General features: G+C 34.8%; 10 protein-coding genes across 19 annotated transcripts; 3 read left to right on the top strand and 7 right to left on the bottom strand.

Moving 5' to 3' along the window:
* Positions 1–6,601: 6,601 nt before the first annotated feature.
* On the bottom strand, positions 6,602–37,546 carry Orct_10 (organic cation transporter protein). 2 transcript variants are annotated; one of them, XM_029043158.2, is made up of 7 exons: positions 22,032–22,460; positions 12,778–13,159; positions 12,411–12,678; positions 9,801–10,191; positions 9,490–9,670; positions 9,257–9,402; positions 6,602–7,809 (listed from the first exon to the last, which is right to left on the bottom strand). In XM_029043158.2, exons 1-7 carry the CDS (start codon positions 22,353–22,355, stop codon positions 7,714–7,716), a joined length of 1,788 nt encoding a protein of 595 aa, XP_028898991.2. In that variant the 5' UTR covers positions 22,356–22,460; the 3' UTR covers positions 6,602–7,713. The 2 variants fall into 2 exon arrangements, with proteins under 2 accessions (XP_028898991.2, XP_011189596.2); XM_011191294.3 differs by lacking the exon at positions 22,032–22,460 and adding an exon at positions 36,879–37,546 and having other exon boundaries at positions 6,788–7,809.
* A 7,481-nt stretch (positions 37,547–45,027) lies between these two features.
* Positions 45,028–112,178, bottom strand: Slc22a21_2 (organic cation transporter protein). Of its 4 annotated transcripts, none has more exons than XM_011191293.3 (11): positions 111,323–112,178; positions 106,775–107,827; positions 55,395–55,873; positions 55,120–55,269; positions 54,450–54,798; positions 51,239–51,506; positions 50,312–50,609; positions 46,592–46,772; positions 46,190–46,335; positions 45,792–45,916; positions 45,028–45,448 (listed from the first exon to the last, which is right to left on the bottom strand). In XM_011191293.3, the coding sequence occupies exons 2-11, from the start codon at positions 106,992–106,994 to the stop codon at positions 45,442–45,444; spliced, it is 2,223 nt and encodes a 740-aa protein (XP_011189595.2). In that variant the 5' UTR covers positions 106,995–107,827; positions 111,323–112,178; the 3' UTR covers positions 45,028–45,441. The 4 variants fall into 4 exon arrangements, with proteins under 4 accessions (XP_011189595.2, XP_054085485.1, XP_054085487.1 ...); XM_054229510.1 differs by having other exon boundaries at positions 111,359–112,178; XM_054229512.1 differs by having other exon boundaries at positions 112,014–112,173.
* A 14,946-nt stretch (positions 112,179–127,124) lies between these two features.
* Positions 127,125–129,592, bottom strand: Orct_0 (organic cation transporter protein). Its single transcript, XM_011191291.3, has 5 exons — positions 129,118–129,592; positions 128,683–129,037; positions 128,475–128,618; positions 128,211–128,401; positions 127,125–128,121 (listed from the first exon to the last, which is right to left on the bottom strand). Exons 1-5 carry the CDS (start codon positions 129,131–129,133, stop codon positions 127,340–127,342), a joined length of 1,488 nt encoding a protein of 495 aa, XP_011189593.1. The 5' UTR covers positions 129,134–129,592; the 3' UTR covers positions 127,125–127,339.
* Positions 129,593–145,076: 15,484 nt separating this feature from the next.
* On the bottom strand, positions 145,077–147,051 carry LOC114803497 (organic cation transporter protein). The gene is made up of 5 exons (XM_011191290.3): positions 146,890–147,051; positions 146,468–146,825; positions 146,268–146,411; positions 146,006–146,196; positions 145,077–145,940 (listed from the first exon to the last, which is right to left on the bottom strand). Exons 1-5 carry the CDS (start codon positions 146,900–146,902, stop codon positions 145,156–145,158), a joined length of 1,491 nt encoding a protein of 496 aa, XP_011189592.2. The 5' UTR covers positions 146,903–147,051; the 3' UTR covers positions 145,077–145,155.
* A 3,206-nt stretch (positions 147,052–150,257) lies between these two features.
* Positions 150,258–157,976, bottom strand: LOC105216675 (lambda-crystallin homolog). The gene is made up of 3 exons (XM_054235978.1): positions 157,781–157,976; positions 157,328–157,706; positions 150,258–154,711 (listed from the first exon to the last, which is right to left on the bottom strand). Exons 1-3 carry the CDS (start codon positions 157,813–157,815, stop codon positions 154,175–154,177), a joined length of 951 nt encoding a protein of 316 aa, XP_054091953.1. The 5' UTR covers positions 157,816–157,976; the 3' UTR covers positions 150,258–154,174.
* A 10,839-nt stretch (positions 157,977–168,815) lies between these two features.
* Positions 168,816–173,693, top strand: LOC105216674 (protein dimmed). 3 transcript variants are annotated; one of them, XM_011191287.3, is made up of 5 exons: positions 168,816–169,044; positions 171,023–171,201; positions 171,264–171,519; positions 171,835–172,046; positions 173,089–173,693. In XM_011191287.3, the coding sequence occupies exons 1-5, from the start codon at positions 168,998–169,000 to the stop codon at positions 173,211–173,213; spliced, it is 819 nt and encodes a 272-aa protein (XP_011189589.2). In that variant the 5' UTR covers positions 168,816–168,997; the 3' UTR covers positions 173,214–173,693. The 3 variants fall into 3 exon arrangements, with proteins under 3 accessions (XP_011189589.2, XP_011189586.2, XP_011189588.2); XM_011191284.3 differs by having other exon boundaries at positions 171,264–171,546; XM_011191286.3 differs by having other exon boundaries at positions 171,264–171,534; positions 173,089–173,692.
* Positions 173,694–175,722: 2,029 nt separating this feature from the next.
* On the bottom strand, positions 175,723–181,853 carry LOC105216673 (growth hormone-regulated TBC protein 1-A). Of its 3 annotated transcripts, XR_003752684.2 has the most exons (8): positions 181,709–181,853; positions 180,482–180,831; positions 178,268–178,455; positions 177,948–178,205; positions 177,175–177,357; positions 176,948–177,060; positions 176,265–176,877; positions 175,723–176,216 (listed from the first exon to the last, which is right to left on the bottom strand). XR_003752684.2 is itself a non-coding variant. In XM_011191281.3 (7 exons), exons 2-7 carry the CDS (start codon positions 180,514–180,516, stop codon positions 176,656–176,658), a joined length of 999 nt encoding a protein of 332 aa, XP_011189583.1. In that variant the 5' UTR covers positions 180,517–180,831; positions 181,709–181,853; the 3' UTR covers positions 175,723–176,655. The 3 variants fall into 3 exon arrangements, 2 of the variants coding, with proteins under 2 accessions (XP_011189583.1, XP_011189585.1); XM_011191281.3 differs by having other exon boundaries at positions 175,723–176,877; XM_011191283.3 differs by having other exon boundaries at positions 175,723–176,877; positions 181,695–181,714.
* Positions 181,736–183,603, top strand: LOC105216672 (MICOS complex subunit MIC27). 2 transcript variants are annotated; one of them, XM_011191279.3, is made up of 4 exons: positions 181,736–181,754; positions 182,139–182,273; positions 182,340–182,623; positions 182,684–183,603. In XM_011191279.3, exons 3-4 carry the CDS (start codon positions 182,457–182,459, stop codon positions 183,219–183,221), a joined length of 705 nt encoding a protein of 234 aa, XP_011189581.2. In that variant the 5' UTR covers positions 181,736–181,754; positions 182,139–182,273; positions 182,340–182,456; the 3' UTR covers positions 183,222–183,603. The 2 variants fall into 2 exon arrangements, with proteins under 2 accessions (XP_011189581.2, XP_011189582.2); XM_011191280.3 differs by having other exon boundaries at positions 182,328–182,623.
* A 2,250-nt stretch (positions 183,604–185,853) lies between these two features.
* LOC105216671 (serine proteinase stubble) lies at positions 185,854–255,245 on the bottom strand. The gene is made up of 12 exons (XM_054228750.1): positions 254,890–255,245; positions 230,663–231,260; positions 228,108–228,946; positions 198,126–198,173; positions 191,298–192,342; positions 190,977–191,233; positions 190,099–190,553; positions 187,345–188,098; positions 186,831–187,020; positions 186,427–186,724; positions 186,206–186,355; positions 185,854–186,145 (listed from the first exon to the last, which is right to left on the bottom strand). Exons 5-12 carry the CDS (start codon positions 192,320–192,322, stop codon positions 186,011–186,013), a joined length of 3,264 nt encoding a protein of 1,087 aa, XP_054084725.1. The 5' UTR covers positions 192,323–192,342; positions 198,126–198,173; positions 228,108–228,946; positions 230,663–231,260; positions 254,890–255,245; the 3' UTR covers positions 185,854–186,010.
* Positions 255,246–262,171: 6,926 nt separating this feature from the next.
* On the top strand, positions 262,172–263,267 carry LOC128919838 (uncharacterized). The gene is made up of 2 exons (XM_054225303.1): positions 262,172–262,729; positions 262,887–263,267. Exons 1-2 carry the CDS (start codon positions 262,183–262,185, stop codon positions 263,150–263,152), a joined length of 813 nt encoding a protein of 270 aa, XP_054081278.1. The 5' UTR covers positions 262,172–262,182; the 3' UTR covers positions 263,153–263,267.
* Positions 263,268–279,081: the final 15,814 nt, after the last annotated feature.

The following is a 279,081-nucleotide window of genomic DNA, read 5'->3' as shown; positions in this document are numbered from 1 at the left end:
GCTGTGATAATGACGCTTAATAAAAACAGTTTATTGAACTGAGCAGCGCTTGCTCGCATTACAAATTCCGTTAAGCATTCGCACGTCTACCGAAAGTATCACAACGAAATTGTACAGTTAATTGCAGGGTGGCATTTGTTTTCGTCAATGAGCGTAATAAATTTCGTTTGTGCTTTGCATCGCAAATTTCGCCGCTAAGCTTTTTTGAATATGTGTATACAACTGTTTGTTTGTTTTTGTTGCATGCGAAAAAAACATTTTATTTGTCTTTACGAATTCGGTCAAATCTTTTATAACTTTTCGCCACTCACGAGCCTTTTTCTTCTGCACTTGCGTGACGCACATACAATATAGTCTTCAAACAACCGAAATCTTCCAATAAATAGTGATTTCCGCGCACTTCCAAAGGAAAGTATTTTGTTATGAAGGTGAAAAAAGTTTTTAAACAAATTGAAATAGTGACTTAAATAGAAATGATGTAGATATTTAAGGCGAACTATGCTGTCTATCTAGGAGATACACAAAACTTAAAAAACCACGCAGAAACTGTATTAAACGTGATATACATACATACTTACGTATACCTGTCAGCCTATTTCTTTTTGTTGCGCTAACTTCGAATATCAGTGATTTGGTTTTCAATGAGTTCAGTTCTCATCTACAAGCTATATGTCGTTTGCCTAAATTTATTTCATTCATTTTTTTCCTTTGAGGAGTGTTGCGTAAGCCAGTGACCACTTACATTTCGCACGTAGTGACTATAAATGCAACTCAGTTAATTTCGATAATCATCTGTCGACAGACAACTGTCAATCAAAACAATCTTTACATCTTTACCTTTACCCTAGCTGGGTTTCAGAGGCTAAAAACAAGGGTATTTTTGCACCTTTTTTTTAAATATATACAAACATATATTTCATTTAAACAATTCAGCGTATCAAAGATACATATTTAAACAGTATTTTAAAAATTTTTATTTAAAAATTCCTGAAAAATCAGCCGCTGGCACCTCATCTTCAATGACGAGTTCAAAAAAAAGTTCTTGCCTTGGACATCATAACACATGTTTGGTTCATCTAAAAACAGTAAACCAAAAATATTTCGATAGTTGTTGAATGAAGAAAAAGAGAAAATATTGAAATTTGAATTTTTGACAGAATTTAAACCAAAAAAAACTATCTTATTTCGTCAAATGTTTGCAATATATTGGCAAAATAGTTATAATAACAATATAATAATAACAAAATATTCGTTCATTGACTAAATAATGTTATTCCAAAAATGTGTGCAAGTTTTGAACAAAATCGCTTCATAATTTTTTTGAGAAATCCACCGACACGTTTTTTGATAAATTCGCTTAATGTTTTACATTCATACTGATTAGGGATGCAAACGATGTATCGATGTTTTTGAAACATCGATGTTTTCGTCAAAAAGCATCGATGTTAGCCATCGATGTCTTGAATATAAAAATATCGATGCATCGATGTCACTTTCAACGATGGCACTTTCAACGATGTTTTATGTCGATGTTTTATATAAAAATTTGACTTCACACTTTTTCGGGTATTAACTCGAAACCCTCTATTTGGATTCGCTTTATTACATTGGAATTCAATTTTTGCAAAATACGGAGAATTCGTTAAGGGAATGTGCGCTTGGACAATACTGCAGTTACTTTTATGATTTATTGATACACTTTAATTCTGGCGTAGGCTACTGCGTTAGATCAGAGATTCAAATTACTGCAGTTTAAAGATGCTATGGCTAAAAGAAATACTTTTTTTTGTTTCATAAAAAATTCAAAGAATCGCGCTGATACAACAGAATCTTCGGATGAGTGTGAAACAGAATACTCGTTTGATATTTGGAACCAGAATAAACATTTGGTCTACCAAAAGGTGAAATTTAAGCTGTCAAATTTATCTACAATTACAGGGACGGAAGGTTGAAGAGAAAGTGTATCTCGGCTGTTACCCCTACCAATCAGAAGCCAATAGAGTTTGGGTTGACATGAATACTGTGTTTCCGGAGTTGTATAAATAGGCTTATTAATATTTACACATTGTGACCACTTCAGTGCCGAGTAAACGACCGTTTTCTAAACCCAGGGCAACTATCACGCAGAAGTAAAATCGAAAAGAAATGACAGTGAAAAAACTTTCCATGTCGTTGTTTTGAAATTCTGTTATTTATTGAGAAAAAACTTTAACAGACATATAATGCTAAGTGAAATAAAATGTATCATCTTAAGACGTACTACATTTCATTTATTTATGCTTCTGCTTCTGTATCCCTTAGCTTTTCACACTAAATTTAAAAAAAGTTAAAAAACACATCGATGTTTCGATGTATCGATGTTTTAATGGCCGATGTTTCTGATTTCGATGGGTTTTGAAGAAACATCGATATATCGAACTATGTTTAGGTAAAAAGACAATGTTTCATTATTTTATTTACAAATTGAAGTCTAATCTTCTTTTATTTTGGGCCATAACATTTTAAATCTCTTCCTCCGTCTCTATGGATATTCAAGAGAGCCATTCCGTTCAGGCGTGTTTCTCCAGTTTTATTTCTGAAATATGTTTTAAGCCTGCGAAGTGAGGAAAACGAGCGTTCACTTGAAGCGACAGATATAGGGATTGTTGCTCCAATCTTTAAAAAACGATGCACTGTTTTGAAAATGTAAATTTGAAAAACAAATAATAAGTAAAGTTGTGTATCTAATTCAGACCAGTTTTTTCTGGTTGTTTTTATTAAAAATATGGACATTTTAGTTAAGGCACTCAAGTATTTTTTTTTTTTTGCAAATAGCATAATTTGTTTTTTATTTAAATTTATTTCACAACAGTTTGCTCATGGAACGAAAACTGAAAGTCATAATAAATGAGTTTTTAGTTTTCCTGTGTTATGATTAACAATAAACTCTAAAAAAAATAATAGAAACCTTATTGGTGACTTTTCAGTTCAGAACTAATTTTCAAAAGAAGTCCATTTTCGACTCACAATTCCCCTTAAATCTAAAAAAATCCAGTTCAGCAGCCACAGAGTTATAAGGCAAACTCATTACTTTGAAGCAAATTAAAAAAATGTCTCTGTCCAGTTTATATTTTTCTGGGTTTTTTAATTGGCCTACATTCCCACAACTTTTTAATACTATCTAGATACAATAGGTTTGTTTTTAGTTTAACATTTTCATAGTTTCAAAAAATTAAATTCTATCAGCAGAAAAGTATCAAAATAGGCCGTTTGTGAACAAAAAAATTATCAAATCACAAAATTTAGAAAAAAAAGTATCAAAAATACAAATATATCAAAACGGCAACGCTGTTAGTGACTAATGTATTCATTTATTTTACATATTCATACATCGTCGGCAGAAAGATTGCTTTGAAAACAACAAATTACAATTTTTCAAATGATTATGTAAAATTAAATTCTATGCTTTAAAAATTCAATTACTTTGGGGCGTTCGCCTCCTGTTCCAAAGAGTATTTCCCTTAGAATATTACTCGGATTGATTTGATATTTTTGGATAATATTTTAAACATATTGTACTATTTAATAAGACAATATTTTTTTTTTTTTTAATTTTGAAGTGTTCCTTAAACTTTATTTCTTCATTTCCAAATTTATTTAAATAATTTAAGTTCTTTGATGGCGATTGAAAGTATTGATAGAGCTAAACGAGGCCCTATGTTCCATCTGGGAATATGTACATATATAAACGAGATCTGGTACAACAATCTCAAGTTTGAAGATATGACTCACGCAACATCACTGAGGTCGAATGCGTATCCAACTACACATTAAGTTGCAGTAAACATGGAATCACAGTCATTTTGGCAGATCTGGCATTTTTTCAGCCTAAAGGTATGTATATCTAGTCGTCTAAAACCCTATCTGATTTCATACTGGTATGTCTCAGGTCTTTTATGTCATATGCAAATATTGAATACTCTTGTTATTTACTAACCGAAACGATTGGCGAATTCAAGCAAACATTCCCGGCGAACTTATAAATAAACTGTCGAAGAAGTTCGAAATAGAATAAATAGAGAGCATTGTGCTAGAATTATCTTCTCTAACATTAAATTAAAGAAACCGAGTTGGACAGAGTAAGAGTTACTATTAAACGATTCCTTTATTTTTATTCTGTCAGAACTTATAGTGTTTTGCACAATGTCTTTTGATAAATGCTTACAAATTATGCGAGGTTAGTCGACAAGAGGCAATTCTTTCTAAAATGTCTTTAAAATTGACTAGTAAATTGTTGTCCCCGATTTGCTCTTCTCGAGTTTGGACTCATCATATTATCCGTACGTTTCACTGCAGATTTGTGTTCCAGTTACTAGAACACTTGTTTAGACACTTGTCAAGGTCTTGAAAGCTCCTTTTAATTGTTGTTTTATTATACTCTCGCAACCTGTTGCACAGAGTATAATAGTTTTGTTCACATAACGGTTGTTTGTGTCACCAAGAAATATAAGAGTTAGATATGGGGTTATATATACATAAACGATCAGGATGACGAGTGGATTTGAAATCCGGATGTCTGTCCGTCCGTCTGTCCGTGCAAGCGATAACTTGAGTAAAAATTAAGATATCTTAATGAAACTTGGAATATATGTTCCTTGGCACCCTGAGGAGGTTGCTTTCGAAAATGAGCAAAATCGGTCCACTGCCACGCCCACAAAATGGCGGAAACCGAAAACCTATACAGTGTCATAACTAAGCCATAAATAAAGTTATGAAAATGAAACTTGGAACATAGGATCCCATTAGGGAGGGGCATATTTGGATGTAATTTTTTTTGAAAAGTGGGCGTGACCCCACCCCCAAATAGGTTTTTTGTATATAACTCGCAAACCAATAAAGCTATATAAACCAAACTTTCTGCAGTCGTTTATTTTAGCCATTTCCTTATACAGTCCAAAAATGAAAGAAATCGGATCATAACCACGCCCACCTCCCATACAAAAGTTAGGTTGAAAATTACTAAAAGTGGGTTAACTCACTAACCAAAAACGTCAGAAACACTAAATTTCACATAAGAAATGGCAGATGAAAGCTGCACTCAGATTTTTTTACAAAATGGAAAATGGGCGTGGCGTCGCCCACTTATGGGTGAAAAACCATACCTCAGGAACTACTCGACCAATTCGCTTCACAACCACGCCTACTTCCTATATACCAGAACTTTGAAGACGATCTGAATCGTTTACTTTACAATATATAAAGTAAGTACTAGTGAAGATATCGGTGCAGAACTTTGCACAAATACTATGTTAATAGTGTGGCAGCCCCAGTCTAAAAATAGCCGAAATCGGACCATAGGTTTTTAAGGCCCCATATATCGATCACGAGAACCTCGATGCTTCTAACCTAATATTATGGTTTCCAACTTTCAATGGACTTTATACAATATATATGACGAATATGTGGGTCAAATTGTGTATTATATAATATAAATAAAGTTAAATAAATAAATTGTGAGAGTATAAAATGTTCGGTTACACCCGAACTTAGCCCTTCCTTACTTGTTTTAATATACAGTAGTTTTCCGAAATAACGAATATTCGTTTTACTTATACCGAACAAGCAAATTTGTTACATTGAGTACCTTAAATAACGAACATTGGGGATTTATGAGTACTCTGTTTAACGAACAACATGAAGAAGACATTTTCTTATGTAAGAGTAAGAAAAAATCAAATAATATCGAACCAGAATTAAAATTATAACTTGAAAAAATTCAAAAGCAATGTGCAATTAGAAAATATGATGAATTTTATACAAAAGCTTAAAATTATTGATCAGCACCAAATAGTACTATAAGTGTCAGAATTGGTCCATTTTGGAAAAATTTAGCTGATTTGAATTGTTTTGTTATGGGTTTTAATTTTTTAACAAATAATTAATAAAACAATTTATTAAACTCCAATTACGGATATTTAACTAATTTTTATTGAAAAACATACCTCTAATTTTAATTACTCAAATTTACGAAAAATTCGATGTAACGAACAGGGCTGACAATTAATGTGTTCGTTATTTCGGAAAACGAATGTACTGTTTTTCGTACTCTTTCCGCGACCCCGTTTTAAGATGTCCAATTTCTTCTCTATTTTTTGTTCGACAAAGACGCCTGACTTCTTGTTGTTCCATTAATTCTTCTTCAATTTAGATATAATCAGTAAAAATGTACTGTATAATTGTTTGCAATTATATGATCTTTGCCAGGGAATATAAACCTTCCCTCAGAAACCGAATATTATTTTCCATTCCCCACCAGAAGCCAAAAACCAATCTTACAATTTTATGAATCTACAATACACAATTCGTAACAAACGAAAATGACGTAGGGTTATTATAACTAGTAAGCCTGCTTCGGACTCCACTTGTTAGTGTTATTTTCCAACTTCAAAACGATTTCAATAGACAACACCGCTTCTCAAGCGCTAGATATACTATATTTACTGGGATGTTTTAAAAATTTCATTTGATATAATTCCATGGTATAAATTTTATATACACATATAAAAGTGGTATATGTTCGACATATACAATACATGTATGGGTACTTAACTTCGCGGAACGTAACTAAGCTTATGTAAATGTGTATAACTGTTTCTCTTCAGTCTAAACTAAAAGTTTTCTTCAGCTTTTTTTAATTTTAAAAAGCAAGCTTGCCAGCAGAACTAGAGCTTTTTCTGTGCGATTCGGTGGTGTTTGTTACAGATAGAGCTTTGCATATTTAGACGGCTATGGAAAGCTTTAGCTTTTAAATAAAACTTTTATTTATTTATTTTTGACAGTTGAAATTGTATTTTAATTCTACAACTTAAATATTATTTAGCTTAAAATAAAATATTTAATATTTTGTTTATATTTTTGGAATTATAGTAAACATATGTATGTATATAGTATGCTTGCTTATACCATAGAGAAATATCTAATACTTTTGAGGGATTTTAATGATTAAAGTGTGAATAAATGCACGTATATAAATGGTTCTTTGTAAGCGAGTGGCCAAATAATAATTAATTAATGTGTTCAAAACAAACTCATCGAAATTATACTTAAAATAGCGGTATACATACTTTCCGCTAGTTCACAAAGTTACAAAGGTATTATAGTTAATATAAGGAAATACAGTTGAACCTCCCTAACTCAAATCACCATAATCCAAAAAAAAACTTCTAGTTAGAGATACTTTGAGTTAAGGAAGATAATTGTATGTAATTTGAAATTTGTATGAAATTTGAAATTTGTATGAAATAGAAAATGCCAATTCAAGAGTTCGAGTTGTGGAAGTTCAACTGTATATTTTAGTGCATAAACATATAAAATCGCTTTAAAATATGTTGTTTTCTAATGTAAGAGAGTAAAGATTATTTTTATCTGCGGCAATTAAAGTATTTAATTTTCTGGCCTATTATTTCTGCTCTTCACTTAATTTTACATTCGTATACATTTGATATACATTTAACTGTCATTATTTTTTCACTTAAACTATTTTAGTACTTAATTAAAAACGAAAATTCCATTTGTCAACTGCCAAATAGTTACGTTTATCACAGTTTAGACAGCTTCGAAATGTAGGCCAATTGGTATAGTTTTCTAATATAATATTTTCTCTTATTAGTTTTTCTTTCTTTTTTTATTGAAGAGAACTCTTCACATTTGCACCATTTTCTCTTTAGTATATCCTTACTGTTGTATGTCCTTCATAAGGAATAACGAAATAGCGCCAATTATTCCACTCACACCCATTATACTCATTGGCAGCAGCGGATCCACATGTTCCTGGAAGGGTACAAATAATAATAAAAATCAATAAAATTAATCTTAACAAGTAAGGAAGGGCTAAGTTCGGGTGTCACCGAACCTTTTATACTCTCGCAATTTATTTATTTAAATTTATTAATATAACTAACAATTTGATTCACATATTCGTCATATATGTATATGGTATAAAGTCCATTGAAAGTTTGAAAACCCTAATATTAAGTATATGGGAGATAGATGAAGTTATGACCCGATTTCACTCATTGTTGGCACGGAGACATATTATTAGAAGAAAAATATTCCCTCTGAATTCCTGCAAAATATCTGAGAGACTTAACTATAATTTCGGTAAAAAATTTCTTAGAAGTACTGAGATCCTCATATTCGATATATAGGATCTTGAAAACTTATGGACCAATTTCGACAATTTTTAGAAGGCGATGCCACTCTTTAAATACAGTATTTTTGCAAAGTTCTGTGCCGATATCTTCACTAGTACTTACTTTGTATATTGGAAAGTAAACTATTTAGACCGACTTCAGAGTTCTGGTATATGGGAAGTAGGCGTGGTTGTGAACCGATTTGGACTATTTTCACAACATATCATTGGAAAGCTAGGAAGATATTATGAACCGAATTTCATTGAAATTGGTCGAGTAGTTTCGGAGATATGGTTTTTGACCCATAAGTGGGCGTAACCACGCCCATTTAAAATTTATACCGTTTTGAGTGCAGAACTTCTGTGCGATCTTTATAATGCAATTTAAGGTTTCTGGTGTTTTTCCTTACTGAATTAAAGCATTTTTTAGTAGTTTTCAACATAACCTTTGTATGGGAGGTGGGCGTGGTTATAATGCGATTTCCTCAATTTTTAGACTGTATAAGGTAGTACCTTATAGAAACGACTCTAGAAAGTTTCCTTGAAATAGCTTTATTAGTTTGCGTGATACGCACATAAACCTTAGTAGGGGGCGGGGCCATGCCCACTTCCCCAAAAAAATTACATCCACATTTGCCCCTTCATAGTGCAATCCTTCATACCAAATTTTACTTCAATAGCTTAATTTATGACTTAGTTATAGCTCTTTATGTGTTTTCGGTTATCGCCATTTTGTGGGCGTGACAGTAGTCCGATTCCGTCCATCTTCGAACTTAACCTTCTTATTGTGCCAAGGAACACATGTTCCAAGTTTCATTAAGATATCTCAATTTTTACTCAAGTTACAGCTTGCACGGACGGACAGACGGACGGACGGACAGACAAACAGACAGACATCCGGATTTGAACTTTACTCGTCACACTGATCACTTTGGTATATATAACCTTATATCTAACTCGTTTAGTTTTGGGACTTATAAACAACCGTTTTGTGAACAAAACTATTAACTTTCTTTAGCAACTTTGTTGCGAGAGTATAAAATATGCAAATTTTTAATAAATATTTATAATTAAGTAATCACTCACCAGAAGCCACATGTAGGGCACTAAGATTAACGCAACACCCGCAGCCAGATTTCCCATGCCCACACCAAAGTTACGCACAACCGTTGGGTACTGCATGGCCGTATATGATGGAATAATGGCATTATTGGCACCAATAACGCATTTTGCTGCACGAAAAACAATCAAAATTATTTGAAGTCACGTTAAATGTATATTTGAAGTCTACGTCTTAATTAATAACAAATACAACTCACCAATTATGGCCAGCACTACAATGACGGTTTGGTTGTCATCTCCGGTTGGCACAAGGTTTGTAGCTAAGCAACTAATCCCGGGCACAAGCATATATGCTATTAGACTACGCCGCAAGCCCACTTTCAATACCACAAAAATGCTAACGCAAATAGCAACCGCTTCAATACCGCCGGCGACGCTCTGCGTAGAAAATATTATAATTTTACGTGAAATGTTAATGAATAAAATTTTATTCTAGACAAAATTCCCACTGATATACTACTCATTCGTATTATCGTTCACTATGTTTAATTGCCCACTTCCAACTTACCGTATTTAGGTAGATGTCACCACCCAAATTGCTCAAATGCAAGGTCAATCCATAGTAGATGATAATCAAAGTCAACCAAACAATCAAATTCATGGCTTCGGTGGTGCTTGCGGTTGTCGCTCCATTGCTGTCTGCGCCTCCTTCCGGCACCGACATAAATGCTGGCAGTGTGTGTTGTTGTTGTGTTTGTACGTTCGTCAGCTGACCTTTGACCGTAGCTGAACCATTGATGGGCTTCTGCATTGGTGGTGGCGCTGCAGCTTCTAATGTTTTCTTATAGTTCGGCGGCAGTGTGCGTTGGTTGAGCGCGGCAGCACGTTCTATGAGTGCATATAAATCGTTGAGACGTCCTTGCGCGAGTAGCCAACGTGGTGATTCTGGCATGCAGTACCTGGCATGTAGGAGTAATTGAGGAATGATTGAATAAGGAAGTGTATAATACCAAATTCAATTGATAGCTTTAGTGGCGGTGAGACGACAAAGAGGCTTAAATTATATTGGAAGCCAAATGGGATACTTAAAACCTCTTGTGGTAATAAATGGATAATACTGTGAACGATATTTAAATTTCTTTGTGCGTCTGGATGTATTGCATATGGAAGAGTCCAAATAATTACCTTCTTTACGTTTTTTGTTTTGGTTGACAAGTGATTGTATAAGAATCAGAAGTATGATTAAAAACTCTTATCAGCTTTTGTCAGTAGACGAGTTAGAGTGTCTTTGCTTCTCTCATGAGATCTCTCTCTCTCACTGTAAAAGCCTTTTAAAATCTTAAGGAAAGATTTTGAATTTTTCAGTCATAAAGACTGACTGGGATGAAAATTAGGAAATAGGGACTGACCATTTTAAGAATCTAGACCATAGTCTTTTGGAGATTCTATAAAAATTTAACGATTATTTATTTGTTTCGAAATATAAAAAATGCCTCTTCTCCTCTCTACACTTAAAAATATATTTAAAACATTCAAATAAATCAACCACAAAAATAGTACATACAAATAAAAATGTACCAGTTAAAATCCCATAAGCGAGCTCCAACATTAAAATAACGACAACAATAATAATATATTGAATTTGTTTATGATTTCAATTTGATTCCGTTTAAATGGGAATATTTAAAATATTTCAATATACTCATACATGATCCAAAAAAATATAATTTGGCATAAGTATTTAAGGGTATCTCGTTAGTCGATAGCACAAAAAAAGACGCAAAGAATGCACAAATTGATAAACCAAATAAGCAGATATACCGCAAACAAATTATGTAGACAATCTTATATACAAATGTGATCCCATAAGCAATCACATCTTGTGGGAATATCTAACATTCATGTGAAAGCGGTTGAATAAAACTTTGTTGTGACAATAGAGAAACGAAGGCGAAAGCAAAATATCACAGGAATGCTGAAATCACAAAGCATGAGCAAACGGTACATCAGTAGGGCGGCACAAGGCGCCATTGTGCGCTGACGACCCCGATTGAGGTAAAATGGAATTGATTTTAATTTCAATAAAAGTGATTTTCATTGCATAAACCAAAGGGTCGCTAGTAAAGAACTTGATCCATTGAAATGTCAACATGACTTCCATTTGTGTACATATGTATGTAATTTTACATATGTATAGATACCAAGTAAATGCATGAATACTTAATGGATACATTCCAAGTTAGTCAAGCGCATCAAAAAGGTTAAAATGGCTGACAAAAATGGGATAAGGTTAACTCGATAACAAATATGTAAGTGGCCTAGGTGTAGTTATGCAGAGAAATTCATTTTGCATTAACATGCTAACAATACCTAAACGGCAAATATGAATATATTTCGTAAACCATATAAATTGATATGATTCATTATAATCATTTTTATTTTGATTGCTGCGCATTTTTCAAAAGTCTATTGGCAACAGAAATATTAGAAAAAGGAAATCTCCTGGTTGCGTAATAAGCATTGATAATAATAAAGAATATTGTAATAATAAGTATATCAAACCAATTTGACGGAATTAACACCGTAAAACAGATGGTAATATTATTGATATATTTTCTGAATTCTAGTCTTAAGTTTGATGACTATTTTGTAGTGTTTAATATTTTGTGTCAGTTTGTTTCACAACAACAACAGTTTTTTTTAGACAATTTTTTGCCAACAAGGTGGCAACTCTTCTCTAAAATATATTTGATAAATCTCTCTCTTAAATCAGCTTAGTTTGGGGTCCATGTTGTAATATTTAAATTCGTTATAAACTTTTTTACTATCATTTTTTTAACAGGTGGCAACTCTAACTCTCCTTAAAAATAACTATACGTATTCTTAAACTTCGTCAGCTTGGCAAACATTTTTTTGTTTTATTTGCTTAATCAAAATGTTTAGTAACAATTTCTAAACAGGTGGCAATATTTTATTTTAAAACAATCTTTTTTGGAATTAACTATGCCATCCTTAAATGTAATGAAACATGTAAAGAGAGCAAAAGTGAAAATCTCCAAAAGTCATCGAAAGTTATAGAGCCCTTGTAGGATACTAAAGTTCCTCTCTAAATAAATAATAAATGTGTTTGAATATGGATCTAATTGTCTATAACCTCGAGTTCATGTATTTTACTTACCAAATCGATAATAAGCTCAACCACGGTAGAGTAATCACTAACTGCAGCTTCCGCCAATCGCGTATAAAATATGCGATACCAGCCATGAGAATATAAGAAATCGGCACTGGTAAAATATTTAAGATGCCCGTTATGGTGCGCCATCTGCCAGAAACCAACTCAACGACAAGAACGAAGCTAACCACAGTCACAGTCATTGAGGCAAAGCCGGCGATCACACGTAGCGTCATGAACATGGGCAAATTGACAGAGTAAGCCAGTAAGGTGCCTGGAAGAAAAAAGTACAGCACATTTGTTAGAACTTAAGATTTATTGAGAGAATTGGTCTTCTAGTAGGACGTTCCAAAATCTGAGAAATTTCACTCACCGGAAATAATTTGTACCAGCACGAAAGCCATCAGCGTATGCTTGCGACCGAAACGATCGGAGATCCAACCGCTCGAAACACTACCCACCGCTGCGCCAGCTAAGAAGCACATTTCAACCACACTAACCAACTTCTCATGACTGCAGATCAGGCCGAACTCCTCAATTAACGAGCGTGCACTGCCATCTTCCCGGGAGAACTCAAAATTGGTGCATGGTATGAGTTGTGCGGACTCAGCGGTGCCAGCGGATTCAGTTAGTTGCGTGTAATTCAAATTTAGTATCGTACAAGCGCCGGCGGGTTGGCTTAGATTTCTCCACAGCGACACATCCATATCGGGTGCGGTGTCAGGGCGTGCGCACCAGTAGTCCTTGGCGATGGTCTAAAGTGGTGATAAATAAAATAAATACATATTTATTATAATTAAAGACAAGAAGTTATCTTAGTTTATTATAAGTAAATAAATAATTGTTAAATGTCTTATAAATACTATTATTTGCCTATAGCATGGGTGTTGGCAAAACCGCAATTTAAATAAAATTAAATGCAGTTTCATAGCCGCTTAAGTTGATTTATTGCCTTTCGCAGTCTTCCAGTGCAGATTTATGTGAGAATTTATGGCACACAAACGATACGAAATTATACACACCTACGAGGGTGAGTTGATAAGTTGAGCAAGTCATAAGGAACGGTCACTGTACCGAATTTGTTTTTATTTTACTTGGTAAACAAGCTGTTCTAAAATAGATATTACAGACCGATCTTTCATAATCCTGGGAGAAAATATAGGAATCAACATTTTGAAGGTCTCGTTGATGTGACAGATTTTTGAACGTACGATGACAATACAATTCGGACGGTTACAATCAAGTCTTCTTAAAGACATCTCATATATCGATGCAACTTTCTGAGTCTATTACAAACGTTAATAGAATTCTCTGATTTAACAACTGGTGTTTTATATACTTCGCCTGCTCTGTGAAGACAGAGGAGATTATGCTCTTGAAACAAGTAACATTGCTCTAGAACAATTATAGTTTATTTGTCGAATCATTTCGAATTTTCAAGCCACCCATTTACTAAGCCATTGACTAAGCCACCCTCGTATAAAGAAATAATTATATCATAAACTATCATAAATTTTAACATTTTACGAGTATAAACACAAACCGACAAGCTTGATGAAAATTTCAGTAACTCAATGTTGGCATACACGAAAATTCACATCATGCACTGTCTTAGAAACACACTGAAGTGCCAACATCAGTCAAAGTCTGACGAAACGCTTCACGTGCACATAGACAACAAATTAAGTCCGTTGATAATTTTATGCAAGATATTTCTTACTAATATATATAATAATGAATATAATTAAAGCAATTTTAAGTGAAATAAAATCACATGTGTAGCCACAAATGGCAAGAACGTGACCTGTTGAGCACAATAAGTATTCGCAATTTGTTTAGCTTAATTAAATAAAACAAATAAATTCAGATAATTAACAAAAACCTGCGCTAATTTTCTCACCTGACATTGACATTTCGCACTGTAGTGTATGTTGTAGTAACTGTTAACTTGCTTACAGTTGATCTAACAGCGCTGTAGAAGTAGCTCACTTTTTTAGTAAACAGTTTTATCTGATTTCATGGTCAATTCCGAGAGTAAGGAGGTACTTTACTTTAATATTACAAATAATGTTTTGTTGGAAAAATTTGTTCACAAGGAAAACTGCTGATGGGAGTTCCTGATATTGGAGTATTGTAGTTTAACAAACTTAATGCGCAATAATCGTGCTATTAAGAGTAAGTGGTTCTCGCAGAATTATTATTATTATTTTGCGAAAAATATTTTCTTAAATAAACCAAACACTTCAAAAATCTCAATAACTATTTGTACTCAGAAAGAATAATCTCAGAAGTTGATGTTGAAATGAACTTATTTCATAGCAAAAATTAATTTATTAATTAGTTCATAGGAATTTGATATATTAATATTATACATTTTTGGGAATCCTATAGAAATAAGTTGATATCAATTACAATTTTACAAGATTTGGCAACCCTCTTCAAAAATATTAACATTTTAAACTCCGCGATTATTAAACTTATTTAGTTTCGTGATAATATTGTAATAATTCTCTGTAGTATTCTATCATATTAAAATTGCTTATCCCATGGCGACCCTTCTAAAAAATATAAAAAATGCTAAACGTTCTTAAAACCCTTCAGTTTGATGCGATTTGTACAAATTTATTTGTTTTAAAATAAATCAAAAAAGTAATAAATATTTTGAAATAAATTACAATTTATCTAATGATGACAACCCTACACAAGAATAAATTTAAAATCTTTATATTTTTAAATCTATGAAGTTTGATTAGCTATTTGAGTAATTCGTTTTTCTCAACAATTTAATTGAATTAAACAGGTGGAAATACTCCTCAGTAATTTTTTGAACACTAAATTTTTGTATTTTGAGGTCCATAATGTAATAATTTCTTATATTGTCAGTATTATTGAGTCAGTTGGTTTTTAATATTATACAAGGAACGGCTAATTTCGGGTGTAACCGAACGTTTTATACTCTCGCAATTTATTTATTTAATTTTATTAAAATAACAAACAATTTGACCCACATATTCGGCAAAGATACGGTATAAAGTCCATTGAGAGTTTGAAAATCCTAATATTACTTACATGGGAGCTAGGGGAAGTTATGAGTCGATTTCGCTCATTTTTGGCACGGAGACATATTATTAGAAGAAAAATATTCCCTCTGAATTCCTGCAAAATATTTGAGAGACTTAGCTATATTTTCAGTAAAAAATTTATTAGAAGCGCTGAGGTCCTCATGTTCGATAAATGGGGCCTGGAAACTTGGTAAGATTTCAACGACTTTTAGAAAGGAGATCCCACACTATAAATGCAGTATTTGTGCAAAGTTCTATTCCGATATCTTCACTAGTGCTTACTCTATATATTGTAAAGTAAACGATTCAGAGCGATTTCAAAGTTGTGGTATATGGGAAATAAGCGTGGTTGTGAACTGATTTGGCCTATTTTTATACAATAAAATGGAAAATGAACCGAATTTCATTGAAATTGGTCGAGTAGTTTCGGAGATATGGGGTTTTGGATCGTATGGTTTTTCGATGCCACATTACTTCAGTAGTATTTACATAACTTTTTAAACCATCTTTGTTCATAATCTCAATCTTGATCTGTTCCTCAGACGAAATTCGGTTCCAAGTCACATTTTTAACTAAAATGAAAGTTAGTTGTTGTTTTTATATACATGGAATTTTTTTTTTTTTCAATTATAGCTTTAGTTATTTTTATAATTCCAATAGTCGAGATTTTATCACCGCGACAGCTAAAAAACAAAAAAATCATTTTGCACATATATGTATGTATTATTTGCTATGAAGCAAGCCGATAGTGGACTAATACTAACTGTACTATGAGCAAGGTGAAATAAATCATTAATAAACATAACTGCATACTCAGAATTAAACTATTGTTCTTTTCTTTTGAGACTTACAAAAAAAAAATTAGAAATATCAATTGTGGACTATGTGGACTACTCAGTCTACATTAAATATTTTAGATCTTGGGTTCTTAAGTGAGTTCTGGGAATCTGGAAGGACTTTAATTTGTATCTAACCAAGGACTGTCCACGTGGAAGTAATACTTGGATAAGTTATTCTAATGCTACAACAACCACATAAACGGTCTCTAGATCTAAGTAGGGCTACCTTAAAATATTATTTAAGTTTGGGATTTTTAGTATCTCTTCTTTAATTTTCATCTTTAAAGATGGTGCCAAGTTCTTTTGGTCTTCAACTCGATTAGTTAGATTATAAGTCCGATAAATCAAAAACAAATTTTGCAAACAAAAATTAAATAAATCATTATTTTGAAAAGTAATTTAAATGATATATGAGTTCTTTAAACTCTCTTAAGACCTTCAGGATTCGGATTCGGATTCGCTTTTGCTATCAATGATCAAGTTGTTCAACGTTAAATTGTTCACTGAGTGAAAAACGCATTATTTATGCTAATATATCAGAATGGGTGCTATTGCCCTGCTTACTACAATTACACGCAACCACATTAAGGTGACTACAGCTAGTCCCACTCGAAGGCAAATGCTATTAAACTTCAACTGGAGTGTGCAAACGAACTAGAAATTCAAATTCATATTTCAGTACATATATAAATCAAGTAATGAAATCCACACACGCATGTGCCAATGTGGCGGGAAGTGGGGAAATACCAGTTCAAAGTCAAACATAAAAGCCATGCGCATTAACTAATATAACAAATGCAACAAAAACAAAGCAAGCGAAAAAACGAAAAAAATTAAAATGTAGTATAAAATAGCAATTAACCGCTTTGCAGCCATGACCATTACAAATAGGCGTACACGCTGTGCGCTTACAACGTCTAACTGTCGGACAAACAACTTTTACTCGCTTTGGCAAAAACAAAAACTACAAAAATTCACTTTCATTTCAGACACTGCCGCGATGAGTTTGTAATTAACACTAACTTGAACTTGAAAATGCTTCCGAAAAAACAACAACACATCAGCGTTTAGTGGACTAAAACAACAACACAAAATTTAATTACGGTATAATGTAATCACAATGATCGCCAGCCACTTGACACTAGCGCAGGTTACTCATACGCACCGCCCGACTTGCTTAACACATTCACAAATATATGTATATACATATATGCAGTTATAAAGTGCACATCTGTTTGTTTACAACAATATTATAGTATTTAAAATAAAATAGTTTAAGTGAAAAAAATCTGTAATCGCGGTTAATAACCTGCTGACAACTTAATTACAGCAACAAATCACAGTAACATCTCAACTAAATTAATTTACAACGTTTAACGCTCAACTATTTGTTGGCGGCGCCTCATTAGCTGGATGATAAGCATTTATATATGAAGCGAAATAAGTAACAACAACAAAAACAAAAGACGACAGCTGTCACGAAAATGTCAGCTGTAATATCATTGTAGTTGGTTTGGCTTTCAAAGAAGATCTGGATTTTGAATTCAGTGGTTTGCTTCAGAGGCTTCAGAGTTGAAGAAATCAGATATAAACTTCTCTGGATTATGGCAGCTTTCTTAAGATATTGTATATCTGATTCCTAAAGTCCCTCAATTCCATGAAAAATTTGTTTTGTAAAATGTAAAGGAGACGGAATATTGTATAACCCTGTAATAAAGTGTATTAATTTATAAAATAAATTAAACAGCTCTTGTTCACAATTAATAGAAACGTATTCAAGAAGCGTTTATTAATTGAAAATTACAAATCATCACAAATTTCAAAACATTCTTACCACTTTGTCTTCTCTGGCATGTTTCACTTTGCGTAGTAAAATTAGTTGTCAATCATCGTAGGTGATTAATATCACGGTTAGAGTCGAGTACGATTTAATTGATTATGGGAAATCATTTATTAGTTAATGTTACATTTATATTCGATGGGGGTTTACAAAGGTAATCAAATGTATTCATATAAATACCTCTCGCATATATGTATATATATGGTATACTATTTATATGGTTTTACCACTGCCTATGTGATGATCTAGACGGAAACTTGAAACAAATTTCAAAGCGCGCTGGAAGAATAACCGGGAAGCAAAACCACAAAAGTTAGTGTAAAGCGGTAGATCAGAAGTTTATTAAGTTTAGTGATTTCTACTGACACTCGATAGGAGGAAATGTAGGAACATGGTCGGCATACTCACTGGTCACAGTCTTGTGGCGGCGCACGCCAACAGCTCCATCTTGCTGATAGACCAGAGAAACAATGGAGCATCTCTTGTGTGCTTGTCTTGCATTATCAAGGCAACGGCTTCAGCATGTGGGGGCTTCACAGTACAATAATCTGGAAGGGATTTCTTTAGTGAAACCACATAACATTTTGAAGTTCCCGTCAAACGCAGGCATTCTAAAGGGTGACTACTCCTCATTAACTACCTGGCGGCACTCCATCTGGTATCACAAAGGATCAAAACTTGTCTATGTGTGGCTTTTCGGCCTACCAGATTAACCTAACTTAACCTTTTGTCCAATACCCAGTTATGTGTTGGATTTATTTTATAAGGACTATTCTAAGGAAATAGAAAGATCCGATTTGAGTCAGATATACATCGTTTTTTCTCGAAAGTTGTTGTCATTTTGAAGAAATCACCCGTCCTTTTCTTGAGACTAATTTTTTATTCGCTATAGACAAGAATATGAACCAAACTCACTATAAATCAAGTAACAACTATCAAAAGGACCAACTCCGAAAGAATTATCGCCTTATTGAAAACCACACGTCTAAAAAACACCCGTTACAACTCGCATTTTACTAATGCCATATATTAGAAATATAATGAATTTCTTTCTATATAGATACATATGTACATGTACTATGAACCCCCTGCAATGAACTATCAGTACAGTGGATGTGCCATTTTCTACATAATTTTTGAGTTATTTTTACTATTTTATTCTTACATTTAATAATTTCGATAAATAACATTATTTATTTGAATTTTTCTCTGTGGCTACCATGGCACGGTTTTTCACATATTTGCATAAGCTTTGTGGCTTTCATGTTTATAATTTATTATCAAAAACTCTAATGAGTATTGATAAACCTTCACAAAACTAATAATTGCGTACACATAACATTATTATTATGCGATTGATTATATACGTTTTCGTAATTTTTGAGTAGAAACAAGTAAGGAAGGGCTAAGTTCGAGTGTAACCGAACATTTTATACTCTCGCAATTTATTTATTTAACTTTATTATTATTATATAATACACAATTTCACCCACATATTCGTCATATATATTGTATAAAGTCCATTGAAAGTTGGAAACCCTAATATTAGGTTAGAAGCACCGAGGTCCTCATGTTCAATATATGGGGCCTTGAAAACCTATGGTCCGATTTCGGCGATTTTTAGAATGCTGCCACACTATAAACGTAGTATTTGTGCAAAGTTCTGCATCGATATCTTCACTAGTGCTTACTTTATATATTGTAAAGTAAACGATTCAGATCGTCTTCAAAGTTCTGGTATATAGGAAGTAGGCGTGGTTGTGAAGCGATTTGGCCTATTTTCACAACATATCATTGGGATGTAAGGAAACTATTACAAACCAAGTTTCATTGAAATTGGTCGAGTAGTTCCTGAGATATGGTTTTTGACCCATAAGTGGGCAATGCCACGCCCATTTTCAATTTTTTAAAAAAGCTGAGTGCTGCTTCCATCTGCCATTTCTTATGTGAAATTTAGTGTTTCTGGCGTGTTTCGTTAGTGAGTTAACCCACTTTTAGTAGTTTTCAACATAACCTTTGTATGGGAGGTAGGCGTGGTTATAATCCGATTTTCTCCTTTTTTGGACTGTATAAGGTAGTGCCTAAAAGAAACGACTCTAGAAAGTTTCCTTGCAATAGCTTTAGTAGTTTGTGAGATATGTACAAAAAACTTAGTAGGGGGCGGGACCACTCCCACTTCCCCAAAAAAATTACATCCACATATGCCCCTTCCTCGTGCGATCCTTTATACCAAATTTTACTTCCATAGCTTTATTTATAGCTTAGTTATGGCACTTTAAATGTTTTCGGTTTTCGCCATTTTGTGGGCGTGGCAGTGGTCCGATTACCCATTTTTGAACTTAACCTTCTTATGGTGCCAAGAAATACGTCTTCCAAGTTTCATCAAGATATCTAAATTTTTACTCAAGTTACAGCTTGCACGGACGGACGGACAGACGGACGGACAGACAGACATCCGGATTTGAACTTTTCTCGTCACCCTGATCATTTTGATATATATAACCCTATATCTAACTCGTTTAGTTTTAGGACTTACAACCAACCGTTATGTGGACAAAACTATAATACTCTCGTAGCAACTTTGTTGCGAGAGTATAAAAACTTGTTAGTTTCTAATACAAAGTCTGCATATTTTTTTGCAAGCACTGGATGGCCTTTACTGCTTTTTCTAAAAGTAAAGAAAGCACTGGCGGAGGTTGGACTAGTTTAGGAGGGTGTAGACTCTGCTTTTATTTCTTCTATTATATCATAGGTGATCAGTCGAGGTGAAAAATATTTTAGTATTTGCGATTCCGATACAACGACATACATATATGTCAATGTGTTGAAAACGCTTGTATCATTTATAAATTTTGTGATCTGTAAATGAAGTGATCTGTACTTTTACAACTGAGCGACCAACATTTTAATTTATATATGATTTCTTTGATAATGGTTCACTGATAAAATGAGAATTTTATTTTTGAGATCAACAAATATTAAAATTGTGTAATTTGTTTAATAAATTTGTCTTAAATGAGTTTCCATCTGATTATAAATACATGAATCATTTTATTATGTTGAAAAGTGAGGTTTAATATAAAAAAGTCAATTGGCAACACTTCTTAAAAAATATTTACAGATATACACTTTTTTGAGTCACTTTGATGTTTGGTGATTTTATTTTTTTGGTTAAATTTCTATTTTCCGTAATTTTTTCAACACGTGGCAACCTCTTTTTGCAGAAAATATTTGTTTATTACACCAAAAGCTGTGAAAAAATATTAGATATGCTGACGATCTGTATGTAGTATAGAGTTTGTATACTTTGTATAGAGCTAGTGTGACGGAAATAATTCGTTAGGTCACACAATCGATGGATTTCATTTAAAGAAATTAATTAATTTGGTAAATTACTTACTTAACAAATTAAATCAAATTTCATTTTTTTATTGCAACATCTACTGATTTGGCGCTCCCCTCATGCTGCGCCTGTGTGTATTCATATAACGAATGCAATAAATGCATAAAAAGTAAATTTATTCACCTCCCACCGTGAATTATTGCTTTGAAGTGTTAGAATTTCAATTTGCGCACATTAACAAAAAAATGCACTTTACAAATATTTATTTTAAATGCAAGCAAACATAAAAAAATCACAACATGCAATTTATGCAATTCAACCAAAGCCAGTATTTACACAACAACTAAAAAATATAAGTGTGTATTAAAACGCGATTTATTAAAATATATATTAACGACAAATAAAAGCGCTTTATGAAAAAAAATCAGCGAAAAACTAAAGTGGCTTTACTGGTGTTACGTCACTCACTTTTGCACAATTGAATACATACATATGTAGCTACTATATATGTACATATATGTATATGGTAAATTTTTCACTCACTTGAAAGACGTAGCAGAATATGTGTAGAGTGGAGGCACCTTGAAAGGCGGATAGCAAGCAACACCAAATCACCTGCCAGCGGCCGTTTTCACCGAACATGCGCGCCAACACTTCACTCTGCAGACGCTCGAGCGCGTCGTTGACGTCCACGCAACCGCTGTAATGGTCATCCTGTTGCTGTTGAGCCGTTAATATTTCAACTTTCGATTGCGTAAGTCGCTGTGGTGCCTGTGGTGTCTCAGTGAAGTCAATACCAAGGAAGGCAACATGCTCCTCGCTGTCGTCAGTCGTTGGCTTTTTTGGTGTTTTTTGTATTTTGTGCATTTCGGCTGGACTAAGTGAGTTTATAATTGCTGAAAATGTCGTCACAAATGCGCAGTTACAGTATTAGGAACCGTTACCAAACGCGTCTTAGAGATGAAAACAACTGTGCTCTGGGTGGCAATTTCAGAATGTTGCAACTCAATTTCAAAACAAATACTCGAAATGAATCTATGTATGTATGGGTTACAAAGTTGCATACATATACAGAAAGTATATATGTATATATACTCATTTATATACATATAAAAATCTGAATTTGAGCATGTGTGTTTGTTGTAATTTATTAGGCAGCAAATGTACAATCACTTTTTTTGTAATTAAACATAAAGCAATTGCAACAGCAGCAACAACAATAACAACAACAACAACCACAATGACATGCAACAATAATGAAAATAATAGAAAAGCAAACAATGGCAACAATTTAACAAGTACTATAAAATTGCCGCATTTAATATAAGTACTTCAACACCTGGTGCTGCAACAACAACACCAGCGAGTTACAACAAAAAAACCTCATAAAGAATAACAAAAAAAAAAAAAAAAATACAAAAACAACTCGCAGTACCGCACTGAACTACAGTTTTTATAAAAAAGGCAATCATGCTGCCACGAGTATCACTTACACCACATACACACATACATATACATCCATACGCCCGCCGCGCCGCAATGCCCCCGCCAACTCTGTGTGTATGTGTGCCGCTAGCATTTCATATTCTAGTTTCATTTACTTTTATCTTTAATTTATGCTATGATTTCAACGATGTTGTTGTTGTTGCATTTAATTTTTTTAATTGTTTTTTATAAATTTAATTTGTGTTGAAAAAACCCCGTACGTTATTCATTTTCATTAGCGCATATATACATACATAAATATTTGTTGTTTTTTGCCTTTCAACCTTTTTTTTCTGAGTGGTCTGTCAGTCTCAGACAATTCCTATGCGCCATAGTGCAGTAATCTTATGTCCAGCGGTTGCTGGAATTATGTGTAATATTTTGTACGCTCAGCGGCCGCATTAGTCACCGCGTGAATGCACTGGAAGAAATGCCTCCTTTTTTGAGAACAACGGATACATTAACATTATAAATTCAAATAAAAAATTTATTTTTCCAATTCTTTGTTAATTCCTAAACCATTTTTATGTATTATAAAAAAAATTATATTGTATTTTGTAGAATCTAATCTCACTATTTCAACGCTGTTTCCGTGAAAAATTCAAACTTTCTGCTTGATCGAGAAAGCAACTAATTTTCATGACAAATTCTTCAAATTCAAAATGTCCAAGAATTGGTTAGCGTACTCCTTGACTTAAATAGATCTACTTCAAAAGTGAAATCTCAATGGTAAGTTTACAAAGGACACTTTTAGACTTAAAATACCAGTATATTTTTTTAAGATCAAACAAGTATAGCGCAATTTTAATGTTTAGGTGAAAAATATCGCTAATTCCATGATCACTGAATATATTTTTTAAAGATTCCTACAATTCCTTTCATTTTCGATCATATAGAGTTAAAATCCCGATTAAAATCAATAATGTGGAGATTTTATCTATGGCCCCGATATGAAACATCGGTTCAATCAGTTGTATGGGAGAGGATGAAGTAGATCTCAACAGATGCAAGATCTTAATGCTTTAGCTTTTAGTCCTTCAGCTTTCTAGTTTAACTTCTTCTTCTTGACTGGAGTAGACACCGCTTACGCGGTTATAGCCGAGTCCACAACAGCGCGCCACGCATCTCTCCTTTTGGCAGTTTGATGCCTGATGACAGGTCCTTCTCCACCTGGTCCTTCCATCGGAGTGAAGGTCTCCCTCTTCCTCGGCTTCCACCAGCGGGTACTGCATCGAAAACTTTCAGAGCTGGGGCACTTTCGTCCATTCGAAAAACATGATCCAGCCAGCGTAACCGCTGTCTTTTTATTCGCTGGACTATGTCTATGTCGTCGAACAACACTTACAGCTCATCATTCCATCTTCTACGGTATTCGCCGTTGCCAATGTTTAAGGGACCATAAATCTTTCGTAAAATGTTTCTCTCGAAAACTCCTAGTGCCGTCTCATCGGATGTTGACACCGTCCACGCTTCTGCACCATAAAGTAGAACGGGAATGGTGAGGGGCTTGTAGAGTTGAGGTTTTTGTTCGTCGAGAGAGGACTTTACTTTTCAATTGCCTACTCAGTCCATAGTAGCACCTGTTGGCAAGAGTGAGAGTTGCATTTCAAGGCTGACATTATTATTAATGGTGTTGATGCAATTATTACAACTTTAAAGTTATGACTGTCAACAAGAACGTGGGAGCCAAGATGCGAATGCGCTGACTATTTGTTTGATGACAGGTGATATTTCGTCTTGTCCTCGTTTACCACCAGACCCAATCGCTTCGCTTCCTTATCCAGGCGGGAAAAAGCAGAACTAACGGCGCGGGTGTTGTTTCCAATGAGATTTAACTATCTGGTATTAAAGTATAAGTATATAAGTATGTTTACGATGTCGGAGAAGGATCCCTAGCTTAATGTTCAATTTTTTTATATTTACTGTCTGTTTGTCTTCCGCAGTCTAGCTTATCCACGGTGTCGTTTTCACCCGTTCTGAATCGTCGAAACCATTCCTCTGCAGTTCGAAGTGATAGAGTACCATCCCCAAAACAACTTTAATATCACAGAACGTTTCTCTAGCGGATTGGCCATTAACGAAAAGAAACTTTAAAATAGCGCGAATTTCGGCGTTAGTGAACTCCATGTTTACACGTCTATAACTGTTGAATGCAATATCCAAACTAATCATGCATAGCGTCGTTTTGTAGGTTTTGTGAAGACCTTTCAAAGATGTATAGTATTGCCAGATACGAGTATGTAGCGCTTTATACATAGCCGGGAAATTCAAAAGACCAAAAGGCGGAAGGGAGATATTTGCCAACCTGATATATAGTTATTTTGAACGCTTTAGTTTAAAAAGATCTGATTTACTTGGATACTGTTCTACCATATTTTATAAAATGAAATGAGTAGTTGTAGACAAGACATGTATGGTTAAAATTGACTGGATGTTTGGAATTTCGCCACTAAAATATTCATATTTAAACTTGTTTTAGTAGAAGGATGTGGCCTAACTTTTTAGTTGCAGTAAATATGCAAATCTTATACAAATCCGACATTTTAATATTAAACATAACATAAAGTTATTTCTAATATAATACTATAATTGCATTGTAATTTATTAGCACCAGTGAATTGCAAGTAACACCAACCAATTACAATTAGGGAATAAAGACTGTGCATTTACGATACTATATTTATACATATTTATTTATATATAAATCTCACGACATGTGTTTATTTAATAATTTTCTTTAGAAATTCACAGTTAAGCTTTTAATTTTTAATTTAATTTAATTTTAATTGAAAAGTTGACATTTCTTTCGAAATCCTTATTTGTGGTTATGAACAATAATGCAAAAAAATATTTATTTTCTCAAGTTATTAGAAATGGGTACGCATTCCTCTTTTGCAATGTTTTGTAGCTGAGATCATCGACATTTTATAAAACTGTTGAACGTGACATGGCAGTAAGGAACTGTACATATCAAACTGTGGAATGATACAATTTCATGTTTAGTGAAATTCTCTGCTCCTTCGCTTTTTCACAGATTTAAATGTTATATTATATATGACTGGTACTGAAAACTTAAAAGATATATTTAAAATTGAATAATTTTTTTACTTAAATCATTTAAATATAATATCACAATTATAGTGTTTCTTTATTTAATTATTATTTCACTTGAAAATTTCAAACAGGTGACAACTTTTTAAACTTTCTGGTTTAAAATAATGCAAAATGCTATGACAAACGAGTAGCAAAAAGATTTGTTACTGTTCAGCCTTTAAATGCTATCGCGTTTAATATTGCGAGCGTAACGGATTTTTGTCACGCTACACAAATTCGTTGCAGCCGGTAAATTTTCTTTTAGCTAATAAAGATTCAAAGATATAATGTAACCTTATATTACCTTTTAAGTTAATTTCCATAAGCATAGTTGATTGCGTATTGCAATCGTTAACTGCATGATTTAGGTTCTAAACCGCAATCATGTTACCTTGAAAGATATGTGCATGCTCAGTGAAGCGTTCTTCAAGTACTTACTACATAGAAATTATATTGAAATTATTAGGGTTTATAAGCAAAGAATTCTCTAAAACCAAATAAAATCGCATGCAATTCAATACATATGTATATACAACAACGCATGATTATTGCAATCAAGCACTGTGTGAGCTTACTTGTCATCACCGCGTAATTTTGTTACATCACTAATCGTTGTTGTTGTTGTGCGCATTTAATCTAATTACAAGCTGGCAATACATGCTTGCTATAACGGCACGCGACCGCAAACCACTTGCTGCAAACCGAAAAAGCAACAACAACGACAATAGAGAGAGACAGGTTATCTGCTAAGTTATTATTGTTGTTGTTTTATTGTACTGTTAGAAATGGAATAACTGCGCGTAAGCTCGAATTGTAGCGCTTGAAGTGTGCAAATAAATGCACTTAAGCGCTTCAACGCTTATTCTCCTATGCGTGGCTAACTTCTTAATTTGAACAAATTTCTCTAACTTTAATGCTTATTTATTTTGTTAAAATGCAATTCACACTTACGGAAACAAATTTTCAACAAATTTCGCTTAACTCCACTTAATTGCTTACTTAACAAACGGCACCGGAATTCTCATGCTGCTATTTTCGTAGACGTGTCTCTAAACTCGCCGATTTTCTGAAGTTTAATTATGTCATTAAGTTAAGTGTTAGAATTATGTTGAACACACTTGCTTGATAATCTGATGATCATGCTGATAAATATCGCAATTTATTGGCGCGACATTAGTACTAAGTTTGTTTCGAATGTTTTCTGATGATTATAGGCAGTGTGAAACGGCAACGTGAAAAGGTCAGAGGGGTTTTTAGATTTCACAACTTTTTTTTTTATTTCGATGAAATGCTTTTGGGGTAATGATTTTTTTTTCAAAAATTATACTCAGAGACTATCCGATTTATTTACATAAAATTGTAACTATAGCTTCAGAAAAGAAAAAAAGAGAAAGGGTCTCTTAAAAAGATTTCGAAGAATGGCTCAATAGTTTTTTATATACTCAAACACATACATACTTGATAAAATCTGAGGGAGCGATTCGATGTTTTTTCTTACTTCCCGAATAAATAATTATTAACTTCAATTCAATTCCTTAAACTATGTTTTATGTGATAACGACTTCCTCACGTTCAATACTAATCTTACAGAGTTCTAGTGGTTTTTTCCAAACTTCTCCTTACCACATTGATATTTAACTAATTTGATATTCATATTATACATATACCCCTCCATAGCGAGTGTCGACTGACAGTAGTATAGGCTTCAATCGATTGAATCGATTATATTTAATTTTGCTATTGTGTAACGTGATCGTCAAAATTCAAAAATTTCTAACGATTGAAAGTTTTCTGTCGACAAATCAGCGATTGAAATTCATTTACAGTCGTTGGTTGAGCGATTGATCGACACTTCCAATAGCACCGGTAGTCGACAATCTCTCAGTAGTTGTTTTTTTTAATACCAGTCGACACTCGTAATAGGGGTGATAGATTTTCCCCACAATTTTTTATTAGTACGAATAAATTAATCCAATTAGCTGAAAGTGTGATGACAATTTAAATAATTCTTGATGTGATAATCATACGTTATTCGCTTGGGAAGCTCGTTATACAAGAAACCAGTTTTCATAAGGCGCCTAACATTCATTCTCACATATGTAAGTACATATATTTTCGAATATTTATTAATATTATTTTCTTTTTGTAGAGAACAATGACCTTCCTCAACGTTTACCGGCAACAAATTCTAATGAATAAACAAAACTTTCGCTTTCCATTGAATAAATTCAAGAATAACTTTGCCGGTCTAGGTATTTTAACGATTGATATACATATGCGCAAAATATAGGTAACAACCGACTTTCTCGTACAAATCAATGAGCATTCAAGTTCAAGTTCAACGCACTACGTTTGAATTTGTTTATATTTTTATACTCTCGCAACCTGTTGCACAGAGTATAATAGTTTTGTTCACCTAACGGTTGTTTGTGTCACCAAGAAATATAAGAGTTAGATATGGGGTTATATATGTATACATAAATGATCAGGATGACAAGTGGATTTGAAATCCGGATGTATGTCCGTCCGTCTGTCCGTGCAAGCGATAACTTGAGTAAAATTTAAGATATCTTCATGAAACTTGGAACATATGTTCCTTGACACCCTGAGGAGGTTGCTTTTGAAAATGGGCAAAATCGGTCCACAGCCACGCCCACAAAATGGCGGAAACCGAAAACCTATAGAGTGTCATAATTAAGCCATAAAGTTATGAAAATGAAATTTTGAACATAGGATCCCATTAGAGAGGGGCACATTTGGATGTAATTTTTTTGGAAAAGTGGGCGTGACCCCGCCCCCAAATAAGTTTTTTGTATATATCTTGCAAACCAATAAAGCTATATAAACCAAACTTTCTACAGTCGTTTATTTTAGCCATTTTCTTATACAGTCCAAAAATGAAAGAAATCGGATAATAACCACGCCTACCTCCCATACAAAGGTTAGGTTGAAAATTACTAAAAGTCTCGAATTGTGTTATCTTTATAAAATTACATCAATAAATTGCGAGAGTATAAAATGCTCGGTTACACCCGAACTTAGCCCTTCCTTACTTGTTAAGTAAGGGTTTATATATAAATATAAACAAGGTTGTTAATCTGAAGATCATAATGAATACCATTTAACTGAATAGAAAAAAATATCAGTTATATGCTGACTAATTGAAAGAACCTGTATTTGTATTCAGAAATTTATTTGTTCACTTTTTCTTATCAAAATTCATTTATATTCGGTGCTTTTAAATAACTTTGATAAAATAATTTCAGTAAAAATGTTTATATTTTCGAGGGACGCTTCGAGTTCGGTATTGCAGGTGGTTTGATTAAGTTTGAGACTGTAATATACCTTGTGACAATGTTTTAGTAAAACACATTTTTGGAACACCAAAATTATTGAAAATTGCAGTTCGCCTGAAGTCTCATCCTTTTTTAGGGCTTTACTCAAGTTTCATTCATCATGAGATAAGTTTCATACAACGATTTTCTGAACAGCAATATTAAACACTTAGCTGGTCCAGAAGTGAACATTATTCGTGGTATTTAGGAAGATATCCGAACAGAAAAATTCTTTCAGAACATCAACTAATTATTCTTTCTACGACGTTTGAAAATCTTAGAGTCGTTCGCTTTTGCACTTAATCAAAAAGCTCCATTGGGTTTTAAAGATTCGAATAAGTGCTTGACCACTTTCTACTTTAATAGTTTTAACCCTTGATCTGGATTACTTTGGGTTGGAAATATCATTTAGTTGTCGTTGATTTCGAACTCTGATTATTACAAACCTCAAATAGCCCTCACAACTCGGCACACTATTACTTATGCTTATTTTTTTGTCAACGTTTCTCATAAATTATTCAGGAAAGGTATAATTAAAGAAACACCAAGTATCTAGTAAGCCCAAAAGTCCATTTAGCTACAATGAAGGTCTAGGTTCAGGAAGACTCCATATTGCTGTAATTTTTGATATAACGCTAGCTTTTATATCAAATATATTATAATATTTCAATGGCGATTTAATCAAAAATTGATCTCGAATTTTGTCAGCTGTTCTTTGTGATAGCTATCGACAGTTATGAGGTTATTTTTTTAACGGAAATAATGGATGTGTGTAAAAGTAACACAGGTGTTTATTATTTAAATACTAACTCAATGTATTTCAACAACTGTAAGTATCAGTCGGAAGCCTTTGTATATATTCACAAGTTGTTAACATGTCCCTGGGTAAACACACCCTAAATAAGTACAATCGAAAAGGAGTTGCTTACAACTGATCTTTTGTCATTGAATTACATGATTGATGACAATTAACAAGCTTAGGTGCATGAACTGGTTCGTCAGCTGTGCAAAAACAAACAAGTAAATTTCTTAATGTTTCCTCAAACATTCATGTCGATCATGATAAAGTGATATGCCATATACATATGTTTGAGAGTATGTATATAATGTAAATATGGTTTACTCCCCGAGAGCCTTGTTCAGCGACAAGCTTTTAAATGGTCCTTTTATGGCTTTTTACGCTGAACATGTTTATAAATCGATGTACATAGTTGTGGCAAGCACTTATTTACCTAGCAAATCGGTCTGAATGCAAATTATTAAAATATTTTAAATTTGCAGAAACGTATGCCATTTAAATATAATATCATAACTAAATGCATACCATATGCTATTATATGTTTGTAGGTACGTGCTCTTTAATAACTAATAATTTTAATTGAGGGAATTCAAATAATTCACTAGGTGTGTCCAAGTTGTGTGGTGGGAAACCTTATAGGCAAGCAAGTTATGGAAATATTTATATTGCACTAGTTGCTAACCCTGATGCATAGTGTATTTAGTTTAAATTCATATATATTTTGTTTCATTTCTATTTATTAGCATAAATTGCTTTTTTATCTTAATTTATGAATTTCAATTCATATAAAATATATTACCTTATTGTAAAAGTGCTAAACGTGGGCTAAAACGGCTTAAAACTAGTCTATACTATAGGAAATTTAGATGAATAAGGAAAGTTAGACGAATGTCTATGAGAACCTTGAGAAATGTCTGTCTTCGTCGGCTGAGTGTAAACGTAATACATGTCTGGAAGTTTGTGAGAACGTTGCTGGGTTGGGAAGGAAACACAATTACTTTGTTCAGTTATCATTTCCAAAATATCTACAAGCATTGAACTAAATGTGAATGCATAATATTTTAATGTTTTGTATACTATTACAACAGCTTCCGGACGCACGGACGGACATTCGGATTTTGACCCGTCTCGTCATCCTGATCGTTTTGATATATATAACCCTATATCTAACTCGTTTAGTTTTATGACTTACCAATAACCGTTATGTGAACAAAACTATAATACTCTCTTAGCAATTTTTGTTGCGAGAGTATAAAAATTCTAAGGAACTATTTTCCAAGGAGATAAATTAATGTTTGCATCTGAATAGATAAATTGATATTAGTATGAGTTTTTTCGTTATTAGGACTCAAGGAATCTGAGAGAAATCTGAGCGATGTCAGCGTCAGGAAATAAATCAAAATGTCAAAATGAAATTGACTTTATACTTAGTTTCGTAAATACCTCTACTTTGATTTTGAAATTTTTACCTCCCAAAACAATAGTAGTCTTTGATTTATTAACATGGTGGAAATTGTTCACATAGCCTCGACAAGGTTAAGTACGCAATTTTTTATTTAGTTTACAATCTAACACGACTTATTAGCATAGTTTTAACTTTTCCTTTTAGTAAAACTGCTATGTAAATATGTAGTTGCATTGAATGCAAGAGACTGACTCTTTTGCTTTAAGTCAGACTATTAAACATAGTATTGGTCATATAGTTTAAGAGTAAAAAAGTTTTATGTCCCCCGTAATTAGCGTTTTTTTACCTTTATTAGCTAGATAAATGCATGCAAATAACTCATCTTAAGTACCATACATGACTTTGCATCTGGTATTTTATTGTGGTCAAGGGTATTCGCCAATAAAAAATCTAAATTTTCTAAGTAAAATAAAAGTACGTCGGAAGAAGTGATTAGCGAGAGGTAACGGGAGAGATTCATACGAGTATGAAGCTTTTGGCATGCGTATTGGTGCTCTTGTTTATTCACTTAAAGACTCAAATGATGGATTAATTTTTTGAAGAATCAAAATTGTTGTCAGTGGATATTGTTGCAGTAAAGCTTAATATGCGTGGGGTCTTGCTAGATTGACAATATGCTATATATACTTTACTATTGGTATGTAGTCTTTACTACCAACTAACTTATTCGAAGAATTGTTGGCAAAGAAATTACATTGTACGTTTACTCTAGGGAGAAATTAAAAAAATGTTTCTTATAGAGTACAGTATACTCATAGCTTTCCATACCTAAGCTTTCAAACAAAAATCAACTGTAATTAAGATTTGTAATAGTGAACTCCAACCACATAATAATGGGTTACACAGTCAATATTTGCACATATGCTTAAAATATAATTACAATGTGTGTATTGTGGCGAAGGGCAACTAGAATGAAATATTTATAATGGTGAGGTCAGTTTATTACAAAGTATGTTAAATTAAAGTAAAAGAAGTAAAAAAATTTAAAGAAAATGGTAAGAAATATATTAACAAAATAATTAATTAAAAAAATAAATAGAAATAAAATAAAAACAAAATTAAACTAAAATTTATTTTCATTCCCACTCAATATTTGTCTAAATTTAAATATGAATTCAAGAAAAATTATTAAATGAAAAAAAAAATAAATTGGAGATATTTTGAGAGTAAACTAAAATAAAGTAAATTAAATTTAAAATATAAATTGCAAAAACAAATGAGATCTGAAAAATATGAAGAAATAAAATCAGCTAATACATGAAAATTAAATAAAAAGTTCAAATAAATCAATAAAATTTAAACAAATAACTGAAAAAACAAAATTATTTGTTTAAAATATCATGTTATGTATTCAATTTTATTATACTCTCGCGACAAAGTTGCTAAGAGAGTATTAAAGTTTTGTTCACATAACGGTTGTTTGTAAGCCATAAAACTAAACGAGTTAGATACAAGGTTATATAGTATTATATATCAAATTGATCAGGATGTCTGTCTGTCCGTGCAACGGATAACTTGAGTAAGATATCTTGACGAAACTTGGCACACATATTTCTTGGCACCATAAGAAGGTGGCTATTTGAAAATGGGCCAAATCGGACCATTGATTGAGCTGTTTTGGTGAAATGTTGCGCCGTTTGATCGCCGCAATGTATTAAAGCATTAGCCAATGGGTTTGGGTGATCACGCAGTTTAGATATACATACATTTCAATCTGCTGTCCCATACTTCTCTCTTTATCATAGGAATACCAAGATCTTTATGGATATTTTTATTACGAATGTAATATACCATGGCGAACACGTGATTATTCTAAGCATTTTCGATTGGAACCTTTGTGTTATATCAATATTTTGTTGCATAGGTCGTACCACACAGCTGAATGCCATACATCTAAATCGGCTTTATGACTGCATTGTATAAAAGCACGTTGTCGACTAGGCTTTTACTAGATATATGTTTTCTCCACGTGAGTCTAGGTGAATACCAAGATAGTAACTTCGTTCGCTTGAGGCACTAAAATATTTTTACTGCCGGGCACATTTTTGGTCTTAGCGAAAATGTAACATGCTTACATTTTTATACTCTCGCAACAAAGTTGCTAAGAGAGTGTAATAGTTTTGTTCACATAACGGTTAATAGCAGTTCATAACTTCTCCTAGCTCCCATATACCAATTATAGGTTTTCCATAAATACGATGGGCTTTATTCCGCATATATCGGTTAATATGTGAGATATCTTAGGAGAATTAAATGAGCGTATAGTCTTGGATAGAGTGTACCTAGGTGGTGGTGTGTGAAATCGGCCTCAGCTCTCATATACTATATGTATATGATGATTTTCGTTATTCTATCGGATTTAATGCCGAATATGTGGGTCAAATTGTGTTATCTTCATAAAATTACATCAAAAAATTGCGACAGTATATAATGTTCGGTTCCACCCGAGCTTAGCCCTTTCTTACTTGTTATATTTTACTAATAATTTTTATTAGACTCAATAAATTCTATTGTTTAAACTTCATTATTTACTGTATTACTAAAATTGGTCCAATAATAACATTTCAATAAGTATGTACCTGAAGAATTTGTCATTCGATTCGTCAATTTCATCGTCAAGGTGTGGCGAATTGTAGGCTGCATTAGCCATGTTATATTTTGCGTAAGTACTACATATATTTAAAGCAAATATACTTTCTTGTAGTATGCTGTCAATTCTGTTTTATCAACCTACTAATCTATTTAAAAATTGCAATTGTTTTATTGATAACTCAATTTATTATAAACGAGTTGTTAATTGTGTAAAGTCAACACAATTGAGACGCGCTTACGTCGTTTATCTTTGCTGATATTGTATTATAAAAATTGATGTCGGCACTTGAAAATTGTAATTAAATATTATACAATAATAAATACAGTAATAAATACATTGATTACAGAAAAAGAAAAGGAATGCCCAACCCATTTTAATATGATTTACTATTGATTATTTATAAACAAATAGTCTTTAAAAATGTTTATTATATTTACTGATAAGTAAAGCAGAACCGGAAGTATGCACGTAACTAAATACTTAGAAGAACGCAATTATGATGCTTGTCAATTCCTTTTCATGGGCCGAAGCTTTGGTCACGATTTTACAACTTCCACGACACTCAACACACTCATAAAAATTTTATAATATTTGTATTTTATTGCATAATATTATTTTTAGGAAATAACTAGCTTTCGAATCCGTAAAATGTATGTACATTTCGAAGAAGAGTCTTAAACTTAACTAAACAAAGACACGCATGGAAAACCCAGTTTCATGCGGGAAATGCCAAACCGTTAAATGATTCAAAAATAAGAATGATTATAATTCCTCATAACTCTGTGCTATTTTCTCAAGACATCTTTGCTTTGAAATGCTTCAATTCTATTGAACATTTCTTTAAAGGTTGGATCCGAAGCTGAAGTCCACATATTTGTTAAATTTTCATTGATTGGCGAATCTATGTGTCCTCTCGATTATGAGCTCACTTGGCACCCACTTTGAAAAGAGCTTTCACATACCCAATTATTTATGAACGATAAACCCCACATGTTTCTTTGATAACTCTAGCATGTCAGCTATCTCGATCAATTTCATTTTACGGTAATCAAAAATCGTCTATAACAGTTTATTTGGGCATTTAGTGGGTTCGGTGCACATATGGTTTGTATAAAGTATAATATTTTGTCTATCGCAATGGTAGGAAAACACTCATCATGCTAGTTGTTGTTATCAGTATCATAAATTGCTTTCGCACTACTGAAAATGCTAATGAAAATAGTTCTAAAGAAGGTTATATTAACACACGAATATAGTTATATGAGTTCAACTCTATTGTTGCTACAGTATAGAAATGATTCGCCTGCCGAGTATAGTAGATTTATACAGGGTTCCTAAGAACTTTGATTTTTGATTTTCTTCAGTACTTCCATCATATTTTAAATATAATAAAAATATCCTGTTGAAATAACAAAAGAAACCGCAGAATCTCAGATTTTCCCGGGAATGTACCTATTGTACGGTTTTGTTCTTTGTTTTCATCTCCGGCTGTGCAGATAAGTGCAATGTGGTTAAGTTACTAAAATCGAATATTGACCAAGTTGAAGAGTTCTATTGCAGCTGGCTACAAAACGTCTATCATTAACCATTATTTTAAAATTCCTTTCTGAGAATTATTTGCCACAAGTGAAGAGATTTTGAGGGAGAAGGTCTGAAGTACTTAGCTGTGAGGTGTTTACAAAATTGTTTTGAAAAATTACTATAGCATAAATCCTATATCCTAAGAGTTTCAGATCACTCCTTAATTTAGTCAATTATCTAATTGTCTATATTAGTAAATAATCTATATGAACGTCTAACTCTTAAAAGCTTACGACGATCCCATTTTTTTAAGTAAACATTAAATAATTTTCTTTAAAATATATCACCTATAAAATGTAAGGAAGGCATAAGTTCGGGTGTAACTGAACATCTTATACTCCCGAAATTTATTTTTGTAATCTAATTAAGATAACATACAATTCGACCCGTATATTCAGCATAAAGGCCACTAGAATATCGAAAATCTACATAAAATGATTGCATACGGAAACAGCAGTAATTCCTGGATAGATTTGAATTATTTTTCTAAGATTTTACGTTTACTTAATTTTGCTAAGTTTATCTCATATATTAACCGCTAAATACGGAAGTTTGAAAATTGGTATATGAGGACCACATATCGAATATTTGGTGCCTTCAAAAGCTTTAGTCCGATTTTCGATTTCTGCATTTTTCAATATAATACTTTAATTTTTAGATATTTTAACATTCGATGAAACGAAACATTATAAATTATTCCCTATATAAGTGCACTCAAATATTATTCTTTTTTTTTGGTTAAAAAGTCTTGATGTGCATTTATAAAGATCTGACAATTGAAAGATTTCGATACTAAGATTCTGAAATGCGCTTTACAAATATCGAAAAAAAAATGCCACATTGCACCACAAATTCCATTCTCTTGAAGCACCAAACACCTTTGTGGTAACAACACTAAACCATATGTGTATTAATTTCATGCGGATCGAGTCATTTTCAAAAAATTTCGCACATATTAAATAACGGTTAAACACTTGTAGCCCGTGCATTATTAAATTCCATATTTACTTATACATATATTTATCAGCACTTGACCTACCTGAAATGTGTAGACAAACAAATGAAATGTAGGCGGTATCTGAAACAGTGTTAGCAGAAATGTCCAAATCAATTGCCACCTCCCATGATGTCCTATAAAATTCGAGATCACATCCGCATCTGCATCTTGACTCAAATCGCCGACGGCGGCTGGTGGTAGGTCCTCATTCGACACTGGCTCCTTTTTTAAATCTTCCGAATAGCGACGTAGGTCTAAAGCGATCACACTGATTTCCGGTGTGCCCGGCTTTGGATCGCGATATCCGCCATATAAATTTGTATCGATGCTGCCACGCGAATTGCTGCCCTTTAAATTGCAATCGAAATTCAGGGAGCCACGTCGTAAAACACCACTCATTTTGTAGGCTTTTGTTTACTGAGCAAATATTGAAACTTTTTTACTACTCTCTAGCACTTCACTTTTACAGCACTTTTTATTTATATTTTAATTTTTTTATTCTACTTTAAAATCATAAAATTTTTTTTCACAGCAATAATTTTATAAACGTGCGCTTCTCACATACTCGAGATAAAAATGCTAATTACAAAGTAATTTCAAGCCTTTTGATTTGTTTGATGTGTATTTCTCACTACACCGTTGTTCTTTACCGTGTTTCGCGCCGTAGCGGTCTAATTATATTTTATCAACTGTCTTGTTATTATACTACAAGTTAATCAACAAAGGCGGCAAAGCTATTTAACATGCATATTTAAATTGACTTAACAGTGTGCTGTTATTAACAGCGCTACTAGGCGATAACAATTGCAGATAACAGCTGTTATTTTAAGACATTTGTTAACGGTAACGGAAATGTTAAGTAATTACGCTGTTCCTTTTGATTACAATTAACATTCTCTCTAGCATTTTAAAAGCGCTGTTAACAGACATTTTTTACTGGATTTTACATTTCATTAACTCACTACTCTGTTATTGCCCTATATTAACATTCTTCATTGTTATTGCCTCTATTTCTGTTAAGTTCAAACATATTGCTGTTGACTGTATTGATCGTTAGAGCTTTCTGTGCTTTGCTTGGCAACTGTTGCCAGTATTTATTAATAACATGTTCATGCTGAAAAGGTAACTTTAAGCTTTTTGAGATAATTTAGTGATTTGGTTTGTTGTTTTTCGACTCTAAAACTTCGATGTCAACACAAGGAGCGTAATTACTGCTGTATTTTGCAAGTAATTAGCAAATCAATGCAAAAAAAGTAAACAGACTTTTATTGAACCAGATTCGAAAAATATTAGATATTAGCTTAAAGAATTCAATTAAAAATGTTTGTTATAAGAATAAGTATTTGTTTATTATACTCTCGCAACAAAGTTGCTAAGATATTATTATAGTTTTATTCACATCACGGTTGTTTGTAAGTCATAAAACTAAATGCGTTAGAAATATCAAAATGATCAGGATGACGAGACGAGCTGAAATCCGGATGTCTGTCTGTCTGTCCGTCCGTCCGTGCAACGGATAACTTGAATAAAAATTAAGATTTCTTAACGATACTTGGTACGCATGTTCCTTGGGACCGTGTGAGGGTTGCTAAACTATGAGCTACATTACTAAGCCATAAATAAAGCAATGAAAGTAGTGTTTGCTACAGAGGATCATACTTGGGAGGGGCATATTTGATTTTTTTTTTTGTATTTTTTCAAGTGGTCGTGACCCCGCCCCCAAATAGGTTTTCTGAATATATCTTGCAAACCAATAAAAATAAACCAAACCTTCTGCAGTCGGATCCCTCGACCGATTATTCGGTACATAATATTTTCTTGACACCCTGATGACACAGAAGAAAATTGTACGAAATCGGTTTACAGCCACGTCTACTTCCCATATAACTCAATTTTGAATTTCATCTGATTCGTTCTCATTAGGAACCAATGAAGTTAGCGGAATAAGACTTTACACAAATACTGTATTTGAGGTGTGGCATCACCTGTATAAAAGTTGGGCTATAACTTTTCAAGACACTGGGTGTCGACCATGAAGAACTCAATGCTTAAGGGTAATTTCTCTTAATAGTGTGTCTCTGTTCCAAAAATGGTCAAAATCGTCATTACTTCCTATGGTTCCCATATATCTAATTATAGGTTTTTCAAAAAAATGGTGAGCTTTATTCCGCATATATCGGTTAGTATGTGAAATATCTTAGCCAAATAACTTAATAAAAGTGAGTGTATAGTCTTGGATATTGTGTACCTTGGTGAGTGAAATCGGTTCATGAATTATCCCTACCTCCATATACTATATATGATGATATTCATTTTTCTATTGGACTTTATACCGAATATATATAGGTCAATAAATGTGTTATCTTATAAAATATCTGGTTGCTCCCGAACTTATTCTCTCCTTACTTGCTTTTGTTTTTGTTTTTCATCCATGTTACACCGACACTCACCATTATTATATTTGGAATCATTGCGAGTCAAAAATGAGAAAACTTCTAGAGGTACATAAAAACCCATTGCGCTACAACTGGAGTTTTGCTCATTAAATATTATTTCGGGTTACGATAAACAGTTAGAAATGTCTTGAACCTAATGAAGTGGTGTGTACAACTAAGAAGCCGGGTTAAAATGGGTTGTCAAAAACGTTCTTATTATCTCAATTTTTTACGTGCATTCTTCGATTTTCGTAGTTAACCTAAAAAAGCGAAATATTTGGTTTCGAAGTACGAAAAAAACTTTTTTTTAAATAATAATTATTAATTACAGGATAATAGGTTAAATATAGGATAATTACAAAAAATTCATGATATGGATACAATCTAAATTTTATTTTTTATGCAATTTTTCGGTCTAGCTTATATGACGGATGTTATTAGGGGTTAAAGTTGCATAATCGAAAAAATAAAAGCTTTATAATTCGAAGAATACTTGTCCAATTTTTGATTTATATGGTTGTGAATGTGGTTAAGCGACCTTTCTCCTGTTATGCATATTTCTATACTTTCAGTTAAAATCTTTCATGGAAAAACACGGAAGAATTTCGCGGAAAAGACCCAGAAAAAAGTCGATTTTCCGTATAGTGTAATGAAAAGAGTTACCCCGGAACAACGTTTTAGGCTGACATACTACACCAATCGGCTGGAATTTATTCGAGACAAACCGAAATCATTTTTCAAAGATAATGGCAAACCCTTATTTTTATAATAAAGCTAAATTCTTGGACATGTCATTAAAAAATATGCGTTCTTTTATTTGTAAAAACCCACATACCTATTCAAAACACACTTTATAAGTGTTCGTTTCATTTAGTATTTGTACCTGTAAAGCACCTTTAGAAAAAAAACCTAGTCTGTGCGTAAAAAGACTCTTAACTCATATTGGGAGTTAACTTAATTTAAACTAAATATTCTTACTTAATTAATTTACTTACTTACTAATTACCAGAGATGATCTGAAAATATATTTTGAAAACGGAAAGTTAGTTTTAAAGTTTATTATTGCGATATAGCTTAAAGCTTGACTTACACAAAAGTTTAATGCTTGAGGTAGGTTAGGGTTTAAAGTCAAACTTAAGCTCATGTATGTATGTACTGAAACGCCCATAAATATATACTTATACGAAGTAAGTTAATAGATGTGTATATAACTACATATGTATATATTTGTAGCGTTGTGTATACTCGTTCAAACCCATATAATCTCATAAGTAAAAGCTTCACTCACCACTTCAATACTCATTCATTTATGAGCTCATTTGCAAAATCACTCAAATATTAACTCCAATAATTAAACAGATTTTTCAGTTTAAAAAGTCTGAGTTTAGTAGTGTTGGCTTCATTGTGAATAAATGATTTTGGATACCCAACAACTAATTTATTTGTGCAGTACATCAAAAGCGCCAACCATCAAAATTCTAAAGAAAACTATGTTTGCTATTAAAGTAGTATCAAATAAATATAATAATATATAAATAACGCATTTTTGAAAAAAAATGTGATTTTCAATTCGTCAAATTTAATGACCACGAAAAAAAATATTGTACTTGTCAACTATATTTGGTTAAATTGTAGTTCGATATGTACATATTTTTATTAATTCTGTAGATTACATATACTATACATGATACTTTTTATCCGATACAGTTTGCATATTTAGTAGTTTGATGTCCGTAATTTTCACCTAGTGAAGACCTTGTATAAGGAATGATAATCAATATTTTGTAATTTTAGAGTTAAGAAGTCTTTTTTTCTCAAAGTTGCAAAAGTTTATGATTATAACTTAAATCAAAGCCTGCCTATTCAGATCTTCATTAAAGGGGGTATATCAAATTCGGGAATTCCATTGTATGCCAAAGTATTTCTTAAAACTTAAATACACCTTTCCTGTTAAGAGTTTTGAATTATAGTTTCAAGCTGTATAGTACATTCCCTAGTATAGTCAATCTTCATACCAAAACTAAGCTCTGATTATTGGTTAATTTTTGTGACTATGCTTAAATTTTTTTTTTATTTTCTATTTTGCAAACAGCAGGTAACGTTGTACGAAAACATTCTTATTTGAGTGTAACCGATTGTATACTCTCGCAATTTATTTATTTAATTTTATATAATACTACACACAATTTGACTCACATATTCGGCATATATATATGATATAAAGTCAATTGAAAGTTTCAAAACCCTAATATTAGGAAAAAAAAGCTAGGGGAGTTCACTCATTTTTAGCATGGAGACATATTATTAGAAGAAAAATATTCCCTCAGAATTTCTTCAAAACATCTAAGAGACTTACCTATATTTTCTGTGAACAATTTATTCGAAGCTCTGAGGTCCTCATATTCGATATATGGGGACTTGAATACGTATGGTCCGATTTCGATGGTTTTTAGAAGAGCGATGCCACACTATAAATGCAGTATTTATGGAAAGTTCTGTTCTGTATACCAGTTTGAGTGCAGCTCTTTTGTACTATCTTTGTAATGAAATTTAAGATTTCTGGTTGTTTTCCTTACTCATTTTTATTAGTTTTTAACAAAACTTGTGTGGGCGTGGTTATAATCCGATTTCCTAAAAGTTGCGTTGACATAGCTTTAATAGTTTAGGAGATATGTACAAAGAACTTAGTAGGGGGCGGGACTACGCCCACTTCCCCAAAAAAATACATCAAAATATGCCCCTAAATAGTGCGATAATTTATACCATATTTTATTTATGGCTTAGGTATAGGTCTTTATAGTTTTTCGGTTATCGTCATTTTGTTGGCGTGGCAGTGGTCCGATTACGCCCATCTTCGAACTTAACCTTCTTATGGTGCCAAGAAACACTTGTACCAAGTTTCGTTAAGACATCTCAATTTTCACTCAAGTTAAAACTTGCACGGACGGACAGACGGACAGACATCCGGATTTGAACTGTACTCGTCACCATGACCACTTTGGTCTATATAAAATTAAATCTAACTCGTTCAGTTTTAGGACTTACAACCAACCGTTATGCGAACAAAACTATTATACTCTCTTTAGCAACTATATTGTGAGAGTATAATTGCTTATAGTGGCAGCCCTCTTCCAACTTATACAGAAGTACATTCAGTTCGTTGTGACAACTTACCTCAAATTACCCTTAGTTTTTATTAATAAAATAAAAATATATTCAATTTGTTTCAACATTTCACTTAATAATTTATTTCACTTTATTTGTTATTTCACATTAGTTTTGGTCTTATTAAGACAAATGTACAACAGAGAAATAAATAACTATTTGTTTTTTATTCTACTCACATAATTACTTTACTTATATTATGCACATACATATGTACTTGATCACTGCTATTTACTAATTTGACACAAGTTTTTACTTCTTCTTATGAATTTCACATTTAATTGATTCTGTGTATTTTTTCATAAGAAATATGTATAAAAAATATATGAAAATGTTATACAAACACAAACTTATCCGTTACTTTAATAAGTACATAAAAATAATAATTGTATGTATAATTTTATATATATATATATTTGTGGTCTCAAAATACAAATTTGTTTGCAATGATTATAAATTATAATAATTTCAAATAAGTTCCCAGATATTGTATTATTTTTGCGTTTTTTTCGATATACGGAACTTAATTGATTATAATTAATATAAATGGTAAGTACTTTGTCGTGGTAATTATTATATTGGCAATATGGAAAAATATATAATTTAAAAATAAAAATTCAATCCAAATAGTAAGAATTAAATAAACTAAAATAAAAGTAAATTAATCGAAAAAAATATGATATTAAAAAAAATTTATAAAATTAAAAAATTAAAAATAAATCAAAACTACAGTTATATATATAAATACCCAAATTTTTTTAAATATTTTAATTGATATTTTGTGATCAATTGACTGTGCGATATGAGTGCTCACTGAGCTATACATTTTTTAATTACTTCCATATAAAACATACGTACATATGTCAGATAATTATACATAAATACATTGCTTTTTATTAAAATATTTTTATTTTATACAAGTACACATATATTTGCGCTTTATGAAATTTGTAATTAGTTTGGAAGAAGCGTATAGAAATACATACAAACATTTAGGTACACATACATCTATATGCTATAGTAAGTGACTATATATAATAAGATAGCACACTTTTAAGAGGAAATGCAAGAGTGGATATTCACTTGATCGTTTCATTTATTTGTTTTATTTCTGAAATATTTTTGTATTATTTTATTTTATTAATTAATTTTGTTTTAAGTTGTTTCCTTTTGTTAATTTACGACACATAATATTAATTTAAAATAAATAATTTCTTTTGGGTATCATAAGGACTAATTTTTATTAAACTTGTACAAAACAATTTTAAACAGTGTGAATACCCTTTTTCGTAGAAATTTATTGCTAAATGCCATGCGTATGTATTATTAAAGGTTCAAGGACTACGAGTTAATTTTCATTTCTTTTAATTTTTAAACAATTACAATATTTTGTAACCAATTTTATGCGCTGTCATGCATGTATTTTAATACCATATCTTTTAATTCAAATCCGATGTTCTTATTTTTGCTTAAAACTTCATTAATTGACCACTTACTTTTTGCTTTTTGGCACCAAATTTCATTTAAAAATTAATTGCAAAACATTAATTGACAACTAACTTGTGATTTTTTAGCATTCCCAATTGCAGTAACTGTGATTTGTGTTGCAATATTTTAAATTTTTATGCTTTCAACGTGCAGAAAGTCAGAAAGGTTATCTCAAAGAAATTTGTGAATATAATACTTTTTATATTTGAATATAAAAAGTGAAATAAATAAGTTCGTAAAACAAATTAAAATTTAAATATATTTTCTTTAATTTAAAAAAAAATAAACTTAGGAAATAATAAACAAAAAAATGAATATAATTAAAATTTATATTTTTAACTAAAAAAATATGTTTTTATTTTTTGTTTTTATATTAAATCCTTAAGAATTATATAATATACAAAAAAAAAATATTTATGACATGCTATTTGTTTATCTTCAATGGATATTTATATAATCCTTTGTCTACAATTAAAACCAAACAAATTTCTTTGTGATAAACTACAATTCCTTCTGTAAACAATATTTTTATAAAATTGTATGCTCCCATACAAATATTACTTAGTCACAATATGCTTAAAATAATTTATTTATATATATAAATATTTAAGCACACATTTATATAGAAATACTTTAATATCATGTCACTTTTTTATTATTCATTTATAGTTTGTTTTACTAGTTTTTTTCTTCTTAATTATAAATATTTGCATTTAATTATTTTTTGTCATACTTTGCATTAAAAACATTATTCGTAAACTTTATGCAATTGCAACAAAAGGTCCTGCCTGTATTTAATAGTAGTTTTCTGGAACTTTACTGTATTATTTTTTATTTGATATTATTGTTTTTTTTACTTTAACATTGAATGTGTTTATTTGTTAACTCACATACATAACAGTAATTTTGGCGCATTTAACATTTGGAACTTTCACTTTAAGTTTGCTGAAGCTTTAGATAACAGTTGTAAGCTTTCATAGTGATTTTTGTGCTTTGAAAAACAATTTCATAAATTGCAATATTACACAGCAAAAACAACTTTTTTATAGTTAAATGACATGCATTGCACATAATTACCGTTATTATTTATGTTTGTATGTAAGTTTGCTTAAGTAAATACTTGCTGTATTGTGGTTTTGCTTTAAATGGAAAAGTCTTCTTAAAGACTTTTTGTTGCTATTTTAGTTAGTTAGTGTTTTTGTGTTTAATCATTTTGGTCCAGCCAAAATACAATTATTTATTTACCATTTACCTTACTCTTAAAATGAATTTCTTATGCGTTTTAATAGTTTTAAGCTTTCACATGAACTTTGGGTTATTTTGTTTTATGATTTCTTCGTGTTGTAGCGTCGTTTTGCATCGCATGGCATATGAAAGCCACTGACGCACTGTTTCCAAATTTCTTTTGCTTAGTAAATTCGTCGTATTTTGACAAGAATTGGTTCTTACTCCTTATGACTAATCATTCCTTTGTGGCATTGGTTGATTGAAGTTACCTCAGTTATATATCGAAAATTTTAACATCTGGAAAATAGATAGTCAACGAAAATGAGATTTGATAACGAAAAAGATTTTGTACTATATTATTTTTTATATGTAGATTTTCATATATTATATCTTATATAAGGGAGGATATGTTTATCGAGATTTGAGGCTAATTTTAATGAAGCAAAACTGTATAACTTCAACTTGCAGCACAGCACATACTACTGAGAGAATATGTCTAATTTCTTACCCCTTTAGGATCCTAATAAATATTTAAATTAAAAAAATGAATAAGAAAATGTTTTGGGTTTATTTTAGAATAAAAGCTGTGCATAAAAGTTGAAAAACAATTCCAACATAAATCAAAATTCAATTCACTCACTTCTCCTCTCGCGGTTCTGTTTTCGTTTGAGCAGCTATAGTTTCAGGTAGGAACAGCACCACAAATCCGCCAAAGAATGCAAAAGCTGTCAGTAGTGTCATCATGAAATGAATCTCAATTTTATTCTGAAAAACAAAAACAATAAAAAATCAAATTAAATTGAAAACCCGCAAAACAATATGGTCACAAGTGAAATATGTGTGTGAGTGAGTAAATGCCACAAATACTCAAGATTAATTGATGGTTTTTAAAAATATGCGCCAACATGTTTGTGCAACGAAGTGCGGCCAGCGATTTCTGACAGATATACTCACATTAATCACACAACATTTGCACAGAATTAAAATATATTTCAAATTGAGCGGCGCTAGTGATAGCCCCTCTCTCCCCCTACTTACCAACAACGACAAATATGGCGTGAGTATCAGCGCTGCACCGGCAGCGACATTACAAGCGCCCACGCCCACATTACGAATGGCGGTCGGATAGAGTTCGGCGGTGTAGACGGGCATGATGGTGTTGCCGGCGCTGATGGTGAACTTGCCTGCAAACATAAAGATAAGTCAGTCAGGAGCGTATGTGAATGCTTGTAACGCAATGGAGCATAAATTTGCGCTAAGGACTCAATATATATACATATGTAAGTATAGATGTGAGTGAGTGAGTGTGTGTGTTGAGGCTTGTAAATGGTATTTATGCAATTCAATTAAATTCCGATTGACTTATAACACATATTAGTGCGCATATATACCTACATACGACTACTAGTATAGGAATGCAAAATCACAGCGGAAACTCACCAATCATGAGGAATGTAATCTTCAGCCAGAGTTGGTCATCATTGCCCTCGGTAATGGCCGCACAACAGCAGGCGATGCTCGTGCAGAAAAATGTGGCACAGAAGAGCCACTTTTTGCCGACCTTTGTGATGATGTACATGGCGATGGCAATGGCGGGGATTTCGACTAGGCCAGCTAAAGCCTGATGTTTTTGTTGTTGAAAAGAAAAGAAGAGAAATGCTATGATTGAGGCCCACATCAAATTGATTTATTTTATTAATTTATTTTATCGATAATCTTCGCAAAAGCTTTTCATAATAACGTTAATACAAATAATTTTTAACACGCCTGAACTAAAGTAAATACGTTTTTATTTTTAATTTTTTTTTTTTTTAATTTTATGCTGTACGAATTAGCGCTTGTGAGCGTCTGCTGATCATATATTAGCCATTAATTAAAAAAAATAATATTATTATGTTGCGAGTCAATGACTCAGTTTTTTAGTTTTCAGTATTTTAGTTTTTTATATTTATTTATACATACATACTATGTATTTAGGCATTGTCAATATTATGACTTCGAAACGTATATGTTTTACTAAAAAAAATTGGCTCAGTGCCAAAAAGTAATATTTTCACAGACAACAAGTAAAGCACATGTTTAAATACTTAATGATCTGTTAATTTCGATCACTTCGAACTGTTGATATAATGTACAGTGAAACATGGCTAAGTGACTTCACATGAACTGTCAGGATTGGTATTAAGTTGCTACGTCGTAATTTTCTGTAATTTGATTTGCGAATAAAATGTAAATTTTGTGATATTTTGTTCTTTAATAAATAATTGAAATATTCGGCGCAAAACGTAGAAAATGAAGTTTCTGAAAACTTTATATCTCGAGACTGAAATCTATACATAAGAGAACCAATACAAAAATGACAAAGTGGTCAAAATAGTCATACGAATTCAAAACAAAATTAATTATTTTCTTTCACTATGATATTATAAATATTGGCTTATTCCTATTTTTTATGAATAAAACAGGGGCAGTGAAGAATTCATAAAACATCTTTTATGAACTACAGGTCAGATGTAATAATATATTAACCTTTTTGGAATGCCAAGCAGCATAAATTTTAGACCCCAAACCGTAATTTTGGTAACGCATGGAGCATGTGTGGATTGCAGCCTGCCAATTACGCATATTTTTCTTATTGACGAAGCCATTCAGCCAGAAATGGGCCTCATCCTAAATTGGACGTAACGCTCTTAAAGTTGAGGCCACTGACTCCGAATTTCGGTAGTAAATTTTAATAATTTCGACTCGTTGTTGGATCGTATATATTTCCATTATAAAATGGCAAACCTTACTGAAGAGAAATGTCAAAAAAGCGGGGGAAAATATGGCGTCGTTTTTTGTACCCATCGGTCTACTTTTGTAGTTACCATATTGAAAAACTATATATGGTTTGATGATTGAACGCAAACTGAAAAAAAACATATCATTCATTTTCGGGACCACAACAGTGTTTACATACGAGTACATTTCAAATGCAGGACTTGTTATAGCAGACATGGAAATACATATATTAAATTAAATGAAGGATATTTTCCAAAGACTTAGAACTTTGAGATTTTTTTTGGAAAAATTAGTTTACTTGCTCAAAGGCGAGGAGTGAAAGATCTCGGAAAATAGCTCTGTTTATTTTATCATACTCTCGCAACATATTGTACAGAGTATTATAGTTTTGTCCACATAACGGTTGCTTGTATCACCCAGAAATCAAAGATTTAGAAATGGGGTTATGTATATATAAATGATCAGGATGACGAGTGGATTCGAAATCCGGATGTCTTCCAATCGGTCTGTCTGTCTGGAGATCTGTCATAACTAAGTCATTAATAATGTTATGAAAGTAGATTTGGTACAAAGGATCACATTAGGGAGGGGCATATTTGAGTGTAATTTTCTTTGAAAAGTGGGTGTGGTCCTGCTCTCAAATAGGTTTTTTGTATATGTATATCTCGCAAATCAATAAAGCTATATAAACCAAACTTTCCTTCGTACCCCATTTATACACCATAAAAATAGTCGAAATCGGGTAATAACCACGCCCACCTCCCATACAAAGATTAGGTTGAAAACTACTAAAAGTGCGTTAACTCACTAACGGAAAACAACTCAAACACTAAATTTTAAATTAATGGAAAATGGGCGTGACGTCGCCCACTTATGGGTCAAAAACCATATCTCAGAAACTACTTCCCCGATTTCAATAAAATTCGGTACATAATATTTTATTGACATCCAAATGACACAGTTGAAATGGGCGAAATCGGAATCACAACCACGCCTACTTCCCACATAACTTAATTTTGAATTCCATCTGATTCGTTCACTTTACAACAAATACATTAGGAACCAATGAAGATAGCGGAATAAAACTGTACACAAATACTGTATAAGATCTGTGGCATCACTTGTAAAAAAGTTGTCGAAAACGGACTATAACTTTCCAATGATCCGGATATCGAATATGAGGAACTCAGTGAGTAATTTTTCCCCGGAAATAACGGTAAATTTCTCAGATATTTTATTTTAATTCAGAGGAAATATTTTTCTTCTAATAGTATAATTAGAGGTTTTTCAAAAATACAGTGTGCTTTATTTCGCATATGTTAATTTGTAAGATATCTTATCAAAATTAAGTAAGCGTATAGTTTTGGATATAGGGTATCTTGGTGGTGAATATGAGTGAGTCAGCCCTCATATACTGTATATGATGATTTTCGTTATTCTAGTGGACTTTATGTTGAGTGTTATCTAAATAAAAATATTTCAATAACTTATTACTTAGTGCTTTCCTTACTTGTTTGGATTATTCTTGTATAATATATAATAATATCTTTAACATATCTTTTAGCTGGAATCTAGAAAAGTAATAAAATTTGTTAATTCTTATTATCTCGTTTGTCGCTTTTAAAAGCCTTTTCGAGGCCGTTTCCACATTAGTTTATTGTTTATTTAATATTCGTTAAATTCAATTAAAAACCTGAAGAAATTTTAGCGCTGCTTGCGTGACAGTTAACACAAGAAAATGCTCTAAGCGCATTTCCGTAGAGATCAACATTTTCATATTCACTCGTTTAAACTCACACAAACTCAGATATGTTACACATGCAGGTGTATAGTATTTTTAATAGGGATATGTCTACGAATGCATCTTCACAAGAATTCAATTAGCCAAAGCATGTGCTCTCAGCCGGAGGAAATGAGCTTTTCACACTTCAACACATGCATATGTGTATTATGAGCGAATGAAATTAGTGAAATTAAATAGTTATATGTCACTTAAGTTATTAGCACTAGATATTTTATGAATTTATGTAGGTTCTGCTTAATATGATTTACTTTTCAATTGCGTCCACTAAAGTGGAGTTCCAGCAAATATAGTTTAGTTTTTTGAATTCATTTTATTTTTGTACGATTTTTTATTAATAGTAAACCAAATTAATTATTAATATTTCTTTGAAGGGGTAACAAGCCGTAAGAATGACTTGTGCAACATGTTACGTATACGTCGTGTTGGTCCTGACACACTGCTTTGATTATGCGCTCATTTTAAGAGTCTGTCGACTATATCTCAAGATTATAGAACATGTTTTCATACTAATTTTATTAAATGTAATACCTACTCTTGCCATCTCATTTTTATAGATATTATGATTATCAACTCACCGAATTCAAGTAAACATTTCCACCAAACGAACTCATATTCAGTATGAGTCCATAGTAAACCAAATTCATGGTAAACCAAATGCATAAAAAGCAAATTGTCACACAACGCAGATAACCGGAATTGAATAGACTAATGCAGTTTTGTGACGAATCTTCCTGTGGAGGCGGTTTCAACATGGACTCGTAGTCGCTTGGAAGTTGACGGCCATTGAATTTGGCGGCACGCTCTACTATGGTCTTCACATCGGCAATGCGACCTTTGACCAAAAGCCAGCGGGGTGATTCGGGCACGACGAACCTGCAAAGGTAAAATGATTTTGATTAGTACAAGATGTCTTATGGAAGAAAAAATATAAATTTTCTTTTTATTAAACATTTTAATGATATCACACATAAAAAGATAAAAATTTCAATAACAAATCAAAGTAAGAATAATCACTTAAATAAATCTTCCAACGAATTGGTGTAAACAATTTCACTCTCAATTTGCAAAATTAGAAGCCGAAAATTTCCCGACTATTTATTTTCTTTTGTTATAATATTATTCTTTTGTTTTTGTTTATTTTCATAATCTGCACATGTTCATGTTGTTTAACAATAAGACATTTAAAAAATTAGTTCAACCGACGCCCACACAGGGAGAAAAGCTAATAAAAATCTCACGTCTACGTGCAACATACATACATACAGATGCTTTAGCGCATATCTACGCGTTTTGAGATCATTAAATTCCATCTTCATAAACTCAAATATGTCATTCAAAGTCAAATTGTCAGTGCTCATTAAGTTTTTATTAAGTATATTACTTAATGAAACGCATTAATTTTAATTATGGAAATTATGTTTGTAGGTATTTTGTGAATTTCGATTGAAGTACTAAAAAAAACGTAAATATAAGTATTTAAATACAATTAACATCATACTCACCACAGAAAACAGAGAAATATCCCCGGTATGCCGATGCAGAGTTGCAATCGCTGATAGTCCTGCGTCAGATAGGCTATGCCGGCGATTAACATGTACGAAATTGGCAGTGGAAATAAATTGTACATGCCGGCTATGGTACGCCATTTACCATCCACATACTCAATGGCCAAAATGAGACCCGCATATGTGACGGACACGGAGACTAGGCCGAGTAAGGCGCGCAACAACAGGAACATTTCCAACGATTTTGGGAAGTAGAGCGCGATACCTGCGGGAAAACAGTGAGATTATTTTTAATTAATGAAGGAACTAAAACAGTTTCAAAAACAATATATTACATTTCCAAAATCTGAACCCGAGTCAACTGATCCACCATTAATTCCAGGGTGAAACATTTTATGCTAAGCCCTTCTTTGTCATTTGTTGACCTTAGAATACATATTCTATGATTTAATATATTGTACCAACTGGGGTTTCAACACAAAAATGTTTAGTTCGATATCTTTATTGCAATATTGTTTTTTTTTACAACTATATATGTTTATACTTTCGCAACAAAAGTTGTTAAGAGAGTATTATAGTTTTGTTCACATAACGGTTGTTGGTAAGTCTTAAAACTAAACGAGTTAGATATAATATATCAAAATGATCGGGATTACGAGACGAGTTGAAAGTTTTACAGAAGAAATGGAAGAGGAGAACTGCATTCAGATTTTTTTTTTACAAAATGGCCAATAGCCATACCTCAGAAACTACTCGACCGATTTCAATTAAGTTCGGTACACAATACTTTCTGGACACCCTGATGACACGGAGGAAAAATCAGTTTACAATCACGCTTACTTCCCATATAACTCAATTTTGAATTTCATCTGATTCGTTCACTTAATAAAGTATACATAAGAAACTGATGAAGATAGCAAATTGGACTATAACTTTTCAAGGCCCCGGCTATCGAACATGAAGAACTCAGTGCCAAAGGGTAAATTTTCACAGAAAATACCGTTAAATCACTCAGATATTTTAATCTAATTCAGAGGAAATATTTTTCTTCTAACAGTGTGTCTCTCTACCAACAATTTTTAAAATCGGGTAATAACTTTCGCTATGCCCATATACCTAATTACAGGTTTTCAAAAAAAAGGTGGGCTTTACTCCGCATATATCGGTTAATATGTGAGATATCTTAGCAAAATTAAGTGGGCGTATAGTTTTGGATATAGTGTACCCTGGTAGTGAAAATTAGTGAAATAGGTTCAGGAATTTCTCAGCCATCATGTACTGTATATGTAGATTTTCTTTATTCTTGTGGACCTTATACCGAATATATGGATTAAATTGTGTGTTATCTGAATAAAATTATATCAATAAATTGCGAGAGTATAAAATGTTGGATTCCACCTGAACTTAGCCTTTCCTTACTTGTTTTCAACACATGTTTTGTGAAAGGTGGCACCTCTTTATAAAAATAATAACAATTCTAAACATTCCTAATATCTACAATTTTTTTTTGAAATAATTAGTTTATCTCATCAATTAAAGCATTATATTAAAAAAATTTAACATGTGCCAACCCTGTTAAAAAAAATTACTTTCAATTATAAACTTCCATAATCCTCCTTAGTTTGATAACCATATTCTCATACCATTTTTATTTAAAAAGTTGAAAAAGGTGGCAACATTGAAGTGGATTCAAAAATTTCTCTCTCCTACATTTTAAGGTCGAAGGAATGCATCTCAAGTAATAAAGCTGAAAATACAACTACCTGAAGAGAGTCGTCAAAATATTTTGAATACGGTTTAAAATGAAATACCACTCTGAATATCCACAAAGATGAAATTGTGTTTATTATCCTGTGCTTGCAATTACATTTCAACATTGTCTACACGAAGTTGACTTTGGCATTTACTACTGACCAGTGTCAGTCGAGTTAAAAACAACAAATGTAATGCTCAAACAATGAACAAGTGTTTTTGTAAAAACAACAACTACAATGCTGAACACCTGAACAATGCTTATTGATTGCGGCGCAACTGGCAGGAATTGACTCTGAACTTGACAATCACAATGCGGCCACTCTAACAAGGCTGTCAATCATATAAGCCATTAACTGAAGCGTGTGTTTGTGTATGTACAAGTATGTGTGCATTACAAGCACATACAGACCGAATGCCACATTCACTTTTGATTGTGTTGATTGCATTGGCAACAGTTGCCGCCGGTACTTAGATACCACCAACAAAGGGCGTCAGCAATTATCGAACCAATGACTTCAAGTGCCTGCAGCATTTCATACGAGGGCAGATACATACATATGTGTGTATGGACATATTTATTGTTGTTCATTTGTATGCCTGAATAAAAGTGCACAAATTACGGTGGGTTGCAAGCGCAAATTTCTCTCATAAGTTTAGCCTAATAAATGGGATATTGTTACAAGAGTACGCTTTAGTCTCTTCAGCTCCTGTAACAATAACAAAGGAAACCGTTTTTGGCAGATTGAACTGACACTGATGAACTTCTGAGCTTCCCAAAACATTGTTACAATATTAATAGTAAGGCCAATGGAGAAACTGAAGGACATCATGGTTTTAACTACATTCAAGAATGATGGATGAGGTCCACCTCTAGAGTGAGAACTACCTAAAGATCATACATCGAACTAGGATCATCATCTTATCGTAACCTAGAGCAATATTGGTTAAAAAATACTTTATTAGTAGGTTAGTAAAGCCAAGAGCGGGTTAAGAGCGAGTAACAGTTTTTAAATAGATAAGGATCGGATGAAAATAGATCGGATTACTGCAATTTTATTTATTGCTAAAGATTCAAAATAAGTTCCCCTAATAATTTATTTAGGACAAAAAAGCTATCTGAAAGCTTTAAAATAAGCACAAAGTACTTTAAAGCTTTTACTCGTTTTTATATCTGTTTGCTTTAAAAATGTTGTAATCAGCTCCGAAACTTTTCTAAATGTCGAAATTCATTAAAAAATTTGCTTGTCCAAAAAGCACCAAAGGATTATGGGTTAATACAATTCTGTGGCAACGATACGGACTCCCGCTCTCTATAATTTCGACATATTACCAGTATATCAAACCATTTTATATGAATTCTACTCTTATCTCCTGTTTATTGAAATTTCTCCACAACTAATATTCTTACTAAGGCATTTTAATATAAGTGTCTTTTGTTGAGACATATACTTACCGAATATCGTCTGCAGCACAGCAGATATGAAAAGCATCTTCTTGCGGCCGAATTTATCCGACAAATAGCCCGACAGTATGCCACCTGTTGCCACACCCAACAGAAAGAACATCTCTGCCACATTCTTAAAGTATTCCTTGTCGCACACTAAATCCCACTGCGAAGTCCAAGTGTTGCCCAAATTGTCATTGCTGTCATACTCCCAAGCGGTGCAGGCGACGCGCGACTCATTCTGTGCAACTGCCAGCGGCGAGAGTAGATAGCTTTGAAATGCCGACACTGCCGAAACGTCGTGTGGAAAACTGCCTAGCGCCTGCTGTTGTTCACGTATCAGTTGTTGCAATGCTGGCTAGTGGATGTGTATGCGGATGTGTGTGATTGTTTGAGTTGAGTTAGGTACATGGCAGCGGAAAGGAGATGAAGAGAAGGGGAGAGAGTTGGGGAAAGTGTTGTCATTAAATTGCGAATTTGTGAGAATTTCACGCTCGGCAGCGCTGCACACCGAGAATGCAACGTTAGCAGAAACTATGGACATGCACAGGGCGCGCCGCAGAGAGGTCAGAGTCGTAAGACAATGAATGAAATTTTGGCAATTTGCAACGAACTCTCAGTGTCTCTTGTGCGTTGTGTCGTGTTTTTGCTGTTGTTGTTTAAGCTGTTAAATATTTACCTGCAGCTGCAAGCTGTCGTTACCCACTTGACTCCAGTCAATATTCGCCTGAAAGCAATTGTCTTGCGAATCGCTCAGATTGCGCCACACATCCACCGGCAAGTGTTGCAAATGTGGCGGTCGGCTGCACCAGAAATTTTTGTTGATCGCCTGCAGCGAAGCATGAGCCGGAAATTTGTTTAGTGAAAAGAACACAAACCAATTAGCATTCTGATGAAATTTGCACTCAAACCCTCACTCAAATAAGCAACTCATACAACTTAACGATGACTCACCTGATAAACCGGCGACGATATGTGAAATGTATTGGGCACCTGAAACAACGACAACAACATTGTCATCAGACATTGCCACTTGCCGAAGTGGCCGACGAGATCGCCAATTACATCGGTCTCATCCTCACCATTGCTGCTCGTGCTGATGTGTGGTTCCCGCCGTGACGGGCCATTATTGGCAGCGATCGTCGCTGACGTCACTGTTGCCGACGGCTCCGTCGTTGTATTGGCAGGTGGCGCTTCGCTCGTTGCGGTGTTGTTGATCTCATTTGAATTGGAATTTTTACGTTTCGCTGTCATTGGTTTGTGTGTTTTCTCTAGCAGTTGTTGTTGTTGTTGATATTGTTGCGGCTGCGTTGGCGTTCGCGCTTGTGACGTCACAGTAGTTGTGGGTGATGTTAATTTACAGTCATTAGCTGTTGTATGTGTATGCGTTGGGGACGGTTGTTTGCTGTATTGTTGATTACTAAATGGTGTTGCTGTAATTAACAAGATATGAAAATTAGACAGTTATAAAGTAATTCGTATTTTTAAATAGAGATGATGTTTGAACAGCTGACATAATGTGTTCAATTTGCTGCTCTCTAATGAGAGCTCCGAACTCAAAGTTCCCAAACTCGAACCCTTCGAATTGAAATCAATTAATATTGAAAAACGTCGAGGCTCGAATCGAGCCTTGAGTGATAATTCGAAGCTATAAGAAAGCTTTCTTTAAGCTGAAAACATCAAATATAGATGACTGGAGTGTTCTCCATTCAGAAGATTCGGCAATAATATGGCAAACTGTCAAATAAAGTATTATGTTGCTGGGCTATGTATATATGCTATTAGAGCCAGGTTTAATCTAGTAAGACACCTATTGCTTACAAATAAGTACTGAGACTCTCTGAAGTTATTGAATACATTCAAGAAACAACGAGGTTTTGGTATAAGTGCTTCTGAAAAAGACAGAATATAAAATATGTTTAAACCTTTAATCTAGAGACAGCACACCAAGTATATTGTAGGTTAACTAAAGGAGTAGAAGTAGGGTATGTTGACCTCTTAAGATGTTGACCTCACGAAGATGATTGTAAATTATACGGAAATATTATGTGAATGAGAGAAGCTAGATTAATGCAAAATCACTAACTAAAACTCCGTTAAGAAAGAATCTTTCGATATTTGGATATCTTTTCTAAAAGCACAGAAGATTGCCTTACGATACTGATTAATTAATAATGTTTCGGCATGTGGTTTGATTTAGTAGTTAATGTAAAATCCCGAACACTCATTTACTACAAGTTCACAGCGTTCAAGTCATTCAAGTTCAAACTAATCAAATGTTGAATCCATTCTTTAAAAGTTAAATCAAGAAAATTGACCGAATCATTCAAGATCTCACCTGAACTAACACCGCAAATGTGCCCTTTCTAATTAATTAAACAAACAAAGATTTCATTTATAATTTTTTCATGCAATTATATTATTTATCCTTTCTAATTTCATGCCTTTGGTGTTATTTTTATTTTTCTCTGGCTTAAATAATTCCGCTTCGCTTAAGAGTAAACTCAATCACATTAGTAAGGTGGCAGATTACATGCAGTCACTGAACTGAAATTAGCCTTTGACCTGACTACTATTCTGCTTTACCGCTATTTTACGAATTTTCGTACATGTGTTTAGTGTGTAGTGATTTTCAGCAGCAGTTAGTGTTGTTGCTTATTTATTGCTTTATTTATTTATTTGTTGTTTTCATTGTTCAATTGTTTGTTGCTTCAAGACATTCCCGAGCAGTAAAGACCTATGTATATGTGTAAGAATTCATTCTCTTGATTGTGTTTGTTGTACAAGTTGGCCATAGGTGATGTTTGTAGTTAAACTGGCCATTTTGTGAGCGTCTGTATGTTTGTATGTGTTGTCTGTGCTTATTGAAAGCTTTGCGTGCGTTCAATGCCTTCTTGACTTAAGTGAATTGGTTGAACTTTATCACGCTTAGATGAACTTTTCTTTGCCCTGGTGTACTTTTAGTTGCTTGCTAGTGACATTAAGTATATGTGGACAGATATAAGTTTAGACGCATACTAAGGTGGCTCTTAAACATGTTGAAAAATAATTACAATTGAATTCTTAAATCGCTCCACTGTCGAAGGTATTCAATACATTTTAGAAGAAGCTGGAGATATTTAATGCGTATCGTACTGAGTTCTGATACCTAAATAAAGGGTTTTTCAATAAGAGCGCTTTGGAATATCCATGAAATTATTTATTCCTCTGAAAGTATATTCGATGCCATTATGTATGGAATTCGATTTCTTTTGCATGGCCACCACCGTCACGTTTGCAGAAGTTCAGACGCTGAACTGTACTGCTTGACCCGTTCAATATTCGTACGACATTCATCAGTCGTCACTGGCTTGGCTGGCAAAGGCTTGATGTAGCCCCACGGGAAATGATCTAACGGCGTCAAATCGCACGACCGAGGCGGTCAATTGACTGGCCCATTTCGTGAGATAACACGTTCAGCAATTTTGGTTTTCAATAAATCAATTGTGACATTAGCTGCACGGCTTGTGGCGCCGTCCTGCGGACCACAGCTTGTCCAAGTGCATTTCGTCCAATTCGGGCCAAAAATATTCGGTTATCATTGAGCGATAGCGATTCCCTTTCACAGTAACGTGCTGGTTCTGTTCATCATGGACCGCACTAAACCGTTTTTCGGTTAACGCACATTTTGCTGCTTGATGAAGCCATTCAGCCATAAATGAGTAGGACGTAGCGTTCTTAAAGTTGAGGCCACTGGCTCCGAATTTCGGTAGTAAATTTTAATAATTTCGACTTGTTGTTGGATCGTATATCTTTCCATGGTTAAATGGCAAACCTTACTGAAGAGAAATGTCAAAAGAGAGGGAAAAACATGGTGTCGTTTGCTGTCCCTATCGGTCTACTTTTGTAGCGTTCCTATTGAAAAAACCCTTTATTTAAAAATAGTCTTTTTTTCTACACTATTAAAAATTAATGAATACTATGGTCGAAAATTATGCGATAAATGTTGGTTAGCAAAAATTGTTTATTTTAAGAACCTCCCTAATATATGGAGATGTGCATACATATAATAAATTTTATTGTCTATGAAACCATTTTCTAAACATAATTTTTTCGAGATTAACAGAAGTAATCATTCTACAGTAAATAATCAATGGCTAAATTCCACGTTTGGTTAATATTTTTGTAGCCAAGTGCCGTTTCGTTTCGTTTTGGTTCCGAAATTCGACCAGGTTCAAACAGGAACAACTCTTATAAATCGAAAATACAGGTTGGTATTAGGGAAATATGGATAATAGAGTTAGATAGGAAAATTAGTACTCGTAAAACCAAGGTATATACTTTCCGTTATTAATCCATATGCAGAAGCTTATTCCCGCCAAAATGGCATACAAGTGTACCACAGCGCCACCTGTAGACTACAAAAGCTTTTGATATTTTGTTCCGTTTTTTTCAACTCTCAGCAGTAAAATTATTTACTTTTAACTCAAGAACAATAGTGAAGGAAATTAAGGGTATACTTTAACATACGAAAGTATTCAATAAAAATTGTTTTACCATTTGATTGATTTAATGGTAAAAGTTTATAGGAAAAACTCTTAAAAAGCGCACTGTATAACTTGACACTGTATGTGAATGCACTTATGTACATACATATGTATGTATGTATTATTTATTTATGCTGACCGGCACTGACACAGCCAGTCAGCTCTGATTGGGTTTACTTTTTTATTTACTACTCCGTTTTTCTACTTTTATGCGCGTCGGCAAATGTGAAAAGTTTCGCTATACAAAAAAATAAAACAAGAAAAAAAAAACAATATGCTTGCAACTGTGTATGTGTGTGTATGTGCGTGAGCAGACTTTGTCCGTTTGGCGTTGGAAAGTTGCTTGTAATCCTTTTGTAAGTTCTCTAATCCTTTTAAGTAGACTTTAGTTGCTACAAAAACAACACAAAACAACGTGTCCCACTGCTGCTTTTGTGTTTTTTGCAATCCTTTTTTTCTTGTTTTACTTTTCGCATTCAGTTCTAGTCGGTAGTAGTGTTTATTTTGCTGATACTGCTCATAACAGTAAGTGTATAAAGAGCTTAGAGTAATTTAATTTCTACTAATCTAGCATTAGCAGTGATTCACTGACACATTGCCGTTAGTTCGAGTGGCTATATGGGTGGGTGTGTGCGTGTGTTGGTCTCATATGTGCCCAGTTCTCTGAATAAAAGAGTTTAATAAGTAATGAAATGAAAATACCGCTATCAAATCCACGAAGCGCAAATAAAAGAAACCGTTCGTAAGGCTACTTTACTAAGAGTTCACTAAATTAATTAAACTTTCGCTGAACTTTGTTATGCATACAAAGGAGATTTCTGTAATTGCAAGTGGAGGAAGACTACATCTATTATTTATATTATTTCTTTAATGGCCCACAATACTATTACTAATTGATATTACATTCGTTTAATGCACTTCTATTTAGTCTATTCAGCTTTTCGCAGTAAGTAAGCTTAAGTTAATAAGCGTAAGTGAGTTCTAAATCATTGTGACTCGTTCTTAGAGGGAAATGTTTCCTTTTCGTGTTAGGAGCTGCCAAGTTGTCGGCAATATCGTACAGTGGGCAGGCCGTCCAACTGTAGATGTCTGAACAATATACGGAGGAGAAGTAATGGAAGATGTTCGTTACATCTCTACTTGCAATATTTGAGCCCCGCTCTCTTGTTTGGAAATGTACATCCGAAATCGTCAATGCAATTGTCCAGTAAAATATAGCAAGTGGATATCTCATTATGGAAGAACGGGGTCATATGTAGAAACTCTCGTAAGTGAGGAAAGTTCCTGACTGTCATTCACTTGGGAGGGGCCAGGAACGATTCTTTTGTATGTGGCTCAAGCAGTTCACGACTTCCGGTCTTAGACCAAGTTTCCTCTGGGTAGCCAACGGACATCCGTTTGGAGACGAGCTAAAGTAAGGAGGCGAATACAGCTTATGCGGTTGTGCGTAGGGTTTGGGATCCACCACATAAAAAACCCTACCGAATGAAAAGGAAACAACGATTTAAGGGCATGCGCCTTGAATGTCCGGACCCTTAATTGGGAAGGTGCATCTGCCCAGCTGATTGATGTCCTTATACGACTAAAGGCTGACATCACCGCCATCCAAGAAAGGCGTTGGACGGGACAAGGACGGAAGAAGGTGGATCCTTGTGGCATCTACTACAGTGGCTATATAAAGGAGCGCAAATTCGATGTGGAATTCGTGGTGGGAGAGAGACTCCGTCGTCTAGTCCTAACATTCATTGGATCAACGTCTAGCCACAGTCCGCATCAAAACGAGGTTCTTCAACATATCGCTTATTTGCGCCCACGCACCGATGGAAGAGAAGGACGATGTGATCAAAGATACCTTCTATCATTGCCTAGAACGTAACTATGAGCGCTGCCCCCATCACGATGTCATCAGATCGATCATGTAGTGATAGATGGATATCTCCAGTGTTTTTCATGTGCGTACGCTCGGTGGTTCTAACATCGACCCGGACCACTATCTTGTAGTATCTAAGATACGCGCTTTGCTGCACAGAAGCTGCAATCACAACAGACACCTGAACGATTTTCTACTCGACTTGCACTCCTGCTGAAAAGTCAAAAAAACTGCTGGTATGATGAGGATTGTCGTTTCGCAGTGGAGAGAAAACAGACTGCCTACCTCGCAGTGTTGGGATCGACTGCAAAACGAGCGGGATGGGATAGATACCGGGAGCTGAAGAGGGAAGCGAGAGAAAAATGGCTCACTCTAAAAATATTTGAACCGAATAAGGCGATGAAAGTAGAGACAAATGTCTCTTTTGAAAGACTCTGTTGTTCGCTACTATTGAAATGATATTTTTGGAGGACCCTTACAGCAAATTCATTTCTCTGGATAAAGAATATGTCGAAAAATAATTCATAATTCTAACCACACAATGCAACATCGCAGCTTCGTTATCAGAGAGTGAAGAAGGTTCCTCGAGCTTTAAGCGCGTTTAGTTTGCTTGATTTCTAGGAATCATATCATAAAAACAAATTTCAATGCAAATACAACAACTACATATTGCACAAATAACATACTGAAAAATAACGAGTTACAAATAACTATCAACACAACTTTCCGCATCTTGCGCTTTAAACTCTGCTAATCGGTGCAAGTATAGCAGCTACCAGCTAGTTATTTGGTCGAACTAACCTTACGCATTAAATAAAAGCGATGTTGCATGCAACATATGTGCATCAGTTTGCGTGTGTGTATGCAAGGTACGTAAATTCGCTTGCATACACATTCAGTGACTAACAATACAGCCAAGAGCTGGGCAAAGCACAAATTAAGTCTCAGTGAACTTTATCATGAACGCTACCATAATTTCACACACGCACATATACATACATATCTCTAGTACACTCATACACGAAATATTTATGCGCATTCATGGAATCTATCAATTCATGCGCATGAATATTTACATCCTCGCACACTATCAGCACGCACACACATACACGAGCAGTTGCCGCCTTGAAACGCACTGAGCGCAAAATTTCATGCACTTGTGTCCAATGCAACAGCTGTTGCTACTGCTGCCACTGCCACCGACACTGCCACAAAGCTGCAACCAACTAAATCAGTCAGGCATGCATGCATTCATGCATGCAACAACAATTGCAGCCATATGACAATAGTGCCGAGCGTCGATTGCAACACAGCTAGTTGCACTAGTAGTGACAAAAACAACAACAACGATGGTAGTAAATAAATTTGTTTTTGCGCTTAGTTTGTGCTGCTTCCAATGGCATTCACTCGATAGACAGTGTGACGCTAGTTGGCAGTGACATAACCACAACGTGTTGGTTGGCTTGGTGAGTCTACGCCATGCTTTGAACGTTGCGTGTGGCATATACATATGTACATATGTGGCATGGGTATGTTTTATGATGACGATAATTAATTATTGCACTTTGGACGCATGCAGTTTATACAATGGTCAGCATATGAACTTGACTGAGAGAAATTTAAATTGAAGATAAGTTGTGGCAAACAAATTATTATTGTATGTATGTATGTTTGTATTTCTACAAATAAAATTTAATTTTATACAAGATTTGTCTTTACTTAAGCGGTTTCGATATATTTATCTTTAACTTTAACTTCATGTTCAACGGTATCCTTATCCTTATCTAGTGATGAGCGATATTTCACTACCGGTGATTTTTTCACTGTGATTTGAAAACCACATATAGCAACTGCGATCAATTTTTGTAAATATCTGTAAATTACAAACGCAATGGCAGTTCAGTAATTTGAGTTCGATCACAGTAGTTATAGAGAAGTTCACTGATCTTTATTTCTTTCTTTATCCTTATCCTTATCATTATCATTATCATCAACTTCATCATACTCATTTTGTTCTTCTTCTTCTTGACTGGCGTAGACACCAAGACGCGAATGCGCAGACTGTTTGTTTGATGAGAGGAGATATTTCGTCTTGTCCTCGTTCACCACCAGACCCATATGCGTCGCTTCCTTATACAGTCTGGAAAAAGCAGAACAAACGGCGCGGTTGTTGCTTCCGATGATATCAATATCATCGGCGTACGCCAGCAGCTGTACACTCTTATAGAAGATTGTACCTTCTCTATTTAGCTCTGCAGCTGGTATAATTTTTTCCAGCATCAAGTTAAAAAGTCACACGATAGTGAGTCACCTTGTCTGAAACCTGGTTTGGTATCGAACGACTCGGAGTGGTCCTTCCCAATCATGACGGAGCTTTTGGTGTTGCTCAACGTCAGCTTACACAGCCGTATTAGTTTTGCGGGAATACCAAATTCAGACATCGCGGCGTAAAGGCAGCTCCTTTTCGTGCTGTCGAAAGCAGCTTTAAGATCGACATATAGATGGTGTGTGTCGATCCTCTTTTCACGGGTCTTCTCTAAGATTTATCAGGTCAGATGTAGATTTGCCACACTGATAAGGTCCAATCAGTTTGTTAACGGTGGGCTTTAGTCTTTCACACAGTACGCTCGATGGAACCTTATAAGCGATGTTAAGAAGGCTTATCCCACGGTAATTAGTGCAGATTGTGGGTTCTCCCTTTGAGTGGATTCGATTTGCTCGCTTAACCCAATATTTGCCATTATTTTAAACTTTATATAAAATTATAAAATTATCTACCATATTCCATTTTAACTTAAGTTAAAACATCGCCAATTAAATTGTTTTTATTTTTTTCCGTCCACCATTTTATGCGGCAAACGATTTATGACCACTCGCAAAAAAAAAAATGGGTACGTCTGTAGTAAGAGCAACAGCTGTGGCAATTTGTTGCAACACTCCAATGCACACAATTGTGGCATTCAACACGAACCTGTGTCATTGTCTAGTGATGACACATATACGTAAAATGGCATTGTATCGTCATCACTAGCAACGGGACTCATGGTCATACGGTGATCTTGGTATTGGACTTTTTCAGAAAAATTGGTAACCATAGTGACGTTGGCCGCATTGGAGGCAAATGATGGCCATAGGTTGCAAGGTCACGCCACACACTCAATGCTACAAATTACGTTTAAGCGATACAAATGTACGAGAGCCGACGACGGCAGGAAGGTGACGATGTCATTGGTGTTGTTGATATCAAGGGCAGATATGGGATGCGGAAGTACGGTCACTTTATATCGTTCAGTGGGTGGGGTTGAGGAGGTCATCTGCATCATCTGACAGATCATCAGGTGGCGTGCACAAAATGTACTTATACATTTATATAGCATACATATACGAAAGTGTGTGCTTAACGTGACCACTTTACGTGCACGACTGTCTCTGCTTGTGCTCTTCATTTGCATGGCACTTAATTGCTGGTTTGCTTCATGGCATGCACAAGGCTTTCGATATGGACACATCTATTGACGAGTGTCGCTTGTGTAGCTATCATCACACATTTGCATGTTAACAATGCTATTCTAGCAATTTCTAACTGTTAAAGCGTTATAATTAAACAACAATAATCATACTTCCGGTTTTGATAAATCGATTTGCAATAATTGAAAGGTGTTGCACACACAGCAGGTGTTTGTATTGAATTTGTATGAATTTATGAAAAAATAACTTTTAATTATTGTTTAACATAGAATAAACATTAATTAAGGGTACCTTAGTAGTTTAATCTGAATTAATTAAAGAGATCGCTCTCTCTGTTCTCTCTGACATTCCTAGCTAGTAATGTATTGACATCCACTTTTGCGGATGATACAGCTCTAGTAAGCCGTAACAAATGCCACATCAAAAAATTAAGAGTATTAGAGGAGCATTTAACTTTTGTTGAAGAATGGCTAGCCAATTGGGGTATAAATATTAATGAGCAAAAAAACAAAAAGAAATATATTTCCAAACTTCGTGAATATCCGAATTCGAATTGGTTTTTTAACTTTCCCATTATATCCTTAGAGTACAAAACCACGAAGGGAATATAATAATCAATACACCTTGAGAGTTTTTAAAGATCATGTAATTGAAGTTTGAATAGACGAAGCATGACAAGGGCAGACTAGGGCTCTTAAAATTATTTGAAGAACCTGAAAACCTATTGTTCGAATATCCGGTTTGTAACAGTTCTTATGAATATTAACCGTTTAATACTATTCGAATGGTCGTAACATTGCGACTATTATAATAGACGTTCTACTGCGATTATTCGAATAGTTGCTCTGCAACGAGTATTTGAATAAATTAAAATTGTTTGAAATACAAGCAAGCTCTGTGAATCTAAGTGTTTAATTAGAAATTGATACGAATTCTATATTAAAATGTTATTATTTTCAACTAAAAGATTCTTTATAAAAATATTTCAATTCATTACATTGTGTAGCGAATCGAAGATTTATCTTTAAATAATGAGTTTTCCGTAATTATTCAGCGAATGCATTTGTTTGTTTGTTAACAGGGAATAATGTTTAATGTATGCGAATGCAAAAATTCTGAGATATTAGTTAAGAATTACTCACGTTCATCATTAACTTACAAACACATATGCTTACATAAGTAATACAAAGTGGTTAACTGCTTATAGTTTACTTTTATGCATATTTCGAGATAAATATTCAATAATTTTGCATAATGATCAATCAGAAGCAGCTGCAATAGTTTCAATAGATAATATAATAGTTGTTATAGAATCAGCGATGTCTGAAGCTAGAAAGTGCTTAATTCAGATATGTAGTATTTTTTTTTTAAAGAAAATATAAAAAATAGATTTGTTTCAAATGCACAATTCAATTAAATATTGAAATACAAACCTTCAAAATGTTTTAATTTTCCAAACTAAAATTATTAAATTTCAATATTAAGAATTGCCTTAAGTTCTGTCTTCGTCTCCCATGTAACTTTAAAAATATTTTTAAAAATTTTACTTATGCGTTTTTTTCACTAAACTGGCAATATGTTGATTAAAAATGCATGTTTGTTAAGTAACACCTATTGCAGCTGTTGCAGAAAACCCTATTGTTTTACTAATTTGAAAGCAATTAAGTTAAACCTAAGAATCTCACAGGCACTGTCTAGCAATTTCAATCACTCAATGATTTTTCCTTGGCGATTAATTATAATTGTATATTGTCTTATGATGAAAATACATGAATACAATTAATTATATGTATGTATTTTTAATTTATTTTTCATTTATTAAAATTATATCTTATAACAAGTAAGGAAGGGATAAGTTCGGGTGTGACCGAACATTTTATACTCTCGCAATTTATTTATTTAACTTTATTTATATTATATAATACACAATTTGACCCACATATTCGTCATATATATTGTATAAAGTCCATTGAAAGTTGGAAACCCTAATATTAGGTTAGAAGTACCGAGGTCCTCATGTTCGATATATGGGGCCTTAAAAACCTATGGTCCGATTTCGGCGATTTTTAGAATGGGGCTGCCAAACTATAAACATAGTATTAGTGCAAAGTTCTGCATCGATATCTTCACTAGTACTTACTATATATATTGTAAAGTAAACGATTCAGATTGTCTTCAAAGTTCTGGTATATAGGAAGTAGGCGTGGTTGTTAAGCGATTTGGCCTATTTTCACAACATTTCATTGGGATGTAAGGAAACTATTACAAACCAAGTTTCATTGAAATCGGTCGAGTAGTTCCTGAGATATGGTTTTTGACCCATAAGTGGGCGACGCCACACCCATTTTCCATTTTGTAAAAAAATCTGAGTGCAGCTTCCATCTGCCATTTCTTATGTGAAATTTAGTGTTACTGACGTTTTTTGTTAATGAGTTAACCCACTTTTAGTAATTTTCAACCTAACTTTTGTATGGGAGGTGGGCGTGGTTATTATCCGATTTCTTTCATTTTTGGACTGTATTAGGAAGTGGCTAAAAAAACGACTGCAGAAAGTTTGGTTTATATAGCTCTATTGGTTTGCGAGATATGTACAAAAAACTTAGTAGGCGGCGGGGCCACGCCCACTTCCCCAAAAAAATTACATCCAAATATGCCCCTTCATAGTACGATCCTTCATACCAAATTTTATTTCCATAGCTTTATTTATGGCTTAGTTATGGCGCTTTATGTGTTTTCGGTTTTCGCCATTTTGTGGGCGTGGCAGTGGTCCGATTTTGCTCATTTTCGAAAGCAACCTTCCTATGGTGCCAAGAAATAAGTGTGCCAAGTTTCATCAAGATATCTTAATTTTTACTCAAGTTACAGCTTGCACAGACGGACGGACGGACGGACGGACGGACAGACAGACATTCGGATTTGAACTCCACTCTACACCCTGATCACTTTGGTATATATAACCCTATATCTAACTCGTTTAGTTTTGGGTGTTACAAACAACCGTTATGTGAACAAAACTATAATACTCTCTTTAGCAACATTTGTTGCGAGAGTATAAAAACAATTCAAGTAATTATTCAATTTGTTGGGGATAATACACTAATTGTTTAAGTGTAAACTCAAATTCTGCTTTCTGTAGATTTTGAAACTATACCTTTCATTATACCAGTCTAATATATTTATACCAATTGTTTGTTTTATTTGACGGATTGAAGGAAAAGAGATTATTCAGTTTTAAAAGCAGTAAATTAATATTTTTTTTTGAAAAAAAATCAGCAGACAAATACTGGAAATTATCACAGCGCCATCTTTCGTAATTATTAGGTAGAAACATAGAACCGAAAATCAGTGTTACAGCAGAAACTTCCTGATAATTTCTTAAGTTGAATAAATTGGTTTGTTTTTAATTTCTTTCGGAAAATTCTTAATTGCGATGAATTTTATACGAACAATGGTTTACACTGGATGTATCAACACTTTTGTAAAATTTCCAATAATAATAATCACACAGTGAGTGTTTGATATTATGATTTCCGAATTTATTTATATTACATAAACAAGGTGTCAATGAAGTGATGTGTTTACAATAACAAATATAAATTATACACACAAAGCCAAGGCGCTTAAATAAACAATTCATTATAATTATAATTTTTAAAACGCGCCGACATTTGCGGTCAGTCGCTGTATTTCCAGCCCTTCATTAAACAAAAGCAACAACAGCAAAGAAGTGCAAACAATGTGTATGGAATTAGAAATTATACAATGTTGCCACCCCTCACATTTAAATATGTTAATTTATGTCATTTATTCGACACCCGCTCGCCAAAGCGTTGAGCCATTAAGCCGCCGCAAGTAATTGAAAACTGTCGAAATTCGCTAAGCACTTAATTAGGCGCATTTATACGCCTCTATTGTTTTCGATTTTATTTTCAAACTATTGCCAATTGCCAAAGCTGCTGAATTGTTCTAAATTTAAATGACCTTTTAATTATTTGGCTACTAGTGCCAATTTCCATCAATATTGCCTATTATTTTATAAATTTATAAGCGCTTTATTTTGTCTGTGAATTTTTCCTGAATTTCTTTTATATGCAATTTTCGTTCATAAATTTATTTCTTTATGGCTCGTAATGCCGCGTTAACTTACAAATTTACGGAACGTTTTGAATTTGATATTCGCCAAATTTTTAAAATTTCACATACATAATAAATTTTTAATTACTATTAATATTGGAATTGGTTGTGATTACCTGAAATTCTTCGGCATGCAGTGTAAGAGGTAGCAATAATAATTTTTCTTATTCTTCAAATACTGAATACTTGAAGCGCGTGGTTTCGCATATACTCATAGCAATTCTGAAAATTTTAAGAAATTTCAGAGATCTCTGGTAAAACGTGTATTACACATAAATCTCATCTAATTCTATCATACCCATTAGATGTCTCAATTTGCAAATAATTGGGTAGTGGCAAATCGAGTAAACAACTGGTGTAAATTATAATACACTGACAGATTTAAATGAAGATAGAAAAACCAAAATTTATTTCAACAATAAAACACAAGGATAATAACAGCATATATAACATAAAAAAATGGCATGTCACTACATTCGTAATTAGAAAGCATTAATTATGCAATAACCCGTACCCGGCAGCAGGTGGTGACACTTTATCCTTTGAGACAGATTCTTAATTTTGTCAATTAATAAATTCTCAGGTAGTGTGTTAGTGACATCCTGAACCTCAGGTAAAGCATCATTTTCTGTAGATATCTCCAATAAAAAGTCTTCGTCTGCAAAAATCTGTGTGTTGAGTGGATAGATACCAGTAGATTCAGAGCTCTTTGAAATATTGCGGGACGAAAATGCCATTTGCAAAAGTTGATTAGTTAATTTGGTCACACATATATTGTTTTTTTATTCCAGGATTTGTTCCAAGAAAATCAATCTGCCCCATTGTAAATTGTCAAATGCGTCCTACACTGACTTCAGAAAGTTTTGTTTGCATATTTAATTCACCACTTCAATAATAATAAATTCCCTTTTTCTTACTTGAGAATAGTGATAGTTAACACTTCTAAAACGCTTAGGTAAGTTTTGCTAAACATTACAGCTAAACTTGCAAAAATCACAAATTACGTCTTACTTTATAGCGCGTAATGATACAAATGTCAAACTACATGATGTAGCGAATATCTCATATGAGATTCTGTTCACTCTTAAAACTTTTTTTATTTAGGGCCGTTTTCATAGAAAAAAAGACAAAGTCAAATGAGCCCCAACGTCAAATGTACCCCACCTTACCCACTTAAAGTTTAACGCATTGTCACTTTTCTTGCTTACATTGTCATTGTTGTTGTCGTCTCATAGTTTCGCTTGCACATTTTTTACGCTTTACCGGCTTGTCACTATAATTTTGTTGCAGCTGTCATTTGTCACACAGGTGGTTTGTATGTTTCCATATGCATACATATGTATATGTACCTATTCTACCTTTAACTTCTCAACTACTTAATAGCCTTAATGTGACAGTGATGCAAGTCATCTTTCTCATATTTTGAAAAATTGTTGTACTTCCCTTAATTAGCAGTACGTGCCTATCATAGAGATTATTCTAATGCTAACATTATTTTATAGTTTACGAAACTCTCAATAATAGCTTCATTCACGTGTCGCAAGTTTCTTTCATATGGAGCTTTTGGAGAAGTCTAAAAGGTTACTGCGAGCCAAATAAGGTTACAAATAGGTTATAATAGCGAATAGAATAATTTATATATACGAGTATAGATTTCTTAAAATAAAACCGGCAAATAAGATAGTGCTGGTTATTATGGGACCCGGCAACAGACATCAAAATATTTTATTCAATATTCTAAAGACTAAAGACTTTGACATTCAGCGTTTTATTCAACAAAGGTAACTTTACTCAGCTATACATTTTTTAAGCTGAATAGGCGCAGAATAACAAAGCCTCTGAAAAGCCCTGCATTCGACTATTTGTTTACAAGCCTATCATGAAACTCGCGACAGTATTTTAAATTTCAAACATCTTTATATACAGTAATATAAATAATTGTTCACAGTTATTGGAAAACTTATTATTTGAGCTGTCTTTATCTCGTTTCGAATACTCAGAATAGTCTTTATTCAGACTTATCAGATAAACAATATTTTCTTCGGAAGGCACCACTCCACAGATTTTTTCTATGATTAATAATGAAAAACACTTTGCCAAATAAAATGGATAGCAATTTCGCTTTACAGTTACATAGAAAGCAGCGGCTTTTCACTATACCCTACCACAATAACCACATCCTAAGTAAATTTCGCCACCGCAAATGCATTTCTGACACTTTCGCTGACAGCTGACAGTTCACAGCAGCAACAACAGATCGCTTACGTATCTCTGTCTGTGTGTATTTTAACGGTAAAGTCAGCAATGAGGAGTGTGAGGTGGAAGCAGCGCTGCATTGTTTGGCGCAAAGCGAGCGATTGAGTGAATAAAAGTGACGGCTTGTGGCATTTTGTGGTCGGCTTAAATTACGGCATTGTTTTGGGGGAAAAAAAGCACAAAAGATAATAGATGAAAAGCGTTAAAGCGAAAATTTGCAAAAGATGTGTCACAACACCAACGACAAATTCCAAAAATAAAAAAGCGTTTTACTGGTGTGGAAATTAATACGCGCTCAGCGGCATTCATCTGACGATATAACAACACGAGTGAGTTAGCACGTGACTACTGTGCGCTTAGCCGTGGGTTCGAAGCCCACTTAACAGGTGTAAAAAGTGCATACACGGTTTTTTTTTTAAAGAGAGTGAGTTATCTAAAAATATCTGAAATTATTTCCTGTAAGAGAAAAGTCTCCTAAAATTCATTTAGAGTAATCTACACGCTCTTCCGCCTCGAATATAAGTAATTGCTTACCGCAAAGTCGGGCCCGGAACCCGGCACAGCACTTCATCTTACTCATATGAGTATTATTACTCTCCAGTGCATTGTTACAAGCGCGCGCTTTAGCACCAAATTCCACATTGTGTATCTTTTATGCATTTACATATATTATATATATGCATATATACACTTCTATACTTGTATATACATACATATATATAGTGTCATTAGCTGTCTTTCCAAGTTAATGTTATTCTGTAGTTTATTGCCACTGTAGCGCGCTGACAAGTTAATCTTCGTTTACACACATTCAAGTATCCATATGAGAAGGGTTCTATGAGTAAGTATGCGTGTTTAAAGTTTTTTTATGATGAAAAGCAATTTGTTTTAAAAATATTTCGGCAGATAATGACTAGTCAAAATATACTGTCAGTAGAAATATGAAATATTATTGAAAATTTATTCTAAATATATTAGTAAAATATAAACACAAGCCTTTTCAAAGTCAATTTATGATCCGTAACGTGAAAAATACCTAGATTTATTTTATATATTATACAGATTTTGTTGTCTGTAGCTAGTGGTTTCATACTAGAGTTAGTTATTATTTTCGAGAAAGTAAAATACTTGTCAGCACTTATTCCGCGTAAAGTAATGATAGCTGAATGCTTGAAACCCCTGACATTGAAGTTCAGCATTTTGCATACAGTAAGAACATTATTCATATAGAATTATGAATAAATTTAACACGTTTTCGTGAAAAACATATTTTTCGCCAATTTTTAAATTATCATAATTTTAACAAAAACAATTTTTCTACAAAGTCCCTTTTTCGATTTTACACATCATCATACATACATATGTGCAATCATTACAAATAATTCTCGAAATATGTAGTTCCATGTCCATAAACAATTAATTTAATGAAAGTGCTACAATTTAAATCTAGGTTTTCATATTTTGAAATCATGACAAACCGCCATTTATTTCGCTTCAATAAAATAATAAAAAATATACGCCCATATTACAATAAACAAAAGCGCAAGTTACAATAAAAAAAAAACAATTAAAACGCGTCATAACGCAAGAACATATATGGATATGAGGAAATAGATGCCAATTTATACTTACACACATATCAATACATAAATATGTATATACATATGTAAGTAATATTGTAAAACCGTGCTTTGAATGTTAAAATATTTTGAGGTTAAGTACAGTACACGAGTGAGAATTTTCGCCAATTTGATAGTTCTTCTTTATCAATTGAAACGAATTTGGCCGTGGTCGATTACAGTTTTTAATTATTCATAACTATAGGCTCGTGTAATTTCGCGGTTCGGTTTTAGAATACAGAATGAAATATTTTTGAACGAACGCGAAAATTTTCTTCAGAAATTTCATTTTTTGAAATGTTTAGTCGCACCAATAAATGCTAATTTTTATAAGGGTTGCCATATGTTCTCGAATGACTTAAAAGAATTAATAACTCTTTAATATTTCAATATTAAATCGAGGGTGCTTGTATAAGCTATATTGTAAAAAAGTTTTAAATATAATTTTGTATAATAGTATAATACTCTATTAAATATCACTCATCCGTTTGGAATTTTTTTAATAGACTAGGATGGTAACCCTATTTTAATATAAACAATTAAATATTTATGGTGAATATTTGATAGCAAAGGACGTTGTGTATTAATATTAATTATTTATTTCATTAGATATTTAAAAAAAAATATTGTCAGATGGCAACTCTATAAAGTATATTTTTTTAATATATACAATTTTTTTATAAAATTCGAATTAAAGACATTTTACTTTGATTTTCACATCAAAAAACTTTATTTATTAGCATAAGCATAAGAGAAATTTCATAATGCCAAATATGTGGCAACCTCGTTTTTAATGTGTAAACTCAAAAAATATAACAAATATAAATATGTGTACACTTATTACTATATATAAAAACAAGTATTAGCATTCCAATTAAAAAATCGTTCGCTTGGCGCACTATTTCTTTAAGCTCACTCGTGCACACATACATAAAAATTTATGTAAATATGTATGTATAGGGTATGTAAGTATGTCCGTTGTACGAATTTATTAATAAGTTATGCGTTTTTGAGGAAGCTTTAATAAATTGAAAGCTAATTGTTGCTGGTGGGTGTGAATTGTTTGCCACATCTCACTCACTCACTTAGCTCGTACCTCCTTCCACTCATTTGTTTGCGTACGTCTAATGCACGCCGTATTTGGGTGCTATAAAACTGTATCATCAATTGAAAAGAATCGTTTTTCATAATAACTTTTAATTGTGCGCTTCACATGACATTGGCTTTGGCAATTAACATTCAACAAATATAGATCTATCTATAATATACATGTATATATAGTTTATATAGAGAATTGTGAACAAAATAGAAATTTTGCACGCGTGTGTAGTTGAGTTAAGCCTCTGGCTGTGTGTCACATTTCGCGAATTCCCAAGTGTCAAAGGGTCGTCTGCGTTAAGCCGCGCTCTGGCGAGTGTGATTATATTTCATAATAGTTATTTGCTGTCAAATATAAATATATTTACACACATATGTGCGTGACTAACGATGAACATACTGTGTTTGAGTATTCACTCTCACTTTTCAATTATATTTCTATACGAACTGCCAATCAAACCTTAAATGTCTATATGTAGAGATGTATATGGTATGCCGGCTTGCGTATTTATATTATTTATTGTGGAAATCACGTGGTTTTCGTAATATTAAAAAAATAAATAAATTTTAGAGATATCAAATATCTCAAAATAAAAATATTTATGCTAATATTTACGAACACATAAATAAATAAATAAAATTTGTATCATAGCAATTTTTGTATTAAAATTCATAATTGTAGGCTTTCCGATTTAATTTCGTAGTTCCATACAGTATTTTATTGCTTTAATTAATATTAGTACTTTACTAACATCAACACAAAAAATTTCCAAATACCTGCCATATCGACAGATGCATGAATGTCGCATATTATACCATCTACTCGGCAAACAAAGCCACAAAGCCAACATAACACAACAGTTGGACAATGTAAATGATAGCATTTTGCAGAGATTGTATAACAGAAATAATAGAAAATAACACAGAAAATGCCAATTCACTTCGCTTATCAAGAAAAAAAAAGTAGAGAGAAGCTCCAAATCTGATTGAATTTCTCGCAACGACCAAGTGACCCACATTCTGCACCAAAGCAAACAGTATCAAACAGTATCAGTGACAATAGCAAAACAACAATTCAACGAAAGTAGATGCTGATGGACCAACAAGATGACATTTCATGATATTTTGCACATTTTTGGAAATTCATTTCGCAAATGTGACAAGGCAATTCAAAGAAATTCAAAATGAGCAAGCAATATTGTATTCTAAGTATTCGGAATTTAAGCAAATTTTTGATCGAAAAGTGAGCAAAATAAATGTATGTATATGGAGGAGATATATAGCTTTGCAAGGACACATGCCTTTTACTGCTGTGGCACCTTAACTGAAGTGAAGTGATCTCGCTGACTTTCATTATTATCATTTTTCTCTGATATTCACTATATAAATCACCTAATGAGTTTTTATATGGAAAAAAAGATTTCTGAGTGTAGTTTAAAAAGCTAAGTAAGATCATTTCTGGTATCTCTAACTCATTTTCTTTGCTTCAAACCAACGTATAATCAAGTTAAGTGCCTATTATTTGATAATGCGCATTGAACTCAATAAAAAACTAAAATTGATAAGACAAACGTATGTAGACAAGGGCAATCCTCGACATTTTATATGCAGATACTATATTTACTTTTCAAGTGTGTTTTAACAGCGTCATTACATTGTACTTAAATAATTATAATCTAATCTGATATATTTTTTATGGTATAATTGTATGACATAAGTGTCTTTGCACTCGGCATGATGCTCACATTTAATCTTATCACTTTTCAAGAAAGTGACTCAGTATTCACTATATATTTTATATCAAACATTGATTTAAATATCACGTGAAATTATATTTATTACAGATAATTTAAAGTTTATTTTTGGCAATGATACCAGTTATAGCAAGCACAAGAAATGCATGACATCAAACACAAATATGAAGTATAAGGGTTTTACCTGACAATTTTAAATTATAGCATATACATATATGTATATGATTATAATTCCACTCTATTTATAAAAAGTCGCATTATCTAGTACTTAGTAGATACTTCTCGATTAAAAATTCACAGATTTTCAACAAAACTTTCACACAAGCATTATTTTGATAAAATATATTTACTGAAAGCCATATCAACAGATATGTTTAGTTACTCATACGCCCTAACACCCCGCTGTGTCCCCAAAGCATAAAAAATGTTATATATGAGCACTTATAACATGCCGTATTTGTTGCTGTAATTAAAATAGCATATAATCTATATTTTTCTGCTTTACATTTATAAGTACACTACTTCAAATGATCTGTCAGTATCAGTTCTATGACAGCTGTTGGTCGGGGCGTATACGTAACTTTTTTAAATGTTTATTGGATTTGTTGATTTGAACAACATTTAAATAATTTAACCGAAAATGCTAGAAATATTCATAAAAATGTTTGTGGAGAATTAAAAAAAAATTAAAAATGTCTTTTTTGTAATTTTCATAAAAAAAGAAAAAATAAATTAAGGAAATACATATTCGTCATATATATTGTATAAAGTCCATTGAAAGTTGGAAACCTGTTCGATATATGGGGCCTTGAAAACCTATGGTCCGATTTCGGAGATTTTTAGAATGGGGCACTATATAATGTGGCACTATAAACGTAGTATTTGTGCAAAGTTCTGCACCGATATCTTCACTAGTATGTATGTATGTGATTGGCGTTGCAACCGTTTAGCCGGTTATAGCCGAATCGACGATAGTGCGCCACCTCTCTCTCTCCTTCGTAGTCCGGCGCCAATTGGAGATCCCAAGTGTAACCAGGTCGCTCTCCACCTGGTCCCTCCAACGGAGTGGAGGCCTTCCCCTTCCTCGGCTACCTCCGGCGGGTACTGCATCGAACACTTTCAGGGCTGGAGTGTTTTCGTCCATTCGGACAACATGACCTAGCCAGCGTAGCCGCTGTCTTTTTATTCGCTGAACTATGTCAATGTCGTCGTATAACTCGTACAGCTCATAGTTCCATCGTCTGCGGTATTCGCCGTTGCCAATGTTCTGAGGACCATAAATCTTGCGCAAAATTTTCCTCTCAAAAACTCCTAGTGTCGTCTCATCTGAAGTTGACATCGTCCAAGCTTATGCACCATAAAGAAGGACGGGAATGATAAGCGACTTGTAGAGTTTGATTTTGGTTCGTCGAGAGAGGACTTTACTGTTCAATTGCCTACTCAGTCCAAAGTAGCACCTGTTGGCAAGAGTTATTCTGCGCTGGATTTCGAGGCTGACATTGTTCGTGTTGTTGATGCTGGTTTTCAGGTAGTCACTAGTGCTTACTTTATATATTGTAAAGTAAACGATTCAGATCATCTTCTAAGTTCTGGTATATAGGAAGTAGGCGTGGTTGTGAAGCGATTTGGCCAATTTTCACAACATATTATTGGGAGGTAAGGAAACTATTACAAACCAAGTTTCATTGAAATCGGTCTAGTAGTTCCTGAGATATGGTTTTTGACTCATAAGTGGGCGACGCCACGCCCATTTTCCATTTTGTAAAAAAATCTGAGTGCAGCTTTCATCTGCCATTTCTTATGTGAAATTTAGTGTTTCTGGCGTTTTTCGTTACTGAGTTAACTCACTTTTAGTAAGTTTCAACCTAACCTTTGTATGGGAGGTGGGCGTGGTTATTATCCAATTTCAACTATTTTCATGGTATGTTGTGGGGTACGTAAGAGAACTGACTGCAGAAAGTTTGGTTTATATAGCTTATTGGTTTGCGAGTTATATACAAATAACCGATTTGGGGGCGGGACCACGCCCACTTCTTCAAAAAAATTACATCCAAATATGCCCCTTCCTAGTGCGATCCTTTATTCCAAATTTTATTGTTATAACTTTATTCATGGCTTAGTTATGACACTTTATGTGTTTTTGGTTTTCGCCATTTTGTGGGCGTGGCAGTGGAGCGATTTTTCCCATTTTCGAAAGCAACCCTCTCAACTCCACTCGTCATCCTGATCATTTATATATATATAACCCTATATCTAACTCTTTTGTTTCTTGGTGACACAAACAACCGTTAGGTGAACAAAACTATAATACTCTGTGCAACAGGTTGCGAGAGTATAAAAATTTGTACTATGTAATAATTAATTTAATTAAGTTTTATGCTCGTCTTTAAACACTTTGATATGCCAACAGGAAAGTTGCTTTTAAACCAATTTCTTAATATTCCTTAATCATTTCTATTCTTACAAGAAAGCCAAAAAAATGGAACGCAAAAATTCCTTATCAAAAATCTTTCGTTATTTATCAAGCCGATAAACACACTGCCGCAAAAACCGAATTTTAGCTAGAAATAATTGTAGTAAACACAAAATTACTTTCCTAGAAAAATCAGCCTAGCAGAAGTGAGCAATAAACCTCTACACAGCTGTGTGCCAGCAGCAACGGAAGAAGCGAAATGGCTTTGAAGGCGCAACATAACATCAGCAGCGGCTGTTCAGCTCCATTTGCGGGCAATATCAGGTAATTGAGCTTTGATTTCTACGCCGTTTTGTGCTCAATTGTAAATAAATAAAAATACTTAGAAGCCAATCGCAAAATCAGTACGAAATCAGCGCAAGGAAAGAAACAATTTTCTACAATTACTTGCTACATTAACTTCCGCTGCCACGACGCAGCACAACGGTATACATATGTATAAAAATGTATAAAAAGGAAAAAAAATAAAAAAAATATGTGGCAACATACTGTGGTTGATTGCTAATCGATTGAAACCGGCAAATCACTAGCTCCTACGAAAACAAACGACTTCCTCTATAGCTGCCTGCCTTTCAAATAGTCGATGAAAAGCAATTTGCCAAAGGAACAAGCAAACATATGCGCTTGAATGTATGCAAGTATGCATGTGTGTGTGTGTATGTGTGCTGTTTGAACTTTAAAAACTCTTAGATAGTTGAGCGCGCGTCTGATTTACTTGTGTACCCCACATGCAAATCAGCGCCGCAAATTGCCGCTTGAGCTGCTTTCAGTTGAGTTCAAGCTATAGTAACAAAATAACAAGAACAATAAAAAACACAAAACATTAGCTCATCCTGTATGCAATCACATGCAAAAGATGCCACTTATTTCCTCTTCTACACAACACTTCTGGCGCACTGCTTGTTACCTACCTTTAATGTTGCCTTTATTTTCATTTTTTTTCTCCGCTATATAAACCTCCCTTTTCGCATATTTCTTTGCAATCTTTCTTCAACCAAATGTTGTTGATTGTTTTTATTAGCGTGCGACATCAATAATATTGCGGGTTTGATTTGGGTTGCAAATTTCCGCAGTCTTTTACCAATCTGTGTCTATCGTACGCATGGCGGTGTACATGGCGTATGAGCAACGCGAAAACGGAAAATTGTAATGTAAATACAAACAAGAACACAGCTGTCACACACGCAAACGAGCGCGCATTAAAATATATACACACATGTTTGCATATATGTATGTAAACAAGCTGTAATCAAGTAATATATTCGCCGCGTTGCGCTTGTTCGCCAGTTTATGGCTTACTCAGTGCCGCTCTCCTTCGGCTGCTGTGGAGCTTGTTTATGATGCGGTTGTGTGATATGTCTATGTAACTGTTTGGCTAGCATTTTGGTTGAATGGGTTCAGCTGCTTAATATATTCGCAACTATTGGGATTCAATGAGTATTTATTATTCTTATGTTCTTATTTTATTTATATTTTAATTAATGATTAATGCTTGATGAATTAAATTTTGTGACATACGAAATAAAAATGTTTATCAAAAGCGGAATATAGAGGATTCTCAACCACAGACTATGATTAAATAAAAAATTTTCACATTTTAATAAACCCAATTACTATATAATTAGTCGGATTTTTTCTAAAAATCATTTAATTATAAAAAATTCGAATTTGGCTTCTAATAAAAAATATCTTAGTAAAATATGTCATTGAATTGGTTTTGAGTTAGACAGAAATTAACAAATAATAAGAAAAAGTCAGACAAACATTCTATTTAAAAATATCCAAATCTGTCACTCTAATGAAGACGATTTCTTTCATTTATTGGTTTATTTCATTTACTAAACGATTAGTGCCTAAAATTAGTATTTTTTTTTGGTTCCTACGCCATACTCCTTCAAGTTACCGCAGAGAAACGGAATGTTACATATACGCTCTGCTGCACCATATATTGATTGCAGTATTAGCTTGTCTCGAATAAGCACGTTTATGCTCTTCTATGGCCCGTACGTATTTACAATATTCATTCATGATTATGTTTGACTTTGCAGATTAACGAGAATTGGTATATACAGAATAAGTTGTTAGCAATCTTTGTCTGTTAGAGGTAGCTACCAATGTTAGTTGTGATAGTTATGAGGATAAAGATAGGAACAAGTAAATAATGAAAAGCCAATTTGTTTTCTGATTCGTATGCTTGTACTTGAAATCTTATTTTGTGCTTCGAAATCTTACAGAAGCTCATAGGTAGACAGTATCAAGTGTCTTCAATTAGAATCCGTTTTTTTTCAAACCGATTACTATTCTCAATTAGCATTATTCTTTTTGTGGGCGACTTTTGTATTATTAACAAATTATTTACAAAATTTATACATGCAATCATTAACAAAAAAACGCCACAAAATCAACAGAATTAAATAACAAATAAAAACAGCCAAATAATTTCAATGACACGCCACTTGATTTTGATATACCAAATTAAAAGTAAAAAATTTGCGAAATTACTATAATTTGTTGGAATAATATTCTATACAAAACGCTCGATGATATATATGAACAAGTGTTTGTTGTTGTAATTTTTGTGCAAACGCAAAATGTGCGTTGTCATAAATCAGCGCACGCTTTGAAGGGCAAATTTTCTACATACAAATAATTCTGCAAAAAAAAAATCGTTTAACAGACACGCACGCACACACATATATATATAAATTTGTTCAAATACCTATTAATTACGCGCATCGTGTAGAACTAAACGATTAGTAGTGGCATAAGCTTGTACAAGTATAGCAATTTATATAGTATTTATACCACACACACATTTTTGTTTGTTATTGTTGTGCGTTCTTGTTGAACAACTGGCAAAAAATTGTTTTTCGTATAAAAAACTGAAATGTGAAAAATTGTACGAAACAAAGGGAAATGGCAAGTGTGATATATGAGTGTGCTTATGCTGTTGTACATACATACAAGTATATTTGTATGAATAAAAACATAAAAAGTAAAGTGAAATATGGAAGATGCTGAGGCGAAATTGTGCGAGATGCCAATAAATATTCATGCGTGATATATAGATATGTAAATGCCATACATAACAGAATTTTTGATATAATTAAGAGGATTTAAGAGTTTTTACAAAAACATGTTGGTACTCTTTCAAACTGTTAAAACTTTTCTTTAAAATTTTTATATAGTATAGTTTAGTGTCCTTTGTAAGCCTATAATATCACCTGTTTGATAATTAGATAGAATTTAGAAATTAAATACAAATCTCCAAATATTTTCTCTAAGAAATGAGTGCAAAAAAAAAATAAAAGAAATTTGAACTTTTTACCGAAAGTGTGTCAATTTTGCAGACAGCACGCAGTTAAGTTCATTTACGGTGCGAACTAATGCCATATTTTAACTATTAGGTCTACAACTTTGCTTCCGACGTTTTTTTTTTTTTTTTAATTTAAGTTTTTTTTTTTGTATAAAAACGGTTACAAATGTCGATGAGCCTGAGCCGCACTTTTCTTGGAATTAAAAAAGAAAAGCAAAATTTCCCGGAAATGGCGAGAATTCAAAAAGTGGCACTTTCAGTTGTGAATAAGTTTGGGATGCAAACAGATCTCTACAAATATTTTGTTGGGTTAATGTTGACACAAATGTCCAAGATCGATATAAAACGATTTATTCGTTTAACCTTAGAGACTTCTATTGGAAAACGGCGGAAGCAAAATTGTTGACCTAATAAAAGGCGTAAAACTTTAAATACCTTAAACGGTCTTATTAAGTGCGGTGCCCATTATGTCAAATTTATTGACAATAAGTACAATTTTGGAAACTAATGATAAAAACAATTTTGCAAATGAATTTGATGTGAGTCATGATCATAATTGAAATGGAGTGAATAGTTTTTCGGGACGCAGTGAAAAATATATAGCACATTGAAATTATTATCAAATTAACGTCATTCAATTTGACGTAATGAAAACCGTGCGTACGTAGCTCCATCAACCCATTGGAGTAGACATAAGGTATATTGATATGGTATGGTATGTATAAAATGGGATGTGAAATATAATTCGAGATAAACATAAACAATTCGTCTACATCTCCATCTATCATAGACATTCTTTAACTGTATATTTATCATTCACTTTTGATTCATCCACCTGCCTATTGAAAACTACAAAGAATAATTAGTACAAGAACTACAGCAGAACAGTTTGATACCGTCGCTTTACAAGATTTATTTTTCTTCGGATATTAGTAGATCGGTTTACATCGCTAACATAATTGTAGATAATGTCAAAACCAAGGCCTGAGACTATAAATGGAACAAAATTCTGAAAAGGTTCTACAGATATTAAAGACAACGACGGTTTGGTAATTTCAATAAAAGCGAGACAGCTTTTATGAGTTCAAACAAAATCACACGAAAGTTCTTAATTGGATAATATTATTATATAAAAGGATTTTGGTTCGAAAAGTCAGGATCCAAGAAACAAATTAAAGATTATTGAAAACTTGGATAGAAGAAACGATAAATATAATTTTAAAGATAAACTGTGAAAGTGTTTTTATAACGAGAAAAAAATGAAAAAGCAGCTGTTGGCAATTGACAAGTCGTTTGCTAAAATAAATATAACAACAACAAAGAAATAAGAAAAAATCAGCGAACTTCTACAGTATAAATGTGACAAAACAAAACAAACAAGCAAAAGTAATCGCTGGACAAATATGAAGAAGAAATTGAAAAAATAGCGCGCAAAAGTTACCAAAGAGAAATGTGAAACACAAATTTACAATTTACCGCCAACGAACACAACGCGCTACAAACAGAAACACCTAAAGGAAAACAACAAAAATAATATTTGTAAAACATGAAAATTATATGTAACGACAAATATTATACGCACATTGCGAGTATAAGCACATATAAAAAACAGCAACAAAAGCAAGAAGAAAAATTTGAAAACAAAAAAATTAATAAGCAGCCACAACAGCAATCAGCGACATAAACAATGGTTGCAGCGTTGTAAACCAAAGCAAAATGCGAGTATAAATTGTGTGCTTTATGAGGGTGAGTATGTGTGTGGAAGCGTGCGAGCTGTGGGCATCTCTTGACTCTGCTTATTGACACAGGTCGGTGCCTGCGTTTGCTGCTTTGCTGGTGACTGTCATATGTAATAACGACGCTTAGTGTTGTGGTGTGGCTGTTATTGATGTTGTTGGCATTGTTGGTGGTGGTCAACAGCCGGCGGCAGCAGTTGGCGATAGCCACCCTCACAGCTGTTGACCGCGAAACGGCTTTACTGATAATGTCGACACGTTGTTGCTGTTATATGATTGTACACATGTGTCATATACCATAAATATGTACATACATATTTATATATAAATATTCCTAATATACATAATATATAAATGTTATTGTTGTATTAAGTTTTTTGTATATATTTTAATTTTTTTGTTTAGGTGACAGCTTGTTGCTGCTGTTGCGGTCTTTTTGCAAGCCTCGTTACATTTGTTTATGTACTCGTTTACTACTAAGTGTTGGTCAATGAGCATGCTTTTTTTTTTGCAAACAATTTTGTTGTTGCTGTTTTTCTTAATTTCAATATTGTTGCGGTTATTTTGATTAGAAAGACATATTTACATGTTTTTTAGTGTTGAGTTCATATTATATTTGAAATTGTGTCATTTTTATGCGTTATCGGGGTACTTTATAATATTCAAATATAGAGGATGCCGTAGTAATATATGTAAAATATACGTAAGCAATATATATATGAATAATATATGTTCACACTAATATATGTACATATAGTTGGGTTAATGCAAATTACGCCGATATCTTAAAAATAACCGAAATATAATGAAAAATTCGGCAAATCTGGGATAGTGGTGAAACAAATGCACAACTGGTATAAATAAAAAAACTGGCATAACCAAATAGAGAGGAATCCCACTTCAATTCCAACGACAGTCGTTCTGTATACTCATGCATATGTTATATACACTCGGATTTTATTCGAAAGGGCGACCATTTTGCATATTGTGGTGGTTGTGGTTCAATACCCAAATGCGGGGAGAGTGATCTTGGTTACACTCGGATTTTATTCGAAAGGACGACCATTTTGCATCAGTAATTAACAAGAAAGAACCGTTATATTTTTAATAAGGCACCACATTTCATCTTGTCTTGTATTTTACTAGATAGCTTAGTCATTGCTTTCACAAGTAAATTTTTCAGAGGCCTAAGTAGTAGATCGCAGTCATAGTGAGCAATGAGTTGGCGGATCAAAGACGCTTATAGCAATATATGTATGTCAACATTCGCATAGCTGTAAGTCTCTATACTCTGTATGAAATAGGGCTGCAAATGTAGGTTTTTTAAAGCTTCTGGAATCCAGAGAAGTCCTTGGAAATTTGGATTTTAAACTATTAGCTTAAAAAAAATTTAAAAAATTAAAATGTTGTAAAATGTAAAAATGTGTTTCAGGACTCTCGACCAAAATATTTTCAAAAAAATGTGTTATTAATTGAATGTAAAATTTTCTGACATTAATATACATATATGATGGAACACTTTTATGTTAAATATTGGCTTACAGAAAACTCTTTTTATATTATACTTTCGGCGGATAAAAAATAATAAACACAATTAGGTCTTAATTTAAACTAATTAATTTCCAATTTGCGTAGAAAAGAACATAAAAATACAAGAAAGTCTAAGCAAAAAGTTTCTAAGAGCAATTTTAGAAGGTGCGCTACAATTGAAACGAACCCAACTGTACTTTTTGATTATTTTATCTCTTTAAAGAGTTCACTTTCGTCAACTTTGTGTTATCATAATTGTTAAATAATCATACGTACAATATACATGCCAATTTGTGTTTATGACGTTCTCTAATATATGTATTTGTCTAACACATAAGAACTAGAATAAGAAGTAGATAACACCTTCTAGTTATAATTGATAACGTTAGCATATTTGAAATTGATTTATTTAACAGATTTATAATATTCTAAAAATATTTTATATCTTTGATTTTAGAAAACAGTAATTGCTACTAGGAAAGTCATGAGTGCTTTTTTTCTTCAATATTTCTTTATATTTTCGATCTGCATTGTTTAAAGTCTAACAATATTTTAAAGTCTGAAATCTATTTACACCTAAAGAAGCTTAAGATTGTGGTTTAGTTACTCTCTAATAGGCTGGTAGATCTCTTATTTTTAACGTGTTTGATTGCAGGAATGTACCGCATTAGCCAATGGGTTTGTATGTTCACGATGTTGAGAAATATATTTCTTTCTGCTGTGCTACACTTAAAATATCTTTTAAGCTTAGAAAAACTATTTTATATTTGTAATTTCATTTTGGTCTTGTAAAGTAAGTAATATACTTTTAAGCCATGGCTTAAGGTTTCTAACACAAACAATTTTAAAATGATATACAAATACTTTCTTATTGCGGCAGTTTGACTTCAGTAAGTGATCTCAATTCTCAAAGAGTGTTTTCAACTCTTTTCAGATAAAGTTTATCTTCAGCACTCATTTTCTTTTTCATGAAGTATGTTTAAATGAGATCATTTACTTTTTAAAGACTTTTTTTTTGTTTCTTTTTTTGGTGTTTCTTGTTAAGCATACCAATATACCAAAACAACGAATGGGATTTAAAACCGGTCACTTTATATTTTAAATTGATTTCATTATTATTTATTTTTTAAGCTATTTTGATTGATTTTGTATTTAATAATAACAAGACATTACCAAAATAATCAAAATATATATTAATTTTTTAAATATGTATTTAAAAAAACTTTATTACTAACCATTTATTAAACAGTTTCCATTCTTTTCAGCAATTACGCCGCTTGTTCCAGGGGTTTAATATGCACAATTTTTCAAAACAAGTTAATTTTTCACGTTGTTCGTGTTGCAAGACTAAATTCCGTTATTCATGAAACTTATCACTTATATTTTTAACTAATAAATATACAGTTAAAACGCACACTGAAGTATTTTTATGTGACTTATTTATGAGTCGAGCACAAAAAATTCGCTTTTCATTTAACTAATTCCAATTTTTGAATTTTCTTATAAATAAATAAATTTATTTTTTTACAAATTATTGCAAACACTCGGTTATATTATTTTGTTGAATTTTCATATATATACTTTATTTTATCTTCGCATGGGTAATGTTTACTTGTTCGTCGCATGCCGAAAATCCGTGAGTAACTGAGCATTTCCTCATAATGCCAAACATTTTTATATCGGCTGTGGGTCGTGCGTGTGTGTAGGTGTGTCAGTTGATTGAGCGCCAACGAGTGGCTGTTCGCCACAGCTCCAAATATAAGGCAAACGAAGGGACCAATTTAAACACTTATACCACAGCATACAACAGCCCGTTTAGTGGGGGTTTGGTACGAACAGAATTTCACTCGAATATAAACAACAATATACTCGTAATAGTGCTGGCGCTCAGTTCAACTCAACTCAGCGGTGGTGATGAGAAAACGCACAGTGCAAGTAACAGCAACAGCATCCAAAGTGGCTGTTAGCAACATAGGGGGACACTGTTAACTTTGTTCGTTTAACAATTTATTTTATAATAAAATTATTGAATAATAAACTTGTGATTTTATAGAATGTTCCCATAAGAAAAAAAAGTTAAGGAGTCCGGGAGCCGGGAGTCCGGGGGAGTATATTTCTGTTATTATAAAGATTATTCTTACTATTTTTTTCATTCAACAAATAAAATATTTAATAGTTTATTTATTATGGCAACAGAAAGTATTAAATAATTTTTTTGTTTGCGCAAATTTCAGTCTTCAAACCAGCCGCTTTTTCCCGCCTGTTGCTATTAACTTTAGTATACTCATATGTACCTTTATCTTGCCACTCTCTAATTATTAATGCTCTTTGAGCGTTTTGTTATCTCAAATATAATTTCTAAGTGCAAAGCACTCGTAGACAACAACAAATACATAGCCATGCTAAGTAATTGCTCTGACAGGTGTTCCTGTTGACAGGTGAAAGTAGCTAAGGCTTTGATTGTTGATTTCCTTTAAGATGAGTAATATTTAAATGTGGGTGCGATTAAGTTTATGATTAATTCTTTTAAATTTAGTTTTAAAAATATAACTTTGATAAAATTTATTTTTTTAAATCAAAGGAAGAAAGTTTAAAAATATATTTTTACAGCTTTGTATTTTTGAGAAATTTTAAATCATTAATTATGTTAGCCAAGCCCACAACTTTACTGATCTGTTAAAAATAGACAAATCGTTTGTAAATCGTTTGTAAAATTACAACATATTTAAAGTTTAAACTAAACAATCATCTAACAAAAGTATACTCTACCACACAGTCTGCATGAGAGAATAATGTATACTTTTATCTCGCATAATATATGAATGTAAATAATCTGCCTTTTAAAAGTCAAACTTGATGAATATTTATATACAAACACATAATTAAATTACAATAAAGATACAATAGTTGTAATTTTCACACGACCTCTTCAGCTTGCGCTCACCCAGCGCAATTGAATACCGCGTAATTTAATGCGAGTAATTCTTTTAAATAATTACAATTGCGCAAGTATTTAGTTAAGGAAACAATTACCAGTGGAAATGTAGAAAAAGCATAATTTTTGCTAAGAAGCTAGGTGATCGCACTGTCGGCGTACAATCAACTTTCCAATGTTAAAACACAATTTTATGCTACCTGCACAATCAGAAGGCTAATTGTATAATCGAATTGATTAATAAAAAGTGTTGTCTGTCACCATTGAAACTGTGCATAACTAACACCTTTTTTATTGAGTTAAACAAATATTTTAATTGATATAAAATTTGCGTCAAACTAACTGGTGTAACCTTGAGCGGTTACAAGTTACTTGTAAAGCTGCGCCTGCGCAAAGTGTTTGCCGCTGCACAGACTCACAGCGTTGCTTCGCATTCAACCTTCTACGTGTTATTTATTATAACACCAGCAGGTGGTTTTGTATAGATTTTCTTGCAATTAAGTTTCAGCTTTTTAATAGTTTGAATTTATTAAGTCGCTTTAAATATAAATACTATTAACTTACAAAATATATGCACAAACATTATTTACTGCACGCCATATGCAGTATAAAATTAAGGCAGGTCAGTATGATAGTAATAGGGGAGATTCAATTATGCAAAGAAATAATTCTTATGGCAATGTAAATAATTATTTTTGTTTAATTTAGAATACATAGAGGTTAAACTTTGTATTGAATTATAATAATAATATAATAATAATTATCTTGGTACATTAAGAGAATTTATTTACATAAGTATTAACTTCTTACAAAAAAATAAGAACTATAAACTTGACAAAATCTGATATCTCATCGACTTCAATGATTTATAAATCGATACAACTACTGAGAACACAATGTCGACATAAAGAAACCTTTTACTCTACTCACTTTAAACTCCAACAACGTATTCAGTTACTTCCTGAAAATTATATACTTATTATAAACTTTGTAAGAAAATGGATGTCAAAAGATGCCAAGGGCGTCTACAGAGTCCATAGTGCTCCAGAAATGTTAACTATTATATTACAGTAAGTCGAAATGCAAAAGAAATAATTGCAATTATCATGTTTAGTTAATTAGTTGACGCAAATAACATGTAAATCGACTCAATTTAGTTTGTAGTTTAACATTTTTTAAATAGTTAGGTGATCCTCTGTATAGAAACGGAACTGTTAATCCAATTTTAATTTCGTGAATAATTTCTAATTTGTTGATTGCTGAACTCTTAGCTAAATTGAGAACAATAGTTAAATTAATGAAACACGCTTAATTGCTCAATTAGGAGTGTTTTTGAACAGAAAAAAAGTATTTTCATTTATTGTCTGGGTAACAACAGGCGAGACTAAATATTATTTAGATTAGCAATTGAAAAGAACAGCTAATAAACATTGCTTAAAAATCAGTTGAATTTAAGAAAATAAAATAATATATTTTTTTTAATAATATAGTTAACGAGTTTATTCAGCAATCTGGTTATTGTTTGGGTTGTGCCAGGAAGATACCGTTAATGACCTTATAAAAACTGCTCACATTAGGGAGCATATTATATATTATTCAAGGTTCATTAAACGCTCGCAATATTTATATAAACTTTTTGATTTTTTTCTTTTCAACAGTGCAATTAAATATTTTTACATAAAATAAAAGAAAAATATATTTTTTATATATTAAATATATATTATAATTTTATTTGGAATTATGTACAGACATTTATAAATATTTCTAAAGTCATACATCCATCTCATGGATCCAATATTTAAATATTTTTTCAGGAAAAAATTTGAAATGTAGAAATCAAAAAGTAACTTTGTATGGACGATTTAATATAAAAAAATATTAGCAAAGAACCAACGGATCACCCTAAGGCATGTATAAACAAATATATATAAACGACATTAAAATATCAATAATTAATTATTTTTACAACCCGGTTACCGTTCACAAGTACAAAAACTTGTTCAATTTTATTTTATTAGTATTTTTTGTTGTTGTTGGCTTTACATGGATGTCGCTTGCTTTACATTTACATGCTTTTGAACTGTGTGAAATGCATTCGACTTACAACACAAACGGGTAAAACTTGAAGATTTCTTGAAAGAAACGACAATACAAAGTGTGCATGTAACAACATTTTTGTTTTGGCGCGACGAATATGAATTTTTATTTCCGTTGCACGTGCATGATGAAGTCTTGTTAAATAATAATTATTATATTATTAATGAATGTAAATAAAATACAAATCATCATATTGTATAAATAATGAATGTATTGTAAGAAGCATGAGCAGAATATAATTTTGTTTTTAGATGATAGTGTCTTGTCATTCATTTTTTATATTGAAAGGAATTTTTAAATTCTTGGTATTGAATTGTAGTAATTTAAATCTTCCGCTACCAAAAAAATTAGTCTCATTGTAAAAATTAATTTCGCTCATTGCAATAACAAAAACTCTTAATTTTAATTCCGCTCAAGAGAAACAAACACTCAAAGAGCATTAAGAGTAATTTTGTAAGAAATTCAGTACAATTATTACTTTATCTCGTTTATGCATGTAAAAAAAAAAAAAGCCAGTCTTCTTAAACCCAGTGATATTTCGCGTTGGTTTCTAATGTATTAAAAACCACCTGCTTTGGATATATAACTGTACTTCGATTATTGGATTTTTATATGTATATCATCAAATGGTGTCTATGATATTTAAGAAATGTTAAAGCACGCTTCAAATTGCCAGAAAATATGGAATCAAAAATGTTTAGCATTGGAACAATAAAACTGGTCAATTACCATTTAATTTTACAATAAATTAATGATTCGAATTGTGAAAAAATTGATCAATTGAATTGAATTTACTACTATTGCCATACAAATCTTACTTAATTCCTCAATTAGTATTTAGTTGGCATTAAATTAATTATGGATCTATCTGCCTTAAGCGAAAACGAAATGTAATCAAAAGAAACCACAAAAAGTCATTGTTTTAATGCTGTAAAAAGCAGTAGTACCTTATGATTAATTGAATGAGTTTCGACGCTAAACAAAGCTAATGGACCTCATCATTTAATATAGAATTATAGTGATTGCTTATTTTACTTATGTACGGATTAAATTTGAGAGGAAAATTATTGCGAATTTCGGAGTTCAAATCCAGGATTCTTATAAATGTAAACTCATGATAGAGTAGTAATTTTTTTGCTCTAAAGAAACAAATTTTTTAATCTACAATTCTCGAGAAATGATGCTAAAGGGCAATTCTCTGTTCTACACTTCTCGAAATATGATCAACAAGGGCTTCCAAGCCTCAGAAAGCTTACACTTTTCATTTAAAAAGTTAAGTTTAAGTAAGTAAATAGATTCTATTTCAGTGAGTTAAAACTGCTTCGCAATGTAAAACTCGTTCCATTGTTTACAAATTATAACTCTCCTTTTTACTTCAATATACATATTTATATGAGTATATCTACCTTACATAAAAAAAGTTGTCTCAAGTATTGCTATTGCCGCCATTTGATTCGCTTTGCTCTTTAAAGTCAAAACCAACATTGCTATATAATAAACATAGCAGATGAGATAAGAATTTATCAACAGAGATTGGAGAGACTAATGCATTCTCTTGAGTAAAAAACTACAAATAATCTAAATTACAAAAATAATTCATTATCAATAGTACGAATACATAAAGCATCACAATGTAGACTCAATTCGTGTTTCAACGGTGTTAAGAGAATAACAACTATTGTGGTAAGAGTAAGTAAGGTACACTCTTTCAGTTAGTTCAAGTAATATTGAGAATTACAGCTTATCTTACCTCTACCGATTTACTATATTATTCATATTACTTAATTACATTTAAGTCATTATTTAGTGAGCACACAATATTTACTCATTTTTCGGATGCTTTAGCAAATATTACTTGAATAAACTCTTACTAATGTACATACGTACATATCTATATGCGTGTAAGTGTAGCCATCAGCTCATTAAACAGAAGCAACTCATTGTCACGTCTCGCCTCATTGTGAGTTGTGCCAAAAAGCCGGCTGCCGCGTGCAAACAACATGATCGCGTGCGAAAATCTCAACTGCGCCAACATGACAAACCAATGCACGCTCACTCACACATTTATATGTAAGTGTATGCCTGTGTGCAAAGCGATAAAAAGCGTCATTGTCGCGGAAAATGTAAACATAAGTAATTTTGCATGAGCTCTGAGATTACTAAACATAATTGAAAGTGTACACGGTATTCCCAGAGGCGTTTCAATAGGTCATGTTAATTGCACGTGCTGCTGTCACGATTTGTGGTGTGTGCATGTGTAGTCGTACATAAATACGTAGAGCGCGTTGTGGTAAAAGGGAAGTGTTGGCATTTTGTTTAGCATACTTTTTGGGGTTGGTATAAAAAATAGTTATTTTTATACTCTCGCAACAAATGTTGCTAAAGAGAGTATTATAGTTTTGTTAACATAACGGTTGTTTGTAACACCCAAAACTAAACGAGTTAGATATAGGGTTATATACCAAAGTGATCAGGGTGAAGAGTGAAACTTGGCACACTTATTTCTTGGCACCATAGGAAAGTTGCTTTCGAAAATGAGCAAAATCGGAACACTGCCACGCCCACAAAATGGCGAAAACCGAAAACACATAAAGTGCCATATGGCATTATTTATGGCTTAAATAAAGCTATGGAAATAAAATTTGATATGAAGGATCGTACTATTAAGGGGCATATTTGGATGTAATTTTTTGGGGAAGTGGGCGTGGCCGCGCCCCCTACTAAGTTTTATGTATATATCTCACAAACCAATAGAGCTATATAAACCAAACTTTCTGCAGTCGTTTTTTTAGCCACTTTCTAATACAGTCCAAAAATGAAAGAAATCGGATCATAACCACGCCCACCTCCCATACAAAAGTTAGGTTGGAAATTACTAAAAGTGGGTTAATTCACTAACGAAAAACATCAGAAACACTAAATTTTACATAAGAAATGGCAGATGGAAGCTGCACTGAGATGTTTTTACAAAATGAAAATGGGCGTGGCGTCGCCCACTTATGGGTCAAAAACCATATCTCAGGAACTACTCGACCGATTTCAATGAAACTTGGTTTGTAATAGTTTTCTTACATCCCAATGATATGTTGTGAAAATTGGCCAAATCGCTTCACAACCACGCCTACTTCCTATATACCAGAATTCTGAAGGCAATCTGAATCGTTTACAATAAAGTAAGTAAAGTTTATATAAAGTAAGTACTTGTGAAGATATCGGTGCAGAACTTTGCACAAATACTATGTTAATAGTGTGGCAGCCCCATTCTAAAAATCGCCGAAATCGGAACATAGGCCCCATATATCGAACACGAGGACCTCGGTGCTTCTAACCTAATATTATGGTTTCCAACAGTCAATAAACTTTATACAATATATATGACGAATATGTGGGTCAAATTGTGTATTATATAATATAAATAAAGTTAAATAAATAAATTGCGAGAGTATAAAATGTTCGGTTACACCCGAACTTAGCCCTTCCTTACTTGTTATTTTTTAATTTAAGGTAATTAAAATTTTTTTTATTGTATTTTATGAATAATTGTCGATTTTATTTCCTAATCAGTATAAACTTAAAGTGTTTTTGTTTCCCTTAAACAATTAATTTTTCGTACTGTCCATAGTGAATCAAATTTAATATTATTTAATTGATAATTTAATTAATTGCTTGTTATTTCGAAATAATCAAAAGAGATTTGTAAATGCCTTTATAAATACATACACACATATATGTGTAGTTTAATATTTATAGCATTTTTGTGCGCAATGAAATATAAACATATTTTGGTTAAGTATACGCAGCGGTGTGCCAATGTTCGAATTGTCGGTTGATGTGTTTATTGTAAACATAATAAATTCACAGCTCGTTTTGGCAAGCGCCAAATGTTTATTTTGAGTACGCGCATATATTTGTTCAGCACAAATATTTGATAAGGTCGCGAATTTTATTAATATTTACTGATAAAATGCAATTTGCTATGTAGCAATTGATAATTATAACAATATTTGTTTTAAAACAAATATTTATACAAATAAAAATATGCAAATTATAAAATGAGTAGAAAATAATTAATCAGTCAAAATAATTCCGTTTTTTTTTTTTTAATAAAACAAGGTAAACAATTCTGTTTTCTATATTGTAAATTAACTTCTTTGTGCTTTCTTTATTTGTAATAATCAATAAATTTCTGAAGTTAAAAATTTCACGTAATCGTAATTTCGTCACGCTCGTAATTTTCATAGTGGAGTCTGCACGTATTTACATTGTTATACTCTCACAATATGTTATAGAGAGGGTATAATAATTTTGTTCACATATTTGGATGTCATTTTGTTTATTTAAGTGGGCGTGGCCCGGCCCCCGAATACAATTTTTATATATATATATCGCAAACTTCTTAATAAACCAAACTTATAAACCTATATAAACCAAACCTACTAGTCTCATTTCCTATACGTACACCATCACACACCATAAAAATACGTCAAATCGAACCCACTTATGGGTCAAAAACCATTTCTCAGGAATTACTCGACCGATTTCAATGAAATTCGGTATATCATATTTTCTTAACATCCTGATGACACGGATGAAATATGGGCGAAATCGGTTCACAACCATGCCTACTTCCCATATAACTCAATTTGGAATTCCATCTGATTCGTTAACTTTATACTATCAGATATTTTAATTTAATTCGGTGGAAATCTTTTTATTCTAATGTACCAAAATGGTCAAAATCGTATCTTCCATACACCTGTATCTTCCATACACCTAATAATATGTTTTTTTTTTAACGACGGGCTTAATACCTTAGCCAAATCAATTGAGCGTATAGTCTTGAATATAGTGTACCTTGATGGTGAAAATGAGTGAAATCGGTTCAGGGATTACCTCAGCCTTTATATACTATATATGATGATTTTCGTTATTCTACTGGACTGTATGCCGAATATATGGGTCAAATTGTGTGTTCTTTTAATAAAATTGCATCAATAAATTGCGAGAGTATAAAATGTTCAGCTACGCTCGAACTTACCCCTTCCTTTCTTGTCTATATTGAAGAGCTTCCTGTCTACTTTTTGTTTTCTTTGTTTTACATGATTAACCTTATGAAGTTAAAATTATTTTAGTATGTTACTGAATTCAGTGAACTAAAACAAAACAAGTAAGGAAAGTCTAAGTTCGGGTGCAACCGAACATTTTATACTCTCGCAATTTATTTAGAGATTTACCTATATTTTCGGTGAAAAATTACCCTTAGGCACTGAGTTCTTCATGTTTGATATCCGCGGCCTTGAAAAGTCATGGCTCGATTTTGACAATTTTTCCACAAGTGATGTCACAGCTCAAATACAGTATTTGTGTAAAGTTTTATTTCGCTATCTTTATCGGTTCCTTATGTATACATTATAAAGTGAAAGAATCAGAAGGATTCAAAATTGAGTTATATGGGAAGTAGACGTAGTTATGAACCGATTTCGCCCATATTCCACCAGTGTCATCAGGGTGTCAAGAAAATATTATATACAGAATTTCATTGAAATCTGTCGAGTAGTTCATGAGATATGGTTTTTGACCCATAAGTGGGCGACGCCACGCCCATTTTCCATTTTGTAAAAAAACTCAGTGCAGCTTCCTTCTGCCATTTCTTATGTAAAAATTAGTGTTTCTGATGTTTCTCGTTAGTGAGTTAACACACTTTTAGTCATTTTCAACCTAGCCTTTGTATGGGAGGTGGGCGTGGTTATTATCCGATTTCTTTCATTTTTGGACTGTACAAGGAAACGACTGCAGAAAGTTTGGTTTATATAGCTTTATTGGTTTGCAAGATATATACAAAAAACTTATTTGGGGGCGGGGTCACGCCCACTTTTCCAAAAAAATTACATTCAAATGTGCCCCTCCCTAATGCGATCCTATGTTTCAAATTTTATTTTCATAACTTTATTTATGGCTTAGTTATAGCTCTTTATATATTTTTGGTTATCGCCATTTTGTGGGCGTGGCAATGGTCCGATTCCGCCCATCTTCGAACTTAACCTTCTTATGGTGCCAAGGAACACGTGTTCGAAGTTTCATTAAGATATCTCAATTTTCACTCAAGTTACAGCTTGCACGGACGGACAGACGGACGGACGGTCAGACAGACATCCGGATTTGAACTTTACCCGTCACCCTGATCACTTTGGTATATATAACCCTATATCTAACTCGTTTAGTTTTAGGACTTACAAACAACCGTTATGTGGAGAAAACTATAATACTCTCTTAGCAACTTTTGTTGCGAGAGTATAATTATGTAACGCAACAAAATACTGTCACGATCGAAATACGTATATTCGTAATAAAGACAGAACGGATTTGTATTGTTTTCTTATCTTATGGATCATTATAACTACACTTATTTTTATTGCATAAATTGTTAAGATTGCCACCTGTTTAGAAATTTTAAGTTAAATACAATTATAAAACAAAGAAACGGTAAAGTAGCTGTTTAAGAAAGCTAACAGCTACAAAATTGCTTGATGATAGTTGCCACTTATTTGATTATGTTATGTAATAAATTTATAGAAAACTTTTTGTTAACAACAAATTTCATAGACTAGAATACAAATGGATTCAGTGCTTACAACATTTAATGCGAGCTCACATTTTAGTAGCCATTATATGTAAATATGTATATAGTTAAAGTGGCAACACTATATCGGCTTATACAAAGCTTTTAACCCATCTTTACCCATCGTTGTTCAAGCGCAACATTTCAAATTTGTTTTTTTTTTATTTCTAAAATAAGGAAATAAATCTATGAAATCTAAGCCAGTCTCAAAAAGAAGAACTAACAGATAGACAAAAACTTTTTTATGGTTTTTCAAATACAAATGCATTTTATTCTTATCTTGCAAAAACTGCTAATTGAGTCATCTCGGGATCGATAAATATTAAAATTATAAAAAAATATTAATTTAAATAAAGCTTTACTTTTGACACTGTACAAAGATTTAACAATATCTTATTTTTGATATAAACCCTTTTGGTTGACAAAACTACCTACACGTGTTGTTTATCTTACATTTCTAGGAAACATTGCGTATACGCAACGTTGGGAGTAACAATAGTCAGTTGTTATTGTTACTCAGCATGCCATTCGTGTTAGAAATGTATTGTGAATAATGGATTCTCGCTATTCAAGGAGTAGTTCTGTCTTGTTTTTATTATTCAGTTGGTTTTAGAACGCTGAGCTAATAGCATAGATAACTTGATACGAGACTATTTTGCCACAGGTACTATTCGAGAAAATAGAATAATGAATAAAACCATGACAAATACGAAAACTCTTCAGAAAAAAGATAGAGGGTCATTTGATTTCAGCTTTGACCAAAAACATGAAGTACTATTAGTTGGATGGAATGACAATTCTGTGGTGAATGTGGCTACTAACAACGCAAAAATCGAATCAGGTTAAAGGAGATTATAATAATAATATGAAAGGCGTCGATCTGCATAATAATGGAATTGCTAATTATAGGATTCGAGTAAGAGGAAAAAAGTGGTGGTGGCCACTGTTCATCAATTTGATAGATAGTATTGTAGTAAAATCTTGGAAGATTTACAATCTGGCAAATGAGCGATCTATGGCTTAATTAGAATTTAAATCTTACGTTGCTGTTAGTTTGATGAAAACCGAAGAAGCCCAACTTGCAGATAATTCTCACTTTTTGGGTAATTCAAATAGAAATTTAGGAAGACCATCCAAAAACGCATAACCTTCCAATATTCGCTTCGATAATATTGGTCATGTCACAGAGGAGCACGAAAATAAACGTCGAAGAAGATGTAGATAGTGTAGAAGTACAACAATTTGTATGTGTAAAAAATGTCAAATATATCTTCATGCTTAATGTTTTAAAATATTTCACCCACGCTAATCGCTATAATATTATCGTAAGTGAAATATTTTAAATGTATTTTTATGACTTGCTTGTATAATATAAGTTCAGTAATCCCAACGTTGGGGATGGGGTCATATGTAGAAGTTCACGCAAGTGAGGAAAGTTTCTGATTGCCATTCACTTGGGAGTGGCCAGGAACGATTCTTTTGCATATGACTCAAGCAGCTCACGACTTCCGGTTTTAGACCAAGTATCCCCTGGGTAGCTAACAGACATCCGTTTGCAGGCGAGCTAAAGTGAGAAGGCGAAGCCCGCTTCTGCGGTTGTGCGTAGGGCTTGGGACCCACCACATAAAAAAAATCTCCCCAATGAAAACAAACACCGAGCCTCGGATGAGAAGCCCCCCTTTTGATGACGACCCCTGCAAACGTACTAAGGATCATGATTTGAGGGCATGCACCTGGAATGTCCGGACTCTTAATTGGGAAGGTGCCTCTGCCCAGCTGGTTGATGTCCTCATACAACTAAAGGCTGACATCACCGCCGTCCAAGAAGTGCGATGGACGGGGCAAGGACGGAAGAAGGTGGGTCCTTGTGACATCTACTACAGCGGCCATATAAAGGAGCGCAAATTCGGTGTTGGATTTGTGGTGGGAGAGAGACTACGTCGCCGAGTCCTGGCATTCACCCCGGTGGATGAACGTCTTGCCACAATCCGCATCAAAGCGAGGTTCTTCAACATATCGCTGATTTGCGCCCACGCCCCAACGAAAGAGAAGGACGATGTGACCAAAGATGCTTTCTATGAGCGCCTAGAACGCACCTATGAGCGCTGCCCCCGCCACGATGTCAAAATCGTGCTTGGCGATTTTAACGCCAGGGTGGGTAAAGAAGGTGTCTTTGGCACAACAGTCGGAAAATTCAGCCTCCATGACGAAACATCGCCAAACGGCCTGAGGCTGATCGACTTCGCTGGGGCCCGAAATATGGTTGTCTGTAGTACCAGATTCCAGCATAAAAAAATTCATCAAGCAACGTGGCTGTCCCCTGATCGAAACACGCGCAATCAAATCGATCACGTTGTGATAGACGGAAGACATGTCTCCAGTGTTTTAGACGTGCGTACGCTCCGAGGACCAAACATTGACTCGGACCATTATCTAGTAGCAGCAAAGATACGCACTCGCCTCTGTGCAGCAAAGAACGCCCGTCAACAGACACAAGGAAGGTTCGACGTCGAAAAGCTGCAATCACAACCGACAGCCGAACGATTTTCTACTCGACTTGCACTCCTGCTCTCTGAAAGCACTCATCAGCATCTCGATATAAGGGAGCTGTGGAACGGCATCTCAAACTCATTGCATACCGCTGCAGCCGAAACAATTGGTCTCCGGCAACGCCAAAAAACCAGTTGGTACGATGAGAATTGTCGTTCCGCAGTGGAGAGAAAACAGACTGCCTACCTCGCAATGTTGCGATCGACCACAACACGTTCGGGGTGGGATAGATATCGAGAACGGAAGAGGGAAGTGAGACGCATTTGCAGACGTAAAAAGAAAGAGGCCGAAATGCGTGAGTATGAAAAGCTTGAAAAGCTGGCCGACATGGGTAATGCTCGAAAATTTTATGAAAAGATGAGGCGATTTACAGAAGGTTTCAAGACCGGAGCATTATCATGTAGGGACCGAGGAGGTAATCTGGTAACGGATGTCCAGAGCACACTGGGATTATGGAGGGAACACTTCTCCGACCTGCCCAATGGCAGTGAAAGTACAACACCAGGAGATGGCGAACCCGATTCCCCAATCGATGACGATGGAATAGATGTTCCATTACCCGACCATAAAGAAATTCGAATAGCAATTACCCGCTTGAAGAACAACAAAGCGGCGGGGCTGATGGATTACCGGCCGAGCTATTCAAATACGGCGGCGAAGAACTGATAAGGTGCATGCATCAGCTTCTTTGTAGAATATGGTCGGAAGAAAGCATGCCTGACGATTGGAATCTTAGTGTGCTCTGCCCAATCCATAAGAAGGGAGACCCCACAATCTGCGCCAACTACCGTGGTATAAGTCTCCTCAATATCGCATATAAGGTTTTGTCGAGCGTATTGTGTGAAAGACTAAAGCCCACCGTCAACGAACTGATTGGACCTTATCAGTGTGGCTTTAGACCTGGAAAATCTACAATGGACCCGAAAGAGAAGAATCGATACTCACCATCTTTTTATCGATTTTAAAGCTGCCTTCGATAGCACGAAAAGGAGCTGCCTTTATGCCGCGATGTCTGAATTTGGTATCCTTGCAAAACTAATACGGCTATGTAAGCTGACGTTGAGCAACACCAAAAGCTCCGTCAGGATCGGGAAGGACCTCTCCGAGCCGTTCGATACCAAACGAGGCTTCAGACAGGGTGACTCACTATCGTGCGACTTCTTCAATCTATTGCTGGAAAAAATAATACGAGCTGCAGAACTAAATAGAGAGGGTACAATCTTCTACAAGAGTGTACAGCTCCTGGCGTATGCCGATGATATTGATATTATCGGAAGCAACAACCGCGCCGTTTGTTCTGCGTTTTCCAGACTAGATAAAGAAGCGAAGCGTATGGGTCTGGTGGTGAATGAGGACAAGACGAAATATCTCCTGTCATCAAACTCTCCCTCATCATTCCCGTTCTACTTTATGGTGCAGAAGCGTGGACGGTGTCAACATCCGATGAGACGACTCTTGGGGTTTTCGAGAGAAAGGTTTTGCGCAAGATTTATGGTCCTCTAAACATTGGCAACGGCGAGTACCGCAGACGATGGAACGATGAGCTGTACGATTTATACGACGACATTGACATAGTTCAGCGAATAAAAAGACAGCGGCTACGCTGGCTAGGTCATGTTGTACGGATGGAAGAAAACACTCCAGCTCTGAAAGTATTCGATGCAGTACCCGCTGGAGGAAGCCGCGGAAGAGAACGACCTCCACTCCGGTGGAAAGACCAAGTGCAAAGTGACCTAGCTTCACTTGGTGTTTCCAGTTGGCGCCAAAAAGCAAAAAGGAGGAATGAGTGGCGCGCTCTGGTGGATTCGGCTATAATCGCTTAAAGCGGTTCCTACGCCAAATATATATATATATAATCCCAACGTTGCGTAGGCGCAACATTTCACGGAATGAAAAATAATTAATCAATATTTTTTTTAAATGATTTTCTCTTATTTTATGTATTTTTAAACGTAATAAACAATAAAACCGTAAAATATGCATTTATTTTTACCCTGGGGAGTTAATGGGTTAAAAGCTTTTTAAATGATTTAAGCTTTCTCTGCATTATAAATTCGCAACTCCTTACTTATTTAAACGGCTAAGTGGTGACACCATATTTTTATAAAAAAAAAAATAAATTTTCTAGATTTTCTAATTCATTAATTTTTTTCTAATTCATTACTTTGTTTTGTAATTTGCATTTAGTGGCCAATTTAAAGAATTATATATTTATGTAATATAAATTAAACCAGTGAATTATGATATTGTTAGAATGTTTATTTTCTTCAACTAAAAGTCTCTAAACATGAGTAAAGTATTGACAATGTAAGCGTTCGATTGACTGGGGGTGAATGGACTATATAGATTAGTACCTACAATCCTGACCCTGGTCATACCTCGAATTTTACAACTCTTAGTTGTTCTCCTCAATTGTGGAATTCTCCTCAATTAAAAAAAAATGAGATTCACTTGTAATAATTATTAATTAAAACAATATCTTCTTTATTTACTGATTAGTATGACTAACCCATCTATTAACTTTAATTGATTCGCGCTAATTGATTTCCCACAAACAAATTTATGTTCAACTCATACATATCACTGTTTTGTTTTTGTATTCAAACATTTTAAGCCAACCCACACGTCTAATCAACTGTTTATCGTTGCTGTGATGAGCACGTAATTTATATGCAAACAATTGCGGTCTCTTTGCGCTACCCCCCGCCACTTCGTAAATACCGTATGTAAACATTGTCGACATTGCGTTGGCGAGTCGAAGGTGTGCGCTGAGATTTGCAAAGTCCGAAAGAAAAAAGTAAATTTCTTTTCTAATTTAAGTCAGTGAGTAAGTGCAAATACTCGAAACCAAATGCTGTGTGTAGCATAATTATGGCCAAGGTAAACGAAAATAAAACAAGATGAAATGGGAATAGCGGCATCTGTTTGCAGTAGCTTTTTTATGTGCTATTCTTTGATTTTTTGCCACCTGTTGACCTGTTAGATATTTCTATTTATATTTGTGTATTTCAATTTTCAATTATTATTATTTCTTACGCAAATATTTAACTTTACAGATAGCTTTGCATACACATAATTTAGATATCTATTTTTAGATAGATCTAATATTTCTTTATATCTTCGTACTAGTTCTGATCTTGGCGTTACTGATCTTACTCAACTGTTGTTATGAAGACTCTACAACATTGAGTCAGTGTCATAGATCATATACATATAGTACATATGATACGTTCTATGAATTCAAAAATTTTCAATCTACTTTTTACGACTCTAGTTCAAGCTTGTATACTTATACATTGCTGAATTTTCGGCGACGTCTATATTACTGTCTTATTAATGACACAATCTCACTATAAAGTGATTGACTGTCTATAAAAAAAAATTAATTAAAAAATAGGGTTATTTTCTCGCACTTCCGCGTATTGAGGCGAACGAAAATTAATTTACTCGAATGCATCTCAAAGCAAAAGCGACTTCTAATAACTAACCTACATACATATATCGTACTAACAGCGGCATTTCAACAGTTAATATTTCTCATTTTTATTTTTTTTTTTTCAATTAAATGTCACGCTTGATGAATTTATAGAAAATCTTAGTCAAGCATAAAAACTGTCTCGAAATTAATCATTGCCATAACTCATAACTAAGTTGTCATAATTTATATCAGCGTATGCAAAAACAATGCTAAATCAAGGCCTCCACGAACAGCTTGCGTGCTGCTGCTCAGAGTGTTAATCAGTAAAAATGTAATCAAGCAGGCACAAGTAGTACTTGCTTGAGTAGTCATAAGTATTTGTGGTTAAAACGAGATATGGGTTCAGTAATTTTTTTTTCGAAAAATGTGCGAAATTTTCTAACCACTTGAGATAATAAGTGATTTCACTGCAGAAGTGGCGAAGCATTGTGATTAAGTGTTCTTGATGTTTTATCTCTGCGTATTTAAAACTGTGTGATATTTGGCTTCAAGATAGACCGAAGTAGATGTTTTTATATAACTGTGTATTATATATTTAGATCGACTTTCAACTACTGATACTACTGTTGATATATTTTTTGTATCAAGAAATCGGTATCTACTGTAACGCTTGTCATAGTCGAGAGATAGGTTTATGTTTTGATATTTTAAAATTCTGCAAATCTAAGTTTCTCGAAAATGTGAAGCTTTTTCTAACCATTATGCGTATTTTCATAAAAATAGCTCAATACTCGTCAATTCCTTTATAAAAATTGTTACCCAATTACCGTCGACTGCTCATTCAATGAGTCTCCCAGACTCATTTAATTATCATAATTAGTCCGATCTACATATACTCATGTAATTGTATATATTGTTTATATGTAATTAAAAAAATATGGAAAGTGTGTCATCAAACAATAATTCAACAAATTCTGCGAATCAAAGTACTTTCTGCTGTCCATCAAATTTTTTTCGTGTCAAATCTGAACAACTTCCCCATATTTATGTTTTCAATCGACGAAAACGTTTTATGCCGTACGCGTGAAAATGGGTCACTTACTTGGAATAGCACATCTGTCAGCAAAGTGACAGCACTGTCAGTTAGTTAAGTCATTCAGTGAGCAATAGAAATCAACAACACGTCGCGACATTTCACACTCTCTGAGCAATTTTCTTGGCGGCTGATTGCCAGCTGCTGAGTGTTGACTGTCAAATGTGATTAATTTTAACTAAATAAGTAAGCCACAATTTTTTCATAAAAAAGCAACAAAGCATTCAACAATATAGAAAGATAAGTGATGATGCATATGAACAGCTTATATTTCTTGGTCTTGGGATACCTAAAACAAATAAATGCATAAATGAATAAGTGGGTAAACCAATTGAGATAGTTAAATTTCTGCATTAAAATAGAAAATATAAAGTAAACAACTATGAAATGCATTTACAATTACAACGGTTTTTTTGCGTACTTTAGGTTGTTATTGTTGTGAGTATTACACATAAATATTTCTTAGAACTATAAGCCGCGTTATGGTTAAAATTAAAAACATCGTTATAAGAGGAAAGTTATGAAGCTTCTTCTTGTATTTATGGTATATACATACATATAAAGACTTTGGACCCATAAGTTTTTATTGAATGAGGGATTCGAAAATGATGTCAATAGGTTATATAAAACAAGTAAGGAAAGGCTAAGTTCGGGTGCAACAGAACATTTTACACTCTCGCAATTTATTGGTATACATATGTAGTTTTATTCAGATAACACACAATTTGACCAATATATTCGGTATAAAGTCCAATAGAATAACGAAAATAATCATATATAGTATATGAGGGCTGAGGTAATTCCAGAACTGATTTCACTCATTTTCACCACCAAGATACACCATATCCAAAACTAAATGCTCACTTAATTTTAATAATTTTTAAGATATCTCACATATTAACCGATATATGCGTTATAAAGCCCACCGTAAGTTTGATAATCCGAATATAAGGTATTTGGGGGATAGGGGAACTTATGACCCGATTTTTGGTACAGAGACACACTATTAAAAGAAAAAGAAGGAATTCAAAATTGAGTTATATGGGAAGTAGGCGTGGTTGAGAACTGATTTCGCCCATTTTTCATCCGTGTTATCTAGGTGTCAAGAAAATATACCGAATTTCATTGAAAACGGTCGAGTACTTCCTGAGATAAGGTTTTGGCTTCCTTCTGCCATTTCTTCTGTAAAATTTGCTGTTTCTGATGTTTTTCATTAGTGAGTTAACGCACTTTTAGTATAATAATATAACATTTTCTTGACACCTTGATGACATGATGAACAAGTAAGGAAGGGCTAAGTTCGGGTGTAACCGAACATTTTATACTCTCGCAATTTATTTATTTAACTTAATTAATATTATATAATACACAATTTGACCCACATAGTGGTCGCTACACATGAAAGTTCTTGATTATATTGGCTCAACATGTCCACTTTGTGGAAGCCACACTATTCTGCTGAGTCATGTATACGAGCATCGCATATTTTATGTAAATATGGCCGGACTATATTTACGCGAGAACTAAAATAGAAAATTTGCTGTAAAAGTAGGTGATTTTATATCTGATGAACGTCCAATAAGGGCTGGAGTACCACAGGGCAGTATTTTTGGCCCAACTCTATACATCATATATACAACTGAACTTCCAACTGCTAATAATGTTTTGACATCAACTTTTGCGGATGACACAGCTTTAGTGAGTCGTAACAAATGCCCCATTATAGCATCAAGAATATTAGCGAAGCACTTAAGTTCTGTCGAAGAATGGCTAGCAAACTGGCGTATAAATGTAAATGAACAAAAGTGCAAGAATGTCACATTTTCCCTAAGACCAAAAATGTGCCCGGCAGTAAAAATGAACAATATTCTAGTGCCTCAAGCGAATGAAGTTACCTATCTTGGTATTCACCTAGTGGAGAAAACATATACTTTACTATAACGTGCATGAGAGCATAAAAGCTGCAAATTTAAATTTGCTTTTAAATAAAAACTCTAAACTTAGCTTAGACAACAAAGTGCTTTTATACAATGCGGTCATAAAGCCGATTTGGATGTATGGCATTCAACTGTGGGGTACGACCTGTGCAACTAATATTGATATAATACAAAGGTTCCAATCGAGGATGCTTAGATCAATCACGTGCTCACCATGGTACATGCGCAATGAAAATATCCATAAAGATCTTGGAATCCCTATGGTAAAGAAAGAAGTACAGGACAGCAGATTGAAATATTTATCTAAACTACGTGATCACCCAAACCCATTGGCTAATGCTTTAGTACATTCCTGCGATCAAACACGCCTTAAAAAGGGATATCTAGTTCTTAAAAAGATTTAAGATTTTATAACTTGTTGTTAGGCTTAAAAACAAGCAGATTCAATAATTAAGGAAATATTGAAAAAAATATATATATTCGTCATATACATATATTGTATAAAGTCCATTGAAAGTTAGAAACCCTAATATTAGGTTAGAAGCACCGAAGTCCTCATATTCGATATATGGGGCCTTGAAAACCTATGGTCCGATTTTGGCGCTTTTTAGAATGGGGCTGCCACACTATAAACCTAGTATTTGTGCAAAGTTCTGCACCGATATCTTCACTAGAGCTTACTTTATATATTGTAAAGTATACGATTCAGATCGTCTTCAAAGTTCTGGTATATAGGAAGTAGGCGTGGTTGTGAAGCGATTTGGCCTATTTTCACAACATATCATTGGGATGTAAGGAAACTATTACAAACCAAGTTTCATTGAAATCTGTTGAGTGGTTCCTGAGATATGGTTTTTGACCCATAAGTGGGCGACGGCACGCCCATTTTCCATTTTGTAAAAAAATCTGAGTGCAGCTTCCATCTGCCATTTCTTATGTGAAATTTAGTGTTTCTGACGTTTCTCGTTAGTGAGTTAACGCACTTTTAGTCATTTTCAAACTAACCTTTGTATGAGAGGTGGGCGTGGTTATTAACTGATTTCAACTATTTTCATGATGTGTGGTGGGGTACGTAAGAGAATCGACTGCAGAAAGTTTGGTTTATATAGCTTCATTGGTTTGCGAATTTTTTTTTTAATTTTACTGTTATAACTTTATTTATGGCTTAGTTATGACTCTTTATGTGTTTTCGGTTTTCGCCATTTTGTGGGAGTGGCAGTGGACCGATTTTGCCCATTTTCGAAAGCAACCCTCTCACGGTCCCAACGAACATATGTTCCAAGTTTCATTAAGATGTTTCAATTTTTACTCAAGTTATCGCTTGCACGGACGGACGGATGGACAGACGGACGGACAGACATGCGGATTTCAACTCCACTCGTCATCCTGCTCATTTATATATATATAACCCCATATCTAACTCTTTTATTTCTGGGTGACACGAACAACCGTTATGTGAACAGAACTATAATACTCTGTGCAACATGTTGCGAGAGTATAAAAATAATCGGTTCACAACCACGCCTACTTCCCATATAACTCAATTTTGAATCGGGTAATAACTTCCACTAACTCCCATATACCTAATTATAGCTTTTTCGAAGAAACGATGGGCCTAATACTTTATAAATTAATATGTGAAATGTCTTGGCAAAATTAAGTGAGCATATATTCTTGGATATGATTTGCCTTGGTGGTGAAAATGAGTGAAATCGGTTCATGAATTACTTCAGCTCGTATACTATATAAAATGATTTTCATCGAATGTGTTATCTTTTAAAAATTACATCAATAATTTGCGAGAGTATAAAATGTTCGGTTGTACACGAACTTAGCCTTTTCATACTTGTTATTATTAAATATAAGGTGGGAAAATTTAACAGTTAATCTTTCTTTCATACTAACCTTGATCGTCTGCTAGCAACTCTTGCAACTCCGACGGTTCCTCCAAAAGCCACTGTGTTGTGGCCACATTTTTCTCAACGCCGCTTTCGGTAAGCGGCAGCGGCGCATACTGCTTGCCTTCGCTGGTTCTATGCTGCACTATTTGCGCTTTTTGCGTAAAATTTTGGAGTTCTTGCCGCTCACTGGCCTCGAAAGGCTTAAAGTTGCGTCTTTTCGGCATTTTTGTGCAATTTTACTATTGCTAAAACTCGAATTTATTTTTTAAATTTTTATTTTATAATATAAACACACACACAAAACAGTGCGAGCGTTACTTTCATATAAGTACATCTATATACATATGTGTATTTGTGTGTCAGTGCACGTTTCAATTACGTCGCTTTAAATGCGATTAAACGCTTAATACCGCTGAAAATAAACGCAAGTGCTGGCGCCTAAATTATTGCATTTAATTGTAATTCATTTCGTTATCTTTGTTGTTATTTTTGTTTTTGTTTACTTTGGATTTGAGTGATTTATGCTTTTCTGCACTCGCATAATCATTTGCCGTTCACTTGAGTTTTTAATTTAATTCAATTTCGTATGCAACACGTGTATTATTTCGCACATATTAGTTGTTGTTTTTGTTTTTTTTTATTTCATTTGCACTGATATCAAGGATTAGACACGTTGACAAGCTGACAGCGACAAGAATTTATAGAATAACATATGAAATTCGTTAATGAACTGCAATGTTGCTTGTGTTACATTGTTGTTGTTGCTATCGTTGTTCAGCACCTGATGCGTTGCATGCAAAGTGGCTGCCGACAAAGTTTTGCGCTTTTTCACTTTGTTGTTTGATTTTCTATTTGACATAACAAGCAAATCACAAAAACAAATAACAACTGCAATATTTAGATCGTGTTGCCGTCGATTGATTAATTCATTCATTCACAAAAGGTGCTGCTGACGGTGTTGTTTCATTTGCATATATTTTTATTTTCATGTATTTTTGTAGTTAGTTTATTGATTTTTAAATTATAAATTCATTTTAAATATGGCATTAGGGTGTTACTAATAATAATGAAAAAAAAAATATTAAAAACAAATATTCTTATTATTTATATTTTTACTAAATATTTTATTTTTAATTAATTATTTTTAAATTTTTTGAGTCATATTTGAATCAAAAAACTTAAAAAAGAAATTATAAAAAAATAATAAAAAGATAAATAATATCCTTTCGAAGTTTCGAACTGTCTCAACCCAGATATTTTTAATTTATAATATTATAAATAATTTTCACTTATAGAAAATAAATATATTTTAAGGGATATTTTTTATTTAAAATTATTCCACACGTAAACTTATAGAAAAATCTAAATGTCGTCTTCAGGTGTTCCAAACTGACTCTTGATTTTGTTTTTCCTTATATCTGGGCATTGTGTTACACTTTTTCTCATTTTCATTTTAAGTGCCACCCTCATATATTTAAATATATTAAAACGTAGATAACTGCGGGCGGTATTAGCGCATTTTTCTCATATAATGACAGGACTTCTTAAAAGGCTTTCCAATTATTATTTTTTATTTACTCAATATTTTAATTAAATTAAAGTTTAAATGACGCGAGTTTCGAATTAGCAACAATATGCAATTTATAATATGTTCCATATTAGTACAATATTGTCACCATCACTTCTGAACCAAGTTAATGATTTAATGCCTATTTTGCATATATGGAAGGAAATATCATCTATGAACGTACAGACGTCAACAATATTTCATCTGTACCTGTAGTAGTGAAAGCCCTGGAAGTCCAAGTAAAATCTTCGAGAAGAGAAGTGTTTTAATAAAGACTTTCATGCAAGTCTATCACCTGTTTGAAGTTTAAGCTCACCTCACATAGAGTGCCATCATACAGTCACATATCATAAATTGGTGAAGAAGTACAATGCACACTTAACTGAACGAAAAAGTATTATTATTTGTCGAATAAATCATTGATAAATGTAGCTATGAAACCCTAGTTGTCGCATTGTAGATGGGACGACTTTTCAAAGATGTCTTTGGCGGATTTATCCTCCTAAGCCCAGAAGCGTAATTTTTTGTAAAGATCAGGTGATGGTCAGGTATTCGGATTCGGTGAATTTATGTCATTATATCAGCTTCTAAACTTCGTTAAGAGAGGAACTTATTGACGTAAGAAACCTTTTCAAATATATCGCTCATTTATCAAAAATTTTTATAAATTTGGGTAAGTACTCGTTAAAATAATATAATGAATATTGAATTATTTTTTCTAAATATAATTTTCTTTCATCTTTTCTTCAACTCAAACACAAGCTATGCAGTTTAATATTTTATTTTGCTCTAATATTTCTACAACACTAATTAATATCTCATTGTTCTAATTTCCCACGCCAATGCAATGAACTCGGTTGGCACACTGCCGCGTTTATTCATTTTTTTCGCAAAACTACAACCAGTGACGTCTATCAACGCAACCACACAATGTAACATAATATAGTGTATATATTTATATAAATGTACATGTGTATGCGTGTGTCTGTATGTTTGAGGCAACTCATTCAACCCAGCCAATGTCTCAGTACCTGTCTCGTCGTTGTCGTCATTGGTTGTAGTGTTTATAAAGAACAGTGCGTAGGCGTTAATTCGTTGCATCCGTTCTGCCTCATCAACTGCAGTCAGCAAACTCGCTGCAACTGCTAGCGTAGAGATAGTGCTGTAGGCAATATTGCTGCATATAAACGACGCAATGCAGTGCAATGAGGTGCCGCTTTAGTTGTTTGGAAATGCTATGTGTGTATGCAAATATAATAGTCGATATTCATAAAAAATTAGTGAATATTTTAAATAAATTTAATTGAAGTAATTATTTTAATTTCTTATTTTTTAATAAAAAAAAATGATTTTAATTTAAATTAATATTTATTTAGGGATATGGAATTAGAATATATATAATTATTTTCTTAGCTGAAATTTTTATTTTTTTATGTAAAAAACTGTTTATGTATATATTTCTTTTAAATTTAATAAAATGAATTTTAAAGAAACTATTTTATATAAAATCGCAAAAATGAAATAAAGGCTTTGATTTATATAAAACCAATTTACATTTAATTTAATTATATTATGAACATTTAATATTCGAAAAATAAATTTAATTAATTCATGATAAAATAATTTAAGAAAGTAAAACTCATTAAAATATATTGAAAATTATTACATTTGTTACTAAAAGTATTATTATTTAAATTAATTTGATTAAAGGAAATTAAATTTATAAATGTAATATTTTCTTTGTGAACTCGTTATTTAATATTTTAATGCTTACTAAACTAACATACACATTTACTTAAATTAGTTAAAGCCAATCATTGTGTTGTTGTTGAAGTGAAATATGTGAAATGCGGCTGATGTAAATATTTAAATTAATAGTTGTATTTTGTTGTTGTAGTTGTTATTCCCTACTTATTAATGCTCTTAAAGTATTTCAAAAACACGATCTTAACATAAAACTTACGAAAAATGCAATTACGTAGACGGCATTATACATTCTCAAAATAACAATGAGGCTTTTTGTTTAGACTATAGTGTCTCCAACCGAGATCAGTGCATCTAAAAATTTAAACCGGGGCTGTCATAAACTCTATTCATTACATTTATATAATAACAGTTGCGTTTGGCTATACAAATAGATTATGGTGTCTAGAGAATGCAGTTGTAGGGAAAGGTGATAGTGACTACTAGTAATAGTAGAAAAACTAGAGACCCTTGAATTTACTTTAAATGGGATTCACACCGATTTTTAGTGCATGGAAATAATGAAATTTTCGTATCAAAATCATTGAAAAAAATTATACATTGATTAATAAGAATTTTCAGAAAGTTTAACTGGAGCCAAAACTATGTACAAATCTTAATATTGTCGAATGCTTCAATGCTTCGAATGCTTCTGCAACAAATTTGAAAAAAACTGTTAGGTCTTATAATTATTATATTTTTTTTCGCTTTAATAAAATGGTCATATTTTAATAAACATTTATTTGGCAGTCAAATTGAGAATTTTTTGTAAAGAAATATAAAAAAGCTTTCACTCTCTAGTACAGAGCTCTCACTTCAATGACTATGAAAGTATGTTTTTTATCGCACTTTATTTATATTCAACTTGAGAATTTTTTATACTTTCACTAATCGAACTTTTTCAGATACAGAGCTTTCATCTTCTAGCTGAACTTTCATTAGACAACTTAAATCAAAATTAAAGTATTACAAAATTAAAATATTGAATTTAAATATAATGATGAAAACGACAATAATATTGAAAAAGCTCAACTATGCTTCAACATCTTAAAGACTTTAATATTTTGTTTTATTTCGTGTTTCCATAAAAAACTGGATCAAAAACAGGCGACTTTAGCAAACAAATGTAATTAAGGTTTCAATAAAAAAATGTTTGCTTTTGCTTCGGACTTTTCAATGTAACCAGAGGTATATCCGAGTAGAGCGTGTTTTTGCAACTCCCTTAAAACAAACCTAAAGTACCTGTTTCGAATTGACGCTGCACCCTTTAAGACTTACTGGCGCTGCATTTTGCATGCATATTTATTTATTATTTGGCCTTCATATTCGCTTTGCACTTGCACTCTTAAATTATAAATAGTACTTTTTGTATTTACATAAGCACTACACAGTGTTGTTGTTGTTTGATTTTTATTTTTAATTTTTTCCGAAGCAACAAATTATTAGTTTGTCAGGGCTTTTTATTATTTACTGTTATCAGCTCATTAGTTTGATTAGCTAACACCAATATTGTTGCCGTAAAATGCCACTCTCAAAAGTTTAATCAACTTTCAGCCGATCAAGTGGCGCTTGTCAAGCGTTTAACTGCTGGCTACTATATTTAACAAGACACTGATTAGATATGGGAATTCTGTTTAATATTTTGTAACTTTTTGTTTTTACAAGTGAAGAGGATTTGTTTTTGTTAAACTTTTTTCCGATAATTTGTTGTGCTTTTATGTTTTACATTTTTAAAGATTTTTCTGATAACTTTTTTTAATTTTTTGTTGTTTTTATTTTATTTTTTTTTAATTTTTTTTTGTTTTTTATATATATTTTTTTCAATTATCGCACAACTGGTATTGCGCTTTTTTCGCACACTTTATTTGCCGTACTGTCGTCCGAGCACTGAAATCGAAACCGTAAATCAGCGAACGGCACTAGTTGCACCTACTAAATGTTTACCGCGTACAACACAAATATTTGTCTGTATGTGGATGGTATGTGCGGGTCCAAAACCAATTGATACAGCGGCGATACTGATATCGTTGCTATCGTGAGATCACATTCGATCGATTCGAGTCCGTCACCGTTCGTAGCGTTGCGAATTCTGTGCGCATTCGCCGGCCAACAATCATATTTACGAGCGAAAATGCCAAGCGTCAAGCGTCAAAAGCGTAACGAAATCAAACCAAACCAAACCGAAAGCAAAGCCATAACAGCTGTACTGCTGCGGCTGCGTCGGTGGCGGCGGCGCGACAACGACGCTATCGCTGTTGGGGACACTTGTACTGGACAGCAGAGCGCACATATAAGCAAACAAATATTTTTGAATGAAAACAACTTATACTTTTGCAAATTTATGCATGTGTGTATGAGTGTGGCGTCGAGTCGCTTCAAACGCGTCTAATTTGCACAAACGTGCGCGTACAAATACACTCATGATGACGGATTCGTGCAAACAGTACACCTGGGCCGCATAAACATATGTAGATAATGAATTCTGTTTTCGATCTGTGTTGTTCATGTGTGTATTTTGGTTTGTTTTACAATAGCCTTTGGAATAACAACAGATAACGTTGTCCAAGTTGTGAATAGTGTCGACACACACGCCACATTCCCATTGACAATCTGCCGGCATGCAGCACACATCCCAAACGAGATGAACTCATATACAGTGTTGTCGAAAAATATACGGTTGCCGGTCAAAAATCAGGGGGTTTTATATTATTTTTGAAAAAATATAAATAATTTTGCTAAGAAGTGTTCGAGGTAAAAGCTAATACTAAATTTAGTCTCAAGTTAAAGGAATAAAGAGACCAGGAATTGTTTTGGCGATAATGATTCGAGTGTTACAAATAAATTTTTTATAGGGGTCAAATTATCCGAAAAATCCAGGATCATGTATTTCATGAAGATTTCCAACTCTCCGTGTGCGCTAAACTCTATGTTTCGATATTTCTAGGGAGATGACCACGCCCATAGTTCAAACTTTAAGGAGATCCACATGTATGACTAATATTGACTAATATTGAACTTGACATCTCGAGAGAAAGCTTTGCCCTAACTTGAGTAAAAATTAAGATAAGAATGTTATTATTGAAAATCTAGCAAGTGCACTTTATACCGTATATATCGGTTAATATGTGAGATATCTTAGCAGCATTATGTGTCTTGGTTGCAAAAACAGTTGAATCGATCCAGAAATTACCCCATATCATGATTTTCTAGTGGACTTTATGCCGGATATATGGGACAAATTGTGTGTTATCTTAATAACATAAAGTATATAATGCACTGTTACACCCAAACTTATCCCTTCCTAACTTGTTTACATTTAAATTTAAAAAAAATGTTTGATATTTCTTGCGATAATCTGTGGTATATAAATCCATTTAATTTAACGAGACATCACTTAAGCAGATACCACTGTACACAGGTTTTTAAGCAGAAACCACAATTAACGCTTCTTTGTTTTCAAGCAGCTTTACCCATTTTTCAGCAAAACCAGTATTTTATTTCCTAATGATAATAATAATATTATTTGGTGGTATGATTTTAAGAAGTCTCAATGAGGCATTAATTAACTATATACATAATCATACCTTTGACATATAATTAACTGAAATTATTGAAATATTTTGTAGATATATTTAAACCCAACACTAATTCGACAACTAAAAAACCAAAAAAAGTTGGGAATTAAATAATTATATTATAATTTAAATTATGTAATTAGTTAATTACAGTATACTCTCGAAAAGTAAATCGATTGGTATTTTGGGTAATTTACTTTTTCGAAGAATTTACTTTTCCAAATATATACATAAATTATCTGTTTTTATAATATTAAATGCATTTTTAAACTTAAAAAATTCATTCATTTATTTGCTTTAATAAAACATATGGATTTACATGAAAAGCATATTTACATTTACATACATACATATGTATTTACTATGAAGAGAAAAAATCTTGAATATTCTTTTGTTTTTTTTCTTTTGCAATATATTTTCTGACTATTTATGTACGACAATTCAAAAAACCTGACACCTGATTTGCATCGTTTTCATTTTTAAACCAGTGGATCAAGTAGGAGAGTTTATTTACTAAAAAGACGCGATAAACAACAGAGTAAGTGTTTTTGCAACATCGTAAAAAACGCTGCTTGCATCGTTTCGAATTTTTTATAACACTCTCTGAAATGTAAATTAAAAAATTTACTTTTTCGAGGTGCATGTGTAATCTTAAAGGTGATTAACTTTTCCGCGATTATTTACTTTCTGAGAATTAACTTTTCGAGAGTATACTGTACTACAATTTATGGTAAATTGAGAACAATTAGCGATTAAGTTAGGATAAGTTGTAAAAAAATACATAGATTGAAATTCATAAAATTCTGTTGATTATCTAATTTGGAAGTTGTCCAAGGTATTAATTGAGTCAATTAGTAAATTGTCTATTTGATTTCACGATAACTTATTAATTTCTATCACTAATTTAATTCGAACAAAATATTATCAATTTACCAAATAACGAATTCCCAATTTAATTAGCTCAGTGTGAATACCGTTACCACCTTAAACATTTCTCAAGCTTCGCTTATTCCATTCCATTTATACTTCTATTGGAAGGAATTTAGCCAACTATGGTCTTAATTTTGTTATCAGCTATTTAAAATTATAAGACTCACACATACAAACATTAACATTTAATATATGCAAAGTAGTTTTTTAAAGTATTGTTTGCACAAGTGAAAACAAAAGCGAAAAGTCAATGCGGTTTGCTAATCTATTGTTTAAAAAAGAGAAACAAGGAATTACCGAGACGCGCAAAACAACTTAAGCTGTAGTTGTTGTTTTCGATTATTTAAACTATTTTTTTTTTGGATTGTCTTTGTTAATAATATTGTGTTTGTTGTTAAATTGTGCCGCCAAATACAATTGCATTCATTGAGCGCGGAACCTTTGACGCCACCCAAAAATGTTAAGACTTAAAGATTAAGTTATAATCTTATAATTTATTAAACAACAATTACATATTTCTGCTACCTACAATATTAACGAAAGATTAATTGAGTTGTTAAACGACGCCTTAGACCAGGTACATAGTAAATAGCTGACCATAGCACTATTGTTAGAGACGAAGAAAATGCTAAAACTGCTAGTACTTGGTAACCTTCGGTTCCACAGTGATTGATTTTAAAAACTTATACGAACTTCAAGATTCAAAGCGTTTATTCATCAAATATGTATTTATTGGAGCAGCTGAGTTAAGTATTTAATGTTCAGCAAAAATAATATATGTATAACATTTTTTAGATATACCGAGAACTCAACAAGATGGAATTATTCGAGCAGAAGTTCAAATAAATATGGTAGAAGGGATGTTTGATTAGAATTGAGGTAACAAAGTGTTAATATTTTTAATTTTCCAAAGCGTTCTCAAAATAAAGTTCAAAAACCTTGAAATTTGATGAGCATTGATCTGGACTTAGGCAAGTCCATAAAAAGATGTTTTATAAAACCAGTCGCGGATGTGACAGTTGTAACCGAAATATCCGACTGAGTCCAAAAATATGAAATTAACGATCACAACAATTCAATAATATCGCTTGCATCTTAATTTAAACTTTAGATTAGAGGGAAATTAATATCGAATGCGTCCCAATATATCTTATTTTCCTATAAGTCATATTTTCATCAGCATACTTAAGATCAAGCTGATATATCTGCAGAGATCGCATCCTTTTTCTCGTCACCATACAGGCTTTATAAATAATTTTCTTCGTCTAGAAATTGTGAACTTACACATGGATATTATTGAAGCTTATAAGGATCTCGTGCCATACCATAATCGATCAGCGTTCATTTTTTCCTTTTTGGTGAAACTCAATGAATTTATATAAATAATTTAAAATCATTCGATCCCTAATGTGAATATAGAGTAAGCCAGATTGTAAAAAAAGCCAAATCCAAAGCCTTGCAGCGCTTAGCGGGTTGTGCCAATGCGCTGCCAGCTGAATCAGTTAAATTAATTAATCTTGTTCCATAAATAATGATAATGTTAACCAAAATGAATATTTTTTTTCAATTTTATTCACTTTATGTAATGAACTTATTTAATGGACCACCATCCTTATAAGTGGCTAAACAGAACTACTTTCGAAAATAAAACTAATTAAGCAACTAAATGTAGCTATCTATACAAATTGATCTTACGAATTCATGTTTCGACATTCTGAGATGCTAATTGAACTATTTTTTACGCATAACTGCAATAATCTTGAGAAATCCATAAGTTCAAATAGTTTATTAGCAAGCAACTTGAATCAACTGTTTATTTTAGCATTTTTGAATTTTTTGGCTTAATCAGCTTGACAGCTGCGCAATCAGGGGTCGATCTAGATCATTAAGTACTTGTAACAGCTGCAGCAACTATTGGCAAACGCGTACAAACAGATACATATATGTATACATATTTTGTAACTGTAAAAATGTCCATAAAATTTTAACTGAACTGATATCGCGCAAAAATATGTAGATATATATGTATGTATGACTTTAAAAGTATCGGCAGTAAAGCCTAACCGAAGCTGAAGCGGCGACTCCAGCAACCGTTGGTGACACCCATATGTGGCTGCTACTATGAACTGGAAAAAATTAAATTGTAAAATATTCGAATGGTCAACAGTGAAGGTTGACTATTGCATACATATGTATATATACATACACATATTTGTGTGTGTAAAGTTATTACATTTATGAATTTAATGATGCATGACAATTTTTAACTTCGCTTTTCTTTCAATGCCTATTAAAGTGGGCATATTTGATATTTTTTGCCATTTTTTGTTGCAATAGTGGATATTACTTTTGACCGCGTTGTCCTGCAATGTTTGTAGAGCGACGCTGAAATATGCAACAAGTGTATATACACATGCATATACATACATATGTACATCCATTACAAAAAGTGTATGTGTAAAAATGTCCGTATTTTACAAATTCAATATTAAATAAATAAATAATATTTTATAGCGATATAACCTTGGGGGATGGGGTCATATGTAGAAGTTCACGCATGTGAGGAAAGTTTCTGATTGCCATTCACTTGGGAGTGGCCAGGAACGATTCTTTTGCATATGACTCAAGCAGCTCACGACTTCCGGTTTTAGACCAAGTATCCCCTGGGTAGCTAACAAACATCCGTTTGGAGGCGAGCTAAAGTGAGAAGGCGAAGCCCGCTTCTGCGGTTGTGCGTAGGGCTTGGGACCCACCACATAAAAAAAATCTCCCCAATGAAAACCGGCCGAGCTATTCAAATACGGCGGCGAAGAACTGATAAGGGCATGCATCAACTTCTTTGTAGAATATGGTCGGAAGAAAGCATGCCTGACGATTGGAATCTTAGTGTGCTCTGCCCAATCCATAAGAAGGGAGACCCCACAATCTGCGCCAACTACCGTGGTATAAGTCTCCTCAATATCGCATATAAGGTTTTGTCGAGCGTATTGTGTGAAAGACTAAAGCCCACCGTCAACGAACTGATTGGACCTTATCAGTGTGGCTTTAGACCTGGAAAATCTACAATGAGCTAGATATTCACCATGCGCCAAATCTTGGAAAAGACCCGAGAGAGATGAATCGATACTCACCATCTTTTTATCGATTTTAAAGCTGCCTTCGATAGCACGAGCAAAGTCCTCTCTCGACGAACCAAAATCAAACTCTATAAGTTGCTCATAATTCCCGTCCTGATGTATGGCGCTGAAGCGTGGACGATGACAACATCCGATGAGACGACTCTTGGGGTTTTCGAGAGAAAGGTTTTGCGCAAGATTTATGGTCCTCTAAACATTGGCAACGGCGAATACCGCAGACGATGGAACGATGAGCTGTACGATTTATACGACGACATTGACATAGTTCAGCGAATAAAAAGACAGTGGCTTCACTTGGTGTTTCCAGTTGGCGCCAAAAAGCAAAAAGGAGGAATGAGTGGCGCGCTCTGGTGGATTCGGCTATAATCGCTTAAAGCGGTTCCTACGCCAAATATATATATATATAACCTTTTTACAGGAAATCCTCTTTAGGCACGGTATTAAATAATATCGCGCTTGATTATCGCGAAAATTAAAAGTATTTGAATTGTTTCGTACAATACTCATGGTTTTAAAAAAATAAAAAAAAATATAATGTTCCCATATTTTTGAAAAGTTGACAATTATTTTTTTAATATAAGTAAACACAAACAATTTTTTTTTTATTTGTAGAAGTTATACAAAAACATAAAATAGAAATTATTTATTTAGTAGCATTGCCTGTCTAAATTAATATTATATTATTGAAGGTGTGGCATGCAGACATTCGTAAAATGTCATCTCAAGGCAGTCACAAAAATTGTTATTTATTAAGCTATATGAATATTAAAACAAGTAAGGAAAGGCTAGGTTCGGGTGCAACCGAACATTTTTTACTCTCGCAATTTATTGAAGAAATTTTATTAAGAAAACACAATTTGGCCCATATATTCGTGCAATAGACTAACGACAATCTTCATAAATTGTATATGAGGGTTGAGGTAGGTTAGGTTAGGTTAAACTGGTAGGCCAATACGCCACACATAGACCTATTTAGGCCCTTTGCGATACCAGATGGAGTGCCGTCACGTTGTTCACGAGGAGTAGTCATCCTTTAGGATGCCTGCGCTTAACGCGAATTTTAAAAGCATTTGTGGTTTCACTTTCGATACCTCTTCCAGATTTTCATATTGTGAGGCCCCCAAGTAGGGAAGTCGTTGCCTTGACAATGCAGGGCAGGTGCACAGAAGATGCTGCATTGTTTCTATTGCACCTTGCTCTTGACATTTCCTGCAGTCATCTCGATCTGTAAGTCCCTTTTTGTAGGCATGTGTCGAGTGACAGAATGAGTTTGGTGTACTTCTGGTCTACGGTTTTACACATGGCTTTACCGGTTTTACACCCCGGTATATTTGTCCAACGTGTTAGGATTTTTCTTTTCATGCCCCTGTCCAGATCATCGAACAGACAGTGCATGGGTTTGCCAATGTTGGTCGTGTTTCCGGAAGACAGTTTTACACCGTTCTTGGCAATTTCGTCCACAATCTCGTTGCCTTCAATGCCTTTATGCCCTGGCACCCAGTATAAGTGAAGCCACGTGTTCCTAGCAACTCTCTGCACTGCCATCCTGGTATCCAAAACACTTTTGGCCGAAATGCAAACCGAGGTTGTTGCCTTGATTGCTGCTTAACTGGCTACGTAGATATTGACTTTGGAGTAGCAGGCTGGTGTATTGAGGGCTAGCTCTGGGGCTTACCCAATAGCAAAAACCTCCGCTTGAAAAATACTGCAGTGGTTCGGAAGTTTAAAAGGCTGCTTTACACCTAACTCCTGACAGTAGGTTGGGTTGTTCTTACCTGCCCTTGGAATGAACACTACCCTAGCCTCCCTCCACGAGTGCGGCGCATACCCGAACCTTAGGCATCCTCTAAAAATCGTTATTAACCTACAAGCGGGCGCGCGTAGTCGTATCGACTATGATAGAATATTTGAGTTATGTTAATTAGTTTAATAATTGTTGGGGGTCATATGTAGAAGTTCACGCAAGTGAGGAAAGTTTCTGATTGCCATTCACTTGGGAGTGGCCAGGAACGATTCTTTTGCATATGACTCAAGCAGCTCAGGACTTCCGGTTTTAGACCAAGTATCCCCTGGGTAGCTAACAGACATCCGTTTGGAGGCAAGCTAAAGTGAGAAGGCGAAGCCCGCTTCTGCGGTTGTGCATAGGGCTTGGGACCCACCACATAAAAAAATCTCCCCAATGAAAACAAACACAGAGCCTCGGATGAGACACCGCCCTTTTGATGACGACCCCTGCAAACGTTTTAAGGATAAAGATTTAAGGGCATGCACCTGGAATGTCCGGACCCTTAATTGGGAAGGTGCCTCTGCCCAGCTGGTTGATGTCCTCATACAACTAAAGGCTGACATCACCGCCGTCCAAGAAATACGATGGACGGGACAAGGACGGAAGAAGGTGGGTCCTTGTGACATCTACTACAGCGGCCATATAAAGGAGCGCAAATTTGGTGTTGGATTTGTGGTGGGAGAGAGACTACGTCGCCGAGTCCTGGCATTCACCCCGGTGGATGAACGTCTTGCCACAATCCGCATCAAAGCGAGGTTCTTCAACAAATCGCTGATTTGCGCCCACGCCCCAACGGAAGAGAAGGACGATGTGACCAAAGATGCTTTCTATGAGCGCCTAGAACGTACCTATGTGCGCTGCCCCCGCCACGATGTCAAAATCGTGCTTGGCGATTTTAACGCCAGGGTGGGTAAAGAAGGTGTCTTTGGCACAACAGTCGGAAAATTCAGCCTACATGACGAAACATCGCCAAACGGCCTGAGGCTGATCGACTTCGCTGGGGCCCGAAATATGGTTGTCTGTAGTATCAGATTCCAGTATAGGAAAATTCATCAAGCAACGTGGCTGTCCCCTGATCGAAACACGCGCAATCAAATCGATCACGTTGTGATAGACGGAAGACATGTCTCCAGTGTTTTAGACGTGCGTACGCTCCGAGGACCAAACATTGACTCGGACCATTATCTAGTAGCAGCAAAGATACGCACTCGCCTCTGTGCAGCTAATAACGCCCGTCAACAAACACAAGGAAGGTTCGACGTCGAAAAGCTGCAATCACAACCGACAGCCGAACGATTTTCTACTCGACTTGCACTCCTGCTCTCTGAGAGCACTCATCAGCATCTCGATATAAGGGAGCTGTGGAACGGCATCTCAAACTCATTGCATACCGCTGCAGCCGAAACAATTGGTCTCCGGCAACGCCAAAAAACCAGTTGGTACGATGAGAATTGTCGCTCCGCAGTGGAGAGAAAACAGACTGCCTATCTCGCAACGTTGCGATCGACCACAACACGTTCGGGGTGGGATAGATATCGAGAACTGAAGAGGGAAGCGAGACGCATTTGCAGACGTAAAAAGAAAGAGGCCGAAATGCGTGAGTATGAAAAGCTTGAAAAGCTGGCCGACATGGGTAATGCTCGAAAATTTTATGAAAAGATGAGGCGATTTACAGAAGGTTTCAAGACCGGAGCATTATCATGTAGGGACCGAGGAGGTAATCTGGTAACGGATGTCCAGAGCACATTGGGATTATGGAGGGAACACTTCTCCGACCTGCTCAATGGCAGTGAAAGTACAACACCAGGAGATGGCGAACCCGATTCCCCAATCGATGACGATGGAATAGATGTTCCATTACCCGACCATGAAGAAATTCGAATAGCAATTACCCGCTTGAAGAACAACAAAGCGGCGGGGGCCGATGGATTACCGGCCGAGCTATTCAAATACGGCGGCGAAGAACTGATAAGGTGCATGCATCAGCTTCTTTGTAGAATATGGTCGGAAGAAAGCATGCCTAACGATTGGAATCTTAGTGTGCTCTGCCCAATCCATAAGAAGGGAGACCCCACAATCTGCGCCAACTACCGTGGTATAAGTCTCCTCAATATCGCATATAAGGTTTTGTCGAGCGTATTGTGTGAAAGACTAAAGCCCACCGTCAACGAACTGATTGGACCTTATCAGTGTGGCTTTAGACCAGGAAAATCTACAATGGACCAGATATTCACCATGCGCCAAATCTTGGAAAAGACCCGAGAGAGAAGAATCGATACTCACCATCTTTTTATCGATTTTAAAGCTGCCTTCGATAGCACGAAAAGGAGCTGCCTTTATGCCGCGATGTCTGAATTTGGTATCCCTGCAAAACTAATACGGCTATGTAAGCTGACGTTGAGCAACACCAAAAGCTCCGTCAGGATCGGGAAGGACCTCTCCGAGCCGTTCGATACCAAACGAGGCTTCAGACAGGGTGACTCACTATCGTGCGACTTCTTCAATCTATTGCTGGAAAAAATAATACGAGCTGCAGAACTAAATAGAGAGGGTACAATCTTCTACAAGAGTGTACAGCTCCTGGCGTATGCCGATGATATTGATATCATCGGAAGCAACAACCGCGCCGTTTGTTCTGCGTTTTCCAGACTAGATAAAGAAGCGAAGCGTATGTATATGGGTGAATGAGGACAAGACGAAATATCTCCTGTCATCAAACAAACAGTCAGCGCACTCGCGTCTTGGCTCCCACGTCACTGTTGACAGTCATAACTTTGAAGGTGTAGATAATTTCGTTTATCTGGGAACCAGCATTAACAACACCAACAATGTCAGCCTTGAAATTCAACGCAGAATCACTCTTGCCAACAGGTGCTACTTTGGACTGAGTAGGCAATTGAAAAGTAAAGTCCTCTCTCGACGAACCAAAATCAAACTCTATAAGTCGCTCATTATTCCCGTCCTGATGTATGGCGCTGAAGCGTGGACGATGACAATATCCGAAGAGACGACTCTTGGGGTTTTCGAGAGAAAGGTTTTGCGCAAGATTTATGGTCCTCTAAACATTGGCAACGGCGAATACCGCAGACGATGGAACGATGAGCTGTACGATTTATACGACGACATTGACATAGTTCAGCGAATAAAAAGACAGCGGCTACGCTGGCTAGGTCATGTTGTACGGATGGAAGAAAACACTCCAGCTCTGAAAGTATTCGATGCAGTACCCGCTGGAGGAAGCCGCGGAAGAGGACGACCTCCACTACGGTGGAAAGACCAAGTGCAAAGTGACCTGGCTTCACTTGGTGTTTCCAGTTGGCGCCAAAAAGCAAAAAGGAGGAATGAGTGGCGCGCTCTGGTGGATTCAGCTATAATCGCTTAAAGCGGTTCCTACGCCAAATATATATAAATATATATAATTGTTTTCTTTTAATAATTTTAATTATTTTTTTTGACAAAATAGACTTTAAGGACAATGATAATATATCTAAGTACAAATAAATAAATAATTACTGAATAATAGTGCTTTATTTCTTTTATTCATCCCAAACGTCTTTTCAGTTACGCGCGCCCGCTCTCGTTACAAATGACCGCGCGCCCGCTTGAAGGTTAACCACGGCACAACTAACCGTGGTGTATTTTGTAGCATGGCTGGGATGATTCCATCCTTACCTGGGGATTTGAATGGACTGGAAGAGCGAATTGCCCATCCAATCTTATCATCCGTGATAATATGTTCAGGAAAGTTCATAGGACATTCCTCTACACACCAGGAGTGACTGTATTCTTACAGCCTGGGAAGTCCACACTGACAAAGTCCTCTAATGAGTCCTCACAGTTGTGCGTCCATTCCCCGACAATTTTGCGAATCAGACCAGGTGAAGCGGGGCTCTTGGATAACAGCTTCCTGAGTCTTGCCACCAGGGTTGAGGTAACTTATAATTAGATATATGGAAGCTAGGGGAACTTATGACACCCATGGCCCCAAGGAACATGTGCACCAAGTTTCATCAGGAAAGCCGTTGCATTGACGGACAGACAGACATCCGGATTTCAACTCATCTCGTCATCCTGATCGTTTAGTTTTATGGCTTACAAACAAACCGTTATGTGAACCAAACTATAATACTCTCTTAGCAACTTTGTTGCGAGAGTATAAAGAGAGCTACTTGCGCTTGACTTCAGACAATCGTCTCCTGTTGGTATTATATTTATATTTCATAGGACTTTCGCAAATGGAAAAAGTGGGAACGGTTTAATGAGGTTTTTCATGTCTGAGATACACTCGAAAGTTTACACACCAAAAGGCGATCATATGGGTGCAGTATGGATAATGAGTCGCGTCCTCAGCTTATTACCAGTTGCACTTAATTCATTATTTATTCAGAGATTAAATATTGTGTTATACGAGGAATGCTATATATATTTCTGACCTAATAATGAAAATAGGAATATTTATCAACGAAAATGGTTTTATTGTTTTTCAAAATATTCTCCATCAAGATTTATAAACTTTTGCATGCGCTCAAACCAATTTTCGAAGCACTTTTTTGAGCCTTTTTTTGAGCGATTGTCAAATTGTGCGAGATCCAACGAGAACAAACCTTTTTTACGGCCAGGTGTTCATGCAATATCGAATGTATGCTGGTGGGAGAAATGCATAGGCATGCCTTTATCTGAAGGTATGCATCGATGTTTTCTGGCACAACGGCTGTTTTTGGACGACCTTCACGGAATTCGCCTTTGAGCGAGCGTCGGCCACGATTGAATTCGTTGTACCAGTTTTTCACAGTGCTATAGGATGGTGCTTCATAGCCATTCAAAGGTTTTAGTTCATCGATGAACTCTTGTCGCGATAATCCACGTCGAAAGTTGTGAAAAATGATCGCACGAAAATGTTCACGAGTTAATTCCATTTTTTGGTCGAGATGAATTTTTTAATTCCCTGTAAATAAAACAATTCACAATTAAATGACAAAACGTTCTGAGTGATGTTATACTAAAAAATGTCAAACTTTCCAATAGAAATGTCAGATTGCACCTGGCAACACTTAGTGTTGCCTAGGCTTGAAATATATATAGCAACCCTCGTAATATGGATATATAACGGGAGTAGTTTAAGCTTTTCAGTTGAAATATATTTTATAGCAATATTCTGCATAAGATAAGGACCACCCTGAAGGGTTTAGATATATTTACAAATCTATAGATCGAATAAGAGTTGTTATCGTTTTTAAGAATAACAAGTAAGGAAAGAGTAAGTTCGGGTGCAACCGAACATTTTATACTCTCGCAATTTATTGATATATTTTTATTAAGATAACACACAATTTGACCCAATTTTAAAATCCTATAATTAGGTATATGAGAGTTAGGAGAAGTTATAACCCGATTTTAACTATTTCTGGTACTGAGACACACTATTAGAAGAAAAATATTTCCTCTGGGGGCACTGAATTCTTCATATTCGATATTCGGGGCTTTGAAAAATTATGGTCCGATTTCGACAATTTTTTGACAAGTGATGCCACAGATCATATACAGTATTTGTGTAATGTTTTATTTTGCTATCTTCATTGGTTTATTATGTTTATATTATAAAGTGAAGGAATAAGATGGAGTTCAAAATTGAGTTACATGGGAAGTTGTCGTGGTTGTGAACTGATTTCATCCATTTTCCACACGTGTCATCAGGGTGTCAAGAAAATATTATATGCCGAATTTCATTCGAATCGGTCGAGTAGTTCCTGAGAAATGGTTTTTGACCCATAAGTGGACGATGCCACGTCCATTTTCCATCTTGTAAAATAATCTGAGTGCTTCCTTCTCCAATTTCTTCTGTAAAATTTAGTATTTCTGACGCTTTTCGTTATTGAGTTAACCCACTTTTAGTAATTTTCAACCTAACCTTTGTATGGGAGGTGGTCGTGGTTATTATCTAGTTTTATGGTGTGTGGTGGGGTACGTAAGAGAACCGACTGCAGAAAGTTTGGTTTATATAACTTTATTGGTTTGCGTAATATACAACAAATAACCGAATTGGAGGCGGGGGCACGCCCACTTCCCCAAAAAAATGGCATCCAAATATGCCCCTTCATAGTGCGATCCCTTATTCCAAATTTTACTTTTATAACTTAATTTATGGCTTAGTTATGACACTTTATGTGTTTTCCGCTTTCGCTATTTTGTGGGCGTGGCAGTGGTCCGATTTTGCCCATTTTCGAAAGCAATTCTCTCACGGTCCCAAGGAACATGTGTTCCAAGTTTCATCAAGATATCTCAATTTTTACTCAAGTTATCCGTTGCACGGACGGACGGACGGACAGACAGACATTCGGATTTTGACTCGTCTGATCACCCTGATCATTTTGATATATATAACCCTATATCTAACTCGTTTAGTTTTATGACTTACAAACAACCGTTATGTGAACAAAACTATAATACTCTCTTAGCAACTTTTGTTGCGAGAGTATAAAAATAAAAGGTTATACAAGGTTATGACTTCATCAGTTCATTTTCACACTTTTTAAAAGCTTGTTATGGAAAATTCCTTCAGAAGTTTGAATTAATTTAGTGAATCGAAAACAATATACCGGAATTAGTATTAGAATATGTTAGTTTTGGATTTATTCGGTATCGGAATTAAATAATTTCGAGGGGTTTCTAAGAAATTACTGCACTTTTTCAGTGTTATTTGGAGATCATTTTGGTAAAACGTAGAGAAAAAAGAAAGAAAAGCAGTAAAATATAACTTAAACATATTAGAAAGTAGAGATACCAACAGTAAAAAAATCAAATCTAAAAGAAATATTACCAAATATGTGCCAGACCTAAGGCATTTCAGGAAATATTTGGAATGTAGTTAAATGAATGACTAAATTAAATAGATACCAGCTGATTTACTTACATATATGTATGTATATAGGCTTTAACTTTATAAATCCATCACTACTTACCTTGTTCAGTTTACCAGTAGCTACTGCGTGTATAATTTTTATCACTTAACTACTGTTATTGCATTATATAATATAAACAAACTTCAGAAGTTTTGTAAACATTTACTTCTGTTATGTACACTTACATATATACACGTGTTTATTTTACCACAACAGTTACGCTGTGAAAAAAAAAAAAAACAATTTTAAGTTAATTCTAAATGAATAGAGACTTGGTCGTTAGTGATAAAAAAGCTATTAATTATTAAATGATCTATTTATCAAATCAACTGAGTAGTTAATTGCTGCTTAATTAGATATAATATGGGAGTACAGTGGGGTTGCGGTTCGGCACTCTCGCGACCTCCCATTTCAACCAACCAAACGAACTATTTGAACAGTTGTAATGTTTCGATGTAATTATAATCGAGTTGCATGTAAGTCCAAACAACACACGATATGTGTGATGCTGAGATGATACGATATACTTCGTTTCGTGAGAAAGACTCTCGGCTGCAAAAATGGATATTCGTAGACAAACGGAACATTCATGTCCACAAAATGAGAGTATAATATTTATTAAAGACCAAATATCTTATATTGTTGTTAATTAACCAACGTCTAACCATTTACACTATCTTGAAGGAGATATCTTGATTATCATATTATAGGGATCTATTCCTGTAGTAATATATCAATATATGTCAATTTTATTTTATATACATAAAAATAATACATTTTATTTATTTACAATAATTTCCACTATAATAAGCTATAATATCGTAAAGTTTGTTCTTAATCGATCGGTTTGTACATGCAAAAATACATACAGAGCAGTATGTACATAATTACAATTCATAACAGTCAATAAATAACAAATATTCACTACTCATTTACAAATTCGACTCTTTCTTGCTTTTTCCGAATGTCTCGCCGTCCTCGATAGTTTCGGGCAGCGGAAAACCGCGTGTTTCCGGCATCAGGAAGACCGAAGCAGCAGCTGCCAGCGAAAAGCCGCCAAACACAGCCGGTGGTATCCACAGACCACGCGTTGACATGCCTGATATGAATGGCGCAATGATTGAGCCGACACGACCGACAAACGAACACAAACCGACACCCGAGTTACGCACTACTGTCGGGAACAGCTCACCACCGTAGAGATAAACATTCGGAAATGTGACTGATGCACCAAAGAGACCTATTGTAGCCATTCCCACAGTCATGGTGCTATTCAGCGATGGCGCAAAAGCCAAAGTCATCAAAGCGACGCCGCTTAGTGCGTTTGAGAGGAAGAGCGTTATGCGGCGTCCAAGATATTTGGTCATCGGCACGCAAATGAGTGTGCCCGGCACACCCAACGTAGCGCCTATGGCGACATTCATAAAGATATCGCCGCTCAAGTGTGATATGTGCTGTGAGACGCCGTAGTAGACAAGGCAGACAACCAGCCAATTGAATGCCATCGCCAAGGTTTTCTGACAGAGATACGGATGACGGAAGAGATCGATGATGTTGCCCTTCTTTGCAGTCGGTGTAGCGGCAATGATTTGTGCGGCCTCCTCAAGTTCGGCGCGTACATTTTCGGTGGGCACATTGTTGCGCTTGCAGCCGGCTTCAAGTATTTTTATGGCGCGGTCAGTGCGACCGGTTGTCAAGAGCCATCGTGGCGACTCTGAAATGTCGAATATGAACGAATTTAATTAGTTAAGTGGAAGTAGAAGTAGAAGTGGTTATACGAGTTCGTGTGATACAAGTACATACCTGGCACTGTCCAATAAAATAGCAGATATAACACCGAAAATGATGAGAAAGCAAGATGATACCAACGCCAGTGACGCAGAAAGTACGCGAATAGCGGTAGTGTGGCATGACCCAAATTGAAGGGTATCTGATAGAGTATAGCCATTATTTCACGTTTACTTTTGCCCACAATCTCCATGATAATTGTGAAACTGTTGAATGGAGTGTATTTACGCGTTTGAGTAACGGTTTTGCACGTATTCATTTGCTGGTTTTTTTACTCACCCCGTGGACATTGTAGCGCCTGTGGCGAAACCATCCAAAAAGCGAAAGACCACAAAAAGCCAAAACCATGGTGATGCCGAAACAAGACAACCGAAAATTAGTTGCATAACACAGGCACTCACGAACATGGGACGACGACCCCATCTACAACAAAGCGCAGTTTATACAATTAACTGTCGACTCACATATGTATGTACTATGTACTCACTTATCAGCGAAGAGTCCAAAAATTATATTGCCCAGCATTATGCCAATCATAACAAAACTCTGCGCCAAACTGGATAGCCACTGGCGTTCGCAGGTCAAATTCCATTCGCTGATTATATTCTCTTGAAAGATGCTACGGTCATAAGTCACCGCTTTGCACTCCACCGAGCATACATCAGTGCTGTTATCAGGCACAGCGCAGCTGCTTTTAATTGGCGACTGCAGGAAGACCATCGAAATTTGTACCCAACCAGTGGGAAATTTCGAAAGAAAAATCCATAGGCAGACAATGAGCTGCCAAGGGCCCAAATCACTACCCAAAATCGAGATGATCGGATCGGGACGCGTGGGCTTGTCTGTAAAATGGAAAATATTGAGCAATCAACTTTCGATTTCTTTTCGTGTATGAGCTTCTGCGTCTGCCTTTTAGACTCACCAGCGCGTTGCTGCATTTTGATTGAGATGTCCTGATATCCTGTCGATGATGACTTCGCTCAGAGCTCGTTCTCTTCAACACACTTCCTTTGTCACTAATTTATTTAGTAAAATTGTTCCGTTATTCTCACATACGCGGTACCGCACAGCTCGCTGCTGTCTGCGCGAATGCTGTGTTCGGTCGCAAATAAAAAAATTACTACCGAAATCTGCGTCTCACATAAATTAGATTAAGCGGCAGCGTGTTATAGTCCGTATGTTTGTATGTTTGTTATTATTAAATAATTTTAATATATTTAACATTTATTACTATTTTTGTCTGGATTACCGCACCGCGTGTAGACACCGACTCAGCGCTGCGCACGAATGTTGGCTGTAGTCTGCGCTTACCGGTCGCATAGGGATAGACACATTGGCATGCGATTGCTACTCCACGAATGAGATTATAGGTATACATACATATATGTAGTAGTTCTATATATGAATGCGAAGTAATTTAAGCGATACTCTGGACTCATTCACAAGCAGACGAGAAGTTGAGAGCTTCGCATTTGTTTGTCGATAAGTTTGCTTTTGTCTCGTAAAGTGGCATATATATTTGTGTGAGTATGTATATTGCTTTGCTTACGCAGCTTGTTCACTTTCGACTGTGCTTTTACCCCGCGCCTTTTTTAAGGGTAGATTTGTATAGCTGTGGCAGGAAGCGCTTTGTGCGTTGCATGAGCGAAGTTTCACAAAAAGGTATGACTGCTAAGTATGTACATTAAATTGATAGATACAGTGACTTCAATAAAGAAATAAACAACATGAAATTCATTTTGACCCGAGCCCGATCGGCCCAAATCACATATTGTTGTGGGTTATATAAACATTAAGAATGTCTTCCGTTTGCAATTCTCTGACTTTATTCAACTTTATACGTAACTTTCTTGCTGAGTTAAACGATATGTATTGTCTTAAGTCACTTCCGAGAGATAAGTGTTTATAAGCCAATCATATATACGGATGACAACTTTGTATAATAAAGACACACAGACAATTGACGCTACTGGTACAAAGTCCTCACCGCATACAATGATTTTTCGACCAATGAGACCCATTAGAGATAACTGTAAATATACTACCGCTTTTGATAACAAAATGTTAAAGTCGGTTAACTACTACGGTTGTAACTACATCGTAGGAAGCTTAATTTTCATGATTTTGTATCCATAAGTTATTCTCACAAGGTCTCATCTCTATGGCGCAAAGTCTGGAACAGTACCACTGTCTGATAAATCAAAACTTGTAACGCTCCATTAAAAGGCTGTATGCGGAGTTACGAAGAAGTGCGATTGAAAGTCCAATTGAAATTTGATGTGTTCCGAGTCATCATCCCAATCCTGAGTTTTGATAGATGGCGCAGAATGCGACAATTCTTTCTAAGGAAAACAAATGTATTTGCTGGGAACTGGATTGATTTCTACCAAAATAAGATGCTTTGAAATAATTATGCGTCGATTTTTCAAGGTTTCACTGATCAGATAATAGCTATAAAGATATATATTTTACTCAGTGCTTTTTTAAAAAGTTAATAACACGTCCCATGGTAGTTATGTCCGTGTAATTATTAAAGCCACTGTACCCTCAGATGTATGTATATGTATTTAAGTACTTAAAGAAGTATGATATATGTACATCTGTACGAATATTTCTACTCGTGGCTATGACATTATACATACACTTTGTAGTAACTACGTAAGCAAGGTCATAACGAAGGTCGAAATTGGGGATAAACGCATTGAGTGCGTATTAATAAAGGGTGCTTATGTGAGAACATATCTAAAGATATTGCGTCGTGAATTTTACTTTGGTATTTTCAAAAAAAAACTATTTTGATCTTCAAAAGTACTCATCCGAAAAAATTACTATGATCCGATTTGTTTCGGTCAGAAGTCACCACATTCTCACTATTGTGAGATTGGAAATATGGCACAATTGGAACGCCAGGTTCCTACCAAGTTTTTGAAAATAATCCATCTATAAGAAATACATTTTAACGGGATCTAAAAGATCTAAACAGAAGCACAATAATAACTCTTCGGTACCAATTTCAAAATAAGCCATATTTTATTTGAGGATTGTTCTTGATTTATGGTCCTCAGAACAATGGCAACGGCGAATACCGCAGACGATGGAAAGATGAGCTGGACGAGTTATCCGACGACATTGACAAAGTTCAGCGAATAAAAAGCCAGCGTAGCCGCTGTAGGTCATGTTGTCCGCATGGACGAAAACACCCCAGCTTTGAAAGTGTTCGATGCAGTACCCGCTGGAGGAAGCCGTGGAATAGGACGACCTCCGCACCGTTGGAAAGACCAAGTGGAAAGATGGCATCAAGCTGCAAAACGGAGAAATGAATGGTGCGCTCTGGTGGATTCGGATATAACCGGCTAAAAGATTTCTACGCCAATTGCATGCATGCATACATTGTTCGTCGCAACAGTTCGCAACAGTTCGCAATTACTAACTCCAAGAAAGTTTTGTAATATTCTTGAATTTGAAATAACCACTTGCAATCCAGGTTCTTAAATAAATCTAGTCAAAAAACACCCTATATGTATGTACATACATATATACATAAATATATGCATATATTTAAAAACTTGCCTCATATACTCCAGTCCTTGTAGATATGTAATATTTTTTTATGGCTGTAACGGAAATTCTCCATTACCAACTCCAAAAAATAAATTTATATATCCGTAGCGACGGCGCATGCCCCTATGAAAAAGCTTTCGATGACAATGGCGCGAAGATAAAGCTCTCTTTTTTGCAGAATACGTGTGGATAAATCTATAGGTTGTGTGAGAAAATAAGTTTATTATCTACAACAGGGTGACCCAAGTGCTTTTAAGATAAATTGTAAACATGAAGCATTTAATTTTACAGGGATAAGGCAAAGCGTAATTTGAATACATGGATATTGCAAAGTAATAGAAGATTTATGAACTATATATGAAGTTACGCCTGGATTTCCTTCCACTATGCGCTCGGTACCAACTGGTATTTTTCAAACAACTGTAATGTCGGGGATACCAAAAGCTTTTGTTGAATAACAATAAATATTAAAATAATACAAAATATTACCCATTTATTAGGTACTAGCAGACCCGGCCACACGTTTTTGTGGCTAAGGTATACGTTAAATTAAGTTGGTCCAATCTTGGCTTCGGCGACGATATTGATTACTCGAGGTTGATTTATGTTACGCAGCATGATTACAACTCACACTACTTTTAATTGCAAAGTACAGGCAATTTTAAATAGTTTGGGATAATTGACTACGTCATCCTGGTTAGTAGCTGTGTCAACCCTCTTGGACCGAAATTCTAAATTGTCGCATTAAGATCATCGATATTTTTTTTTTTAACACCAATATAGGTCATTCAATCAGTCATTTATGGTTATCATATTGAGGTTTCATGTCAGGAAAACTTCTCTTTCGAGTCAATGAAGTGAAAGAAATCTGTTGGAAATGCTATTAATCCATCGAGGTGTCAACTGCGACCCTACCATTTTCAACTGCTTCTACAATCGCAATTTGATATTGTTGCAAAAACACTCATATGTTAGTTGTTAATTGGCGATACTTTATGTATCGCCACAAATTAAATGACTTTAGGCATGCGATTAGCCCGTCAGTAACAGTTGATCCAGGAATAATTGGAAGAGTCTGGCGTAAATCACCTACTAACAGAATCCTGGCTCCACCACAAACGTTTATCGACAATCAAGATCTTTTAAAGTCCTGTGCAGTACCTCCAGCGACTTCTTGAATATTTGGAAAATCTTCGTTAAAGCGCTATTTTTGACGATTTTGCTGACTGGTGTTTCGTTCATTTGCAATTTAGGAGTAATTTCAAGGCCGAATGTGCCGTATGTTTGCCTACTAACAGGTGCCAAGTCGCCCCTATTCCCGTTAACCTTGGTGGTGAAAATGAGTGAAATTGGTTCTGGAATTACATCAGCCCTCATATACTATATATGATGATTTTCTATGGGACTTTAAGCCGAATATATAGGTCATATTGTGTGTTATCTTAATAAAATTACATCAATAAATTGCGAGAGTATAAAATGTTCGGTTGGACCCGAACTTAGCCTTTCCTTATTTGTTACAAATTGTTTTGGGCTATCGACACAACCTTATACAATTGAACAATAACAAAAATATTTTAACAAAGCAACAATGATAACCTTCAAAATATTTTTTTTTGTTTTCTCTTTTATATTTTTCTTGTCAACTCGAATAAAATTCTCTTATTATTATCTTCCTCGAAATTTTTTCATATTTACTCACTTTCTAATCTTTTTCTGGACTTCCACGAATATTTCAAGACTAAAATTAGCCAGATCGGTTAGGCCGTTCTCGTTTTTTTGCGGCACAAACGAACAGCAATTCATTTTTATATCATATTATTTTTAATTCCGCACAGGACCATCCAAAAATTTCAAAATTTTTAACTCGTGATATCTTTTGATTGGTATGTCAGAATCTAATAATTCAAAAAGTTATATAAAGGTTTTGAAGCGATCTTAAATAATAAATCTAATATTTCGATAAGGATTAATACTAAGCTATAAATAAAGAGCCTTTTCAAGTAGTGGTATTTTAATTAATTTTTTATATAATATCGCTTATTGTGACAAAACTATAATAGTTAGAGGTATGATGTCGCGACGTTTTTTGTAGATAATGATAAGTTCTACAAAATTGTAGTACATCACTTTGTTATATCTTCAATCGTTTTCGCAGTATTCGCGATTAAAGAAAGTTTTTTGGTATTTTTTTTACATTATCGGAGTTTTGGTAAGAAACCCTATTTTTTTTTTAACTAAATATAGCCTATGTCACTCAGGGATAGTATAGCTTTCCAACGGTGAAAGAATTTTTCAAATCGGTTCAGTAGTTTCGGAGCTTATTCGGCACAAACAAACAAAAAAACAAACATTTCCTCTTTATAATATTAGTATAGATAAAGTTCACTACATTATATCCAATATTATACACTCACTTAATTCTGCCAATGTATCTCACAAATTAACCGATATATGCGGTATACCACCGGATGTGTGAAAAGCCTAATATTAGGTTTATTGGAGCTAGGAAAGTAATGACCCGATAATACCAAGGCTCAGACAGACATCCAGACTTTATTTCGCCTCGTCAACCTAATGACTTTGGTGTATATAACTCTATATCCAACTCGTTTAGTTTCGGAACTTCTAAACAACCGTTATGTGAGTAAAACTATTGAATTCTGCGTATAATAACACTGATCAACAAAAATTTTTTTTTCTGCGTAACAAGAAAAATTTTGGCTGATTCTGTTCGGAATAAGGTCAAGTAGAGTAGAATTAGTAGTCTAAAATTTTAGATACGAATAGTTTTATTGTAATATGATTTTTTTATTTTTATTAAATTACAAATTATTTTAACAAAAATTAAATTATTATCAATGTTATAATATTATTATTATGATTTTCTCCTGTATTCCGCGTCAGGAACGTCCCTCTGTAATCCCCAGCAATAATCAGCCAGCATAGTTGGACTCCATTTTCCCTGCTATCGTTTTTCTATGGAAAAAATGTCCTGGTGGCATCGTTCCCCGTGTTCATCACTAACGGCACCCAAGTTTGGTGGAAAAAAGTCTAAATGAGAATGTAAAAAATTTATTTTTAAGGACATATTGCAGCCTAATGCTTTCTTCTATTCTCTAGAAGTTCCTCAACATTAGTTTTATAGTCATTTGATCGGTGGTTTCCAAGAAAATTTTCAGTGATTTTTATAAATGATTCCCATGCTGGTTTTTCCAGATCATTGAGCTGGTTTTTAAATATATCATCTTTTATCACTTGCCTGATTTGAGGACCTACAAACACGCCCTCTTTAATCTTGGCGTCACTGATTTTAGGGAATTTTTCTTTTAGATATTGAAATTCAGCGCCATTTTTATCCATTGCTTTTACAAAGTTTTTCATCAGACCAAGTTTTATATGGAGAGGTGGTAAAAATATATCTTCAGGTTGTACTAATGGAGAATGTTTTACATTTTTTATTCCTGGAGTAAGAAGTCCTATAAACGTAACACAACAGATGTGTGGAACCCACACTTTCTCTTGCTGTCCAACAGGAAAACCGAAATAATTTTCATACATTTTTTTATTAAAGGTGTTAAATTTCTTCGTTGAGATATAAAAGTTATTTCACCACAAATGTAACAGAACTTGTCAGGATCATTTTTACACTTTCTTGACATTCTTTAAGAATTACTCCACTCAGCAAACACAAAATATAGCCACTTTTCTGAAAAATAAAGCACTGAATTAGAAAATAATAAGGATTAATATTAAACTTTACTGATAAGTACCGGAACACGGAAACTAGTCGTAATCAAATCAATATATGTACGTATGATTTTGTAGAGAGGTTAGGTAAATGTTTCGAAATTGCTGTGTACTTTTTTTGTTACAAAAATTTGTTGATCAGTGTAATTTCCCTTTATCAATTCTCATGTATTCATAATCTTCTTCGACTTTCCGCTGTTTCCTTGGAATAAGAACGATGAGTGTTTCATCCACATTTAGGCATTTAGAAATCATTTCATTGAGGGTTTACGAGTGCAATAAGTATTTCAGGAATATATTTCTTGGAACGAAAGTGTTCAAAGATCAAAAATGGTAACTTATTAAAGATATTTTTACCCATTTGATCTGTAATCTTTGTTTTATATATTTCCGATATGGTTAAGAACACCCTTAGTCTTAACTTTGTCAAGATCCATATCTTTTCCTATTTTTCAACTTCACTTTAATTTTAATAAACTGAAATCGAATTATGCACTATATACTTTGAATGACTTAAAAACAGAAATTAGCCATGTCAATGATTTCGGCAAGATAACCGGACACACGCATGCAGGAATAACCAGCAATCATTCATGCACACAGAGGAAACACCAAGTGAATGCGAGAGAAGACTGCCGGTATATTTCAGCCAACACTTTCAGCTGGTTGTTGTTGCTTTTATGTTGCACGCTCATTTAAAGACGATCATTGCTGTCGAAGTTGCCACGCGTCGCGCACACTTTCCCATGGCTAAACGCCGCAAACAATTGCCCGGGGCGAGAAAAACCGCTGACATGACCAGCAATGCGCCTACATACATACAACCATTTGCTGCTATGCAAGTGGCGCCGCTGATGTTGCAGAAGTGCAAACCTTTTCATTAGCGGCAATTTCTATGTTATGCTTCTTCAGTTGTAGCACCCTCCCCGCAGCCCTCACCGGTTGTGTGATTAAACGTTTTCAATTCGCATGTCAGTGTAAACTATCTAAAATGAGGTGATGCATATCTATATGTATGTACATATGTGTGAGAGTGAGTGTGCTTCAGTAACAAGGCGTTAGGGGTTGCACGCGGGGCGTGGCAGTGTTGCGCTTGCGCTTGTACCACCGGCGCCTGTCAAATTGACAATCTTAAGTGCAATCTTGTTACAAAGCAATGTAAACACGATTGTTAATTTAACTTTCAACAACAACAATAAGCACATTGATACATACATATGTACATATATACGATGTGTGTGCATTCCCTTCCGCTACTTCCCAGGGGTGCAATGAATGTAAGGCCACAATTAAATTATCGCATTTCACAAGTAAACGTATGCTTCCGCGGTGATTTCCTGCTTAAATAAACAAATACAAACATACAAACGCGTACTTGTAGTTATGTAAAGAGGTGGTCTAACAAGCTCCTGCACTGATTTGTTTGTATACTTGTGGTTGTTTTTGTTGCCTGTCGTCACCTTTGCACCTTTGTTGTTGTTTTTGTTGATATATTTTATTTTATTGCGAGGTGCTTAGCTCAATTGTGCGTTTGGTGCGTGGGAAATGAAAATATTTTCATTCATTTGCATTCAAAGCAGAGTTGATCCGCTTCGTAAGAAAAGCTCAATGAGCGGAGATTAGCTCGATTGCTTAATTTACATAATACCCGTAGTAAGCGAGGTAATTTTCCAATACATTTTTTTATATTAAAAAAAATTTAAACTCCTTGAAATAGTTGCATAATGGAAATATATCGATAACTATCGAAAAAATAGGTCCATCGGATAATTTTTTTAAGCTTAATTAATAAAGAGCTACGTTAAATCTTATAGAATAAACATTTCAAACTCCTTTGAATAGCTGCATAATGGAAATATATCGATAAGTATCGAAATAATATATTTATCGATAATTATCGAAATAATATACTTATCTACAACTTGTTCAAGCATAAAATAAACATTTGTTGATAGCGAAAGTGTTTAAACACAAAATAAATATATCAAGCCTCGACCACGATAAAAAAATGAATCAATAAGCTAAATAAAACTTGCACCGAAACCGCGATAAGAGTGGAATTTTTGTGATAAATAATAATAAAAATAATATATTTAATACTTATTATAAATATTTATATATTTTTAGCATTTCCTTCCATTAAGTTAGAATCTTATAGAATATATAAAATTGTATAATAAAATCCACACCCGAAATAAAATAATCGATAATAGTTGAAAATATATCGATAATTCGATTAGCGGATTTGTCTCTCAAAATAAAATGTGTACATCTTTTCATTCATGAGACTATTTGAGCATTGATCAAAGAAATTTATTGGTAAATGTAAATTAAAACAAGTAAGGAAAGGCTAAGTTCGGGTGCAACCGAACATTTTATATTCTCGCAATTTGTTGAAGAAATTTTAATAACCGATTTCATTCATTTTCACCAGCAAGGTACACTGTATCCAAATCTATACCCTCACTTAATTTCGCTAAGATATCTCACATATTAATCAATACATATATGCGGAATGAAGCCCACCGTACTTTTGAAAAACCTATAATTAGCTATATGGGAGCTATGAGATGTTATTATCCGATTTTAATAATTTTTGGAACCGAGACACACTATTAGAATAAACAATTTCCTCTGAATTACATTAAATTATCAGAGAGATTTATCCATATTTTCGGCTAAAATTTACCCTTAGGCGCGGAGTTCAACATGTTCGATAACAGGGGCCTTGAAAAGTTATAGTCCGTTTTCGACAATTTTTTCTCAAGTGAAGCCAGAGATGATATTTACTATTTGTGTACAGTTTTATTCCGCTATCTTCATTGGTTCCTTATGTATGCATTATAAAGTGAAGGAATCAGATGGAATTCAAAATTGAGTTATATGGGAAGTTGTCGTGGTTATGAACCGATTTCATCCATTTTTCACATGTGTCATCAGGGTGTCAAGAAAATATTATATACCGAATTTCATTGAAATCGGTCGAGTAGTTCCTGAGATATGGTTTTTGACCCATAAGTGGGAGATGTCACGCCCATTTTTCATTTTGTAAAAAAAATCTGAGTGTAGCTTCCTTCTGCTATTTCTTATGTAAAATTCAATTTTTCTGACGTTTCTCTTTAGTAAGTTAACCCACTTTTAGTCATTTTCAACCTAACCTTTGTATGGGAGGTGGGCGTGGTTATTATCCGATTTCTTTAATTTTTGGACTGTATAAGGAAATGGCTAAAAGAAACGACTGCAGAATGTTTGGTTTATATAGCTTTATTGGTTTGCGAGTTATATACAGAAAACCTATTTGGGTTCGGGGTCACGACCACTTTTCAAAAACAATTACATCCAAATTTTATTTTCATAACTTTATTTATGGCTTAGTTATGACACTTTATAAGTTTTTGGTTTTCACCATTTTGTGGGCGTGGCAATGGTCCGATTTTGCAAGGAATACGTGTTCCAAGTTTCGTTAAGATATTTCAATTTTTACTCAAGTTATCCGTTGCACGGACAGACGGACAGACACACATTCGGATTTTGACTCGTTTAGTTTTATGACTTACAAACAACCGTTAGGTGAACAAATCTATAATACTCTCTTAGCAACTTTTGTTGCGAGAGTATAAAAATTATAATTCACAGTAGAAGTAAATTAATGAAAGTTAAATATATTTAAAATCTTGCCCATACCCGAGGTTTTTACATTAATTTGGTAATTCTTCCAACATAAAAATTAATTAATATTTATATTTACTGTGAACTCAGATCAAATCTGATCTCTTCAGTATTTAAGAGCAGCTCTTTTTCTTTTTGAACTCAATGCTTACCTTGACCTTCAATATAGTATTATTCGCCCACTAATTCCAAATAATTGATAGAGAAGGTCTTCAAAAAGAAGATCGCTCCAACGAAAATTTCGGTGTAAAGTGTAAGTTTGAACTCCGTACAATCAAACCGCAAATCGCGATAACTAAAGGTAAGTATTTAAATTGTTCACGCGCTCAGCGCAATCGACTGACATGCTTCCTCATATAAAATACCACACATTCTTCCCTTGTTCAATCATTTGAAAACATCCCCTAATTGTAATGCCAAGTTTACAACATTTTCCACATGTGGCAACCACTTCACACTTAATCTCCGAACGCTTGCACGACCACAAGTCCATAAATAAGCAAAACGGATTTATTTTAAAGTATTTACACACTCGGAGAGACTTACCGTGAGAGCAGTGAGTGAGTGTGGCAAATTGATTTGTTTGTTTTGATGTCAAAATTGGTACAACAACAAAACAATAAGTTGGGAGATATTACGTGTAACATAGTTTACAAATGTGCCACTCAATTGCATGCCAAATTCGATGAGAAAAGTAAATATGCACCGGTAAACGCAAAACGTTCTAGCGATAACATGCAAAGCAATGCATTCGCAAAAAAAAGCATCAATGAGCCTATAGGGAAATTACTAATTGTTAGTTTATATTTTGTCGTTTCAATCCTATCCTAACGGTATTGTTTATCCTATTTTTTAACAGATTGTAAGATTTAATATGATTCTGATTATCTAACACGCCAGACATATTTAAAGGACTGATTTGACGGGAACTTTATTCAACAAATCAACGTTTTCATAAAACTGTAAAGTCATCTTACTTCTTGGACATACTATAATTCTTTTTTATTGAGGACCTAAGATGGAAAATAAAGTCATTAGTTCAGGAGTCTTAAAGTCATTCGAAAAACTATCTTACAAGTACTTCTATATCCCTACAAAAACACCATATTTTCGGCTTTTAACTGTCTTGAATCTTCTTAAGCTAATATTTAAATTATTTTGTATAAAGATCCGAGTGTAAGTTTTTTTTATGCAAGTGACCTCTCCACAAAGCTTATTTATATTTCCCACAACTTTATGGACACCACTTACAAAAATGCGCTCGATAAATACTTTCATAATTGTTGGTCAACATCTATTCACAAACTTCACAAACAAAGCAAATGTAAAGTCCAAAGGAAATTGAATTAGTTAACAATATTGAGAGATTTAGCCCAAATCCACGCAAGTAAGTAAACAAATAACTTACGTAACCATCACGTTTATTGACAGGACATGCGTTTGAGGATTACGACTGAAGTGTCTACACAATTAGGGGAAATATGTTGCATCAGGGTTGTAATTTTTGTATAATTGACTATTAATCGATATAAATACCTCAAATACCTGCATATAAAACTTTTATATTGAAGAATATCGTTTTCAGAATTTTCAACAGAAAGAGGAGACAGTTACGGGAATTCATATCAGCTTCGGCCATATCCGTCAACCGGCTACCGAAGTGCTTGCTTTCATTCCCGCCCAAAATATTTGGAAGTAGGAGATGAGTTCACACCTCCATCATGGAAGGTGGATATTAAAAAATTAGGTCAGGTGGATTAAGTGGCCAAAGTTCTTTCGAATTAAATCCAGTTGCATAGAATTGAGTAAAGTTAATGGACTACCATTGCCAATTTAGAACTAACAAAGAGCTTGAGTTGTCGCTTCGGTTTCTAGTTGCACTATTGTTTCTTCAGTTCATTTTGGTAAAAAACCTGGTCGATTTGGATATACCCAGGGAGGGAAACAATGTATAACTATATACTATTATAGTAATCAACTCTAAATCTCTATCAAGACATGTTCAAATACTTTACCAAAACTATGGACTAACACCACTGTCAAAGTCATAAAAATCGACACTTTCTGGACAATCATAATGGAGGATAGGATCATGTGTAGAAGTTCACGCAAGTGAGGAAAGTTTTTGATTGTCATTCACTTGGGAGTGGCCAGAAACGATTCTTCTCCACATGGTTCAAGCAGCTCACGACTTCCGGTTTTAGACCAAGTATCCTCTGGGTAGCCAACAGACATCCGTTTGAAGGCGAGCTAAAGTGAGAAGGCAAAGCCCGCTTATGCGGTTGTGCGTAGGGTTTGGGACCCACCACATAAAAACACCCCCCAATGAAAAATCTACGAAAGCCTCGGATGAGTCACCCCCCTTTTGATGACGACCCCTGCAAACGTTTTAAGGATAATGATATAAGGGCATGCACCTGGAATGTCCGGACCCTTAATTGGGAAGGTGCCTCTGCCCAGCTGGTTGATGTCCTCATACGACTCAAGGCTGACATCACCGCCAACCAAGAAGTGCGATGGACGGGACAAGGACGGAAGAAGGTGGGTCCTTGTGACATCTACTACAGCGGCCATATAAAGGAGCGCAAATTTGGTGTTGGATTTGTGGTGGGAGAGAGACTCCGTCGCAGAGTCCTGGCATTCACCCCGGTGGATGAACGTCTTGCCACAATCCGCATCAAGGCGAGGTTCTTCAACATATCGCTGATTTGCGCCCACGCCCCAACGGAAGAGAAGGACGATGTGACCAAAGATGCTTTCTATGAGCGCCTAGAACGTACCTATATGCGCTGCCCCCGCCACGATGTAAAAGTCGTGCTTGGCGATTTTAACGCCAGGGTGGGTAAAGAAGGTGTATTTGGCACAACAGTCGGAAAATTCAGCCTCCATGACGAAACATCGCCAAACGGCCTGAGGCTGATCGACTTCGCTGGGGCCCGAAATATGGTCGTCTGTAGTACCAGATTCCAGCATAAGAAAATACATCAAGCTACTTGGCTGTCTCTTGATCGAAACACGCGGAACCAAATCGATCACGTTGTGATAGACGGAAGACATGTCTCCAGTGTTTTAGACGTGCGTACGCTCCGAGGACCAAATATAGACTCGGACCATTATCTGGTCGCAGCGAAGATACGCACCCGCCTCTGTGCAGCAAAGAATGCCCGTCAACAAACACAAGGAAGGTTCGACGTCGAAAAGCTGCAATCGCAACAGACAGCCACGAATTACTCTACTCGACTTGCACTCCTGCTCTCTGAGAGCACTCATCAGCATCTCGGTATAAGGGAACTGTGGAACGGCATCTCAAACTCACTGCGTACCGCTGCAACCGAAACAATTGGCTTTCGGCAACGACAAAAAACAAGCTGGTACGATGAGGAGTGCCGTCGCGCAGCGGAGAGAAAACAGACTGCCTACCTCGCAACGTTGCAAACGACCACAACACGTGCGGGATGGGATAGATACCGAGAGCTGAAGAGGGAAGCGAGACGCATCTGCAGACAAAAAAAGAAAGAAGCCGAAATGCGTGAGTACGAAGAGCTTGAGAAGCTGGCGGACAGAGGGAATGCTCGAAAATTTTATGAAAAAATGAAGCGACTTAACGACGGTTTCAAGACCGGAGCATCCTCATGTAGAGACCAAGGTGGTAATCTGGTAACCGATGTCCAGGGCATACTGGGATTATAGAGGGAACACTTCTCCGACCTGCTGAATGGCAGTGAGAGTACAACACCAGGAGATGGCGAACCCGATCCCCCAATCGATGACGATGGAACAGATGTTCCATTACCCGACCATGAAGAAATTCGAATAGCAATTACTCGCTTGAAGAACAACAAAGCAGCGGGGGCCGATAGATTACCGGCAGAACTATTCAAATACGGCGGCGAAGAACTGATAAGGTGCATGCATCAGCTTCTTTGCAGAATATGGTCGGAAAAAAGCATGCCTGACGATTGGAATCTCAGTGTGCTCTGCCCATTCCATAAAAAGGGAGATCCCACAATCTGCGCCACTTACCGTGGGATCAGCCTCCTAAATATCGCATACAAGGTTCTATCGAGGGTACTGTGTGAAAGACTAAAGCCCACCGTCAACGAACTGATGGGACCTTATCAGTGTGGCTTTAGACCTGGAAAATCGACAACTGACCAGATATTCACCATGCGCCAAATCTTGGAGAAGACCCGTGAAAAGAGGATCGACACACACCACCTTTTTGTCGATTTTAAAGCTGCTTTCGACAGTACGATAAGGAGTTGCCTTTACGCCGCGATGTCTGAATTTGGTATCCCCGCAAAACTAATACGGCTGTGTAAATTGACGTTGAGCAACACCAAAAGCTCCGTCATGATTGGGAAGGACCTCTCCGAGCCGTTCGATACCAAATCCCCGCAAAACTAATACGGCTGTGTAAATTGACGTTGAGCAACACCAAAAGCTCCGTCATGATTGGGAAGGACCTCTCCGAGCCGTTCGATACCAAACGAGGTTTCAGACAAGGTGACTCACTATCGTGCGACTTCTTTAACCTGATGCTGGAAAAATTATAAGAGCTGCAGAGCTAAACCGAGAAGGTACAATCTTCTACAAGAGTGTACAGCATACCTGGGAACCAGCATCAACAATACGAACAATGTCAGCCTCGAAATCCAGCGCAGAATAACTCTTGCCAACAGGTGCTACTTTGGACTGAGTAGGCAATTGAACAGTAAAGTCCTCTCTCGACGAACCAAAATCAAGCTCTACAAGTCGCTTATCATTCCCGTCCTGCTCTACGGTGCAGAAGCTTGGACGATGTCAACATCAGATGAGACGACACTAGGAGTTTTCGAGAGGAAAATTTTGCGCAAGATTTATGGTCCTAAGAACATTGGCAACGGCGAATACCGCAGACGATGGAACGATGAGCTGTACGAGTAATACGACGACATTGACATAGTTCAGCGAATAAAAAGACAGCGGCTACGCTGGCTAGGTCATATTGTCCGAATAGACGAAAACACTCCAGCCCTGAAAGTGTTCGATGCAGTACCCTCCGGAGGAAGCCTCCACTCCGTTGGAGGGACCAGGTGGAGAGCGACCTGGTTACACTTGGGATCTCCAACTGGCGCCGAACTGCGAAGGAGAGAGAGAGATGGCGCACTATCGTCGATTCGGCTATAACCGGCTAACCGGTTGCAACGCCAATCACATACATACATACATAATGGTGTTTTAGCTCTTACTCAGCATATTATTCACGACATTGTCTGGGGTATTGTCTTATCTCTTAAAGCGCCTATATACAGATACTAATATATTTTAATTTATTAAAGTCGAACCCCCACTTTTTCCTATATGTATGTATGTATGTCCGTCGACATTGTTGATATTTGATTTCAAACTCGTGTAGAGCAAATATTACTTGACCCTAGAACACAGCTTTGAGCATCAGCGATAAGCGCTCGGCCCTGCGCCACGCACGAAGCTGACGCTGCGTACATTACTCAGCATATTGTATTAAACAAATGGGTTGCTGTTTGTTTATTTATAAAGGTCTTTTGCAGAAGTGTTTGATTTAAAACCTACTCAAATTTGCTCCGTAAAAGTACATATGTTCATATTTTCTCTGACGCATTTTCTCGTGGTCTACTTATGCTCTCTGAAATCACATATTAAACCATAAAGGTCTTCATTAAACACTGAGAATGATACTGCAGCGACGATGTTGTCCTGTCTATAGGGATAGCAAAGCTCAACGATCCCTCGATCCGTTTATTATTTTTTGCTCAATAAATAAATAAAAAATATAAAACATTTTTCATAACAGAACCATTACGGACTTCGTTTTCAAAGTTAAACAAAAAATCTTAATTTTGTTGGTGTCTATAACCAACTTCAACGGATAATACATCATTTTCGAAATAGATAATATGTAAATGTTTAATTAAGAAAACCTTTACATGTCACAAAAAATTTAATATAAATCAAATTATTATTTAGTTTCAGCTTCCTTCGGTTTTCTTCCAAATGTATTACCATCTTCAATTGTCTCCGGCAATGGGTAACCCTTCGTTTCGGGCATAAGGAAGACCGAAGCAGCTGCTAAGAATGCGAAAATGCCAAAAAACGCCGGTGGTATAGAAATATAATATTTTTTCAAGCCTTCCACCCACGGTGCCATAATCGACCCAAAGCGGCCAACGAACGAGCATAAGCCTACTCCCGTGGGTCGCACGACAGTCGGAAATAGTTCACCGGCATACAAATACACATTCGGAAACGTAACCGCAGCACCAAATAAACCAATTGATGCCAATGCCACCTTGATGGGACCACTCAAGTTCGGAACAAACGCTAAGATTGTAAGTGATATGCCACTTAAAAGATTCGATAGGAATAATGTAATGCGACGACCCATATATTTGGTAGCCGGTACACACAAGCAGGTACCTGGTATACCCAAAATCGCGCTTACGAAAACATTGAGGAATATATTTCCAGACAGCGAGGTCATATACTGTGATAAACCATAGTAGACCAAGCATACAACCAACCAATTGAAAGCCATAGCAAGCGTCTTCTGGCACAAATAAGCATGTTTGAATAGGTCACCGAGATTGCCTTTCTTTGCAGTTGCGCTCGTTGCCAACAACTTTTGAGCCTCATCTACATCTTGAGCTATTTTTTCAGTTGGCATTTTATTGCGTTTCGCTGCTTTCTCGAGTAATGCGACGGCCCGCTCAGTCCGACCGGTTATAACAAGCCAACGTGGCGATTCTGAAAGCGAGAGGGAGGAAGTATGTGAAATAAAGTGGGCGAAATAGAGTGTGAGCGTACTGCACCTGGGACGGTGAAGAAGAAAAGTAGATAAACAATTGAGAAGGATGAAAATGAGAGATGAAACCAACGCCACTCTCGGAGGAAGTAGGCGAACAGCGGTAATGTGGCATGACCCACATTGAATGGTATCTGATAGAGTATGGCCATTATTTCACGTTTACTTTTACCCACAATCTCCATGATTATCGTAAAGCTACGAAGATCAAAAAGTTCTCATGAATTTATCAAAAACACACATATTTTGCCAGGTACAGCTAAATTTACCCTGTAGACATAGTGCCGCCAGTTGCGTAACCATCCAAGAAACGCATCAACATATAGAACCAAAGCCATGGCGAAGCAGAGACCAGACAACCTGCCACAAGTTGTAGAACACATGAGCTCACAAACATTGGGCGACGTCCCCATCTGCGGCAAGAGAAATTGAAACATGGAGATATAAAAATAGTTGCTCTTTCTCTCACTTATCCGCTAGCATTCCCATAATCATATTGCCCAACATAATGCCGACCATGACTAGCGACTGCGACAACTGTTCCAGCCACTGACGACCACATAGCAAATCCCATTCCATAACTACAGTCTGTTCGAAGGTACTACGATCATACTCGTAACCATCGCAGTTAGCATCGCATACATTGGTGGCATTTGTGCCGCTACCACCTTTGCACGTTGCTTTGACTGGGGGCTGTAAGAAGGTCATGGAGATTTGCACCCAACCGGTAGGAAATTTAGACAGAAATATCCATAGACAGACAATTAACTGCCAGGGTCCCAAATCGCTTCCCAAAATGCCGATGATCGGATCGACACGTTGCTTTTCTGTAATAATATGAAGAAATATTTAATATAAATTAATTGTTTAAGGAATTCGAATCGATTTTACCATCCTTTTGCATGATCGAGATTCAGTCTTCTTGGTTTTTTTCCTAAATTCGATGCATTTTTTATTTGCTATTAAAAATTCACATCTGACTAATTAACTGAAAAATATATTTACAATAAAAATATCAGAATGTTGCTTTGTCAATATTCAAATGTCAATTTGTTTTACACTTCAAGCAATACAGTTATATTCCATATAAAAGTAAAAGCAAAAATAAATCTTAAGAAAATCTTTCCTTACTGCTTAGGCGAAACTTTAATTTGAGTTTATCTTAAGTTTTGGTTTTCGAGATTTTACATTTGAGATAAATGGTTACTGCCTTTAAAATAGATTTTTGAAAAGAAATAAATGGTTCACGATTTGCCAAGTATTGTAGAATTGCGAATCGAACAAGCAACTGGTATAAATCTCTCCAACGGTTTAGTCGAGTTTCAATGGTATCCTATTATTGGCATGATTTTTACGCTGTGAAATAATACAATTTTGGTTGAATATGGTTAAGATCTGACGGACGTATTGCAAAAACGGACCTGGCAAAATTTAAGTTTAATTCCGTTATCTACTTATTATTATAATGACGACCATTTGTACACACAATACTATATTCAAATTTAGGTCAATCCGAGACTTTAACATATCTATCTAGTCTCTTATCAAGAGGAACGCAGGCAATCGGTACTTACGGCAGCATATATTTTTTAGTATCGTCAAAGACACATTTTGTCAAAATCGAGCCCCTATTTTGTCTATCATCATATTTATGTTAATGACAGTAAACGCGACGATTTATTTTCATGCTTGTGTAGACAAAAAACCTCATAAATGAATTTGAACATCAGCGATAAGATGAGATGTCTGCGCTGCCGACAAAGCTGATGCGATTACTCAGCAAATTAAATAAAAATAGCGAAATGGGAAATTTTTGATTCAATAATTTTTATTTAGTAAAGATATTGTTAGTGTATGCGCATATTTTCGCCTGAAAGATGTCGAAAGCATGAGCTGATAGTGTTTAAAACCACAGTACGGGTATATATGTAATTATAATTATATGCCGGTATACCAGAATTAATATAATGTAGAGGATAATTGATAACATGCTGTCGGGAGTTCTCTCAGTCAAATTCTCCAGCTATACGAAATCATATTCTCGACATATTCAATTTTTATTCGATATATACTCCTCAGGTCTTTCTTAATTTTCGTTCGTACCTCGCTTTATGCCTTATTATGCTTATTCTTTTGCATATGACTCAAGCAGTGGTTTATGTCCTCATACAACTAAAGGTTGACATCACCGCCATCCAAGAAGTGCGATGGACGGGACAAGGACGGAAGAAGGTGGGTCCTTGTGACATCTACTACAGCGGCCATATAAAGGAGCGCAAATTTGGTGTTGGATTTGTGGTGGCAGAGAGACTCCGTCGCCGAGTCCTGTCATTCACCCCGGTGGATGTTCGTCTATCCACAATCGGCATCAAAGCGAAGTTCTTCAACATATCGCTGATTTGCGCCCACGCGCCAACGGAAGAGAAGGACGATGTGATCAAAGATGCTTTCTATGTGCGCCTAGAACGCACCTCCATGACGAAACATCGCCAAACGGCCTGAGGCTGATCGACTTCGCAAGGGCCTGGTTGTCTGTAGTACCAGATTCCAGCACAAGAAAATTCATGAAATTACGTGGCTGTCCCTTGATCGAAACACGCGCAATCAAATCGATCACGTTGTGATAGACGGAAGAGGACCAAATATTGAATATACGCACTCGCCTCTTTGCAGCAAAGAACGCCCGCTAACAAACCCAAGGAAGGTTCGACGTCGAAAAACTGCAATCGCAACCAACAGCCGAACGATTTTCTACTCGACTTGCTCTCTGAGAGCACTCATCAGCATCTCGGTATAAGGGAACTGTGGGACGTCATACATACACCTCCAACCGAAACTTTTGGCTTTCGGAAATTAGTGTCCGACCGGCCGATGCCGATGCCGATGCCAATTAATCGGCCAGTTGGCAAAGAATCGGCCGATGCCGATTCTTTCATCAACAACTTTATTTAGTGAATTAATATAGTAAGAAAAGAAAAATAAAAACAAATCACATCACTAAATAAGTAAAAAATCAGTTCATATGTAAATATGAAATTGTTTATTCATTTAATTAATATTCAAAACTAAATAAATTATTATTATAATATATATGTATGTCGATCGAAAAAAATAGTTATTCGCGTTTTCTCAAAGCGAATCAGCAATATAGCTTTTTCCTTTAAGGACAAATATGAGCATTACGGCTAATATTCGTAAATAGTAGGTCTAGTAGAAAGAATCCATTATTAACAAAGAGATGACTTTTGTCATTTATATCTCGCATTGTGAAAGGCGTCACATAGTGATAGTGACTCGATAGAAAAATCAGCTTGTTTGGGAGGTTATTTTGCATCTTATAGTCCAGGCCAGCACCAAGTGATTATTACGTGATCCTGTCTATGGCGAACTTTTAAAAATAGATGCTCTTAGTTACGAATGTTTCTATAATAGTGGATTTATGTCATTATTTCAAAATCTCAACAAGTTGTTAAACAAACCTGTGAATATTTGACATAAATCGAATCTTCTAGCAGTGCTAAATAAAACCTTCAATTTAATGCAAAGTTATTGAATTTCTTTATATTTTATTCTTTATCATCGTGATGAATTATTAGTTTAGTCAACTGAGTATCACTGTGTTGTATATGGTAAACAGAAGAACTCAAATTTTATGCTTTAAAGAAAAAGTTAAAAAAGGTACTTTAGTGAAGTAAGTAGAAAGAATCGTTCAAATTTGGACGATGGCGATATCGATGTTGATGCTGAATTTTGTGGTCGATACTGGCTATGCCGATACCAAGGCCGATTTTTTTGCAGACAAAACAAATAAGGAAGTGCTAAGTTCGGATGTAACCGAACATTTAATACTCCCGCAATTTATTTATTTAATTTTATTAGTATGATACACAATTTGACCCACATATTCGTGATATATATGGTATAAAGTCTATTGAAAGTTGGAAACCCTAATATTTGGTATATGAAAGCTAGGTGAAGTTATTACCCGATTTCACCCACTTTTGGCACGGAAACATATTATTGGAAGAAAAATATATGAAAGACTTACCTATATTTTCGGTAAAAAAGAAATTTTTATTAGAAACACTGGGGTCCTCATGTTGTATATATGGGGCCTTAATAGAAATGAAATTTTAGAATGGCGATGCCACACTTTAAATGCTGTATTTGTGCAAAGTTCTGTTCCGATATCTTCACTAGTGCTTACTTAATATATTGTAATGTAACGATTCAGGTCGCCTTCAAATTTCTTGTAAATGGGAAGTTGGCGTGATTGTGAAACGATTTGGCCTATTTTAACAACATATCATTGGGATGCAAGGAAAATATTAGTAGTCCAAGTAGTTTATGAGACATGGTTTTTGATCCATAAGTATGCGGAGCCACACCCATTAGAAATTTTGGGTACCATTTTGAGTGCAGCTCTTCTGTACCATCTTTATAATGAAACTTAAGGTTTCTGGTGGTTTTTCTTACTGAATTAAAGCATTTTTAGAAGTTTAGATATGTACAAAAATCTTAGTAGCGGGCATGGCCACGCCCATTTTCCCAAAAAAATTACATCCAAATATTGCGCTTCTTATAACGATCCTTAGTACCAAATTTCACTTTCATAGCTTAATTTAAGAGCTATGTTTTATGTTATCGCCATTTTATGGACGTGGCAGTGGTTCCATTTCGCCCATTTTCGAACTTAACCTTCTTATGGTGCCAAGAAGTAAATGTAAATTTCATCAAGATATCTCAATTTTTACTCAAGTTACTGCTTGCACGGACGGACAGACGGACAGACAGACATCCGGATTTGAACTTTACTCATCACCCTGATCACTTTGGTATATATAACCCTATATCTAACTCGTTTAGTTTTAGGACTTTCAAACAACCGTTATGTGAACAAAATTATTATACTCTCTTCAGCAACTTCCGAGAGTATAAAAAGAAAGAGGCCGGAGGCGTGAGTATGAAGAGCTAGACAAGATGGCCGACAGGGGTAATGCTCGAAAATTTTACGAAAAGATCCGGCGACTAACTGAAGGTTTCAAGACCGGAGCACACTCCTGCAGGACCCCAGAGGTGATCTAGTTATTGATGACCAGAGTATACTAAGTTTGTTGAGGGAACACTTCTCCAGCCGGCTGAATGGCAGTGAAAGTACAACACCTGGAGATGGCGAACCCGATTCGCCAATCGATGACGATGGAGCAGATGTTCCATTGCCCGACCGTGAAAAAATTCGAATAGAGCAACAAGGCGGGGATTGCCGACCGAGCTATTCAAATAAGGCGGCGAAGAACTGATAAGATGCATGCATCAGCTTCTTTGCGGAATATGGTCGGAAGAAAGCATGCCTGACGATTAGACACTCAGTGTACTCCGCCCAATCTACCAAAAGGGAGGCCCTACAATCTTATAAGACTCTATCGAGGGTACTGTGTGAAATACTAAAGCCCACCGTCAAAAAACTGATTGAACCTTATCAGTGTGGCTTTAGACCTGGAAAATCGACAACTGACCAGATATTCACCATGCGCCAAATTTTGGAGAAGACCCGTGAAAAGAGGATCGACACACACCACCTTTTTGTCGATTTTAAAGCTGCTTTCGACAACACGAAAAGGAGCTGCCTTTACGCCGCGATGTCTGAATTTGGTATCTCCGCAAAACTAATACGGCTGTGTAAGTTGACGTTGAGCAACACCAAAAGCTCCATCATGATTGGGAAGGACCTCTCCGAGCCGTTCGATACCAAACGAGGTTTCAGACAAGGTGACTCACTATCGTGTGACTTTTTAACCTGATACTGGAGAAAATAATACGAGCTGCAGAGCTAAATAGAGAAGGTACAATCTTCTATAAGAGTGTACAGCTGCTGGCGTACGCCGATGATATTGATATCGTCGGAAGCAACAACCGCGCCGTTTGTTCTGTTTTTTCCAGACTTGTTAAGAAAGCGAAGCGTATGGGTGTGGTGGTGAATGAGGACAAGACGAAATATGTCCTGTCATCAATCAAACAGTCACTGTTGACAGTCATAACTTTGAAGTTGTAGATAGATTCGTCTACTTGGGAACCAGCATTAACAACGCCAACAATGACAGGCTCGAAATTCAACGCAGAATCACTCTTGCCAACAGATGCTACTTTGGACTGAGTAGGCAATTGAAAAGTAAAGTCCTCTCTCGACGAACCAAAATCAAACTCTATAAGTCGCTTATTATTCCCGTCATGATGTATGGCGCTGAAGCTTGGGCGATGATAACATCCGATGAGATACATATATATATATATATATAAGCCTTATTCTAAAGGCGCCTCAGAACGTGTTTCCTAACTAGATCAGAATTTGTATCGTGAAGACTTCATTCTTTTAAATTTGGAAATAAATAGTTCTACGTTAGCGGATTATATCAGATCACAAATGATGTTCCGGTTGGTCGTTACATCCAAGTGTAGGTATCGAAACCCCTAATTTCTGATACAGAATTCCCGAATATGTTTCAGGCTTTTATGGAAAGCGATATGGTAGAAATGAAACTTGTATGCGAATTATTGTCTGATGAAGAGTGTTCTTCGGCAACTGAGTACCTCCCTCTCAAATATAACACAATATTTTCATTATTAGGCACTTCAAAAGACTTCACCATCTCCTGGATTGTGGAGTCTTTTATTGAAATCTATCAGCAAAAGGCATCTATAAATTTAAGAAGACTGATCATTACAGATGAATTCCATTAACTCGTAATTCTTCGTTCTCTCTACTCAAAGCTTTACAGTATACTATACTATAGTACAGTATCAAACCTAATGTCTAACGTTCGTTCAGGAACAAAGGCTCGATTTAATTACAGATTTAATTTCGAAGTACTAAAGCTTGGTTCAGTACAACTTAGTACTTCTTTACATTTCTATACTCTCGCAACAAAGCTGCTAAAGAGAGTATTATAATTTTGTTCACATAACGGTTGTTTGTGTCACCCACAAATAAAAGAGTTAAATATGGGGTTACATATATGTATATAAAAGAACAGGATGGCGAGTGGAGTTGAAATCCGGATGTCTGTCCGTCCGTCTGTCCGTGCAAGCGATAACTTGAGTGAAAATTGAGATATCTTAATGAAACTTGGAACACATATTCCTTGGCACCCTGAGGAGGTTGGTATTTAAAATGGGCGAAATCGGACCATTGCCACGCCCACAAAATGGCGAAACCCGAAAACACACAAAGTGTCATAACCAAGCTATAAATAAAGTTACGGAAGTAAAATTTGGAACAGAGGATCACATTAGGGAGGGGCATATTTGGGTGTAATATTTTTTGGAGAAGCGGGCGTGGCCCCGCCCAAAAATAGGTATTCTGTATATACCTCACAAACCAATAAAGCTATATAAACCAAACTTTCTGCAGTCGGTTTCCTTACGTACCCCACCACACACCATGAAAATAATTGAAATCGGATAATAACCACGCCCACCTCCCATACAAAGGTTAGGTTGAAAATTACTAAAAGTGGGTTAACTCACTAACGAAAAACGTCAGAAACACTAAATTTCACATAAGAAATGGCAGATGGAAGCTGCACTCAGATTTTTTTACAAAATGGAAAATGGGCGTGGCGTCGCCCACTTATGGGTCAAAAACCATATCTCAGGAACTACTCGACTAATTTCAATGAAATTCGGTATATAATATTTTCTTGACACCCTGATAACACATATGGGCAAAATTGACTCACATCTACGACTATTTCCCTTATAACTTAATTTTGATTTCCATGTGATTTCTTTAAAATATATATATAACGAACCAATGAAGATAGTGTAATAAAACTTTACACAACTACTATATGTGATCTGTAGCACTACTTGTGAAAAAATTGTGAAATCGGACTATAACTTTTCAATGCCCGGATATTGAATATATGTCGTTGTTCCAAATCGGGTTATAACATCCCCTAACTCCCATATACCTAATCATAGGTTTTTCTAAAATACTATGGGCTTTACTCCGCATATATCTGATAATATGTGAAATATCTGAGCCAAATTTAGTGAGTCCTATTCTTTTGGACTTTATGCCGAATATATGGGCCAAATTGTGTAATATCTTATTGAAACTATAGCAATAAATTGAGAGAGTATAAAATGTTCGGTTGCACCCGAACTTAGCCTTTCCTTAATTGTATTCATTCAGTTTACGCTTTAAAATGCTCAATTGTGTTAAGCAATTATCACGATAATTTCGTCGTTCCTGCAACTTATCCAACGGCACCTTAACTTCCAATTGTTTCGCGATCTCCACAGCTGTTGGGCCTTCCATTTTCGGTGTGGGTCCCATAGTTTGACTCACTGCATAAATTGTGTTTGCATAGCGTTCGAGAGAATTGGTCATACCCTCGGCATTCAAATGTGCCGTTTCCAGTGGTCCCAAGAAAGCATAACGCATACCCAAACCGTCGGTCATGATGCTATCCACATCCTTAACGTCGACAATGCCTCTCTCAACCAAACGCCAAGTTTCATTCAATATTGCACACTGTATGCGATTGAGTACGAAACCTTCGATTTCACGACTAAGGACTACGGGCTTCTGACCGATTTCATTCATGATGGCGCATGTCTTCTTCAACACCTCTGGGTTTGTCCAAGGTGCGGGCACAATTTCTACTAGTGGAACATAGTAGGGTGGATTGACGGGATGTGCGACGATTATCTGTAGTAAGTGATGGGAAAAATGTTTGTAATTTTTTTTAATAATTTAGTTTAGTTTCTTTAGAAAAGCTATATATTTTGACTTGAAAAAATGTATTATTTTTGTTTTATAATTTATAGAGCATTAAGGCATATACATATTAATGTGGCATTCATTCATTCAAAAAATTGCCGAATAGGATAAGTAAAAAAATTAGAAATTTAGTAATAAAAATTTATAGCTTTAAATAAAACTAACGTTTTAATGCCGTTTATTCTAAACAAAATAAAATTAGTCGACTTTTCATCCTTAGAACAGTTTATATTTCAATATTTTCTAAAGAATTATAGGTTAGAATTTGCATATAAAACTCTATAATTAATATTAATTGGATATCTTATGAAATAATTTTAATAATCTAATTGTACTTGAAATTATGCAGTACTTCAAGTACTTCCAAGACACGCTTAGCGCCCGTGCAAAACAAATGTTGTTCCCAAGAGAACAGCCACCTTAGATAGAGTCATTTGAAGATCATGCAAAGGCAATAAGAATCCAAAGCAGTGCTTATATTTCAATAAAAAAAACTGATATTGTGTGATAAGAATGCTATCGTCGAATTATGCATGAATAAGTAATATTTTTTGCTTATCTAGGTCATCTTGCACAGCTGCTTGACATGTTAACCAAAAATGTAAGTTTAGAGATCAGCAGAAGCGATAGTGATCAGCAGTATCTTTTCATCTTCTTTTGTGAAAATGGTGCAGAGCTTAATGCAAACGTGTGTTTATATATTTTATCAAAGCATTTGAATGCTTGTGTGTATACTTAGTTTATGTATTTATATGCATATATTTATTTTTATATTTTTTCCATGGCTGCTGTTGTGAATTCTACAAAAAAATTATAACAAACAATTGGTTATCTGGCACTATAAGTGTTGAAAAGATGACACTTGTATTTAATTAATGACGTGCCCTATTACGCTAATACACTTTAAATTGATTAATATTTTATAGCAGTTTGATGCTATGACTCAACACTATTTCGAGTCAATAGTTCTTATAATTCTGTATAAGAATATCAGCAAAGAAGCCTATTGATGCTGTTTTGCATAAATCTATAAATGATTGACGTCACTTCCCCGAGCATACGTATGTGAATTTGTATGCATTCTTCTGTAGATAAATGTAAATGGCGTATAAATGTTTTGTTATTCTTTGTACTTAGTTATGAGTGACTTTGAGGGTGGTTCAAATACGGCTATATGAAATTACATACAAATAACTGTAAATACATATATAAAGTACATAAATATATTAATTAAAATTAAAGTTTCTAATGCTATTGAAGGCAATTGTTTTTTTATTATTAATCTAATATTCTTCCCAGTTCGAGTACACTTCCAATAAATGAAGTATATTTTCCTATCAATACGTAAAGTGTATGAATTTACGTCGGTTTGTAAGTCAAATCAAGGTGAATATGTACACACATGTCCGAATATTGAATAGAAAACAAGTTTTCTTGCATTTTTAAGAGGCACTTTTATCACGTATTATTTTCTTGCTGATACTGCTGAATTTGGTTCAATTACTATTTATAACTAAACAAGTAAGGAAAGGCTAAGTTCAGGTGCAACCGAACATTTTATACTCTCGCAATTTACTGATATATTTTTATTAAGATAACACACAATTTGACCCAATTTGAAAATCCTATAATAAGATATATGAGAGCTAGGGGAAGTTACACTATTAGAAAAAAATATTTCCTCTAAATATATTTCCTCTAAATTTTCCACACGTCTCATCAGGGTGTCAAAAATATATTATGTACCGAATTTCATTCGAATCGGTCGAGTAGTTCCTGAGATAAGGTTTTTGACCCATAAGTGCGCGATGCCACGCCCATTTTCCATTTTGTAAAAAAATCTGAGTGCAGCTTCCTTCTGTAAAATTTAGTATTTCTGACGTTTTTCGTTAGTGAGATAACCCACTTTTAGTAATTTTCAACCTAACCTTTGTATGGGAGGTGGGAGTGGTTATTATCCGATTTCAACTAATTTCATGGTGTGTGGTAGGGTACGTAAGAGAACTGACTGCAGAAAGTTTGGTTTATATAGCTTTATTGGTTTGCGATATATATACAAATAACCGATTTGGGGGCGGGGTCAAGCCCACTTCCCCAAAAAAGTTACATCCAGATATGTCCCTTCCTAGTGCGATCCTTTGTTCCAACATTTACTTATATAACTTTATTTATGGCTTAGTTATGACACTTTATGTGTTTTCAGTTTTCGCCATTTTGTGGGCGTGGCAGTGGTCCGATTTTGTGCATTTTCGAAAGTAACTTTCTCACGATCCCAAGGAACATGTGTTCCAAGTTTCATCAAGATATCTCAATTTTTACTCAAGTTATCCGTTGCACGGACGGACAGGCGGCCGGACGGACAGAGAGACATTCGGATTTGGACTCGTCTCGTCACCCTGATCATTTTGATATATATAACCCTATATCTAACTCGTTTAGCTTTATGACTTACAAACAACCGTTATGTGAAAAAAGCTATAATACTATCTTAGCAACTTTTGTTGCGAGAGTATAAAAATGTAAGTAGCGCATAACATTACTTACATTTGACTGATGTTTGAGGTCTTTGGAGAACAACGATGGCAGGAAAGTACTTGTTGAACTGGAGAGAATTGTTTGCTCCTCAACAACTCCATCCAATTGCTTGTAGAGTGACTGTTTCCATTCCAAACGCTCTGGTATACATTCTTGTATGAATATGGCACCCTTCACCAATTCTTTAATATCAGTGGTGCCTGAAATGAGTGCGAATTGCTCACTGGCATTCAGTTTACCACGCAGCAATCCTTTGGATTTCAAGCTTTTGAGCTCCTTTTTCGATTCCTTCAACGCATTTTCAATTTGTGCTGGCACACTGTCGTACAACACAACTTGGTAACCAACAGAGGCGAACAACATGGACCAAGAACGTCCAATAAGACCGCTAATTAATAATAATGCGTACATACAATTTAATTTATTTTCTTTAAAAAAAATACTGCATTATGAGATTCTTACCTGCCAACAATTCCCACTTTGCCTTTACCTGCCATTATTTACAATAATTTGAATACTCGAACACAATTAACTTTGTCAGTTATACGCTTTGTATATACCACCTGCCAATCTTTCTAGTTTATTCGTTTGACGTTCGCCAGTGTAAGGAGAGCGGCTATAAATACTGTGTTGCTCTTGCTGCAGTGGCGTTCGATGAGGTTTGCTTAGAGCTTTGACATTTTCGCCTATCACTCGGTACATACCACTCACATTAGTTGTTAATCATCGCGCTGTTATGATAAGGCATATCAATGTTATAAGTATAGTGTTATTTACTATAATAAGAACCGATCCAATAATTGTTGATACCAAATAAAACTATCAGGAAGAGATTTTCACATCTGGTATATGAGTGCTTCGAAAAGATTTCCGGTATCAAATCTCATTGTACTGTTTGGTACGTTAACCTAGTTATATTAGGATGTCTCGTAAATGGAACGACGAAAAACAAGTATTGGTGTCCTTGGTATGTGATTGGCGTTGCAACCGTTTAGCTGGTTATAGCCGAATCGACGATAGTGCGCCACCTCTCTCTCTCCTTCGCAGTTCGGCGTCAGTTTTAGATCCCAAGTGTAAACAGGTCGCTCTCCACCTGGTCCCTCCAACGGAGTGGAGGCCTTCCCCTTCTTCGGCTTCCTCCGGCGGGTACTGCATTGAACACTTTCAGGGCTGGAGTGTTTTCGTCCATTCGGACAACATGACCTAGCCAGCGTAGCCGCTGTCTTTTTATTCGCTGAACTATGTCAATGTCGTCGTATAACTCGTACAGCTCATCGTTCCATCGTCTGCGGTATTCGCCGTTGCCAATGTTCTGAGGACCATAAATCTTGCGCAAAATTTTCCTCTCGAAAACTCCTAGTGTCGTCTCATTGGATGTTGACATCGTCCAAGCTTCTCCACCGTAGAGCAGGACGGGAATTATAAGCGACTTGTAGAGCTTGATTTTGGTTCGTCGAGAGAGGACTTTACTTTTCAATTGCCTACTTAGTCTATAGTAGCACCTGTTAGCAAGAGTTATTCTGCGCTGGATTTCGAGGCTGACATTGTTCGTGTTGTTGATGCTGGTTTCCAGGTATACGAAATTATCTACGACCTCGAAGTTATGACTTGTTGCTTCCGATGATATCAATATCATCGGCGTACGCTAGGAGCTGTACACTCTTGTAGAAGATTGTACCTTCTCGGTTTAGCTATGCAGCTCTTATAATTTTTTCCAGCATCAGGTTAAAGAAGTCGCACGATAGTGAGTCACCTTGTCTGAAACCTCGTTTGGTATCGAACGGCTCGGAGAGGTCCTTCCCAATCATGACGGAGCTTTTGGTGTTGCTCAACGTCAATTTACACAGCCGTATTAGTTTTGCGGGGATACCAAATTCAGACATCGCGGCGTAAAGGCAGCTCCTTTTCGTGCTGTCGAAAGCAGCTTTAAAATCGACAAAAAGGTGGTGTGTGTCGATCCTCTTTTCACGGGTCTTCTCCAAAATTTGGCGCATGGTGAATATCTGGTCAGTTGCCGATTTTCCAGGTCTAAAGGTCTAAAGCCACACTGAAGGTACAATCTTCTACAAGAGTGTACAGCTCCTGGCGTACGCCGATGATATTGATATCATCGGAAGCAACAACCGCGCCGTTTGTTCTGCTTTTTCGCGCATGGATAAGGAGGCGAAGCGAATGGGTCTGGAGGTGAATGAGGACAAGACGAAATATCTCCTGTCATCAAACAAACAGTCGGCGCATTCGGGTCTTGGCTCCCACGTCACTGTCGACAGTCATAACTTCGAGGTCGTAGATAATTTCGTATACCTGGGAACCAGCATCAACAACACGAACAATGTCAGCTTCGAAATCCAGCGCAGAATAACTCTTGCCAACAGGTGCTACTTTGGACTGAGTAGGCAATTGAACAGTAAAGTCCTCTCTCGACGAACCAAAATCAAGCTCTACAAGTCGCTTATCATTCCCGTCCTGCTTTACGGTGCAGAAGCTTGGACGATGTCAACATCAGATGAGACGACACTAGGAGTTTTCGAGAGGAAAATTTTGCGCAAGATTTATGGTCCTCAGAACATTGGCAACGGCGAATACCGCAGACGATGGAACGATGAGCTGTACGAGTTATACGACGACATTGACATAGTTCAGCGAATAAAAAGACAGCGGCTACGCTGGCTAGGTCATGTTGTCCGAATGGACGAAAACACTCCAGCCCTGAAAGTGTTCGATGCAGTACCCGCCGGAGGAAGCCGAGGAAGGGGAAGGCCTCCACTCCGTTGGAGGGACCAGGTGGAGAGCGACCTGGTTACACTTGGGATCTCCAACTGGCGCCGAACTGCGAAGGAGAGAGACAGGTGGCGCACTATCGTCGATTCGGCTATAACCGGCTAAACGGTTGCAACGCCAATCACATACACAAAGCCACACTGATAAGGTCCAATCAGTTTGTTGACGGTGGGCTTTAGTCTTTCACACAGTACGCTCGATAGAACCTTGTATGCGATATTTAGGAGGCTGATCCCACGGTAATTGGCGCAGATTGTGGGATCTTCCTTTTTATGGATTGGGCAGAGCACACTGAGATTCCAATCGTCAGGCATGCTTTCTTTCGACCATATTCTGCAAATAAGCTGATGCATGCACCTTATCAGTTCTTCGCCGCCGTACTTGGTATACGTGTGTTCAAAAAATAACCGGAATTGTAAAATTTTAAATTTCACGGGCTTGGAGAGTAAATGCTCTTGAAATACGATGCATTTTTACTTTGTCTATAGACTCTATATTCTCCAGGCATGGCTCCGTGTCCCTTTTTCCTATTTCCAAAAAGAAAGAGAACCTTAGAACCGTCGTTTTACAATCTTACGAGAAATCGCTGAAAGAGACTAAAGCTATCCCAAAAATCGAGTATGAGAGTGTTTCGACGGTTGGAGGAAGCGCCGGCATAAGTGCGGACTATTTTGAAGACGACGGACTATATTGACGAGACGAACGAATAAATATTTTTTTTCAAAAAAAACGAGAATTACCGTTATTTCTTGAACATACCTCGCTTGTGGAATATGGGAAGGAAAACAATTATCGCATATTGTTTGTGATAAGTTTATTTCCAATGAGCTTAATTTAGGCAAGGTAGATAAGCTGATGAGGAAGTATGATCCGATTTCGAATATGTTATTTGACTCATGACTCAAATTGCTGAGATATGCATTTTCAGGAAAGAATACTTTGTCAATTATTAAACTAAAAAATATATACTAATAGGATAAGGATTTTTTCAACAATACCGTTATTTCTTATTTCTTTTAATAATACTATATTTTGCGATTGTTTTAAGGTGCTATTTGCCGATTTTTTTTTAATGGTTGCTCATAAATTTGTCCAGTCCTCAACCGTGGAAATTATCTCATCGTTTTTTTTTTTTTCAAAAAAACATGCAAAAACATTTGCAACTAATTTCAATTTTGCGAGTCAAATTAATAGTATTTCACATTATATCTTATATTTACCTTATTAGTGCGTTAGTGAGGGGGGAAATGTTAATTTGCTAAGGTTAAGTTAGGTTGAGTTTGAAACGGAAAATTATGAAAGTATGTATGCTCCAATTCTATAAATAAAAATTCTATAAGCGGTACAATACTTTAAAGGAATCGGTGGTGATGACAAAGCGATAAAATGTGAACTATAATATAACTGTAAATAGACAAAATGCAAGATCACGTATATACTACTATTATAAAAAGGAAAGATTTGTATGTATGTTTGTAATGAATAAACTCAAAAACTACTTTGCCATTTTCAAAAACTCTTTCACCATTGTAAAACTACATTCCCCCAGAGTAACAAAGGATATATGTTGCTAGAAAATATTAGGGATACTTATTAAAACTTAACTAACGTAATCCTAGATGTAAAAAAGTGTACTGAAAAGTATTTCGTCGCATGTGCTGTGGAAACTATTGAAGACAGAACAAAAGTATGTTCTACAATATTAAATAACATATCAATATCTCGACAATATTTTCATTAAAAATACATTTAAATACCACCGCTATTAAAGCTCCTTTATTTATAATTTGGTATTAATCATTATGAAAATAAATGACTTCATATGTATATAAGACTAGCGTCCGACCGATACCAAATTTTTGGCCGATACCTATTTTTTCATCAACAAAGAAAAAGAAAAACAAATACAAATATCAGATACAGTACTTTCCGAAATAACGAATATTCTTTTTAACGAAACCCGGTTATAATGAACAAGCAAATTTGTTACATTGAGTACCTTAAATAACGAACATCTGTGATTTGTAAGTACTCGGTTTAACGAACAACATGAAAAAGATATATGAATAAAATCAAATAACATCGAACCAGAATTAAAAATAAAACATGAAAAAATTCAAAAGAAATGTGCAAATTGAAAAAATGTTGAATTTTATAAAAAAGTTTAAAATTATTGATCAACACCAAATAGAAGTATAAGTGTCAGAATTGGTACATTTTAGAAGAATTTATTGGATTTGAATTGTTTTGTTATGGTTTTTCATTTCTTAACAAATAATTAATAAAACAATTTATTATACTACAATTTACGGATATTTAACTAATTTTTATTGAAAAACATACCTCTAAGTGAGTACTCGATGTAACGAACAGGCCTGACAATTAATGTGTTCGTTATTTCGGAAAACTACTGTATATGTTGATAGAAAAAATGAGTTATTCGCGTTTTCTCAAAGCGAATCAGCAATATAGCTTTTTTCCTTTAAGGACAAATATGAGCATTAAGGGTAATATTCGTAAATAGTAGGTCTAGTAGAAAGAATTCATTATTAACAAAGAGATGACTTTTGTCATTTATAACTGGCATTGTGGCGATAGTGATAGTGACTCGATGAAAACTTCGCAAGCTTATTTGCGAGGTTCTTTTGCATGCACCTTATAGTCCAGGACAGCACCAAGTGGTTATTACGTGATCCTGTCTATGGCGAAATTTAAAAAATAGACTCTCTTAGTTACGAATGCTTCTATAATAGTGGATTTATGACATTATTTCAAAATCTCAACAAGTTGTTAAACAAAACTATGAATATTTGATCGAAATCGAATCTTTCTAGCATTGCTAAATAAAACCTTCAATTTAACGCAAAATTATTGAATTTCTTTATACTAGACTTAAATTATCATCGTGATGAATTGTTAGTTTAGTCAAATGTGAATTACTGTGTTTTATATAGTAAACAGAAGAATTCAAATGTTATGCTTTAAAGAAATCAAAAAAGTAAAAAAAATGTATTTTAGTGTAATCCGAAAGTAGTGTCCGACCGATACCAAAATTTTGGCCGATGCCGATGCCGATGCCGATTAATCGGCCAGTTGGCAAAGAATCGGCCGATGCCGATGCCGATACCGATACCGATTCTTTCATCAACAACTTTATTTAGAAAATTAGTATAGTAACAGAATAAAAACAAAGACATATAACATCACATATGTAAATATGAAGTTGTTTATTCATTTAATTAATATTTAAAACTAAATAAATTATTCGTTTTCTCAAAGCGAATCAGCAATCAGCAATTTAGCTTTTTTCCTTTAAGGGGGTATACCGGTGTGACATTTTCAAAAAATCGATTTTTTATTTTTTGCTTATTCGATAGTTAAGGTCGTATCTTGAATAGTTTTTGAATGGCAGCGTTCTAAAGAGCAATCGCTCACAGGTCGAAAATATAATCGAAACTATAACGCGTGTTTTTCGAAACGACTCTTCACAAAATTACTGACATCATAACTCAACGAGATATTGACCGATCAACTTCAAATTTAAACTGAATGTTCTTGAATATATTTACTATACAATGACAAACGATATTTTTGATTTGTAGAAAATTGTCAATTTGGCATTTAAAAAACTACCTTTTTTTCAGAACTACGCCATTTTGTTAATGTTTGATATTTTTTTTTTTAATATTTTAAATATTTTTTTTTGTAAAATAAAAATCTTAAAATATAATTGAAAGTACACCTTATTATGTCCAAAAAAACTTCGAAGCATTCGATGGAACGAATGCTTTCTTTAAAAAAATCGTTCAAAGAGACGACTTTTGTCATTTATGTCTCGCATTATGAAAGGCGGCAAATAGTGATAGTGACTCGATAGAAACTTCGGAAGCTTGTTTGGGAGGTTCTTTTCCATGCACCTTATAGTCCAGGCCAACACCAAGTGATTATTACTTGACCCTGTCTATGGCAAACTTTCAAAAATCTATTAACCTAGTTACGAATGCTTCTTTAATAGTGGCTTTATGACATTATCTTCAAAATCTCAACAACTTTAATCAAAACTGCACATATTTGACATAAATCGAATGTTTCTAAATTAATGCAAAATTATTGAATTTCTTTATACTAGACTTAAATTATCACCATGATCAATTGTTAGTCAAATGTGATTCACTGTGTTTTATATGGTAAACAGAAGAATCCAAATTTTAAGCTCTAAAGAAATCAAAAAAGTAAAAAAAATAATTATTTTAGTATAATCCGAAAGAAGTAGAAAGAATCGGCTAAGAATCGGCCAAATATGGCCGATGCCGATACCGATGCCGATGCTTAATTTTGTGGCCGATACTGGCCGATGCCGATACCAAGGCCGATTAATCGGTCGGTCTCTATCCCAAAGGAGTAGAAAGAATCGGCTAAGGATCGGCCAAATTTTGTGGCCGATACCAAGGCCGATTAATCGATCGGTCTCTATATAAGACTGCTTTAATACCAATATATAACTTTTTGAATTATTCAGTTATTTAAAAAATGTCGCGTCACAGTAATAAACGATGTAGGCATCAAGGAATAACGTCCACCCGTTCGAAGCCGCTAGTATTTTACATTTCTATAAGTAATTTCCAAGGTGTGAAAATATGTTTATATTATATTTCACATATTTGATTTATATTACTTATTTATTTTTATACTCTCGCAACAAAGTTGCTAAGAGAGTATTATAGTTTTGTACACATAACGGTTGTTTGTAACACCCAAAACTAAATGAGTTAAATATAGGGTTATATATACCAAAGTGATCAGGGTGAAGAGTGGAGTTCAAATCCAAATGTCTGTCTGTCCGTCCGTCCGTCCATCTGTGCAAGCTGTAACTTGAGTAAAAATCATGATATATTGCTGAAACTTGGCAGACTAGTTTCTTGGCACCATAGAAAGGTTGCTTTCGAGCAACAAAACTGGACCACTTCACGCCCACAAAATGGCGAAAACCGAAAACACATAAAGTGCCATAACTAAGCCATAAATAAAGTTATGAAAGTAAAATTTTATACAAAGGATCGCACTATTAAGGGGCACATTTGGATATATTTTTTTTTTGGAGAAGTCGGCGTGGCACCGCCGTCTACTAAGTTTTTTGTACATATCTCGTAAACTACTTAAACTATATCAACCATACTTTCTACAATCGTTTCTTTTAGGTACTACCTTATACAGTCCAAAAATGGAGAATATCGGATTATAACCACGCCCGCCTCCCATACAAAGGTTATGTTGAAAACTACTAAAGAATTTTTTAATTCAGTAACGGAATACACGAGAAACCTCAAATTTCATTACAAAGTAGGTACAAAAGGGGTCCACCCAAATTGGTATTCAAAATTTTAAGTGGGTGTGCCTCCGACCACTTATGGGTCAAAAACCATATCTCCGAAACTACTCGACCAATATCAATGAAACTTGGTTTGTAATATTAACCTTGCATCCCAATGATATGTAGTGAAAATAGGTCAAATTGGTTTACTTCCCATATACCAGAACTTTGAAGTCGATCTGAATAGTTTACTCTACAATATATAAAGTAAGCACTAGTGAAGATATCGGAACAGAACCATAAATTTTCAATTCCCCATATATCGAACATGAGGACCTCGGTGCTTTTAACCTAATATTAGGGTTTACAACTTTCAATGGACTTTATTCCATATATATGACGAATATGTGAGTCAATTTGTTTGTTATATTAATAAAATTAAATAAATAATTTGCGAGAGTATAAAATTTTCTTGTTTTTAATTAGAAAGAGCTTTCGAGTTTACTACTTTTTTGTAGAACTGAAATTTATGTTATTGAAATGAGATCGATTAAGGTCGCCCTCTCAAAATGCATCATTCAAATAAAGACTGACTTTAGTGGAGTAGAAAATCGAATAAACTATCGTATTTACATTAATTTTTAACAAGCTTGCACTCAAGATCATCAATATGTTGATTGACGACCACGACCGCACAGAAAGACCACTGAGAAGAGATTCACCCTAACTCAAAATATAGCTGGTGTTTGCCGGCCCTTTGTGCTGCGGCCGAATTGCTGGTCATGTCAGCGGTTTTTCTCGCCTCAGGCAATTGTTTGCGGCGTTTAACCATGGGAACGTGTGCGCGACGCGTGGCAACCTCGACAGCAATGATCGTCTTTAAATGAGCGTGCAACATAAAAGTAAACGGAAAGGGTCCGCAGAACACCAGCCTCTTCCGCTACACGGTGCACCCACAGATCTCCGCTTATCTCATTCAAATCATTGACATGGCTAATTTCTGTTTTTAATTTATACAAATAATTCAATTGCAGCAATTGTCGCTGACAGCGAACGTATGCGCGGCAACTTGCAAGTAAATTACACACCACTTCACATATTATTTGTTGGTGAAAAATAAAGCAGAAATCATTGTAAATACATATCTACGTACGCACGGACACTCCCCTACAACCCTCCCCTGATTTTGTATAATTTGCAGCGCTCTCAACACTCAGTTCAGCTACTCTCTTCGGCATTGCAATGTTGTTGCTGCGGTTGCGAAAGTTGTCACACTTCAATTGTGCTGGTCCTATTCCAGTTTCACAAGTTAAATGAGGCATGAAATAGTTCCGAGCTGATACAGTTAGTTTTGGGTTAATTAATTGGCGTGCAACCAAAATGTCATTACAAGGCAAATATTTTAATGCTCTCACCGCTTGGCTTATGGTGGGAAATCCAATCGGATGATCTCTGATCCAGATTTATTCCTGCAGAATTGTCAGACAAATTTTTAACCCACTCAGTTTTTTTGCTAAGCAGTGATGACAACAATAAATTGTTGTTTATAATTTTTGATCTGAATACTAATGTCTTTTCCGAAGAAGTTAAGGTAAGCCAATTTATTTGGAGGAGCAACTTAATCACCAAAAGCTAAATGCTTCTTAAATGAACAGTGATCCTGCCTCACCTTCAACCTTGGTAGTGGGTTCAGACAGTCATTGGTTTAAAAAGCTACAGTGGTCTGGAGGTCTAAAAAATTAGTTATACATAATCTCTGTTCCACTCTCACATTGAGCTTAGAACCATTCATCCTTCAGGTTAGGTGATTTAACCTTTCCAGCAGCCCAACAAAATATATTTGATGACTGATCCATCTGTTTCTCATTACCAATCTGCAGCGGTATACGATTTTTGATATCGCACTTACTATTTCCAAATTATTTGGCTTATATAAAGATTTAATTTGTAGGTCTTTTAACTTATCGTAGAAAACTTCCTTATTTTATATTTCCTAGTCTACAGACCTAATCTGACAGATCTGTATTCGAATGCATTCCCATCCCTGCTGACTTTTTTAAATTTTTTCTATGTATAACCTCTGTTTCATGCATGTATATATTTCTTGGTATTTATAATTATCATAAAATAATTATTATCTTTCCATATACACAGCTCATTGTAATCGTATATTTTTAAACAGGTGCTTATTATGATTATTACAACTTCGAATTGTCTTATATAATCGATTACCGTCATAATGATATCATATTACCTCATATTTATTTCGAATATTCTGCAGTTTCCGACAATTTTATTTTGCAGCATACACCCACATACGATATTTTAATCCCTCTCGCTCTTCTCTCTCTTTATTCCGTCTTTTCTGTCACTGACACTCGAAGCTCCACCCACTGAATATAAATTTACTCTCTTTTTGGATTCCCCACAGCTTCGCAGACCAGACAAATGCATTTGAAAGGGGCAAGTGGAAGGAGATGAACAAATATGGCCGCCACATGCTGTGAATGAAGTTGAACTGTCACAAACAGGTATGAAATCAAAATCACTACACCCCATTTGAAGTTCTTGAACTTGAGTAAATTTAAATTTAGCATGAAGTTAAACCATTGGTCGGTCTAGCAAGTTTCGTGAGTAGTTATCGATTACCATACTTTTCGTCATGGATCAAAATACCGGCTGAGGTAAAATTTGAATTAAACACTTATATTTGATAGATGTAATTTCAAGTATATATGTGTTAATCTTAAGATGATGAGCTAAGGCTGTTACCGAGGTTATAGAGAGAACTACCAAAATTTTAAATGGTTTGAAATGTCTAATGGATCCTATAAAGCAAAGACGGGAAATCGAATAGATCAATTTCAGATAAACACATAAATCACGCAATCGGAACGTACCCGAAGTTACAACCGATTAAAAATTAAATTTTACACAACAAGAAGATCTTGAAGAATCGCACAATCCATATAGCTCTACTCTCTTTATCAAGAGCAATATAGAATGTTACAACGGTATTCTATCTTTATATTTTTTAAAGCTAATTTCTCAGCTATTTTCTATAAACAGTGCAATTATTTCTTTAAAAATGAGTTTGAAACAAGAGCACCCAGTATCCCACGGCATGCATACTCGTACATATTTAGCTTTAACTCCGCCCCTTTAGCTTACCAACAACATCAATTTGCCCAGAGTAACACTTGTGTGTATGTGTGTACAAAGGATGTGCACTTCTAATATCCTTGCAGGCATGAAATGTAGCTAAGGGTTGCTCTGCCAGAATCCCCTTAAACAGCTGAATGCTGAGATTTGTATTTGATTTCAGCGCACTGCTTGAAATTCCTCAATGTCAAATTTCCGCACTCTAGTTGGTCCAATTGGCGTATAAAAGGATATGCGCTCACAGGATTTGAATTAATTGTGAAAATTCTCATTCAAGTGCGGTTGTGCGGTTTGATGCTGTGCTGGATAAACTTAATTTGATAAGAGAAAGTGATTTGAAAATAGAAAATTTATAAAAGATAAAGAAACAATAATTTGTTTTAAACAAATAAAAATCAAAGCAATTAAGCAATAACATTTCAAAAATGTCGCGAAATCAATTACCCGATTCTTCTTCTTCGCCGCCAATAAGGTTAATACGTGTATTTGCATTATTTACTGTTGTAAATCTCACATGAGTGCTTAAAGATTACTAAATATTTATAAAAAAAGGGAAACAATACTGAGTCGACGAAATCGTTTTTTCTTAATACCGGGATCACTCAAATTTTCAAAATGAGGTTAAAAATGTGAGCAAAATACGCAATTTAGAATCCAAATTCCATATTAGGGTATAGTTTAATCCACGCTCACCGAAGTATAAGTTTATGAGTTATTTGCATACTATTTTTCGATTATTCTTGGGCAATCTCTGACGAATTCTCTGAAATCTGTTTTGAATAGTTTATAAATATGGAAAAGCGATTGATTTCGTGTCCAAAAAATTACTTTGATAACTGAAGGTCTGACAGTTACAGGAGGAAATAAAGGATTCTTGCTCGAACTAATGGACTAATGGTTAAAAAGCATGAACTCGGTAGAAGTCAATACCGAGTTCATGCAATCCTCTGAGTGATTTTTTGATTTTAAGATTCTCTCTTTAAAGCATGTACAACTCTCTGTTCAATCTTGAAAGACATTTACCGTCACTAATTCGTGCGGATTGATAAATCCTTGGCAAAATAATGGTTTTTAAGTCAGCAATAAACTATTTATATATTACTAGCACCCCGCTCCGGCTTCGCACGGGTTTAAACAAACATTTCAAAACACTCTCCCATACATATGTATGTTCTTTCTTTGTATGTTTCTTGCGTGGGGTCATGTAAAAAAAGTTACATGAGGAAAATTCGAATATAAAATTTTATTTTTTTTGGTATTGAGCTAAAACTTGATTACGACCTATAGTCCGCAGCCTATGCGACGAAAGACGTATTAGGGCACTTTTTTATACTTTGGATTACGTTAGTTAAGTTTTAAAAAGGATCCCTAATCCTTTCTAGCAATACTAGCAATCTATGTTACTCAGGGTGAATGTAGCTTTCCAATGGTGAAAGAATTTTTGAAATCGGTAGTTTTTGAGTTTATTCATTACAAACATACATACAAATATTTCTTCTTTATAATAGTAGTATAATTAATCAGCTATTAATTTACTTATTCAATACAAATATCATGTGACTGTAAAAGTATTATACTATTTTCGAAAGTACCAAAAAATTGTCCTTTATTGTCCAAGAACCTTTATTGTAACTAATCTGGAATCAGGGTCAATATTTAAACGTTTTGAAACATCTTTCCTTGAATCATATTGTTCAGAACAAAGTGAAAAGAGGATTGTACTAAGATTAGGTCTGTTAATAGTCGTAGTTTATTTCTTCTTCTTTGGCACTACAACCGTGGATCGCGTTGGGCCGAGAACAGAAAACATCCCAGTAGCGAAGTCCCATAAGTTGGGCATCCCAACTGCAGACAGGTCTCTTCATGGGTCTCGCGTGAAAGAAGCTTCCATCTTCCATACGTACGACATAGCCCAACCAGCGTATCCGTAGATAGTATCCTCGCTCACGCGGATGGCTCTAAAGATCTTGCGGAGAACAATTCTCTCGAATGCTCCAAGTACCTACTCATCATATTTGGACGGGAATGGTGAGAGACTTATAGAGCCTAATTTTTGTTCGTCAGTTGCACACCGGTCCCAAAGTAATATCAATTGCGAATTCTCATTCAGAACTTATTTCGTATCTGACGGTTTGTTAGTGCTTTTGAGACAGTCCAAATAAAACCCACGAATTAAAACCGATGAGTATAGGCTTCATGACGTCAAGAATTAATGTTTATAATTACTATGAAAGTTTGACAGTTACTTTCTTGTCTGTGAAATTATTGGTCGGCAGTCATAAAATTTGTTCGAAAACCGTTAAACCTGAATAAATAATATAACGGCTTAGACAGATATCCTTGAAAACCACTCATAAAAATTGATCGGTTAGGAAATCTTTGTTACGACATATGTATGTGACAATTATGTCATTTTAATATTAAAAAATCTCCATCCTCTCCTGTTACAGCCACCTATCGTTTCATAATTTCGATGATGACATGATCAACGATTTACCGTCGTGCGTTTATGCAGGTGCAGCGCATCACGTGACCGCCGCAACGGGTGGGCTTGGCGGAGGCGGCAACAATCTGCGTATGAGCACGAGTAATCTACGACAGATGCAACAACAATACTTACAACATACGGGTACGGCGGTTAACTAATATTACGTATACTATTTTTTCAATCCATGTTTATTTTATTTATAGAGAACCTACTGGATTCGTCAACTGGCATGTCACTTGTGTCGGCGAGCTCTTCGTCCGGTTGCGGTGCTGGTGGCGGCGCCGGCGGTGGCAATTCAGCCATGCACTGCAATAGTCCGAGTGCGAGCAGCAGCAGTGTGGGTTATGGCAATGCTGGCGCGATGAATGCTGCTGTTGCCGCGGCGGCTGCCGCAGGCTCGACTCCTTACAAACTGCAGCGGCAACAGGCGAACGTGCGCGAGAGGAAACGCATCCAGAGGTCGGCACCAACTGGGTACACTAAATGGTCTATTTTCTTTTTTTCCCACCACAAATTCAAGTAGTTATACAGTAGTGAAGACGCACTTACATTTTCTTACATACATACAGATAAATATTTTAACCTTTATACTTTTTGCTCACATTCGATTCATTAGATTTTAGTTGACTTATTTAGTGTAGTTGCTACATAACCTCTTTATTACTTATATTTTTACTAAATATCAACTTTTCTCCTAATTATTTCGTCCTCGACATGCATAATGCGTCGCTGTTGCTCTATCTACATATCTACATTGTGGCTTACCTTCTACAGTAGCATCAATTCAGCTTTCGATGAGCTGCGCGTCCACGTTCCCACATTTCCTTATGAGAAACGTCTAAGCAAAATCGACACCTTACGCTTGGCCATCGCTTATATATCTCTACTGCGTGAGGTCCTTCAAACCGACTACGATCCCCTCACCTATGTGGAGAAGTGCTTGCGTGGTGAGATTAAGGCAGATCGTGCCAACTGGAATACAAGTGGTGAGTGTTGCAAACTATTTCTTTAGATTTCATTTTTGACGTTACGGTTTGGGTTTTGGTAGTTTATGATAGGTTGCAGTATACTATCAGGCTGGGGAAACTAAAGGTTGATTTTGGATCGATGAACCAAGAAACTTACACACACAAAGGCATCAAAGCCATCCACTCCAATTTAATGTATATGAAATGACAAAAATCGTCGCTTTGAGTCTAAAAGCAATTCAAGACTACTTCCCTGTCAAAGACAGTTATCTGAATTGTATTATTTTGTATCCGTTGGATCATTTGTTGACTCAGAGGGCTCATGCATGCACTGGTGATCATGGTAGTCCGAATTCGTACGCAAGAAGAGTAAGGAGTTATCTAATATATAATTATGGTTTTGTAAAGATCGGGAATCAAGATCTCGGAAGTCATTGTTGAATATAATTATAGTTTGGTAGAGATCGGACATCCAGAGCTCGAAAGTCTTTATTGAAGGGACAAAGTATTTTAACTCAATACTTATTTAAAGAGGCTTCCTTCATCTATTTCTTACATTCCTGTGGAGTTGAGTGCCTAAAGTGGGTTGTCGATGGATATATGTATATTCGTTTAACCTTGAAGATAATATAAAGCTCGACATCTCGATGTCCAAAGGTCCGGAATTTTTCTCTGGAATGTTATTTCCCCTTTGGCAAAAATCTTTTGTCAAAACATGCTTTCAGATCCACTGCAACCAAAGAAGGTACCTTCAAGTGCAGGTTGTATGCCAATGACCAAAAGATGTAGTCAACTTATTCGTCAATGGTGGACCTTTTTTGATACCCTTTTATAAGATTTTGTGAGATCTATCAGAACATATCAAATTCAGATTCAAAACTTAATCAAGTCATTATTGCTTTATTTTATTCAAAGATCTATGTACTTGAGTACCGTCTACTCGTTAGGTACTCATCATCTATAAAATAATTATTCGAAGAATATAATATACTTAGTAGTAACAATTATTACTTCTCTACCATATTCATTTTATTCTCATATCCTATATTTCTCTGTACAGATCTCACGGCACGTCTTTCGTGGATCAATTGGGAAAACCTGGGCGTACATCCAGGCCGGAGAACTTTACTTACCACACTGGCATTATCCTCGGAGCCAATGTGCGGTGCACACTGTGGGCCATAAATACCCGAATTTGATTGTTAATTTTTTAAGAATTCCGAAGCATATCTTATAATTTTGTTGTGATATTAATTTAGACCAACTGTCTTCCTTTTTCTGAATTACTTTAAGCTTAACTTAAGTGAAAATATAATAAGTTAATATTATTCGTAAGATTAAGTTTTTATTCCCCTGCCAAAGCAAATAAAAATATTTAAATAAAATTAATTAATTACGAGTGTTACGGGTGAATGGCTATTCGGATTTCCAGAAAATTCTATTTTTGCTAAACGGAATTTAGAGAACTTTTTGAACCAATAATTTTTATCCTGTACGACAAGATTTTATTAATACATATAGCTGATTCGAAGAAAACGATTCGCTGATGTGTGGCCCTCACACTTATGTTGGATTTTTATGTTTTGAATACCGAGAATTTTCAACCAAAAAAAAATTTTTCACTTTTGGAATCTCAGATTTACGGCAAGAACAAATATTTCAAAACGATTTTCTTCGAATTTTTTTTCTGAAACAAATATGGGTTCTAATTAGAAATCGTCTGGGAGCAAATTTATAATTTTTAAAATCTAAATCATAGTTGATTCTTTTATTCCCAGATATAAAATTAATTATAACCAAAAAAAATATATATACAAAATATTAAAACATTTTTTTTTTAATTTCTCCAAATATGAATGTACTTTAATCTTTCCAACATGTATATATTTAACAAAACAATTGTGTATGTAGGTGTTTAAAAACTGTTTTTCTTTCAATTTGTTGTTGTTCGTTGATAATTGCGTATGTATGTGTTGTTGTGTGTAAAATATTCTATCAAAACTATTGCAAGTAGTATTTTTTCAGTGTATGTATGAGGAAGCGCTGCTAAAAACACTAATTTCGAAACATACATTTACACATTTATTGCTATTTTTACACACTTTTGATATATTTTGATCATTCCTTGTTTTGAACTAACATAAATTTGGCTTTTTTAATACAAATCTTGCTATAAAAGCAGATACGTAAATACATATGTACATATGTAGGCATGTCTTTTCTTTTTTTATATCAAAATAATGAACATTTATATTAGTTTTAAACATTTTGGAATCATTTTCAAGCATGCACACAACGATTAACAATTTAAAAATGTTTGTGTCTTTTAATTTTGTGTGTGTTTGGATAGCAAAAAAAAATACTCGAATTTATAAAGTCTTTTTTAATTATAGGTTATGTTCAACAAAAAAATTAGTTAAATAATAATAATTAATAAATTAGTTAATAAATACATTTTTCTATTAAGCTTGAAAGTAAAAATAAAATAGTTACACAGCAGATATGTCAATTGAAAGTAATCAAAAATATATAAAACATAAAGGATACACAAATCTCTAAACTTTAAATTAACTATGAAAAATTTAGAAAACTAATTTTGCATACATTTTCCTTAAATCTTCCCAATATATTTAATAATATATCATTAAAATACCATTACTACAAAAATTCTATAATGAAATTTTGTTAAACTAAAAACTACTAGCGCACTGCAATTCTAATTTTTGCTTGTAAACATTGGCCTACTTTTAGGCAAATTTTATTTATTTTTAATAAAATTTAATTTCGAAAATATTTTTTACTTCTAACATTATCTCAGTAATCTACAATATGATCCAAGTCGCTTGGGGAATAGCAATTTTCTTGATTGTAGTGAGAATGGGTGCTTTTTAGATCGTCTTCGTATAGTATAAATATAGGTTTACATACATAGTACAATCAGTGAAAGAATTAGTTTTATTGTATATTAAATTGAAATAAACTGGCATACATTATAAAAAATATCGTTAAAATATTTAGTTATTTATTATTTTTATTTTTATTAAATTGAAATAAAGTGGCATACATTATAAAAAATATCGTTAAAATATTTAGTTAATGCCTTAACTTGTGTACTACTACTCAGAAATCTTCTGTCAACAAAAGTATAAAAATAAGAAACAAAACCAAAACTGTTTGGAGTATTTTGTACATAATAAATATTGCGACACGCTATGCCATAAACTAACTGTAAACTGTCATAGTAATTGAAAGCATAGCCTTCCCCACCAGTTCTTCATAATGACAAAAAATTATATTTATTAAATTCACTCCAAAAAATTACTGTTATACCATATAACTTTTGTGTACACTGTTCCAATAACAATTCCACACTAGAACCGACTACAATGCAAAAATGTATTATATGTTTTCAATTGTTGAATGTACACCTTCAGATTGTAAACAATTTAAATATAATCTTTTAAGGATTTCTCTAATATTTTTTTTCAGTATGTGAGTAATATAAAAAATTTTAAATATTAATTTTTAACAATTTTTGAATTAAAATTAGAAAAAAATAATAGCAATAATTTACTCGAATTTCTAATTCGAACTTAGATCGCAAAATAACTAAATGTCATTTGGTTTTTAGGATTATGAGTCCACAAAGAAATATAGTTATTTTGCTAAAACAATTTCCGTAATTTTTAAATACTTTTTTCTAATAAATTTCGCATTTATTCAACTTTAAAACACAACTATATTAATGCAAAAATAAGTAATATGTATGCATAAGCAGCATGCATGAAAGGCATTGTAGCGTAACTTTTAAGCTATTTAAAACTAGTACAAGCATGAAAAATTATGTAACTTGTGAGCAAAAAACTTAAAAACTATATAAAATAAATGAAAACAGCAATTGCAAGCATACATACTAACATTGATTAACATCATCACACAAGCACACATATAAACTTAACAGAAGCATACTATATATTATACACATATAAATATAATAAATAGCATAATTTACACTTTACTATAGTATAGTACACTAAATACTAATAAAAATGTGTATACATTTGTAACTTAAATAAATATTTCATTTAATTTGTATAATATATAAGCTAGTATTATTTTGGTAGTTTGGTTGCATGTTATGCCTTAATATCTGCTTACCGCTAAATAATTCGTTCTTTTCTATTATAACTTTTCGTATTGTTATTAGTTTTCCATTGATTGAAAGCAATTCCATACCTTTGTGGCCTCTTGGCAAAATTTCCAAATGCTTCACATTGTTTACTAAATCTCTTTAACACTTAATATTGCTAAACATTTAAGTCTGTCGTGTGGTTTTAGGTTCGCCTATTATTTGTTCGCAGTGTGTTCATATGTATATAGTGCGGTGTGTGTACACATTTAGGTAGTTATGTTATTGGTTAGTGTTTAGTTAGTGCAGAATAGCCTATAGTGCGGCGTTGAAAATTTATTAATTGTTTTCCAACAGCACACAGGCGACCAGACGGCACGTGTGTTTTAAGTAACTTCAGCCGCAAGTACAACACAGCCTATAGCTATAGAAATTTTGGCGGTAAATACACTGCATAAAAATGCATTTTCAGTTGCTACGCATATATGCGGTTACTGCTTAGGTATTATTGCGTCCTACGCACACTTTGCGTAATGCCTCGAGTTCGCTACGTTTCAAACGTATCTTGAACATGGCTTCTATAAAACTATGACAGTCGGTGGCGATGTCACCCTGCATCATATTTTCACGAAATAAATTCGCCAATGCTGCAATATCATCACAGCCGAGTATTGCTGTTTTATGTGTAAGGAATAATGCTAATGCGACGCGGAAGACAATCTGCGACAGAGAGAGAGATACCAACAATTATTTAATATCAAATTTAAAATAAATCATGCATTTAAGCCACCTTATAGCCCTCCGCGAAGACACAGTCCCAAATGCGCAGCACAGTTTCCACAGGAAGCACTTCAGCGAATATGCAAATGAACCATTTGCTCGCTATCACAGTATACGGTAAGCCTGATTTGGAGAAAAATTTTAAAGTTATTAAAGAAATATTAAATTTGTCGTTTAAATTTGCATTGAAATTAAAAAAGAAATTAAATTTTTAATAACAAAATATAAATTGTTTACCTAAATTTTCTATATGCCGATTAACTTGTGGCGCTCGTCTTATGATCATCTCCTTGAATACTGCCAAATCACGTAGTAGATTAGCCATATTTTTTGTATGATATTGTGGTACAATATTTTCGACAATATGTTTTAGCAGCCAAAATGATTTCTCTTCATCGTCTGTGACGATTAGCAGCAGTCCTGAAAGAGAAGATGATAAGAAGAAAGAGAAAATTAAAAAATTTCAAAAAAAATATTTAAAATTTCTAATAAAACATGAAAATTTTGAATAATGTTGAGCAAGAGTGTTTTTTTTTTTGTTGTTGTAACATTATAAACAATTTTACAAGCAATTTTGTATAATAAAACTGCGATGGTAGTGCTTGCAGGTTATAAAAGTGGTTTCGTATCGGTTATGTAGACAAAACTCTCGGAGAAACGTAAGGTATTTGTTTAAATAGAAATGAATATTATATATTTTCGACATTTGTTTCTAAGGACCCGTATTCGCTCAAGAAAGCATCTATGAATGACCATTATCCCCCTAACATCAAAAGTTCTGTCTCCACGACAGTCTACGTAATCAGGACAGATCCAAATTTTTACCGCCAAAAATGGTCAATTTGGCGGAATTCATCAAAATTATTTTGGAACGATTTCGGCGATTAAAACATCAACAAATAATAATTTTCAACTTAATAGCACGAACATCAGTTATATATACGCCAAACAATCCATTGCGATATCTTGCGCGACATATTTCACCAATTCTCCCAAGATGAGATCCATACCTGCGATATAATTCAATCCCTGACAATAGCCCACTTCGCGATTGTGATGCGCATATGCAACTAAGATATTGAAGAGACGTTCCTTTTTCGTATCGAAGTGAATATTGTCGGGAAATGTACGAGGTAGATCAATTGTTATGGAATCGCAGATTTCTTTCTCGTAATGTGCGCTCAACAAATTGCGATATAATGTGGGTGAGCGTTGTTGTAGTTTAGCAGCACCAGAAATTTTCATCCAAACATCGGCACGGAAGGGACCTGAAAGCGTACAGATATGTTTAATTTCAAGTCAAAAGTTTTAAAATGTATTCTGTAAGTACCTGGTATGCCCTTGCGTATGTACCGTTTCAATTTACTATCGATTGTCGTGAGATCAGCATTACGTTGCAGGATAGCTTCCCATTTCATGCGTCGCTTGGTGAGCGTCTTCAGGTAACCGGACATGAATTGCTCATAATTGCGATAATCAAAGTTATCCGAACGTTTAAAACCATATTCGTCAACATCGCTGTGGCAAGTAAACGAATAAACTTTAGTTAAACAAACAATTGCGTAGAAGAAAAGTAAATAACTTAGAGCAGATGATAAGAACTGTATGAGTCATTTATGAGATAACACAATTTTTGGCTAGTTAGATGTGTAAAGATAATTTAAACCAACTATACAAAGCAATAAAAAAAACAATTAAAATTATCAAATTGTTAATCTAATAAATTTTGTAGTTGTAAAGCAGGTGAAGAATATGACACTGATATTTTAAAAGTATTAATGTATGAGTGCTAACAAGTAATGTGATACACATTTCTTTTCTTTTTTAATCTAAATAACTTCAAACGCGTTTTATGAATTTTATTGCGTTTATTTAGCACTAAATCTGTTAGAAAAATGTCAAAATGTAAAAAACCAATGAATTTATCGATAAGCCGTCAAATCAATAATGACATTTAAAATTCGTTATCATATTTATCGCGAGGTTCGCTTTTATAACGAGTTTTAGGTCTAAACGTAGTAACAATTCCCGGTGTTTCTAAAATCAATAGATTACATGTATGAATTCATAAATAAATATGCACATAGAAACACACATACATACATGTGTAATAAATTAAAACAGTTATCCAAAACGGGTCAAGAAAATAATTTGTTATCGGACAGGCAGTAGTGGAACTGGTTAAAAGAAATGGGAACATACACATTTATACTGTGTACATGCTACCGTGCTTGGAAATGGAGTGAGGATGTAGCAGTAGTGTAATTAGCATAATTCACATAAAACATATTTACTTTCATAAACATTATTATAACCTAGCTGGTGACGCCTTGGCGCGTGATATAAATTTCAAATTGAATCGCATACACAAATAAAGATGAAAGCATAAATTCTATTTCCGCTTTCTCATTTATATAGAAATTATATTTTTTAAGTATAAAAATGTTAAAATAGCTTCGTGAAGCGAATTGGAACCGATTCATATTCAAATTTAATATTTTTTCATTACACATATTATTTAAAAAAATAATAGAATGAAATTGAACACAAATTGCATTGACATGACATTCGCCTAATAATTGAGCTGTTGCAATTTTACTGTATATATTGCACTAATAAGCTAGCAACAGCAATTGCAGATCGTATTTGTTATTAGTTATTATATATATATATAGTTATATATATATATAGTTATATTTAATTGTTAAACATTACAAACTAAACACAAGGCAATACTATTAACATAAATGTCGGCACATATTTCCAGCGCCTATTTTCCCACTGCTGATTCATTTATTTTTATAATTTACATGCAAGATTTACATACAAATGTATTGTGAGGTTTAGAGACAATAACAGTTGTTTGTAGTAAATCTATTTATACATGCTTTCTTAATAAACTAAAATGTATTTCGAAATCTTGTGTAAAAACTTTAGGCGTGCAAACACCCAGAGCATTTATTGTAAGTGTGTTGACGTACATATGTACATATGAACTTATGTACGTACATAAATTAAAGATTTTCTGCTTACTTTGAACGCCGTAATGCAGCTAAAGTGTTTAGCACTGCAGTTTGTAAAGGGAAAGCACGTGAGGCAGTAAATCAAAAAAAGGAAAATAAAAAGCGCGCTGTTGACTTGTTGATGGACAGCTGCGGCCTGGTTAAAGTGCTACAGCAGAATTTTGTACTATACATGACGTAATGAATGCTTACTACATACATATATAAAACATATGTATGCAAGCGACACAATTATTTGTCAAGGTGTGGCAGCATAAAACGCTTTTTAAAACTATTTATATACAGCAAGCATATTAATACCTATGTACATAAATATACATATGTAAATGTATGTGTGATTGCAAAGTGCTTAATTGACGCGTGGTTTGAAGTACTTTCGTAACTAAAATTATATTACACCCATATAATTATATGCCTAGCTTTGAAGTTGCTTCCATACGCAAAAAATTATATATTTCAACACAAAGTTTAAAAAAATAATAACTAACAAATCTAATTAATATAACTTTTTATTTACCAACCTGAATCGTGAATTGCTACTGGCTGCTAAATCCATAGGGATAGCTATTTAAAATTAGTGCTGCATACACGTTTAATCCCAACAAGTTTGTGGCAGATAGTTTTATCGGACGCTTATAAAATGTTGTAGCACCGGCTTCAAGCTTAAAACTAACACGTTTTCCTTTATTTATTTACAATATTCACTTTTACGCACTTTATATCCACATTGGCTTGTTATGAGCATTAACTTTTTGCAGTATATCGACTTCCTGTAACATTTGTATTATGAGTTGCACGCATAATTGCAATATAAACTATGCTAATAACGCTGCTCGAGAAGGTATTCACGTGAAACGACCAGTCATAACATCTGTAGAAAGCGTGTGAAATTATAATTATGTTGATATAAAGTAAAAATTATATCTACAATAATTGACTCTACATTAGAACACCTGTTTCAATCACAACAAGTGTATATATTTATTTAAACAGGCCGGCGGCAAATGATGCTACCACAGCTGCTCGCCGTAAGTTTATCGACATTCCCCAATTAAACCAATAACACAAACAAATCCAAAAGCAATTGAACTAAATATATCTACACAATACAAAATATATGCAAATGCGAACGATGGATATTTTGTACTCCTGCGGTAGAAGATTGTTAGCAGTTAGAATATTATTGAGGTACCATCAAATTCTGCAATTGTCCAGTTTAATATTACGAATTTCATTGAATAATACAGGTGTGTTCATAATTTGCAAATTCTTCTCCTTTGGCGCAATACACTAAATTGATAAGGAGATTAAAGATTTTCACTTGAAGCCCTCTTACGTATGTAGGTTGTTTTTTTCTTTTACATTTTACAGCCTTGCGGCTAATAATAATGTCAACGCCTCTATTTTTTACTGGGGGCGTATAGTGCTTTGACTTGGTTTTTATTTTATGAATATAATTTATTAAGTGACGTAGGTTTTTGTGCTCGTTGCAACATACACATGCAGGCAGGTAAAGGTGCCAATATAAATTCACACCATTAACTTAATATATACATTTTGCTTTTACGCACGGTTCTTCTACAATGCCAAAGTCCTTATCACATCACCTTTTCCTTACATTTCAATGAAATTAATATTTGTAATATATTATATTAGTTATAATTTTGTGTGTCATTAAATGCTTTTCATTTACAAAGCATTCTACCGTGAAATTATTTATTTTTTAACAATTACACTTTTTCCATCACCTGCTAATAGACACAATCGCGCGCTTCTTTCAACCACCTTTTCGCAGTGAGTATAAAAAATCTTAACAAAATCATTTTGTTTTGAACCCTCATTACTGCAAAAAAATTACGTCAATTTCGACTGCGGCGAACCAAATGTCAAGCAAAGAGGAGAGCCAATAGGGTGGCCAACACCTTACAAAATTATACAAAATTTCTTCTTACTTATTTGACTATTTTAATAATAAAAATGAAAATTGATTAAAATTATAACGTTCAGTAGTATTTTACTCAAATTTTGAATTATGTTTTATATGTATACAAATAATTTGTAACTAAACATAATCGTGTTAACTCGTTCCATGAAAAATAAATATTAATTTTTAATATTAGCTTATATTTATTTTGTTACTTTTTTTTAATAGAAGTAAAATAATTTCGCACTTATTAGGTAACAAGGCTTTGGATCACCCGTTATTTGCAAAATTCTTACCAACAGCGAATTCGAACAGCTGTTTGCAAAGTGTCAAAGCAAGTGTCAGTTTTTGTAATCGACAACGAGTCTTATGCAATGTCAAGCAACTAGGTAAAACAATTTAAACCATTTGCTTGGCATAATATTTACTTAAATTTTTAAAAGTTTATTTTATAGTTTGCTGTGAAAGGAGTAGACGGTGAAGCAGAGATCACCACGTTCCCATTAGTACGATTATCAGAAGCATTTAACGCCAAATTGCGCGTGTTAACTTCGTTGAGCAATCAGTAAAAGATGTTCCGAAAAGTCATATTTACTACACCAGCTACTGCTGTGCTTTTAGCAGCTGTGCCTGTGAAGCAATCGGAAGTGAAAGCAGGTGAAAATGTGGAGGCAAATACAAAATTCACGTGTAAGCCAAGTGAATTGCCACTGTATCAATCCTTGCACGAATTATACAGGTAGGATCGTACTTTTTGTTTTGTGTTCACAAATTATAAATAAACTCTTAATTTTGATAGTACTAAAAAGGAATCGCATCCGCCAAAAGACTCGCAGGCACGCCAAACTATTGAAAGTGGAGTACGCGTTGTCCGCACGGAAGTTCAAGCCGGTCTCAATGTGCTTGCTGAGCAAAAGGCAAATTTCGACAACTATTACGAAACGGCCAAAGCGCATACCCAATCCACTATCGATTACTTAAATGAACCGCAAAATGTATTGCCACGTAGCGGTGCAATCGCTGTCGGTGGTTTGTCCGGTTTCATTTTCGCTGCGCGTGGTGGTTTCATTAAGAAAGTGCTGTACACCACCATTGGTGCTGGCACAGTGGCCTCACTTTGCTACCCACGACAGGCGGAGGTATTTGCACGCGATGCGCTGGTACAAGCACGCAAAGGTTATGCTATTGCATATAACTTCATAAAAGGTGTAAAACCAGGTGAGGAAGGTACGCCCGAACCGGTCAGTAAATTCCCAACCAGCGTGGAAGACTTGAAATATCTAGCCTTAGACCTTTACGACGAAGCGAAAGAGGCAATATTTGGCAAGAAGCAATAAGCAAAACAATTAGTGAATATAATAGTAAAGAAAGTCAACTAACGAAAGGAGAGCTTAAGGACGTAATCGCATTAAATTTATAGTGAATTATGAAGAGTGAAAAACGGTGTATCTACAATTGCTAATAATGTACTATAAGACAGTGCGAAAGCAGCCGACGAACTTGTAAAATGTTAATATTCGAAAATAAATGAACTCTATGCAACTGGAGTTTTGGCAACTTTACAAAATAATTGTAACACAATTCTGCAATAAGTAGCTTCTTTTTGTCGAAATAAAACGAGTTAATAGCAATTTTTAAATAATGTAATGATTCAAATGGCATACGCATTATACTCTTAACAGACATAAAATAAACCAAAAGCGAAAGATGAGTAAAGTATTCGAAGTAGTTTATTTGGAGATTCTTAAAGAACAAAGCTTGAAGGCTTTTAAATGGATAAAATGTTTGAGGTAAGCTAAAGGAAGTGAATTGAAAAGGAAACCAATTCAAACCTTTTCGTACAGAAATTGCTATAAAACTGGTAAAGTAATTTCAAATTTAATTTTGTTCTTAACGGAAAATAGCTTCTTATCATCCGTTCAATTATGAATTCTAACCAGATTAGTTAGTATCCGGTTAGATCGCTTATTGTGAATATTTTTCATGGTGAATTGAGACGTTTAACAGATGTTTTTAATTTTGCTGTAATTTTTGTGTTTTCCTCTTCTATTGCGATTATTGAAATTTGATTTTAGTGATTTACAAATTAAAATATTGCGTTTAAAATTAAGATGGGATAAATCAAAAAGGGCTTCCAATATAAAGTGTAATTTTACTTTTTTTTTATTAGTATGCATGTATTGCATTTAGTCATACATGAGTTGTTCCAAAAAGGCGTTAAGCACTACGCCTGAATTTTGAAAGGAAATAAAATTTGATTAGTCGGATCTCTTCTCCGATTTATTGTGTGGATCTGATGAGTATCCAACAAATGATCAACTTAAAATATTACTAGAAATAGCAGATACATTTTTATTAGCAGTCCACATTGATGTTTATAGTTACACAAATAGCTGCCGGATCGCAGCTCTGGGCTCGACTGGGCTTTAAATTATTTTTTCCATTGAATGGCAGTCATATAACAATGTAACATGAAGCCAATATTTTTCAACATTAAATTTTTATTTAATAAAGAAAATGTATGCGTGTCCGCAATATCTAAAAAGTAGGTAAGAAGCCAGCAAATGTCACAACAAAAATGTGTTCAATTGTTTTGCGCAGCACTTTTGAAAAAGTGAAATTTAGATTTCTATGGGATTGTTAATAGGTCAATGCAGCAACCTACAATAGCTACACCTCATCTACAAACGAATTTTGTGCGTTTGAGTTTTTTAATTTCTTTATTTTTCGCACACCTTATTTTTGTTTATTCATTTCACTCTATTCCGCCATTCATAAGCATAAATTGGTAGAAAAAAAGTTGCCAACAAACGTCGTTGAGGATGATCTTTGTTGAGCTTTTATAATTTCATTTTTTATATTGTTAATAATAGGTTGCAAAAAACTGCTCTTAACGATGTTAATAATTGAAAATGCCAATCATCCTCCTCAGAGATAAAATCTTCGTACTGATGTGACTGTTTGTAATTTTTTATGCTTCAATTTAAACAGGGTGTGTACAGCAAATTGTTATAGAATTTATTTAATTAATAAATTTTGAAATAAGAGAGAAATTAAGAGTTTTTTAAGTTGGGACGTATTGTTTCTGATGATGGTATATGTATTTTAATAATTATTTTCATCGGCCTCTTACTCCAAATATTGAAGACGTGTTTTTGATTTTTTTATATTTAGTTATACACTAAGATTCGATCCTCAAATGTTACCAATAACTAAAGTGACATTTTAAATTTGACGCAAATTGTATCAAATAATTAAAACAAATAATTTTTCTTTACAATTTATTTGCTTCTTTGGGCAAGATTAGTCATTAATTAATTAATTTATTTAGTTATTAAATTATTGCCTGCATATTTTGATTAATTTGCAGTAAAAAATAGAAACATATTATTATAATTTTAATTGATTTTTCACTAACATATACATATAAAGTTCGACTTTCGGTTATGATAAGCTTATAACAACAGTGTGATGAAATGACTTTTACTATATACAAAATTAAATAAATTATTAAATTTCAATATTGCGATGCTACTTACATACATACGTACACATTCCTTAGCAATAAAAATATAAAAATAAATAAAAAAACAAAAAGCGAAATTCAGAAAATGTGAATTAAGAATTACATATAAAGTATAGTAAATATGTATAGTATTAAAAAGTAAATAATATAATAATAACTCAATATTAAATTATTACAAAATTCAACACATAATAAATTTGCGCTATTAGAAATTAAGTTATACAGCGTTTAACGTGTTTCACTAAATCTAAAAAAAACTGTATAACTACATTATTAAATTCATTTGCTTTTATTTAAATTTACTTAGAATTATTTCATCATTTAATTACGACTAACTACTTGCATAAATATAAATCACATAATTTATATAAATTAGTTAGTGTTTAACAGTGTAAATATTTAATTATTTTTTTTATTTTAAACTTTTGCAGATATTTCATAAATATGAAAACATGCCTATAAATAATGAAAAAAAAAAATGTTTAAGAAAGCACGGAACACAGTAATACCTAAAATATTGCGAACAAAACTAAAATTCCTAAATATTTACAGTCCATATGAAGTGATTGCAAGCCGCCCTTGTCACGAGTCACAGCTCTATCACGATACATTTTCCATGATCCAGGGCACGAAACGAGAGATGCGCGTGCAAACACCGGGTAAATTTGCCTCCGCACAGCCTATGCCCCATGAGATAATGCCGGCCAAGAAGAAGCGGCCGTCGGCGGATTTAACCTGTAAAAAAAGAAATATTTAGTAAAATAATAAAAAGCATACTAAAGTTTTCACTCTCACCTGCAACGGCCCACCAGAGTCACCTTGACATGAATCATGTCCGCCATTCTCATAACCCGCACACACGAATATATCCGGTATCGACTCTTGACGACCGGCGCGGGCAAACATGGATTCGCAAATGCCGTTACTCACAATCGGCACCGATACCTTAGTGTATGAAGAACACAAAAAATAAAGAATTATATATTTAGTGGGCTAAAAACTCCCAAATCACTAACCTCTTGCAACACGGACGCCAGTGTGCCGCCTTCACTGAGACGCCCCCAACCGGTCACTGTGGCATTCATGCCAATCAATAGACTGTCCGTTTGTGGTAGGCAGATGGGACTGACGTGCGGCGCAAATTCCACTGGTTGTTCGAGTTTCACCAAGGCCAAATCATATTCGTAGGTGAAGAAGTTATATTTGGGATGTACGACCTTCTTGGCCACACCACGCTCGATGTACGGCAGTTGTTCCTGCACGTGTGAGAAGTCGTATTCACCGACGCGTATGCGCATTTGAGAGATGAGTAGACTGGAAAAGGGGTGAACATTAGTGATTTAAAAGTGCTGTTAGAAAGTTTTATAAAAAAAAGTTACTTAACGGTTAAATAGTATTTAACGGTTACTTAATTACTTACTCATCGACACAGTGCCCCGCCGTTGCTATCCAATTCTCATTGATCAGTGCGCCACCGCAGCGATGCGTACTTGAGAAGCCGAAAAAGGTTGTGCGACGCACTGACACTTGCCAAGGCCAACGACCGAACGCCGCGCTCTTGCCTCCCACAATGCGTGTCTCCGGACGCGCCAAAACCGGAATGCCACATTCTACAAATCCGCCAAAAATATACACAGAAAAATAAGCGAGAAAGAAAAGAAAAAAGAAACCCCAATGAGTATTGAAAGATTAAGCGAGAAAACACATAAAATCTTTATGGGATTGCACGGCAACCCGAGAATGATTGAATGCAGTTAAATGATGGCTTAAATAGTCTGGCGGCCAATCAGCGACAGCAACACCCAACGCAGAACAGCGCTGATGCAAATGTCGTAGTCGGTGATAAATGAACCGAAACTCAAGCCATAAATAAAACATATGTATGTAGGAGCGAAGTGTGTTGTGTTGGGTTCCAGTGAAGTTGTAAAACTTACCGCTACGTGCGGCCGTGATGATTTTAATAGCGGTGCTATTATTCGTCAAACTATCGGAGATCTCATTCGATTCGATCGTCGTAAGATTGTGAGGCGACAATGTTTGCTGCTGCGGCGGCGGCTTCGGATGCGGATAATGTCCATAAGTGGGCATATTATGCGGTGCAGTAACAGCTGTGGTTGGTGAGGAGGGTGGCTTAGGCGACGATGACGGTGTGGAGGAATGTGATGATGAGATTGCTGATGATGCAGGTGATGATAATGAGGTGGTTGATGCTGGCGGCTTCGATGCTGGTGGGTGACGTGTAGGTGTCGTGGTGGACCATGTGGGCCGTTGTGTTGGTCTTATGGGCGGCATCGAGGCGGTTGTATGCGCCGTAGATGATGATGTTGAAGTCGATGATGTCGAAGTGGGTTTATACTTTTGTGTTGTTGTGGTTGTTATTGCTGTTGTTGGTTTTCCTGTAGACGACGACTGCAGTGGATAAATTGTGCCGTCGCCGACGCTGCTGGGCACACCACTTTCGCTAATGACCCAATTGGGCGTGGTTGGGCGCGTGTAAGGACGCGTTGTCGTTTTTACCGTAGTACTGCTTGGTAATCGCGTATTTGTTGCTGTTGTACCCGTTGTTGTAGTTGTTGTAGCGCTGACAGTGCCTGTGGTGGTCGACAGTGATGTGGCTGGCACTTTCGTTGGTGGCTTTGCATAAATAGGCGGCGGTCGATATTGTTGCTGGTGGTACTGGTGTTGGTACTGCAAATTTAAATTATGAGTTTGAAATTATTCAATGTTATTTATGTCTATGCGGTGTTCATGTCGGTGAAGATTTTTCATATGTCAGAAATCAATTTTTCATTTCAATGCACCCAAAAACAACAAGCGCATGCGCGAACGCACTCGTTCGCTGGTTAATACCGTGTAGCGGTCATCATGTGGCTTGCCGGTGAATGATTGCAAGCATCAACAGACATGAGCTTACAAAAATGAAAAAATAAGGTAGTAAGTAGGGCCTGGGGCGCTGTACTTAAGCCTTGCACACAATAGCCAGCTATAGACGCTTACATTTTTAGGAATTTATTACGACTGTGCACAATTTTGTGGGTTTATCGAAATTACTTGAAGATATACGGGAAAGAGAAACAAAGCAGCTGATTGCAAGGCGGTACTCAATTCTATCCACATGGTTTGAAGAGAAGCTCAGTTTTTTGAAGTAGGAACTAACCTATGCTGAATCTCCCATACTAACTGTGGGACAAGGTGGTTCACTAGGGAACCTTCGAGGTATTTGAATTCCAAATGGAAAAATATTTCGCGACTAAAATCGGTTGTCCTTGAAATAATTATCATTCTTTAAGAGTTAATTATATTTTTGAAACTGAGCTCGTGAGAAGCGTGGAAATCAATTAGGTCCGAGACCGGTCGTGGAAACTACGATTAGAAATAACATAACCACAAATTCTCAGATGGTTTCCTTGCTTATAGACTCGAAAGTCCGATACAACAATTGAAGAAGTTCTCCAACTCGATTGGATGTTGTAAGGTTCCTTATGATAAAACTTGGCTTCGCACCTATGTAGCTCTATGGATTCTTTAGAAGACAAACGATATGTATCTAGCATGTTAGTAACGACCTCTAAAACTCCTATTTTGATGATTTACTATGAGATCTATGCTGGTTTACAGACGACATCAAAGAGACTGCCTTTTAACTAATATGCTTAGAGACCTAGTACGAATATTTAGTGCGGCGCAATTTTTCGATGACGAGCTATTGTGGAAAGAGGAAAAGAAAACATATCACGTAAACTCAAATTGGATCAAATTCGATTGTCGACGTCGGTTATACTTTCTCTCAGATAAGTAGAATATAATTTGGGATTATTGGATCGGCTATCAGAGAATTGAAAAGGTTATACCGTCTATACTATTTTGGAAACTATAACTTCGTAAGTCAACTATATGATATCTTGAAAAATATTAATATTGAACTTAAATGCGACAATACCGAAGAGACAGAAGTAAAAAAACTCAGTATCTCAAAATGAAAGTAGTTCTGGAGAGGTTAGAGAGAAAGGTCTGGACAAGTCCATCTTCATTTAAGAGCTAAGTTGATTCAGTTACCTTTTCCAGCGGGAATAATAAAGACCACCAAAGTCAGTATACTTCACTTAGATTGTCTTTCCATAGATGTAGAGAACACTTCACTTCAAAGCAAGTCGCTGGCGCTACTGTCACATGCAATTAGGCCCTTATGCTGTCTCAAATCATTTACCTATAGACATAGACGGGACATTGTGTGATCAGCACATGCAGCCGCTTGCTGCATGCCACACACACACAAATTAGACGTCGCACTTTCAGTTACTGATACACTTTAGCGGATCAATCGGCCGAACAGCACAGCACAAGTGGACGCGTAGCATAGCATGGCATAGCTTAGCCGTACCACACCCAAATGACGGGCAATCTTTCATCAGCTATTTTCAAACAATAAAATGTCGCTCAAGGCTAGATAAACATTTTTATACTCGTATGCGCAACAAAGTTGATTTGTTGTTGGCATTGTTGTTGTTGTGTGCGCGATAATCCGCCCATGCCGCATAAGTATGCAAACATCGAGGCAGAAATTTGTCAGTTTGTCAGTGAGTGAGTGTTTAAGTAAATGACCTCGGCATGTGGTCCAGCCAGAGGTAGTCCGTTCCAAAATGTCGAGAACAATGTGTAGGGTTTTACATATGCACGCACGTACATACCTGTTGTTGTTGTTGGTGCCACAAGTTAGTGCCTGCCGATGACGAAGTTGCGGAAGTGGTGGAGGAAGCCGTTGAGGAGGAGGAGGGCGAGGTGTACGACGGCTGTGGACGCGTCAACGACAGCGCCGATATTGGCGTTGTTGGCGCACTGACCGCCGCTGATGAGGGCGATGCTGACGGTTTGTCTGTTGCTGGTTGCGTAGACGTTGACGGCACGGGTCTTCGCGTCGAATAAACAATACCGGCTGTAGTGTGTTGTTGTGTCACGTGGTAGCTGGGCAAATGCGACTGCGGCAAGATGGGTTTCTTTGTTGGCTTTGATGGCTTCGAGGGACGCAGACCGGTCGGTTTCTCCCAGCTGGGCGGTCGTGGTTTGGTAATAAAATTCGGCTCAGTCGTCATGTGCCAGTGGTGCTGCGTTACGGCTGTCAGCTGTGGTGATGTATTCCAGTGATCTGCGGAAAGTCATGAATTTATATGAGAGACACACAAAAGTATGCATGGGTAAGTAGACTTGCAAATCAGTTTTAGAGTAAATACTTTGAAGTAGGGATAACCTTATCTTAGAAGATTTGTATTTGAAATGCATATTTTGCGAGACCAATATTCGTAACAGACAGCTGGGAATTCTATTTTCGCAGAAGACTATTTCGCAAAACCGGAAGAATTAATATAAGTATTGAACTATTTGACGTTAGAAGATTTCAGAAAATTTCAAGATTCTTATACTCCTTTAAGGAACCGAAGAGTACAATCGTTTTTATGAATTTCTCATGTCGGTACTTAATGAATTTTGCAAATCTTATTGTATTGAATTCCAATATACTACTTATAGAGGATAACCATTATGTACACATTCTTTAATAGAAGGTACTCACTTGACGCAGTGGCCGCAGCCGGCTGCAAATCTTGCAATACTGCATTCGAGGTCCACAGCGCATTGGAGTCCTCCGTTGAAGTGGTTGTCTTCGTCGTCGTCGACGCTGTTGAAGATGAGGCGGAGAGCGATGTTGTTGTACCCACAGTTGAGGGTTTTGCATATTGAGGCTTATACAAAGCGCCCTGATGATGCGGTCCAGACGGACGTATGACCAGCGTTCCAGCGCCATGCGGTCGTTCAATAGTAGTCATGCCACTGCAACGAGATACATACAAAACTATGAATATATTATATGGCGTACCGCACCGCTTAAACTCACCTTATACTGGGTTTGTGTGGTTGATGCGGCGGCCGAGGTCGATGATTCACGCCAGCAATGCCCAACGGTTTGGTGGGACGCGTATACGAAAACGTCTGCGGCATTACAATATTCTCCGTATAATTGTGTGCACAACACGAGCCGAACATGAACGAATCGACGCACATACCCACATGCCGACCCTCCGACTTGATGCACTCCCACACGAACATGCAAGTGCCCTCGATGCGACCAATCGAACAGGGCTTCTGACTGATTTTGAAATTTTGACTGCGTTGCAGCTGATTCACCGACAGCGCGGCATCACCATCTGGTATGCTGTAAGCGCCGGCTGCAGCCAACGAGGCAGCCGATGGCAGTTGCAGCGCGTTGAATGCATACGCCGCACTGCCGCCGATACTGTGCGGCTGGCGATAGTTGTTGCTATAAGCATCCGCGTACTCAACGTCATCGTCGTCGTCGTTGCCGCGCTGGCTTAGTCTGCTACTTGTGTAAAAGTTGTAAGCTTCGGCAAGTGTATCGCCCGCTCTGGGCGCGCCAAATGCGGCTGTCGCTGTGGGCAGTTGTCCGCATAACTGCATAAGACAATTGGCTAATAGTAAGGCTAGTAATACTTCTATTATTTGGTTTAGGCAAGCGTTGACTCGTGTGCGCCTGACGGGCGCTAATGAGGACTTTAGGTGCGACCATGACGTGTCGGTTGCTTGTGTTGTGCTACGCGGTTGCAGCGACAGCTGTCTGCTCTGGCACGCTTTTCCATCTGCCGCATACGCTGTGGTCGACATTTGTGGTAGCCATTTCTCCATCCGCTCGGAATGTTTCGCGTTTGCTTCACATAATCGTCGCCCCTTGCGTTTAGTATGTCGCTGTTGTTGTACAGTCGACTCTGCTGCTGTATACAGCAATTGTGTTGATTTCTGTGTTCGGGTAGACCGTTGTTGTCGGTCTCTGCTGCTTCCAATGTCCACTTGTCTCGTGTCCGTGACTAGCCATCTTCGACTATAACAATTATTGTTATTCCACATGTTGCACAAATATGAAAATTCTATAAAAGAAAAACACAGAAAGTGGTTATTAATAAATGTATTTCTAAGGAATCTCTGACTCACATAGTGCGGTTAAGGGACCACGTGTTTTACGGGTTTCATATGACCGCATCGATTTTTTGCAGCCCTACTTTGCCTCTGTACTTTCTAGTCTCAACCCTTTCTCAGACATACAGCCTTCGATATTACCAACAGGGTCATAGGTATCTAATAGAAAGTGCTTTGAATATTTAATTAATGCATTTCATATGCCGATAAGACATGATGGCAATCAAAACATGTCAAGTCAAGTGAAACGCTGCTTGTAGCCCAAGCAAGACCAGACAGCTTACTCAACGGCAGACAGTGGACAATCAAGTTCGCCAGCGACCGCGTCCAGTCAATCCACCTGGTCGGCTGCACATGATGGTGTGGTCAGTCACATGGGAAACGGACAATGGGAGAATGGGTGGACGGAAGGCGGTCAGTTAGTCAAAGCGGTGAAGAAGTCAAATGCTTTTCCAGTTAATGGACAATGAACGAAGTTGTCAATTTAATAGGGGGACGGCAAAGCTAGTTCGTGCGGTGCTTGCATTATCAACTGGTACTCGTATATATGTATGTACAGCTAATATATATATTTTAGATGGAGAATCTAATAAAATGTTTATTTATATGCACATATATTTGTATGTATGTGTGTATATAAAATCAAGAAAACAAATCAAAACAAACACACTGATTAATGAATGAATGAATTGTGTAAAGAAAGAAAGAAAAAGTGGCAACAAGAAATAAAGAAAGAAGGCAAGAAAGAAAGCGCGCGACGTTGCAAAGCTCTGAGTCTGTGTCTGTCATAGAGATTTTTCCCTCCCATTGAGGCGGCGCTGAAAGGAGGACAAGCAAGACAGCGCCAAGCGGGCATGTATGCAAGCAGACAGGCAGACGGACGGACGGAGAGGCTGACAGATGTATGGGCGCGTAGTCAAATCAGCCGGGTGGGCACGACTGGCAGGGTTTGGCAGTCATCAGACGAGCGAAACCTGCCAACCGGCAATTAGCTACAACGCATTGTAACATTACAAATCTTAACACTGCATTTTCATGTATTGTTGTTGTTATTGTTGGTGTTGCATGTGGCAAGTGCAGTGACTGTTGCGGTGCAGCAGACAAGACAGGCGGCAGCAAGTAAACTGCATAGAAAAAACAATAAGCAAAGTAAACACTGTTGCTGCGTAGAGTGTGGCAACAGCAGAAAAAACAACAAAAACAAAAACGCTCCGGCAACAGCGGCATTAACAAACAAATGCTTGTTGTTGTTGTTAATGTGGAAAAAGTGACGAGTTGGACAAAACCATTGACTGGTTTAATTGCAACTTTTCACTTTTGCCAGTGCATACAATGGCTTGCAGCTGAAAGCAAAAACAGCAGCAAAAGCAAAAAAACAATTACAAATGCAACTAAATGAAAATAGAACAACGCCACTCTATTGCTGTGGTGCAATAATAAATTAGAGATAAAATAAAATCAAACAGAAATGCTAAATTTCGAATGGAGATCTATATAAAGATAGTATATAGGGTGAACCAGAAGTCCGTTTGCAGCGAAATTTTGTCCAATTTGAAATATACTTGTCTATATCTGAAACCGTTATAAGCACCCCTCCCAATTTTGAAGCCTAATGGTGGCTATTAACTTCGATATCCTAATCTATTTAACTCTTATGAAGCGCGTTATGTTTTTCTTTGCGATCTGGCATCCCTATGTTTCATAAGTGTTCACCCAAGCGTTAGAGAGTCAACGTTCAAGGCTACACAGTGTTATTATTGTTGTAGCAAAAATTTGTTGGCACACTTTTACTTTTTTTTTTTTAATTTAACTACTATTCCTGTTGCATGCATCGCTCTCGACTGTGAATTATTGACACAAAACGATGTGCTTTTGCGGTTTTGCCTCATTCCATGTCGCGGACACTTTGTCATTCTGTCTTTCATTGTTGTTGTTGCAATTGTTTCGCCTCGAATGTTTCCTCCTTTGCCTATGGTCATTAGCCATGCAACAAGTTGTTATTTTTTCCATTTCTTCTCAGTTTTTCTTGCAAGAAATTAATTATTTTATTTTTTTAGTTTTGCATTTCATTCTTTTTTTCAAGTGCATTTTCCCCTCTCTCTTTCACCTTTCAACATTTTTAATTAGTGTTTACATTTTATTCGAATTTTTGTCTGTCTGTAGCATTGCAGTGCCGACAAATTAACAACGCCAAGGACCCGAATGAATATGATGCGCTACTGCAGCTGGCTGATGAGGTGTTCGTTCATGTTTGCAAGTATGTACGAGTAACGTGTATGCAACATGTGACGTTTGAGGCCGCCGAAAAGTGAAAATAATTAATTGGTTTCTCTGGTTAATTATTTAGCATTTTGATTTGACAATCGGGTTTCTGTCAATTATCACATTGAGTGTCTTTTTCTTTCGTGATTTTCGTGAAGTTTGGCCTTTACAGTGTACCTAGGTTTTATTTCTCATACAGGTGTCAAATCGCTTTCGAATATCTTATAGGTTATATAGGTCTCTTTTCCTCGAAGACATTTCAGTGTATTGAATAAGTCTCCTTAAGGGGGGGTAAGGTTTGACAAATTTTGTTTTTCAATTTTTTTTTTTAAATTTTTTTTCTGAACCATCAATATCTCAAGAATATTGTGTTAAAATTTTAGGTCATTCGGAGAAAAACTAACGAAGTTACAGCAGGTTGAATAATGGTACCTCCAGCTATCTGCGCTGAGTGTACAAAACTTTGAATCGATTTTCCCAAATATGTCATTTTTAAAGTCGGTGACCAGCCTACGGAAAAAACTACTGCATCGATCGTTTTGAAATTTTGAACAAATATTCTACATATACATATATAGCTCTCTAATGACGTCGAGTTTTTCCAAAAATTTTAAATAATAACAATTTTACAATAACAAATAGGTCGATTTTTTCGTCTAAAATCGTCATTTTGGCTTGAAAATGGTACCAAAAATTGAAAAATTTAAAAATTAAAAAAAAACTCGACGTCAATTGAAAGATAAACTAATAAACTAAAGAAAGCATTTTGATTTTTCGGATGATCCAGTGATGCTGTAGGCTGGTCACCGCACAACAACTTTTTTTCGAGGTGCCTGCAGAGATCGACGATAAATCCGTTACTCCTCGCTATTTTGTTTTAAGTATCCTTCAAATGTTGCACTTTCATAAAATAATAAGTAAAATAAACCTACAGCATAATTTTTTCTAAAAAAATTCATGAAAAAAGGTATTTTTTCGACGAAACAAACAAGGCCTCCACTCCGTTTGGGTGGCGTCTTATTGTGAGGGAAACAGAAGAATGGCGCGCTGTTATCGATTCGGCTATAATTGGATAAATGGTTCTTACGCCAATTTTATGAAAAAATGAAGCGACTTAACGAAGGTTTCAAGACCGGAGCATCCTCATGTAGAGACCAAGGTGGTAATCTGGTAACCGATGTCCAGGGCATACTGGGATTATGGAGGGAACACTTCTCCGACCTGCTGAATGGCAGTGAGAGTACAACACCAGGAGATGGCGAACCCGATCCCCCAATCGATGACGATGGAACAGATGTTCCATTACCCGACCATGAAGAAATTCGAATAGCAATTACCCGCTTGAAGAACAACAAAGCAGCGGGGGCCGATAGATTACCGGCAGAACTATTCAAATACGGCGGCGAAGAACTGATAAGGTGCATGCATCAGCTTTTTTGCAGAATATGGTCGGAAGAAAGCATGCCTGACGATTGGAATCTCAGTGTGCTCTGCCCAATCCATAAAAAGGGAGATCCCACAATCTGCGCCAATTACCGTGGGATCAGCCTCCTAAATATCGCATACAAGGTTCTATCGAGCGTATTGTGTGAAAGACTAAAGCCCACCGTCAACAAACTGATTGGACCTTATCAGTGTGGCTTTAGACCTGGAAAATCGACAACTGACCAGATATTCACCATGCGCCAAATCTTGGAAAAGACCCGAGAAAAGAGGATCGACACACACCACCTTTTTGTCGATTTTAAAGCTGCTTTCGACAGCACGAAAAGGAGTTGCCTTTACGCCGCGATGTCTGAATTTGGTATCCCCGCAAAACTAATACGGCTGTGTAAATTGACGTTGAGCAACACCAAAAGCTCCGTCATGATTGGGAAGGACCTCTCCGAGCCGTTCGATACCAAACGAGGTTTCAGACAAGGTGACTCACTATCGTGCGACTTCTTTAACCTGATGCTGGAAAAAATTATGAGAGCTGCAGAGCTAAACCGAGAAGGTACAATCTTCTACAAGAGTGTACAGCTCCTGGCGTACGCCGATGATATTGATATCATCGGAAGCAACAACCGCGTCGTTTGTTCTGCTTTTTCCCGCATGGATAAGGAGGCGAAGCGAATGGGTCTGGAGGTGAATGAGGACAAGACGAAATATCTCCTGTCATCAAACAAACAGTCGGCGCATTCGCGTCTTGGCTCCCACGTCACTGTTGACAGTCATAACTTCGAGGTCGTAGATAATTTCGTATACCTGGGAACCAGCATCAACAACACGAACAATGTCAGCCTCGAAATCCAGCGCAGAATAACTCTTGCCAACAGGTGCTACTTTGGACTGAGTAGGCAATTGAACAGTAAAGTCCTCTCTCGACGAACCAAAATCAAGCTCTACAAGTCACTTATCATTCCCGTCCTGCTTTACGGTGCAGAAGCTTGGACGATGTCAACATCAGATGAGACGACACTAGGAGTTTTCGAGAGGAAAATTTTGCGCAAGATTTATGGTCCTCAGAACATTGGCAACGGCGAATACCGCAGACGATGGAACAATGAGCTGTACGAGTTATACGACGACATTGACATAGTTCAGCGAATAAAAAGACAGCGGCTACGCTGGCTAGGTCATGTTGTCCGAATGGACGAAAACACTCCAGCCCTGAAAGTGTTCGATGCAGTACCCGCCGGAGGAAGCCGAGGAAGGGGAAGGCCTCCACTCCGTTGGAGGGACCAGGTGGAGAGCGACCTGGTTACACTTGGGATCTCCAACTGGCGCCGAACTGCAAAGGAGAGAGACAGGTGGCGCACTATCGTCGATTCGGCTATAACCGGCTAAACGGTTGCAACGCCAATCACATACATACGCCAATTACCTATATATATGTATATACAATCTAAACCATATTATAAATTATAAGTTTTAACTATGAAATTCTAAACGATTTCAGCAAAGGTTCTAGATATAGTTTTATTAGATCATTCGAGGAAGATCATCTGAAATTTAAAGAAACTCTCTCACTCGTCTCAGATATTCTAGACAAAAAAAAAAGACAAATGAAACTAAGGTCGAGTTTCGACCGCAAAATTTTGTTATAACAAACCTAGCGTCATATTTTGTGATATATCATTCAAATTGTACATTCTCAATTATTTTCGGATACGTGAAAGCTATTGGATTATATTCTTATATATTCCTTTAGGTTATGTTGAATTCTGAACATAACTATGAAAATATTTTCAAACGAGTTTTTATTGTGTAATGCAGCCGAGACCTCATTATAGTGGAATTTATTCTGGGTTTCGAGCCTCCATATTCAATTATCTCAACTCTACGGTTGCTGAGGTTTCTTAAATCATTGAAAAACGGAATACAACTCTGCAGCATACAACTCTGTTGACCTTCGGATTTGCTTTTAAGTGCAATTTGATTTCACTACAATTGGAATGTTCACAAATTCCTTTAAAGCGCCGAAACTCACCTTATTTCGGCCGGTATTGAGCACATTAGTGCCGCGGTGTGCACAAATCTGCAAAAAGAAAGAAAACTTATATGAAATTAAATAATATTAAAAAGTGAGTTTCACATTCATGAGAATACAACATACATACATGCTTATGTACATATGTACATATTATTAAGTGGAACTTCTACCCACACCCAAATTCAGTTTTCAACGCCAAGCGCAGTGTGTTAAGCGAAAAATCGGTCGATAACGTGGATGCAGTAACCCATTGCCCTACTCTGCTTGCCTGAAAAGCTTGTATATATGTATATTCATTCATGCATATAAACATACTTTTACATATATGTATGTATATCTAGAAACCAGTGCAGCCGGCAGAAGGTAATGTTGATTTGGTCAGTTTCACTTTTGATGCATGCATATTTATAAGTGTATATATGTAAATACATACCTACACCGTTACATATGTGAATTAACAGCATCTGGCGGGCTAAATTGCAAAATTCAATTAATTGAATTTTCACAACTCCACAGGCAGTTTCAGTTAATACGTAAAATGTGTATGTGTGTATGTATGTATTTGCAACAGATAAAATGAAAAATGCTGCAGGACGTTTGTACTTTGGTTTATGAGCATATACTTTTCAATATAATTTATATGTTTATAATTTATATACTATTTTTTGTTGTACCTGTATCACCCAGTTGCTGTGGCATATTCACATATATGTAGATATATTTGATATATGTATGGTGTGTGACTATTTCCCCATCTCTATGCGTATATCTATATTTACATACTCATACATATACAAGCTTATATGTCCGTATATTTATAAATAATAGCCACAACTCTATTGACATCGATCAGCATCGCCAGTTGCTGAAGTGCCGCTATTTAGTTACTGGTTTGGCTACAACTAATCTTCAGTCGATCAAAACTCTTGCAGCGTCCTTCTCTGTCTCCATCCTTCCTTCTTAAGTATTTGTAGTGGTACATAAGTGGCAACAACATTATTGACAGCAAACGTTCAATGCGAAAATTAACAACAAAAGGAAATCTTTATCAGCAATGATCCGGTTGTCTTAAAGGCAGGAGACTTTACATGTTAATTTTAAGAAAATATTACCGATGAATATATTTTTACTTATAGTAGCCACCGAAGCTAAAATGCATAATAAAAGCAAAATAGTATGGTTTTTATACTCTCGCAACAAAAGTTGCTAAGAGAGTATTATCGTTTTGTTCACATAACGGTTGTTTATAACTCATAAAGGGTTATATATATCAAAATGATCAGGGTGACGTGAGACGAGTCAAAATCCGAATGTCTGTCTGTCCGTCCGTCCGTCCGTGCAACGGTTAACTTGAGTAAAAATTGAGATATCTTCATGAATCTTGGAACACATGTTCCTTGGGACCGTGAGAGGGTTGCTTTCGGTAAAATCGGTCCACTGCCGCGCCCACAAAATGGCGAAAACCGAAAACACATAAAGTGTCATAACTAAGTCATAAATAAAGTTATAAACGTAAAATTTGGAACAAAGGATCGCACTAGGAAGGGGCATATTTGGATGTAATTTTTTTGGGGAAGTGGGCGTGGCCCCGCTCCCAATTAGGTTTTTTGTACATATCTCGCAAACCAATAGACCTATATAAACCAAACTTTCTGCAGTCGTTTTTTTAGCCACTTCTTAATACAGTCCAAAAATGAAGGAAATCGGATAATAACCACACCCAGTACTATACAAAGGTTAGGTTGAAAATTACTAATAGTGGGTTATCTCACTAACGAAACACGTCATGATTACTAAATTTTTCAGAAGAAATTGCAGAAGGAAGCTGCACTCAGATCTTTTTACAAAATGGAAAATGGGCGTGGCATCGCCCTCTTATGGGTCAAAAACCTTATCTCAGGAACTACTCGAACGATTCGAATGAAATTCGGTACATAATATTTTTTTGACACCCTGATGACACGTGTGGAAAATGGATGAAATCGGTTCACAACCACGATAACTTCCCATGTAACTAAATTTGCAACTCCATCTTATTCCTTCACTTTATAATATATACATAAGTAATCAATAAAGAGAGCGAAATAAAACTTTACACAAATACTGTATATGATCTGTGGCATCAGTTATGAAAAAATTGTCGAAATCGGACTATAACTTTTCAAAGCCCCGAATATCGAATATGAAGAATTCAGTGCCCCATGGTAATTTTTCACCGAAAATTTCGGTAAATCTCTCAGGTATCTTAATTTAATTTAGAGGAAATATTTTTCTGCTAATAGTGTAACTTCCCCTAGCTCTCATATACCTAATTATAGGATTTTCAAATTGGGTCAAATTGTGTGTTATCTTAATAAAAGTATATCAATAAATTGCGTGCTCTAAACTAAGCTATATAGCTACCGAATATAATAGGAGTTAACATTTGTTTGTTGTAAGCATTAACTATCACCAAAAATTCATTAATCCATCGAGCTTCATTTATTTTATTACTCATACGCACAGTCGTCCAGAAATTATTTTTTTCAACTACAACATCCAAGTATTTATTTTCAATAAAGATTTCGTTTTGATATAGAACCACTGTAAGTATCCAACACAACCTATCGGCGGCATCAATCAAAGTTGCTGCATTTGACTTTACTGACTTTCGGCAAAATATCACCATTAAGATAAAATCTGTAACAGAGCGCCTAAGTGTATATATATAGATGTATGAGTCTATATATATGTGTACTGGTATATTCAATATATATGCTTTTGCCAGACAGCTGTAGCTGCAACAACATAGTGTCGGAAAATACTCCGAGGACAAGTACAAGAATTTTTAATCATACCTACCAGGGTTGAGGAATTTATTGTTATGTGAACAATTACGTGTTTAAATTGATGTTAAATTTTTAATCAAAGTTGAAAAGTAAATTTCTGCAGATCATCACTTTAGTCACATATGAATTTTAATATGCCAGATATCTTGAACCATAACACACTAAAAATCTTCTCTAAGAGACTACCGTCAGAGTTAATAGTCTACGGTCAGTACCTGAGTTCTCGAAGTATCAACAAGCGATTGGTGACATTGGGACGCCTAATATCGCACATGCTTTCACTCCTTCCATTTTTAAAACTTGTGTTTACTCCATATTTAATTAGTTTAGGAGTAGTCACGCAGTAATTGGTCCAAAACTAGTGCTTACTGCATGATACATCCTAACCATATATGTATTTTCATGAGTGCATGTGCGGTAATTGAATGTAAATAGCGCATGCGCATGCTATTTTTTTTTGCTTGCTGTTGCTGTCGCGCTAAATTGATTACGGCGAACGCTGTATTTCTTATCTTTAAGCGATCAATTTTTCGCCATTTAGTTGTGTTTATTTACACGAGGTAATATGTTGGCATAGTGTTTGCAACAAATTCGAACGGAAAAATAAAATAAATATTTATCTACATACATACATACATATCAGAAGATAGAAAAACATTTTTTGGCCAATTCAATTTATGCCCATTTGGTCCGACTAACTTTTATTGTTGTTGTTATCATATTTCTTTTATTTGCTGATTGCTTGCAATTGTTTGCACGCATTCAACGCCAAAAACAAACACACATTTGCACACACACACACACACATATATGGCAAACAACTGGCAGCAACAGCAGCCCAATAATGCCGCCAACAGCGGTCCACACCAGCAGCAGCAGTTCCACCACCACCTCCGACTACTTACCACTAACCACTTAAGCTTTCGTATAATTTTTCCATTATCCACCCATTCGTTCCCTCCAGTGTTGTACCGTTTTGGTTACATACATCCAGAAAGTGGGTCAGAATTCGTTCAATAACACTTTACATATTTTTATTATTGATTCCATTTTTTGTTGTTTTGTTTTTGTAAACATTTTATTTGGTTAGGAAAGTGTGCATGTGTGTGTGCGTGTTTCTGTTGTTGTTTGTTAATAAATGACCAAATGGCCTAATGGCGAATGATCCCTGCGGTTACTACCTGACTGTCTCGCTCGTATGACACCACCAAAGGTGCGCGAAATGTACCGTTTTACGATCGGCTGGTATGTTGCAAGCAATTGCCTTGCCATTTATATTTTTATAGTTACTAAAATATTCTTTGGTTGATTTTTTTCGATTTTTTTTTGGTTTTTTTAGCTTAGGAAGTCAGTGATTTTGTGGTGGAGTTTATGGTGAGTGCCAATTATTAATATGAGATTCTTTAATGGTGTTTGTTTTCATGTTGTTTTTCTGTGTTAATTTTATACCAAAATCTTTATGGCTATATAGAATTATATATGTGTGCATGTACTTGCTTGTTCAACATTTAAAGTTTCGTGTTATCCATTTCGAAAGGTTTTTTAACACTGTTTATGTTTGAGAAAATTATATAATATTTTTTGACATTTCTAAGTTTAATAAGAGGTGGTAACTCTATTCAAAAATATTCACATTTTTATACTCTCGCAACAAAAGTTGCTAAAGAGAGTATTATAGTTTTGTTCACATAACGGTTGTTTGTAACACCCAAAACTAAACGAGTTAGATAAAGGGTTATATATACCAAAGTGATCAGGGTGAAGAGTGGAGTTCAAATCCGAATGTCTGTCTGTCCGTCCGTCCGTCTGTGCAAGCTGTAACTTGAGTAAGAATTAAGATATCTTGATGAAACTTGGCACACTTATTTCTTGGCACCATAGGAAAATTGCTTTCGAAAATGAGCAAAATCGGACCACTGCCAAGCCCACAAAATAACGAAAACCGAAAACACATAAAGTGCCATAACTAAGCCATAAATAAAGCTATTGAAACAAAATTTGGTATGAAGGATCGCACTATGAAGGGGCATATTTGGATGTAATTTATTGGGGAAGTAGGCGTGGCCCCACCCCCTACTAAGTTTTTTGTACATATCTCGCAAACCAATAGAGCTATATAAACTGAACTTTCTGCAGTCGTTTTTTTAACCACTTCCTAATACAGTCCAAAAATGAAAGAAATCGGATCATAACCACGCCCACCTCCCATACAAAAAGTAGGTTGAAAATTACTAAAAGTGGGTTAACGCACTAACGAAAAACGTCGGAAACACTAAATTTCACATAAGAAATGGCAGATGAAAGCTGCACTCAGATTTTTTTACAAAATGGAAAATGGGCGTGGCGTCGCCCACTTATGGGTCAAAAACCATACCTCAGGAACTACTCGACTGGACTTTATACAATATATATGACGAATATGTGAGTCAAATTGTGTATTATATAATATAAATAAAGTTAAATAAATAAATTGCTAGAGTATAAAATGTTCGGTTACACCCGAATTTAGCCCTTCCTTACTTGTTTACAATATTTTCAGTTTTTTTTGGTAGGTGGCAACTCTACCTATATTCCAAAATTTGTCCAAATCAAAGATTTCCGTAATATTCTTGGTTGGATATTACATATCGGACATATATAATAGTAGTACAAGCAGCTGGAATGGGATTTTGGAAAATACCTAGGCGTTACTTAAGAAACTTGAATTCTTGGAATAAAAGATGCTTGACTTGACTCAGCTTCGAAAAATTTGGCTTGGAAAACTTAGATGCAGTTATACTTCACACAACTTCAACTTCAGTTGTTATTATTATAGTTTCTGGGTAAAGTTGCCAGATGTGCAGATTTAGCTTTAAAATTAAGTTTTTTAAATTAAAATATAACCAAGATTGAAGATTTTAAAACTAGTATACAAAAAAATCTTCACTATTAGGAAATCTGTGAACACGTGAAGATTTTCTGTTTGAAAGAAAACTCTTTAATAAATTTATGAATATAGCTTTGAGCAGAATAGCACAAAAGAAACGTGCACACGTAGTTCAGTTTTTCGATATTTAGAATTGTTAGAAGATGTAATAAATTGGAGCCAGCCAAGCGTATAAATGATAGGTGAATAAATAAATTATTCAAATTGTATTTGAACATTTACATTCAATTTTTCATTACAAAAATTCGCAAAATATTTTTTTCTGAGCAGATCACCACAAATTCTTGCAGAGATTCGCAATAGTTATGTTTCTGTTGCAAAACCCTCATATCATACCAATTTGATTTGATTTGTTTATTGCACTTAAAGTCAAACAAGTATTTGCGTTATAAATACAATAAAATATTTTTTTATTAACAACATTAAAAAATAATTGTTGTGAAGAAGGTATTTTCCTCTGAATTATCTTATTTTTTCTTTATTTGAAGATTTATAAAAATTAAAGATTAGAATTTTAACATATTTAATTTTAACCGAAAACATTCAGGCAACACTGGAATAGTGTCATAAGGAGAATGAAAAGAGAAGCAGTGAGAGAGGGAGAGCAGTTCAAATGTCAACGTAACTTAGAGTTCTAAATGCAACAGACTTTCAAGTCAAGTCATGCGTTCGGTAATCAAATACATGCAAGGCCCATTAAACGGATCTTTTATGTGACAGTTCTCAAGTCTCTCTAGGTCAAGTCAAGCATCGGTAACTGGAGCTTTACAGTTATACACACTCTCCCATACATTTGTATGTACTTTAAAATGAGTAAAATGAGGAAAATTCGAGCTCCGTACTTATTCCGTACTCGACACTCAAACGCATACTTGGGAGGTTTTGAAATTTTGTTAAGCAAACAGCTGTGACCGTTCGTTACTCGACTCTCTGGCACGCGATTGCAATGCGAAGAGATTGACTTGCAAGACGATTTTAATTTTCAGATTAAGATTTTCCATCACGGAGTCTTTTTGATACCCTCACCTGGGAACTATTTCCAGAAGGTTGAGATTTTAGCAATACATATAGCCTATGTTACTCAGGGTGAATGTAGCTTTCAATTGAAAAAGAATTTTTGAAATCGGCACAGTTGTTTTTGAGTTTATTCATTACAAACATACATACAAATCTTTCCTCTTTATAATTGTAGTATAGATATGTATAACATACATATATACACACACTGAGAAAATCAGCATCCGTTTTTGCCTATATTTTCCAACCGAATTGCTTCCTTCTTCGAATAACTCAACAATTTGTCACTCTTAATTGACCCAAATATTTCTGAAACCACTAAAATGCTGCGAAGACACAATAATAAATTTCAATTAAAACCACAAAACCGTTAAGTGATACAAATTTTTGTAAATGAAATGAAAAATTACGAATGAAATGTCAAAATAAAAATCGGAAAACCGCAAATAAAATGATTCACTAAACGCTGGAGAAGTAGCTGAAAAATCATAACAAAAAGCTGTAAAAAATATGACCAACTTAAAATGGAAGAAACATTAAAGTATTAAATTTTATTAATTTCTCGCTATATTATTACAGCAGCAGACGCTGTAAGACAAATTTAAATGTGTTAAAGTTTTAATAATAAAATATGAATGACTTCAAAATTAAAATTCCATTTAAAATGTGTAAAAAAATGTGATAAATTTTAGCACTTGACGAATTTCATTTTCCACACAAAATTTATTATTTTATTTTTGTCTTCAAGACTTTGTTTGTATGTCACCGTTTGGTTCAACCAACTCAGATTAAACTGCTTTGTTCAGGTTTCTTTTGTGGTGTCTTAATTGCCAGTTAATCACCATCATTAATTTCCACATGCTTCCTACTTTGTTAGCGCATCTAGTGGTAATGAAGTAATTAAATCTGAGTTTGAAATTTATTGTTTACGTGTCTTTTAACGCTTAATTTGTCGAAATAAGTTGAGAGTTAGATAAATAAAATTTAAAGTTTAGCTATATAATGCCAAAATACGTTATATAATAATAAAAAGGCACATTATTAGTTTAATATTTACTTTTAAATTATGTTAAGGTAGCCGAAAAGTAATCCTCAAAAAAAAAATATGTATTTTCAGAGTTATGCTATTTAGAAATTTTATTAGTGTGGCAACCCCATCACATTTTTTTCTTAATCATTACCTTTAAAACGTATTTAAATTGTTATCCAAAAAATGTAACAAAGTTTGTGCAAAAAATCTATGTTTGAACAAGCAAAGAAAGGCTAAGTTCGGGTGGAACCGAATATTTTATACTCTCGCAATTTATTGATATATTTTTATTAAGATAACACACAATTAGATCCAATTTGAAAATCCTATAATTAGGTATATGACAGCTAGGGGAAGTTATGACCCGATTTTGACCATTTCTGCTACAGAAACACACAATTGGAAGAAAAATATTTTCTCTGAATTAAATTAAGATACCTGAGAGATTTACCGAAATTTTCGGTGAAAAATTACCATGGGGCACTGAATTCTTCATATTCGATATTCGGGGCTTTGAAAAGTTATAGTCCGATTTCGACAATTTTTTCACAAGATCATATACAGTATTTGTGTAAAGTTTTATTTCGCTATCTACATTGGTTTCTTATGTATATATTAAAAAGTGGAGGAATAAGATGGAGTTCAAAATTGAGTTACATTTACCATTTTCCATACGTGTTATCAGGGTGTCAAGAAAATATTATATACCGAATTTCATTCGAATCGGTCGAGTAGTTCCAGAGATATGGTTTTTGACCCATAAGTGGGCGATGCCACGCCCATTTTCCATTTTGAGTGCAGTTTCCTTCTGCAAATTCTTCTGTACAATTTAGTGTTTCTGGCGTTTTTGTTAGTGAGATAACTCACTTTTAGTAATTTTCAACCTAACTTTCGTATGGGAGGTGGGCGTGGTTATTATCCGATTTCTTTCATTTTTGGACTGTATAAGGAAATGGCTAAAAGAAACGACTGCAGAAAGTTTGGTATATATAGCTTTATTGTTTGGGAGTTATATACAAATAACTTATTTGAGGACGGGGTCACGCCCAATTCCCCCCAAAAATTACATCCAAATATGCTCCTTACTAGTGCGATCCTTTGTTCCAAATTTTATAACTTTGTTTATGGCTTAGTTATGACACTTTATGTGTTTTCGGTTTTCACCATTTTGTGGGCGTGGCAATGGTACATTTTCTAAAGCAAGCCTCTCTCTGTCCCAAGGAACATGTGTTCCAAGTTTCACTAAGATATCTCAATTTTTACTTAAGTTATCCGTTGCACGGACGGACGAACGGACGGACAGACATACAAGAAGCTTTTCAGTTTTTGTGTTTGTTTTTTTATAATTACATTTTTTGTTAACATCTGTTTATAGTAACATATTACATAAGTACATCTACAAATAAATTTTTTCAGTTTTTATCGGAATCATTACAGTTTTTATTAGCCTCCCAATGGCAGTGAACTTGCAATTGCCGTCAAACTTGAAATTACACTCACATAAGTAACATTTCTATAAAAAATAAAAATATAAATGAAAAGAAAGAGAGCAAATTGTAAACAATGCCGTGTTTATCGCCTTTTCTAACTGCAAATTTTTTTTGAGCTTTTCGACGAAAAAATAGTGCGGCATATGTGAATGGCTTGATCTACACTGAGAATAATTTAGAAAGAAAAATATAGTTTTTTGTAGCAGAAGATTAAAACATAGGATAATATACCAAACCAAGTTATCTCCAAGTTATTTGCTGTAACGAAAGACTTAAAATGAAATCGATCGTAAATTGATAGTTGTGAGGTCTCTTGGTTCCGGATACTTCGATAAATGTGTGCTAATTTACATTACGGCTGAAAGTAGGCATATCTTCTTTTTTTTTTTGTTTGTACTTTTTTACGAAACAGTATTTTAGTGCTTAGCATTTAAGGGGTTATATACAGTTAGACGGCCGAAAAAAAGTGAATTTTCCAGAATTTTTTCTGAGAAAACTTTTTAATTTATTGATCCAAAAATTTATACACATATTATGGTATCTTTTAACTGTATTTTAAGACTTAGTACTAGTAAAAATATTTATTTGAAAAAGAGCTACAGCTGATCTCCAGGAGCTCCTCTCAAAAAAGACGTTTTGCGGTGACCACTATATCTCGGAACTGGATCATCCGAAATTAAAAAACCAAACAGATTTCGTTAAAATAATGTTAAATCTAGTAATTAATCGAAGGAATAAGCAAAATACAATTTTTTGACAAAATGGCAGTTTCTCAAAAAAAAAATCGATTCTTCACCGAAATTTCGGCCATAAATTGTTTATAAAAAAAAATATTTATCGGAGAGAAAAAATCTTCGATTAATTACTAAAAAATATATTTAAGAAGGTCGTGTTAAAATTTGAGACTAATCGGTCTAGCCGTTTTCGAGTAATGTTGGTCACCGACTTTAAAAACACCATTTTGAGAAAAACGCGTTTAAAGTTTGGACCTTGTACTTAAAAGCACTCTGAAACGCCTTTTCAAATTTTTCATTTGCTTGTAACTTTGAAAATATTCACCGGAACGATATGAAATTTTCTGTGTGTATTCTTAAATATATGTACATTAAGAAAATTAAATAAAAAAAATCGATTTTTTGAATATTCTAACTGTATATAACCCCTTAAGTTGACTTTAGAGTTATTCTGCACAGTGTACCAAACTTTTTTAATGCGAAAGAAAGCATGCCATGAATGGTGAGTAAAAGAAGGTAGACCGACCGGCTACCTTTTACGCCGTGCTAATGACCCATCATTACGTATTTTCTGGGAGAATACACGATATTTTACACGTACAAACAACACAAAAAAGAGTTCAGCATAATAATTTCGTAAGTGATACAAGTTTGGCGTATAAACAAGGCATAATAAACCAGCAGAACAAAAAATAAATGACAAGTGAACGCCCGTGTGAGTTGCACGCAACCAAAAAATCACTCGTGCCACATGCACGAATATGCGTGATTTAGATGAGAAAACCAAAAATCATACTTAATAATAGTTGAGGGTATCTTTTAAATACAATAATTTAAATAATCACAATATTTTGGACAGCAAAGGTGAAGCGCACAAATCAGTTGCGAGTCCATTTGAAAGATAAATAAATATTTGAGTGAGAAGAACATTAGCTAGTGTGGCATAAATTGTACATATGTATATCTTTTAATGCGCCACAAAATGCGGAAAAAGCTGCCGTTCAAGAAATAGCGGTCATGTCAGCAATTGACATTCCAGCGTCATGATTGGCTGTTAACCGACTGGTTGGCCTGTTGGCAGCCTGGCTGGATAACTGTCTGCCTGACGCGCACTCGCCGACTACTGGTAATTGGACGCCGCATCCGCCAGTTGCTCTGTGGCTCCGACAAGTGTTGTCATTGCTGCAACAAGTTGCCGGCTGAGCTACTGAACGCTCTGGCCGTTCGAATCGGTAGATGATGATGGCCAAATGCCGAACGTCAATCCGCCGACCACCGACCGCAAAAAATAATTGCGTAATTTGCGACGACAACGATGACGGTAAGCTGCTTCGAATGCCGGCTGACAAGTGGAATCAGCAAAAATTAAAGCGAGAAAAAAACGCTGAAACAAGCAACATAAATACATATCAAATAACAACAAAAGAGAAACAGACCAATGTCCGTATAAGCAAGCCATTTCCGTATTAAAGTCGGTGCTTCAAAGGACAGGAAGCTTCGGAAAACAGTTACAAAAAAATTCTTCAAAAGAAAGCGAAAGAACGAAGTACATATCTTTCAAGTATTTAAGATTACATCGTACTCAAAGCGCATTAAGGAATTATTAGAAGTTTAGTATTATGCGCAGAGAGTGTTTAAGCTGAGGGTTACATGGAAAAAATCGTCGCGTGGGAAGCGAGGTAAGCAAGTGATTTATATATTCTTGTAAAGTGATAAAAAGAATGTGAACTATGAAATTCAACAAAACATTAGCCACAAGCTCTACTATGAACTGAGCCACAAATTCCAAAATAAAAGTTTTCTGGAGGCGTAGTTTTCGATTTCTCAGTATATTCAATGCGATATAAGGTGAGATAAAAGATCCTCATATACATTATACTAAGTATTGACTTAGTTCATTGTAATTTTCACAAAATATCCGGCTATAGAGCGTTTGACCGATATTACCCAGAACTTTAATACAAAATATTATAATTATAAAATTTAATGATATTCTAGAATTGCATTATTCGTACTCTTTCAAAACTACCGGAAAAGCTCATCGCCATACCGGAGCTTTCGATGATATTTGTAAAGATGATGAAAGCTTAATGGAAAGTTATGTAAATAAGTGTAGAGTGCTTTCAATTGAGCTTTCAATTTTAAAAGTGAAAGCTTCACTTAGTTAATAAATTTACATTTACATTGAAAACAATAAATAATGGAAAACGAGAGCTTTCATATGAATATAACTTTTCTCCAAAAGCATCATATACATATGTAAGTTTTCGAACATATTTAATTGTGTTCTATTTCAACTAGAGAGGAGAGTCTTATACTTTTATTTTTAATGAATCTTTGCCAGTGGCGTTGCTTTGATTGCTCACTATGTCACACGCGCTTGTCTTACTCATACCATTAGAGCGACATTTTCTATATGTTTCGTATTATTGTTTTTCTTGCATTTGACTTATATACACTTCCGTCGCTTGTGGCGTGCTTTATGAATACCGCCCACTTGTTTTTATTATTATATTCCCTATTCCATCTAATTTGTTATGTGGAGCTCAATTTATGTGGGTCGCTAAGCCTTCCTGCTTTGTTGTTGCTGTAGTTTTAATAGTCATTCATGATGGCGTGAGTCCGTAAATATGTGTTTGCTGATACGCTGTAATATATATTGAAAAAAAATAAAAAGTTCTTATAATATTGATTTATATCACGACATTTCTTTGTTCATCTTGCAATCTCAGAATGCTGCCTTCTCTCTATCCTCCTACTCTAGTGATTAGTTTCTCTTCCACATTATTCTTCATTTAATTATTTTAACTCTTCTTTAGTGTTGTTTGTTGGTTCATTCCTTTAACGATGTGTGCCTTCCTGCTTTTCAGCCGCTACCAACTAATTGCATTTGATTTGACTATAATTACTTTGTGGCATGCCACATCAAGCACATAACAAGCCGAGTACTGTATTTTTTTATTATTTTGTATTTTTTTATAATTTTGTTTTGTTTTTCATTAATTTATTGAATTTGCAAACGCTAAGCATTTGAGTTATTTTCCGTGCCAATAAAGGAAATCGCGCATCATTCTTAACTATTTACTGAGCACGACCAATAAGCATAGCTGCTGATATAAGCTCTAGTAGAAGTTAATAAGGTTTAATAAGCTTTAAATTACGTGATTTATAATTAACTGAGTAAGTAGACTACTGTAGATTATTTAATATTTTTTTTGCATTTTTTAAGTTATTTCTTTTATTTTGTATTCTCTTTTATTAGGAGCATACCATTAATATATTCTACATTATTATAAACAGCTAATTAAATTACTTTATTTACACTGAAGCTGTTAATGGTTAAGTTCCCAAAAATGTTTAAGTTCCCATAAAGGTTATTAAGAACCCCATTTTAAGAGTGCGAACCGGCATCACGCTTTATGTAAATTTTTATCTACGTAAATGTTGAAGAAATTAGACAAGAATCTGACACAAAACACTAAGTAAACACTTTCAGCGGGCTTCAAAGCAAAATTTTCACTGCTGGATTTTTTTATTTACCGGAAAATTTATTGCAGTTCTTAAAGTCTGCTTTTGGTTTTTTCTAGCAACACTTCTTGTTTATGTATTAAGGCTTTTCTTTTCCGCTGCTAAACAAAACAGTTAAGGTGTTATTGCTTTGTTGTTGTTCAGCTTCTATGAATTTAATTAACCTTTTAAATTGTATGCAAGACCTTTCTTCGGTGTTTCAGTTGACCCAGCTACCTGACCGCCACCTTGAACAGGTTCACTTATAAAATGGGTTAATGGTTATTATTTAAGTGTGAAGTTCTTCACGTCACACATGTAAATATATATATATATATATATATATATACATTAACATATGTATGTTTGTATATATGTTATACTTGTGAATGCTGCTTCTCAAAATCGTCTCACTTTTTCCTTGTGTGGCTTTCGTTGCTACTTTTTGTTGTTGTTTGTAAACTTATGCATGATATGGCTATTAGAGTGCATAATTAAGAATTTAGTTGAAATGTAAGAAAGACTTAAACACAAAAAACCGTGAATTTAATTGAATTATTCTCACCAATGCTGTGAAAGTACAAAAATTGTGTTGAAAATAACTTCATTCACGCCGCACTGGCTTAGCGGACAAACGTTTGTATAATTTTGTCTGACCGTAAATAAACAAATTCACTATCCAGGTCGACGGCTATATGAGAGCATAAAGATTATGAAGTGTTCTCTCGTTGTTGTAATTACTCATTAGGGAAATATTTGTGTAAATTTCTTGAACAACATTAGTAAATATATAATTATACTAGTTGCTTTTCGATTCAGTATTTCCAAACCGCCATAAACTCATGTGTATCTCTATAATAAAAGCTCACAGGAGCTTTTTTTCAATAACATATTATGATGACTGTATTTATTAATTCTATGAATTTTATTCAAGTTATGGGTAAAAAATTACTCTCTAATTACAGATTAGGAGTGTCGAGTGTTGGAATGATGATTTTTTAAATTTACTTTACTTGGTTACAAGCTAACAGCAGACAACGTCATGAGCTTTACAATAATCGATAACAGGATATAAGCAGCAAAAAGATCGTTAGCATCTCTTATAAAACTCTTTAAGTCTAAACTAATCAACTGCATGGTCTATAAAACCAAAGTACCACCAGTTTTGTGCTATGGAGCTGAAACATGGACAATAAACGAAAAAGACAAAACAAAATTGATGACCTTCGAAAGAAAAAATGTCCGAAAAACTTTCGGCTCGGTCAGAATCGGACCTGATGAATTGAACTTGACCAGTTAATTCAAGGCGAATAAGATAGCTACGACATATTACAAGAACTGGATGATTCAAGAGCCCAAAAGAAGGTAATGGGCGCGAGAGTATTCAACTTACATTAACTTTCAATGCATTTTTATATTTCTTTAAGTCAGCAACTTCATGAAATTCATTTTTAAAATCATAAAATTTTTTTCGTCGCTCATGTTATTAGATCTTCGAAAAAATATAAATTTTCATAAAAAATTTTAATTAATTATTATTTTTAAATCTTACTCATATGAGTATATATGAACTTTTTTTATATAGAATGAAATATTGCTTACTTCGTATATTTTTATATATTAAAAAAAAATAACAAAAAAAAATGAATTTCGGAAAGTTATTCCGTTAAAAAAAATATTGCATAATAATCAGCTCATACCCAAAAAACAATAACAACTACAGCAGCACACTTGTTCACGCATTGCATAAACAAATCTGTTCAAGTAAACTTTTCAATTTCTCATTAAATTTACTCTCACCTACGCATGCCATATTAACGGTACACTCATTCCGTTTTAGAAAGTGAATGTTGCCAATGCCTCAGCAAATAGTGAAACAAAAAGCATAAAAAATAAAAATAAATAATAATATGGACCAAGCGCGCCAGTAACGCTAAGTAGACGTGCAAAAATAATAAGACCTTTAAATACTTCATGCCGCATTATACTTACTTATTATTTATTTAATTTTTGCTTTATTTGCCACAAATATATAATTGTTTTGCCAAAGCGTTGCGTACGCACTCGCTGTTACTGACGCTGCTGCTGCTGATGCCAGTGATGTTGGTGATAGTGATTGGTGAAAATTGCGCATCATCAATAATTTCCCATTATCCCACATAACAATCATGCCGACAAGCATAACAGAAGCGTGAATGGCATAAAAAGCGTACAAATCGCCTTTTGTGCGCAAGAAAAAATGGCAACACACAAACATACATATTCATTCATTTTGTATGTATGAAGTCAAAGTAACGAAAGACTTAAGCAGCGAACTTGGTTGAGTGTCATGCGACATGTGTATAAGTGTGAGTTCGTATATATGTATGTATGTGTATATTGTAAAATTGATTCGTTATGCCAGCGCAATAAATAATTGCAATCAAATACATCTGCTGCAATCATATCCAACGCCAACAATCACACGCATTGTTAGCCCTACAACAAAGTTTAAATATTTTCAGGGGAAAATTAACAAAAAATAAATAAAGTACATTTCGCCTCAAATAATAACAATTATTTACTGATCAATTCGTTTCAGTTTGCCACGCGCGCTTAGCACGCCATCAATGGCGCTACATTTTATATACACATTTCGCACGCTACCCTGTAGGAAACGTTTACTTTAGTATTTGAGGTGTGTAGTTCAGTGTTCAAGCTATTAAAATGAAATTATTTATTTATTCTTAAAATATAGTTAGCAAATTAAATATAATGTCAAAATCCAGAACTGAGGCCGCACAATATTGTATTGCCGTTGCATTTAATAGGCCATTTAAAGCAAAAAAAAATCAGTTATTTGTGAGTTGGACTTTAATCATTTGTAGAATACACTCTCTTGGCACCAAAATATTTATTTTGAAGTGGCGGGCTGGATTTCAGGACCATATTATAACTTTCCGCACCATACTTAATAATTTTGTGCTTAAAGCTTCAAGTCGTTTCGATAACTTTCATTCGATAAAAACTTTAATTTAAGGTTTAAAACTTTATAAAAACTGGAAACCTTAAAAATAGCACTTCAGCAAAAATTTTCCATAAATAATTTTGAGACTAACAAGAGATCATAACATTTAATTTCTAAAACCGAAGCCAGAATTGAGACTATAGCCAAAGACCGAACAATGTTAGAAATTATTGTTCGCTAGACGGTCGGGTCTACTCAGCCAATATTTTTGACAAGGACATTTCTCAAAATTACCTCTGCGGTAAATAAAGCGAAAAGTAAATGTAACTTTCAATGCAAAAGTTTTGCAATAAATATGGGGTAATGTTTGACAGTGGACAGACCAAAAAACTTCTTATTTTGAACAAAAGAGATGTAAGCTGTATCACAGGGGTTATCACGGCGCACTTACCACTAAGAGGCCACCTGCAGAGACTTGTTATAAGAGAATCGGCAGAATGCAGGGCGTGCGCGGATGATGGCGAGACACTAGAGCATTATCTTTGTGAATCTTCCATGGCTCCCAATACTCAAAGCAGCTGGGATTGACACAACTTAGAAGCTTCGTCAAATCGACCGAGTTGTTTAGCTGATGCTTGTCAGGGTACCCTCAGGGAACACATTGGGCCTAATTTAAAATTTACTTTTCAACCAATCAACCGATATATGTCTATATTAGTATTAACATTTATTCCAAGATATTATGTTTTGAATCGATACAGGGATGTTAGCTGTATTAAATTGGTGTGGGTATAAATATGCAAAGGTATGTAAATTAGAGCATATGGCAAGTTATAATTTCAAAAGTACCACTGGAAGCTGACATATTTTTGAATGATTCGAAATTTTTAGTTTCTTTGGAAAAGTCATTTTGCTATATGAATAAAGTTCATATAACAGAGATATGATATGTAGTTCGTACAGCAGAAGAGTTAAAAGCTTGAGAGAAAAGCTCAGTGAAATGCTTATGAATGAAAAAAAGGATTCAAGTTAATGTATATATTATACGCATGAGAAAATATTAGAATGAAACTGTATTTACAAATATAAGACATTATTTCAATTAATTGGTTATTTATACCATAAAAGGTGCGCACCGCATAGACGAGCTAACATTTGTTTTTTCAACTCACAAATTATTAATTAATACATGTACATATGTATGTATATATGAATGGCTCATCACATTTATTTCACACGCTCCAAGAGTTGATATCCCAAAAGCATACATCATTAGCCGCAAACTATTTACGGAAAATAGATAAAAAGATAAACAACGATAACGTACAATACTATAAACAATGCCAAGACAATACAAAAAACAGCTTTAATTCGCCATTTTAAAAGCAATTATTTATTTCTGCTCACTTCAGTTGTCGCCGCGCGCCACACTTCATCACACAATTGACACAATTAAAGAGACGCACACAAGTGCCGATCAAAACAAAAATGCCGTAAATGATCGCTTGTTGTTGTTGGTGGATTGTCGGTTGTTGATGCGGTGTTGAGCTGCTGCGCTTTGATGCGCGACTGACAATGAAGAGTTTGTTTAAGAGCTTAACCGGCCGGCGGCTACTGACCAGTTGGCCAGCTGTTAAACGACTCATTAGTGGCGGCATTTATTTATTAATGTATGTACATACATATCTATGTATATAGAGCTTTATAAAAAGCCTCATTTATAAAAAAATATATATTTTTGCGCACGTGATATTTTGAAGGCAAAAGTGAAAAGCGATGGAATGCTGTAAGCATATATATACATTTACTTACATTTATATATAAATTATATATATTTGTTTATATATAACTGTAAACATATACATATACTAGATTTTAAAGTAGCTGAAAGTGCGCTTAACCACCTTTTGTTTTCCTCTCTGCCCCTGAATTGAAGTTTTTGACACTTTGACAGTTTTAAGTGAAAATTAACCAATAAGCTTTTGACACTTGAGTGCAAGTAAACCAACAACAAAATAGCACCGAGTACTCAGGTGTATGTGCGCCGCTGCTTGGCTGACGGGCGTTTGTAGAATTGAAAGTACCGAATCGGTCGAGGGCACTTTCTTATTGCCTTTGTTTCGCAGCGCTTGCGGTGGCGCGAACAATAATACTACAGTGTGTGGTAAGTAGGAGTTTTGGGGTATTTTGCGAAAACGGATAAAGGTAACAAAAGTATTAATAAATATTTATGCAACAGCATAACAGCAAGTGAAATTTGCCAGAAATAACTTGTGTAGGTTGTTGTGTATGTGTTAACAATCAAGAGTACATAAATAATATAATTTTTATTAATTGATGAAAATATTAAACATGTGTATTAGCCTTGCCATTTTTGTAATATCATATGATATCAATAAGCGCCGGCCTAAAAAATTTCCTTTTCATCTAAAGAAGTCACCTACAAAGTTTGATGTTGATCTGTGAATAATTGATGGACCCAAAAGTTGATTTAAATTAGATAAGATAAATTTTATGTTGTGTTTTTTGTTATTTCTTTACAAGACATTTGCCTTTATGTAAAAATATAGTTGAATAACTATTTTAATCAATAACTGATTGTAACATTTATTAGAATTCCAAAAAAAAAAATCTGTTCGATTTTGGAATCGATTTTCTAAAGGATCTACTCGCATGCGATTTCCAAATTGGAGTCAATTCCTGGATCGATCGCGTAGAATCGTGTTCCAATCAACTGTCACTATTTCTATCAAAAGACATTGTAAATTCGGGTATCTTCGAAAGTATATCGTAGAGATAAGAGTAATGGCTGCCAAATAGTGTCATTAGCCTTTTAAGATATTTACGAGTTTGTTGTTAAAGAATCTTGTATCACTATATCTCTCTTTCTTTTGTGATCTGATTTCGTGTTTAACAGATAATATTCGAATAATTCGAAATTGACGTTGTCTTACTTTGAAAATGGCGAAAGCATTGGATTTGTCAGTAATTTCGGTGATAACACGTAAAGCCGATGAAAAACAACGACAAATTGCTTTTATTGGCATGAATTACATCAAGATGTGGGAGCTAAGTTACCGTCAAATAGAAAACTTTTGGAAGTGTTTATCTATATGCGTTTTGTAAAACTAACCTCGTTTTTATATTTTGGCAACAAGCTCGTATACCAACTCGAAATTCTCATAAATGTACGGGAAAGCTACTTAAATTGTACGAAGATTGGAAAAATGAGGGTGGAGAAAATGAAAGCCGAAATGAAACAAAAATTTGATGATTTCATGGATACGTTAGACGATCTGTTTGATATTGCGGTTGCCGATGAGGAATGAGGAAGATAAGGAATTTTTGGAAAACCAGCGACAAAAAGAGCGACCTGGCTCAATGTTGGGAATTCATATTAAATTATCATCCAAAAAAGAAAGAATAAAATTGAGAAAAGAAAAAGAAGAAGAAAACAATCAGGTTCTTTTGGATGACCTTCTAGGTTGAAAACTCATCAATCTTGAATGTCGTCATCACATGTATGAAATTCTCCTGAAAAATGTCATTGAGAAGAAGAACGGTGAAAGCATTTTCAACAGGTTTGCTGACTCATGGGACAACATGACACGAGATCCATTCAGAAGTGGCCTCGATGATCCAATTGTTAAACTGAAAATGCCCGCCAAGAATGCGAGCAGATCAAACAGTTTTGTCGAAATCAGCTCAAACAGATTCAGATACGTGGTGATTATGAAGAACTCTTGGAGCTTACGATTACATTCCTTGGTGACAATGGTGGCGCTTTTTGCACATGTGGTTCAAAATCTGATGCACGATTCATGTCGAAGGCAATTTACCGTCTCAAGATTTTTCGGTTTCGTTTCCAATTCAAGTTGAAAAGAGAGAATTAAATTGTATTCGAGATATTTCCATTTTTGTCGTTAAACTTTCTATTAAGGTCTGGTACAAATGCACAAATTCCGTTGAGTGCCCTAATCAGGTTTTAAACTTTTTACGCTCAGTTTTCGAGTTTTCAAAAATCAACGAAATTATATTTTTCTGAAAAGTTAAGTTAGTCATTTGTGGTATTTGACACCTGAAACAGTAGGTTTAGCACTTTTCGATCCAAGCGTTTCACTCAAATCCAGCAAAAAAAGGGGAACCGTTTAACAGCGAAAGCTCTTTCTATAAATTTTATCAAATTGGTACATGTAAAAATTTGCCAGATTTGTTGGCTTCGGATGGCCTTTTTTGATTTAAAACCAGCTTTGTGGACGGACAATGAGGAATATCAAACTGCTTCGAAATTCCTCCTTTGTTGTTAATGATGTTGCAGAACGTGGAGAGAAATTTATGAATGATTATAACCGCATTTTAACCCGCGATGAAGAACCTCAGTTTATATTGCAGGTTATCGATTCTTACCGAAAAAAATAACCATCACATAAAAAATCATAATTGAATAAATAATCATAAAGCTTCTAATGTTTTCAAAACTTGAATTCAAATACCAAATTTACAATTCAAAGAATTGTGTGTGCAATAAAGAAAAACATCAAAAATATACAATAAAATCTTTTTTGTTCACCTTTAACCAACTTTTGGGTCCATCAATTATTCTAAGATCAGCTTCACTTTTTCAGGCAGAAAACCTAAAAAATAAACGTTTTTAACCCGGCGCTCATTGACTTAGACATTTTGTAAAATTTTATAAGAAATCGCGGCCAGGCTAATGTATATTTTATTGTGCAATAAAATTGTAACTATTATTACTATTATGTTTAATTGGTGTTACGGTAATTGATATATGGTGAATCTTCGGTTATATCCTTTAAGAGGTTGTTAATTTTGCAATTTTTGTTGTAAAAGACGTAGTAGTTCCATCAAAGTTACTAGTCGATGTATTAAAAAATTTTGCCTCGCGGACTATTGTCCTAATAAGGATTTCAATTATTTTCATTTCAAATGTAAGAGTTTTGAGCCTTTCATACGCCCTTAGTCAATATATACAAACGTTCTCAATCAGAATCATTTGTTTATATATGGGTGCTATACCGGATACACTATGCGAAGGATATGCGGATACACTATTTAAAAGAGCAGAATAGTGAATCCAGTGCACTCAACAAAACTCTTATTTTAACCAATATTTGTTAAATATATACAGTCATGTATTTCATTTAAATAATTCAGCGTATCAAAGATACGTTTTTAAAAAGTATTTTGTAAAATTTTTGTTTAAAAATTCCGAAAACTCAGCCGTTCCCTATGGCGTCTCCAAAAAAAAGTTCTTGCGGTGGACATGAACTCATGATTGGTTCATCTAAAAACAAAAAACCAAAAGTATTTCGATAGTATAAATCTAGTTAATGAAGGAAGGACAAAAGAAAATATTGAAATTTGACTTTTCGACAGGATTAAAACAAAAAAATTCACTTTTTCGGTGAAATTTTCAGCATATTTTGGCTCCGACTTGAAAGATTGAGTTTTGAGATAAATGTGTTTAAGGCTTTACATTCGTACAAACGTGTCCCAATGGGCGGAACTTTCAAAGAGTATATCTCTTAGAATATTAACCGTATTAATATGTATTTTGGATAATATTTTAAACATATTGCACTATTTGATAAGACAAAATAAATTTCAAAATTTGAAACTCACCTAATCCCTTAAGGCAGGGTACCTGTATATATTTTATATATAACTTATGATTCTGAGAATACAAAGAAAATAAAGTACGCAGAATTTAAGTACTCAAATTCAGTATTGACCAACCAACAATGTTAAAAATTATCGTTCTCTTAAGGCAGTCGTGTCTACTTAACCAGAACCATACACGTATTTTTATCAAACTGAGGACTGTCAACTCCGGAACAGTTCGGAAAGTTATTTCGGAAATCATTTCTGACATTAAAACATCAAAAAAACCAGAATAAGTAAAATCAATAGCAAATGGGACTTTCGATTCAAAGGCATTGGAGTAAAATGCGAATATTTTTTATTGATGGCTTAAAAATCAATCAAATGACTTCCTATACTTATACATATGTATGTCGTACAATTAAATACACGTTTTTGCTGAAGTTAATTCACCTATCAGCTCACAGCAGGCATTTCTCAAGCGAAATTATTTTCTTTCCATTCAACTACACGTGTCTAATAAATCTTTATCGCTTTTTTGTTTGATTTTAGAAAAAAAATTTCAATTTCGTTTTGAGCGTTAAAAAGTGAAAAACCAAAGTTAATTTTAAATAAAAAATCAGCGCCTAGCAACTGCACTTTTATTTTCCGCTTAGTTAAGAAATCATGCAAGGCGTATAGTTAATATCCGTGTAGACGAATAATTTTGCAGCTGACTGTTGACTATTAATCCGTAATTTAGCGCATAAAAATTCCCTCTCATTGCGCATCGTAAAACATTAAATACAAGTAATGTACACGCGGTGCATACGTAAGTACATACAAATTACGAATAAACATGCGCAAAGTTATGAGCGCTGTGCTAGTGATGTTGATGCGGACCCACCAATGTGCTGCATTCGCAAAAGGCCAGAGTTAGTAATCATTTAGAAGAAGCGTGAAGGAAAACTATGATGATATTTATGAGAATGAATAAAGTATTAAAAATGAATGGTTTGACTTTTCAGTGGTATTTGATGGATCTGATAGTTCTGTAATATATAATTTCTATTTAATCACTATGCATTTATATGTGTACATAGGGTATATATGGTTACAGCAAGAATATCCTAAATATTACTACTGCAGATCTGAGTAATTTACTCATAACTTTACTGAGATGTAATTAACAACAAACTGTCCAATGCTCTTGGAAGCTAGTTTTACAGTGCAAGCTACAATTCTCTTACATCGGTTAACATATTGATCATGTTGGGTCCACGGAATGTGCTCAGTGTGAAACGTCCGATATTTGGTTAGAAAACGCTGGGATAGGTATATTTCTGGAATGGAAGTACTTTATCGCAGCATCTTAAGCTTAGTTCAACGTTTCAGCTGAATGTGTCTGCTTCGGAATCCAACGCAGAATCACTCTTGTCAACAGGTGTTATTTTGGAATGAGTAGGCAATTGAAAAACAAGTAAGGAAAGGCTAAGTTCGAGTGCAACCAAACATTTTATACTCTCGCAATTTGTTTAGAGATTTACCTATATTTTCGGTGAAAAATTACCCTTAGGCACTGAGTTCTTCATCTTCGATATCCGGGGCCTTGAAAAGTCATGGTTCGATTTTGACAATTTTTCCACAAGTGATGTCACAGCTCAAATACAGTATTTGTGTAATGTTTTACTTTACTATAAAGTGAAAGAATCAAATGGAATTCAAAATTGAGTTATAAGGAAAGTAGTCGTGGTTGTGAACCGATTTTGCCCATTTTTTGGCCGTATTATCTGGGTGTCAAGAAAATATTATATACCGAATTTCATTGAAATCGGTAGAGTAGTTATTGAGATATGGTTTTTGACCCATAAGTGGGCGACGCCACGCCCATTTTGTAAAAAAAAAAATCTCAGTCCAGCTTCCTTCTGCCATTTCTTATGTAAAATTTGGTGTTTCTGACGTTTCTCGTTAGTGAGTTAACGCACTTTTAGTCATTTTCAACCTAAACTTTGTATGGGAGGTGGGCGTGATTATTATCCGATTTCTTTCATTTTTGGACTGTATAAGGAAACGGCTAATAGAAACGACTGCAGAATGTTTGGTTTATATAGCTTTATTGGTTTGCAAGATATATACAAAAAACCTATTTGGGGGCGGGGTCACACCCACTTTTCCAAAAAAAGTACATTCAAATGTGCCCCTCTCTAATGCGATCCTATGTTCCAAATTTTATTTTCATAACTTTATTTATGGCTTAGTTATAGCTCTTTATGTGTTTTTGGGTATCGCCATTTTGTGCCAACGAATACGTGTTCCAAGTTTTATTAAGATATCTCAATTTTTACTCAAGTTACAGCTTGCACGGACGGACAGACAGACATCCAGATTTGAACTTTACTCGTCACCCTGATCACTTTGGTATATATAACCCTATATCTAACTCGTTTAGCTTTGGGTGTTACAAACAACCGTTATGTGAACAAAACTATAATACTCTCTTTAGCAACTTTTGTTGCGAGAGTATAATAAAGTTCTTTCTCGACGAACAAAAACTAAACTCTACAGGTCCCTCATCATTCCCTCCTGCTTTGAGATGCAGAAGTGTGGACGATTCAACATCCTGTGAGAAGGCACTAGGAGTTTTCGAGAGAAAGGTTTTGCGGAACATTTATGGTGAAGCAAATATTGGCAATGGCGAATACCGCAGACGATGGAATGATGAGCTGTATGAGTTATTTCAGTTCAGTTCAGCGAATAAAAAGACAGCGGCTGCGCTGGCTAGGTCATGCTGTTTGAATGTACGAAAGCGCTCCAGATTTGAAAGTGTTCGATGCAGTACCCGCAGGTGGTAGCCGAGGAAGAGGATGTCCTCGAATTCGTTGGAAAGGCCATGTGGAGAAGGACCTGGTATGGCAAAGTATGCTGCTTCCGAGGTAGCTTTTGACCATCAACTTAAGGTTATCATTTGTCACTAAAAGCTTCCGCCCACATTATATAATATAAAACATTCACTTATGCAATGCAACAACAACAATTTATTTAAAGAAAGCAGAAGTTACACATTTATGTAATCATCAAAATGAGTGACACATAACTCTTCAACACTATTACATCACAACAACAACGGAATCATGAAATTTAGTGCAACATTTAGTCAGTGGCTTGAAGTTAAGCAAATGCGAAAAGTGACAGTAGCGAACGATTTATGCACAAATAAATGCCAGCCGACATAATAGCGTAACATTGCTGTTTGCCGAAGAGGAAAATTTTAATAGCGCGCCGCGTTGCTTGCCACATGTGTCAACGCCGCCACACGCAAGCAAATATTGCAGCAGCGCGCGGCAGAAATCTGTGTTTTTTCATCTTCACCTTTCACTGAGTACAGCGCAACAGTATATTCGTGTGTGTGTGTGTGTGTGTGAGGAGAAAAAAAATCGCCGCAAAATTTTATTACTTTGACATTTTAGCTTTTATGTGGCGCATCGGTGCGCTACTGGCAATTTTTATTGTCTGCCATTCAATTACAAACGATTGCTGCTATTGCTGCTCGTCATTGTTGTTGTTATTGTTATTGCATGCATATTATTTGGTCTAGACATGTTGTCTGTGTGTGTTTGTGCGCGTCATAAAGTATGCAGTGAGTGTCATGCGCCTGCGCATAATAAAATTGCATTAACGCTTAGAGTCAATGACAGTGCGTTAAGCGGGGGCGTTGCGGGTGTGTTGTTGCACACTGATAGTCGCTAAATTATGACGAAATATTGCATACGCTGTCATATAAGCGGTGGCACAATCATACATTACAGAGCGTTTTGGTTATTTATGCGCAATCGCAATGCTCATTATGCACTTATTCACTCATCTATAATACATACATACATCTATATACTATATACAATTGTATATATGCCTTAACTAGTATGCAGTGTTATTTAATTTTCGAAATGGCACTTAAATGTAATATTTTTTTGAATTTTTGTGTGCTTGTTGTTGTTTTAGCATGAGTTATGTCAACAGCGTCGGTAATTTGAAGCTAGCAAACTGCTGCAACACGTCCCACAATTCGTTTTATTTATTTATTTTTGTTTTGTATTTTGTGCTCCGTCTTCCGCTTTGTGTGCAATTATTCTGCTCGATGTCACCAGCTAAACGACAACAACTTACACCAAATGCATTTAACACTGCAGAAATTTGGTTGAAGTAAAATTTTTGTAATTTATTTCAGCATTTTTGTTGGTAGATGGAAATAATTCGAAATTTCATGTAACACTTAAAAGTGACACAAGCTGCTGTTATATGATAATATAAGATTAGAGTCTATAATAGAAATTTCAAGGTTTAATGCAAACATTACATATTTGTTAAACACACAACTTTTATATAATCTATTAGTATAGAAATTATTGAATCAGGTGGCAGCACTGTTAAAAATATTGTAAGCATAAAGCCGTCTCAAAACTCTTGCGTTTGTTCTCCATAAGCGCTAATTTGCTTATCTTAACAATTTTAAAGAATTAAGTTTTTTAAACAGGTGGCAGTCCACCACTAACGTATTTTCAACATACCCACAAACACATTTTTAACTTCGCAAATATAATATCTTTCCAAATATTGCAATAGTTCATTTGTACTATTGAATTAACATTTGCTATTCGGTGGGAGCTTCTGCAAAAAATATTTCCACCTTCAACGCCCTTAAAACACTGTCATTTAGTATTTCTATTTTAATTGTTCGTTCATGTCATTCTATTTATAAAATTGAATTAAGGGGGTCATCCCATGTTATGGGCGAAAAAAATTGTTTATAATAAAATGCTTTCTTAGCATGCTTAGCAGCGTTGGTGGCCTTGCCGTGGCGAAGGGGCTTAGTGAAAGCAATGGACGAATATCAAATGGGAACGTACATAGCTCTTACGAACTAAGAAGGATACCTCATAACTCTCACAATGGAGACTTGGTGAATAAAGCCAAGAACCCTACACCTCCAAAGCAATCATGAGTACCAACCAAAAAACACTGGAAGCGAAAGCCACAATCCAAAAAAAGTGGAAAAAATCCTTCAATCAAGTGAGGAAGAGCCGGTAACAAAGGGCAGCCTTTATCTTAGGCAAGATAGCCAAAGACCAGGCAGCCGGCACCTCTATTGAAGAAGAGGATCTCAAGCGCCAAAAACATATAGTGGAGGAATACGAAAACTTCCTGAAAACAAGGCAATCGATTCCTCCAACCGAAACAGCAAAACAAAGCGGTTCTCAAAAAAGGAATCGGTCGTACAGCGAATCGCCGGAAATTCTGCTCAAGACACCGAAGTTGGGCTACGTGCTCGACTATCCGGCAGGCCCCCACCCAGAGTTCAACTCCTCGGAAACCCTTAGTAGTTACAGGCTCATCAAGTGCGTGGACCAGGCCTCCTTAGATTTCATGACGAGTAGCGTTGCTACGACTAACGACGCCTTTGTTGATCTCAAATTGAAGCTAATATCCGCTAAGGATATCCCAAGAGGTCGCATGAGGTCTCCGCTCGAATTTGACTGCCCCCTCTTGAGGAACCGGGCGAGAAACTTCGGCGTTATATCAAGATGCGAAACAAGTCTGTACCCGGTATAGATGAATGACAACTTATAAAAGAAGAAAAGGTGAATGAAGCGAGCAGACCGGTACTAGTGGTCATTTGCGAGGGGTCGATAGAGACTCTATCAAAAGCTGATAATAAAATTAGCTTCGGACGACATAATCCAAGGGCTAAACAGCAGTGACTTTAATATCTTCTACAAACGTAACGAAGCTAACTTGTATATTCCCAAATTCGGAAAGGTTTTCGGGCTGGGAGGATGTACCAGTACCAATTTGTTTTCAAATGTTTACAAATATTACACTTTTTATATTATCACTTTTTATATTTTTATATTCAGTTGATCGTACTGCGTTCCATGCATTTAAGCTTACAGATTAATACGCCGCTAATATTTTTTGTCAGCCGGAATCGTGGAGGAAGTGCGAGCACATTTTTTCGACGCTGTAACTCATGTTCTCCACAATATTTTCAGCTGAAAATATATATTTATACATAACATAAAGCTACTACTCATTAAAAAACAGGCCGTCACATGGAATTATTTTGAAATTGAAGAACTTCTAAAAAATATATTGAACATTCAATTTAGAACTCTATAAAACTCGCCATTATTTACATATTCTTTTTAACACCAAATATTTGGTAAACACTCTTAAAAATTTCTTTATGTAATTTGAATTTATAATGGTATAATATTATATATAATTATGTATTACACGCCTGTAATTTAATTTACCTTAAATAATTTTCTTTTGTGGTGGATACTAAATATATTCACCATATAGTAATTGGTAAGCTCATAATTGCGCCTGTTTATATGCTGAAATTTACCATGAAGGTACTCCACACTTATTTTAATATGAAATAAAATATGTTTTACTCTTGCTTGTAATCTTTAATCCAATTATATAACATATTGTGATAATCATGTAATAATTTGGCCAATTTATTTTGCAAATTTTATTATGAAATGCTTCCATAAACTGTCACGAGTTTGTCGCTTAAGTCTTTTAAATAACGCTTGCAGCTTTATTCAGTATGTATTTATGGTACTTGAATCACACTTAAATAAAAATTATTACTGCACTTGAGTGATACAATATAGCACTATTTGATGATTTCCTTGAAAATGTGAGGTTAAGTTGAAATTTGTTGCAATTAATACTAATTTATAGGAACTCTCAAACTGAAGCATGTCACTTAAGTCTTTTCAAATAATTTCTTATATTTTACACGAAAAGAAAAGAGCTAAAATTTAAGGTTTTTAAAGAAGATTATTATTATTTTTTAATTATGAATTTCATTAAAAAGAGAGACGAAATATCATTAGCAGAAAAGAAGTATTAAAAAGCATATTTCTTCATTAAAAATTTGATTTTTTAAGCAATTCTTTTTCCTGTTTTATTTACATATTCTTAAACGACCAGCACTACAATTCGAATAAAACAGGATTCAGATAATTGCCCACACAACCCAGTAGCCTAATAAGCTGGCAAGTACTTTACAGCGACTTTAAAACTTTATGTTTTTGTTTTACTAGCCACAGTAAGTACAAAAAGCTAAACACAAAAATATAAAAAAATATTTTTTAGTGGCACAGCCCTTTAGTTCTGCACGGCAATTTAGTTATATATGCGCTTAAGTATTCAAGTAGTCAAGCACTTTTCGCACCTACTATAAGTTCATATGTGAAAACAAGCACAGGAATATAAAAGTGTCTTCATTGTGGTTCTACTTAATTGTAAAAAATAAGAAATGTAATATTTTTATGCAACTTTTATTGCTGTACAAAATGGTTTATACCCTAACAAATTGCTTGGCATTGCAAAGTTTAGTGATATTGCGAAAATCAATTAAAAACAGAAATGGGTTTATGCGCCTTTTGATTTTGCAAGACATAAACCTACATTTGTATACTGAATATTAAATAAATTTGTTCAACTGTGTGAATACAAAATTGTCTTAGTGGCATATTTTTAAGACTCCATTTACCTTTATTATATTATCTAACCTATATCGGATCGGGATCTGTATCGAAACTAGGTTCTTCGTAACAACTGAAACCCTTTCCAAACACTAGTAACAATATTTTTTGGTAACATTTAAAATGACATAAGTTGAAACAAATGATTTCGAAAATAAGAATTGTGGACTTTATATACAATTTCCTTTAACTCCTATTTGAGTATAGATTCAACTTTTTCCTTATGGAACACCTTTACCAAAAATCTTATAAAACACAGACTTACTATCCAATTCATAAAATCTGGTTTTCACAATTGTTTCAATATATCTGAATATAGGTATATTGTTCGAATACTCACCAAAGAGAAGATCGTCTACGCTGCAACGTGTCTCAAGCAAATGTGGCCATTGTAACGGTGACTGGTTGTAAAATTATAACGAAAAGTTGCAACAACTCTGTGTGTGGCAGGGTAATTAGTGTGACAGCAGCACAGCACGGCATGCAACAAACTAATAAACAACACCAACACACAAATAAGCGCACGCGTTGTTGGTGACAAAAAATTACACTAATCGGTGAAGTTTGACGACGATTGTGACACGAATATGAGTGGGCGCTATGTTGCAAGCGGTGTGTTCAACAGTTTCCCTGCGTGTTGTTGCCGGCACCAATAGCTGCAATTATGCCAGCGCAATTAATGCATTTAACTTTACGCGGTTGATGACTTCACAAGCTTTTTATTTGTATTATTTATTTTTTATTTTTATTTTTATTTGCAGCAATTTTAATTATCAATTTTCCTAACTCCCGCTGGCTGTTGTTGTCAGGCGAATTGCACAAAAACGCAGTGAACGCTTGCTTATTGCACACTTTCTTAACTTGGCGTTTAACGGTCGTTGCACAACAGCTTTGTGTACACTTAGCAAGCAGTGGGAGGGATGTTGCAAATTGATTTTTTTGTTTGTTTTTCGTTTTGTCGTTTAATTGCCACTTTTTGCTTTCGACAAAAGAAATCGAAAAATTACACTTTTCATTGGCGAAATTTTCGCTACTTTGTTGACAGTTTATGGCTTGCGTGAAAACATTATTATTATTATTAGTTATTGTTGTGGTTGTTTTTTGCTTATTTGCGTATATTTCTTTGAAATGCTTCAATAAATTGGTTTATTCGATAATCTTTTGTAACAAAATATTTTTCTGCAAAGAAAGAAAAACACAATTGGTTTAATGTTCATTTATTTGGAAATATTGTTTAAAATACTTTACAATAATTATGTATACCCAACGGTTATAACGCTTAATCGATATAAATGAGTGTACATATGTATATCAAAATGATCAAGTGATTTTAGAGATTCTATAAAAATATGATTTAATATAGAGTTTCACACTCGATAGGCTTGGTCCTTGCCCTCTCAAAAACTATTACAACTACTAGAACCATGCTAATTTTTTGATAAAATTTTATTACGATAACACAATTGACCCATAAATTCGGCATAAAGTTCAATAGAATAACGAAAATCATCATATATAGTTTAAGAGGGCTAATGTAATGCATGAACCGATATGGGTACTAGAGGAAGTTATGACCCGATTTTATATATTTTTGGTACAGAGACACACCAGACACACAAGAAAAAATTCCCTCTGAATTACATAAAAAAAAATTTTGAGACATTTACTGATTTTTTTGGTGAAATTACCCTTAGGTAGTGAGTTCTTCATGTTCGATATCAGGGACCTTCAGAAGTTATAGTCCGATCTCAACAATGTTTCCACAAATGATGTCACAGCACAAATACAGTATTTGTGTAAAGTTTTATTCCGCTATCTTCATTGATTCCTATATTTATTTTTAAGTGAAGGAATCAAATGGAATTAAAAATTGTGTTAATTGGGAAGTAACCATGTTTGTGAAACGATTTCGCATCCATTTTTCATTGCTGGAAAAAGTGCATAGTTTTAAATGGGAACTATTTTAATAGCGTCAAGCTTAATGCAGACGAATGAATAAATATTTGTTTGAAAAAAAGGGAATTCCCGTCTTTCCGAATGATTTCATATATTATACATCGGTCAATATATAAGAAATATTAAAGAAAATAACAAAAATTGTTTGCTGCCAATTTATTAGTTAATGAGGAAGGAAGGTTTTTCATTAATTTAGGAAGGGAATGTCATATAAAATAAATGAGGTTTGATAAATTTTTTTTTTAAATATGGACTTTCCTCTAACATACATATATATATATAGCGAACGAAATGACTTCCTACTAGGGCTCTTAAAATGATTCGATTAACCTGAAAACCGATTATTCGAATATCCGGTTTGTAACCGCTCGTACGAATATTAACCGGTTAGCACTATTCGATTAGTCGTAATGTTACGACTATTCTACTGCGGTTATTCGAATAGTTATACAGTCACTATTCGAATAAATGAAAATTGTTTGAAATCCAAGCAGCCTTTGATTTCTGTTTGTTTTTACTTGTGAAAATGCCAATTGTGCGCATTTTCCTGTGTTTCACATTTTTCAATAAAAATAGAAATTTAATGAACTTACACTATTCTAATAGTCGACAACGAACGGTTAACCGAATAGTCGGACGTGAGCGGTTAATCGAATAGTCGATGACTGACGACTATCCGAATAGTGCAAACCGAATATTATTATTCGATTAATGCCCTATTCGGTTAATTCGGTTAGTCGATTAGTCGAATACCAAGAGCTCTACTTCCTACCCTCTGATTTATTTAGGATTGCAGACATTAGGCTAAAATAGTTCATTTTTGGTGTGATTTTTATGTAGTAGTATGTCATCCATTATAGCCACTCTCTCAACATTTATATATTCAACTTTTAAATAATTTTCTTAAATTGTTATGCATCATTATATGTATGAACTTACTTGCAAGTGTGCATTGATATCGTTATATTATATTGCTATTTTTCATACTCCTTCTTATTCAACGTAATTTATTGCACGCTCTGCTCTATTGCACAATACTCTCTATCCATATATAATATATAATAAGCTCAGTGTAATTTCATTTATTTATTTATTTGCATTTCCACTTATATTTCTTGCGCTACCGTTGTGTTTGACGCTTCACTCTTTCGATTCACTGGCAGCACTTGTATTTTTTTTTGTTTTGTTTTGCCCATACAGTTTGTACACAATTTTATTGACACTATTTATTTATCCATTACTGATTGCTTATTCATTTTGTTATGCACCAAATAATAACACTGAGAATTTCACTTTTACTTGAGATATTGTTCGCAGCCATGAGGAACAGTGAGAAAACGTCGACGACTGTGGTCGACTTTTTTTTATACATTTACCGTTTGTCTATATGCATGAGTGGTTAACTACATACAGACGTACATATATATGTATAGAGGAGTAGTTGTGAGTACTTGGTTTGAGTAGCGTTATATTACACTTCCACTGATTGGCTCTACTGAGTTGACAAGTCGAGAAGGGGATGATACAGCGGAATTTACTGAAATTAAAAGGAGAAAAATTAAATATATTATAAGGTATTGTTAAATTTTGGGAGTTATATTAACTTTTGACATATTTTATTTTATAATATAATTTGTCTTTCATGAAAATTTTCATAAATTCCAGTTTAAGGTTACAAAAACACTAAAAAATATAAAAAAATTTAAAAATAATAAATTAATAAAATAATAATAATTTTATAAACGTTTTTTTATTTATTACGAAAAAACACTTCTAAATAAAATTGCTGAATTTTTAAAGGAAATTCAGTCGATTATTTTCCAAAAAAGAAGTATTTAAAAATGGGTTTACGACATTATCCCAGAAATTTATTTACCAAAACCAAAAACACTTTTGAAAAAATACCAACCAAAAGTCATGTTTACGAATAATTATTTTTTTTTAACTAAAGACTTAAGCAGCGAACTTGCTCCCCTCCCTCAATATAAAAGTAATTTTTCATACATTTGTAATAATTATGGGTTTCTGCTTTAAAACTGCATGAGATATTTCATATAAATTTTAGAAATTCAGGTTTGAGAAGAACTAATATGGTTTAACCTCAGCTCAGATTCAGTTTTTCTCAAATGTTTCAATATTAATTTGTCGATCCAAATTCCGAAAGTAATATTGTTACTTTGTTTTTGTTTTTTATCATAATAATATTATTTTTCCAACAAAAATTAGATTTTACCGAAATTTTCAAAGAGGAACAAAAACTAAATTTTATTGGTTTTATATAAATAAATAATTTTTATATTAAGTTCATTCAAGTAAGAATTAAATATAATTTGTTTTTAAAATAAAATTTAAATTTATTAATACGACTTTTTACTACTTCGCTGTTTTCTTTTCTGCCGCAGTTATGCTGAAGCCGTTGACAGATTTAATTAATTTTTTTTCTACATTTCATTCATTAATTTGCCGCTTACCATAGGAAAAGAGAATAATACGAGCGTTAGTGACGCTTTAGCACAATTCCCTCAAAGTGGTGCTGAGTATGCACAGTTTTTCAAGCTAACCCCACTTTTCATAAATAAATACTCGTACATATATGCATTTGCCACACAACTGTGTTGCGCACAAATGAGATGCAACATTTGCCGCCGTGACAGCCGAGACAGTAACAAGCGCTATAACAAATACAAACAACATAAAATGAAGGCCAACAAAAAGCCAAGACTGTAGCATTGACTAGGGAGCAAAGGCAGAAGACGCACGACTCATTTGATGGTCACATATTTACTTAGCGCTAGCGTGTGCTTTTTTATAGTATTTCCAACGAACCGTTAGAACTAAGTAAATAATTTTTTATTGTTATTGTAGTAAGTTGTTGCAATTGTTGTTGTTTTTACAACTACTACAATGCTTGTTGTTGCATATTGTTGGCTGCAGTTGTCTTCAGGCCATGCAGACTGCCGCCTGTTGCCACTGTTGCAGCTTCCCAAGCGCCAAATGCACGACAGCCGAAGAAAAACAGCAACAAACAAACAGGCAATAATAAGAAACGAGACGAAACTGTTAAAATTATGCAATACAACTAATGCCGCAAACATTTTCCATTCATTCACCTGTTGTAAGCTAATCACTGCAAAGTGAATGTAAGACGGTGTACGTGTGTGACTGACAGCGAAGCTCGAGGAAGAGCGAGCGTGTAACATAATACTTATTACAAAAACAATTTATATGCAAATTACGCATAGTAACGGCATGCCAATGCAGCGGCAGCAGCAGGCGGCACAACAACAACATTTGTGGCAACAATGTATTATAATATTGCTGGAAAATCAACAACAAATCGATTGCTGTTGTGCCACAACGATTGGCAATCGTCACAGATAGGCAGCCATTGCTATGGCGTCAGTAGATCGCAAGCGATTGCTACTAGGAGGCTTACATATATATATACCTATATACATAGACATACAAACATTCCTAGATACGTGTATCTATAAATATCTATAAGTATATGTTTGTGCTTTGTAGGTGTTGGAATAATGTTGTAGTCGTGTTGCAGCCATCAAGCGGCGCTGTTGCAATTAACTCACCGTCAGACATTTGCCACAGTTTCCGCATTCAACTTGCAACCACTTTTTCTTAACTCTTCCAATGCTGGAGATTTTCACACAGCATTTAACTGCATTAATTTAATTGTATATACTTATGATAACAACAAAACTAACAACATTATTAGTTAGTTGCACATATATTATAGAAAATATATTAAAATAATAAATATATATAGGCAATAGAGAAACCGTAATAACCGTAACCTGTTGTGAGAATTAAATTGCAGGGATGTCGAGAATTGAAATATTTGTTAAGTGTTAAGTAACTTCAAAACTGTTTATTAGAGAGTAAATTACTTTTCCAGAAATTGAAATCTGCTTTTTGTTAGATGGAATCTTTTGTCGAAAGCTCTCTATTAATTCCAGTATTCGGCTGGCAGACTATTGCAGAGTCTCTCAGGCAGAGGTGGCTGCCATTAAGGTAGAGGAGAAATACTGCTCCGAAGTGCGGCTGCCTTCCGAGAGGTGTGTACTCTACGACAACAGAACGGCAATATTGATCTTGATGACAAGGCGCTCTAAGCTAGTTAGAGAGTGTCTAACATTTTTATCAGTAGGTTCGAACTTTGCATTCCGACTTGTGTGGGTACCCGGAAACTGCGAAGTCGCTGCAAACTTCAAAGCGGACCTCGTTCCATGAGGTGGTGGGGTACCCTAGCAACATTGACGTTGGAGTGGAAGCGAGTGGGTAGTCCATGGTCAACTAGCGCTATAGCGCTGAACACACTGGCTTCGAGTGAGCTCGCCAAACGCAGGACAACAAGCACCTGTGCAGTAGCAAGGTTATTCTGGCTCGTGGTGAACCGAAAACTGTCCTTTCACCTGCGGTCGCTTGGGAAAGCTCATCTTGCCGCAATCATTGGTGTGCTTACTGGTCACTGCCCAATCAAGCAAGACGCTAGTTGCCAAAGATGTTTAGAGGAAGGTGAAGAAGAATCATCCAAGCACTTCCTCCTTCAATGTCCAGCGTTCGCCAGATCAAGGTTAAAACGATTGGCACACCTTCGGCACACCCAGCGAAGTGACTGTAATTGATAACAAAGGCCTAGCGCTTTGTCGAATCATAAGGGTCCGTGAGAAGTATTTGGGTGTCACAAAGGATAGTCGATGATGTCAAAGTAAGATTTTCTGTAGTTACCAAGATCTACCTTGACCTAACCTAGCCTAGACGGATACCAGCTCCGATAAGTACTTAATTTAGCCAAAAGAAAAACGAAAATGTTCGAGATTTTTTTCTACTCTTCACATAGCCTCCTTTTAGTTTGAAACATATGCCACAGCAATGCTTCAACATCTTTAAGCCATCTGAAAAATAAATTTTCTGGAAGTCTGGAAAATAAGCCCTATCACAAAAGTCTTCCAAGTACCTACCCATTGTATTCCAACTATTAAGAAAATGTTTTTCGGTGGCTTAATTGAAAATTAAACAAATTCACTTGGTATATCGCCTGTAATACTTTTTTTAGAAAATTCTTGATACAATGTAATATTACCAAATTAATTCAATTCATTTTTTTATTTTTTGCTTATACTGCGACAATTACCGCAAAGAATTTGCTGCAGATATGAGCTGCCACAGAGACAAGAGCAGAGCAGAGTTGAGTAGTTGAGCCTGGTTTGCGGTTTATGTTTGCTGAGAGCAGCCATGGTCGAGTCGACCGGGTGGTAACACCTGTAGAGCAGAACAAGTGATGAACTACCGCTGCAACAATGTCTACATGGAGTGTATATGATAGATAAACAATAAAATTGCATCAGCAACAACAACAACAACAAAGGCACCTAAAAGATAGCTTCATAAATATTGGAAAATCCGCAGCGCAACTGATTTGCGAATATGCAGTTGCAGTCAAGAAATAACAACGGTACTTGCAACGCAGTAGTCAAAGCAACAACAAAGCAAGTAGCAGCAACATAAAACGGTTATTGAAAAAGAATTGAAAAAAAACAACCAGCAAAACAATTACAACTGCAGAGTGCGTACAACAGCAACAACATGTGTAACGGCATGCACACAAACATACATACAAGCATGTGTGCGTACAAACGCTGCCGCATGATTTACCGTAAACAAACAAAATGCGAAAGAACAGTTCTGACTCTGCCATACATATGTTAGAACAGCTACAACAACAAAACACACATTAGCGCGGATCGGCGAAAAAGATAATATAGCAACAACAACAGCAATCGCTAGTGTAGTCGACTCGTGCACCGCAACAGCACAGGTTCGGCAAAGATAACGCAAAAATTAATTAACTGCACATTAGCGCTGCTACAGCGTAACAAATGCAACTGGCAACATGGACAACAGCTGGCAACCGGCAACAGGCACAGGCCACAGATAGCCGACAACCCGCAGGCGACTGCCAGTCAAAAGTGTGAACAACAACAGCAGCAACAACAATGCCAACAATGAGAACTGCAATCGCTTGGGTGTTTACTTAAAAGTTAGAAGTAGCTGTAAAAGAACAGTTGCGTTGCCAGGGCACCACACATCAAACACACACAACTGCTATATGTTCATACATATATATGGGTGCTAGTGGTTATTATACCACCGCATGACCTGTGCGGCGTGTTTACGCTAGAGCTGAGTGCAACAAGTGGCAATGGTCGGTTAGCTGCTATTTGACTCCCATAAATATGGTGCATACGCAGCTGTGTAGGTGAATGTGGAGCACCAGAGAATAGTAACAAAAAAATAATGTAATAGTAGAGGTGGAAAACTGAAGGGGAAATGTGAAATAAAATAAAAATTGTATAGTAACTGTTACAAAGGAGCTAAAAAATAGTTATAAATCAGCAACGAAACAGGTATGTGTGTCGAAATGCGAAATAAATCGTTGTCAAATTATAGTAGAGCACCGTAAAATGTAAATTTTAAGCTTCAAAGAACTTGTCAAAACTCGCATGATATAATAACATGATCAAGAAAAATCTATTTTTTAATGTTGAAGAGTTTTATTAAAAATAAAAATTACATAAATCTTCAAGAACACGGACATCCGTATTAGAATTCAATGAATTGATAGTCTCTTGTCAACAATGTTTTAGTTGAATAAGCAGTTGATCATAGGACTTAAGTTTAAGGGGGGTAGTCAGGGACACGATAAAATTAGAATTTTCAGTATTTTTTTTGCCATTAAATCATGTTATTTTTCAAAAGAAATAATATGGTATTATTACACAATGTTTTGACTTGACAAAAGATTTGTAATTTTCAAAGTTATAGCTGTCATAAGTACTTGTAGATTCATCTAAAATCAATCGGATAGAAAAATAGACAATCCTGGGCCGGATCGAAGATTTTTTCTTTTTTTAATTAACAAAATGGCGGCCTCAATAAATTTTTTTCTAGATTTTCGGAAAAAAGTCTTAAAAATTTCGAAATTTTTGAAAAAAGTCTAAAAGCTGTAGAAATTTCATATACTGAGCGGGGTTCGAATCACCAGTTCAAAAAACATAGTTTTGAGAAAAACGTATTTAAAGTTTCACACTAGCGTGTTGGAGTGCCCGAGTGCTTTTTGTTATTTCTCGAATAACTCGAAAAGTAATTATCGGATCAATTTTAAATTTTCAGAGAATACTTTTAAGATGTTACACTTATCGAAAATGCAAAAAACAAAAAATTGATTTTTTTAAAATCCTGACTACCCCTAACCCCTTAAGGAAAATTATTATAGTTATACTCCTCATCTGACCTGAGAGAGTTAACAATGTTTTTTAATGCTTAACGTTAAAAAAACGTTCGAAAACATTTGGGCTATATTCTCCGTTCAACCCCACCAGCCATTCGGTTAGACCATAAGTAATGTGAGCCATCGAATTATCTACAAGTGTTTATTCGCATAAAAATCTTAATTAATTGTGATTCATTGAAAGGTCTTTATGTAAAAAATATTGGATTTACTAGTAGAAGATAAAACCATGAGATAAAAGCTAAGATGTTGCTTAAAAGATCGACGAATATATTTGCTCCCATTAACCTGTTAATAAGAGCCAGTAACATTTTTCTACAAACCGCGCGGTGACCACAATTTCTATCATAATTTTCTCACACAATATATTAATAGAGCTACAAGTACATGAAATATACACAATTAAGTAGCACGAAACTTAAATGCAGAGTATATGTTAAAGTACTTGGATACATTAGTTATATTATCCACATTTACCACAATCCCAAAGTGACTAAGTGATATGTACCTATAAATAATTTATCTAACAGGTATATACATATATCGCTTCCCAAGTCTTATGCTCATTCTTAGTATTACCACCATTAGCGAGAAAATGAGCGAGTTGCTGTTATCATAGCTTTGTTGCAACAAATTTTTCTTTTTTTTTTTACTTTACTATATTTCATCTTTGCTACACTTAAGGCTTCATGCCTCTTGGGAGATCTGCTGCCGCTTTTGGGCATCGAACACGAGTAGACTAGAACAGAATATCACATGCGTATATATGTACATATATATATGTATGTATGTAGATGTATGTACGTATATAGATACCTTCACCACTCCAGCAATCACTGGCCTTAGCGTGGTAGCTAATCTGTTGCTTCCACCGGCTGAATGATATTATTGACTTTGGTTGCATCTTTAGACTAGGCTAAGGTTGCGCCTCCTTTTAACTAGCACGTCTCGAGTGTGTAAAAATATTTAACTAAATGTGTGAGTATGTATATATGTGTGCAGTGTGGCCTGTGGTGGCACCAAACATGGTTTAAATGTCGAACTAATTAGTGTACATGTCGTTGTTTGCCAATAGTTAACGCTTAAATGCACAATTGGCCTAACAGCACATTTTCAAGTGGAGAAGCAATAAATGTAGGCAGAAATAAATATATATATGTATTGGTTAAATACAACGGGTCTCTAGGAAAAGTAAAGTTAAATAATAGCTTTGAAGATTCAGTATTATCTCTGTTTAATTTAATCTTTTTTGCACTCAGGGTGTGGAAATATATTATATTATATATAGTTGAAGTGACTTTCTTGACTAATATTAATTATTAGCGTAGCAGCGTACCCTAAAAAGCTTTGTGGTTTCTTTCGGGTGTTGAAAATAATCAGACAGAAGATATCAGACACCGCTCAATAGCTAAGCAAACTCAAGCTTTTGGCTATCTAGTAAGTTGAATATAACACGACAAGCAATGTAAAAATTCGATTCAACAAAGAAGCTTCTCATAAAAGTCCTTTAGCTGTATTGGTATTGGTCCCCCCAATTAAAAGTATCAGCAATAAAATTGTCACTTTTACTAATTACTTCGAAACTATTTTATCTTCAATTGTAAGAGGGTTGACCCAATTAAGTTGCCTCTTAATTTTAATAAGCTTTAAAAGCTCGACGAAAAAGCTCTCTCACAAAAAAATCTTCATTAAAGGTTATGTTGATGGTTATTTATATGGAAATTAATTTATTGATTTTATAAACATAATAAAACTTAAAAAATATTTTACGAAATGCGTTTTCAAAAAAAATTTTTTTACCAATTTAAAATTATATCCGTTCTTTATAGAATGAAAGCAAATGTTGCCTTAACAATTGTTTAACAATTTATTTACTTTTAGTAGTATAAGAGTATTTTTTTGTTGTTAAAAGATAATTTGAGAAATCTGTTTCATTTAAATAAGAGTAGCTAATGATTGTTCCATAAATAATATAATTTACACCAATATATATGTGCATACCCTTATGTATGTGTACTTTAATATAATTGTAATTTCCGCACAAGTCATCAATTCGAACACATAATCAAGCACTTAAAGACCAAGTAAGTGTAAATCGACAGAAGTGCTTTCATCTGCTTACTTATTAGCAGTTTGAGTGCAGTGCATGTACTAGATTAGGGTGATCCAAATTAAGGACGATTAAAGTTTGTAATATAGGATAACAAATTATAAATATGGTATTTATATGTAGATGACACCATGAATTTTCCCAATTATATAACACGCTAATAGCGTTTTTAGATATCCAAATTAATTGATCAATTAAACTTTTTATTGAGAAACTCCATTTTTGCCTTTTATACTGCCGGCTACTCGATAACCGATCAGCTGTTATACATTTTTGTTTTTGATTTTCATAAGAAGTTGGTAAGTTTCATAAGTTGAGCAGCGACATCTACCGTAGCTTTTTATCAAAAATTCAGCCAATCGCAGAAACAAGAACGTATAGCGTACGTCTTTGTCGCAGATTTGCATTTGATTTTCAAGCCGATTAAAATTCAATCAATAATAAATGTAGATGTTATTTTGTATGGTAAATCAATCTTAATAAGCGTTTTAATCGAGCAGAGGCCGGTTAATTGATCAATTGCCTCCTGTCTAAAAACGCTATAATATCATGCACTATAATCCGAAATTTATACTCAATTAAAAATATAACAGTTTGTTTAATGTTTTTAGTAGCACCCTAATTTGAAGGAAAATGTAGGTATATAGCGCAAAAACTAAGCAGTAGGCACTTCAATAGCAGAAAAAAAGAAACGAAAAAAAGTTATCAACTGATATGGCAAATGCGAGCAACTATTTGCAGCACGATATATGTATGTATATACTCGTCTCGATGGGCCTACACAGCGGTTGATCGCAAACTGCTAATCGACAGGCCAACCGAAGGTAAATAGCAGCGGCTACTTAGCTAAATGTCACAGCTAAACATAGTAAATAATTGTTGTTTTTGCGCTTGTTGTTGTCAATGCACTTAAAATTGTTTAAGTTTTTCCACGCATTTGACGCTTTTTTGTTTCATTACAGCTCGTTCCTGCTAGTCCAATAAGCGAGCACTTTTTTCTTTATTTCCACCTTTATTTTTACTTACAGCAATTCCGATCAAAGCAGCTCAGGCGTCAAGCAATCAATTGCTTTTAAGCGCAAATGCTAGACAACTGCGATCGGCTAATGGTAGGGGATATTGATGTGTGCATATGCGTGTTGGCTGTGTTGCACGTACCTGTTGCAGGCACCGTATATCATATTGATTGTCTAAGTAAATATGCGTTAGTGAGCGCACTGAGCAACACAGCGTATTTTATATAAGATGTTTATAATTGCAAATAGAACAAAATACCTGGCTTCATACACTTTAAATGATGATATTCATTATCCATTTTTTATAAGGAAATATTTATTATTATTAATTTTTAATAATATGGTCATCTGTAGCACTAGATTCCAGCATAAGAAAATCCATCAAGCTACTTGGCTGTCCCCGGATCGAATCACTCGCAACCAGATCGATCATGTTGTGATAGATGGACGACATGTCTCCAGTGTTTTTGATGTGCGTACGCTTCGTGGTCCCAACATCGACTCGGACCACTATCTTGTAGCAGCTAAGATACGCACCCGCCTCTGTGTAGAAAAGCGCACACGTCAACAAACACAAGGAAGGTTCGACATCGAGAAGCTGCAATCACAACCGACAGCCGAACGATTTTCTACTCGACTTGCACTCCTGCTCTCTGAGAGCACTCATCAGCATCTCGGTATAAGGGAGCTGTGGGACGGCATATCAAACTCCTTACGTACAGCTGCAACCGAAACCATTGGCTTTCGGAAAAGCCAAAAAAACAGCTGGTATGATGAGGATTGTCGTCTCGCAGTGGAGAGAAAACAGACTGCCTACCTCGCAATGTTGCGATCGACCGCAACACGAGCGGGATGGGAAAGATACCGAGAGCTGAAGAGGGAAGCGAGACGCATTTGCAGAAAAAGAAAGAAAGAGGCAGAAATGCGTGAGTATGACGAGCTTGACAAGCTGGCCGACAGGGGTAATGCTCGAAAATTTTACGAAAAGATCTGGCGACTAACTGAAGGTTTCAAGACCGGAGCACACTCCTGTAGGACCCCCAGCGGTGATCTAGTGGTTGATGACCAGAGTATACTGTGTTTGTGGAGGGAACACTTCTCCGGCCTGCTGAATGGCAGTGAAAGTACAACACCAGGAGATGGCGAACCCGATTCCCCAATCGACGACGATGGAACAGATGTTCCATTGCCCGACCGTGAAGAAATTAGAATAGCAATTACCCGCTTGAAGAACAACAAGGCGGCGGGGGCCGATGGATTGCCGGCCGAGCTATTCAAATACGGCGGCGAAGAGCTGATAAGGTGCATGCATCAGCTTCTTTGCGAAATATGGTCGGAAGAAAGCATGCCCGACGATTGGAATCTCAGTGTACTCTGCCCAATCCACAAAAAGGGAGACCCCACAATCTGCGCCAACTATCGTGGGATAAGCCTCCTTAACATCGCTTATAAGGTTCTATCGAGCGTACTGTGTGAAAGACTAAAGCCCACCGTCAACAAACTGATTGGACATTATCAGTGTGGCTTTAGACCTGGAAAATCAACAACTGACCAAATATTCACCATGCGCCAAATCTTGGAGAAGACCCGTGAAAAAAGGATCGACACACACCATCTATTTGTCGACTTTAAAGCTGCTTTCGACAGCACGAAAAGGAGCTGCCTTTATGCCGCGATGTCTGAATTTGGTATCCCCTCAAAACTAATACGGCTGTGTAAGTTGACGTTGAGCAACACCAAAAGCTCCGTCAGGATCGGGAAGGACCTCTCCGAGCCGTTCGATACCAAACGAGGTTTCAGACAAGGTGGCTCGCTATCGTGCGACTTCTTTAACTTGATGCTGGAGAAAATTATAAGAGCTGCAGAGCTAAATAGAGAAGGTACAATCTTCTACAAGAGTGTACAGCTCCTGGCGTACGCCGATGATATTGATATCATCGGAAACAACACCCGCGCCGTTAGTTCTGCTTTTTCCCGCCTGGATAAGGAAGCGAAGCGAATGGGTCTGGTGGTGAACGAGGACAAGACGAAATATCTCCTGTCATCAAACAAACAGTCAGCGCATTCGCGTCTTGGCTCCCACGTCACTGTTGACAGTCATAACTTTGAAGTTGTAGATAATTTCGTATACCTAGGAACCAACATTAACACCGATAATAATGTCAGCCTTGAAATCCAACGCAGAATCACTCTTGCCAACAGGTGCTACTATGGACTGAGTAGGCAATTGAAAAGTAAAGTCCTCTCTCGACGAACAAAAACTAAACTCTACAAGTCCCTCATCATTCCCGTCCTACTTTATGGTGCAGAAGCGTGGACGGTGTCAACATCCGATGAGACGGCACTAGGAGTTTTCGAGAGAAAGGTTTTGCGGAAGATTTACGGTCCCTTAAACATTGGCAACGGCGAATACCGCAGAAGATGGAATGATGAGCTGTATGTGTTGTTCGACGACATAGACATAGTCCAGCGAATAAAAAGACAGCGGCTACGCTGGCTGGGTCATGTTGTTCGAATGGATGAAAGTGCCCCAGCTCTGAAAGTTTTCGATGCAGTACCCGCTGGTGGAAGCCGAGGAAGAGGGAGACCTCCACTCCGGTGGAAGGACCAGGTGGAGAAGGACCTGTCTTCACTTGGTATTACCAATTGGCGCCAAACCGCCAAAAGGAGAGATGCGTGGCGCACTGTTGTGGACTCGGCTATAACCGCGTAAGCGGTTTATACGCCAGTTAAGAAGAAGAGAATTTTTAATACATTTAATATTTAATGTATCTGAAGGAATTTGCAAATATTATACAGTGGAACTTCCATAAGTCGAACCTTCTATAACTCAAAGTTCTCCATAACTCGAACACTTGAATTGGCAATAGCGTTTAGAAGCCCAATTTCATAAAAATTTCCTTCCCTAACTCTAAATGTCTATAACTCGAAGTTCTCCATAACTCGAACTCTTGAAGTGGCAATAGAAGTCAACTTTCATACAAATTTCCTTCCATAAATCGAACTTTTCGACCAGGACATTATACAAAATTTAAAATTTTACTATCAGGGAACAATTTTAAAAGAATCTTTCTAAATCGTGTAACAAAGGTATGAGATATAGACGTCAAGAGCCAAACAATAGCAAACTGCAACAAACAAAATTATAAAATACATGTTTTCAGTCATCGACTGATGCCTGAAGCGAACGGTTGTGTTTGGTGCTATTAGTGAGTTTCTTTTGCTCTTTCACTCCCTCTCTCTGAACTATATTTAAAGTGTCATATTTTTCATTTAAAACACGTGTTATAGAGTGCTAATATATAATCACTGTTTACTACAAGAAATATGCCCCAAAGGGGACACTCTCTTGGTGATAACAGGTTTGCCCTGTTATCATCAAGTCCCAAACCAAAAAGAAAAAAAACCCAATCATTTCCCATTAACGATTTCCCAAATCTCCCTCCAACAACAAAAGACAATCCGAAATACCTAGTGTTAAGTGCAATAAATTCACAAAAGCCGATAAGCAAATATTCGTGTTTTGCTGTACATAAAGCATTAAAGATCATTAGCAGTGAAATAATTAATATATCAGAACTAAGAGACGGGAATCTTCTATTATTAGTTAAAAACCAACAAATAGCCAGAAAATTCATAATTACAAAAACATTACATGGCATTTGCGATGTAGATATAAAACTCCACAATAACCTTAACTATACAAAAGGAACAATTTACGCACCATGCCTTAACGAAATTGCAGAAGATGAAATCATAGAACATTTAAAAGAACAGGGTGTGGTGTCAATTTTTAAATTCCCCAAGTATATTAACCAAAAGTCGGTTCCTAGTGGTGTTGTTCTACTCACTTTCGATAAATATCACCTACCGGAAAAGATCGAAGTGTCTTGGTACACAACCAAGGTAAGGCCATATTATCCAAATCCCATGAGGTGTAAAAGCTGTCAAGTTTTGGGCCACACAACCAAAAGATGCACTAAAGCCCCTGTTTGTGACACGTGTGCTCTCCCCCCTCACCAACCTATCGCTTGCTCTCGAACCTCTTGCGTTAATTGCTCAGGTAATCACCCCTCTTCTGACAAAACATGTCCCAAATTCTTACAAATGAAACAAATAATAACAATAAAAACAGACAAAAAATGTTCCATGCGTGAAGCAATAAAAATACATAAATCCTACTCATCTCCTCCTCTCTTTGAAAACTCCACTACATTTGCCAACATAACTAAAAATAATTCTAACAACTCTCAAGAAAACAACAAAAACACCCAAATAACCTCTACAGAACTCATTCACTCATTTACAAATAATGAAGGTATCACTAAAAATAATGAAAAAGAAACAAAAGAAACCAACGAAAACAATTACACCACAGCAAATGCTACAACAAACACAACAGCAGCATCAGTCGATGACTCTCAAACACAAGCAATGATCTCCTCGTTGCTCTCTCACCTTACATCTCCAGCACTAACATCTTCTGCAATTTTCACTCCACTACCTACAGTATTCTCCCCTCCGTCAACAAATAATGAAATGATAGAGTAAATTATGCGAATTTTGCAATGGAACATAAACGGTCTACTTAATAACTACCCTGATTTAAATATTCTTATTAATGAATTTGGACCAGAAATTATATCACTTCAAGAAACTCATATACCTATTCATAAAAAGATTTACCCTCCTAATAAATACTTTAGTTATTTTCACAATAGCTCTCAACATACATGCGCTAAACAAGGTATCGCAATATTTATTAAAAAATCAGTAAATCATAAGCAAATTCCTGTCAACAGCAACATCTCTTGCTTAGCCATAGAAATCGAAATCGGATTTAAATTCACTATTATTAACTGTTACATTCCACCTCATCAGAATTTTTCTTATATAGAACTTTCTAATATTTTAAATTCATTCACTACACCAATTATTATTTTGGGAGATTTTAACGCATGGAGTCCACTTTGGGGATCCTTGACTGTGAATAAAAGGGGTGAAATCATTGAAGATATAATTCTTTCACATGACCTTATCGTTTTGAATGATGGGCTCCCAACACACTTCTCTACACATGGCACTTTTACCCATCCAGACATTATCCTAGCCTCATCCCTTATAGCACCAAAACTTTCTTCACATACAATAGATGATCTTCACAACAGCGATCACTTTCCAATAGTCACTTCCCTCTCCATTCCTAAATCTTACAATATCAAACCAAGGTCTAAATTTTTGACTGATAAGGCTGACTGGACAAAGTTCTGTAATATTTCAACATATTTATCTAATACTAGGCGCCCTTGTGAAAATGTAAATGCTGAAGCATTTGCCATTAAAACAATTATTCGATCTGCAGCTCATTTTGCCATACCCTCAAATAACACCAAAATGTTCTCAACAAAGCTGCCTTATTGGACAAATATACTTTCAACTCTTAGAAACAAGAAAAAATATATGTGGAAAAAATTTAAACTTAACAGAACTGACCCTAATCTGATTGAATATAAAAAGGCTAACGCGATTTTTAGAAAGGAGTTAAAATTGGCTAAAAGGCAATCATTAGAAGAGTTAACAGCCAACATAAACCCAACTTCGAATCCTAAAAAAATATGGTCAGACATAAAAATGCTAACAGGGTCCTCACAAAAATTTAATATATCCCATATTAACACACAATTTGGACCTGTTTATATGTCTCAAGAAATCGCAGAAAAATTTGCAGAAACGTGGTCATCATACTCTTCCGATCCAAATTTCCCCCCTAACTTTAACTCATTGAAAGCTCAAAGCGAGAATGAAACATATACTAACCCAACACCTTCATCAAAAGCGCTTCAAATTGAAGCTGATATTACGCTTAATGAATTCGAAACTACAATCTCAACGCTAAGAGGAAAAACCCCTGGTTCTGATAAAATATCGTATCCCATCCTAAAAAATATCCCATACTCCCTTAAATATAGACTTGTCATACTATATAATAAAATACTAAACTCTGGTGTATACCCTCAACAATGGAAGATTTCCACAATCATTCCCGTTCCTAAACCCAATAAACCAAGTTCCTACATTGAGAATTACCGACCAATTTCCCTTTTACCTTGTATATCTAAGACTTTAGAAAAAATCATCTCTACCCGACTAATGTGGTTCGCTAAAGCAAATGGACTCATAAGCCAGCACCAATTCGGATTTCAAAAAGGGTTGGGAGTTATAGACCCCCTACTACATTTCGAACATTTCGTATCCACAAACTTGGCAACCCGTAACCACGCTTCGGTACTTAGCCTAGATTTCGAGAAAGCGTTTGATAGAGTCGGAGCTCACATGGTACTCAGTGAACTTAAGCGCTGGAAAATTGGCATCAAAATGTTTAACGTTGTAAAATCGTTTTTATGTAATCGAAAATTTACCGTATGTGTCAATAAATGCACTTCACAAGTTTTTAAATTATACAATGGTATACCTCAAGGTTCACCGCTCTCCGTTACGCTTTTCATAATAGCATTTAATAAAGTCAGCACCATTATAAGTTCCAACCCTCGAACGCATCACTTTATTTACGCAGACGATGTTGTGGTTTTTACAAAAATTAAAGATCTGAATCAAGTTAAACGTATATTTCTAAAGATACTAAATGATATCAATAAATGGTCCGAAATATCCGGCGCGAAGATATCATTAAACAAAAGCTCCACATTTCATATTTGTAGAAAACACAACTGCTCCTTTCCTATTCTATCAATGTCTAATATCCAAATCCCACATACCCAAAGTTTAAAAATACTAGGTATTATATTTGATAAAACTCTTTCTTATAAAGAACATTGTAAATATATCCGATCAAACTTATTTCTTAGACTAAATATCATTAAATTTTTATCATCGAAACATTGTTTATGTCACACAAACACGCTCATTAATGTCACAAGAGCCTTAATATTATCAAAAATTGACTATGGACTTGCTATTTACGGACACAGTGCCAAAACCAATATCAAACTCTTAAAAGCACCTTATCATGCAGCAGCTAGAAGGAGTATACGTGCTTTCCCAACATCACCGATCAAAGCAATTTTAGCAGAATCCGGATTACCAGATATATCCCAGAGAATCTCATATAACACTATGTTGCTCATCCCAAAGTTGCTTCTGTGTCGAAATGAGTTAATACTTAAGGACGTAAATAGCGCTATCCAAAGTTCACGCACGTACCATAAACCTTCAACCATCGTACGCTGTCTCATGACTTCTAAACAAATAGGATTATTTACGTACCCTTCATTGATTCAATCACCATTAACTCCACCATCGCTGACATTATCGTCGTGTCGCATTAACGACATACAACAGCACCAGAAGAATTCCACCAGCAACACCGAATATATACAACTATATAATGAAAGTATAGGACCATATAGCGATGAGTGGGATTTTATTTTTACAGACGGATCTAAAAGTGATACCTCTACCACGTTTGCTGTGACAAATAAGGTCGGTGCCACAATAGCCGCCTTTGTTTTGCCATCATACTGCTCAATATTCACAGCTGAAACAGCTGCCATATTAGAAGCTGTGCTCTTTGCTTTGAATAGTGGAAATAAAACCATTATCTGCAGTGATAGTAAATCCGCCATAGATGCCATTTTCAACCAATTAAACGATTGCCCTATGGTCACTAAAATTCGAAACCTCATATATAAATGTAATAACAAAATCAAAATTATGTGGGTTCCTGGACACGTTGGAATCAAAGGAAATGAAATGGCCGACATATGTGCAAAAGCAGCTAGCAAAGAACCACTACATACGTCACCTTATTTTACCATGAAAGATATTAAGCAGTATGTCAAACAACACATCAACGACTGTTTTCAAAACGATTGGATAAGCTACAACCATCATTACAAACTTGCAAATCCATTAGGGAAAACACCACATTATTCAAATAACAACACGTGCAAGAATATAAAAACATTTATTCGCATCAGGATTGGACATACACTTGCCACACATGGACACCTTTTGAATGGTACAAACAAACCTAATTGCCCTTTATGTGGCTTTGGAGATTTCACAATAAACCATATCCTCGACAGATGCTCACCTCTTCAACAGCTCAGAGTTCTGATTTTTGGCAACATGAAACCCTCGGACTTACTTAATCGTACAGACGACAATAACGTTAACCTTTTTGTAAAATTCTTAAAGTCTAGCAAGTTAAATATTTAAATTTTAAGTAATCGTATATATAATTCTTAACACACTATTAACTATTTGAATTGTAATCGTATTAATTTTATACCTTAGATTTATGATTATTCAAGCCGAAGGCCTTGGCAGCCAGTGCTTTGTATATATAAGTGGAGTAATTATTTATAATTATTTCTCTTCTAAATAAATAAAAAAAAATAAAAATAAAATACATGTTTTAATGTAGTTAAATACCACTTGTAGCGAAGTAAATAACTAAAACTGTGGGTAAATCTATATTTTATAGCTTTTTAAAAAATGTGTGTCTTAATGAACATTTATATAACTCGAAGTCTCTCTAACTCGAAGTTTCTTTGTGGATTATGGTGATTGGAGTTAGGGAAGTTCCACTGTATTTGAATGAAATATGGACTTGGACTTCAGAAGACTTAAGTAGAGAACATGAGTGGAATATTAAATTTGTGGTAGAAATTAATAAACTTGCTTACTTATAAGTAACATATTAATGAGCTAGAATTGTCTTTAAAATGATTCATTTTGCCTTATAGCGTAATACCACTCTTCAAGTATTGTTGAAGAAGGAAAACTAGATCAATTAAAACAAATATCCTTATAGGCTTTTGTACTTTTTCAACCCAATTAAAAACTATAATTTAAGTGAATGCAATAATGAGCTGCCTATATGCCTATAAATACACAAGTACAAACAACTGTAGACAGTCTTTAAAGACAACCATGCAAAGAGGTGTGTGTCGGCAATGTTATATTTTCTAATTAACACCCAGGCACGTCTTTATTGCTCGCTTCCTTATGGCAACGCTTGTTATTCGCCATATTTGTAGTGTTAGCCATAAACACCCGTGCACACACACACATAGATACAAACATATATATGCGTCTGTGCGTCAGCGTGTGTGCCTTGTAATTATTTTCACAGCAAATATCCTACTTGGCAGCTTAACTGAATTACCGCCTTTGAAGCCATAAACAAGACTGCACTAAATGCCTATCAACACAAATTATGCCGTTTTCAATGCAACCGGACACAGTGTCGTTAAATGCGGCTAAGAATAGCATGAAAGCATGATTGATTGTGGGTCGTTTAGAATGGCCATTGCTGCTGCAGAGTTGTTAGGTGGTGCAAATTAAAGAGTTAAATAGCGAACTTGACAGTATTTGTAGTGAAAATAAAAGACTTAAGCAACAAACTCGACTAAATTGAAAATATAAACAAAAAACTTAAGCAACGAACTTGATAAGTTTGTAATGTGAATATGAATTAATTCCTAATACTATGTAATTTATTTAAGGAAAATAACGCGATTTATTAAAATAAAGGTCACATAGTTCAAAGTATTAGTTAAAATGTGGTAATGAATATTTTATTAAATTTTCTACTAACTTTTAATATTTCATTTTTATTATTATTATCAATTACTACTCCATCTCTAACTTACTAAAGCTTATCATGCACCCAAAGTGCTGTGTAAGCATAATTTTAAAACAGAAAGTAGTCACATAAAAAATATATATATTTTGCTTACTGCATCACTTTCCCAACGTGTTTTTATGTATTTTCACAGGAGCATTGAACTTATTTTCAATAACTAAAAGTAAGCATGCAACAACAATTTCTAACTAATAAAATATTAATTTTCAGCGGCAAATAATTTTCACTGTTCGTTACGGTTTTCGCAGCTATTGAAAAACAATTAAATGCAAGTAGAGTTCGTCGAACTGTATTCAACTAAAGCTTGACTAAGTTTTAGTAAGTCAACTTTGGTTTTGCCTATGTTGATATTTTTGTACACATATAAATGATAAATAATGTATAATAATAAAATAATAAAGTTGATGAGTGAGGAGTTGGCTGAAGTACTGCAGAGGGGTTCCTGTAAATTTAAGTTGTGCCAAAAACTTACAATAAATACTTGTGAAAGGCCACTGCCACTGTTTGCAATTATATTTTAAGCTGTTTAAAATTATAAAATATATGCTAAAAGCAAATAATTAGTGAGAGTTATAAAAAAATATTTTCGAAATAACACTTTCTATAAAACGATGCTTTGAAAATGTGAACCCATATATGCGGTATAAATTTCACCGAAAGTTTGGAAATCCGTATATGAAGTTTATGGGGTCTATAGGTCAATACACGTGATTTTGACCATTTATAGTACAGAGGCACAATATTAGAAGGAACTCACCTCCAAACTATAGTGGAACTTGTCTAACTCGAATCACCATAATCCACAAAAAAACTTCGAGTTAGAGAGACTTCGAGTTATAGAATTTTCATTAAAACATATAAATTTTCAAAAAGCTATAAAAGATAGATTTTACACTGTTTTATTTATTGACTTCGCATAAAGTTTTATTTAAATACGTTAAAATATGTATTTTGTAATTTTGTTTGTTGCAGTTTGCCATTGTATGGCTCTTGACGTCTGTATCGTATCCCATGACTTTGTTACATGATTTATGCAATCCATATGTGTATTATTATATTTTTTGTTAGCCTCCGTACTTTATGGAAGGAAATTTTTATGAAAGTTGCCCTCTATTGCCACTTCAAGAGTTCGAGTTATGGAGAACTTTGAGTTATAGAAATTCGAGTTAGGGAAGGAAAGTTGTATGAAATTGGGCTTCTAAACGCTATTGCCAATTCAAGTGTTCGAGTAATGGAGATCTTCGTGTTATAGTAGTTCGAGTTATGGAAGTTCCACTGTATATAGTATATAGAAATAATTCCTGGACCGATTTCAACTATTCTTGCCACCAAGCAACATTATATCCAAGATTTTCTGTCTTACTAAGATATCTAATATATTAACGCATATATACGGTATAAATTCCACCGAAAGTTTGGAAATCCGTATATGAGGTCAATACACTTGATTTTGTAAATTTATGGCACAGATGCACAATATTAGACTGAACTCATCTCCTTTTAATTTATTTAGAACATCTATGAAATTTTCCAATATTTTCAATGAAAGAGTAGCCACAAATTTTGAGGATTTCTATTTCCGTAATTTTTAAACGGACTATATGTTATACTATTATAATTTTAAATTTTTAAACTAAATTCAAAACTAATATGTTATTGAATTGTAAAATTATAAATGAGATGGAATCGGCTTATAATATATAGCTTTACGAAACCAAAAAATGGCCCTGATTTGGAGTATATACAGTAATTCTAACAAGTTTATAAATCGGTTGAGAATTATAGCCACAATCGCCGTTGTAAAAATGTCCAACTTGAGTATACACATTTGTTATTTGTATATATTTGTAATTATACAAATAAATCTCATATAATAATCACATAAATCCATAGTTGAAAATGATTTGTGATAAAAAAAAAATTGACGCTAATTAACTACTGATGTCCATACATTTCTTTGCAAATCTACTATATAGTTTCCACCTAATTGAATTCATACGCTTGTCTCTACTTGCTTTCTTAATGGCTAATCTATTTATGTTCTCAAGGTTATCAACGCCAAACACGTGAATCATGCGTCAACACAGAGCTTTCAATGTGTCTCTCAAAGCTAAGCTAATGTAAAGCGCCTGGTTGTGCCCACGATTATGGGAATGTACACACACATGCATGTCTATTGGTGCACACAGTTAGTGTGTAGGGCGCCAAGTAAGCGACGCAGCCTCGACGCAGCTCGTCGACAGTTGGTAATTATGGAAATTTGTTGCGTGCATGCGTGCTATGCATACGCACAACAGCGTACAACAACAATATATGTATGATAACAACAACAAAATATTACAACTACAACAAAGTAACAAGTGTGCAGCGAATGCATGGACTACCTTAAAACAAGATAACAACAACAACAACAACATTGTATAAAATATATTCGTTAGTAAGTATCATACGAAGTGGTCATTGATAAGCCAATATCATTTTCCAGCAAAGCTTAGTAGCACTCGTTGGCTGTTATTGCTTTTGTTGTTGCTGGTGATTACACTACTTCGTTGTAAGTGTTACGTTAATGGGCGCATGCGCGGACTACATATCGCAGGCGACAGACGCATACGCAATTAAGCAAACGGCGAACGCTGTAAAAACAACAAAAAAATTATCAAATTGTTGCTGATTGCGTGTTTCATTTATGCGCTGAATGCGGGTGCCACCTTCATACACACACTCGCATATAAATATTTATACGGTAACCGCTATGCAGGCGCTTAGGCTCCCACAGCATACTTTTGAATATTAAATAGTTTTTTTGTTGCTTTTTGCAGTCGAAGAGGGTGCTTTACACGCCAGCACACACACCGGCTTGATCGACAGCGCGGCGTCACACACGTCCCGCACTCAAATGAAGTGTAAAAAACTCTCACTTTTTAATGAATTTCGCATTTGTTGATTTTTTTAATCAGCAGCAGCTATAAAATACAACAACAACAACAATATCACTATTTATTTACATAGTAGCCGGGACGACATATAGGGCTTGTGCACTGTTAATTATGCATTTTTTTGTATAATGCGTCTTTTTATTGCCTTTTTACGGTTGAAGAGTGTAAGATGCGTTGCCAATAATTCAAAATACCCTTTCCTAAATTGTTGTTTCTTATTTTATATGAAATTATTTTTTATAAAATGCATAACGATTTTATTGTCGTATAATTAGGAAAGAATAGCAAAAATGTAGATCATAGATATGACTTTTTTCTTTTAAAGCAGCCACTGATTTGACGGTAAAGTCTAACTTCTGATTGTAGTTTTTTCCATTGTAATATTAGTCAAAATTTTAAAATTGGTTAGGTATTAAATTAAGGTGTCGCTTTTTGATTTTTTTGGCATCAAGAAATTCTTGGAGCACCCACACAATATTATTATGCTTAAAGTTTAATAGTGAAAAATTATATTAAAATCAATATAACAAATTAGAGTTATTTAAGTGCAATCCGAAGTAGAATGTTGGATGTTTCGATAAATTATATAATACTATTATTGAAGTTTGTAAGTTTATAATAAAACACCCTTTTCTTTAAAATTGCAGAATTTTACAAACTCTCAAAATAACGTCGTATAATTTTCTGATTACATTTATTCTTTTTTTTATTTTTATTTAGAAATTATTTATATTTATTTTATTAAATTGTCTTCAAGTACTAATAAAACTTTATATTTACATATTTCTTATTTTCCTTACTCCTTTGGTATTTATTTTTGTTTGTTTTTTAATACTTTAGCAACAAGGAGTGTAATATTTATATAATTTGTTAAATAATTTATTTTAAAATTTTTAAAGTTTTATGCTTTTTAAATTTGTATTTTAGAATTTTTAATAATATTAATATTAATATTTATTTTATTTTTAAGTTAATGCAAATATTTTATATTCATATAAATATGTTTGTTTTTTGAATTTTCAATTTATGATTTTTTTTTTTTTTTGGTTTTGTAATTATGTTGTTTCGTTTTTATTGCATTATTTTCTATTTAATAAATATTTGTATTACTTTTGCAGTTGTATTATCACAGACATTTATTTTTTAATTATCATTGGTATTAAAAATAATTTTTTAATTTTAAAAGTGAAATAGTTACAAAATGTATTTTCTTTCACATTTATTTATTTTTTTATTTCTTTTGTAGCAGTAATTTTTTGGGCAAATTTGCAATATTATTATTTTATAAAATATAGATTATCATTACTATTTTTGATTTAGTTTTGGAATATAAAAAACATACTAATTTTAGTTTGATAGCTTTTATTAAATTGTTATAATTATGTTTCTTATTTATTCTTAATTATTTTCAGTCATTTATTATTTATTCTATCTTTGGACACATAATTATTATTTATTATTATTATTCCATGTATGCATATTTTTTTATTAATAATACATTTATATATATATATATATATTCAAAATTTAGTTATGTGATAAATTTATAAGATATTTATAGATTTAGTTTTTAATTTAGATTTTAATTTTTCAAGTTTATATGTAATTTTTTTATTTTTTTTTTATTTTTGAGTTTTTGAATACTTGTATATATTTTTCTTAACTTTTATTAATTAAACTAAGTTTTTTCCCAATTGTTTTTGTTTTTTATACATCTTATTTTTCCATTTATTCTATTTTATTTGGACTTTTGTTTAGAATTTTTCAGTTCTTATTTCTTAGATTGTTAATTATGTAAATTTTTTATAATATAAATTATTCTTTGCAAAGTACTTTTCTTTCATAACTTTTAAATTCAAATTAAATTTTTGCAGATCTGTACAATTTTCACTCAGTATATTTTTTAATGCCGTTGCACACTTTTTTCACTAGAAATTTTTTTCTTAATTTTCTTTCGTTGTTTTTTTTTTTTTGGTTGAATAAAATATTATTCAAATTTATATTTCCACCACTATATCCATTTTTTTCTACACTCAAACTTAATTAGCACAGCAGCTGCACCTTACAGAAATATTTTACACTTAGAAAATACAACAATAATGTGGAAAGCTCGTTCCTTGCCCACCTGTTTGTGCAATGCGAACACCATAGAGAATCCTGTAGCACTGCTTGTGACACCTGTGGCAAGTTTTCATTAACCAACTATGCGTTCGCTCGTATGTTTGAATGTAAGTTGGCAACACAGAAACGTTTACAGTAAGCATTCAAATGTGCTCCACAAAACCATAAGCGCATATGTGTAATTAAAAAAGAATTGAAAAAAAAAAACGCGACTTGAAGACACAACAACAAACGCACCACAAATTGGTGTGAGCACTTTAAGCCGAGCGATTAACGCGAATGCGAACCGTGCAAATCGGATGAGAAGCTCGAAAGTGTACCGCACGCTGGCGCGTTCAAGCTGGAACTGGCAATTGGTAAAGCCGGCGCAGCGCATAAAACCAGCTCGAAAGCAAGTCTCGACAAGAAAATGCTACGGCAGATTTTGCAAGCGCAGCAAAGAAAAACTGAACCGCCGCACGCTCTGGAAAGTTGCACGACTGGTAAGCATGTAAAGATGAGCGGCAAATGAAAGCAGCGGTGCGTAGCGCCCCAGTGTGATGGGATGCAGAAGCTAAAGAGACAGCGAAAGAGTTGCTACATAGTGTGTGAGAGTAATGCATTTGTTGAGCAAGAGAACTGTGTATGGATGCAAGAGTAGTTTGAAGTTAATCCATTGTGTGTGGGAAGTGGAGTGTTCTTTATAAAAAGAGGATATTATGGGTATTTTAGTATGTCTACTAAATATTTTAGACTATCAATTACATTTCTGCTGTTCTTTACCAGTATTTGACCTAAAACCGCTAAAAGGGAAGTTCGAAAACTTTAAGGCCCTCATGCAACTTTTGAATGCTTACAATGCTTTACTGCAGAGCCTTCACAAGGACACTTTTAGCCCTTCTACATATTATCCTACGGTTCAAACAACGACAAGAAACCTTAAGAGCAGCATCTTGCAAGTAGCTCTTAAAAATGTATTTTCTCTCTTTCATTACTTTTCGCTCTCTTCAATCAGCCAGATTCCCAGCTGTGTATGGATTTGCGGCAAAATTTTGTTTTATCACTGATTTAATCATCATTTAGTATATTTGCAGACAATCTGCGCTCAATTGAAAACAAATTTGCTAGTCACTCTATTCGACGCCTGCAAGCGTAGGGCGGTACGTGCATGTATCAAAACTACCTACAATTAACGATTCATCACTTTTTTCACACGCTCAGTTACTGATTTATGCGTGCACTTGGCCATTGGGGTTATAAATGTGGAATAGGCATAGTGCGGGTACTATATACATATATATGTACATAAATATTTATAGTAAAAGGGGGGTAGTTGAACCACTCTTGTTATGATTGTTGCGGTACAGTGACAAAAAAATTTCAAAAATATAAAAGGATCATCGAAGTGCGGTGCATACAGACATGTTTAATTCTTATATAGTGAGTTAGCTAAAGAATAATAGCTGACTTGATTTAGAGTTATAGTGGGCTGAGCTTAGGTAAAGTAAATAAATCATTCTACCAGATGGCCAAACGCCATAAAATAATTTATATCTCCATTTTCACCGTAGTTTTCCGATAATTGTATTTATAAAACTCTTAAGAAACTGAAAATTTTGGAAGATAACATAGAGAATATATAAACTAAATGTGTACCAAGTAAATTATATTTATTTGTTGAGATTTTGGGCAGCTTATTACTAATACTCAAATAACACTGACAAAGAGTTACCTTCAAAAATAAGTAATAATCGATAATCATATTGCAAGCTGTTGTCTTTCAATAATTTCGACCAATATACATAAAATTTTCATCTTTTGAACATGTTCACAAAACTTTTGTGAAACACAAAATTAAAGCCCCGCAAATTAATACCCACCTCCAACTACAAACTCTTTATATTCCTCACAACCAAGTTCGTGTCTTACGTCTTTTATTTGCCAGCGCCAATACAATTGCCGGCAGCGCAACGCCTAGTCATTTCGTCACTCGCAATTAAGCGTGAAGTCGGAAATTCCGCCTACCTATAATTTAACTATCGATTTACCGTTTGTCGCTATAAGTTTTGTTTACACTTTTTTATTGCTGGAGCGCTATCGTCGTTTTGCTCTTCGTCGCTCAGCCGTCGCGGCTGCGTCATTTGTTTACCATTTTAAAGCTTTCAATGTCGTTGTCGCTGACGCTACCATCGCCGCTGACTAGTTGGGAGATTTTATGGATTTATGCGCAAACGTAAGCGGCTTTGTTGTTTTTGTTTTTTGTTATTGTTTGCAAATGTTGCAATCGGAAACGTCAGCTGTTGCAACATTTTGCAACAATTTTTCACTCGCTTACTAATCAAACGCTTTACTTTATGACTCATTTGCCGGTCGTGTGATTTGCTGGTGCAATGCGAGCGAGTTCGCGGGAATTTCGATACGATTGTATTTTTTTATATGCTTTATAGTGTATTTGATTGTCGTTAAAAAGAGTAGTTTTGTATAATATTTGTTTTGATTTATAAATTTATTTCATTAAGAAATTAACATTTGTCTGTTGGCTTTAGAGTCTCACTGTGTGAATCATTTTCACCGTTTGCTGTAGAAATTGTCGCTTCGATGAATATGATGATGACGACAAGTTTATTTCAAGGCTCCTCCGTTGTCAATAAGTAAAAATGACATATCTTGGACTCTAATAATCCACAAGAGATTAATAAAACTTATCATCTTTCGAATATGTGGTTAGTTCGTCCACGGTGACTTCAATGCTGGAAGTCGAAGTGGTTTTTACTTTTTTATTAAATTAAATAAAACATAAAATAATATTTCTTAGACTAGGATTCCTTTTGAGAATTACCCCGATATCACTTTGCCTCTGATGGCTATGCTATATTCAAACTTTTTTTTTCAACAATTACAGCATTTTCATATAACTGCCGATATTTTCTTATCTTTGATGGAACTCGACAAAACTTTTTTTTAAATTTCAATAAACACACTATTGAATTAACGAAACTAAGTTATTTTACTGGTTTTTGGTTTTAGAAAAAAAAAAAAACAGAATTAAAGATTCTGCAGTTTTCAAAATCTATATCACCGAAACTCTGACGCGACCTAATATAAGCTAAAGTCCTTAGAACTAAACAAAACTCCTTTTGAGCCGAAATCACCATTGATATCACTGTGATATTCGGCCACTATCAAATATATCCGCATATCAACTGTAGCTTCATGGCAACTTTATCTAGCAGACTACGTGCGATTCCTTTGTTGTTAAGGCACCCTTCCATAAACAATTTACTATTTTTATACTCTCGCAACAAAGTTGCTAAGAGAGTATTATAGTTTTGTTCACATAACGGTTGTTTGTAACACCCAAAACTAAACGTGTTAGATATAGGGTTATATATACCAAAGTGATCAGGGTGAAGAGTGGAGTTCAAATCCGAATGTTTGTCTGTCCGTCCGTCTGTGCAAGCTGTAACTTGATTAAGATATATCGATAAAACTTGGCACACTTGTTTCTTGGCGCCATAGGAAGATTGCTTTCGAAGATGGTCAAAATCGGACCACTGCCATGCCCAAAAAATGGCGAAAACCGAAAACACATAAAGTGACATAACTGAGCCATAAATAAAGCATAAAAAATGGCACAACGAAGACATATTTGGATGTAATTTTTTTGGAGAAGTGGGCGTGGCCCCGCCCCCTAATAGGTTTTTTTGTACATATTTCGTAAACTACTTGAGCTATATCAACCTGACTTTCTGGAATCGTTTCTTTTAGGTACTACCTTATACAGTCCAAAATTGTAGGAAATCTGATTATAACCACGCGCACCTCCCATACAAGGGTTATGTTGAAAACTACTAAAAATGCTCTAATTCAGTAAGGGAAAACACCAGAAACCTTAAATTTCATTATAAAGAAGGTACAGAAGAGCTCCACCCAAATTGGTATACAAAATTTTAAATGGGTGTGGTTCTGCCCATTTATGGGTCAAAAACCATATCTCCGAAACTACTCAACCAATTTCAATGAAATTCGGTTCATAATATCTTCCTAGCTTCCTAATGACATGTTGTGAAAATAGTCCAAATCGGTTCACAACCACGCCAATTTCCTATATATCACAACTTTGAAACCAACATGAATCGTTTACTTTACAATATATACAGTAAGCACTAGTGAAGATATCGAAACAGAACTTTGCAAAAATACTGCACTTTAAGAGTAGCATCGTCCTTCTAAAAATCGCCAAAATCGGTCCATAAATTTTCAAGTCCCCATATATCTCAGTGCTACTAATTTTTTTTTACCGAAAATCTCCCGGATATTTTGAAGAAATTCGAAGGGAATATCTTTCTTTTAATAATATGTCTCCGTGCCTAAAATACGTGAAATCGGGTCATAACGTCCCCAAGCTCCCATATACCTAATATTAGAGTTTTCAAACTTTCAATATATGACGAATATGTGTTATATTCTTCTTCTTCTTGACTGGCGTAGACACCACTTACGCGGTTATAGCCGAGTCCACAACAGCGCGCCACGTGTGTTATATCAATAAAATTAAATAAATAAATTATGAGAGTATAAAATGTTCGGTTCCACCCGAACTTAGACATTTCTTACTTGTTTTACTTTATAATTAAAAGTTTCTAACCTTTTTTTTAGTTGGGCATTTTAAGAAAAACTACTGCGAAGCTAAAAACAAACGTACTTTACTATCAGCTTCTCTGTAAATAAAAACGCCGTCTTTTATTCAGTTTTAAAACACCAAAGTTCCTGTAATTACCGTAGTGGTGCTCTTGAAAAATGTTATTTTAAAGGTTGATCCAATAGCCGAAAATTTTGATACAAATGGCAATGTAACACTTTAGCGCCATTTCTTATGATATTTTTAGTTTAATTGTTAGAAAATTCACATATGTCTATGTCTTAAATATAAACAAATTTTGTCAGATTCTCTTCCAGGATATATATAAATTGTAGTTACAGTGGAACTTCCATAACTCGAAGATCTCCATAACTGGAACACTTGAATTGGCAATAGCGTTCAGAAATCAAATTTCATACAAATTTCCTTCCATAATTCAAACTTCTATAACTCAAAGTTCGCCATAACTCGAACTCTTCTAAAGGCAATAGAGTGCAACTTTCATACAAATTTCCTTCCATAAATCGAACTTTTTGGTCAGGACATAATACAAAATTTAAAATTTTACTATCGAGGCAGAATTTTAAAAGAGTCCCTCTATATTGGACGGAGGCAAACAAAAAATATGATATTATACTTATGGATTGCATAACTCAGGTGGCAAAAGTATGGGATATAGGCGTCAAGAGCCAAACAATAGCAAAATGTAACAAACAAAATTACAGAAAACTTTTTTTAACGTATGTCAATAAAAATGTTTGCGAAGTAAATAAATAAAACAGTGTATAAATATATATTTTACAGATTTTTGAACAATTTTTTGTTTTAATGAAAATTCTCTAACTCGAAGTTTTATTTTATTTTATAATTTATTTTTTTATTATTATTGTATTTAATATTCCTTTTTATAGCTATGTTTAATAATTTATTTATGTGACATATATATTTCTTTTTAATTGAACTTATTATTTTCCATTTCCTGGCAGACTTTTTAATTCAACTCTTTAATAATTTTTATTATCATATTTATTATTTTAATTATGCTTAAAGTTTGGACGGCATTTGTAACCGAAACTATCTCTTCTAAAGGGCAAATTAGGTCAGACCATCAGCATTTCCTCTACAACCTGCATATGTAACCACACATTTATATATTATCCCGCATTATATAAACCAAATAATTTCCATAATTTAACATATTTCGCCTATCAACTTCAATTCAGCAGCAATTCTCATTCCCATCATTCACTTTGTCGCTACATACATTTTACTATCAGAATAATAAGCGCTCGCTCTAAAGTAGCGCACATTTGCGTCACATTTAATTTATATTGACAAAAATTTATGTGATCTCCATATCGTCACCTGAAATGCAAAATAACGTATCATCAAAAAATTCGAAATTGGGTTTTTTATTGATTACGATTCAACACATCATATTACATAAGTGTCAAAAATTTTAGGCTTCTGCGACCCAAAATACCCAAGTTATATTAAAAATTCAAAAAAACGTATCAACAAGTGCATGCTTTCCTTAAACAAAATAACGTATCATCACTAATGTAAAAATAACAGAGTATTTTTTTTTTTATAACGGAGTTAGCCTTGATTTATTGTTATGTTTGTTTCTATTAGTTATGTTTAATGTGCTTTGGTGATATAATTTAAATCGTTTTTATACTGAAAGTTATAAAACAGGTAAAACAAGAAAAGTGTTGTGAAATAATAAGATGTGTTCCATAATTAAAGATGCTGAAAATAATAAAGAAAATGTGCAAGGTTGTAAAAAAATTAACAAAAGGGAAGAAAATATAAAAAATCGAATGTATGGTAAACAATATGACGGCTTATCAAAAGGAAATATTTGCGAAAGGAAACCACAAGAAATAAAAGCAGCATGCACATCTAATTATTGTGTACAAAGTTCAACTCGGCATTGTTCTCTTTATTCAGAAAATGTGCGGAAGGAGATATTTGAAAATTTTTGGCAAATGTCATGGGACCAAAAGAAAGTTTATGTAACTAGCAGTATTGAAGTTCATGCTAAAAAGCGGATTTATGTGGAAAATTCCCGACGTTCATATTCAAAATCCTATTTTTTTGCATCATAAAAGAGTACGTCATCAAGTGTGCAGTAAAATGTTTTTGTCAACCCTTGGTATTTCGGAAACTATGGTAAGAAGTTGGTTGAGTTCCAGTGAACTTTATAGCACTCAATTGGGTCCTGAAAATAAAAAAAATTTGCAAGTGGAAAATCGAAGAAACACAATACGGGAAAAAACCTATCAAGATAGATTAAATTATTTAATTAAATGGTTGGAAGACATTCCGAAACTAGAATCCCATTACCGACGTCAGTATACAAATAAATTGTATTTTCAATCAGAATTTAAATCGTATGCAAATGTGTATGAAGTTTATTCTCGAGACTGTAAATCGCATAATGCAAATGATATCGCTCCTATATCCTTCCCAAATTTTATGAAATTTTTAAATACAAATAATTTATCGATTTTTAAACCAAGAAATGATATGTGTAACACTTGCATATCTTTCGAATCAAAAAATATCTCAGTGGAACAATATGATGTCCACAGAAAAGATATAAGGGAAATGAGAGAAGAAAAAAATAATGACATTAAAAGTGCTAAAGCGGGCTTATGCTCTTTATTATGTATGGACATGCAAGCGGTAAAGCTTATTCCGCAGTCAAAGGCAAATGCATCTTATTACAAAATGAAACTTCAAGTTCATAATTTTACTATATATAACGTTATTACTCATAAATCTGACAACTATGTCTGGGATGAAACTGAAGGCAGTCTTGTTGCTTCGACTTTCGTAACAATTGTAATAAAGCACATAAAGAAAGAAATACTTAATACCCCAAACATCCATCACTTTATTATATATTCTGATGGTTGCTTTTATCAAAATCGGAATGCAGTATTATCCAATGCCTTAATATCGTTTTGTGTAGTAAACCACATTACCATTGAGCATAAGTATTTAGTCGTAGGGCATACACAAATGGAATGTGACTCTACTCACTCATTAATACAACGCAAAATGAATAATAAACAAATTAATTTGCCCTCCCAACTAGTTCAACTAATGAAAGACGCACGAAAAAATCCATATCCACTAGTGGTTCATCACCTACAACACAGTTATTTCCTGGATTATGAAAATCTTCCAAAGCGGTATTCATCTATTCGACCAGGTAAACAATTTTACATCTATTTACATACGTACATGCACAAAACTTTGACAAGTTTTATGCTCAGCTTTCTATTCTATTTTTATTTACTTATTTAAAATATTTATGGATTTTTAAAATAAGTAAATTATTTTATTTTATTATATATTTGTTCTCTCAGGTAATAAAGTTGGAGATCCTACAGTAAATATGATTCGTGCTTTGGCATATGATACAACGGGATCCATATATTACAAAACCTGTTTTAAGGACGAGTATCAGCTTCTTCCAAAAAGGACTACCAGAAATTTTGAAATTCAGCAGCCTAATCTTTTGCACCCGCAAAGGTTAACGATATCCAAGAAGAAATGGCAACATCTGCAGGACCTAAAGGCTTTGATTCCAGCAGACTGTCATTACTTTTATGATAATATACCTTTTGAATAATTAATTGTTTAATAAACAATTATTAAACATTGTTCTCATTTTGACTTGAAATATTTTAATTTTTTTTAGTACTTATGTACATATTAATAATAAAAATAACATGAAATATGGAAAACTTGCACCTGTTTTTATTTAAAATTAAAAAAAAAGTATTAATATTCCAATTTTAAATTTTTATACAAATTTAGATTGATCATACGTTATTTTGATTCAGAAATGAAAATTCAAAATAACGTAAGACACCTACTATAAAATTAGCAGAATTTTTTTTTTATTTTTTTCCTAAAATATACTTATAGTGTTATGTTAATTCAGATTTGAAAATTTTGTTTCAATATCGCAAGTGGTTTTCTTTTTATACGGTTTTTTGCTTCTCCTGTAAACTTACGAAAAGTGATGTTACGTTATTTTGCATTTCAGGTGACGATATAAATCTCTCAGCTAAATAGCTTACCACCTACTGTGTGCCAACTAACTGTGGCTTTTGATTTTTTTATTTTATTCTTTATTATTACATTTTTATTGCCTATTACCACTGCGTTTTACAGTTAACTAACTAGCCGTTGAACTGTTTCTGTTAAATATATGTGTTGTTATTGCTTTTGATATCAGCCAATGACTTTCAAAGCGATACTTATCGAGTGATTGGTTTCTCAATAATTTAGAAATTTATGGAAAAAATACGCAAAAAAAATAAATTTTCGAGCGAGTTTTTGGGTGAAATAAAAAATGAGAAAACTAAAAAATAATTAAATTAAATTAAATAAATTGTTGTTTGTATTGAAATTTATTATTTATGTTATGTTATGTTATGTTATGTTATTTTATTTTATTTTATTTTATTTTATTTTATTTTATTTTATTTTATTTTATTTTATTTTATTTTATTTTATTTTATTTTATTTTATTTTATTTTATTTTATTTTATTTTATTTTATTTTATTTTATTTTATTTTATTTTATTTTATTTTATTTTATTTTATTTTATTTTATTTTATTTTATTTTATTTTATTTTATTTTATTTTATTTTATTTTATTTTATTTTATTTTATTTTATTTTATTTTATTTTATTTTATTTTATTTTATTTTATTTTATTTTATTTTATTTTATTTTATTTTATTTTATTTTATTTTATTTTATTTTATTTTATTTTATTTTATTTTATTTTATTTTATTTTATTTTATTTTATTTTATTTTATTTTATTTTATTTTATTTCATTTCATTTCATTTCATTTCATTTCGTTTCGTTTCGTTTCATTTCATTTCATTTCATGTATTTTAATTTAATTTAATTTAATTTTTTATTTATTATATTTAATGAGCTTCCTCTTTCGCTCTTTAAGTTAAAGCTTCCTTAAAACCCGACGACGCCAAAAGACAAAGTTGAACGCCCAGACTCAACCGGCTAACAACGTTGCTGGCATTCATTTAAAGAATTAGCGCTGGGAAATTTTTGCAGTCGTCTTTCTTGTCATTCTTGAATTTGTTTTCATACAAACAATTCTTTTGTTTTTGTTATTTTTGCACATTTTTATCATTTTTAATGTACCTCGCGCCGTTATAATACTGTATTAATTCAAGTAATTAAACACAGATTTTCTCACTATTGCTCACACGGTGGAGCAGTTCAACTCCAGTACAAAAAAAAAACAATAACAACAACTAGAAGTAGGCGCATGCGCTTTTTTATTGCCACAAGCTTAGCAAATCGATTTGAATCGAGTCAAGTTGAGTGCAAACAGCGTTCGCACACACATCCGCTTCAGTAATTGTGCGTTAAACACAACCAGTCCAGGCCAAGCGGTAGGAAGCAACAAATCAGCGCACATTTATTTCTACTTCTAGTTTTTGCTTTTGTTTTTGTGTTCGGATTTTTTTAAATTATACGAGCATTTGCCGCAAAAATTATAATGCGCACGCTGCAGAGTTCATTAGACCCACCTAAAAAAGAAGAAGAAGAAGCAGCAGCAGAAACACATGAAATGCAAATGCGACAAAAAGGAAAGCCAAGCATATGTAAGAAAAGATGAGCAGCAAGCAAAAATGTCAAAAAATCGCGTGCAAAAGTGACAAAAGTAGCGCAAAATAGTTAAGCGTACGAAGAAGCCCCAGTTCATTTAAAGCGTAGCAACCAGTAATTTAGGTGCGTTTTATGGTTTTCAAGCAGTACGCGTATGCGGCATGTGTGCGCATATCAGTGTAGGTGTATAAACATGTGTACTGGCCTAATCGTAGTGTTGAATTCTGATACACACAGTGGTTAAAATTGGTATTTCAGTTGAGCAAATATAAAATAAACATGTAAGGAAGGGCTAAGTTCGGATGTAACCGAACATTTTATACTCTCGCAATTTATTTATTTAACTTAATTAATATTATATAATACACAATTTGACCCACATATTCGTCATATATATTGTATAAAGTCCATTGAAAGTTGGAAACCATAATATTAGGTTAGAAGCACCGAGGTCCTCGTGTTCGATATATGGGGCCTTAAAAACCTATGGTCCGATATCGGCGATTTTTAGAATGGGGCTGCCACACTATTAACATAGAATTTGTGCAAAGTTCTGCATCGATATCTAAACTAGTGCTTACTTTATATATTGTAAAGTAAACGATTCAGATTGTCTTCAAAGTTCTGGTATATAGGAAGTAGGCGTGGTTGTGAAGCGATTTGGCCAATTTTCACAACATATTATTGGGATGTAAGGAAACTATTACAAACCAAGTATCATTGAAATAGGTCGAGTAGTTCCTGAGGTATGGTTTTTGACCCATAAGTGAGCGACGCCACGCCCATTTTCCATTTTATAAAAAAATCTGAGTGCAGCTTTCTTCTGCCATTTCTTATGTGAAATTTAGTGTTTCTGACGTTTTTCCTTAGAGAGTTAACCCACTTTTAGTAATTTTCAACCTAACCTTTGTATGGAAGGTGGGCGTGGTTATGATCCGATTTCTTTCATTTTTGGACTGTATTAGGAAGTGACGACGACTGCAGAAAGTTTGGTTTATATAGCTCTATTGGTTTGCGAGATAAGTACAAAAAACTTAGTAGGGGCGGGGCCACGCCCACTTCCCAAAAAAAAATTACATCCAAATATGCCCCTTCATAGTGCGATTCCTTATACCAAATTTTATTTCCATAGCTTTATTTATGGTTTAGTTATGGTACTTTATGTGTTTTCGGTTTTCGCCATTTTGTGGGCGTGGCAGTGGTCCGATTTTGCTCATTTTCGAAAGCAACCTTCCTATGGTGCCAAGAAATAAGTGTGCCACGTTTCATCAAAATATCTTAATTTTTACTCAAGGTACAGCTTGCACAGATGGACGGACGGACGGACGGACGGACAGGCAGACATTTGGATTTGAACTCCACTCTTCACCCTGATCACTTTGGTATATATAACCCTATATCTAACTCGTTTAGTTTTGGGTGTTACAAACAACCGTTATGTGAACAAAACTATAATACTCTCTTTAGCAACATTTGTTGCGAGAGTATAAATATTGAAGTGAATAAATTCAGTGTATATTTAGGCAGCACAGTGGGCAAATCTGGTATTTCATTTAGGCAATTTGGCACAAAAAAAATCATGTCAAAAATTTTGGAAAAAAGGAAATAATGTAAATATAAAAAGTATTATAAAAACAGTGTTGCCATGTTTCTAAAAATAAATATAATAAAACACCACACTTTTGAAAGATGATATTTTAAAAATGTTTTCGAAAATTATAATATACAAAATAAAAACATTAATGTAAATGTTTTCAAGCATGAAGTCACAGAACTTATTTTTCTGAAAATTTCCAAAAAAATGTAAGAAACCTCAAGAACACTTCCATGAATGATTATGGGGCTCATGACACCGTAGAAACAAAAAAATAATGTATTAGCCGATTTGACTCATATTCCTGTACAAATTCCCATCGCAAAGAAAAATACATTTGCACAAACCGCCGCTAGATGGCGCGCACATTAAAATATTGCCAGAAAATGGGCTTTGAACCATCTTATATGTACGATTTGTATTGATAATGACATATAAGACAATGCAATTTGAAAAGGATTATCTCCAGCATTACAACTAGTTACTAATATTTGAGAAGCATTCATTTTTTTTTTAATTTTTTTAAATGCACAGTTGTTTACCACTATATAGGTAGTGGATGTCGTACGATGACCACTGTATAACACAATTAAAAAGTAATTTGCCATTTATCCGCACATAGCTATGGCAGAAATGTTAGACTGAGTGGAGCTAGAAATCAAAGCGCTTTAATTTCCAAATCATATCATGTACGAAAATCAGCAAAAGGTGGTGGTAATCATCAAGAGGCAAGACCTGATTTGAGTACATAAACCCGCTAATATGTAAATATGTTAATATGTAAATGCGAAATACACGTAAGTCAAAAATCATTCAATTAGCGACAACGTGACTGATTTTACAGCAACAAAAATGTAACTAAGATAGTTGTAAAGAAATTTATCATTCAACTTGAAAAACTATTTTGGTCACAAAAAAACAAAATTGCCTTTGACATTTTTTCATGGCGTGAAAGTTATATAAATACTTCGTTGCAAATGTGAGTGTTTGCACCCCAAAATATTTCAGCTAATCTTTATGACAGCGATAAATTCAGCACAATTTGTCATGTCACCATATAACAAAGCAAAATCATTGGAGAAATGTTGCAGCATTTTTTAGGTACATATATACATAGATGTACGAATTTCAACATCTATGAGATTTGACAATTATTTTTATGATTTTTTGCATATTTTGCCTTCGAAACTCTTATTACGTGCATTGACAGGTGTTAATGATCTCCTTCGTTACAAAACAACGAAATTCTTCTGTGAAAGTTATGGCAATTGAAAGTGATTTCTTTGCAACTTCAGTTGGTAAATATGTAATGTGTTATCTTATATACGGTTACAGTAAACGCTCACAAATTAGAACTCTCAGAAATTCGAATCTTTCATTTATTAGAACCAAACATTGTGAAGCATTGAATGCTCTAAAATTAGAAATCCAGGTTCTACGAAATTTAAACGTCGTCATGGCATTCGATACTAAAAAATTTGTGGCAAAAATGTGATTGGCGTTGCAACCGTTTAGCCGGTTATAGCCGAATCGACGATAGTGCGCCACCTCTCTCTCTCCTTCGCAGTTCGGCGCCAGTTGGAGATCCCAAGTTTAACCAGGTCGCTCTCCACCTGGTCCCTCCAACGGAGTGTAGGCCTTCCCCTTCCTCGGCTTCCTCCGGCGGGTACTGCATCGAACACTTTCAGGGCTGGAGTGTTTTCGTCCATTCGGACAACATGACCTAGCCAGCGTAGCCGCTGTCTTTTTATTCCCTGAACTATGTCAATGTCGTCGTATAACTCGTACAGCTCATCGTTCCATCGTCTGCGGTATTCGCCGTTGCCAATGTTCTGAGGACCATAAATCTTGCGCAAAAATTTCCTCTCGAAAACTCCTAGTGTCGTCTCATCTTATGTTGACATCGTCCAAGCTTCTGCACCGTAAAGCAGGACGGGAATGATAAGCGACTTGTAGAGCTTGATTTTGGTTCGTCGAGAGAGGACTTTACTGTTCAATTGCCTACTCAGTCCAAAGTAGCACCTGTTGGCAAGAATAATTCTGCGCTGGATTTCGAGGCTGTTCGTGTTGTTGATGCTGGTTCCAAGGTATACGAAATTATCTACGACCTCGAAGTTATGACTGTCAACAGTGTCGTGGGAGCCAAGACGCGAATGCGCCGACTGATTGTTTGATGAGATATTTCGTCTTGTCCTCATTCACCTCCAGACCCATTCGCTTCGCCTCCTTATCCATGCGGGAAAAAGCAGAACAAACGGCGCGGTTGTTGCTTCCGATGATATCAATATCATCGGCGTACGCCAGGAGCTGTACACTCTTGTAGAAGATTGTACCTTCTCTGTTTAGCTCTGCACCTCTTATAATTTTTTCCAGCATCAGGTTAAAGAAGTCGCACGATAGTGAATCACCTTATCTGAAACCTCGTTTGGTATCGAACGGCTCGGAGAGGTCCTTCCCAATCATGTTTTTGGTGTTGCTCAACGTCAATTTACACAGCCGTATTAGTTTTGCGTGGATACCAAATTCAGACATCGCGGCGTAAAGTCAATTCCTTTTCGTGCTGTCGAAAGCAGCTTTAAAATCGACAAAAAGGTGGTGTGTGTCGATCCTCTTTTCACGGGTCTTCTCCAAGACTTGGCGCATGGTGAATATCTGGTCAGTTGTCGATTTTCCAGGTCTAAAGCCACACTGCTAAGGTCCAATCAGTTTGTTGACGGTGGGCTTTAGTCTTTCACACAGTACGCTCGATAGAACCTTGTATGTGATATTTAGGAGGCTGATCCCACGATAATTGGCGCAGATTGTGGGTTCTCCCTTTTTATGGATTGGGCAGAGCACACTGAGATACCAATCGTCAGGCATGCTTTCTTCCGACCATATTCTGCAAAGAAGCTGATGCATGCACCTTATCAGTTCTTCGCCGCCGTATTTGAATAGTTCTGCCGGCTATCTATCGGCCCCCGCTGCTTTGTTGTTCTTCAAGCGGGTAATTGCTATTCGAATTTCTTCATGGTCGGGTAATGGAACATTTGTTCCATCGTCATCGATTGGGGGATCGGGTTCGCCATCTCCTGGTGTTGTACTCTCACTGCCATTCAGCAGGTCGGAGAAGTGTTCCCTCCATAATCCAAGTATGCCCTGGACATCGGTTACCAGATTACCACCTTGGTCTCTACATGAGGATGCTCCGGTCTTGAAACCTTCGTTAAGTCGCTTCATTTTTTCATAAAATTTTCGAGCATTCCCTCTGTCTGCCAGCTTCTCAAGCTCTTCGTACTCGCGCATTTCGGCCTCTTTCTTTTTTTGTCTGCAGATGCGTCTCGCTTCCCTCTTCAGCTCTCGGTGTCTATACCATCCCGCACGTGTTGTGGTCGTTTGCAACGTTGCGAGGTAGGCAGTCTGTTTTCTCTCCGCTGCGAGACGGCACTCCTCATCGTACCAGCTTGTTTTTTGTCGTTGCCGAAAACCAATTGTTTCGGCTGCAACGGTACGCAGTGAGTTTGAGATGCCGTTCCACAGTTCCCTTATACCGAGATGCTGATGAGTGCTCTCAGAGAGCAGGAGTGCAAGTCGAGTAGAGTATTTCGTGGCTGTCTGTTGCGATTGCAGCTTTTCGACGTCGAACCTACCTTGTGTTTGTTAACGGGCGTTCTTTGCTGCACAGAGGCGGGTGCGTATCTTCGCTGCTACCAGATAATGGTCCGAGTCTATATTTGGTCCTCGGAGCGTACGCACGTCTAAAACACAGGAGACATGTCTTCCGTCTATCACAACGTGATCGATTTGGTTCCGCGTGTTTCGATCAGGAGACAGCCAAGTAGCTTGATGTATTTTCTTATGCTGGAATCTGATACTACAGACGACCATATTTCGGGCCCCAGCGAAATCGATCAGCCTCAGGCCGTTTGGCGATGTTTCGTCATGGAGGCTGAATTTTCCGACTGTTGTGCCAAAGATACCTTCTTTACCCACCCTGGCGTTAAAATCGCCAAGCTCGACTTTTACATCGTGGCGGGGCCAGCGCTCATAGGTGCGTTCTAGGCGCTCATAGAAAGCATCTTTGGTCACATCGTCCTTCTCTTCCGTTGGGGCGTGGGCGCAAATCAGCGATATGTTGAAGAACCTCGCTTTGATGCGGATTGTTGTGGCAAAATACTTTCCAATAATATTGAGTTGATAACTCCTTTCATACGCACTTTCCGCAACAAAGTTACTGAAATGGGATTATCCGAAGCGCAAATATGTAATGTCGATGAAAGCGGATTATTTTTCCGTTGTCTAAAAAAACATATGTGCTGCTTCTGGGTACAAAATACAAAAATAACGCATTTCAATTTTACTAGGTGCAAACGTAGATGGATCACACAAATTATAGCCATTCGTTATAGGAAAGGCCAAACGTCCAAGACGCTTTAATGGATTTTGTAATCCACCTATGCTTGGATGACGTCACGGATCTTCCACCAGTGGTTTCATCAGATATTTATTAAAGAGGTAAGGTGAGGAAAATGCATATGTAATGTGTTTCAATGTTGCTAAAGCTGGACTTTCTCAGGTCATGCGTTTTTCTCAAGAAAACTCTTTGCCACCGAAAGCGCTTTTGCTTATTGACAACTGCTCTGCTCACGCACCAATTGAAAAGCTTCGATGTGATGACGGAAACATAGTTGCGATGTTTTTTCCCCCGAATGTGACAGCAGACAATAGACCAAAATCCCATAAAGTTAATTAAACAGACTTATAGAAATAAGTAACTTGTGCAGCTATTAGCTGAAGGAAGAGATTTGAACTGTCTTTTAAAACGGCATTCAGTCCGAGGTGCCATATTTTTATTGAAACAAGCATGGGATAAGTTGCCGCAAAATGTAATTAAAAAGGCTTGGTCAAATGTACTGAACTGGGACCCGGTGAGTTCGATAACGAGGATGATTTGCCACTGGCACAATGGATATTGCAAAACCAGGATAGCAATGCAGTTCTTCAACAAGCTCAAGCTCTATTAAAATAAATTGATCCAAAGTTGCATGCCTGTAGAAGAAATTAAAGAATGGAATGGAGACAATCCTGCATAACTGATTACATGGAAAAACAACAAAAAATTGTCTAGAAATTAGAACAACTCGGGAATTCGAACCACCTCAATTACAAAGTGGTTCTAAATTGTAAGCGTCTATTGTACTTGAAAAAAAGAAGAAGAAAAATAAGAAAATTTAAATTTGATAAAATTTAAGTACAATATGATTATCCTAAAAAAACATTTGTTAGAAACATAGTAAATGTAATCGGTCTAGACCTTCACCTAGCAAAAATATATCCAATATGGTGAATTTTCACCTTCACTAAAATATTTAGCTTAGCAAAATATGATTCAGTAATATAAACTTGTGATAACGATAGTTTTTACCTCCTTACCTACACCATGGCGTATGTGGAATACGTACCGTTCTCACTACAGTTGGTTCTACGTAACCAGAACGAACACGGATTTTTATCCGGCCAAGGACTGACAAATCGGCAGTATTCGTCAAAATTATTTGAAGAATGCTTTATGCCACTACAACAATAACAATAGGTATACGTGCTTGAATGAAACCATGGCTTCGGTGGAGTTTTTATTAAAGGATCTTTGTTTGTAACAGTTTGCGAACAACAGAAACAGTATTTTAACATTTCTTAATCGTCTTCTTCTTTACGTTTCAACCTTTCAGAAGTAACATGTATGCATAACCAGTTTTGTCAAAATTAACCCAATTTAAAGCGCAGTTCTTACTCGAGTTAGTGAGCTCATTTCACATTATATCTGCAAGCAAAATTTTTAAAATATTTACTGCACAACTATTCCTTTTAGCTTTCTAATAACCGCTTGAAGAAGAACATAAACTCGTATATAAGCCGGACATCGGACTTACGCATTCGATTAATCAGCAGCTGTCAGAGAGCCAGTGTTGCGCTCGTAAAATTAATCACTGCATCGATTCTAATGAATTGCCAACGGATGCGTTGAATGGCACATTTGTGGCATGTTGCATGTGGTGTAATTTCATCATCTACATACCAAACACAGTTGAAGGGGAGCGCTTGTGTGTTGCACACAATCAATGGTACTAGATAAAAAAGATTTTTGTAAAGACGAAAGCTACATTTTATTAAAAAAAATCAAAAATGTATGCTCCACAATAAGAAACGAAGAAAGAAAGTATTTATTTATTTACATCAGAAATTGCAGCTGATACTCGGCCTAAACAACTCAACCGCGTGCATATTAATATATTTCTGGTTTACTGTGTATATGTGTATATGTACACACATATCCAACCAGTTAACAGTAACGGTAGCGTCATTAACGCGCCACACTGGCAGCATTCTAAAGTTGTTTAAAAGAAATTGAAATCGCTCCACTTCGCACATCGCCGTCGTTGCAATAAAATCGTTTTACAAGTGCGTAGCCATAATTAAGCATTTGTTGCCACATATAACGGCATGTGGTAGCATGCGTTGTGTTTCGCACTGACAACTTGCAACACATTTCACTCACTTTTCTAAGTCAGCAGCTGCCGTGCAGCGCCATCAATTTTATTCATTTTGGAATTTCCCGCATTTTTATTTTTTTGGTTTGTACTTTTCTCTTTCATTTCCTGCATATTTATTTTCCAGTTATTTATTTCAATTTTCTGCACTTTTCCATTCACAAAGCGAAAGAAAACCTTCTAGCGTTAATGATGTATGTGCTTTTACTTTTTCTAACATTCTGTTGTTGCTTTATTTTCTGTTTTTTGCATTATAGATAATACTGCACGCTTTGGATCTCAAAAATCGTCGTTGATCGGTTAAGATATAAGATATAAGATATAAGGTATAAGATATAAGATATAAGATATAAGATATAAGATATAAGATATAAGATATAAGATATAAGATATAAGATATAAGATATAAGATATAAGATATAAGATATAAGATATAAGATATAAGATATAAGATATAAGATATAAGATATAAGATATAAGATATAAGATATAAGACGTAAGATATAAGATATAAGATATAAGATATAAGATATAAGATATAAGATATAAGATATAAGACGTAAGATATAAGATATAAGATATAAGATATAAGATATAAGATATAAGACGTAAGATATAAGATATAAGATGTAAGATATAAGATATAAGATATAAGATATAAGATATAAGATATAAGATATAAGATATAAGATATAAGATATAAGATATAAGATATAAGATATAAGATATAAGATATAAGATATAAGATATAAGATATAAGATATAAGATATAAGATATAAGATATAAGATATAAGATATAAGATATAAGATATAAGATATAAGATATAAGATATAAGATATAAGATATAAGATATAAGATATAAGATATAAGATATAAGATATAAGATATAAGATATACGACGTAAGATATAAGATATAAGATATAAGATATAAGACGTAAGATATAAGATATAAGATATAAGATATAAGATATAAGATATAAGATATAAGATATAAGATATAAGATATAAGATATAAGATATAAGATATAAGATATAAGATATAAGATATAAGATATAAGATATAAGATATAAGATATAAGATATAAGATATAAGATATAAGATATAAGATATAAGATATAAGATATAAGATATAAGATATAAGATATAAGATATAAGATATAAGATATAAGATATAAGATATAAGATATAACATTCATCACCACATTTCTCTGTGCTGGACCAAAATATCGAACGAATTAACGACCGATCAAACCGATCTCACTAATCCACTTCCAACCGACATTTCGAATTTTTTCTCTTTTAAACTTAATAATTAAAGAAGAAACGAAAGAGTGACCAAAGCTCCTGAAGAAAGAGTGATTCACTTTCAATAAATTGTTTTCTTTGTGGTGCTTGAACTTCTGAACCACATGCGGTATGCCACTAAACGGTAGCAACACAAAACAACAACCTGCCTCCCCAGCACAGCACATCCATGAAATTGCACAGCAGTATTCGAAGTATTTTTACGTTTATCCGTTTATGCTACATATGTAACCACATATATCAGATATATCGGTATGTGTTAGCACTTTTACTGCAGCGCCTTTTTTTCTCACATGCAAGTATTTTTTGACGAACACTTTCCATTTTGATGGATCACGCTGCGACCAAACAAAGCAATTAAGCGGACGCACAGTGGCGGGCGAGGACCGATCTATTTGGGCAACGCGTTCACGGTGGTTCAAGCGTTGTGCGGCGCACACCACATGACGTTAATGTAGCGCTACAGTGGCAGCAACAGCAATGCTCCGTTGTGGCAGCCAATACTTTGTGCGGCAACAGTAGCAGACGCAGTCACTCCGCGTCAATTGTTGCAACTCTCACCTTTCATAGTGCGCTAATGATCACTTATACGCTGTGCTTAAATGCTAAGCGCGCGCGCTCTTTGTTGTTGTTGGCTGAAGTGTGGCCGCTAAAGCGTTGATCGACATTGAAATTAGTCTAAATGCACACACACACTTACATATTTTTCTCTAACATACACTCATATTTAGATATCTACGTCTGTGAACGCGTGTGTAAAAGCTCTTGCATTGAGGTATTAGTCTTGATCTGCCATTAATTATAGCGACTGGTTGGCTTTATTCTTTTTCACCACACACACACACTCATACACCTGCAGTTGCTTGTTTGAAATAACACCGTTATTGATAAATTTGAAAAGTAAAATTACTTTCGTTACTTTTCTTTAAGCACAAATATTTGCTATTAAAAAACGATTTCGACCTTTTACAAGGCATTTGTAATCACCGGCGCAGTAAAATACTGAAATATGAAAGTGTGGTTATGATAAATCGTTATGGTGAAATGCATTAGACAAAGTTTATTTAACCAAAAATAAGTGCTTTATTTTAGAATTCAAATAGGTGAAGAAATGAAAAGCTGAATTCAAGTGAAAATATATTTGTTAAATAGACCGGAAATGTTTATGGAAAATAAGACGAAGAAGTAAATGATTCAAATTTTTTTCTAAAAAAATTAGAAGTTTTTATACACATATTTACACAAATTGCATAAATAATTGTAAAATCTTAGATATTCATATATTTGAAGGTCCTCGTATTTCCATCGTAGGGTTACCAAGGTGTAGGTTATGCACAAATTTCAAATGGGTAATTGCTATAATTTATTTATAGCCATAATTTGTATTTATCTGCCAATGTTTAGAGGACCATAAATCTTGCGCAAAACCTTTCTCTCGAAAACCCCAAGAGTCGTCTCATCGGATGTTGTCATCGTCCACGCTTCAGCGCCATACATCAGGACGGGAATAATGAGCGACTTATAGAGTTTGATTTTGGTTCGTCGAGAGAGGATTTTACTTTTCAATTGCCTACTCAGTCCAAAGTAGCACCTGTTGGCAAGAGTGATTCTGCGTTGGAGTTCAAGGCTGACATTGTTGGTGTTGTAAATGCTGGTTCCCATATAAACGAAATTATCTACAACTTCAAAGTTATGACTGTCAACAGTGACGTGGGAGCCAAGACGCGAGTGCGCTGACTGTTTGTTTGATGACAGGAGATATTTCGTCTTGTCCTCATTCACCACCAGACCCATACGCTTCGCTTCTTTATCTAGTATCATCGGCGTACGCCAGGAGCTGTACACTCTTGTAGAAGATTGTACCCTCTCTATTTAGCTCTGCAGCTCGTACTATTTTTTCCTGCAATAGATTGAAGAAGTCGCACGATAGTGAGTCACCCTGTCTGAAGCCTCGATTGGTATCGAACGGATCGGAGAGGTCCTTCCCGATCCTGACGGAGCTTTTGGTGTTGCTCAACGTCAGCTTACATAGCCGTATTAGTTTTGCAGGGATACCAAATTCAGACATCGCGGCATAAAGGCAGCTCCTTTTCGTGCTATCGAAGGCAGCTTTAAAATCGATAAAAATATGGTGAGTATCGATTCTTCTCTCTCGGGTCTTTTCCAAGATTTGGCGCATGGTGAATATCTGGTCCATTGTAGATTTTCCAGGTCTAAAGCCACACTGATAAGGTCCAATCAGTTCGTTGACGGTGGGCTTTAGTCGTTTACACAATACGCTCTACAAAACCTTATATGCGATATTGAGGAGATTTATACCACGGTAGTTGGCGCAGATTATGGGGTCTCCCTTCTTATGGATTGGGCAGAGCACACTAAGATTCTAATCGTCAGGCATGCTTTCTTCCGACCATATTCTACAAAGAAGCTGATGCAGGCACCTTATCAGTTCTTCGCCGCCGTATTTGAATAGCTCGGCCGGTAATCCATCGGCCCCCGCCGATTTGTTGTTCTTCAAGCGGGTAATTGCTTTTCGAATTTCTTCATGGTCGGGTAAGGGAACATCTATTCCATCGTCATCGATTGGGGAATCGGGTTCGCCATCTCGTGGTGTTGTACTTTCACTGCCATTGTGCAGGTCGGAGAAGTGTTCTCTCCATAATCCCAGTATGCTCTGGACATCCGTTACCAGATTACCTCCTCGGTCCCTACATGATAATGCTCCGGTCTTGAAACCTTCTGTAAATCGCCTCATCTTTTTATAAAATTTTCGAGCATTACCCATGTCAAGCTTTTCATACTCACGCATTTCGGCCTCTTTCTTTTTACGTCTGCAAATGCGTCTCGCTTCCGTCTTCAGTTCTCGATATCTATCCCACCCCGAACGTGTTGTGGTCGATCGCAACGTTGCGAGGTAGGCAGTCTGTTTTCTCTCCAGTGCGGAACGACAATTCTCATCGTACCAACTGGTTTTTTGGCGTTGCCGGAGACCTATTGTTTCGGCTGCAGCGGTATGCAATGAGTTTGAGATGCCGTTCCACAGCTCCCTTATATCGAGATGCTGATGAGTGCTCTCAGAGAGCAGGAGTGCAAGTCGAGTAGAAAATCGTTCGGCTGTCGGTTGTGATTGCAGCTTTTCGACGTCGAACCTTCCTTGTGTTTGTTGACGGGCGTTCTTTGCTGCACAGAGGCGAGTGCGTATCTTTGCTGCTACTAGATAATGGTCCGAGTCAATGTTTGGTCCTCGGAGCGTAGGCACGTCTAAAACACTGAAGACATGTCTTCCGTCTATCACAACGTGATCGATTTGATTGCGCGTGTTTCGATCAGGGGACAGCCAAGTAGCTTGATGTATTTTCTTATGCTGGAATCTGGTACTACAGACGACCATATTTCGGGCCCCAGCGAAGTCGATCAGCCTCAGGCCGTTTGGCGATGTTTCGTCATGGAGGCTGAATTTTCCGACTGTTGTGCCAAAGACACCTCCTTTACCCACCCTGGCGTTAAAATCGCCAAGCACGACTTTTACATTGTGGCGGGGGCAGCGCTCATAGGTGCGTTCTAGGCGCTCATAGAAAGCATCTTTGGTCACATCGTCCTTCTCTTCCGTTGGGGCGTGGGCGCAAATCAGCGATATGTTGAAGAACCTCGCTTTGATGCGGATTGTGGCAAGACGTTCGTCCACCGGGGTGAATGCCAGGACTCGGCGACGTAGTCTCTCTCCCACCACAAATCCAACACCACATTTGCGCTCCTTTATATGGCCGCTGTAGTAGATGTCACAAGGACCCACCTTCTTCCGTCCTTGTCCCGTCCATTGCACTTCTTGGACGGCGGTGATGTCAGCCTTTAGTTGTATGAGGACATCAACCAGGTGGGCAGAGGCACCTTCCCAATTAAGGGTCCGGACATTCCAGGTGCATGCCCTTATATCATTATCCTTGAAACGTTTGCAGGGGCCGTCATCAAAAGGGCGGTGTCTCATCCGAGGCTCTGTGCTTGTTTTCATTGGGGAGATTTTTTTATGTGGTGGGTCCCAAGCCCTACGCACAACCGCAGAAGCGGGCTTCGCCTTCTCACTTTAGCTCGCCTCCAAACGGATGTCTGTTAGCTACCCAGGGGATACTTGGTCTAAAACCGGAAGTCGTGAGCTGCTTGAGTCATATGCAAAAGAATCGTTCCTGGCAACTCCCAAGTGAATGGCAATCAGAAACTTTCCTCACTCGCGTGAACTTCTACATATGACCCCATGAATGAACTTCAGAGCATTTTTGTATTCATAAAGTTAACCCAATCTACTAGAGCTTTTCGATATTTTAATACTACCATTCCAGAAATTTATATACCCAATTCAGAAATAATAATTATTATTTTTTCAAGTATTTCAAATTTTATATTTTTTTGTACGGCAGTACTGAAAGTATGTAAGCATTTTTACTCTTTTATAATCACACCTACTTACTTGGCAATGGTC

The sequence above is a fragment of the Zeugodacus cucurbitae genome, chromosome 2 (assembly GCF_028554725.1).
Source record: "Zeugodacus cucurbitae isolate PBARC_wt_2022May chromosome 2, idZeuCucr1.2, whole genome shotgun sequence".
Classification (NCBI taxonomy): domain Eukaryota; kingdom Metazoa; phylum Arthropoda; class Insecta; order Diptera; family Tephritidae; genus Zeugodacus; species Zeugodacus cucurbitae.
This window is presented reverse-complemented; position numbering and strand designations above follow the sequence as displayed.

Excerpts from the sequence above, each read along its gene's own strand:
- Orct_10 (XM_011191294.3), bottom strand. The coding sequence starts at position 37,235 with ATGAGTGGTGTTTTACGACGTGGCTCCCTGAATTTCGATTGCAATTTA. Across the intron at positions 13,160-36,878 it reads TGTTTGTCTACACATTTCAG|ACCATCGCCAAGGACTACTG; the intron begins GTAGGTCAAGTG and ends TCACCACTTTAG. Across the intron at positions 9,403-9,489 it reads TGTAGTGCTGGCCATAATTG|CAAAATGCGTTATTGGTGCC; the intron begins GTGAGTTGTATT and ends TTTTTCGTGCAG.
- LOC105216674 (XM_011191284.3), top strand. The coding sequence starts at position 168,998 with ATGTCGCGAAATCAATTACCCGATTCTTCTTCTTCGCCGCCAATAAG. Across the intron at positions 171,547-171,834 it reads CCAACTGGGTACACTAAATG|TAGCATCAATTCAGCTTTCG; the intron begins GTCTATTTTCTT and ends TACCTTCTACAG. Across the intron at positions 172,047-173,088 it reads TGCCAACTGGAATACAAGTG|ATCTCACGGCACGTCTTTCG; the intron begins GTGAGTGTTGCA and ends TTCTCTGTACAG.
- LOC114803497 (XM_011191290.3), bottom strand. Across the intron at positions 146,197-146,267 it reads GGCGGCACTATGTCTACAGG|CTTTACGATAATCATGGAGA; the intron begins GTAAATTTAGCT and ends TGATCTTCGTAG. Across the intron at positions 145,941-146,005 it reads TTTCTTCTTCACCGTCCCAG|AATCGCCACGTTGGCTTGTT; the intron begins GTGCAGTACGCT and ends TCTCGCTTTCAG.
- Slc22a21_2 (XM_011191293.3), bottom strand. The coding sequence starts at position 106,994 with ATGCCGAAAAGACGCAACTTTAAGCCTTTCGAGGCCAGTGAGCGGCAA. Across the intron at positions 54,799-55,119 it reads ACGACAGCTTGCAGCTGCAG|CCAGCATTGCAACAACTGAT; the intron begins GTAAATATTTAA and ends CACATCCACTAG. Across the intron at positions 51,507-54,449 it reads TGTGCTGCAGACGATATTCG|GTATCGCGCTCTACTTCCCA; the intron begins GTAAGTATATGT and ends GTTTTCCCGCAG.
- LOC105216671 (XM_054228750.1), bottom strand. The coding sequence starts at position 192,322 with ATGTGGAATAACAATAATTGTTATAGTCGAAGATGGCTAGTCACGGAC. Across the intron at positions 187,021-187,344 it reads CATCACGGCCGCACGTAGCG|AATGTGGCATTCCGGTTTTG; the intron begins GTAAGTTTTACA and ends GCGGATTTGTAG. Across the intron at positions 186,146-186,205 it reads ACTCTGGTGGGCCGTTGCAG|GTTAAATCCGCCGACGGCCG; the intron begins GTGAGAGTGAAA and ends CTTTTTTTACAG.
- LOC105216672 (XM_011191279.3), top strand. The coding sequence starts at position 182,457 with ATGTTCCGAAAAGTCATATTTACTACACCAGCTACTGCTGTGCTTTTA. Across the intron at positions 182,624-182,683 it reads TCCTTGCACGAATTATACAG|TACTAAAAAGGAATCGCATC; the intron begins GTAGGATCGTAC and ends TAATTTTGATAG.
- LOC128919838 (XM_054225303.1), top strand. The coding sequence starts at position 262,183 with ATGGACATGCAAGCGGTAAAGCTTATTCCGCAGTCAAAGGCAAATGCA. Across the intron at positions 262,730-262,886 it reads GTATTCATCTATTCGACCAG|GTAATAAAGTTGGAGATCCT; the intron begins GTAAACAATTTT and ends TTGTTCTCTCAG.
- Orct_0 (XM_011191291.3), bottom strand. Across the intron at positions 128,619-128,682 it reads TTTGGACTCTTCGCTGATAA|ATGGGGTCGTCGTCCCATGT; the intron begins GTGAGTACATAG and ends GCTTTGTTGTAG. Across the intron at positions 128,122-128,210 it reads ATTTTATTGGACAGTGCCAG|AGTCGCCACGATGGCTCTTG; the intron begins GTATGTACTTGT and ends TCGACATTTCAG.
- LOC105216675 (XM_054235978.1), bottom strand. The coding sequence starts at position 157,815 with ATGGCAGGTAAAGGCAAAGTGGGAATTGTTGGCAG. Across the intron at positions 157,707-157,780 it reads AAAGTGGGAATTGTTGGCAG|CGGTCTTATTGGACGTTCTT; the intron begins GTAAGAATCTCA and ends ATTATTAATTAG. Across the intron at positions 154,712-157,327 it reads ACCTCAAACATCAGTCAAAT|ATAATCGTCGCACATCCCGT; the intron begins GTAAGTAATGTT and ends CACTTACTACAG.
- LOC105216673 (XM_011191281.3), bottom strand. The coding sequence starts at position 180,516 with ATGGATTTAGCAGCCAGTAGCAATTCACGATTCAG. Across the intron at positions 177,358-177,947 it reads GGGATTGAATTATATCGCAG|GACTGCTGCTAATCGTCACA; the intron begins GTATGGATCTCA and ends CTTCTCTTTCAG. Across the intron at positions 177,061-177,174 it reads TCGGCATATAGAAAATTTAG|GCTTACCGTATACTGTGATA; the intron begins GTAAACAATTTA and ends TCTCCAAATCAG.